The sequence below is a fragment of the Barbus barbus genome (assembly GCF_936440315.1).
Source record: "Barbus barbus genome assembly, chromosome: 7".
NCBI lineage: Eukaryota > Metazoa > Chordata > Actinopteri > Cypriniformes > Cyprinidae > Barbus > Barbus barbus.
The window spans coordinates 27,691,653-27,980,010 of record NC_136735.1 but is presented as its reverse complement, the minus strand read 5'-3'; the positions used below and the strand labels follow the sequence as shown (position 1 = coordinate 27,980,010).

Below are 288,358 nucleotides of genomic sequence, written 5' to 3'. Positions count from 1 at the left end.
TACTAAATGGGCCCAGGAATACTTCCAAAAACCACTGTCAGTAAACACAATCTGCCGTGCAATCTACAGATGCCAACTAAAGCTCTATCAAGCAAAAAGGAAGCCATATCTGAACATGGTCCAGAAGCACCATCAAGGGTTATTTAAAATGGACTGTTTGAAAGTGGAAAAGTGTTCTATCCGACGAGTCCAAATTTGACATTCTTGTTGGAAATCACATACGCCGTGTCCTCCGGGCTAAAGAGGAGGGAGACCTTCCAGCATTCAGTTTAAGTGCATACGGTATGGGCAGCTTGCATGTCATAGGCACTATGCATACTGAAAGGTATATAAAGGTTTTAGACCGACATATGCTCCCCTCCAGATGACGTCTATTTCAGGGAAGGCCTTGTGTATTTCAGCAGGACAATGTAAAAGCACATACTGCAGCTGTTACAACAGCATGGCTTTGTAGTAGAAGAGTCTGGGTGCTGAATTGGCCTGCCTGCAGTCCAGATCTTTCACCTATAGAGAACATTTGGTGCATCATTAAATTAAAAATACGTCAAAAACATCCACGAACTCTTCAGCAGCTGGAAACCTATATCAGGCAAGAATGGGACCAAATTCCAGCACCGAAACTTGATAAAGTCATAACCTCGATGCCCAGATGTCTTCAAACTGTTTTGAAAAGAAGAGGAGATGCTACACCATGGTAAACATGCCCCCGTCCCAACTATTTTGAGACCTGTAGCAGGCATCCAATTTGTGCAAAAAATTGTAAAATTTCTCAGTTTAAACATTTGTTATGTTAGATATGTTCTATTGTGAATAAAATATTGGCTTATGTGATTTGAAATTCTTTTAGTTTTCATTTTATTCAAATTTAAAAATCGTCCCAACATTTCTGGAATTCGGATTGTAATCTTTCTTACTTTGTGGGGTCAGTTATGCAATTTCTAAATGATTACAGATTACAGAATAATTATAATTATTGGTAGTAATAGTAGTAAAGAATTAACTGAACTTCAAGTGATTTTTTATATTTTATGAATTTTGATAAATTATGATTACTGTATGAAAATGTTTGTTCATCACTTGTTTCCAACTGTGAACACTAAGCAAACCAGTAGCAGTCTCTCCCACTTTTGCAATTTCAATCCTCCTTCATGCTTTAATCCTTTAAAATGACTGTAGGTAATACTCGGGGTGTGGGTGGGTGGGTGTGTGTCTGATTTATCCCACAGTACCTATGAGAGAGTCTTGCTGTGTTCTGAACCCTGAGTTATACCCCATTGTGTCAGTGTGTCACATTTAGCAAGATGGACGACCACAACACCGTATTCATTCCCTCTCTATACATCCATCATCCCTTCTCTCTCCCGAGACCGACAGAAAGAAAAAGATATCCTTCTCTGCATTGTTTTTTGCTCTTTCCTTCAGGAAATAAAAAGAAAGAACTTTCTCTGATTTTACAACCTCAAGCAAGAGCTCCTCATCTAACTGAACAAGTCAAGACTCGACTCAGCTGGAATCCTTTGAAAATAAGACTCAGAACTCAGAAATAAGGAACTCACGTGAACAATGGGGTGCAAATTCCGTGATACTGACATTTTTGAATATCTGAGTGTATCACTACTGTGCAGATTCCAGCTCAGCTGGGTCATTCCTGTTTATCTTTTGTGCTTTCGGAAGTAGGCATACCAGAATTTCAGAAATATGCTTGTCAACACTTGTCTTGTCAACCATTATGTATGTAGTTATACCTAATTTTTTTTTCTTTTTTTAACCAAACCGATTTAGAATACAGATGTTTGTATTAGATTAGAAATGCCACATGATTACTAAAAAATTAACAGGAATGAAGACAAATGGGGGGGGGGGATTGTTCTTCTTTAATTTTTTAAATTTTTTTCATAATCATGCATAATATGATTTAAGTCTTTAATTGTGAGTGTAATATTTTATCTAATAGGACATATATCATGGAGACATGAAACAGTCATATGCTGCTTTCAAATTTAGGCTGTGTAGCAGCAGTCATATGTTTTTAACAGTATTATTTCTAATAAGAGTCAAAGGAACAATTTGAGACCCATTACAGATGGAATCTCACACATTAATTATCACATTTGCAGGTGTGACAGAAATATTTGTCAGAAGGAGGTGTCCTTCATTTTAAAATCATTTTAATTGCTTAAGACGTTATTTACTTGTCTCTTTCATCTTATTTCTCTCTGTCACTCTTTCTGAATATTTTTTTTCTTGCTAATGTATCTTGTGTATAAAATAATAGTTATAATAGTGTAATAGTTTTCCTCAAGTTTCTCTTTACTAAAAGTGATAATGGTATTTTTTTTTCTTTTATTTGGGCAATTTATATATTTATTAAGCAACTACAGTATGAGTGACAGGAAATAATTGAGGGGAAATGTTACTTCACTAAAGTAAATAGAACAGCTTTTTTTCCTTTTTTTTTTTTTTTTTTGTTGGTGTATGAATGTCACATTAAAGCAGAAAAATCTAGTTATAAAAGGTAAGTTGGACAACTTATTGTAAAAATGTCTAAAATATCAAACACAGCACATAATTTGACAAGCTGTGGTTAGTAAAATGACAGGACTCTGCTGTGAATTATATCCACTGTCAAACTTTTTGTTATATAGACAAAGTACTCAACTAGTGAGAATGTGATTTTCTCTAAGGCAGTTAAATTTCTAAAATTGCTCAGTCAGTAATTGCTCATTGTCCTTCGGCAGTGTAGAATTATGCTTCACTTGCAAGTTGCTTTTATTGTTTTTTCCAGATATTTTCAATTGTATTGTCACAAAAAGTCACAAACAAATAAATATGTCTGATGATTTTTAGTACAACACGGGATTGAATTTTTCACTGGAGTATTATGGAGCGATATCTTGGCAAGAAGTTTAAAGTTGCATTAATGCATTAATGATTCACTTCACAAGACATTAATTGGACTGGAGTCATGTGGATTGCTTGTGAATTATTGTGATGTTTTTATCAGCAGTTTGGACTCTTATTCTGGTGGCACCCATTCACAGCAGAGAATTCATTTGTGATCCATTTTCTCCAAATCTGTTTTGATGAAGAAACAAACTCATCGACATCTTGGATGGTCTGGGGGTGAATACATTTTCTACAAATTTTCATTTTTTTTGGCTATACTATTACTTTAATTAAACAGAAAAGTGGCATACTTGAAAAAGTAACTTTTTGAATTTTAAATTTCAAAAGTAACATGAATTTAGAAAAAAAACATGCTGATCGGAATGCTTCACCAGTGTTTCCAGAACACATGCAATGACTTTGCCACGACTCCAACCATTTTAATAAAGTTTAGCTGCAATATCACTGGAAGTAAACAATTAATGAATGTGATTGAGTGCACACTTATCTTTCTTTCTTCTGATTTGTCATGTTTTTTCTCTCTCTCTCTTTCGAGAAAAAAACTTCAGCTTGTTTTCGCTACATTGAATGTATTTGATCAGCAGAAGCTACTTGTGCACTAACGCTAACATCAACATCAGCACTCAACACACAAACACACTCAGTCGGTGTGGCAGCGGTGAACAGGTTTGAGATGTGAGTGGGAGTGTGTTTATGCTCTCTCTCACCCAGCTGCCTGTTAATCTCTGATGCAGGAATTTAATGCAGTGAAGTTAACTTTGTGTATGTGTAAGCGAGAAAGAAAACGAGAGAGTGGGTGACAGATAAACACATTCAAACTTTCCAGAAACTGTATATTGGTGAGAAGTATTTCGTTAAAACTTTCTACAAGAGATATTAAGCTTGTTTCTCGCTACTCACCTTCCTCAAACTGTCAGCAAGTAGTCTGTCCTGAAAGAAGGGTTAGAGATGCTCAAAGAAGAACGTGGAAAACTGTACACTGTCGGAAGGATTAAACAGCTTGAGCCCTAAACCAACAACGTTCTGTCAGAAAACTGTGAAATATAGAATACAGAAACTGATTAATGTTTAAATGTTTGTTATAAGCTGTCAGCAAGTTACAGTAAATGCTTACCAATGTCATTTGTTTGATCTAAAATAAATTGATAGAATTTATTGTATAATATTGTAAATATTACAGCGATCTATACTTGTTAATGAAAGTTTAAGTAATACCCTCTCATTCGCACTGCTGACCCTTGATCAGGCCTAACTCAGGCTTATGCTTAAATCAGGATACTCGCTGAGCCATGACTCAGATCACAAAACTAATTCTGGACATGTCAGGACACTCATGACTTATGGATCTGAGATAAGGTTGTCTACTGTAGATCTATAATTATGTCCTAGCTGAACAATGATTAAAACATGCAAGAGACTTGATTTCTGATGCAGCAAGTACCCAGGGAACATCAACAGGGAAATCTAATCTGTGTTCTCTCCCTGAGTTTCGTTCTTTAGAGAAAATACCAATAAAAAATGCAAGGAGCGGTGGCAATCTGTGTGAAACGGCAGAAAGACTTTCCTAATCTGCCCTATTGCACTCATATACGACTAGCATTGGAAAGTGCGATTCATTGTACTGAATAAGTGCATTCAGATATTTCATGAAATTTGTAAATTAAAAAACTCCCACAAGTCCCTGCATAGCATTCTAGCATTCTTCTTCAGCTCTGTCTTTTTGATTGACAAGCCCATGTGACATCTTTGGAATCACATGTGTGTCCTATTTGCTTTAAAATTCTCTTAAAATGTCTGGATTTGCTATTTTGCACTGGGATATGCCTTTGCATTCTCAATGCACTTTTGACTTCACAAAGGGTTTTTTCCAAGCATTAGGAATGTTAGGCATTTGAATCTAATTTAAAGTTAGCTAACTGATTAGGGGCTTGGAAAATTAATGTGACAGGTGGCAAAAGTCTTCCAAGACCCTGTACCTAGTCTCGGGAGTTGTCAGGATATGATTTTTTAGACAGTAATTGCCAACTCATCCACATTTGTTCCAAAATTGAGAAGTGAGCGTGAGTTATAACCCCTGTTAAAAATTCAGACGATCCACTCATCCACAGCGCCTGACTGCTCAAATGATAAAACACACATTTAAAAACTGTTTGGATTATGATTTGAATCCTTATGAACATTTCATGCCTCATTTAACGTGAAGAATTTGCACAGTTTTGGACACCAAAAAATATCTGAATGTCATTGCATTAGATACAAAATACATAAAATATTATTATTATTATTTGGCTACATAATTTAGTCAGATTTATCACCTACAATATATATTTTTGACTTTCAATATATATGTGTGTGTATACACACACATACATATGTACATACTGTATTTTTTTTTTAACAGTACCGAAATTTAAACAATATATCGGGCTGAAACATGGCTTGACATTTTGTTATAATACAAATTACATTCACATTGAAAAATTCATAACAAAGGTGCTCCAAATGCAATCTGGGATGGTAATTCTCTTCATCATGATATTCTAAGTGAGATCTGGTCACATTTTTTCCTTCTTTATCTCTGATGTTAAAATGAGGGCAAAAACAGATTAAAACATGTAAGGAATGTAGGTATTTGCTGTGCTCACAAAGTTCAAAACCTATTTACAGAATATGGAAATAAACAACAGTACATATTTAGCACTGCGATTAGTGACTATATAAACATACTCTTCCAAAATGTACGTTTAGAAGCCCATTTATACATTATGTGAAGCAGATATCTCAGCCTTCCTCTAAGATGCTCAAAACCCTGCCGGATTAGCGTCTTTTTCAAGCTGCAGCTGACTCATACACTTTAAATTATGAGTGCTACAGAAAGATCTACATACCGAGAGCCGCTTGCAAATCACACAGCTGAGAAGCAACTGACAAACATGAGCTCCCAGCTTTCCACTTGGAGGGTTTAGCTTTTACTTTTGATAAGTTGGAGTGTATTTGTCCGGAAGACATCTCTTCACATTCACTGATTCCACTCTGGGGGATCAGTAGCTCTGGCACATCTGATGAAAGCAGCATCAATTCAAAAAGCATTATTTCTTCAAATTAAGTTCTGCAGCATAAAAATGGAATGAATTAAATCAATATCAGTTTATTTCCTTCTGATCCGAAACCTGCTGCTATATAGTATAAAAGGATTGGTTTGAAATGATGGTTTTGAGAAGCAAGCTAAAATGTTCTGTAAAAGCTCTTTGATTTGGTTATGCCACATTCGCTTTTTTGTGAAGTGGATCGCTTCGTAAGATCATGCCATGGCGAAAATCATCTCCGCACCAAAAATGAAGCTCATCACTTCGGAGCTCATCACATTTGCAGTGGCCTTGATATTCTCACTCATTCTGCTTCATCTCTCTCTCTCTCGGCCCAACATATTGTCTCCTTTCTGACCTCAGCAGGAGATCAAAAGGATGATGATGATGATCATAATGGCATCATTAATGCCTTATGCTCCCTTCAACGGCCAATGTTCTGCCCCAAAATCTGATAAAAATTCACCCCACTGAGTGTCAAACACCTTTTGTATGGGATATTTCACAACGGAAGAGGATAACAAAACCATAACCTTTAAGAGCCCCACAGAGCCTATTTGGATGATAGATCAGAGTTATTATTATAGTCTGGAGACGATGATAACCTGGAAACTATCCCTGGAGGGGCAATAAACAAACCGTGTTGATAGTCATGTCTGATAGCTGCTGTTTTGAACCCAGTTCCCTTCCAGGAACTCGAGCTGTGTCGAAAACGCTAGGGAAACATCACCAGCATGACCGCGCTCTGAATCACGTGTGTAATCTGTCCAATGCATGGGCAAGACGTCATAGGCGGGTGACGTCACCGACCGGGAAGCTATAAAAGTACGTGCGGTGGAACCGGCGTCAGCTTTTTGACATTCAGCAACCGCCACTCTGTGTGTGTGTGTCTGTCATTTCATGTTGTGAGTCTTATTTAGTGTTGTCTGTCCCTACACAAGCACACTATAAGCTCCAAGATGTCTAAAAGTTCTCATAAAACAAAGCACTTGGGCGACAGGAGATCACAATACAGGTTGTGTGTTCCCCCTTGCAAATGCTACATCACTGCGGGGGATACTCACAGTCTATGTGTGGTCTGCCTGGGAGCGAGTCACGCAGAGTTGGCACTCGGGGGATCTCTGGGATCGGAAGCCCACTCCACGGTTTCTTCCCTCCGGGGAGGCGGCTCGACGCTTCTCCTATCTTCCTCCGAGGAGGTTGATGTGGAGAGCATCGATAAGGAGTCGCACCCTCAGTCGCCCCAATATGAGGAGCTCGTGGTGGTGGTTACTCGCGCTGTGGCCAAATTAAACATCAGCTGGCCCGCCGAGAAACAGGCTGAACCGCAGAAGAGTAAACTAGATGAGAGATTTCTGCGTACTAATCCACGTCGGAGCCTGCCGTTTTTTCCCAATCTCCACACCGAGGTGTCGAGATCGTGGGCGAAACCATTCTCGGCCCGCCTCTTCATCCCCGCTTCTGATAACTACGGCAACGTGGCGGGGTTGAATGAGCGCGGTTACAGAGCGATGCCCCGGGTGGAACAAACGCTTGCGAGCTATCTGTCACCCGGCGCAGCGTCGTCTCTGAAGGCTCCGACCTTGTCCACTAAGCCAATGCACACAACATCAGCGCTGGTGGGTAAGGGGTATGCGGCTGCAGATCAGGCTGGTGCGTGTCTGCACACCATGGCGGTGTTACAGGCGTACCAAGCAGACCTGCTTGAAGAGCTGGATGAGGGGGAGGAGCTCAAGTCGGATGACATCGCTGAGCGCCGTAGAACCGATGATTTGTCTCTCCGCGCCACCAAAGAGATTGCCCGTGCCATCGGCAGGTCTATGGCAGCACTGGTGGCTGTGGAGAGATACTTGTGGTTGACCCTGTACGATATGAAGGAGAAAGATGGGGTCTTCCTCATGGACGCCCCGCTTGCGCCTTCTGGTCTGTTTGGTGACGCCGTCAATTCCATCGTAAGCAGGTACCAGGAGACCCGTAAACAAGTGGTGGCATTCCAGCGGTTCCTCCCTCGCCAACCTCTAGCTCAGGGGGCTGCTGGGCGGGAGCAGCTCTCGCCGCATACCAGCTCCTCGTATAGAGAGACACAAAAGCAGAGCATTGCTACTCGCGCCCTTCGCCTTGCTCTCTCACCCCGCACTTTCACGAAGTGTGTGGATGCTGCTCTGGCTCCCCTGTGACTCCAGGGCATCCGCATACTCAACTACATCGACGATTGGTTGATCTTAGCTCAATCAGAGCAACTGGTGATTCGACATCGAGATGTCGTTCTCGCGCACATGAAAGTGCTGGAGTTGAGACTGAACGCCAAGAAAAGTGTGCTTTCTCCAGTACAGAGAACTACTTATCTAGGTGTGGTGTGGGATTCGACCACAATGCAAGCACGCATGTCCCCTTCTCGGATCGAGTCGATCCTCACGTCAGTCAAGATAGTGAGAGAAGGCCAGTCACTCACTGTCAAGCAGTTTCAAAAACTGCTGGGTCTGATGGCTGTTGCGTCCAATGTGATACCTATTGGCCTGCTATACATGAGACCCCTACAGTGGCGGCTCAGAAGCAAGGGGCCCCCCCCGAGTGGAAACCCACTTCGCATGAGCAATTTCACGCGGTGATACCTACGTGCCTTAGACATGTGGAGACGACCTTAGTTCTTGTCTAAGGGCCCGGTGCTGGGAGCTACTTGTCGCTGCGTAACGCTAGCGACGGACGCATCCCTCACAGGTTGGGGAGCGGTCATGGATGGCCACCCTGCCTGCGGTCTGTGGAGTGGTCGCCATCTCACATGGCACATCAACTGCCTGGAGATTCTGGCCGTGTTTCGAGCACTCAAACACTTTCTCCCAGACCTGAGAGATCGCCATGTGTTGGTGCGCACCCACAACACAGCGGTGGTCTCTTACATCAACCACCAGGGAGGTCTGCGTTCGCACCCCTTGTACAAGCTGGCGCACTAGATCCTTGTGTGGTCCCAGGAGAGACTTCGCTCACTGAGAGCTGTCCACATTCCTGGGAATCTCAATATGGGAGCAGAAATCCTGTCGAGACAGGGGCCGAGGCCCGGGTAATGGATGCTTCACCCCGAGGTGGTGAAGCAGATATGGAGAGTATTTGGCCAGGCTTAGGTGGACCTCTTTGCGACTCAGGAGACATCGCAATGTCCTCTCTGGTTCTCTCTAGCTCCTCCAGCTCCACTGGGACTGGATGCTATGGTACAGACCTGGCCGAGGCTTCGTCTGTACGCCTTTCCCTCGATCACTCCCAGGAGTTCTGGTGAGAGTGCGCCGGGACGGGGTCCGTCTCCTACTAGTAGCCCCATTCTGGCCGGGCCGAGTATGGTTCTCGGACCTGATTTCTCTCCTCGACGGCGCTCCATGGGAGATTCCTGTCAGGAGAGATCTCCTCTCACAGGCAAGGGGCACTTAATTTCTAGTAATTATCGTCAATTTGATTTCACAGATACTATTTAAACTAAACTAAACTAGACAATGACATCTCTGAATTCAATAATGAAATGCCTTTATCTGAAAATTGAGTGTTTAATCTTATTATTATACATTACTGACACTCTATACTCCAATTTGAAACTGTTAAGTGCTTTGACACAATCTGTATTTTTAAAAGCACTATATAAATAAAGGTGACTTGACTTGACTTGACTATCGTCCACCCTCGCCCGGAGCTGTGGAAGCTGTGGGTGTAGCCTCTGAGGGGGCACAGCTCATAGCTTCTGGTCTCTCAACCGAGGATGTTGAGACTATCCTCCAATCCAGAGCTCCCTCAACGAGAAAACTAAAGTGGAAACTCTTCACTTCATGGTGCGGAGACCGCCAGATTGACCCAGTTAACTGCCCGATTGGTACAGTGCTGGAGTTCTTGCAGGCCCGTCTCTCCACGGGGTTAACCCAGTCCACCCTGAAGGTTCACGTGGTGGCTTATCGTCCTCTCGGCGAGCCGTCGAGGAGGGATATTAGATCTGAGAACCATATTCTGGTCGGCCAACAGGCGCTATCAGTAAGAGGTGAGACCCCTGTTGACAGACCTTGGCCAGGACTCCTGGGAGCAGAGCGATCGGGGGAAATGTGTGAAGACCCCATCTGGGCCACATATGGGCCATAGCGTCCAGACCCAGGGGAGCTGGAGGAGTCAGAGAGAAGTAGAGGGGACATTGTGCTGTCTCCTGTGAAGCAAAGAGCTCCACCTCTGCTTCGTAAAATCTCTCCCAGATTTGACTGACTACTTCGGGGTGGAGTTTCCATTCCCCATGTGTCACAGCTTGTCTAGCCAGCAAGTCTGCTCCCTCATTCATATGCCCGGGGATGTAAATCGCCCTGAGGGACAGGAACTTGTCCTGTGCCCAAAGAAGAACCTGCTGCGCTAGCCTGTTCAGGCGGTGCGAACGCAGTCCGCCCTGGTGATTTATGTAAGAGACTACCGCTGTGTTGTCCACCCGCACTAGGACATGGTAGCCTTTCAACTGCTGGAGGAAGTATTTCAGGGCCCGAAATAGGGCCATCATTTCGAAGCAATTGATATGCCATTCGAGAAGATGGCCTCTCCAGATCCCTTGGGCTGGACGGCCATCCAAGACCACACCCCAGCCCGTGAGGGAAGCGTCTGTCGTTAGCATCTTGCGACGACAACACGGACCTAGAGTGGGACCCAAAGTCAGAAACCGGGGTCTGAACCACATAGAAAGGGTACGAAGACCCTGGCGCGTAACCCTTATTTGCCTCTGGGGATTGGCCCTTGGATGAAATCCCCTGGCTCTGAGCCACAAGTGAAATGATCTCATGTGCAGGAGGCCCAAGGGTATCACCGTGGATGCAGCTGCCATGAGACCTAGAACCCTCTGAAGGTAATGAACAGTAATTCTCTGGTCTAACTTGATGTTCTTTAGGGTGTTTAGAATGGATTTGACGCGTGCAGGAGACAGCTGTGCCTGCATCGTGATTGAATCCCATACATCCCCCAAATACGTTGTCCTCTGAGCAGGAGAGAGAATGCTTTTCTTGGCGTTGAGTCTCAACCCCAGAGTTTCGAGATGAGCTAGGACGACATCTCAATGTCGAAGCGCAAGCTCTTGTGACTGTGCCAGAATCAGCCAGTCGTCTATGTAATTTAAAATGCGGATGCCCTGGAGTCGCAGAGGAGCCAGTGCTGCATCCATGCATTTCGTGTACGTGCGTGACAAAGCTAGGCCAAATGGAAGAACCCGATACTGGTAAGCTTCGCCCCCGAAAGTGAACCTCAGGAACTTCCTGTGTTGTGGCAATATTTCTATGTGAAAATATGCGTCCTTGAGATCGATTGTCACGAACCAATCCCCCGATTGGAGCTGAGACACAATCAACTTGATTGTCAACATTTTGAACTTGTAACTTCTGAGGTAGCGGTTCAACCCGCAAAGATTTAAAATTGGACGCAACCCCCCCATCTTTCATGGGAACCAGAAAATACCGGCTGTAATAGCCTGACTCTCTGTCTGGCAGGGGAACATGTTCTATGGCCCCTTTGTCCAGCAGAGCTTGCAATTCCTGTGTCAACAAATACACTCATTCCGGTTTCACGGAAGTGGAGACCACACCGTTGAAACGCAGAGGCCGATATGCAAACTGAATCCTGTAGCCTTTCTCTACAGTCCTTTCTAACCACTGAGAGATATTTGGCAGTAGCTTCCACGCTGCCAGCTTCTCTGAAAGGGGCACTAGTTTTGACATTTCACTTTGACGAGGGGATGTTAGATGTGCAGTGTCCTGAAATGTGGCAGGAAGCAACTGAACACGTAACATTTCGCTGGAGACCACTGCTCCGTGAAACACCAGTGGCGACGGAGATTGAACAACGGCCTCCTGAGGGTGCCAGGAAGGATTCTTCATTCTCTGTTGGAACTTTTCGCGCCCCTCCCTCCCAAGCCTCAGGACTTTTTCTTGGAGAAGGTGATGCTCCTCAGGTCCGGTCTCTCTGAGGCAGACTGTGAAGCGAGGTGAGCCGCACCCCAGGGAAGAAACCTCATAAACGTTTTGCCTCCCAGAACCTAGTGGCGATGGTGTTAACGGCGTCGCCAAATAGGCCGGAAGGCGAAATGGGGGCATCAAGGAGGAAAGCGCTGTCTTTGTCCCTGATGCCCGTGAGGTTGAGCCACAGATCTCTCTCAGTTTTTTTTTCTTCTATCTACTCGCTTCCTGCTTTATTTTTTTCTTTTTCACTTTAAGCGTGCTTACACACACACACACAATGCGGTCCTTGAAGACAAAATACCTGAGGATGTTTCTGCGTCACATCTATTTATAACCTCCAGGTGTTCGTAATCGAGTGATGTCACCTAACCGAGGTTATATAAGCCAAAGTTTGGCGTGTTTGACACACGTGCTTCAACAATCGGTCGAACAAAGTATGTTCCCAATAGCGCTTTAAGCGCAGCATCGAGAGTAGCTTTTGATAAGGGAACCATGGTTACTTTCGGAACCTGAGACGTTTTGTGGCTTCTTGTGAAATGACAGATGTTATGTCAGGATGGAAGATGCTGGTCCAAGGTCAGGTAAAACAAGAGGGTGTTACCGGTATTTTCAGATGCCAAAAATTCACTTCATTAAGGGAAGACAACTATCTGAACTCATCTTGCCCAGTTAAATCTATTTTTTAATTGCAATGTGGAGCAGACATTAGAGAAATCATAATTGTAGCCTCAGGCATTCAGAACGTGATTTCTGTGTACACTTCATCAATGCACACTGGGTCTCAAAGCTGTTTTTAGATCTTGCAGAGAGCAGTGAACGTCTGAAATAATCAAAATACAGCACACATGAAGAAAAACACATCAGCCGACATATTGTAAATTATTAATCATTTGGATGTAACAAAAAACAAAATTAAAGATGCACTCATTTTTTTCCTCACTAAAAAGAGCAAAAACAGTATGTTTTAAATTTAAAATGAGATAAAACACCAGTAAGAGGGGTTGGAGTGGGTTGCCCCTGATGTGCACCACCCACCATATCATCAAATCACATTACCAGCTGACAGTCATGTCCTATAATTTGACCAAGGAATTATTACTACAAATAATAATAATAATAATATGATTTTTCAGTTCTTGTAGTGCTATATAAAGTAAATAAACAAAACAAAAAAGTCTTGGTGTGAAGGAAAACAAATTAAGTAAAAGCTTAGCGAGTGCAGCAATAAACATACAACAACTAAAGCACTATACAAACTACATATTACTCTTAAACAGGCAAATGAGTGTAAAATTATTATTTCATGTCACTTTTATATAATCTGGATTATACATCTCCAAATTAATTTTTGATAAATTTGATATTAACACCTTTGCCAGAATATTAATTCCTGTAAGATTTTTGTGTTACATAGATAATTGTGTGTTGTGTTTTGCAAAAAGTGTTTTACTAAATTGTCAAAGGCCGAAGAACTGGTTTTGCAGATTAGGTGTGTGGTTCTGGTGTTTGAGTGTCAGGCTTCAGAAATTGTGTGACAAGTAAAGATTTTGAGTGTAAGCAGTTGGAAAAAAAACAAAACAAAAAAAATACTTTAAGGTATAAAAAGCCAAAATCAATATCTCTGGAGAGGGGGGGGGGGGGGGGTTGTTTGTTTTGTTTTTGTTTTTTGTTTTGTTTTTTATATGCAAAAAACGCTGTTTGTATTACATGTCTAAGTGCCCAAAACTGAAGCATTGAAATTTCTTTATTTTTACAATGCATTGCTGGACTTCTCATCTTCAACCTTCAACTCTTCTGCTTGAGATCCACTGTCCTGCAGAGTTTAGGACCAAATTGTCTATTTTAGAAGTTAAACATCAAACTAGATACTCAAAAAAACTAATGAATGCAAATACAAATTAGCACATTAACTTTGGTAGTCCTAACATACTAAAACAAAACTGAAACAAACATAACTAAAGGAAAACTAAACTGAATTGAAAATAAAAGTTTGAAGTTTTATAATAGATCATGTAGCCATCTAAAACTAAAAATAATCTGTGACCTTTTATTTAAATTTTTTGAGTCATGAAAATATATTTCAGTTAAGTTGTAGTTTTTCATTTTAATTTCAGTTAACTAAATTATTTCAATTAATTAATGCAAAATTAGTTTGTTTAATTTAGTTTGTTTAGTGCAGTTTTAGTTTGTTCAAACAACTCCCCATTTGTTGAGCTAGAAAAGGATATATTGGAATACTCAAAAAATATTTTGAATAAAGCATTTAATTTCAGCCTGTTCCTCACACAAAATGACTCCAGAAGACTTATAATGCAGTGTTGTTTGGACCACTTTAATTGCACTTCCACTGTGCTTTTGTGTCCTTTTTGAAATTTAAAAGCTCTGGTCCTCATTCAATGTAATTTCATGGAAAAGTTTGACTGGTACATTATTCCAAATAAAAGGAACACAAAGATGGCGCCGCTGTGTTCGGACGCCGTCCAGGTCGCTCCGCTCAGATTGTGCTTTAATTTACTTTTTTACTTACTTTTACTTTCTCTTTTACTCATTTCACGTCGGCACTGATCACCTATAACAAAGAAACACTTTTGGACATTGGAAACCGCTACACTAACCTGTTCCAGGACACTTTATCCACGAATCCATCGTGGCCTCTGGAGATTCTTCGGAACGCGGAGATAAACAATAACCCACCGAGGCGACGGATCAAGAAACACCGCGGGAAACGCGCTGGGATTCGAGACAGACTCAGGAAAAGGGCTCACATTCCTCCTCTTCCAAGCATTCTGCTCGCAAATGTCCAATCCTTGGAGAATAAGATGGACGATCTTAGAGCCAGGATTAGTTTCCAATGGGACATTAGGGACTGTAATATCCTTTGTTTGTCGGAAACATGGCTTTCGTCCTCGGTCCCGGACACTGCTGTTATACCAAGTGATAACTTCTCTGTTTTTCGGATTGACAGAACAGCAGAGGCCGGTAAATCCAGGGGTGGAGGAGTGTGTTTCATGATTAACAAGAAATGGTGTGATCCCAGAAATATCTCCATTCTGTCACGTTCCTGCTCGCCTCATCTGGAACATCTTTCCATTACTTGCCACCCATTTTATCTGCCCTGGGAGTTTTCATTGATCATTGTTACTGCTGTGTACATTCCACCACAGGCAGACACCGGCTTGGCTTTGTCTAAGCTCCACGATGTGCTCAGAGGCTACATTAACAAACATCCTGACCCTGTGTTTATCATCACGGGAGACTTCAACAAAGCTAGCCTCAGGCAGGTCATGCTGAACTATCATCAACATGTATCCTGTCCAACTAGAGGACCAAATACACCGGATCATTGCTACACTCAGTTTAAAAATGCCTACAAAACCCGCTCACTACCGGCTTTTGGCAAATCGGACCATACCGCCATTTTCCTCACACCAGAATATAAACAAAGGCTCGTTCAGGATCCCCTGGTGCAGAGAGTAGTGACGCGCTGGTCCTCCCACTCAGATGCTATGTTGCAGGCGGCTCTTGATGACGTCGACTGGGACATGTTCCGGGCGAGTTCATCTGATGTCAGCGAGTTCACGGATGTAGCATTAAGCTTTGTAAACATGCTTACCGAGCAAGCTACAGAAACAATAACTATAAGGACATTCTCCAATCAGAAACCGTGGGTGGACAGAACTATCCGTGCTGCGGTTAACACACGGGAATATGAGCGAGTACAAAGCATCGTGCTATGCTCTCCGACGCGCAGTAAGAGCCGCCAAACTCAGGTACAGAGAGAAAATTGAGTCTCATTTTCAGCTCAATGACTCTCGACGGATGTAGCAGGGACTGAGGACCAACTGTGCCTTTGGAAACAAATCCTCCGCAGAGGTGAGAGCAGATCCGTTGATGGCCGACGAGTTAAACATCTTCTACGGCCACTTCGATTGCAACGGCGGCGGCGCAACTCTGCCGACCAGCGCGTCAGGAAGCAGCAGGCAGAACAGCGATGATCCTGTAATCACCGTGTCAGAGGATGAGGTTCGGAGGGCGCTAAAGAAAGTAAACATCAGGAAAGCAGCCGGACCTGATGGGATAACCAGCCGTGTTCTGAGGTCCTGCGCTGATCAGCTCGCTGGTTTGTTCACTTCTATCTTTAATGAGTCTCTTGCTACCTCCGTGGTTCCCACCTCATTCAAAAAATCTGTCATTATCCCTGTGCCAAAGAACAATAAACCCTCTTGCCTGAATGACTATCGCCCAGTTGCCCTCACATCAATAGTCATGAAGGTTTTTGAGAGACTTATAAAGAGCCACATTTGCTCCTCCATACCTGACACTCAGGGACCATAGAAAGTGTATTGACTCAGTGGATCTCAGTGTGGTATGGAAACAGCTCCAATCAGGACTGCAAAGCACTACAGAGAGTTGTGCGCTTAGCTGAGCGCATCTCAGGGTCTGCTCTCCCCTCTCTGCAGGACATCTACCTCAAACACAGTAAAAATAGAGCTATCAAAATCATCAAGGACTCTAATCACCCTGGTAACCGTCTATTCACTTTGCTTCCATCTGGTAAGCGCTTCCGTAGCCTGATGGCAAAAACTGAGAGGCTTAGGAGGATCTTCTTCCCCCAGGCCATCAGGCTCCTAAACTCTAACTCTGTGTCATAACATCACTTGACTCCATGTAAATATCACCATATCAATAAGTTATTCATAATTTTTTCTACCTCATATTGCTGCTATTTAAATACCCTGTACAACTTTTTTGCACATTCTTTTGCACATTCTTTTGCACATTCCTCTTATATTACTATTTAAGTCAACAACATACTGACCTGCACATTTATATTTATATTTATATTTTTTATCTTTTATTTTATTTTATTCTTTTATTTTTTCTACTTTTCTTTTTCTTAATATTTGTATACTATATAATTGCGCTGTCCTTGGAGCGGACTTACATTTCACTGCTGGTTATACTCTGTATAATTGTGTATGTCACAAATAAAAATCTTGAATCTTGAATCTTGAAGTCATACAAGCTGAGTAAATGATGATGGAATTTTCATATTTGGGTCAACTGTTCCTTTAATACACACACACACACGCCTGACTAAATGCCTACAGTTCTTGACGAAACAATGATGGCTGGAGAATCCTTCAGGAAGCATGTCTCAAGACATCTAAACAGTCCAGAACTAATAGCATGCTGTCTTATCAGCTGTGAATATTCTCTATAACTCTGACAATCTATCAAGCTAGCAAGTTTTAAAGCCTTTTTCACATCCTCAAGTGAGTGGCTATCTTTTACAAAGCCACCTGCTGTGAGAAGTTCTCTCATACAGGTAATTAACTCTCTGAGGGGGGAAAAAGGTGAAGGGAGTACTGGATACGATTCCCTCCAGCTCCACTCATGTCCTGAAATATAACAACGGCTCAAAGTGAGTACGAAGGCTACAGTCTCTTATCTCCACAGGTATGTTCTTCAAAACAGCACACAGACCGTCATTATTAGCTAAGGGGCCGTCTTCATCATCCAGTGATGAGTTTCAATGAGAGACGACACTGCTGGAAATTTATAGTACAGGCCAATGGTGAAAGGTAATGTGAAAGGACAGATAAAATGAGTGAGAGAGGGGGATGGAGCGATGGATGATGGGCTAGCTAGGACAAAAGAGACAAATGGGAATCTGTGAGGCTGGCAATAAATCAACATGCACCTAAATCACAAATAAATCAGAAAAGTAAATGCAACACAGCCCAGTGGTTTCGTTCCTACAGCTGGAGTGTGGTCGAACACACGGCAGGGGAAAGATCTTCCTATTTCAGACACTCTCAGGAATCTCATGAATAAACGGCTGGCTATTAAACCATTTAAATATGCTGCTTTGCATGCATACATTCTAATCATTACTATGCAAATGAGGCAGATGAGTGTGAATGGCAAATAGCATGAATGACGAAAAGAATAAGGGCTGGAAGAGAAAACACAACACAGTAGAGGGGAAAATATCTTGTCCGCTCTGTATAGAATGAACATTCCCTTTCCCTTCCCAGCTATCTGATCTCTTTATATGCTCAGTCAGGCCTCAAGGAAACAGTGTCATTGTATCAGGAAACTGAATTTAATTTAAACTCTATGGAGGGGGCTGATAAGAACGTGATGTGTCACCGTGATTACACTTCCCCTTATCTATATTTGCCAACAGACTTATTTAGTGTCGGGAATAAGCGGCACCTCATAGACACCTAATGTCCCGAAGTAGACACGGACACAACTGTATTTCCCTCCGTTTACGGCGGCGGGCGCGGGAGCTGAATTTTAAATGCCGTAAGATGGATGTCCTGTTATAGCAGGATTAGACTGCACACTCCTTGTTTTATTGCAGCCTCTTCTTTTGTAATATCCATGTAATGGCTTTTTCAAACTGCAGGGCCCCGATTTCAGCCATCGCTATTTTCTCATCTCGATTTGGTTCAGCTCCTACAGCTCAGCTCCTTCTTTCCATTCAATTCCATCCAATCTCAGCGTAATAAAATTCCTGCGTGGTGCCAGTGAGACTTTAGGCACAGACAATGTTGTTTATTTTCTGTGTTCACTTAAGATGTAAAACATACACATAGCCTTCTTACAGGATATTAAACACTGAGAAGATACTCACAGAATTTAATGCAATTGTTTTTTAATGCATGATTTCAGAGCATTATGGGGTCTATTTTCACAGAGATGCATATGAAGCAAAATGGAAAACGACACAATGACATCTATCTATCTATCTATCTATCTATCTATCTATCTATCTATCTATCTATCTATCTATCTATCTATCTATCTATCTATCTATCTATCTATCTATCTATCTATCTATCTGTCTGTCTGTCTGTCTGTCTGTCTGTTTCTATCCTTTCAATCTTTAAGATTTTATGACTACTTCAAACTTACAGGCTAGACATCTACTTTGCAACAGACGTACATATGGTTTTGGCATTAAAAGAACATTTGAGGCAAAAAAATAAAATAATATCATAATTTGCTCACTCTAAACTCATTTCAAACCCATAGTGCTGTTATTTTTTTAATTGGAGTGGCAAAAGTTATTTTGAAGAATCTCTATGCAGCTTCTTTCCATAGAATGGCAGTCCTTTGTGAACATGTCTGTTAAGTTTCAAAAAGGCAGTATAAAAGTAGCCCTTATAATTTTAGCATTAAGTATTCTGAAGTCATATGACAGCTTTGTATGATGAATCTAAGTTGGTCGTCAATCAAACCTGAAGCAATATGTCTAACGGCACCATATCTCATTTTTAGATTGTCTGATCCACAGAAAGCTATTATATGACTTCAGAGGACACTGAAAATATAGAAACCAATTTATATGAACTATTTATTATGAATTATTCCTTTAGTGTTGATAGTATAGCCCATATAATTTGGTCCTGGAAAATTTGGATGATAACAGTCTGAGCTAGTAATAAAAAAAATAAAATAAAAAAATTGCAGAGTTTGGTGTCTTTGGTGTCAAATTTAAGCACAGTTAAGCAATGGACCTCAATTTAATCTCATTTCTGTCAAGGAGAAACAATTGATATTTTAAATAGATATAACTTGTGATTGTTCTCGAGTGTGTGTGTGTGTGTGTGTGCATGTTTATGTGGTTTATGAGGACACAAATTTGTATAATGACATGGGTATGACAGAGGTATTACAATATGAAGGTGGTTTATGAGGACACTGCCTATGTCCCTGTAATTCAAAAGGCTTAAAACACATGCTAAATGGTGTTTTTTTGAAAATCTAAAAATGCACAAAGTCTCCTGTGAGGGCTAAGTTTAGGTGTAGGGTTGGTGTAGGGCAATAGCACACACAATTTGTTCAGTATAAAACCATTACGCCTATGGAGAGTCCCCATAAACCACAAAAACCAACATGAGTGTGAGTGTGTGTGTGTGTGTGTGTGTGTGTGTACCTACTTAACCATATTTTGGGGACAAATTTGTATCCAAAAGTGAGGTAAACCTGACAAAATCTCCAAAAAACTCACTTTGGGGACGTCCTCATTTGTAAAACGGGTTTAAAAACAAACTAAAAGTTTTTTTTGAAATTGTAAAAATGCAGAAAGTCTCTTGTGAGGGCTAAGTTTAGGTGTAGGGCAATAACACATACAGTTTGTACAGTATAAAAACCATTACGCCTATGGGATGTCCCCATTTAGATAGCTAAGTAAACATGTGTTTGTTTGTGTGTGTGTGTGAAGGAGAATAAATGATGGAGGTGATATTATATGTTCTGCCACTCTGTGTAAGGAGCTTAGAGCCTTTACCGGCTGAGATTTTTTTCAATTTCGAGAGCTTACTGACCCAATGAGGTCACAGCAATGACATGACTCGGCTTGTGACACATTAAACGTTGTCTTTCTTACCCACTGACGATAGCTTTAACAAAATCCCTTCCATTTTATTGGTAATAACTCACAGTCCATTGTAGTTTAAAGGGATAACTCACCTAAAAATGATACTACGAAAAGTATTTGGACACTTTTAGTACAAAAAAATCAACCCAAATTCACCTGCAAAAATATGGTGCTGTAACTTTTCTCAGAACTTAGACTCTTAAAACTTATAGCCTACTCTTTAAATTAGATTTAACTCAGTGATATCAAGGTAATTTTCCTTGGTTGGAAGTCAGTTTCCCTAAAGTTCACACAAGTGTAGCCAAATAATTACTCGTGTAGTTCATTATGTTAACAATAAACATGTTTGACAGCCAGAAAGTCTACAAAACTTTTGGGGACAGATTTACTAACAGCTTGTGCACAAACTGTCTTTTGGCATTATAATAGCACTGTCAGGATTTACTAAAGATGCGCAGTGAATAACTACTGCTGTAATTAAAAGGAGTGGATACAGTTATTTTTGTTTTTGTGTCTGACTTTAGTCAATCAACACGTTGATTCAATATGTATTTGTAGGAGTTTCCCATTAGATGCAAAATTAATGGAAGGAGAGTATTAAAATGAATCACGCAACGCAATTTACTAATGTTTGCGCTCGTTAAACTACTGGTGCTTACACCATTTAACGCACAAAAAAAGCATGTCTTAAACTTTGTCCAAAGTAAGTGTCATAAGTAGATCACCCACACTGCACCTGATTTGAGCCGCACTTGGTATTCAGCTTTTTTTTTTTGCCGTAAACTGTAAATTTGTAAATTCAATGAGTCTAGCTTCCGGTCTCACCCACATCCAAATATTTTTAGCTGTACAAAACAGCTTTTTTTGCTGCTTGATATTGGAAATTTGTGTGTCTTATATTATTTTAATGTAGTATCTTAATTATGATCACACTGGTTTGTAGTGCAAACAGTTTTACCGTTTACTGCACATTGTTATTCTCCTCGTTATTTACCTATAGCGACTAATGAACCGGAAGTCTCACCCATAGACTTACTTCCGCGCTGAAGATATTGCGCTGGTCAATATGTAAATGAGATGTTGCATCTGTGTTCTTTAATTTGTGCATTGTCAAATCACCTGCAGACATTTCCACACCCATCGGCACTGTTTTGGAATTGCGCTCTCGCGCTAATTTGCCTGGTAAATCTGGCCCTTGGTTTTTTTTTTATTTTTAACAATATATCTACAGTTTCATATTTTGAAACTTAAGCTCAGACCTTCTGCGAAACTTATACTTGGTGCTTGGCGGTAGGGTGATACACATTTGTAGCATACAAAAAATATATATACATTTGGAGCATAAAAATGAGAGAGACAGAATTTTTAAGTGTCCCTTACAGTACTGTGGAGCAAAACAAACTTCAGTGCTTATTCCAGCATTCACAATATTCCACAGACTGATCTCTGGTCTCAGATAAAATCTATCCCGTCTCCAGTCACACAACATCGGCTTCAGATCTCAGAGGTAACACAACGTGAATCACACAAACCCCATGTGTAGACTGTTCTGTAGATTCACACAGCTGTTGTGTACATCAGCCGAGCTTTACCCACACACCTGCAAACATCCCAGAGATGAAAGGAGGGAAGGAAGCGGCCTGACAAAAGTGAGAAAGAGAAAGGATAAATGAAAGCTGCTACGCTTTAAACCTGAGCAAAGCTACTAAAAATGATTTGGTGGTTTAAAAAAAAGCCTAGTTGCCCATGTTAGATAAATACAGCATATTCCATGGGTGGCCTTCAGATAACTGGGACTCTTTCATGTGTGTTTACAGTAGATGTTACAAATTTAACCCTGCTAAACAGACAGCTTTATGAGAAGGTACTCAAAGTGAGTGCTAAGGTCACTCGGGACATCAAAGCACAAAAAAGTCATTTATTGAAGTCTCCTGTGGGTTAGAATAAATAAAAGAGCATTGTGGCGTCAAAGAATAACTAACTTTGATGACGCAATGCTGCATAGACTGTTGGGTAGTAGTCTGCGGTCCAGCTTGCATCAGATGAGCGGCTTCACAAAATGGCCATAAAAGGGGCATCTATCTGAAATCTCAAATGCTGCAATGTCTGATTTATTAGAGTAAATCATTTGTCCCAGTCCTTTCTCTATGTAGCATTACGATGTCTGATTCATTTTAGTCAATTGGTTTCATTTAGGAATAATTGTCAATTTTTAAGGTTTTTTTTTAATCTCTTAAATTCACCAAGGTTGCAACGTTTGTGAAATATCATTGCAATATAAAATATAAAATGTAATTTATTCCTGTGATGGCAAAGCTGAATTTTCAGTAGCATTACTTCAGTCTATCCAGTGTCATATGATCCTTCAAAAATCATTCTAATATGCTCATTATTTGCTCAGTTATTAGGGGCCAAGCACCAAAGGAGCTTGGGCACCTATTGTATCAGTTATTGTTGTTGTTGTTCTTCTTCTTCCGTTCTTGAGTGCATGACAGCCCATAGAACCGCTTGCAGGAAAGTTATGAAATTTGGCACAAAGATAGAGGACAGTCAAAATATTAACCATAGCTAATTTGGGGTCCCTATCTCAAACTCTCTAGCATAACCAATAGGCCAAATATGCACCCATATTTCTGAACTGTAAGGGCTAGAAGAAATTGTTTTCCCTCTGACTCCTTGGCTCATGCATGCCAAAATTGTAATTTCTACAGGTCAACATCGTAATTTTGAATCTTCCAAAAAAATCTACTTTTTCGATCTTATCCTAGATAGTTTGTCTAATTTTCATCAAAATTGGCTCAGATCATCTTCAGAGAATTTTGGCAAAATGTTATCAGAAGCTTTTTGATATACCAAACTCTTTTTGTAAAGCGTGTTAACGAGTCTGACAAAGTTTGTCAAAAATGAACATGTGTCTCTGCAACGGTTTAGTGGATTCTGACTAAACTTGGTATGTGTTATAAAATGCATGACCTGAGGGCACCTGAGTAGTTTCATCACATCACCACTTTACTGGTCAAAGGATATTAAAAGTAAAATTTCTGATCAATTCTGATCAGTTTTGGCAAAAATCATAAGATTGGTCTTGCTAGATTTGGAACAGCAGGCCCAATAGAACGAAGCTTAATTTTCCTATGTCTGCCTTTTTGGGCATCAGTCATTTTGAGTTTTGTAGTAAAGTGCTGTTTCAACAAATTTCTTTAACAGGGGTTCCAACCAGGTATTCAGGGTTACTTATTTACAGACAGGTGTGTTGAAGCAGGAAGGTAGCTCTCCAGGAGCAGGGTTAGAGAACCTTAATCTATACTGAGTGATTAAAGACAGATTATATGGATATGAACCATCTAAACTGCTTTCAGTGTAAAAAAAAAACAAAAAACAAACAAACAATATATTATGTTTCATACTATTGTTTGTCAATCCATATTCTATAAAGCAAACATACTCAAAAAGCTGCTAATACTGTCCTATATTTTGCCATATTACCAATATTAAAACAAGAAATTATATTCTATTCTCTGTAGTACCATTTGTAGTTTATAAAGCAAATACAGTGAATCAAAAATATAGTGTATTCATTAATCATTACAAACTCATCACTAGCATCTGAAACATGAAGGGAATTATACAGCGGCAGAGAGAAATAGTAGCTGCATTGCATTTGACCGAGACATTTTAATAGGCATGTGGGCTAGTAAGTAAATTATACAAGTGGATTTTGCACATCATCAGTGTTCAACAAATCTCCAAAATTTAATTCAGTTCATATTCTCACTGAAGCATGTATTTATTTCATGCCTACTGGCTGTGTTGTTTCCTGTGCTGTATATGATTTGTGTAACAGCTGAAATGTGATCAGAAGAGCTCTCAGAAAGCCCTTCATAATAAGAGGTGTCCCGGGCTGTTCCTTGCCAGAGTGAAAAATAATCTCCGGCCCTCTTCACACACAACGTCCCCAGAACAATCCACACTCCTGGGTATTAATCAGCTGCTCCTCTCCTAGCCAGAGCACAATCTCAGATACATCCACCATCCACTCATCATAATGAAAAGAATGGAAAAAATGAAAGAAGGAATAAATAGAAAGAGGACAGTCAATTCAAAACTCTGTGTGGTCTCTCACTCAAAATCTAATATACTGTAGTCTTGCAGAGTTATACATGAATGAATAATAGAACTGAAGATGATAGATAGATAGATAGATAGATAGATAGATAGATAGATAGATAGATAGATAGATAGATAGATAGATGATAGATAGATAGATAGATAGATAGATAGATAGATAGATAGATAGATAGATAGATAGATAGATAGATAGATAGATAGATAGAACATTATTGATAGAATGCTGTCGATCTATAAATGTGTCTTTTAAAAATATCTAATTTGGTCAAACATTTTAAATAAGCAAGAGTTTGATAACTGATCTCTGTATTAATTTCCTCTATGTTTGAGTAATAGACCATATGACATTTTAATGTCTTAATGAAGTCTCGTACATGAATCACCACCATTACAGGCTGCCCTTCCTTGACTAATATAGGTCACTAATTAAATTTTATCCCTTTTGTTCAGAGCAAATGAAAATGCTCTTTTAATGGAGCCCATTATTTTACTACAAGATATGCTGATATGCATGACCATATCACATTTTTTTCAACCTTTGTTTCATTTGAAAATGGATTCAGATGATGATGGATTTGATTGTACGTTAAAGGGCAGCTCTTTAGTAAGAAGAGCCCAGAGACAATGAGAAGTGCATTTAAGTAATAATCTAGACATTATACTATTCATAAGGGATTTGACAGCCATTCGGAATGACATCATGCCACTATGTTACCCACAGTTCCTTATGTTATGATGGTACAGAGTACAATATAGAGCTATTAAAAATGATGGAGCAATGTGTCTGTCTGCATTAGGGCTAGGTTCATGTGAGACTCATTGTTGAGTTCATGTGACATTGCCTTATTTGCAAGAAAAAGCTATGCAATTTAAAGACAATTTGCATTTATAACTTTAAATGAAGACAGGACAGCAAACAAATATAGTTATCTGAAAAATAAAAAAAAAATCTATTTGGCTTGGTGGAATGGATTTGAACTTTGCAAATGCTTGCTTAGAGGCAATATACATTCTCACTGCCAGATGTGCAGCATGTTTATTAGCTACCTCAGATAAAAGATATACAATTATAATTAGAGTTATAATGTTAATTAGAGAAATGTGAGTCATATTCTTTCCTCAACATGTTATTCTGAATCTCTCTCTCTCTTTCTTACCCTTCAGTATAATGTCTTGGTGTTCCACACACATGCGTTTGGCACACACTCATTTTCTGTCTGTATGTTATCTCTTAATTGCTTTTACTTTCTCACAGTGTGTGTGTGTGTGTGTGTGTATACACTCACACACTCTTGGAAATATTTGCCTTCTTCATGTCAGGATGGATGCTATTCACCCCGTGTGTCTACATCCACCACCCGTTTCTGTCTTCTAAATGTATTATCAACTTTAATTATTCCTCCTGATTTTTCTACCTCAACTATGGCATATATTTGACTTATGAAATCCATTACAGGAAAGTACTATTGCATTTTAACTAAGATGAATGAGCAGAAAATAGAACATAGATGGTTTAATTAATTTAAGTAATTTAGTATTGTCAGGAATTTTTTTACTTTCATTTTTTCATATTAAGTTGATTGGAAGTTTTCAACCGTATGTGGAAGCTCAAAACTGTCAGGCTATGGAACTTTTAAGTACTGATTAGCTATTGTTATTAAGAAACCATTTTATGTTTTCTGAAATGAATGAATGAGGTAGTTATATATTTATTAAAGTTGTCTGCCTTGATAGACAACCACATACCAAGTGACCAAGGGCCACATCTGAAAGGGGCCCTCATCTCATTGTGCTTTGTGCACTTGCCCGTTTTAAGGGACAGAGGAATTTCTGCTGTATGGTTATAAATTTGCACATTTCACTAAGAGTTCTCGAGGTCACTCTGCTCCATTTGATGTGGGTCAGGAACTGATGAAGTTCTTGCATGAGAATCATTCTGATTATTGTGACACCGCCATTGAGATTTGCGGAGGTTCAAACGTTTGCATGAGAGTAGGAAGGCGGGCATGAGGAAGGGTAAAAAGAGAAGCCAGAGCTTTGGGCCCTCTATATCACACACCAGTCAAACTCTTATCATCCTCGCCGCCTTTGATGTGCGTGTGTGTGTGTGTTTGTGTGAAGGTCATCTTTGAAAGCTTGCCAGGTACTTCACAACAGTTTAACCCAAGGTTCACCAGCACACCAGCTTCCACCTACCTGAAGCAAAGACCTGAAAAAGCCCATCAGAGAGGAGCAAAAAATAAGTCTTCGTCTATTTTGATTCATGCTTAAAGTTTCTGACTAATTTGACCCTCCAAGTCTTCCTGGATTGTGCGCCATTCAGAACTCAGAATGAATTCCAATTCAATTCCTGAGCTTGAAGTAAAAATGAATTAAGATTAAGATACATATATATATATATATATATATATATATATATATATATATATATTGGATTGGATTGGATTCAATTTATTGTCATTGCACATGTAGGTACAAGGCAACGAAATGCAATAAAGAAGAAGAAATACAGCATAACATGAGGAAAGAGAGGAGAAAAAAAAATTGTCCTCACACTACGCTCCTGAACGAGAGTGCAGTGTGAGAACAGACAAAAACCTCAGCATAGAGCACAGTCAACAAAGGAACATAACTTGCATAGTAATCCTAGTTCAGACGAAACAGCCATCCGGCCAGCAGCCATTACAGCGCAAACACACAGACCCGTTATCAACTGACAGGATGAAGCGACGAAGGCGTGGGATGGGGGTAGGGAGGTGTATGAGTGTGTGTATGTGTAAGTTCGTGTGAGTTCGTATGCCTTGAAATCCGTTTCGCCAGCACTCCAAACCAGTCGACTCAGTTCGCAGGTTGTGATGCGACATAGCAATTGCCATGGAAACGACCTTGGACAGAGCACAAGCGCCCGACAATAACAAGGTGTTTGATGGGGGGAGGGAAGAAAGAGCGTCTCCCTGCAGTATTCACAGGAGAGTTGATACCAGAGCGGCCTTGCCAAGCCGTTCTGTTGTGGGAAGCCGGAAAGAGATAAGATTGTTTTGTCTTTGGGCGAACAGCTGTCTTCCAGTTTCACAGCTATTCTCATTGTCCATTCTGATCTCCTTGTCCATCAATTTTCCTTTCCAAAGCCGAGAGCTTAGCCGTGATCGAATCCATATTGCGGTTAATCGTCTCTTTTTCAGAGGCGACCGCTCTGCCTACAGCCTCAATCATGACGGGCAGCCTTGAGAGGTTTTGGATAGCCAGTCCCGTCTCCTTAATTTTCCGATAGTTTAGGGCAACGCCTAATCCAAATAGCAGAAACCCAGTTATCATGGTTCCGAATAAGAAGATGTCTTCAATGTCCTCCACGGAGAGAGCCGCCAGACACACGACCCGCCATCTCTCCCATGCGTCCATCGTGTAGCCAGCAGCAAACGTCCCAGCGGGACATTCCGGTTCTCCAGATCCCGCTTTCCTAGTCGAGAAGATGGTGTCAATTGCGTTAAGAGACCAGTTGATCAGATCCATAATTTCGGTTTTGTAAATAGTGCAGCGAGAGTCTCTTAAGAAGGACAGGACAATACTAGAGAGCAAGCAGGGAAGTTCAGGATAGGGAGGGAGGGAAGAAAAATGCGACCGCCTTCGAACAGAGCCAAACGAGAAAAATATATATATATATTGTGACGAGTCGGCTGCCTCCCCCCTTATTATCATCACCACCCCGTCCCGTATTCGCCGCCCTTCACCGGGCTCCCGATGGGAGTGGGTGTGTGGGAGAGGAGGGGCGCTGAAACAGCCAGGGCTGGCGACGTTAAACAGCGCTGTTTAAATGCTGAGCGCGCCTCTCCTCGAGAGACCGGTCTCTTCCCCATACATGCACACTGGTGTCCTCGTGGGTCCAGGAGGGGAGCGTCAAGAATGGATCGAGTTCCGCACCCACGAGACGGCTGACGGGCCAGGATGCCGGGCCGTACTATCCCTATCCCCCCGGAAGCGCCACGGGCCAAAGAAGGATGAAGCCGCTAGAAGAAGCCGCCGCCCATCGTGCCCCGGTCCCGAGAGGGGAGCGCGTGCGGCCGCCGGACTCCGCCCCTTACCTGGACCCTTCCTTCCAGAGCACTGCCCTCCTTCACAAACCCCACAGCACGACGAGGACACCAGACCCCCTTGTTTATTTGTGGACACTCTTACCCCCTTTGGACACTTTTATTTTATTATTTTGTTTAATAAAAGCCTCTCCGAGGCCTGACGCCACACCCACTGTGTCTGTCGTTTGCTCCTCCCGCCAACTATATATATATATATATATATATGAGGAGTTCAGATGCAAAAGCCTCTAAGTACGTCTGACGCTTTTCTTTAAAATTAGCATTTCTTTCTGGCTACTATGTATAGGTTTCTATGTAAGTACTGGTACTTCTGAATGGGTCGAGGCTGGGATTTAGCGCATATATACACATATATATATATATATATATACACACACACACACACATATACACACACACACACACATATATATATATATATATATATATATTGTAGCATTTTGCTACTAATGAAGCAGGCATTCTCAGTCTTTAACTTTGTTAACGAACTAAAAAAAAGAGGTTACTGTTTTGGCTGTAACCCATGCCATACACAACAGAAAAAACACAGGAACAGTAAAGTATGCTCTCTCACATAAAATCACATTTTTTTAGATACATTAAAATGGAAAACAGTAATTTTAAATTGTAATAATATTCCAACAGTCTGTTAATGAAACAGCACTTAGACCGGAAATTATATACTGCAGTATACTTTATACAAAAGTTAGCTATGTAATCAATATGTTAAATATATTCATTGCTGTTTTCACTGTAAGTGAAATAATCTTACCAACCCATAACTTATATATTGAGTGAATTTTGCCCAGTCCTTCAATCTTCTCCTTTTCTTTGCTTTTTATACACACAAGATCAGTGTGTGTGTGTGTGTGTGTGTGTACTGGTATTCGCTATATTATGTGGACCAAATGTCCCCTCAAGTAGTAATACTAGTAAATTGTGACCATGTGGGGACATTTTGTAGGTCCCCATGGCGAGACAAACTTATAAATCATACAGAATGAAATGTATTGAAAATCTAAACTGCATAAAGTTTCCTGTGAGGTGTGAGTTTAGGGTAGGGTTAGGGTAAGGGGATAGAAAATACAGTTTGTATGGTAGAAAAACCATTACACACCTATGGAATATCTCCACAAAAATGGAAACCAGTACGTCTCTCTCTAACGTTTTGTTTAGGCAAAGACTTCTTGCAGTGACTTCTTCTTGAAGTGCAGTCTTCCCTACAGTGACCACTATGGCCACTCAGAGATGCACTCTTCCTCCCTATTGGCAGCAGACTGTACCACAACTGGATAGATCTGTCTATTTATATGGCACCACAACTCCTTACCCCAGCTTTAGCGGACCGCCCAAATACAATTAGGTTCTTTCCTATTTGGCAAAACTAAATTTTACATTCTGCTGCGCCAGATTCTGTGCTAATTCTAATAAAAGCACTAGTGTGTTTAATGGAACGCAGACTAAATTCAATCAGAGTGTATGTTGGCAGACTAGAACCCTACAGCTGGAGCTTTGCTTCTGGTAACCTTTTTTGTGCAGCTTCTTTTAACCAAAAACTGTGTTAAGCAACCAATTCTGTTTGAGGAGGAAGCTAATTTCTACCTAATGTTCTGCCAGATTTATAATATATTAAGGGTATTTACTGTATTACAGCATTCATGGTTTATCTTATTGAAATCTTAATGCATTCAGTGTGCATTTAAACTTATTCATCAACCATAAAAGAAAACAAGAATAAAAAAAAAGCAAGGTCACTCAGGGTAAATCACATACATTTTTCAAAAGGTGCCATTATTGAAGGAAGCAGTGCCAAAGAAAACTTGAAAAGGAAATCATGTCCCTTTTGTTCCTCCAGAACAAAACTTTCAAGACAAAAGCCATTTAGATGATGCATTACATCTCAACCAAGAGGCGTGATAATGAAAAGAGATAATATTATATCAGACACATCAGACAGTAAATTGGCCCTTCTACATAGAGCACATTGCTCATTAACTCTCTATAGTTCTTAATTTGAAACCTGATATAACTCTTTCCATTTATTATTCACTCTTTATCTCATCTCTCATCACTGCATACTCAAATGTTGCAACTTATATCTGCAATGCAATACTCTTCGTTAATGAAACAGCTCTTAGACCAGAAATGATATACTGCAGTATACTTTATACCAAAGCTCCTTCTAAAACATTTAGCTATGTAATAGCATAAAGACCTCACAGTTTCAAAGCGAATAAATATGCATATTCTCATTGATAAGATAACATTGTGCTGCATGATCTCAGTTGATTCTTTATCAGTTCTGTTCATGGACAACAAAAGCAGCAGTGTGTTTACCTGGTTTCCCAGGCTGTTGTAAAATGTTGCATTTCTTCTTCTGTCATTTAAAAGGGCAGAACAAACCCAGTGGTGCCGCTTGGGAACATACTCAAGAAGAGAGGAAATGAATAGTTATTGGTTTGTGACTAGATTAGCACTGTTTATGAATGTAATAATTTCATTTACTTTTATACGGCATGTCTTATCGCATAAACATTTGTTTCCTAAAGTGTCATTCTATCACATGACAATGGTCAAATGTAGTATTTACAATTAGCTTGCTGACCACTGGTCCTTTAATAGTGATTCTAAACCAATTGTACTCTTACAAAATGTCAGATTTTGCATTTTGTTTATGGATAAAGATTTGGTGTACTTATCCTAGCTGAGGTTCTGATCGTTGGTATGGTGTAGACCATTTGAAATAAATAGAGTTAATTAAAAATCAACTCTATTTTTACTCAGAAGTGAACATCAAATCCATCATACTTAACTTTCAGTGTTCACAATACAGATTTGTGTATATTTAGGACTACATTGCAAAAGGATTGCTGTAAATTGTTGTAAAAATTGCTGTAAAGATTACTGTATTTTCAATTACAGTATTATTACTGTGTTTTCATTTACAGTATTATTACTGTATTTTCATTTACAGTATTATTACCGTATTTTCATTTACAGTATCAGTGCTGTAGTGATCATTTTCATGTAGTTTAAACATTTTTTACCTGTAAAAAAACAACCAAATTGTGGTACAGCACTGTAATCCATGATTTTTACCACCCCAACCCCATAAAAATCACAATAACTCATGAGCATTAGTTCTGATAATATTATTTTTAATTGTTGAACATTTTCTTTTTAAAAGTACAAATTACAAGTCTTGATCTCTAGGATGAACTAGCTGAAAAAAGGGCATCACCACAATCCTCTGGGCATCCTCTGGGCACATAGTATCATGGCAAAACATACACATACTGAAAAGCAAAAACAAGTACACAACAGTTAGATTTTTTATGTTTTTAAAGAATTCTCTTCTGTTCACCGAGCCCACATTCATTTGATCCAAAATACAGCAAAAGCAGTAATACTGTGTATTATTTTTACTATTTAAAATAACAGCTTTCTATTTGAATATATTTTAAAATGTTATTTAATTCTGTGATCAAAACTAAATTTTCAGCATCATTACTCCAGTCTTCAGTGTCACATGGTCCTTCAGAAATCATTCTATTGGTGCTTTTCCACTGCTTGGTACTACTCGACTCGACACGGTTCAGAACGGCACGACATGGCTCAGTTCGGCATAACATTCCGACATAGATGACGCATTCACGCCACACTTTCCCATGTATCCGCTCATGTCTGTCGCACAGACCTCTGCATTTGTGTAAACATAACTGTTTTTTTTTTTTTGTTTGTTCGTTTTTTCAACTGTTCACATTTACTTAAGAAAAAACGTCTCGGTTACGTATGTAACCCCGGTTCCCTGAAGGGAACGAGACGCTGCGTCGAAGCGCTAGGGGAACGCCCACAGCGTGACCGCGCTCTGAACCAGAGTGTAACGTGTCCAATGGAAGGGCGAGACGTCATAGGTGGGTGACGTCACTGACCGGAAAGCATATAAGCACGTGCGGTGGAGCCGGCGTTTGCTTCCAGGAATGAAGCAACCGCCCGCAGGGATACAGGAAGTATGGCTTCGAGACGCAGCGTCTCGTTCCCTTCAGGGAACCGGGGTTACATACGTAACCGAGACGTTCCCTTCCAGGAACTCGAGCTGCGTCGAAGCGCTAGGGGAACGAGATGCCCACGCCTCCAGACTTCCAAAATACCTGCCCTGTGTGTATCACTGGGAGCACAGCGAGGGCGAGAAAGAAGAGCCGGGAGTGGCCGTAAGATCAAGGTGATAGAACCGAACAAAGGTGAGGGGCGTGGACCAACCCGCAGCTTTGCAGATATCCTGCATAGAAACCCCTGCCAGAAAGGCCTTGGAGGCCGCCATACTCCTAGTTGAATGGGCCTTAAGCCCCAGAGGCGAAGGGATGCCTGAAGATTCATAGGCCAAGGAAATAGTATCCACAATCCACCTGCTAAGGGTCTGCCTAGAAGCAGGCCGACCCCGCTTAGGAGGACCGAAGCAAACTAGCAATTGGTCCATCCTTCTCCACAGGGCAGCTCTGTGGACGTATGCGTCCAGTGCTCACACTGGACACACACAGTTATGCTTTCGCTGGTCAGGCTCCCGAAAGGGAGGAGGACTGAGGGCCTGCAGCACGACAGGCCGTGGTATAGAAGAGGGGATCTAGGAAATAACCCGCTCGAGGGTAGAAAAACGCTTTGGCCAGACCAGGGGCAAAGACGAGATAAGAAGGGGCCATGAAGGGCCTACAAATCCCCACTCTCTTAAGAGACCACAGCCAGGTCCCCGTAGGGACACGTCGTACAGGAGGCCTCAGCCTCAGCGCACCGTGGAGGAAACATGTAACCAGGGGGTGTCGACCCACTGTAAGGCCACCGAGAAGGGCATGGTAGGCCGATAAAGCCGCCACGTAACCTTCAGGGTGGAGTGAGTTACCCCTGCGGAGAAACAGGCCTGCGGGACCTGCAGCACTGTACCAAACGGGCAGTTAACTGGGTCAAGGTGGCGGTCTCCGCACCAAGAAGTGAAATATTTTCACTTCAGGGCATAGTTTCCTCGTAGAGGGAGCTCTGGATTGGAAGATGGTCTCAACAACCTCGGTTGAGAGACCGGAAGCTATGAGCTGCGCCCCCTCAGAGGCCAGAACTTCCACACGTAATGCGCGCGTCACCTCGGCAACGTGCGCTGCAACAGCGAGCACTCACTCAGAGGGGGAAGAACCGCACACGCGGGCTTCCACGAGCGAGAGCGCTAGATCTGGGGAATGCAGGAGGAGATAGGGCGAACCCGTCTCCAACCTGTTCACCAGATCCCTGTTGCCATCCAGAACTCCCGGGAGCAGAGCAATCGGGGAAAAAACCGTACAGACGAAGCCTCGGCCAGGTCTGTACCAAGCGTCCAGTCCAAAGGAGCTGGAGGAACTAGAGGGGCATAGCGCTGACTCTCGAGTCGCACAGCCAAAAACCTCCATATCTGCTTCACCACCTCGGGGTGAAGCATCCATTCCCCGGGCCTCGGCCCCTGCCTCGACAGGATGTCTGCTCCCACATTGAGATACCCAGGGATATCGATGGCTCTGAGCGAGCGAAGTTTGCCCTGGGACCACACAAGGATCTGGTGCGCCAGCTTGTACAAGGGGCGCGAACGCAGACCTCCCTGGTGGTTGATGTAAGAGACCACCGCTGTGCTGTCGGTGCGCACCAACACATGGTGATCTCTTAGGTCCAGGAGAAAGTGCTTGAGTGCACGAAACACGGCCAACATTTCCAAACAATTGATATGCCACGTTAGATGGCGACCGCTCCACAGACCGCGGGCAGGGTGGCCACTCATGACCGCTCCCCAACCGGTGAGGGATGCGTCCGTCGCTAGCATTACGCGGCGACAAGAGGCTCCAAGCACCGGGCCCTGAGACAAGAACCAAGCTTGGATCCACATGTCTACGGCACGTAGGCATCGCCGCGTGACCTTGATCATGCGAAGCGGGTTTCCCCTCGGGGAGAACCCCTTGGTCTTGAGCCACCACTGTAGGGGTCTCATGTACAGGAGGCCAAAAGTAATCACGTTGGACGCAGCTGCCATGAGCCCCAGCAGTTTCTGAAACTGCCTGACAGTGAGTGACTGGCCCTCTTTCACTCTCTTGACTGAGGTGAGAATCGACTCGCTCCGAGCGGGAGACATACGTGCCTGCATCGTGGTCGAATCCCACACCACGCCTAGATAAGTGGTTCTCTATACTGGAGAAATCACACTTTCTTGGCGTTCAGTCTCAACCCCTTCATGTGCGCGAGAACGACATCTCGATGCCGAGTCGCCACCTGCTCTGATCGAGCTAGAATCAACCAATCGTTGATGTAAAAATGCGGGGTACGAGTGCAGGGCCAACGGGAAGAACCCGAGATCGGTAAGCTTTGCCCCTAAAAGCAAACCTGAGGGACTTCCCGTGAGAGGGAAGGATGGAGACGTGAAATATGCGTCCTTAGATCCATCGTGACAAACCAGTCCTCGGACTTGGTCTGAGACACGGCTGATGAGTGTAAGCACCCTGAACTTCAGTCACCTGACTGAGCGGTTCAACTGACGCAGATCTACCATCCTTCCTTGGAACAATGAAGTACCGGCTGTAGAACCCGGACTCTCTTCCGTGAGGAGGGACCACCTCGATGGCCTCCTTCCCCAAGAGAGTGTCTACTTCCTGTTCCATGATCAGAGCCTGCTGGGGGCCCACGCACGTGGGAATCACCCCGTTGAAAGGCGGTGGCGGAGCGCCAAACTGAATACAAAAGGCCTTTCTCTACAGTACGCAGGACCCATTGAGATCCATTTGGCAGTAGTTTCCACGCTGCCTAAATGGTCTACTAAGGGAACCAGTCTCTCAAGACTGGCCTCTGATGTACCCAGAGCTGCTGGCACGGTGCCCTGAAGCGGAGGACCGGCAGGAGACGGCCGAACCAGGAGCTCTAGGGACCCCCGCAGGGGTGGCGAGCTTCTCAGCTCCGCTACACTTCGGGGCGGAAGAAACTGAGAACACCGCTCGCTGGAGCCAGCTGCGCCCTGGAACTCTGGCAGGGTTGGCAGACTGTTCTCCCGAGGGCGCTGGGGGAGACGGACACCCGATCTACCCCAGAGGGGTCTGCCCTCGTAAGTCCTGGGCACAGCACCAGGACTGCCTCAGCCTCAGCCTCCTAATGAACGACGGTCCTCAGACCCGCGTCATTCCTAGGAAGACCAAGCTGAAGAACCAGACCCTGCAAGGCAGGACCCAAAGAGACACATCGGCAGTAGTTCCCACGCTGCCCGATGGTCTCCTAAGGGAACCAGTCTCTCGAGACTGGCCTCTGGCGTGCCTAGAGCTGCTGGCTCGGTGCCCTGAAGCGGAGGACCGGCAGGAGACGGCCGAACCAGAAGCCCTAGAGACCCCCGCAGGGGTGGCGAGCTTCTCAGCTCCGCTACACTTCGGGGCGGAAGAAACTGAGAACATCGCTCGCTGGAGCCAGCTGCGCCCTGGAACTCTGGCAGGGTTGGCAGACTGATCTCTCACGCCCATAGGCTTCTTGGCCGAGAACCCCCTTAGACTTAAGAACGGTCCGCAGATCCGGCTTAGCCTTAGAGGTCCCCGACCCAGAGCGTTAGCCGCCACGGCCCCACCTCGGTGGGGTGCGAGTAGCCACGCTCTGTTTTGCACCTCTCTAAAGAGGGGCTGGCACGCGGCGAGGGCTGCTCCCGCCCAGCAGCCCCCTGAGCTAGAGACAGGTGAGGGAGAAACCGCTGAAACGCCGCCGCTTGTCTACGAGCCTCCTGGTACCGGTTGACGACATAATTGACGGCGTCGCCGAACAGGCCAGAAGGCGCAAGCGGGGCGTCCATGAGGAAAACCCTATCTTCTCCTTCATGTCAGATAGGGTCGACCACAGACAGCGTTTCTAGGGAGCTCAGAGATCAACTTATATTTCAATCAAGTTGAGCCCCAATCCCTCATCCAGCTCTCTAAGCAGGTACGTCAGCTTGGTGCGCCTGCAACACTCTCTTTCTTTCTTTTTTTCGGTGTGCAGACACGCACCAGCCTGACCTGCAGCCGCGAGCCTTCAGAGACAACGCCACGCAAGTGGACAGATAGCTCGCGAGCGTCTGTTCCACCCGGGGCATCGCTCTGATATGAATGAGAATATGTAACGCACGCGTCGCCTCGGCAACGCGCGCTGCGATCCCCGCACTCACACTCGCCGCCGTGCCTCAGCAGCGGCGGGAATGCGATATGTACAGTGGAGAGAAACACAATCAGCCCCCTTTCTCCTTTTTTTGAGCTGACTGCGCGCCGTTCTCATTCATAATATGCTTGTGCAAACACTGTTTCATTGACGCGTCCACCTCCTCGGAGGAAGACAGGTCTAGGAGGAAGAAGACACGGGCTCGCCCGTCTTCATTCAAGGCTAGTGAAACTCACTCCTCTCTTTTTCTTTTTCAAAGAGAGCCTTCAGAGAGCAGGCGTAAGAAATGTGCGCGCTCTGCTCTCAAGCAGACCACACACAGACTGCGTGTATCCCAAGCAGTGATATAATGTGTGCAGGGAGGAACACACAGCCCGAATGCGATCTGCTATCGCCCCAGTGCTTGCACATATTGCTGGAGCCTATTCAAGTGATTGTGCAGGACAAACAACACTAAATAAGACTCACAACATGCAAAGACAGTACACACAGACAGAGAAGCGGTTGCTGAATGACAAAAAGCAAACGCCGGCTCCACCGCACGTGCTTATATGCTTTCCGGTCAGTGACGTCACCCGCCTATGACGTCTCGCCCTTCCATTGGACACGTTACACTCTGGTTCAGAGCGCGGTCACGCTGTGGGCGTTCCCCTAGCGCTTCGACGCAGCTCGAGTTCCTGGAAGGGAACCTGGATATTCGCCAGGGTGGCCATTTTTTGCGTAATTTTGTTTGTATTTGGCCACTTAAGTTCAACAACAAACTACGTAAAATAACTCAATATGACACTCGCTAGGCGGCTTTGGATGTGACTGTGAGCGCTCAGCCTTGAAACAGCCTCTGGAGAGCACGAGCACCTATTGGCTTAAAAAGACGTGCAAATTATAAATTTTTGTAACGATGCAACAATGACCAAATTAAGCAAGTGACAATTTTGTCAACTTTCCCGAAATCCGAGCGAAGGTCTTGGATCGGTGTGCAGCAGCTCATTGCAGAAGAGATGCGCTGATGTGAAGCCGGCAAGCCGCTTTGAGAGAGTGAAAGAAAGGAGAATCACTAGCTGAATCACTCACGCTGTTTTCAAATGACTGATTTAATCTGCTAGTTTGTGTGGATTGATTTACTCATATAACCTACTTGCTATCTTGAATAAATGTTTGCAGGAATTTCCCTCATTATAAACTTGAAAGCTGCAGGGATGAGTAAAACTATGTAATATACACACAATCCCCCACGAAATTCTGGACATGATTAATTATAACTCTATTACAGAGATGAAATAAAAATGAAATAAAATGTCATTATTTTTTTCCCCCAGGCCTGGAAATTTGCTGTTTTCAAAATGTAATAAAAGCAACTGATGCAGTCTGTTAATCACTTAAGCTGGCCCACCAGTGTGATCGGCTGAATGCTCCATTACCTCTCCCTCCTCTAATCACATGCCGGATCCATCACCCCGCTTTGTTCCGGGACCTCGAAATTTTCAAATTAAGCACTGGTTTGTAGTCGTCTATTACGATGTCTCTGGGACAAAAGCAGCTGCATGAATGCAAAAGTTTGAAACAAAATTGAAACCATCAACAAAAAGACTGACCGTATATACCCCTCCATGTTTACAAATACAAGCGCAGCCATTGGAGGTTAATGATGTCACGTAATTTACCAGTATTTTGGAATGGATGTGTGAATGGTGCTTTTCCGGAAAAATTATGGAATGTCGTTGCCTGTGTGAAAAGCGCGTTTTTTAATTTACCGGTAAAGTCGTTCCGGTAATTTTACAGCAATTTACTGGTATTGCTGTGTGAAAGGGGCTAATGAGATGATCGTCTGTACTTCCTCAACAGACATTTTTTGGTTGTTTAAAAAAGGTGCGCTCATTCAAAACAATTGCGCTCGATCCTTCGCTGGCTGTGCCGATTTCTAGCTGGAATGTCTCGTGCCAAGTTCAATGACGCAGGCAGTGATGATTTTCTCCGGCCAATCAGTGATCAGCAGAGTTTACACATCATGGTTTGATAACGGTACGGCTCGCTTGGAACCTCAGCCAAGGTGGTACTAAAAAAAGTACCAGGTACCAGGTACTGTTCCCAATGGAAAACCCCCAAATGTGAGCTGTACTGAACCGTACCGTGCCGTACCATGCAGTGGAAAAGTGCCATAATATGCTAATAAACATTTATTATTATTATTATTATTATCATCATCATAAATATTTAAAACAGTTGAGTACATTTTTTCAGGATTGTACACTATAACAAGATAAAGACACTTATAATGTTACAAAAGATTTATCTTTCAGATAAATGCTGTTCTTCTGAATTTTCTTTTCATGTTTTCAACATAAAAATAGTAATAATTATTTTTATTAGCAGCAAATCATAATATTAGAATGATTTCTAAAGGATCAGGTCACACTGAAGACTGGAGTAATTTAAAAATTCAGCTTTGATGACAGGAATAAATTACTTTTAAAATATATTCGAATAGAAAACATTTATTTTAAAATAGTAAAAATATTTCAAAATTTTACTGTTTTTGCTGTACTTTGTATCAAATAAATGCAGGCTTGGTGAGCAGAAGAGATTATTAAAAATCCTACTGTTAAAAAACTTTTGACTGGTAGTGTTAATAAAATAAAATATAACAGTAAAAATAAGTTTGTGTTGTTGTGTTAAATTTCAGTAATTTTGACAGTAAAAGTTCACAAACTCTCAGATGAGAAACAGCAGGATGAGATTCAGGCAGATCTTTTTTCTTTGCACCCTCTTTCCAAAATTCCAGCTGATCTGTAGTCTCAGCCTCTGACGCCACGCCCACGGAACGTTGGCTAAATGTCTGATGCATATGGCACACTTTTCTGGAAACACTTCAGGAATGTCGAAGTCGTCATCTGACTGGTTGAATTAAACCGGATTTCCGAGAGACGCAAGTGTCACGTTTATGTTCGGTCCGCCGGGAAACAAAGATGCAGTGGCGCCAAACCCCCTCACAAAAGAAGAAAGCCGTCGTGTTTACAAATGTGACGACGAATGCTTATCAGAGTCAACTAAATGCTGGATTTTCAAAAGTATGTGAAATTTTTAAAGTTCGCAGCATTGAATCTTTAAAATACATCCGAGAGTTTCACACACCGGTCTGTTGTTGTGGCGACATTTCCACGCCCTGAAATGTGACGTTAAACGAAACGAACTATGATTGGTTGTTTGGGCCTTGGCCAATGAACACGGCCATCTATTACAAACCTTCAGCCGTCAGTCTGAAGGTCTGGCTACTTGAGACTAGCTGATCTGTGACTTTCGGTGCATTTGGTGCCACAAAGATTGGCTGTCTGAATGAACCTGCAAGCACAAGAAAAAAATAACCAGTATTTTTCAAAGCAGTGTTTACAAAATTTGTTTTAAATATAAACACAAAAAAATTGAACACAAACATATGTAATGATAGAAGAAAAAATATAGAATGATACTTTTAAACATTAGACTAAAACCAGTACCAATAGGTGGCAGCAAGCCACTGTCTTAATGACTGAGCCATCGAGTCATTTATTCAATCAATTCGTTAAAAACTGCTGATTCATTCAGGAACGAAGAAACTGTTTCTATGAATGGATCAGTGAATCACTGATTCAAGGCATTCAAAAAAGGTAAATTATTTTAGTATTGAAACACTGTTGTGTGCAGAGATGCACAACATGGCTTTGTTTAGAACGCGTCTCAGAGCGCTGACTGTTTCTATAGCAACCAGCACTTCTTACCAGCTGCAGTGACATGCTGACTTTCCCGATTAGCGATTGGCTCTTTCATTCAGAAGGCGGAGCTTCCTGCATTTGAGCGGCCATATTAAGTGTTGCCTTATTCCCCATTCAAAACTATACGAGTGACATGTCTTGGGTATTCTATAGTCTTTGGTAAAGTCTGCCACAGACCATGCTAAATGCTAACCAATCTGTTGAAATATAATAGTCATTCTAAATGTGTGTGTCCTAGAAAATCTGTGCTTATAATACCATAATTAAAAATCTATATTTGTTGCTATATAGTAATAGTAGTCTAGTTTTATCACATGGGGATATCGGTATTATGAATTTATAGGCTACAGTAAGTTAAAGATACCTGAAGCAGCTGCATTTTGCTGTTTATGTGCTGGTTTAATAGAAATCATTTTAATGCGCATGAAAACTCAATCTTGATGCGTACAAGACATGGTAATAAAAACATTCGGGGCTTCAGCCCCCTTAGCCCACCCCTAGCGCCACCCCTGTTTGATTCCCAGGGAATTAATAACTTAATAAAATGTGTAGGGGAGCGTAGGGCACAAACTAACACGGGGTTGTAACACACATGGTTTAAATATTTCCACACATGCTAGCATAACCAAATTTACAGTATTTACTAGCTGCCAAATCAATGAGCCGATATTCTTTTTTTTTTTTTTTTTTTTTCCGGCCTGTCAGTAACACAGATAACACATGACAGTACGTATGTGTAGCTATGCTATCATCATTCACAGCCTTTTTTTTTTTTTTATTTTTTTTTTTTATATATTTATTTATTTTTTTTATTTTTTTAATTAATTAATTAATTAAATTTTATATACCCTTTTATTTAACCATACTATGACCGACAAGACCAGGGGACAGAGAAAACAAGAGAGAGAAAGAAAAAAATAAAATAATAATAATAATAATAATAAAAAAATAATAATAATAATATTATAATGATAATAATAAAAATAATAATAATAAAAAAAAAAAAGGAATTAGAAAAAAAAAAAAAAAAAAAAAAATTGTGGATAAAGTCAACAGAGAAGGGGGAGAGAGAGAGAAAAAAAAAGAGAATGGGGGATAGAGAGAGAGAGGAAAAAAAAAAAAAGACAATTTGCTTCGATACCTGCTGACAAAAAGAGAAAACAACAGAAGACACAACAGAAGACACAACATCAGAGAAACTGCAGCAACAACCAACATCTGTATGAATCACAATAAATTCTAAATGTTAAATGTTATTGAGCAACACGCATAACTAATATTACAAAATAAGTTTTGAAGCAACAGCAGATCAGAACAATGTGTGTCTGTGAGCACCCGTTTTTACACCAATGTGAATGCTTGAGTGTACACCTGTGTGTGTGAGCGCGCTTGTGTTCATAAGGTTCCTCCATGTAAATGTTTAATAGTGTGTGTGTGGGGACAATAGCCCCATCCCGCAAGGCATGAAGCAGGCATGGAAGAGACCCAGGCCCCAAACATCCGGAGGCCCCCCAGGGCACGGGACCCCCAGGGGAACCACCGCAGGGACAACTGCGGCCCCCACCCAGAAAAGGGCAGAGGAGAGCCCGAAGGTGGGACATCCGACAGCCACAGTATAGACACCCCAGGGTGCCGTGGCGGCAAGCCCGCAGGCTCCGCCGGCAGCCGACCACACCAGGGCAGACCGAGCCCTGGGCCCGGAGATCCAAGGGCCCCCCAACCGGGGCCCAGCAAGGCCAGTAGGGCCAGGCCCCGCCAAGCGACCGCCGAGAGTGGGCCAGCGCTCACCCGAGCATCCTGCCCCGGCGCGAGAAACCACCAACGCACCGGCGGCATCCTCCACCGGCAGGGCATGGTGGTGGGGTGGGGGTCGACTGAGATGATGAGTGAGGTGGAGTCTAAGGCCCGACCTGACACATAGACGTAGACGAACAAGCACACATATACACAAGCATACGTTCCCACCCTCATGCACGCAACGAATATTCTCACCCTCGCCCCACATGTAGACACACAAAAATGGACATGGTACCCACACTCACACTCCCTATATGCACTCTATACTCCTAGATCCAGGCACCATCACCCCCAGAGGGGTAATCAGCGCCCGATCCCGGAGCTGAACCCCCTTCGCTCTGGCGTGGGGACAGGAAGACCACCCCGGTCCCCGCAGCAGCAGAGAAGACCACCAGCCCAGACCCCGACCGGGCGGCCAGCTCATCCTCACAGCCCCCGGCCCCGGACAGAGAACAGAGAACAGGGGTGTGAGATAAAAGAAAAAAAAAAAAAAAAAAAGACCCCATGCTTCACCTCACCCGCTCAAATGTAGTGTTGGTGTGTGTTGTTCTAAGGTGCTCTGCCATATATTAGATCCGATAACATTTTAAGCTGTCCTATGGTTATGTTACAACCTGTTGTTGCGACGTAAATCACAGGAAAAGACTCCAATACTCCTCCAATGCAGACGACATGACCACAAGACGACAAACTTGAAAATATAATACAAAAGATGTACTTTACAGTGGTAGTTCTTAACTCAGTTTTCCTCAGTATTTCATGTTAGCTCACGGTTTTATTTTACGTCTCTCACTGAATAGGGACCGTCTCTAAAGTTACATACAACAGTGGTACACACGTTTCTAACTTAACTAGCATTTGAAGAGCATTACACTTGCGATAAAGAGGCAGTGTACAAAATATATTATGCTTCTCTGTGATTGTTAACTTCAGCTAACTGACATTATTAACTTACCAGTTGATGTTATCATCAATGGCATTCACAAGAAGAGGCTCGCTCCAAAATTCACCTCCAACGTTGCAGACGAAATCTAGACTAGAAACTTGAAAAGAACAAACAAAAGAAGTACTTGAAAATACTATTTAAAATCTCCACTGAAACAGTGGTGTTGCCTACGCACTTTACCTCAGTAACATTATTTCAGGTTGTTCATTGTTAAAGTTAAGTAAGGTCTTGCCAGATTAACTAACTTTCATTAAAGGGCAGCAGAACCTACAAACGTGTTTCTCGGTTTAACTAAGATTTATTTTGACTAATATTTGACTAATATTTTCCCGACTTGAAAAAGGACACAATGAATAATGTTAGTTTGCTGTTAACAAATTAAAACATCTTAAAATATCTGTTTTGCATAAAACAGAAATAATATACTAACCTTTTTGTAATATACTAATATACTAACCAGTTAACAGTGCGACGTTTCTCTTTTGACATTTTACCGCTGCTTCCACAAGACAGTAAATAAAAGAAATCTCCCTTGCCATTGGTCAGTTTTTCCCGGGCAAGTTCACTACTGTAAATTTACAGTAGTTTACTGTAAAATAAATATCTTTTCCCACAATCATTTGCAGTTTACAGTAAAATACTGTATATACATTTTACAGTATCTTGCTGTACATATTACAGTAAAATACTGTTCAAATTACAAAAATCGGTTACAGTGTATAGATTGTTCTGATATAGAAAATACAACTACATTGAACTACCAGGCCCTGTCAAATTAAATTGCTCATTCTTTGGATAGATGGTCAGATTTGCCAATCTTATTAATTGGTTGAATTAATAATTTAAAAGATAAATAGAGTATATTACCCAGATTACCTATTCCAAAATATCCCTCTGTGCCCCCTTACTTCATTCTTCACCAGCTTGTTGGGAATGTTTATTCAGTTTATTTGGAATAATAAACACCCAAGAGTGAAGATATATTTGCTATACTTACCATATGATAGCAGAAGACTGAAACTCTCAAATATTCAATGATTTTATTGGACATCCCATTTAAGGTAGATAATATTTCATTTTCCAATTTCTCCTCTTAAATGGCTAAATAGAAAACTGATTTCCGAAATCAAAAATTAGTTTTAATTTAAATCCTTACTCAACCAATATAAAAGCATGAAAAACCATCTAAATTTAGCCCAATATGGGGGAATGAAAATTGCATGCCTGGTCAAAGGGATTCAGGCTTTCAACTGTGAAATTTTCAAGACCTGCAGAAAGAATGTGTTTTAATGTCATTTGTTGACATTTCTGAGAAGTCCAATTTCAAAATTCATAATACATATGTGCAACTTATGAACTTTATACTAAAAGCACCCCACAGAAACAGTTTTAAAATACCAATTACCATTGGAAAACCACAAACTTGGCAATCCTCAATAAAAACATTTTAGTTGCTTTATTAAACTTATACATAGTAGAATAATTCATAGATTAAAATGCTCAACTTGTAACGGTTTGTGGTTGTAGGGAAAAGGCGCACGACGAAAGGTGAAAACAAATGAGGACTCTTTAAATCAAAATAGCTTCAACGCACAAACACTTAGTTAACTTAAGATCAGACAAACACAAAGGCAGAACTGAGGACTTATAAAGGGTCTGGAACAAATGAGAAAACAAGATAATTGAATCAAACACAGGTGATGCATATAGCTAATTAACAGAACTAGGTCAGAAACTAAAACAGGAAGAACCAAATAAGGACAAAAAGGAAACTAAACAAACAGTTCTGTTACAGATATCGCCCCCCTCCCGGAAGGTGCGTCCCGCACCGTAACAGTAACATCGGGGAGGGGGGGCGGGCGTCCTGGAGGCTGGAGCAGGACCAGGATAGGACAGGGAAGCCTCCAGGACGGATCAGGAGCCTTGGGAGATCATGTCAGGACTGGAGATTCGGGAGGCCATGGCGGATCTGGAGACTCGGGAATCCATGGTGGATCCGGAGCCTTAGGAGGCCATGGCAGGACTGGAGATTCGGGAGACCATGGCGGATCTGGAGACTCGGGAGTCCATGGCGGATCAGGGGCCTTGGAAGGCCATGATGGATCTGGGTCTTTGGACGACCATGGCGGATCAGGGTCCTCGGGCGACCATGGCGGATCTGGGTCCTCGGGCGGCCTTGGCGGATCGGGGTCCTCGGGCGGCCATGGCGGGTCGGGGTCCTCGGGAGACCATGGCGGATCGGGGTCCTCAGGCGGCCTTGGCGGATCGGGGTCCTCGGGAGGCCATGATGGATCTGGGTCCTTTGTGGCCTTGGCCTTTGGCCTGGCCACACAAACTGCAGCTATATGGCCCCCCCCCAAAATTTCTTTGGGAAAGTTCCCCTCTGGGGCCCACATTGGAGGAGCGGGTTCTTGGGGGATCTCTGGAGGAGCGGGCGCTTGGGGGCGCTCTGGAGGCGCGGGCACTTGGGGGCGCTCTGGAGGCGCGGGCACTTGGGGGCGCTCTGGAGGCGCGGGCACTTGGGGGCGCTCTGGAGGCGCGGGCACTTGGGGGCGCTCTGGAGGCGCGGGCACTTGGGGGCGCTCTGGAGGCGCGGAGCTGGACGGAACCAGCGGAGACGAAGGAGAGCTGGACGGGACCAGCGTAGATGCAGGAGGGCGCTCTTGCGGCACAGACACTTGAGGGCGCACGGAAGGCGCGGGCCTGGACGGGACCAGCGGGAACTCAGGTGGGCTGGACGGGACCAGCGGGAACTCAGGTGGGCTGGGCGGGACCAGCGGGAACTCAGGTGGGCTGGGCGGGACCAGCGGGAACTCAGGTGGGCTGGGCGGGACCAGCGGGAACTCAGGTGGGCTGGGCGGGACCATCATCGCCGTGAACGGCGTAACGTTCATCGCCTGTTGCGGCGGTATCCTCCTCGCCGCCGGCGGAACATTCATCGCCGTGGGTAGGGCTCCGACTCGGGGTCGGAGGCTCTCCAGACACCAGATGATGGCTTCTCTCCAATCGTCTGGGATCTCTCGCTGTTGGTGGTAAGTGAGCCGGAGCAGCATCTTGAGGGTTCCTCCTTCAAGAGAGCTGGCGAGGGCGAGAGGCGCAAAAGCCAACACAAAACTTGCTGGATCCCGGTTGGCGTAAGCCAAATCAAAAAACTGCGCGAGCTCGCCCATCTTCCGTTTAGAGGTCTGATCTTCTGTAACGGTTTGTGGTTGTAGGGAAAAGGCGCACGACGAAAGGTGAAAACAAATGAGGACTCTTTAATCAAAATAGCTTCAACGCACATAAACACTTAGTTAATTTAAGATCAGACAAACACAAAGGCAGAACTGAGGACTTATAAAGGGGCTGGAACAAACGAGAAAACAAGATAATTGAATCAAACACAGGTGATGCATATAACTAATTAACAGAACTAGGTCAGAAACTAAAACAGGAAGAACCAAATAAGGACAAAAAGGAAACTAAACAAACAGTTCTGTTACACAACAATAAATATCATTGAAAGATATTATAATTTTCAATTCATTGTAGTAAAAATTAAAAAATCCTAAAATTGTGACACACAATTAGCCATCAATTAGCCACTTTAACCTAAATTTTTATTAGACATTTTAAAATGATGAAAAGTAGACATTTAAGTAATGTTTACTGCTAGAAAATTACAATTAAACAACCAAGTTTTTAAACTGTCATGTTTCAAATTTTGATAACAGGGTAGCAAACATGTCAAACTTCAGATAAAATATTTAGTTTGAACTCTTGAAGCTGATGATCAGAATTTTCTGAAGATTAAGCACCTGTTAATGCATTTCTTCCAAAAGAAGAAGAAAACATAATTTCAAAACAGTTTCAGGCCCTATTTTGCTCATGGAAAGTGTCAGTGTTCTGTGTGCGCAGGACGCTAAATTTTGAGTATTTTATGTACAAAGTTTGTAATTGTACTACATATTTGTGATGAAAACACATTTTGTAGTAAAGTTATAGTCGGCTGTTATTAATCATAAACACTGTATTTTATGCTAATAAGATTTTTATGCATCCAGATGGCCTCAAATATATTACAATAACATCTTCCTCAAAACAGTACACTCATAAAAGTAGATAATAGAGAAGCCCTCTGTTATGAAATTAATCATTATTGCGCATTACACTCTGAGCCTAATCAACTGATTCAAAATAAACAGGGGTTTCTGGAATTTAATCTCCAGAGCTCTCTAGGCAAGTGCTTCCCGCCTCCTTCATTTGACTTTACAATGGTGCTCTCTCCTAGGCCTGTAAAATAACATGAATATCTTTCCTTTCACCTCATCTCTCTTTTTTCTCTCTTGAGGCCTGACTAAGAAGGAAGTTTATAGGCTGTATGTTGAATAAGAATTGATTTTTTTGGAGCATAGGTTGATGTACATGAGCTGGTTTTATTATAGTTTGAACGTTGTTACAGCAGAGCTCCATTTAAATACTGTAAAAATATTAGAACTGAACAAAAAGTAATTTCTCAAAATAAAATACTGTATTAAGAATTTTACTGTGAAATCATTGGAGACTCATGCTACATTATAATAGCATTATTTAAAATAATAAGAATAATAGATCATAATCATTATCATGGTAACCATATGACTTGACAGCTGTGGACAGCGCGGATGGAGACTGCTTGTATTTACACTACTGAAAGTGTATGCTGGTGGTCCACTCAGCGGACATGTTCCATACATGCACAGTAGATCAGCCTAAACAGTAAACAAACATGTAAACAGTAAACAAACAATTGCCCAGAGTTATTGCACATCTGGCTGTCTTTATATTGTTTTATCGACGGATTGTAGAGGTTTGGGTAGCGGCGGACTTCTTCATACAGCCTACACACACGCAGTTGGTGCTTGTCCATAATTGTCTGCGCGGTCACAAAAAAATGGGAGGCACGCAGATGTCCCCACAGACCCTCCCCGTACACCCTCCGATGACGATTTTTACCTCATGGGGACCCTCATGCATGTGGAAAGTATAATACAGGTATAATGGCCTCCATGTCCATATCTAAGTAAACAGAAAACTCAGGAATCACTTCTAGGATCGCACCAGGGCAGACAGGAAATTCTGAGATGACCTTCTTGGTCGTATATGGCCAAACAAGAAGTTCAGGGACAATTCTGGAGTGGACTCTTGGCAGAACTCTGGAGCGGACTTTTGGGCTGGGAGTGAAATTTGGAACAAACTCACAGGTGGGAATGGACTCTTGAACAAATTCCGTGGTTACAGCAAGCTCCAGTACAGACTCAGAGGTTGGAGTAGACTCGTTACTAAACTCTAGGGCTGGAGTGAACTCAGGACTGAACTCTGGGCCTGGACTGAACTGGGACTGGGCTCAGGGGCTGGAGCCGATACTGGACTGGGTTTAGGGGCTGGAGCAGACAATGGGCTGTGGTCAGGGAACAGAGCTATAGAGAACCCTCTTTTCTTCCTCACCCTCTTGTTTTAGGCTGAAGTTAGATGGATCGCTGAGGTTTTAGCAAACCTTGGACAGGGCTGACGTTCTGGATTGGGCTCTGGAGTGGGTTCTAGACATGAGGATCTGAGGGTTCTGTCCTGACGGACATAAAAGGTGGATCCACTGCTTTTGACATTAGCCTAGCACTGTTGGATGCATTCTTCCCCTCCCGAAGAAAGGCTGGGGATGTTGCGTTCCTGAACTGAGGAATGTTAGGATACTCAGGAGTGTCTGCCTCTGGGAGGGTGGCAATGATGGTTCGGAGAAACTAGCAGTTCTTTGACTAGAACGGACTCGATGGTGGAGACAAGTGAACTTGTGATGGTTTCTCTGTAGTCTTGGGATGATGAAAAAGATGGTCCAACAGTATATGTGCTACCACACTGCCACAGAACAAGGTCCAAGTGTTCAAGTGTCTCACATTCATCTATCCCTGACAACAGTTGGCTGACATCGTCATCTAATCCATCTTTAAAGCAGCGGATAAGGATACGATCATCCTACGTCATTAGATGATGGTAATCCAGGATGCATTACTCTAGCTTCCTTCCATCTTGAAATACAGTATTGTGCAAACTGAGTCCATCTGTTGATTTGCTCTGGTCTTCTGTTATAAAATCAGATGGAGATCAGCACACAGGTAATGAGAAACAGCACAGGTTTATTCAGCAGATGCAGGAGAATAACAGGGAAGCACGAGCCCGGTCTCATGAAAATGTGTATAAATAGTATGGAAAAAAACAGTTGATACACAAAAATGGACTTCGGTGTTCAGATGATAGGCATGCGTTTGGCATGCATATAATACGCAGTTTTCACGTGCATACGATACAAAAATGTTTGGCGTGCATATGATACACAGTTTTCGCGTACATACAGTATGATACGCATCTACCCCACAACCCTAATCCTACCAATCGCGTAGTATATATATGCGCCAAAGTCCAATTTTGCATATCTATACCACAAGTTTTTGTTTTTATTTGGCATACTATTTATAAAAACTTTCATAAGCTCGGGTTGGAAGCACACAGGTGAGTAATTAAAGTAGTAAATATATCCTGGTAAACTTAACTCAATAGTAGGTGAGTTTTTTTGCAGGTGAACAGGAAGGGACTGAAGACAGACAACGAGTAGGCAGATGGATGCAATGTAAGTATTGACAGTAGGTGAGTCAGCTAAGAAATTCCAAGGGAACAACAAGACCACAGCATTAAGAGATGGAAGGTGACCAGCTTAAATAGCGATCTTGATGAGATGGTACAATCCATGGCAGGTGTGGTGATGGCTAACAGGTGCTGGAGGAGGGATGCTGGGAAATGTAGTTCTGAGGTGACAGGCCTGGTGACTGGGGATTGTGACATGAACCTTATTTACTTTTAATTATTTTACAATACTGAATTTGCTTTTATAAATATATATATATATATATATACATACATATATATATATATATATATATATATATATATATATATATATTGCATTTTCATACTTATAGCTGAAAGATTTAAAGCCAAAAGTTGTATTACTTTTATTTCACATTTTTGATCATTGTGAAATGCCTTCTTAAATATATAAATATTAAATATTATCTCATATAATCGTTTATATTTGGGGTGACAAATCCATCATTAAGGCTTTTTCAAAATTGTGGATAGAGGACTTGTATTTTAGCCGAAAACAAAAGAAATAAAAAAATGACGGATTAATGATGGATTTTTTTTTTATTACAAATATGCACCTTGGTGAGTTACGTACATTACTTGTGGGTTATCGTGATGTTTTATCAGCTGTTTGAACTCTCATTCTGATGGAAGCCATTCATTGCAGAGGATCCATTAGTGAGCAAGTGATGTAAAATTTCCTCAAATCTGTTCTGATGAAAAATAAATTCATCCATATCTTGAATGGCCTCAGGGTGATTACATTTTCACCATTTCTTAACTATTCCTTTAAACAAAAGTCACACAGAACAAATCACACAATTGTGTGACAAATCACAAAAGTCACACAATCAACAAATTTTTGATTAAAGAAAGCCATGCCAACACTATTATTGCTATTTGCATCACACTACTACAGGTAATTTGCAAATACATTACTGTAATTCAAATACAGATAATCATTGACCCCACACTGATTTCCTGACCTTGTACACTGTGAGGTTACAGTCATTTAATCAGGTAAAAATCACCATAAATGTTGAAAATCTTCCTACCCAATATTCAGATTAGAGTTAAAGTTATTCAAATACATTTATTTTCTTTAAAAACAAGTTCTGCAATGTTTTTATCCCCAATAATATTTGGTTAGACAATAAACTTTAGAAATTAATGTCAAAGTACACGAACCAGGCAGTAGCCAGGAAATCACAGTTTTACAGTGAAATGATGCAACGTATGGTAAAGACAAGATAATTTATACTTGTACACAGATTTATCTTTTATTTCCACACATGCACATGCACACACACATGCAAAACTGCCAGGGAAATGTTTAATAGAATAATAAAATTCAAATCACTGACACAAAACACCTTTCTTTGCATAGTCTTTCCATGGTCTTAAAGAAACACATACACACACCAAATGAAGATTGCTCTGCTGCACAAAATAGTACGGATATTAAAGATAAAAAGACTGTGGAATGTCTATGGGTTTAGTGAAGCATATGGTTTATGGAAAGAATCTGTTTTAAAGGAAAGTGTGCTGGGAAAAGATAAAGCTTTGCACAATGATTTGTAGTTTTCAGATTTTCTGGCCTCTAAAGGTTTTCGGAAACCGTAGATGGATATTTTGTTCTACTGTATTCCATTCGGCTGGGGTAGAATCTATTTTGCTTCAATCCACTGTCGGAGATAAAGCCGTACCGTCTGAGACATTTTGAAGGGTTTTTAATCTGTCAGAGCATGTTCTCTCTTCAGCTTGTCGAATTATTCAGGTACAAAAATAACAGCTTCAAAATGCATGCATGAAAACAGCACTTTAAGATTAAAGCATATCTTTCCTCCATGCAAAACAAGGTGATAGATGTGTCATGTTTTGACACTAAAGATATAAATGGGCAGTTATAGAAAATGATATTTAATAAGAGCTCTCTTATTGCCTGCCCCTTACTAAAACTTGTTGTCAGGCAATTCCAGTCCACTGAGAGGTCTTTCATGTCATTTGTTTGATGTAATGTTTAGCATGGTGAAAGGCATGTTAATGTGACAGCTGTGTGTGAGAGAGAGACAGCACAAGAGAGAAAAGCCTCATTAGAGCTGTCCACAGCCGTTTGAAGGGGATGGAATGAGATTCATACAGAAGGACAGAGGTAAGAGAAATTTCTATTTTTTTTTCTAATCCTCAAGTAGCAGAGGTGGCCTTTAAGCTGTTACTCACAGGGGGAAAAAATACCCTTCACACTGCAGAACATCACAGAAAGATGCTCACCTCCTCTTCTGTCAGATACATTCACAGTCTCACACACTGCACGTCTGGTTTACTCATTATGAACCTGCTTGCTGGGTGGCTGGATAATTACTGTGAAAATATAAAAGTGACGTGTGCATTTTTTTTCAGTGTAGAGACGGTGAGCCTGTTTTAGCTAGTCGAGTTTTCATATGCTATGTGGCATCTAGGGGCTGGTAAGATGCTCACCAAGTCTATTTCATGGTGCAAAATATTAGCACAATTTAATATCTTTACAATTTAAAATAACGTTTTTTTTATTTTAAAATATCAATTTATCGCTGTTTGGCCATCATTCATTTTCATGTATTAAATGTATTAATTGTATACACACACATGCATACACACACATTTTCATATATCTTAAGATTTCAAATTTAGACTTGAGTAAAGTGATAGAAATCTTTTGAAATAATACACAATAATACCATAATGTCAAATAAAAAGAGAATGGAATACGTGTGACACTATTGTAACTCATCTCATTGATTAAGTACAACAAAACAAACTAATTAATCAATATTCTGTTGTTTGTGCTTACATTTTCTAAGCTGTCAATACATTAATAATGTAAGTTGCTTTTCTCTTTGCAAACATTTAAAAAGCCTGTACTAGAACGACACTTTATTTGCACATACCTACTATTACTAATGAGATTGCATTGAATCATATAAGAAGCAGAATATCACAGAGTGGGCTTTTTCTTACTTAAATTGTTAAGCAAATACCCAGAACACCCTAGCAACTGCATTGCAACACACCAAAAACCAATCAGAGCACATCTGTGCTGCAATGCAAGTACAAACAATGGCAATGGATTTTACATAAGCAAACACTACTCACGTTTTTACTTTTTTTTTAACATGTGATTCAACAAAATATATGTGTATGATGTAAGAAATCATATACTGTAGAGCTCATTAAGCAGTATAACAGTATAGGGAGAGAATGGGTCTCATGTCTTTCTTGTGACAGACTGCGGCTGGAGGAGGAATGAAATGAAGGAGAGATGAAACACCACAAGCAGCAGATAAATTGATAAATGGAAAAATGAACTCTAAATGATGTGTGGGGGAGTGACTAGATGTTGATAGATGGATTGATTGAGAGAGTGACTGATGGATGCACCGATTGGTGGCAAGTGTTGAAGGCGGGTTGTGCATCACACTGGAGCACTTAGCAGTGTCATATTTCAGATTTATATTGGCAGAGATGAATTTGCTGTTCTTTGAGATGAACACAACTGATGTAGGATATTTTATTGATCTCTAACAGTGTCCAAATGTGTCATTTCTAGTAGTAAAAATGTTTAGAAATCAGGATAAAGCATTGCATTGATGTAGAATAGATACAAACAACTGTTCAAAAGGGTCAGTCAGAATATTTTTTTTTACTTTTAATCAGCAAGAATGCATAAAACTGAAAATCGACAGTAAATTTTAAATTGTTACGAAAATATTTTCAGCTGTGACAATAATAAGTAATCTAACCTGAGCACCAAATCAGAATATTAGATGATTTCTAAATGATCATGTACAATTACATTTTTAAATAGAACATTTAAAAAATAGAACATTTAAATCGCTATTTTAAATTGTAATGACATTTCACAATATTAATGTTTTTACTGTATATTTGATCAAATAAATTCAGAAAACATTTTTTTAATTACCCATGCTATACTTTTTAAACTGTTGCATCTTTATATAATAACTTTACAAATGTATAGATTTTATTTTACCCTTGTCAAACTGAAATATGAAAATCCATCATAAAATGTTTAAAACTGTTATAATAAAAATAGTGAAATGATACATTAAAATATTTATTGTGTGAAATTATTAAGGTAAATGAAAAATGTATAAAAATAAATTCCTAGTTAGCATTTCTATTCCACATAATTCTCAACAAAAATTCTAATGATGCTAAAAAGACAACATTTAATTGTGCACATTTAGAATCTAATTTTAGAAAGAAAATTAGCCGAAGGAAAACAAAGGAGTCAGCCATTAACTTAAGAAAAATGTTCAAAATTAGTTTCCGCCTCCAACAATTCCATCACAGAACACTATAAAACAAAATGGCATTGGAAAAAACACTGTGATGGGAATTTTCATGACTTTCAGTAAAAAACAAACAAGAATGAATCAAGAATGAATCAATGAATACAGAGAAGAAGAAAAATAACTAAATGTGTGGAAAGTGTTTTAGGAGAGCTTATTTTCTAAAACTCCATACAGTCAAAATTGCCACACCATAGTTGCACAGTGTGTTCACTAAAGGCTTTTAGTAACAGCATCTTGAGTAATATGTCTAAAAGAGAGAGAGAGTAAGTGTATGAGTGTGTATGAGAGAGAGTGTGTATGAGTGGGGGTGGTGATGGCGCAGTGGATAAGACACGTGCCTTTGGTGTGAGAGACCCGGGTTCGAATCCACTGTGAGACACCAATGTGTCCCTGAGCAAGACACTTAACCCCCTAGTTGCTCCAGAGGCATGCGACCTCTGACATGTATAGCAATTGTAAGTTGCTTTGGATAAAAGCGTCAGCTAAATGAATAAATGTAAATGTAATAGTCAAAGAAAACGAAACAGAGATCAAAACGGAGCAGTCACAAGCGTGCTGTTTTTAGTTGAAGTTCTAGGTATGTGATTCAGTCTTGCACAGTATTAATCCTGGCATTGTTATACGAGTTTGTGTGTGTCTTCATAGGTCTGTTGAGGCTGAAAGGCTCTGCGATTGCTTTGGGGGATTATAACAGGCTTTATCAGCAGGATAAAGAGTTCAAAAGAGCAGTCTGCCCTTAGTGCTGCTTGCTCTAATCTCTTATGCATATCAGCTACAGCATTAACACAACTCCTCAGCATTCTAATAGCATCTTTGAATAAGACAGTGATCCACTCTGTTCCATAATGGTTCAATATTTCACAACAGATGACCAGGCAGGAGATTGTGATGCATCCAAGACTGTAAAATGCCTTGTGGCATTTAAATAAGACAGGCAGCTCTGAAATTAGTAATCACCCTGCATTGAACTAATAGGCTTCTCAGGATTGTTCGTGATAAAAAGAGCGAAATAAGGGAGAAGTCTTAGTTTTTTTTATTTGCCCTGGAACTAAATCACCATTCAATAGAAAATTTAGATTATAGTTATTTGATTCATAACTAAAGTATGGTAGCCTACTATTTCTCTTTATGGCTACAATGAATGCTCCATTGTCCGGTTTAAAGAATAGCGGAAACATTGAATGGCCCAGTCAATGCTGCTTTGAGCTCTGTGAATCTCTAAGCAGCTGGGACTCTATGAGCGGCCAGTGGTCATACCGGCCAGTGGTCATACCTGCATTAAGACCAATTCCCATCCAATCAGCTGCTTATTCAGCTGGACTCACTCACTCCATGCTCTATTATCTCAGTTAAAGATGGATTTCTTCCCTGCTAACCCTGAAAGAACAAAAAATGACTTTAAATTGCTTTAAAATTACAGTTCTATGGAGTTCTGCAAAAAATTGGACCCAAGCATTTGCTGTTCGAACTGACATAATTCTACGAGTTAAAGAAGAAAACATCTTATAGTTACAATGAAAGGAAGTAGCGTTAGATCTTTTCTTCCATGATGTGATATACATTCAAGTGAAAAAGAGTGAAATGACCAGATAAGTCCAGCATGTTGCGTCACTGGATGATTGAGTTCTGAGACATTTTGATAAAAAAATACAAGGTTAAAAACAATAGAAAGACATGCATGGACGAATCATTCAAAATAAGACTGATAACATGCGTTTAGAAAATAGATAGGGTGGAATTTAATTGCATGCCAACTTAAAGTAACATAAAGCTTCCTCAATGCCTTATGCAGATTTGCATGGAATATGGACTTCTCGACTTGACTATAGGATTTTTTGGAGATTAAATGAGTTCTTTGTGGAGGTGAAAAGTGAGAAGTTTTAGTTGCCCTAAAAGGGTTTTTAATAAGGAACATTGTGCATTGGAGCCAAGTAGTGGATTTCTTATGGATTTCTGAACAGGACTGACAAATCTTAAAGATTGTCTGCAAGCTGTAGATACTGTAGGTAATATAATATCACTGTAATCCTAAACATAAATGGAACAGACCAACAGTGAGTTGAAATGTATTACCTAAAGTGAGCATTTTATAGTTAACTGAACCAAAATATCTTTAAACATATGTGTATGTGATCTGATCATCTAGCATCTGAAAGTTTAGGATTAATGCCAACACGTTTTATTGGAACATATAAAATCTGAATGCAATTATGAGACGTGTGCTATAATGAGTGTTTAAAAATAAAATATACATATATAGGTTGCAGTGTCAGGGTTGAACTCTTGGGTTGAAAATATTCAGTGGCAGCAAATCATTCCATTAACATAACAGTGGCATTGAGCTACAGTAAGTCAAACATATACACTGCCACAATAAACTGTTCTTATATCAGCTGTCAGTCAAGCACGGCACATCTACTCATTGCCAACACAAGACAAGCCAAAGGAAATGTTATTATAACTATTGGCTAAAAGTGTACTTCACCTTCCAGTCTTCTTTCACACGTATGTGTTAACTGTTTACACAGCTGAAATGCCAGCAACAGTTTGTGTAAATGCACTTGGGGTAAAAAGTAATTTCCTTCATACACATTATTTTACACATGCTGTTACAAATATGAGGTCTTGTTTTATGAATACAGCATAACTTTTTGCTGTTTTCCCATAAAGAAGAGAAGTAATGTATGGGGTTTGTTGTAACATGACCATATGACTAAATTCCTGTTTTAAAAATGTTATCAAACAAAAAAAAAATCCTGGACGAAAAGCCATTTATTGCCTTAAAAATATTTTATCTTCAGTGTGAAATTTATTTTTACTGTGGTTAAATGAACTTGGCACATCTTGACGCATTTTCCCCTTCTAAACATTGTGTTTATATAGCAACGAGTAAATAAATACAGTTTTGTCATACCAGTGTGGGTGGAAATCGTATGAGCGCTGTCTTTATTTGTGCTCCACTCGCCCCTATATTTATTTGGGAATTTAAATATAGACAAAATATACAAAAATTAGCATTACATCTGTTGCATTACAACTCTTACATGTGAGTACATGTGATTGACTACCACAAATACCATTTTAATGAAGACTTTCTAGTTGTCAGATGTTAGTGGAGCATGTAAATGGTTAATGTGTAGAACTACACCTGTGGTTACTCGTTTAGGACACCTGTGTGAACTTGAAATGAACTGACTACATAGAATACATACATCATGCGTATGGTACAATGTGAGCTAACGTGAGCACCGGTGCCGCCTCATGAAAACAAAAAAATACATGCATAACACCCTGAGTCTCAAGTACAGCAGTAGAACAAATCAGTCATGCTGGCATGCAGAATAAGGAGCTGTCTGTGAAACGTTGAGATTTTATAAGGAGGAAGAAGTCTTACTTGTAACTCAAATAGGAATGAAAATGACAGATCCCAGAGACTGTCTGGCCTTTCTAACAAAACATGCAATGAGACAAGAAGGGGAATTGTCTGAAAAGTGACCAAGAGACCAGCTTTAACACAAATAGAGTTTGAGCTATTTGGCGCAAATTGCAGAAACAGTCTAGACATCAACAATCTTTATAACACTTCACAGATTTGCCTCTGGGAAAGTGGCTAGGAAAAAAACGCCAGCATTGAGTCACACTGGGCTTTGCTGGAAGCCATGTGACCAAGCTAAAAACCTTTGGATGAAAAGATTGTGTTCTAAAGAGACAGAAGTTAAGGTCTTTGGCCCGAAAGCAAAGCACTATGTTTGGCGCAAGCCAAATACAGCCCAACACCCAGGTAACACCATCTCTTCTATCAAGCGCGGTGAATGGCAGCATTGTGTCCGGGCATTTCTTTTCAGCAAGAGGAAATGGAAAGCTTCTTGGCATGGACAGAGAGCCTTATACAAATAAAGACTTGAAGAGAGCATGTTTCAATCAGTCAGAAATCTGCATGCTGGATAAACATTTATTGTCAATAGATCATTGAAAGAGACGTTATATTTGCAAAATATAAAGGAAAATATAAAATACAAAATATAACTAAAACTTGGTATTATCATCAAAACTTTTTAACAGTAGTGTATATTGTTATAAAAGATTTCTATTTTGAATAAACGCTGTTAACTTTTTATTCATCAAGGACTTGAGTAATGGCTGATGAACATTCAACTTTGCCATCACAGAATTAAATTAGATTTGAAATTAAATATAGTTGTTATATAGTTATTTTAAACTCTAATAATATTTCACAATATTGCTGTTTTTACTATATTTTCTTCAAATACATGCAGTCTCGATGTGCGTAAGAGCTTTCTTTAAAAAAAATAAATACATGGAATGGTTGTGCATATGTACCTTTTAATATGTTTGTTTTTAATGCAAAATGCATTTGAGTCTATTTATACCAAAGATTATGATACTAAGAAGCACTGATTTTCAGAGTATGAAAACACTTTACCCACATACACACATACATCATTGTTTAGTAAGAAATGGTCATTGTTCTGCTACAGATACATGGCTTTGTCACCTAAATGGAGCTTTTCTTTTGGAGCTCTAAAGGGACTGACAGGATAATTGTTTTACAAAACAGCTTAAATACCAGATGATCGAATGGTCTTATGCTGGCAGTCTAGAGAACATGATCACAGCTCTGGTGAAGAGCTGGCAGAAGGCCTTTGGCCTCTGTAAAGCTCCACTATATTTACCAGAATTTTCAAATCATAACATGACTGTACCAAACTTTTATTTGAGTCTGACAGTAATTATATAATAGCAATAATTTTAATTATGAGCATGTCAGTGCTGACAAGTATTTGGCGGCATAATAGCTTTGCTCATCAAATGCTGCTATGAGAATTTTGTTTCCTTATGGAAAGGCTAAACCATAATATTTCAATCCTAATACACTTGTGTTCAAGCCACCTATAAGGACCACTTTCATGCTCATGAGAGATAAAATCATCCTATATTTTATAGCGGTGGTCCCTTAGTTCATTGTTTTATTAGAAAGATATTTGCTTAATGTAATTAGTTAACCTACACCTTTAGTTCAAACCATCTGTTTGTTGATAGGGCTGACAGAAATTGGTACTTTTAAATGATGTAACCTAATATTAAAAAGGACTTACAGAAAGTGAGTGTACAGAAACTAGCTTCATTACCCAGTGTTATTCACCATTGTCACATATAAATAGAACTAATCAGGTTTTAACTGCCTTAAAGATGCTTATTTAATGTCTCTAGTAATTCTGTGACTGATGCATCGTTAGATCAGGCAGCAACTTTTTCATTAGTGGGTGATTAATTTAAAGGACACATGCTGGAGCTTGCTATTAGAGACAATTAGAATAGGCTATAGAGTTGTATCATTACAGACTATTCATCAGCGGGAAGAGGAAACACAACTGTGCTCTTGCAGTGCCTTTGTTGAACAATTTACTAGTGATCTTTTTTTTTCACCAAAAAAGAAAATACAATTTCTTTAACAATTATTTATTTGATCCAATTATTTAACAATCAACACTCAAAAACTGCACATAAGGCATAAGTTTTAAGTTATGATGATATAATTGTTATTACTCCAATTTGTTGAAATATGTTTTCATGACAAATGTATTCAAACGTACATTAAATAAAGAACACAACAGGTTAAGTAAAATATAATAAACATAATATATTTCATATGTTAATATAGAAAAACTATGGACACTAAATGGCTGAATTTGTGCAATCTGTCAATTGTGATGGAATTCTAAAGTCCAATACTTTTTCTGAAATTAGTTTTTTTGTTGTTGTTGTTGTTGTTTTAAGCTCAATTTGAATAAAATGCTAATGTAAAAAAGGTTATTTTTCAGGATGCTATCACAAACCAGATGTGTTACAGATAATTTGTTTGTTTGTGAACTGCAATTTCATCTATTCAGTACACACACTTGTGTCAGTTCATTTCAATGTTTCTTTACAGTAGCTAAGTGAGAATAAACAGACATGCCCTAGTCTTGTTTGTTCATCATCACAAATGACATATCAGTGCTGTAGAGTCCAAACGAGGTCAGTGAACTAAAGCCCAGTGACCCCACCAGCACATACTGTGAACCACAACAGGCTGCTGAGAGGAAGTGAATGCAAATTGTTTTCCAAACATTGTCCAGTATTTCAAATTTACTAAAAGATTAGTTGATGGAATCCTTTAGGAATCTTTCTGTGGAATCAGAACCAGAATGATTACATTCTGATTCCCATTGTTATGGACAGAGTCCTTACTGAGGGTCTGGCACCCAAATTAAGGCTTAAACACCCCCCAAAGAGTTAAAACAAAAGATTTTTTTTAAATTTACATATAAAAAGTTTAAACATTCTAACAGTGTTTTCAGTAACCAGAAAAGTTAAAAAGTGTGGGCTAACACATAATCCATGAATTTGGAAACAGGGACCATGTTGTAGAAAAACAAAAACTGACCCAAATGTATTCAAGGGTCTCTTTATGAACTCTTGACCTTCTCATGCCTGTGTTCTGTTTGTCGTCCTGTGGTCAGCTGTGTGAGAGTAAGGTCAGTCCAGTGGTCACTGACTGTTTGTACTAGGGCAGGAAGTGAGGTCAAATTACCCCTGTTCGCATCAACTCCATATGTCAATGTATGCTAAAGCGTTAAAGCTTGGTGTGCAGAGCTACAGAGAATATTTTGTAGCTGAATTGCATTATTGGCTGAAATATGCGTTCAGGTTTTGAGTACAAACACTGATTAATTCTCACATTGTATGTCTTTTCATTGCTTAAAGATATTTCCTGTGCATTTATTAAATGCTGCATGTCCATATCTAAAAACAACACATTACAAAAACCTGATAATGTGCAACTTGGAGCAGACATCCCCCCCAGCTCCCCATCAGAGGTAAATTTAAGAAACTGCTGCAACACTTGAATTACAGCTTTATAGCTTATGGTCATGTTATTGTATAATTGTAAAAATAAATAAATAAATATATATATATAGTGTCCAAAACAGTTTGTTTGTTTGTTTTTCATTTTAAATACCACATACATATTTAAAAACATATTTGAAGATGATTAGAGCTAAAAATATACATATGATGCAAAATGAAGTAATGGAAATAATATGTGTGTATGTATATATAAATATATGTTGATTCAATTCAACAGCATTGGCCTGTTATCTTAGCAACACTGACTAACACTCTGTTATTGGATACTTAGCCCAACCTTCCTCGTCTACATGTTTGCAGTAAAGAAACCTTCTCCCTCTTTTCTGTTCTGCAGCTCAACCTCTGTATTAGTAACACAAAGGTTCTGTGTAATAAACATACAGCCCACAAAGACAATAGTGCAATTTATTTTTCAGTCCACTGCCATGTTTTCCATGTTTATCTTATCAGCCAAGGGAGGATTTGTGAGCACTCAGGTAGGTTGTAGCTATGTGTGATGAGGAGGAGTCTCTATTCCCTGGGCATTTGATGTTGAATTGTCTTCGCCCAGCATGCAGTGCCAAAGTCAATCGCTTAATCTCTTGGCAACACCACCCCCTACCTACTGACTGACCCCCTACCTTTCTTCTCCTTGGGGCACTGGCTGATGTCCTCCTGACCCAGCACTCAGTACAATGATTAGCCAATCAGAGATCAGATGACTGACCATTAGTATACTGTGCTCCTAAACCTGGAATTCAAGATATACACATGAGCCTACATATTCCACAAACTCACACACACAGAGAGAGAGAGAGAGAGAGAGAGAGAGAGAGAGAGAGCATTCATATTAGTGCTGTTTTAAAGGACATTTTAAAATGGGCAAGAACATCTTGTTCTTTCTTTAAATTTGGAATATCATTTCCAATTTGCCGAGAGATTAGCTTTTGGGTGATATTTTTGCGAAGATTTTAAAATAGAAATAGCACTTTTTTTCAAGTTGTAACCTAATTCATTGTACCTCCACCCCTGTTTAATATAAAAAATACTCATAAATGATAACTGCTAAACAAATGCGGTCAAATTGTGTGTAATCAGTTATACCTAACTTCAGCTGTTGCTTTAAACAAACATTTGTAACCATAGTAACGCAGCAGAATAGTTTGTGATGTTTCAGTGATGTTCACTCTGCAGAGCCATGAAGTCTTTTATTCAGGGGTTTGACACATCCATGAGGTCCTGTTCTCCTCTCCTGTCCTCATTCCCTGTCCTCTACTAACCTGTGTCAGCCAGCGTTATCATCCTACTCAATGGCTCTACTAAAAGTTCAGCCAAAAATAGAATTCATAATTTACTCACTCATGTCGTTTCACACTGTGACTTACTTTCTTCCGTGAAAAAAAGAAGATATTTAGCAAAATGTCAGAGCTGCTCTATTGCATATGTTGAATTTGAATGATATATATACAGTGTTGGGGAGAAACTAGTTATGTAATGGAATACTCTCTCTACACGCATGACTGCGTGTCCTCTCACAGCTCCACATCTATCATCAAATTCGCTGATGATACTGTGGTTCTGGGCCTCATCTCCAACAATGATGAGACCGCATACTTAGATGAGGTAGAGAAACTCACATCATGGTGCCAGGACAACTGTCTCTCTCTGAATGTGAGAAAAACCAAAGAGCTGATCATGGACTTTAGGAAGCGACAGCAGCGGCCCTACACTCCTCTTATGATCAGTGGGACCCCTGTGGAGAGGGTGAGTAGCTTCAAGTACCTCGGTGTAAACATCTCTGAGAACCTGACGTGGACTACACACATTCAAACACAGGTTAAGAAAGCCAGGCAAAGACTGTACCATCTGCGACAGCTGAGGAAATTCAGGGTCTCACCAGCAATCCTGAAAACTTTCTATTCAGGGACCATAGAAAGTGTATTGACTCAGTGCATCTCAGTGTGGTATGGAAACAGCTCCAATCAGGACTGCAAAGCACTACAGAGAGTTGTGCGCTTAGCTGAGCGCATCTCAGGGTCTGCTCTCCCCTCTCTGCAGGACATCTACCTCAAACGCTGCAAAAATAGAGCTGTCAAAATCATCAAGGACTCTAATCACCCTGGTAACCGTCTATTCACTTTGCTTCCATCTGGTAAGCGCTTCCGTAGCCTGATGGCAAAAACTGAGAGACTTAGGAGGAGCTTCTTCCCCCAGGCCATCAGGCTCCTTAACTCTAACTCTGTGTCATAACATCACATGACTCCATGTAAATATCACTATATCAATAAGTTATTCATAATTTTTTCTACCTCGTATTGCTGCTATTTAAATACCCTGTACAACTTTTTTGCACATTCTTTTGCACATTCCTCTTATATTACTATTTAAGTCAACAACATACTGACCTGCACATTTATATTTATATCTTTATCTTTTATTTTATTTTATTCTTTTAATTTTTTTTCTACTTTCCTTTTCTTAATATTTATGTACATTCAGTGTTTTGTATTCTATATAATTGCACTGTCCTTGGAGCGGACCTGACTCACTGCTGGTTATACTCTGTATAATTGTGTATGTGACAAATAAAAATCTTGAATCTTGAAAATGTTAAGGCCACTCAATATAAAGAGGGACTGAAAACCCTCTAAATTGTAAACCATGGTATTGTTTTAATGTATTTGTTCATAATACAAATGAAAAAAGAGCTAGACAAGAGGAGCATTTAACCAATCATTTTGCTAGATAAGACCCTTCTTCCTCGGCTGGGATTGTTTAGAGTCCTTTGAAGCTGAATTTAAACAGCATTTTCGAAGTTCAAACTCAGGGGCACCATAGAAGTCTATTTTATGGAGAGAAATTCTGAAATGTTTTCCTCGAAAAAACATAATTTCTTTTGACTGAAGAAAGAAAGACATGAATATCTTGGATGACAAGGGGGTGAGTAAGATCTGTAAATCTTTGTTCCAGAAGTGAACTACTGCTTTAAGATGAATTGGAGCCCATCAGAGTGGAGTGTCATCTACTTACTGTCACATATTCTCTATTTTGTTATACTATTAAGTTCTTGTTTTTATTTTACAGTTACCTGTGTACTTTTGTAGTCCTTTGTTAATTTATTATTTATTGCTTTACCATATCACAGTGTTGGCAACTCTTACAGATTTTCATTGCTGAGTCCTCATAGAAGTCTTATTTTATATGTTTGGTTAAATATAAGCTTTGTGCAACACTTCTTTACATTATGCAAACTTGACATGTATTAACAGTGTTTTTTTATTTTTTTATTTTTTTGCAATGTATTTTTCTCTAATTGTGATCACAGGTGAAAACTGCATCAGAGGGGGAGGACTTTTCTGCTCTCTCATATACTGCAGGAACAACTTTGCAAGCATATGCAAAAGATCTCCAGAAATTTGTTGACTCCTGCCCACAGCTGAAAGGAAAAATTGCCAATATGCCTATTAAACACACAGAGTTGCACAAAGAGGGTAGTCTCGGTCTCTCTCTTCGAGTCTCGGGCCGGCAGGGATTGTAGGTGGGGGGAGTGAATGTACAGTGCTCTCTCCACCCTCAATACCACGACTGGGGTGCCCTTGAGCATGGCACCGAACCCCCAACTGCTCCCCGGGCGCTGCAGCATAAATGGCTGCCCACTGCTCCGGGTGTGTGTTCACGGTGTGTGTGTGTTCACTGCTGTGTGTGTGCACGTTGGATGGGTTAAATGCAGAGCACGAATTCCGAGTATGGGTCACCATACTTGGCAGTATGTCACTTCACTTCACTTAAAAATAAATGTAGAACATGAATTTGTGTGTGTGTGTGTGTGTGTGTGTGTGTGTGTGTGTGTGTGTGTGTGTGTGTGTGTGTGTGTGTTTTACAGTTCTTTGTATTTTGTATAAGTGGTTGCAAATTATTTTTTTTCTGCATTCTGTTCTTGGAAAAGATCGGTTAAAATTTTTAAATAATAAAAATATTTCTTTGTTACAGCCCACAGATGTTACACTTACACAGTAACTACACGTAACAAGGTTGTATGTTTGTACAGTAGTTAAGAAAAAGGTTGTAGTACATTTTATTCTACTTGTCTCTACCAACATACGGAAGCCCAAAGTGCATCAACAGCACTACGGCTATCAAAAAACATCCATTATACAGTAATTATACGTGTTGTGTATTATGCTGTTATTTATCCTGGGAGGAGCTGGAAACAGGTCATCTACTTTTCCACTGTATTGCACCTCGACAGTTCAATGCTGGTGACCTGACTCGCTGCTGAGAAGCAATACTCTTTCATCAGGTAAATTTTCATATGGAATTTCTAAACAAAATCATATCAGAAGCTCATCACATAATTACCCCATACTTTCAGCTGAGTTGTTCAGTAATCTCCATGACCCCACATAAATAATACTAGTAAATAATATAGCTTATATTCTTTAGTAAACTGTGGTAAAATTTATAAAGACTATGGTGGTTTTTAATTTCACTATAATTACTCAATTATACTATAGTATACTACAGTTTACTATTTGTATTAATGTCATGTAAGATATGTTGTAATAATACAATAAGTAGGCTGCCCTGTACATAGTGTAAACATATGTTGCATCATATATTGCTGCCTAACAGTAAGATATAAATACCACATAATCCTAGAATAGTTACACCTTGTTTATGAAATACCAACAGTGTAAATACTGTAATTGTCCAAGTCATTACACCCGTATTCCCCAATTGTTTCCTTTTACCTACATGTAATGAAAAAAATATTCAAAAATCATAATTATTCCAAACTTTTGACTGGTAGTATGTATATGTATATAAATGGCTTATTTGGAAATGGAATGGAAATTTCAGGGATATGATGGAGAGGAAGAAAAGCAGTGAATAATGGCCTACTATTTGATTTTCAGTAACACCACTGATTTTGTATGAATAAGAACAGCTCCGATAAAGAAAAATCACATGTTTGGAGCAAAGTGAATGAGACTAAATGATGATAGTTTTATATATATATATATATATATATATATATAATGTGTGATCTTAGTTACTGTATGCTTGTTCCAAATGTCTGCCCATTATATACATCCTATTTATGTAAATCATTGAAAAATGACTTAATATGGGTCTGTATGGATTAAAGGGTTCTTTATTGGTAAATTGTCACTCCATTTTCTTTAAGTATCATTTAGTCGTCAGAGAAGTGGTGGATTGTGAGTTTGATTGAACACTAAACTGATGGTTTTTTAAAGCTGGGAGCAGGACTGTTCCTCAGAGAACAGCTATGGGATTACTGCCCTGCAGCTGTGGGACTATCAAATCACACACACACACACACACTGAATTTATGACAGTTACTTCTGACCTCTGCGCTGTCTTCCCTCAGCCTGAGGTGGCGGAAGTGCCATGCTTATTTACCCTGTGACAGATCACTCATGCTCATTGATGATGCATCGTGTGTGTGTGTGTGTGTGTGTGTGTGTGTGTGTGTGTGTGTTTCTGTATGTGCACCAGGAGACTTTAAAGGAAGAGCGAGAGGAAGGCCAACTGGGTGGTCTACCACATCAATCTGACAACAGTTCATTTTAACCTCTTCTACATTCAAACACAGACTAACAAATGAAGACCATGACAGTCACATCTCTCTTTCTTTCTCTCTGTCCTCTCAATGTGATCAAACGGTTTGGTGTCTCTTGACTTCCCATGCTGATTCAGTCGCGTAGAGGACAAAGTGACTCAGACTCTAGAATACAAAATCTTTACAGAGGAGGAAGGTCGGGTCAAGTGCGGATTATTGACACTTATTTCCTTGGACTGAGAGAGCGCAGAAGGACTGAGAGTACTCAATGTGTATTTGGAAATAATATGAATTGCTAATGATTCAGTGAAACAACATAAGCTAAGGAGATGATTCCATTCCAACTTCCATGTGATCAGCTACACCCATTACTAACAGGTACATCAAATCAAGCATAAAGCCATTCAGTCTCTTTAGGAAAACATTTCCACTAGAATGGGGTGTGCTGAAGAGCTCAGTGATTTTCAGTGAGCCATTGTCAAAATGATTTACTGAGTCTGGGGTGGAAGAACTGCCTGATCTCATTGGTATTCATATGTTATATGTTTCTCTATATTATGCTTACCCGTATATGCTTCTCTATAGGCTGAAATGTACAATATATAATATAGACATATTAACAGCATCTAAAACATAAAATCATTTAAATATGCACAGCTTTATAAACCGAAAAAATCTTTATGAAACCTTTTACGCTATAAATTGCCTATATTTTAAAAATATAATCCATTTTATTATAATATAGATGTTTTTGAGTGGCGAAAATCACCTCTACCCTGAACCTGTCACGGTGCACACAGCAAGGATGAACGAGGAACACGAGATGAGGCGTAAACTCAAAATAACAGTCTAATCAAATCCAAACAAGGCAGGGCAAGGCAAGGCACGGCTGACACCGTCAGGAACACCGGGGAGTAACGAGTAGGCCAGACCACACGAAACTGAACAGGCAAGAAATTAAATACACAGGCTAATTACACAAACACAGCTGGACAAGAATTAACTAATAATCACACTAAACAAGGACAGGAAACAAACCAAATATGGACACAAGAGGCGGGAACACTTGACACACACTACAGAGGACTGACATAACTACCCCCTCCCAGAAGGCGCGTCCCGCGCCGTAACAGTTCCACCGGGGAGGGGGGGTGGATACTCTGGAGGCCCCTCAGGACAGACATGGACAGGATCACAGGACGGGGACCTCCAAAGCGGAACAGACAGAACGGAGGCCAGAGCGGAGCTGGGAGCTCTGGAGGCCATGGCGGAGCTGGCAGCTCTGGAGGCCATGGCGGTGCAGGGAGCTCAGGAGACAATGGCAGATGGTCCTTCGTGGCCATGGCCTCGGTCCCCTCGGCCCAGCCACTCCAGCCAGAACCATTCTACCCCCCAAAAAAGGCTAAACAAACAAAAGGCTAGACAAACAGGACAAGACAGGACAGTACAGCCCTCCGGGGATAGACAAAAAGGAACAGGACTGGACAGGACAGCCCACAGGAACAGGAAGCCCTCCTGGGCTGTTCTCGGAAGCTGAGGCTTCTTCTGGGCATGACAAGGAGTCAGGGGCCCTCACAGGGTCCCTCAGCAACCGTCTCCACTTCCGCAACTTCGCCCCCAATGAGTCTCCGTGGACAAGACAAGACTTGACATGACAAGGTGATTTAAAATGTTCCTGTGGGCACAACAGTACTTAAAAATGGCCCTCCTGGCCGTGACATGTGGACTGGATCCACGGGAGCAAGAGGCGGGAACACATGACACACACGACAGAGGTCTGACCGAACCAAACCACTTCTTATCAATATAAAAAACATAATTGGCAGACAAATGCATACACTGTAAAAAGTGATAAGTTGACTTAACTTAAAAAAATTGACCTTACCTTAACTTATTTTTTTTAATTATTATTTACTTGATAATTTTAAGGCAACAGGTTTCCTACATTTTAAGTTAAGTCAACTTATCACTTTTTACAGTGATGAGGAAACCCATTGCCTTAAACTTAAGTTAATAATATATTTTATAAAATACGTTAAGTGAATTGTCAAGTTCACTTAACTTATATTTTTTAATTATTATTTACTTAAAGGGGTGGTTTACTGCCTTTTTTCTTTGCTTGATTGTGTTTATGGGGTGCAATATAACATGTCTTCGTGTTTCGTTTGTTAAAAAAACGCCCTATTTTTCATAAATTTCGATACGCTGTTACTTGAAAATGCTACTGCTGTTTGTTAGGTTTTGAGATACGGTTTTCTCCTGATTAAACATTTAATATAACTGAATACATAACTGAGTAATTACATGAAAAATTACGTCATAAAGTATACATGGAAAATACATTTACAAAATTAGTACATAATTACAAAAAATGTTTGTACGCGTTTGTCATAGACACATGAAATAGCATAACTAACTGGCTACTAAAGCCAGCGTTGACATTTGTTTACGTCCTTGATGAAACTAAAACATTACGTCTGAAATTATACATGCAAATACATTTAAAATGATTAAATCTTACTTACAGGTCGTGGCCCAACTGCTGCCTCTGGTTTTAAAGTTGGAACTGCTCCATGTTTTAGTAATAGTTTCTGGTTGAATCCGGCATTGAACTCGTGTAGATTCTGGAAGCTGTCTTCCGTAAAATGTGCAGCACAGAAAGCTAAGTTACGATTGTAATTGTCAGGAACATAATCAAACATAAATTTGAACCATTGTTGACGAACTACAGCGTCCGTAGGAAGCCCGAACACAGAAGACCTGACAGCTGGTGAAAATAACACACTTTCGACGTCATGGCTACAGCTCTCCACTATAACTCTTCCTCTTCGACAAAGCCGCAGAACATGGCCTTGCCCCCTTTTTTGCATGTTCCGGAGGGAGGGTTGATGTAAATTTATGGGTTTGTTACGTATAAAACCCGGGAAGTATCTCGTTGTAGTCCCATTTGAGTCGTTTTTGTAGGCATTAAACTTCCTGATTTTTAAAATACGTAAGATATCTCTGCTTACGTTGAACTTTCAGCGCAGCAACTTTGCAGATACTGTTCATGCACCAACAGCAACATTACACACTATTTAAAATGAAAAAAGTGAAATCGCAATCAACCACCCCTTTAAAAAAAATTTAAGGCAACGGGTTTCCTCAATTTTTTTAAGTTAAGTCAACTTATCACTTTTTACAGTGATAGTCACAATGGTTTTACAATATTTATGACTCCATGTTTACAAGTTCTTTACAATTCAGCTTCCCCATGCAGTGTTTCAATATATTATATTCCATTTAATTCAAATATCACAGAACAGTGGTCTGAATCTTGTTAACATAATTTGAAAATATTAAGACCTTTAATTAGTTCATTAAAAGATTTAAATTAATTGTCATGGCATTAATACAATCTGATTTGCCCTTTCTTATCAACATTTTGGTTTAATAAAACAAGGGAGGCAAATGCCAGATCAAACTAAATTGTCATGTGAGGCTTAGGTGCATTGCCCCCAGACCCTCCTGGTGTGTAAATAGTTGTTGAATTACTGTATGAAACAAAATGAACTGAAATGATAAGAGTTAAATAATAATCCCCTGTTCCCCATGTCAAACCTGGACAAGTAATTAGCCATGGGGTCCCTTCCAGGTGTTTATAATGAGGTTTTTAAATGTGTTTTTCTAATTTCTAATATGCTGATTTGATGCATAAGAAACATTTCTTATTATGATCACAGTTGAAAACTACTTGTTTATTGAATTGCCATATAAAAGCATTATCAAGTGCTGTTCTATTGAATATCTACACGGCTGGGCTTACCTGTGGTACAGTGGCACCCTATTTTTGTAATACTGCTGAATTACCCCAACCATTGATCAGTAATCTGTAAATAAATAAATAAATTCTGAAATAAAAAAAAAAAAACGTTAAACCTGCCATGCAGAGAGGATGAAATCAGACATCAGAATTATACTGCGATTTCTCAATTATTGTTCTATACCAGGCAAAGTCAGTGCATACATCTCTCTGACAGTATAATTGTTTGAAGGTGCTAGCAGCCAATTTCAATTGAGTACAAACAAGAGTAATCTCTGGAAATGGACTGAGGAGAAAAGACCAGATCTGAGGAGGCGGCAGTTTTAATTTCAGATTGTTATCAGTTCTGTTGGAACGGGATCATAATAGCCTGCTTTCTCTCTCACACAGAAGACAAAGTGGCCTGAACATTTAAGGGAAGTAATCTAGATTGACCTTGCCCTGTAAATGGATGACCGGCAAAGGCAGCAAATTAAGGTGTTTGTAGACGATGGGTCTGGAATGACTGGTCCATTTACTATAGCATCACAAAGCTCCATATGTACGTTTGATTTATTTGCTTTTTCGTTTGTCTTCATGAGGTCAGTGGCAATTATTGAAGACAAGATAACAGTAATCTTAATCATTTCCTGCCCCCAATATTCTGTACACACTGAATGTCAATGATAGAATAGTCTGATCCTCAGACGGCACATACCATCACAATCCAGTCAATGGTGATGAATACTACACACAAAACCGGAATTAATTTTCATGATCTGGCAACCTGTAATCTGATTGGCGCTGGCACTGGTCTATTTTATATGCCACTAAATGGCACTAATAATTTATACGTTATTGCTGCAAGCAGTACATACTTATAATATACAGTCTATCCACTGTGTAGTCAAGAATCCTTTTCTAAATCTTACATTGTGGCATGGCATCCTGGGAAAAAGGCTCTTTACCGAATACTGATCTCAGACACACACCAGCAGTCAGAGTGACACGCACAAGGAAAAGAGGAGAGCAGCTAGTCCACTGACCTGCAGACTGGGGTCATGGAATCCTATTACTATCACACAGAGCTAAAGTGAGTATCAGAGCAATGCTGCAGTGGAGGCACATCATGCCAGTCAAAGTATTGTCGCCTACACAGAGCAAAAGGGGTATGTTTGGTATTTAACTGCTCTTTTTAATAGAATAGTTCAGCTGAAAATGGAAATTCTTTTACTCACGGTCATGTCGTTCCAAACCCAGATGACTTCATTTCTTCTGTGGAACACAAAAGGAGCTGTTCTGAAGAAAGTTAATTATTTGCTCTTTTGTATGTAATGAATGCATTTAGTCACCAGGACCGGTCAAAAAAAAATAATAATGGACACTGTAATAATTGTCTCTACAGCTGGTGTGCTACTAAGCCTTCTGAAGCAAAATATGTGAGGCAAAAACTGAAAAAAAAAAGTTCACGTAATCTCATTTACGCATTTGTGCATATTCAAACGTGGTCCACTAAAACACGTCAAGTCTTAATTACACCATACTGGAGGCTGATCATACATGCGGCAACTTTCTGAGCAATGTTGCCGGAAAACTTTAGTTAATGTGACCACCACCAGGTGAGGCAAAGGGCCCACGGCCAATCTAAAGCATCCAGGTAGAAATCTGTTATTCACTCTCAGTGGGAAAGTGCCCAAGCAACACTGTAAAAAAAAAAAAAAAAAAAAAGAAAATTTTCCTGGCAAAATTGCTCAAGAAAGTGCCCCTTGTATCATCAGCCTTAATATGTGCATGCTCAAATGAAAATGGAGAAAGACAAATGAAACACTAACAAATAAGTACTAAACGTATTATATGACTTTTTTTGTTTAGTTTTTTTGTGACATGTACCATGAAGTGAAGTGAAGTGACATACTGCCAAGTATGGTGACCCATACTCGGAATTCGTGCTCTGCATTTAACCCATCCAACGTGCACACACACAGCAGTGAACACACACACACACACACCGTGAACACACACCCGGAGCAGTGGGCAGCCATTTATGCTGCGGCGCCCAGGGAGCAGTTGGGGGTTCGGTGCCTTGCTCAAGGGCACCTCAGTCGTGGTATTGAGGGTGGAGAGAGCGCTGGACATTCACTCCCCCCACCTACAATCCCTGCCGGCCCGAGACTCGAACTCGCAACCTTTGGATTACAAGTCCGACTCTCTAACCATTAGGCCACGACTTCCCCCATGGTACTACCCCTGGTATTCTTTGAAATACCAATAGAATATAAGTTAAAAACCTATTTTTATGATCTATGTATCACACTGTTAGCATAGCAATATGCTAACAGAAAACTTAATTATCAATGGAAAGTCATAGATTTCATGTGCTTCACAAAACACTCAGGAAAAAAAAGGAAAAAACGTCTTAGGTTACTTGTGTAACCCTAGTTCCTCGAGGGAACGAGACGCTGCGTCGACGACGCTTTGGGGAACGCCAATAGCGTAACCGGCTCTGAATACCAATCAAATCTGTCCAGAATGGGAAAAGGACGTCACGGGCGAGGTGACGTAATGACCAGCTGGCATAAAAGCACGTGCGGGGAAACCGGCATCAGCTTCTAGAATGAAGCAAGCGCTGGCAGGGATGCCGGAAGTGTGGGTCCGTGACGCAGCGTCTCGTTCCCTCGAGGAACTAGGGTTACACAAGTAACCTAAGACGTTCCTCTTCAGGAACTCGAGCTGCGTCGACGACGCTTTGGGGAACGAGATACCAACGGCTCCAGACTTCCGCACCCCTGCCCTGTGTGTCCAAAGGCGCACAGCTAGGGCAAGAGAACGGAAGAACCTGGAGTGGCTCGCATGTCCAGGCCATAGAACCTGACGAAGGTCAGAGGCGTGGACCAACCCGCAGCGTTGCAGATGTCCTGGATAGGGACACCTGCGAGAATGGCCTTGGAGGCCGCCACACTCCTAGTGGAATGAGCCCTGACTCCCATCGGCGAGGGGAGGTCAGAGGACTCATAAGCCATGTGAATGGCATCCACAATCCACCGACTGAGGGTCTGCTTGGAAGCAGGCAGACCCCTCTTAGGAGGACCGTAGCACACTAGCAACTGGTCCGTCCTTCTCCACATGGCAGCTCTGTGGACGTACGCGTCCAGTGCTCGCACTGGACACATACGGTTTAGCTTCAGCTGGTCAGGCTCCCGAAAGGGAGGAGGACTAAGGGCCTGCAGTACGACAGGCTGTGGTGTGATAGAAGGAACCTTGGGGACATACCCTGCCCGAGGGTATAGAAAAACTTTGGCCATGCCAGGCGCAAAGTCCAAATGGGTAGGGGCCACTGAAAGGGCCTGCAGGTCCCCCACTCTCTTGAGAGATGCCATCGCCAGAAGAAACACGGTCTTCAGAGAGAGATGGCGATCTGAAATCTCCTCGATAGGCTCGAAGGGAGGCCTACAGAGAGCGTTCAGTACCACAGCCAAGTCCCAAGGTGGGACCCGGGACCGTACCGGAGGCCTTAGCCTTAGTGCACCACGGAGGAAACGTGTAACTAGGGGCTGTGCGCCCACTGTCGATCCACCCAGAGGGGTGTGGTAAGCAGAAATTGCCGCCACATAGACCTTCAAGGTGGAGTGGGCTAACCCTGCGGAGAGTCGAGCCTGCAGGAACTCCAGCACTGTACCTACTGGGCAGTTAACTGGGTCGAGCTGGCGATCTCCGCACCATGAAGTGAAGAGTCTCCACTTCAGGGCGTACAGTCTCCTCGTAGAAGGAGCTCTGGACTGGAGGATGGTCTCAACCACCTCGGTTGAGAGACCGGAAGCTATCAGCTGTGCCCCCTCAGGGGCCACACCCACAGCTTCCACAACTCCGGGCAAGGGTGTACAAGGGTGCCTCCTGCCTGTGAGAGGAGATCCCTCCTGACTGGAATCTCCCAAGGGGAGCCGTCGAGGAGGAAAATCAGGTCCGAGAACCATACTCGGCCCGGCCAGAACGGGGCTACCAATAGCAGCCGGTGTCCGTCCCGGCGCACTCTCTCCAGAACTCCGGGGAGCAGAGCGATCGGGGGAAAGGCGTAGAGACGCAGCCTCGGCCACTTCTGTACCATGGCATCCAGCCCCAGGGGAGCTGGACGATGTAGAGAGTACCAGAGGGGACATTGCGCTGTCTCCTGAGTAGCGAAGAGGTCCACCTGAGCCTGGCCAAATACTCTCCAGATCTGCTCCACCACCTCGGTGTGAAGCATCCATTCCCCGGATAACAGCCCCTGCCTCGACAGGGTGTCTGCTCCCACATTGAGATGCCCAGGGATGTAAACAGCTCTCAATGAGAGGAGTTTGTCCTGGGCCCACACAAGGATCTGGTGTGCCAACCTGTAGAGGGGGCGCGACCGCAGACCTCCTTGGTGGTTGATGTAGGAGACCACTGATGTGTTGTCGGTGCGAACTAACACATGGTGACCTCTCAGGTCTAGGAGAAAGTGTTTCAAAGCCTGAAACACGGCCAACATCTCGAGCCTGTTGATGTGCCAGGCGAGATGACGACCTCTCCACCGACCGTGGGCAGGGTGGCCACTCATGACCGCTCCCCAACCGGTGAGGGATGCGTCCGTCGCTAGCGTTACGCGGCGACAAGGAGCTCCCAACTCCAGGCCCTGGGACAAGAACCAAGGTTGTCTCCACATGTCCAAGGCACGTAGGCATCGCCGCGTGACCTTGATCATGCGAAGCGGGTTTCCCCTCGGGGAGAACCCCTTGGTCTTGAGCCACCACTGTAGGGGTCTCATGTACAGCAGGCCAATAGGTAAAACGTTGGACGCCGCCGCCATCAGACCCAGCAGTCTCTGAAACTGCTTTACAGTGAGTGACTGGCCTTCTCTCACTCTCTCGACTTCTGTGAGGATCGACTCGATCCGAGCAGGGGACATACGTGCCTGCATCGTGGTCGAATCCCACACCACCCCCAGATAAGTGGTTCTCTGTACTGGAGAAAGAACACTTTTCTTGGCGTTTAGTCTTAACCCCAACACTTTCATGTGGGCGAGAACAGCACCTCGATGCTGAACCGCCCTCCGTTCTGACCGAGCGAGAATCAACCAATCGTCGATGTAATTGAGTATGCGGATGCCCCGCAGTCTCAACGGAGCTAACGCGGCGTCCACACACTTCGTGAAAGTGCGGGGTGAGAGTGCTAGGCCGAAAGGAAGTACCCGATACTGGTAAGCTTCGCCCCCGAAAGCAAACCTCAGGAACCTCCTGTGAGAGGGAAGAATGGAGACGTGGAAGTATGCGTCCTTCAGATCGATCGCGACGAACCAGTCCTCGGACTTGATTTGAGACGCGACCTGCCTGAGCGTGAGCATCTTGAACTTCAGTCTGCTGACTGAGCGGTTCAGGTGCCTCAGATCTAAAATGGGACGCAACCCTCCATCCTTCTTTGGAACTATGAAGTACCGGCTGTAGAACCCCGACTCTCTCTCGAGAGGAGGAACCACCTCGATGGCCTCCTTTCTTAAGAGAGTATGTACCTCGTGTTCCATTACCAGAGCCTGCTCGGGGCCCACTGACGTGGAAATCACCCCGTGAAATTGAGGCGGACGAGAACCAAACTGGATTCTGTAGCCTCTTTCTACAGTGCGCAGGACCCATCGAGACACATTTGGCAGAAGTTTCCACGCTGCGAAATAGTCTACTAAGGGAACCAGTCTCTCGAGACTGGCCTCTGGTGTAATCAGAGCGGCTAGTTCGGTGCCCTGAAGCGGCGGGCCGGCAGGGAACAACCGAACTAGCGGCTCCAGAGACCCCCAAAGGGGTGGCGAGCACCTCAGCTCCGCTACGGTCCCGGGCGGAAGAAACTGAGACACGCGCTCGCTGGAGACCGCTGTGCCCTGAAGCACCGTAGGTGGCAGGGTTGGCAGAACGATCTCCTGAGGGCGCTGGAGGGCGGCGATCGCTGTGTATTGCAGCGACCGTCGCTCTACCCCAGCGGGGGCTACCCTCATAGGCCCTGGTACACCACCATCAGGGCCTCTTGGCCGAAGACCTCCTCGCCTGAAGCATGGTCCTCAGATCCTGCTTAGGCTGAGAGGTCCCCGGCCGCGCACCCCTCTTTCTACCCCGCTTATGAGGAGGCGCACGGGTGGCCACGCTCTCCTTCTGCGCCTCCCTATGTGAGGAGCCAGCACGCAGTAGGGGCTGCTCTCGCCCAGCAGCCCCGAGAACTGGAGCGCGGCGAGGGAGAAACCGCTGGAACGCCGCCGCTTGCCTCCTGGCCTCCTGGTGTCTGCCGACAACTGAGTCAACAGCATCACCAAACAGGCCAGCAGGCGACAGCGGGGCGTCCAAGAGGAAGACCCTGTCACGAGCTTTAATGTCGGACAGGGTCAACCACAAGTGCCTCTCCGCCGCCACCAGGGCTGCCATAGACCGCCCAATGGCACGGGCGGTCTCCTTGGTGGCGCGGAGAGACAAATCAGCGGTTCTGCGGAGTTCGCGAACGTCCTCCGCAGAAATTCCCTCGCCCTCGTCCAGATCTTTGAGCAGGTCCGCCTGGTATGCCTGCAACACCGCCATGGTGTGCAGGCATGAACCAGCCAGACCCGCTGCCGCGTACCCCTTGCCCACCAGCGCCGATGTTGTACGCAGCGGCTTGGTGGGCAAGGTCGGAGCCTTCAGGGACGATGCCGCGTCAGGAGACAGATAGCTTGCAAGCGTCTGTTCCACACGCGGCATGGCCCCATAGCCATGCTCCCTCGCCCCCATCACACTGCCGCAATAACCAGGTGAGGGGGCGAAGAGGCGGGCTGAGAAGGGTTTTCCCCACGACCTCGACACCTCGGTGTGGAGGTCGGGAAAAAACGGCAGGCTCCGGTGTGGAGGTGAGGTCTGGAGCCGCAGGAAGCGTTCCTCTAGTTTGCCTCTCTGCGGTTCAACCGAGCGCTCGGCTGGCCAGTCAATACTGAGCTTGGCTACAGCACGAGTGATCACCTCCACAAGCTCCTCATACTGGGGTGAGAGAGGTGGTGCGACACGTTCGGCGCCTCCCATGTCAACCTCCTCAGAGGAAGACAAGAGAAGCGCCGCGGCCGCTGCCCGAGGGGAAGAAACCGCCAGGCGTGCTTCCGGACTCGGGGAGCGGTCGCGGGATCCGGCAGGTGAGGACGGAGAAAGAGACTCGCTCGTCTCCGATCCCTCCGCCAGATCCCGTTGCGAACCCCACGAACGCCGCCTACGCTCCGCCTCAGCGGAAGCGGGGCCAGCGCCGCGGGGAGCGCTAATGAAAGACCCTTCCCCGGAGAAAAGGGCCTTTCGGGAGCGAAGCACACGCAGAGGAAAACCCTCGCAGTGCGGACAGTCAGCCCCCTCGAGGGCTGCCTCCGCATGCCTCGCTCCCAAGCAAAGCACACACAGGCTGTGTGTGTCCTCCGCACACAAATAGCGTTTGCACGGAGGAACACACAGCCTGTATTGCGCCTCACTCTCTCCAAACTTGGTTTTACAACCACGTTTAGACATCATTCACAGACAGACAACGGTAAATATGACTCACAAGACACAGAGCGCTTCGCTGAATGAAAAAAAGCTGATGCCGGTTTCCCCGCACGTGCTTTTATGCCAGCTGGTCATTACGTCACCTCGCCCGTGACGTCCTTTTCCCATTCTGGACAGATTTGATTGGTATTCAGAGCCGGTTACGCTATTGGCGTTCCCCAAAGCGTCGTCGACGCAGCTCGAGTTCCTGAAGAGGAACTGTCACTGAGGCAATACCCTTTCAAAAGGTACACATTTGTTTGCTTTGTTTATCCATAAAGGATGCATATAAATACCTTAATAAAGGTGCATATTACCACCTAAAGGGAATATATTTGTACCTTAAAGGTACCGCCCCAGTGACAGATTTCATAATTTTTTTTCTGAAAATGAAGATTTGTTTTTGTTTGTTTGTTTTTGTGTGTGTGTGTGTGTGCGTGCGTGCATGCGTGTGTATGTGGAATGGCTTCACATCCACAGTGTTCCAAATCAAACGAAGTTTCATCTCCGTAAAATGTTGCCTTAGAAGACACCTGCTATAGGCAGCTTACTGAGTTTTGGAACAGAGCCCATAACCTGCTTCCTGTCAACTGACACTTTCTCTGAGGAGTGACAGTTCTGATGATTTCTGAGTCAGAATCTACATGTTTTGTTGCGGCGCACCTCCAGAAAACAGTAACATCAGCAGAGATTCTGCTGAGACACAGTGACTTTCTCCTCTGCTTCTCCTGGGATATTTACAACTGCACTGTCATTTACTACTTTCTCCCTCAGTCTTTCTCAGAAACTCCTGTAAATAAATACACTGTTCGCTGCCGCTTTGGTCTGGGTTTTATGTCCCTCTGTTGACATTTCCTTTCTTTTAGGAAGCACTCAAAGTTACACCTGAGAGAAGAGCACAGGCAGTAGATTCATCGCTGTTATCTGCTGCTGCCTGGAAGAGAAAAACAAAGAGACATTTTGTCAAAAGGAACAAAAAAGACTGCATACATGTCTGCTTATGTCTGTGTGTGTGTCTCACAGCATCTTAATGTGTACAGCATGCAGGCCTAAGAAAGGATTTACTCTCAAAACACAGTGATGCAAATATTATGCAAAGTTGGCAGATATGAAAGTAAAAGAACTGCAGTTGCTAAACTGTGTCGCGACAGTAAGGACTGCCCGATGGCCCCGGGTCAGCATGAAAGACGCTCGGGGCAGTTGATGGAAGTGTCACTTGGGCCATTGTTTCATCGTCACTATAGTTTAACATTTGAATATGTTTTTAATTATTGCCAATTTAAACACGATTGGTACTTCAGTACTCACACACTGTCTGATAGACGGTCGCCATATACTCACATCAAAATGCTTTTTCATTCTTTGTTTAGGGATAAAAAGGTATTTGAAATGTCTAAGCAGCAATATTCTGTTACCGAACATCCCAACACCACCCATGCAGTTGAGAGCGGCATTTAGATGAATATGTAAATATGTGCTCCACGCTTTTCTCTCAATAACAAAATGAACACACAACTAAATATCCAGTGGTGATATAAGTCTTAGCATAATGCTACAAGACATTCTCATACACCAGCTGTGAGTAGATAACAGCCTGGAAAGAGAAGACTGAAAACGGCTTAGATGTCATAAGAAATTTTACACATTCAAGCATATAATGCATCCAAAATCACTGATTTGATCACTCATATAATATGTAGTGAATATAAAATATAAAAAAATAATGTGAAGTTGGGAAAATGAGTGTATTTGGACACTTCTACAGGCACTTGTGTCACATCATATAATGTGCTAAGCCAGATACAAAGCCTTTCCAAACCTTTCTAGTTTGATTACAAAAGGTTTAAAGCCTCTCTCTTGCACTTTCCCACACATCTGTGCCATTTAAAGTGATAAATGCTTTCATCACTTTCATCTCTCCATCTCCTCAATGGCTGTTGCTGTTTTCCTGCTCTGTTTTGGACACATTCTCAGTAAAACCAGAGCTGGGAGGAATTTTGCTTTGTAGAGACATGTTTGAACTCATGCCTGTCCTCTACAGGTCTTTGAATTCATGAGAGCAAGGGACTTTGAACTTCTGTTGGTTTAACACAGCAGAGGCAAAGCAGGCTTAGGACATTTTAGCTCTGGCATTAGAATGATGCATACAAACAGATCTTTATGAATATCTTCTTCTTCTTTTTTTTATCTGCTACATACTCCACAACCTAGCACTAAGAACCAGCCTGCAAGTTTGGGAACTGCACCATGCAAATTTGGTTTAACACATTTTGTGGGCTCGTTTCTATTACTGGGCACAAAAGCTAATGCTGTGGGAGAGTGCAAATAAATGGCACTGTATTCTGAGTGAATGCTCCTCTTAAAGACGCAGTCACATTTACAGTTGTGCAACAAAATTTTCCAGGGACATCCAGTTATTTCAGTAGGAATCTATAATCAGAAATTTTGTGCAAGGGCAAAAAAGTCCTTGCAGATTTTGCTCACATTTAAGTTGGTCACGCGAATTCACTGCACTGACCGAGAGAAAGCTGCTTGGTTTGAAAGTGACTTCTGTGCTAAATTTGCTTAATACATTGCTACATTGTGGACCTGTTCTTGCTTGCAAAACTTTGCTGACATTTCACAAATATAATTGCCATATCGCAAAAAAAAACCCCACCATATTAGACTGATTTCTTAAGGATTATGTGAAAATTAAAACAAGAGTAATGGCTGCTGAAAAATAATCACAGGCATGAACTACATTTCAGAATAAATATTAAAATAGTTATTTTAATCTGTAATAATATTCCATAATGTTTATAACTGCATTAGTGATCAAATAAAGCATAAGAGACTTCCATCATATCACATGGTTAAAACATCTTACTGACCCCAAACTTTTGAATGGTACTGTAATTAATATACAGTGATTATTTTCAAGATAATATTTTTTATAAAATTATCTTACACTGCCATTTGTTTAATTTAACATAATATTGGTTTTATGTAATATATCTAAAACCTAAAACCACTTTCCATCAGTGCATAATGTATTATTTCTCACTGTGCGGCATAGCTGTGCATGAAGATACCACACTGCAAAATGACAGTTGTATTGATTCACATTTTTAATATCGATGAGTCCTTTTGAACCTGTCCATTTGTGACTTGTGTGGTCTGCATGACCTTTTACAACGTGCAAGTGATGGTCCATCATAAAGCAGACAGAGGTTTGTTATGTTGTTGTGATGGAGCGATATTGATTGAGCTCATTTGACAAGGGCACAGCACCGGGAGACTGGAAACCTTATAAAACCACTGAAGAGGATAGGTAGGATATTTTAATTTCACTCAATCCCTCTTTTGCTTTCTCCCCACTCACTCGTTCTCAATCACTCTTTTCTTATAGGTACCTTGCTATCCTTGTGTCTCGGACACAGCTCAGTGTCAGAAATAACAGACCTCCTAACGCTCTTTGTGTGTTTGTCCTTTATTCAAGCAAATAGCTTTTCTGTTCGGCTGTCAGTCAAACTGCCATGAAGATCCTGGGAGGACACACCATTTAAGTGTATCAAATCAGAGACAGGTATAGAAATACAGAGTGAAAGAGAGAGTCCTGGTTAGACGGTTTTTCTTGTTTGCAGTCCTAAAGATTGCAATATACTTCTGAAATTGGAAATAAGTTGGAAACTAACACTGTCTCTAAAATATAAAATGAGCATAGCCTACATTTGCTGTCTTAGTTGACAGGTATTTACTCATTTAGCGCAGAAAATACACTTTGAAATATGACTGTATTTAGGTTGAAGAACAAAACGTGAAAGTGTCTTTAAGTAATGTTAACCACAGACCTCCAGAGGGAGAACATGGTAAATTACTCTTCAAGGTTGGCCTACAAATTGACATTATAATTAAACAGCTCTTTTTCACCAGAGGTAGAAAAATACCTTATTACTGAAATAACACACTGGCTGGTAAAGAGGCATGATTAATATTTTCTTTTCTAAAAAAAAAAAAAAAATTTGAAACTTAAAAACATTTATTATTCTTAATGATTAATCACAAACATTAAATGAACAACCCCTAAAATATAAATCCTAGGCATTTTTAACATGTTTATTTATTTATTTATTTGAGAAAAAATTAATGCACAAACTAGTAGGGGGAAAAAACTGTGTAGCGAATTTTGGAGTATAGTAAGTTTGACCTTTTATCCTTTCACGTGTTTTAATTCACTGAAAGACACACAGACAGCATTCACCTCATTCACAGTTGTTCAAATAAAAAGGATAAAGTATAAAACTAAATAACAAAAACAAATCTGAAATGTATCACAACTTGTATCATTTTATGCAAGTTTATTAAAAAACACTTTTTTGCAAGTTTGTTAAACCAATGATTAACCTTAATGTGATGCATATTATGTCGGTTATAATGTCAGCCATAAATGAAGCGAATAAGAAGGTAAGATTTCTGTAAAAATACTAAAAGTGTTTATACACAATAACCAGGTTTATATACTTATAAATCCAATAAATCCAATTTGTTTGAGTTTATCTTACACATAACTAGATAAATATTGCTTGCTTCACTGCTAGCCATATTTTTTTACCATGTTCATACTTTTTAACTTAATAATAGTGTTGTCAAATGATTAATCTCGATTAATCGCTTCCAAAATAAAAGTTTTTGTTTAGATAACATGTGTGTGTACTGTGTATATTTATTATGTATATATAAATACACACAAATACAGCATTTATTTTGAAAATATTTACCAAAAAATATTTTGGATGCAATTAATCACAATTAATCATTTGACAGCACTACAAATGTACAATTGTTTTTTTTTTTTTTCGAGAAATAGATTCATGATGATTCTAAACAATTTTAAATAAATTCATTTTGAAAATGTATTTATGAAAATAAAATTAAAAAAAGATGCAACTCGTTGATAATAAAGTGCATGATTTTTTTTTTTGTTGAGATTTTACTTTATAATTTATGCATGACTAACAAATATGCATCACATTAGATTAATTACTTTATGTTACACTTTTTAATTCAAATGGAAATTGCAATTCAAATACATAAATTCCAAATTTAAGCCAAAAAATAAATGTTTTTTGGATGCATATGTAGCGGTGGAAAGCAACGTATGGATCTAAAACTGATCAAAATCTGCATATTAAAGAACAAACGTTTTATGAAAGAAAAGATTATGCCAGATCTAATGCTGAGCATACGGTCTTTTGATGAGCCGTATAACTGACTGGCTCTTAATTGGCTCAGTGCTCTGACATACTAATGGCTGCACATTCACGCTGATCTTCGCTGCTCTCTGAATCGTCCGCAGCAGGAATACTCGAATTACACTGCTCCAGGGCACTTTTAGAAAACGCAGGGTGACCAGAAGCTAGTGAATGAAATGACCTGGTCATTCTGCTAATGATTTTGATTTGTCTTTAAAATGTGCAGTGACCAAACTATGTCTTACAACAGCCACATGCTGGTCCATTTTTTAAAAGACCCTTTTTATTGTCCAGTGAAACAAATGCAGTCTTGAAATTCGTATGTTGCCTTTTCAACTATCACACCTATGCATACAGCACCAGTGTGATATAATGGCGCAGAGTAAATGTCGCTAGTGTGACGTTTGCTTGCAAGAGTGTGTTGGTGTGTGTATGTATCAGAAGGATAGGAGCTGTTCAGAGATGAAGGATTTGAGCCCCAGTGGACGCTTCTAGAATAGCTGAGAAGCATTTTGTCTAACTAGATAAAGACTTTGGTCTCTTAAGTGTCCCTGCGTTTTTGCCCCTGAAGGTTAGCAAAAGATTTCTGAGAGGAAGAGCAACAGGGAGAGACTGAAGAGAGGCTGAAGAAAGGGGTCGAAAGAGAGACACATTAGGAAAATTTTACAGGCGACTCTTGGTTACAGGGGAGTAAAAGTGGTGGACACAGTGGATTGTTTTTATTCTGTCACAACAATACAACTAGTTGAGAGGAATGTAAATGAGAGTAGTGTCAATGTGCATATTCTTCAGAATGTTAACAGGAACTTCAATGTCAAACACTTAAAAGTCTCTTCTAGGTCCTCCAGAGGGAAGTTGAGTCATCCTTTTTCTTTCTTTTGATCTGTATGATCTCACATACATTAGCTGAATAACTAACATGATTTTATGCTTTATGATTTTGCCTACCTGAAACAGTATTATTTCTTTTTGCTGTAGTTTTATTATTATTTTGGCTTGTACTAGTGGCAAAAATGTGTTCAGTTGTAAACTCTCTAATGCCATATTTCCATAAGATGTTTCAATTTAAAATGTGTGCAAAGCAAAACATTACATTTTATATTAATTTAGTTTTAACTGATACAATACAATTAAAAGGATTGGTCACATAAACATGAGAACTGTCATTGTTGAAGTGAAATCAGACATTGCAGTTTTCTCAATATATTTTGTTTCAAAGTAGCTTCACAGAAAAATTACCCTTTTAATACTCAGGAATCAAGCTTAATTACTTAATTTTATATTTGTTCTATCGCTAGTAATTTATTTCTTCCTTATTTTATTTAAGAATACATTCTATTAATTTACTTTGTTGATTTTTATTTATTTAAGACTGTGTTCAATATTATAAATACAATTGTATACAATTATTTTATATATCACAGCAAAAAAACAACATTAGTTTATTCTGTGGTATATAGAATGATTGTATTTGGGTAGGAAATGGTGCACAAGCAACAGGGATGATTGCAAGCTTGAGAATACTGTCAAGCAAAGCTGATTCAAACACTTGGAAGAGCTTCACAAGGAGTGGACTGAAGCTGGAGTCAGTGCATCAAGAGTCACCACGCTCAGACGTCTTCAGGAAAAGGGCTACCAAGCCACTTCTGAAGCAGAAACAATGTCAGAAGCGTCTTACCTGGGCTGTGGAGAAAAAAAACTGGACTGTTGCTCAGTGGTCCAAAGTCCTCTTTTCAGATGAAAGTAAAGTTTGCATTTCATGTGGAAATCAAGGTCTGGAGTCTGGAGGAAGAGTGGAGAGCCACAGAATCCATGTTGCTTGATGTCCAGTGTGAAGTTTCTACAGTCAGTGATGATTTGGGCTGCCAGGTCATCTGCTGGTGTTGGTCCACTGTGTTTTCTGAAGTCCACAGTCAACGCAGCCATCTACCAGGAAATTTTAGAGCACTTCATACTACCTTCTGCGGACAAGCTTTATAGAGATGCTGATTTCATTTTCCAGCAGGACTTGGCACCTGCCCACACTGCCAAAGGTACCAAAAGCTGGTTCAATGACCATGGTGTTACTGTGCTTGATTGGCCAGCAAACTCGCCTGACCTGAACCCCATAGAGAATCTATGGGGTATTGTCAAGAGGAAGATGAGAGACACCAGACCCAACAATGCAGATGACCTGAAGGCTGCTATCAAAGCAACCTGGGCTTCCATTACACCTGAGCAGTGCCACAGGCTGATTGCCTCCATGCCATGCCGAATTGAGGCAGTAATTAAAGCAAAAGGAGGCCCAACCAAGCATTGAGTGCATAGAAATGAACAAGCCTGACATTTCTGTTTAAAATATCCTTTTTTATTGATCTTATGCAATATTCTAATTTTCTGAGACACTGAATTTTGTGTTTTCGTTATGTGTAAGGCATAATCATCAAAATTTCAAGAAATAAAGGCTTGAAATATTTCACTCTATGTGTAATGAATCTATATAATATATGGGTTTCATTTTCTGAAATGAGTGACAAAAAATATTGACCTTTTTCACGATATTCAAATTTTTTTTAGATGTACCAGTATATGCTCATATATTCTTGTATTGATACGATACACCTCTACTGTGAATGCATACAGTGACAAGGGGCCATTAATCTCCAATACAAAAATAGATCAATCAAAAAATAAATAAGTTTTCATAAAAATAATCCATTCGACTTGTGTGCTATATTCCATTACTTCAAGAGGCATATAGCAGTTTTGTGGCTTTCACACTTAAGCATATTCAGACCTGCTGCTTCAAGACATGTTGCACCAGGTTTTACACCAGTGATGTCAGATGCCATTGAATGTCGGAAGTGTCCTGGCTGATCTTGATGTGCCAGGTTTGAATGCACTCAAGTGTGAATGGGATTTGAGAGCTTCTGGGCCTATTTACAGCAAAATAATGAAATATTAACACACAAAGCTATCGTATGACTTTGGCAGAACTGGAATTTAGCATGCTCCATGCTTTTTGAAGCATAAAAAGCCACTGGTCACCACCTGCTTTTGAGAGAGTAAATAGCAGAGGCATAAGGGTATGGCATGTACTATTTCCATGGGATGCAAATATCTGAAATGTAGCAACTACCAGTTCTTTAAACATGTCTTAGCAAAACTCCATTTGCAGGGAGAATGACACAGAGTTGTTCTACAGAGATCTGGATAAGATATCGTCGAGCCCTCATTACCATGAATTGGATTGAAAAGTTTCAGACTGTATTTTAAGTTTTATCTAAATTAGCATGAAGAGAATAGCACAGCTTCAACTGAGGGTAGATGTGCTCAGTCTATCTCTGGAGAATGGAGATTATTTCAGTCAAAAGGCGGTATCTCTGCTCAGAGTTGGAGGATTAGAAACATGTAACCCCAGGGCATTCTGTAAACCTGATAAATCTCATAGAATATATGATCTTCTTACACAGGCCAAAAGTGCACACATGTGAGTATTTGTGCGCGTGTGCTTTTTTACTTTTTGAAGTGGTCACAAAATGTTTGATCAAACAAACTTAATATATATATATATATATATGTATGTGTGTGTGTGTGTGTGTGTGTGTGTGCGTGTGCATGTGCGTGTGCGTGTGTGTGTGTGCGTGTGCATGTGCGTGTGTGTGCGTGTGTGTGCGTGTGTGCGTGTGCGTGTGTGTGGACAAAATTAGGAGATTTTTAATTAGTGCTGTCAAACGATTAATCGCATCCAAAATAAAAGTTTGTTTATATAATATATGTGTGTGTATTGTGTATATTTACATTTATTCGACGCTTTTATCCAAAGCAACTTACAATTGCTATATATGTCAGAGGTCGCACGCCTCTGGAGCAACTAGGGGTTAAGTGTCTTGCTCAGGGACACATTGGTGTCTCACAGTGGATTCAAACCCGGGTCTCTCACACCAAAGGCATGTGTCTTATCCACTGCGCCATCACCACCCCATATATATATATTTATTATGTATATATAAATACATAATCATACAGTATATATTTTGAAAATATTTACATGTATATATTTATATGTGTATAATTTATATTATGTATAAATATGTTTAATATACAAATATAACATTTGTCTTAAATATATACATGCATGTTTGTGTAGTTATACATACATAGTAAATATACACAGCACACACACATTAATAAAACCATAGAGGTTTCTGTCCCTCCACTGTGCAGTGCAAAGATACATTGCACATTCAGGGTTAAAAATCTATTTTTTTCTTTTTTTTTTTTTAGTTGAGACACCTTAAATAAAGACTCAATGCGTTGATGGATTTCCCTCAAATCTAATCATAGCTGAAAAGTTTAAAGTTAATTTGATTCTGTATAAAGGTCTAGCAGATGTGATATGTTTTTATAAGGCTAATGGCATTTATATTAGACCTGCAACGATTAATTGCGATTAATCTTATCCAAAATAAAAGTTTTTGTCTACATAATATATGCATGTGTACTGTGTAAATTTATTATGCATCTATAAAGACACACACATACAGTATATATTTAGAAAATATTTACTTGTATATAATTATATTCATATAATTTATCTTATATAAACCCTGATTTAAAATACAAACATAACCTATTTTTGTTACAGATCGGTCAGTCTCTCACTCCCAATCACTGTGCACACCCTCACCTGTTCCCTGATTGAGCACCTTCATCAAGATTACTACTTAAGCACACACCTCACTGCTTTCCAGTTCTGGTCTCGTTCATTTTATGTAGACTTTCAATGCTATCACAGCAATTTACCTGCAGCTTATTTCCAATGTGTACTTGCCTCCAATGTGTACTTGCCTCCTGTGTCCTCCCCAGCGTATTGTCTCCTGTGCTCCTACGTCTGTTTCCTTAAGCGATTCCAAGTCAGAATCTCCCGGATTCATCTGTGAGGTGTGCCTCCACCATCCATCCACGAGTTCCAGTCAAGGCAAAATATATTCACATTACCAACTCTTCTCTCCATTGATTTGCTTATTAAACTTGATACTTACCATCTCCAGTCTCCATATACTCTGTTGTTCAATATAGTAATATATTATAGTTTATTTTGGATGTGATTAATCACAATTAATTGTTGTCCAGCACTAATTTAAATATGTGACTTAAAATGTTTGTGCTGACTTTCTCTGAAAAGTGGTTGGGGCAACTTTCAGAGTTCAAAGTAATACCACGTTTCTATTTTATAGAAGTAACCTTGGCTCAAATTTACTGCAATGACCCTGAGACCTTGAAAACACCTTGAATGATTCCCATGTGTTTGTAGGCCATACATGTGGTCTTTGTACAATAATGCTTTGGTGAAACTCAACTCAGATGTGTATGCACAAAAATCCAGAGAGGTCACAGGGACCATAAGATCAATCATGAGTTCAATCCCACAAAATCTTAGACTGGGTATGTTTGCCTCTGATGCTGATCCATTTCCTGTTCGCTATAAAAGCTTTGAGCTCTTTCCATGGGAGGGACACGTATTGGCTGTTTGAGAATGCTTTAGAGAAAACAACCGCTACACACTTAAGGATAATTAAGAGCGTAACTTCAGAGTGACAGACAGCGATGGTTTACAAAGAATCTTCACATGGTTTTAATGTGTGTGTGTGTGTGTGCGGAAAACGTATGCCTCAAGTATATGTCAGTACTAATCCAAGCATGCAAATCCATGTAGGAAATGCTTATTTTGTATGTAATCCAACACTATTTTCATGAGATTATGACTGAGGGGCAATGCGGCTGGTGGGGAATAGAGAAAATAAGGACTAAAACCAGCATGACAAGGAAAGCCTTTCAAAATAAGACTCTGACTCAGACACCCTTCAGAGAACTTATCCTGTAAATGTGCAGTTCAGATGCACACACACACACCTTTAAAATGTATTTAAAATTGTAGAGGATTTAGTGCAGGGAACCACAGTGGGTGATTGACGATACATGCAAAATTAAAGGCTTCATAATTTTTTTTTTTTTTTTTTTTAAATGACATGAGGGTAAGTAAATGTTCACAGAATTTTACATTTTTGGTTCATTTTTACTTTTGTACATTTAACATTATTTTACTGTTAAATTATATAAAACGTCCAGTTACATTCATACAGTTTTTTTACCATATCTAGTGAGGCAAGTTGCTGTAAACCAACTAAAGGGATAGTTCTCCCAAAAATGTACATTTCATCATTTACCCTGAAGTTGTTCTAAACCTGTATGAGTTTCTTTTTTTCTGTTGAACACAAAAGATGATTTGAAGAACGCTGGTAATCCAGCAGTTGACGGTAGCCACTGACTTCCATATAGTATTTTTTTTCCATACTATGGAAGTCAATGGCTGCCATCAACTGTTTAGTTACACACATTCTTTAAAATATGTATTTTTTGTGTTCAGCAGAGGAAAGAAATTCATACAGTTCTGAAACAACATGAGGGTGAGTAAATGATGACCGTTTTCATTTTTGGGTGAAAGATTTGGGTAGTTTTTACTGTAGCATTCTTAAGGTGATGATACACGGGGCAACTTTTTGAGCAATGGTGCAATGTTGCTGTCAACCGGCAACCAGGTGAGACACAGGGCCCATGACCGATCTAAAGTATCCAGATAGAAAATTTGTTACCCATTCTCAATAGGGAAGTTCCCAAGCAACATTGCTCAAAAAGTTGCCCCGTGTACCATCAGCCTTACAGTCTTGTACCATTAAACTTGCACTTACAGTTTGCACAGTTCTTTTCTTTTAAACCGACCATGTACATTTTCTCTGACTATTTTCCTCCTGTGGTGTAATATTATGTTTCACTTTTCATCAGAAATGCTTTCATGCTTAAATAAATAATTGTACAGTGACAAGTTGATGTTACATTAAGTGAAATTCAACTCATAGCTGTTTAGTTTGCACCCAACTGACATTGATTTTTAAAAAACAAACCAGCCTATTCAGATCATAGTTATTGTTTCTGTCATAAACAACAAGACATAAATCACAATGTCTCTGAGACTTTCAACCAGGAAAACATGTCATTTTTGAATATGACATAATTACCATTATAATTACAGTGTGTCAGCGGTGGAAAAAGACTTGAAGTGCGGTGAAAATCACTGAGATTTTATGATAAATAAAAAGTCTGCACTCTCATGTTAAAGGATTGATAAAGTTGATGTTACAAGGTATTACATCAGTTTCGGCCAGGGCGTTCACTCACAAGATCTCTTAAATCAAACAACAGAGATTAGTGTAATCTTAGACTCCTTTGTCTGTTTTATACCTCCTAAAACGATCCTTGTTTCTTAATGCCATACCTTGATAATCTGACCTAGATAGACTGAATGTTGTCTGCTAGTGCTCAATTAGATGTTCAGCCCTCATAACATGAGCATGACAGCGCATTCTGTGTTGTCTTTGAGGTTGTATCCATGTGTAATTCTCTCTGCAACATTTTGTATATTTTGACATTGTCTCACTTTTCTTGCAGTACGTCCTAAAAGCCTCTCGCACCATTACCCCCTCTCCGCCGACAGGGTGCTGATGCTCTCAAACCAGGAACTTCACACCATGAGTGGCCTGAGGAATGGGATAATGTCCTCGCCAAGTAAATTTTTCAGAACAACAGGAGCTCAAAACAAAGCTCTCTTCGGTTATAATACTAAAATGTCTACACTGCAGGTGCCTGATGTGGCACATTCAGTCATGATACAAAGCCATTTCAGACACTTTACTTCCCCTCTCTGTCTTAGAAAAGTTTACAAATGTTTATTAATATATTTCACTTAAGTCTATTGATTTTCTTATTCAACTTGCTCTTCTAAACCAATATTACTACTAATGGAGTAATGTGACATAGTAGTGAGCAACATTTTTGAGTGAAAGGATAATGCAAAATGTGAATCAATTGGATTGTGATGCACTCTATACCAGAATATAGGCAGACTATATGTGAAATTACAGAAACAATGCGTGAATACAAAGATTGCCGAACTATAGCTCTGTAGGCAGTCCAATGTAAGACGATAGTATTTCTACCACTGCCAAAACTAGCACTAGCTAAATAAATGCTTATAATACTGAGTGAGAAAGAGCTCCCTATTTCTGTAAAATAAATGAATACAAACAAATAAAACATGTTTCAAATCTCTTAAATGTGCCATGCTCAGTAGGATGGCAAAGCAGCAAATAAAACGAAGTGCACTAGAGATCATTCATGTTAATTTTCAAGGGTGAATAGATATCAAGTATGGGGTGTGGTACTGGTAAGTGGCAATTATGTTAAGACTTTTAGCTTGAAGGATTTATAGAGATAATCTAAAGTTCTCTAGAGAAGTGAAACAGAGATGCTGTGACTGTCATGTTCATCATAAAATGGCCCATTCTCTAAATATGGTAAGACTGTTGAAGCCTCTTATTTCCTTTTTAAAATGTTTACCGGGAAAAAAAGATTGTTTGTTGACATATGGCATTACATTAAGTCACTTTTCATAAAAATATCTGACAGCATATATGATGTACTTCATACACAATGTATGAAGCCGGCAGTCATTTTTATCTAAGTGACTTTCATATCACATGAACACTTGAGAAGTGTAACTGTGTTCACTTGTATTTTAACTTCAATTAGAGATTTGTTTTGTTTGTTTTTTTATAAATCATTTAGATTTCATTTAGTGATCAAATATTGCTGTAATCACATTGGCTACAACTCTGTGGAATGAAGACACTGGCATGAAGAAAGTGGTAGAAAATCTGTGTCATGAAGTGAAGTGACATTCAGCCAAGTATGGTGACCCATACTCGGAATTCGTGCTCTGCATTTAACCCATCCAACGTGCACACACACAGCAGTGAACACACACACACCGTGAACACACACCCGGAGCAGTGGGCAGCCATTTTATGCTGCAGCACCCGGGGAGCAGTTGGGGGTTCGGTGCCTTGCTCAAGGGCACCTCAGTCGTGGTATTGAGGGTGGAGAGAGCGCTGGACATTCACTCCCCCCACCTACAATTCCTGCCGGCCGGAGACTCGAACCCGCAACCTTCGGATTACAAGTCCGACTCTCTAACCATTAGGCCACGACTTCCCCAAAGTCATGGCCTACTCAATATCTTTAAAGGGATAGTCCAACCAAAACTGAAAATTCTGTCATTATTTACTCATTATCATGTCGTTACAAACCCTGCAGCATTTCTATCCTTTAATCACTACTGAAGCACAGGCTCCCTATCAAAAAAGTGTCAACATAATTTAATCTTTTATACTTCCCATATTTTGAAAGTCGGTTGGCTCAAAACCCAGCATTATTGCTGAAATATTTTCAAGGAAAATGGTTCTCATGTTGTTATATAGTAATCTCTGTTGACATACAATGATTTATCAGGCACAGTGATTTTTTTTTTTTACTGGGGCAATAAAAAAGGTCTAACCTTTGTTCAAACCTATGACTGACTTACTTCTGCACATCAGTATATATATATATATATATGTGTATATTGAAGAGTGTTGGTAACCAACATATCCGTTTCTATTGGCTTCCCTTTTAAAGATTAAGATGATATATATATGATATATATATGAACGTTAGTAACAAAATTCCTTTGACTTTCATTGTATCTTCAGTCTTTAAAAGGGAAGCCAATAGAAACGGATATGTTGGTTACCAACACTCTTCAAAATATCTTCTTTTGTATTCAACTGAAGCCAAAGTACACATGATGATAATTATTTATTTGGATGGACTATCCCTTAGATCATTGCTGATGTTTAATTACTATTGATACTGCACTACCAATTAGCCTAAATCTGTCCCAAAAGCTGAATTTAAAAACCCACAGAAATCTAAAAACCCTTCATGACCACTATTCTGAGATGTCAAGGTAAAAAACAAAGTTACTCCCTGCCATTGCTGAGACTTCCAGTTGTGAAGCGTTTATTCCTACATACACTTGGATGCACCTCCTCCATGCCGGCTGTTCTCTCTTAAGGCTGGCACTCCACAAACTCCAGACCAGCAATGGAATGTCTCAGATCAAAAGCACCGGCCGGCTCCCTCACGTCACCTGACCGGAATCCAATGAAACCTTTATGGGAGGATCAGAGTGATGCAGTGTCTGCATGAGTGTGTAAGGAGGCACAAGGTTGGGGGTGACTGAACGGTTTTGCATCTTGATAAATGGTCAGGGGTGGACTGCGGGGCGCGCGCGCGCGCACACACACACACACACACACAATTAGGGACCTGATGCATCTCATTCACAGAGTCCCCGGGGCAAATGTTTTATGAGTCCAAACTTAATGAACATCAGGTGTTATTTAAGCAACATGCCACATTTCTGCTATAATAAAGCTTCAAACACAAAGGTCAATATACAAACTTTATACAATCAAGATGTTTCACATTCTCAGATTGGGCAAAGAATTGAACTATTAAACTGAATAAAAAGTCTATTTGAGGGGAGGATGCTCTACTTTATTGATCCTAATGTAATGGATCGCCACAGACATCTGAAGTCTAAACTTACAAAGTTCCATTACGATGATAATTCAATAAACAGCCTTCAATGTCCGCGCGAAACGTCAAAGCGTAAGGTAGAGGTAAGACCACCGACTCAAATGATCGACTCCCCCGGGAGAGCGGTGACGTCACAGCGGCGGAAAGCCAGCCAGGCATCCCGGAGGATCCGCGCGCCTCCTCCACTGCCTGAGCGCACGAGCTCTGAGTGAGTATTGTGGATAGTCTCTGCACGCGCGGCCGCGTGGAATCCTGTTCACGAGGATTTCGGATGTGTAAGGAAATGTAGGGGCTACTACACCACGAGCCGGATTATTGCGAGTTTTGACTGAATCTCCAAGCGAAGATATGCTCTCATACTCTTTTTGCCAACACATCCTGGAGATAATTTAGACGGAACTTTGGAGCGGCGGCTTTTGCCCGCTGAATCTGGTGAGCCTCTTTCACAATAGCTTTTCAACGAATGCAACTACTTTTAGTACAAAATACATTGCCGAAAAAAAGGCAAACAGCATTACTGCATCTACAACTGTTACTACAACCACTACTCCTGTACTTGTGCTACTTAACCAGCAATAATGATCATAATTATTATATTACGCATAATATTATATAGTCATACATTGGCAATGGGCACACGCAACTGAATGTAAGCATTATAAAGTGAGTTGCACAGATTGAGGTATAGAGCGCACAGCCTCGTGGATCGCTCTCGCTGTGGCACAGCAGTGAGACAGCGCCATCATTCGCGAGCAACAGAGTGCATGTGCCGTGCTTGGGGACACGCTTTAAAAAGGTTTTCCGTCTGGCGATACAACTTTCCCCGGTTTCCATGTGGTATGGGTCGTTGCTTTTAATTTTTGAATTTTTATTTATTACATAGATACACCTCAACATGTAAAGAATGTATGGAGTTGTCACGATTTCACTCCATTGCAGTACCAGCACAGAAAGTGATTCGATTCGCAACACAACTGCAAATATTAGCAATAAACAACTTCTTAATTAAGCAAATATTGCCTTACGTTCTGAAATAAATAATTAAATTGTAAGCCAATAACAGAATGACAAGAAGTAGCACACACAAAAGACAATAGAACTGGATTAAGTTCTTGCTTTTAGTTTTTATATCAATAGGCTTAATGATCGAGAAAATGATAATCATATGTTACTTTGATTCGAATTAGATAGGCGATTCATTATTATATAAATTATGCTGACATCTCTTTTCATGTTTGGTTTATACCGTCTGCAATTACACTGGATGTTCTAATCTATAAATGTGATATTTGACACATCACCTTATATATTCATGGACCTAAGACATAAACAGCTTTGTTAACATTAATAATGACCAAGTTAGCATTTGAATGAGTTGTGCGTGTGTAACTGTTCAGTTGAGAACGCTTTTCGCAAAGCACAGTCTCATATGAGTCAGAAAACGCAATAATGCTATAGAAAAAAACTGGCATGATGTATCTTTTGAATTTTTCTATGGACTTGGTACTGAAATACCGGTGTTACTTTGACATCCTTAGTGATGTAGGTACCTTGCGCGTAGGGCTTTTATCATGACGAGTATCTCAAATGCTGACAGTTATGGAGATAATTTCTCTGCTTTGCTCCAAAAACGCATGATTCATCATATTTCTTCATTAGAGACAGAGGTTTGGCACATACAATAAAACATCAAAGACTTCTCCAGTCCCACTGTGAGGGGAGAGCGACGGCCTTTTCATCTTCGTGCCAATAGGAAGTAGATCCGTGCGCTGGGTAAGGAGCGCGGAGAGATACTAAGAGCGCTTTGTGTGTGTGCGCGCTGATCGGATAGTTCAGTGAGCAGAGAGAGCGGCTGAGAGTGTCGGTACCATGCATAGATTCGGAACTTGTAAACTTCATGAAAAGCCACCAAACAAAGGACGTTAGTACTGAAATAGGTATGTACCATTTGGGAAGTCTTAAAATTGCGCTAGGGCTTATTGGACGTGTTCTAGTTTTGTGCTATTTTCAGAAATGCGTAAAAGTTTCAGTCAGCTCGCGGTGTAAAGTTGCCGTTGGGAGTCCTCCACTGCTCTCCGTGCATGGTGGAAATAGGGCAGCTTTGAAGTTGACCGTAGCTTGGCAAAGCTGTTGGAATACTCAATGTGTTCAGTTGCAGTTGAATTATTTAAGATAAGCAGTCCAGAGTGGTCAGCTTGTTTTCAAACAGGTACAGTTCCCATACATCTGGCCAGCGCATGAAGGCATCAGTGTGGCGACGTGAAATGAATAGGGACCGACGGACTGGGGGATGGGGATACACTTTAACAACGGAGCAGAAGCCCGTCTGTTGTTACTTTGGTATTTTGTTTCCATTCCATAGGCTAAATTTACATATTTTAGGAGAGTTAACACTGAGGTTCCTGTGAAGAAGAAAAAAATTATTTAGTATGTTGTTTAGTGTGCTAACAACAAAGAGGTTTTCTGGTTCTTGGTTTTCGCTGAGAAAGTTCAGTCATATGTATTTCATTTCTGAACTAAACGTAATTTTAACAACTGAGTCTTGCTGTTTTATACGCTGGAGGGCACGAATAGTCGCGAGGACGTTTGGAAATCTCGAGCACGCTCTCGCTGAGTGTGAAGTCCTCTGTTGTAAATTGCTTTGCACACAAAATCACGTACTAAATGCTAAATGTTGTATTAATGTTATGAATTTCTACATTATTTCTAGCCGTATATGTGCGTATTTTTAGCAAATGCGAATAGATGAAACGAACGCTGAAAGTTTCTAGAGATTTGTTTAACATGGTTAGCCAAGCAAATGGCACTTTCCTGATGTGCAGCATATCAGAAAAAAAGGCTAAACAATACTACGAATACTACGAACCACTGTAATAATGCATTTATTACCACTACATATGATTAAATAGGTAATACGCACTTCTTCTCAAAGTAGAGATGAAAAAGGAAAATCAAGTTTTGTGCTTGATCAGCTTTTCATATTCATTGATATAATTGATGTTTTCCTACTTATGAACATATTATTGCATACATCTCTCTGTACATATTTTCTTATTCTTAGCTGAAGAAGATGTATGGCAGGAGGCAGTGAGAATAATGTATAATTTATTCAAGAGGCAGTGGAATGTGACTATATATGTATACACAAATGGCACTTCCATCCTCACAGTGTTCACAACAATTAATCATTTGGCCTATCTGCTGTCATGGTGTCTATGGTGAAGTTGGAAATATAGACAAATAGTCAGCCGCTGTGTCTGGATGCTGATGCACTAATCATATTTGTTTTGAGTGATGATATGCCATAAACAGATATTTAAAAGTTGTCTGTCAGTTTCTTATCTGCCTCAACCCATGAATACTTTCTTAATGATAATTTAAGTAGTGTTAGATATTACGTTTTCAGATGAAAGACTCAAACCACGTAAATGTGTCCCAAACATACTAAATCTATTAAAAGTGGTGCTGCATTATCTTAACTTTTTCTCATTTTTTCTCTGCAGTTTCAGTGAGGAGTGCGCTGCAATCATGCAGAACCACGTGACTTCACTGCTGGTGGTTCTGCTGCTCCTGTGCAGCTGCACTGGGATCCAAAGCTTCGACACTGCATCCATCCCTCTGTTTACCCAGTCTGTTTACAATGCTACCATTTACGAGAACTCTGCTGCTAAGACCTATGTGGAAAGTCCTGTCAAAATGGGAATCTACATCACAGATCCTACCAGGGAAATACGGTACAAAATCGTGTCGGGAGACAATGAGAACCTCTTCAAAGCTGAGGATAATCAATTGGGAGACTTTAGTTTTTTGCGAATAAGGACCAAAGGAGGTAGCAGTTCCATTCTAAACCGGGAGGTTAGAGACCACTATATTCTCACAGTCAAAGCCATGGAAAAGAATTCAAATGCTGAGGCTCGAACACAAGTCAGGATTCAGGTACTGGACACAAATGATCTTCGGCCACTGTTCTCCCCAACCGCTTATAGCATATCTTTACCAGAAAACACAGCTATTCGCACAAGTGTAGCCAAGGTGATGGCGACGGATGCGGATATTGGTACGAACGGAGAGTACTACTACAGCTTCAGAGAATGGACGGATATGTTTTCGGTCCACCCCACAAGTGGTGTAGTTACGCTAACCGGAAAGCTGGACTACTCTGAGACAAAGCAGTATGAATTAGAGATTTTAGCAGTGGATCGAGGCATGAAACTGTACGGAAGCAGTGGATTTAGCAGCATGGCTAAGTTAACAGTGCGAGTGGAGCAGGCCAACGAGCATGCTCCGGTCATCACTGCTGTAACCCTAGCACCCTCAGACACTGACAAGGACCCTACTTATGCTGTTGTGACTGTCGAAGACGGTGACCAAGGTGCTAATGGTGAGATAGCATCTCTCAGTGTGGTTGCGGGCGACCCTCTTCAGCAGTTTAAAGCCATGCGCACAAGTCCAGGCAGTAAGGAATATAAAATCAAAGCAGTTAAGCAGGTCGACTGGGATAGTCAGCCTTTTGGATACAACCTAACACTGCAAGCCAAAGACAAAGGAAGTCCACCCCAGTTTTCATCCGCAAAGGTCATCCATGTCATGTCCCCCCACTTTAAAGTAGGGCCTCCTAAGTTCAGTCAAGCTACTTACAGAGTCAATGTGAGTGAATTTGCACCACTGAACACACCTGTTGTAATGGTAACAGCTGTACCAAAGTATCCTCAACTTAAGTATGCATTTAGACACAAATTGGATAAAAATCATTTTGCCATTAATGCAGATTCAGGCTTGATTACAACAACTGGGCCCCTTCATGCAGACTCCGTGAACAGATATGAATTAGAAGTTATGACCAGCGACAAAAAATCATCCGCAAAAATAATTATCAATGTGATCGACGTGAACAACAATGCCCCAGAATTCAAACAGACATTTTACAAAGCTAGCATTGATGAAAATATGCCCATAGGTACTAGTGTACTAACAGTGAAAGCCACTGATTTAGATAGTGGTGAAAATGGATATGTCACTTACAGCATTGCCAATGTGAATCCCCAGCCGTTTGTCATTGACTATTTCTCTGGTGTCATCAGTAGTTCAGAGATTCTGGATTATGAACTGATGCCAAGGATTTATAACTTGAAAGTGCGGGCGTCAGACTGGGGTTCCCCTTTTCGACGTGAGGTGGAAACTCAGGTTACAGTCACACTTAACAACTTGAATGACAACAAGCCACTTTTTGAGAATGTGGATTGTGACGTAACTGTGCCAAGAGACCATGGTGTTGGTGAGCAGATCACAACCGTGTCTGCTATCGATGCTGATGAGTTGCAGTTGGTGAGGTACAGAATAAAAGCTGGGAATGACTTGAATCTGTTTGAAATTAATCCAAACTCAGGCGTTCTGTCCTTAAAGCAGCTTTTGAGCGAGGCTGAGGCAGCAAAACTGTCCTATCACAGTTTGCAGATCATAGCCAGTGATGGAGAACACGAAACTCAGCCCATGTTTTTGAACATTACGGTCGTTACAGCACGTAAACCAGTCCAAGTGAAATGTGTTGATACTGGAGTTGCCAGCATGCTGGCAGAAAAGCTTTTGCAAGGAAGCAAGATCCACAGCCAAAATGAACCCGAAGAACACATCCAAGACTTTCACTCTGTGAACCGTTTTGCGCCCCAGTTTGCAGAAACTTTTCCCAGTGTGATTGAGGTCAAGGAAGACTTGCCTGTTGGGGCCAGGATTGTTCATCTTAGTGCCACGGATTCTGACAGCGGTTTTAATGGAAAACTGGTTTATGTTATCTCTGGGGGTGACGCTGAAAGTCGTTTCGTCATTGACATGGACAGCGGATGGCTCAAAGTGTATGCACCACTTGATAGAGAAACAACTGATCACTATACATTAAACATTACCGTGTATGACCTTGGAATACCCCAGAAGTCATCTTCACGTCTGCTGGATGTAAAGATCCTGGATGCTAATGACAACAGCCCACAATTTTTACAGGATGCATATTCAGTGGACATCAGCGAGAGCACTGCAGTGGGCACAGAGATCATTCAAGTTGAAGCAAAAGATAAAGATCTTGGTGATAATGGTGTGGTCAGATACTCCATATTGGCAGACACAGATCAATTTGATATTGATACGGAAACAGGGATCGTTACGGTGAAGAAGCCTCTAGACCGTGAAGTGCAACAAAGTTTTATTCTCAAGATAGCAGCTCGTGACCAGGCCGCTGGTGAACCTCAGCTTGTCTCAACTGTGTTGCTTAAAATCACACTGGAGGATGTAAATGACAACCCTCCGAAATTTATTCCTCCAAACTACCAGGTGAGAGTACGTGAGGATCTACCCATTGGTACTGTTATAATGTGGCTGGAAGCTCACGACCCAGATGTTGGGCCATCTAGCCAGGTACGATACAGCCTCGCTGACAACGGGGATGGGAAATTTGAAGTAGACAAATTGAGTGGCGCCGTACGAATCGTGCAGAATCTGGATTATGAGAAAAAGCAAGTGTACAGTCTCACAGCAAGGGCGAAGGACAAAGGGAAGCCGATATCTTTGTCCTCAAGTTGTCACATTGACGTGGAGGTTGTGGACGTGAACGAGAATCTGTACAGGCCATTGTTCCCATCATTTGTGGATAAGGGATTTATCAAAGAGGATGTTCCCATTGGAACATCAGTGATGAAAATCACAGCACAGGATGAGGATAAAGGAAGAGACGGAGAAATCCGTTACTCCATTCGGGATGGCTCGGGTCTGGGGATCTTTACTATCGATGAAGAAACTGGTAAGTTATCTTCCTTTCCCTTTTGTCCATTCATGACTGGGGCGGGGTAGCAGGGGATGTTTTGTCGGGTCATGAATTATTCAAGAAATAAATCTCCTATGCATAAAAGTGGCTGGTGATATGGACGGTGCAAATGTGAAAGGACTTGCTGTATTAGAGGTGATTTTTTTGGGGTGTACAGAAGGAGGGATTCATATTATTTTGTGTGGAATCAGTTGGACACTTGCGCAGGTCGGTGGTAGCAGTTGTATGTCTTTTGAGAGAGCTGATGAAGAGCATCCTGATTCTTTTCATTTTTGTGCCGGAGGAGAGAGAATTGATGGCAGGAACAGATGGAGCAGCTGTCTCTCGGACCTGCTGTAGACATTCCACACTAGTTGCCGTGGTATTAAGAGGATTGCCCTCCCCACCCCCTACTTCCATGCACACATATTTTTCTACTTGATTCTTTCTCTCTGTCTATTTTTCTTTTTTAAATAATCAAATCAAGCACCGGCTATTTCTCATTTATAGATTATTTTGTTATGTAGGCCATAGGGTACTTGACGTCAATGAATGTGAGCCAATGAGAGTTAGGGAATGGTGCTCTTTGAAGCAAACACATTTCAAAAGTCAACATCTGGCCCCATTATCTTTATACAAAGAATGTATTAATACCTCTCTCAGCTGCCCTGACCGCTCAAAGCACCTGTGCCAAAAGCTTAAAATAAGCAGTCTGGAATTCCAACAGTCTTTGACACCGTGCAACTCTTGGCCACCCAGTAAAAAATGAAGGCCTCATATACCCAAAGTGTTTTCTTGGATTAATGGGTTTTTGTGCTGAGCTAAACGAGTAATGTACAAACAACAAACCAGTGAAACATCATGCATAAAACGTTGTTTGCATGCATGCAATTAATGTCTTGGACTTCATGCATAACAAATCACCGGGTTAGTCAAGGTGGAAAGGTATTACTAGTTGTACTGTAATTCAAATCAAGGTAGCCAGGCATGTCTGCCTAAAAAAGTAAATTAGCAGTATCCCCTTTGAATCCCTTTTGGGAAATCTTGCTTTCTTGTGTGGTAAATTTAGCATGACAGGATGTGCTGGCATAGGGTTGTCCCCCAACAAGACCATCTGTTGGCCATTGTGCTTGCCCAGTCTTATGGAGATTGGGCTTTGCTGCAGTTCCAATGGATGGAAGCTTACTTTGGAGATTTGGGTGGAGAAAATAGTTCAATAGTCTCTTGGGTGGATCAGAAAGTTACAAACCTGCACGAGTTTGTCACCACCACAAATATAACTCTTCTAAACTTACAAAAACTTTGCAGGGCTCAACAATATGGATGATCAATATGGATGACGCGGGGGTCAGTGTAATAAAGTTTTGAGCCAGTTATCAGAACTGTCACTTTTACATTAAATTATATTGTAGGCTATATCATTATATCCTTTCCTTAATGCAGAATAATTTCCATATCAAAGTTTTAATCTAATAGTTACCGTAATGTTTTGTGGTTGTGAGCATTGTCAATTGAGAGTCCACTCAGCAGCACCACCCCTAACTAGAGATGCGGGCCACCAGGAGTATCTGACCTTCTCCCCTGCTCTCTGACCCCCAAATTGATCTATCTGCTCTGGCAGCAATGCCATTGTCTTTTTCGCAGTCCCATTGTTTAGGATCATAGCCAGTACTGGTAGTAAAGCAAATAAGCCTGAGGTAACAGCAGCTCTCTTGGGAATGGAAAGATTAGAAGAGGGATGGGTAGGAGGTGTTCAGGTTTGAGGTCACTACATGTGGGATGAATATCATGTTTCAAGCAAGGAATCAAGCTTTAAACCAAGGCTAGAGAATAGTAATAAAGAGCCATTTGTTGTTTTGCACTAAATGGGTATTTTGAGAACGTGGGGTCACCATTGCTGGAGGCTGTGGGTGTACCTTTAGTCATGTTTTATGAGAACGAACACCAAAAGAATGACTGAGACACATCTGGGCCATATTTGGTGCTTTGGACAATATATATAAGTGAGTTTCTGTTGTTTGCCCATTTTATTCTCTATTTCTGCAGACCCCACAGGGGGCAAGGAATGTGCAAATGAAATGTTTTCTGTTGTTCATTTCTACCCCCCCATTTTGTTCACCTCAGCCCTACATGTTTGACTCCAGTATTTTCGCCTTGTAGGAATGTGAGGATTCCGTCATTTATATCCCGTCTTCCCATAGATGTATTTTTATTTTCTGAGTGGAGCAAAAGCTTCCCTCAAAAACCTCAGTTCTGAGAAACAGTTTGAATTAAACTATTACTGACACAATGAAACTCGAATACGACCCGATTAGTGCTTTAAAATAGAATGGTTACTTGAGATTGTGTGTCCTTTTTGCTGTGATTTGGTCTGCTTTTCCATCCCAGCAGTGAATAGCAAAGCTAGAAATCGGTCTGTAGAACCTCCTGCAGTGTTTACATATGTGATTCTCACAAAAATGTCAAGAGCAGAGGGCTATAATAGGCTCTTGTGAGACCTTAGTGCTCAAGTCAGGGAAATTCTGCCATGTGTGTGTTTGTAAAGATGACACACACACACACACACAAGCACAGATGCACAAATCATAGAGGTATGCGCTAAATTGATTGATGTCACCAGAGCTGCGCAAAGAATCTTGTGCCTTTATTTAATAAACCTCCCATGGTAAAAGGGAACGAGTAAAAGTGGAGAGCAAAGTCACAGGTCAAGAATCTTAGGCTTTGATATTTATGAAATGAAATGCTAAAAAATAGATGGTTGCAGATGCTGAGCTTTCTCTAGGAACACTGAGTGACAGCCTCAAAGTCAGCACGAAGTCAACTATCATTAATGGTTAGATAAGCTTGAACATGTATCATATGTGTGTGTGTGTGTGTAGTGGTAGAGAGAATATCAGTGAGACCTGGTTAGTAGGCAATCTACCAAAACATTCTAGTAACCACCCACAACACCGTAAATATCTAGTTTTACCTTGAATTAAAAGTCCTGTTTTGCTATCTTTAATGGGATCAGTCAAAAACTTGAAAAAAAGCAGCTCATTAAAGGTGGTGCAAAGGAGCTCAAATTTTGAGCAGCTTTTAAATTCTGAGGCCAGTGACATTGCATGCTCAATTAGGTTTAACCTTTCATTTTAATCGTAACACCTCCTCCTACTAAAGCAAATTTTAAAGAAACACATCTACCAGGCAGTTTTCTCATTTGTGTTCTGAGAACAGTACATTTCTGCTTTATATTATTCATTTGCTCTGTAATGAAGTCAGCTCAGATTCTTTGCCCAGTTGACCATGCAAGATGTGATATAGCAATTTACACCTCTTGTGAAAGTTTGCAGGGGTCACCTACATTGAGGGTGCTTTCCCACTTGGTTCGATTGCCTGGTACGAACCCGAGTTCGTTAGCTCCCCCCTCCCCTTGCCCCGCTGGACTGCATTCATATTATTTTATTTGGGTCCGAACTGCGGTTCGTTGGCGTCATCAAGCCAGCACCTGTTTACCCCGTTGCTTAGTAACGACGGCGCGGGAGAAGGCGGCAAAATGCATAAGATTGCTCTCTGCGCTTTTATATATTTACGTTTTTGAACCGTTACTTTTGTTTACAAAGCTTCAGTACATAAACAACTTATGTCTGTCTTACAAAAGTACTGCTAATGCTCTAAAGAACGCTGAAAGCGAACAGAAATGAGACATACAGCTCTCTGCAGTCACACTCGTCAGGAAAGTGAGTGAAATGCTTTCCTGTGAAACGTAAACACACATTTTTTATCAAATAATACAGCATTAATTGCGGTTCACTTCCGTGATTTGGTACGATCGCGTTCACATCAGCAGCGAACCGTACCGGAGTTCATATGAACCGAACCCCAGACCACCCTTTTTAAGCGGACAGGTCGGAAGACAGCGTTCACATCATCCAAACGAACCGAACTCTGACGTCAATCGCACCCGGGTGCGCACCAATAGTGCTAGTGTGAAAGCGCCCTGAGATGCTGAGTAGCCACATTTTTCAGCTCATTAAATTTAAGAAAATTAATCTGTACTTGATAAACATATCAATATCACCCTCTGAGTACATTTAATTTCTTTCAGTGTTGTTATTTAATATACAAAATTATAAGCCAAATAACCATCAAATAATTGGATCCACTTTTTGTTAGTCACAGAGATCACAATTTCTCAACTATGTGAAAATTTGTTGTATTTAAAAAAAAAAAACATTCTGATGCCATGATCACTGACTAGTGTCCCAAATGACATACTCTACGCTTGAAGTGTACTTCCATTTGGAATTTTCATTGTAACCAGACAGCACACACTGTTTACACTATAAAATGGCATGGAATAGTACAAAAATTGGGATGTACCTACTCAGACATCGGGAGCCAGACACCATTAGGTCAGAGAGTGCCCCATAATGCTGAGCATGCAACCATGTCTAATCCCCCTGACTCGTTGCACAAAAATATCTGTTTGTGCATGAAGCAGCATAGACAGCCAGTGACTTTTTCCACTTGTTCCCCACGTGACTGATGATCAGAAAATGTAGTCTGACTTGTAATAAACAATACTTTTATAAGAAACAACATTCACAACTGCTAGTTAGATGTTTCAAAGATTGATTATTCACTAGGCAAAGCCAAAATCTTCAAACTCAGTCTTTAAATGCATTTTAATTTATGTTCTTGTTCTGTCGTTTTATTAACATAACTGTTAACATCTTTCACTCTTTTTAGTCCATATGTTCTTGCAAGTGTTTTTTGAATTCTCTTTGAAGACTCACAACTCCTCTATCTTTTTTAGCATGTTTCAAAATGCACTTTTGTAGTAGGCAGTGCAGCATTTTTGAAAACTCAGTCCACTTGATACTTGCTAATGCAAATGAAGCACTCTGTTCATTAACTATTCTTTTAGCAATTTTAGAGAAGAAATATTTGCAGAAATCACTTCGAAGAACTGGCTCATAAGTGTCATTAGGTCGGGAATCAGACTGCAGTGTTTGGGCCGTATGTTTTTGATTTCCCTGAAAAGAACCTGTAAGATTCATTGATTTTAGAATCTGACTACACTGCTCTGCCTGTTTTTAATTTCCCTAAAAAGAACTGGATCATAATTCATTGGTTTATGATTTGAACCTTACTGATCTTGTTGTATGCTTTGTAGATTCAGTAGTGGTTTTGTGGTTTCACTGAATAGTAATATAGGGCCCTATGATTTCCACGATGCGGAAAATACGGACGGAATCACGGAATCCAGTCATAGAAACGGAATTTACCATATAACACGGAATGTCACGGAATTTGCCAAATTTTGGATGGATACATCAAACGTAGGACGGAACACTTAAATCAAAACAATAAATCGATATGGACTAGTGTCTGTGAATATTAAGCCCCCAAAATAAATTAAAATATGAATTCTGCATGTTCTGCATGTCTCTGTGTGAATGAATGGCACAGATGCGTGTTTTTGTTTAACGCACACATACTGAAGCGCGCATGATACTCGTGGTGTTTCCAGCCTCTGCCGCCTATAAATATGAGTACACAAACACATAACCAAAATCTTTAGAACTATTCAGATAGTCACTTCATTTTACCATTTCTATCATGTCATATGTACAAACAGAAACCTATAGGTCTTTAAAGCAACTCATCAAAATAAAAGTTTGGTGACAGAAATAATACTGAATGCAATGGTAGCACTACTATTAATAATACAATTTTTATTAAAACATTATTTTTAAAGGAATATTTAAGAGACAAAATTATTTACTAAAATTTATTTAGCATAAAAATAAAACATATTTCACAGGGCCTTAAAAATAATTTTTTTGTTAAACTTAAATTTAATTTAATAAATTGCAGTTGTAAGTTTCACAATTTCAATTGATTAGACATGCTTTTAGATGAATAAAAGTTAATTTAACTATTAAAAAAATCTACATATCAAAAAATCTCCAAATCTCCATCAGTCTGAAAAAATAAAAATGGAAAAAAAAGAGTTTGGAAAAAATATATCATTTTTTTTAAAGAATTTTTGAAAAAACTTTTTTTGAAAATGGATTTCATAGGGCCCATACATTACATAAGTAATATAGAAAACACTATCAGAGTAGATTGGTTCTAGCATTTTCAAAACTAATTTCCAACCTATATTAAAAACGCTTTCCTTCTTGATTAGAAGGTATTGACTGTTGTTCCTTCAAATAGTGGAACAGCATTTTTTGAAGAAATTAATTAGTTTGGTGTACAAAGCACTAGTATGAGAGTGTTTGGCTACCTCTGGGTTGGCCCTGGCAGGGATAAGGGGAAGGGGGTCATCTGAATAAAAGGGGTCAGGAGTGATGATTCTATTGCCATATCTGGCTCATTTCGCTCTGGCTTTCTCTTAAGCTCTAATGCATTCCTGCCAAGTGTCAAAATATTGAGCCTATTTTGTGATTATTCTCTTCTGTTACCCATCTCGCCATCTCATCACCTTTTTCCATCTCTCTGGAGTGTGACTACTACTTTTCCACTTTTTTTGAGAGGGTATATGACTGGCTGACTCCGTGTAGTCTCTGCTTGAGCCGTGTTGCTGGGGCAACTGAAGTCTGGAATACTGGATCAGGAGTTGATTGTAGGGTGCTAAATGAAAAGCACACTCTCCCTCGTTAAAGTCAACTGCTGTCTCCAACTATCAGGTCCCATTTTTGGGAACTCGTGCTGATGTTAACTCTTGTTATTTTAATGTTCCCTAAATAAAAGCCAGTTGAGCGAAAGAAGACTGGCCATGCCAGAAACAAACCAGAACCGTAGTGTTTTTGGTCTTAGACGTGTGCGCTACAGGATTGATGGTTTGACGTTAAGCCCAGTATTTCATACTCAAATTCCATATGCCACGGTCCAGCTCTCAGCCATGCCAATTCCCATTACGGTGGGCGATGTTGCAACATTGCAACTGTTCCCCTGTGATGTCACAGATTTTTTAACAAGAATCGAAGGCGAGTGACAGCAGATGTAAACACAGCGCCAGTGGAAGCAGAGTGCGAAACCAGAGACGCTAACCACTGACGCGAGACAAACTGTATGATGCATCTGCTCCCAAACTGTATCTGACTATGCGTCAAAGTTAACTGACATTTTAGCATTGCGCATCCTGGGACTATGAATGTCACACCCACGGCTTTTCCACTCAGAGGTTAGAAATGAGAAATGAAGATGGATGCTTTTTATTTCACTGTTGGGCTTCTGAGCTTGACGGATAATCACAACAGCTTGCCACAAAGGCACAACAAATCATTGCATCATGGGGCGTTCAGCGAAACTGTAGTGTTTTTCACTATAAACTTGCACCTGTTTTTGAAAACTGCTAACAGCATATACCTCCATATAGACAAATTGTGTGCAGAAGATTCATGGCAGTTGTTTCGTTTTGAGTTCATATCCCGACCGCTAGATATCAGTCTTCATCTCTGAACTTAAACAGTGACAGGAAATACTAGCATCAGGGCACTCTACTAATGTTAGCATTAATATAGTTCGCTGCCAGTAATGGAGGATGAACGAATTATTCCAGCTCTCGTTTCGATGTACAAAGCTGAAGTGTGGCGCCATTAAGGCTTTTGTGGTAATGTCCGCCCCGGGACCGTGTCCCGTGCTGAAGAGCCTTTGCGCAGGGTGCGGCGGGCAGTAGAGTCGCCACGCAGCTGCAGCTTTCTCTCGTAATTCGGGGGCGTTTTGCACAGTTGGGGCAGTGCTCGCGTCTCGGCGATTCCACACGGAACATAAATACAAACTGAAAAGCCTGTGAAATCCAAGTTGAAAGGTTCTGAGAATGTTTAACATCTGTATTTATTTGATTGTTTTACAATTGTTTTCTTTTCTTTTCTTTCTCTACAAGCACTTTATTTTTCATTGATATTAAGCAGATGTAATTTTTTGTTCAGATCAAATGTTATGACATTGTATGTCACAATTATAAACTTAAACTGTTAACCTTTAAAGTAGAGTCTATAAATATATATTTTTCTTTTTATAAAATACATTTTATACATACATTTAACTAAAGAATCATGCAAGCACTTGAATATTTCCCGCTTTACTCGTACTGCACAAAAAGTGGTTCAATAATGTTGAATGTTATAGGGACTGATTATTGCAAACACAGATCCCAGTGTGTTCTGGTTAAACTATTTTTATTTATTTATTTTTTGCTAAGGTTTGCATATGGTGGTGTGTTCTTAATGACAGCTTACCTAAAAAATGTATATCCTACTCCTAAAATAAGAAATATCCCAATATATCGCCTTGCTTACAGTATCGCAATGTATCGCAATATATCGTATCACAACCCCTGTATCGTGATACGTATCGTATCGCCAGATTTTTGCCAATACACAGCCCTAATGGTTAGTGAGTGCTGTGTTCCCAAATGCATGTTATAAACAACCCAAACTCAGAGCACATGCATGAAGAGTTTGTTTGGAGCAGCATTTAATCCAAACCAAGTTGGTCTGAGACACTGAAAACAGAATCATGTTCTGTTAATATGCAAAAGAACAGTGCCACACTTTGCTCTGAAATGCTCTGCTCATACGTTTATTTATTTAAACTAGTCTTTGTAATTTGATAATAGGGCCATATTGTGATTTCGGCTTTACTTTAGATGTTTTTTTTCATGCAGCCCCCATTATGGTGGTGTTAAACTTTAAAAATAGCAGTTAAAAACAGCAATAAGGATAATGTATATTGGCACTTTTCTTTGCTGCACTCTGGCTTGCCTAGCTTTAATGCTTTGCACATTTTCAGGTTTGTGGTCATAAGACTGTTCATGTAAACTCCTTCAGAAACAACAAAGTAGGAACATACGCCTTCATTTAGACTGGTTCATTTGTTATGAACGGTGTAATGTAAACCGATATCACAGTGTCTATCTGTGTTTGTTTTGGAATGTCGGTTGCACAGTTTTGCCCCTAGATAACGGTTAGGTATAAATTCGCGTTTGTAATGATATGTAAAGGTGTAATTAGGGGCCTAGTTAAGAGTCAAACATCTGGGGTTTGAACCAAATGACTTTTCTATTCCCTGTGTTTTACTGCCTCACCAGACTCCTCCCTGCAATATTTTAAACGCCTTTGATCCTCGCCACACAGAAACACTCCAAGGAGCACATGTTTATAAATAGAAAAGTGAGAGGAAAAAAGAAGTGAGGCTTTCAAAATGTCAAGGCAGCACCCCGTATGAAACATACTCTCACTTCATAGTCTTATCAGCCTTCCCAAAAGAGGAGAGAAATGCTCTCCGGCATGAACTGGGACGCTAATGCGGCAGCCTGGTGATAATGCTAGTGCCGACTATGTCACTGGGCAGCTATTTCATGCTTTGAAAAAATGTTGTTATAATGGAGGACAGACGCTCGTTATCAGGAAGGGCTCAGAGATTGGAGTCAATTCATGGGGGAAAGAGCACTCTTAAAGTACAAACATGATATTTAAACAAACAGGCCGTGCTCACTGCCAGGCCTCTGCAAAAACACAAGGTCTTCTGGACAATGGGATCTGTCTGGGCAAGTGTCAAAAGAAGCTCTCAGCTGGAATTAATGGGCTAAAGCAGGCAGGAAAAAACTCCCCTGGTTTCTTTGACAAATTTCCTCTTCTCTTTCATGCTCCTTTTTTGTGAACCTGCTTAGGTTTTTTTCTCAGGATTGCAGTATATAGGTTTATATCTTAACTGGTTTGTTTTGCAAATGCAGCGATTTCCGATCGCTCTCTGCTTTTAAGATGATAAGATTAGTGTGATATGTAGAGCGAGACAGTGAGCTATATTAAGTCGGTCAAATCGTTGTGTTCTTCCTAAGTATGATTTTTCCCTCCAGCCAGATGTTACAGGCTGTTTTTCAGTGCTAGTCAGATTGGAAGTTGCTTTGTTAGCCTGGACGATATACTGAAGACGCAATGATGCGTAAGACGGAAATAGAGGGTTGACTCAAGAGGCTCCACAAGCCCGTAATCACTTGTCCAGGATGCCCTGCAGATAAGATGGCTTTTGTGTGCCACAGTGTTTGTTAAAGTCATCAAGCACTCGTTCTTTAATTGCTTCCTCAATCCGCTATTAGAGGCCGATAACCTTGGCAGTGGCAGTCCCTTTTTTTCTAAACTAGATTTGTGTTGGTTTCCAAGAGAATTTTAATCTAGAATGAATCTTTTCCCACACTTGCATTTATTGCTTTTTCAAAGTTATAACGCTCATACAGTACTCTGAATATTTAGGGCTCAACATTAAGGATGGCCTGCTGGACTACATGCATTGTAAAATTAAATATTTAGTTTTATTCGTGGTTTCAAATTCTACTCATCCACTAAAGCCATTAATGTGAAAAAAGTGTATTTGATGATTTATAATAAATCACATGTGAATTTGAAAAAAAGGGGAAAATATCAGAAAAACAATGAAAGTCAATATAAAAATATACATCTGGATTATTTAAAAACAATATTTATAATAGTTGTACGTATAAATCTTGATTATTTTTTATTTGTGTGTTAGAGCAAAGATAACTGTAAATTCTACTTGTCCACTACAGTCATCTAGGTAAAAGCAAAAGTATATTTGTTTATTAAAAAGTATTTACAGTATTGGCAGGATAGTTAGAAATCTAAAATAGTGGCCCAAATCCTTCTGTTGAGGCCAGATATTATTCATGGTTTTATGAAGTAATAATTGAGTTAATTTATAGTACAAGTATTCTTTAAGGCTTGTATACCATCTGCATACCTAAAGTGAATGTAAAGTGGGGTAGAGCCCTATTAAAGCCCCTGAAAAAAGTCTGGGAACCGAGAGCATGATATGATTGAAGTTAGGAAAGGAGGGGTGAGGTGGGGTGATGGGAGCTTAGCTGAGGTTCCCCTCATAATACTCTTGGTTCTGACAATGGAATCTCAACTATTTCTCTGGAGTCTCGGGAAAGAAAAAATCGAGAAAAGAGTGAAGTGGGAGGTAGAGAGAAAAATCGCTGAGAAAGTTTATATAAGCATGTGAGCAGGAGGCCTAAGAAGGCAGAGGAATGCAGGAGCCCAGCAAACAGAATTAACCAAGCCAGTTCAAAGAGAAACGGACCACTTTTTAAAGTGCAGACCAAGGGAATAAACATCCTAAGCTGCCCTAACTTATTCCTCTGCTTCCACCACCTCCACTACATATGTGAAGCAGTGTAGAGTCACTCACTGAAGGTCAGATAATTGCTCAGAGTTAGTCAGGCTTTGCTTTGATGATATTCACAGTAGTTCTGAGAACGTCAACTGTGCTTACAGGAGATGCGGTCTTGTGGCTTATTACGCATCCGCATCCAAAAAAACCAAAAAAAAAATAAAGATGATATTGACAGATTTTTTTTTTTGAAGGCAACTTGTCTGAAAATGAGTACTAGGGATAAACAGGGTTTTACATATCATAATCCTCTATTTGACAAACATGGTAATCTTTTTCTGGCTTCTAATTTGGTGCAATTGCCAGCTTTTCATTCACATACAATTTGTAATTTCTCGAACTGAAACTGTGCCATGTGTTTGTATGTGTGTATAAAGAAAAAAGTGTTATTTCTCATCTCAAATTAAATGAATACTTCTATTTAGCAGGGATGCATGAAATTGAACGAAAGTCAAGACATTTTGATGTCATTTTAAATAAATGCTGTTCTTTTGAACTTTCTATTCCTCAAAATATTTCATTTTAAAACAATATAGGCTACAATTTTTTACAATATTGCTGTTTTTAATCAAATAAATGCAGATTTGGTGAGCATATCATCTTTCAAAAACAACAAAATATCTTACAGACCTCAAACTTTTGAATTGTATTGTTTTTTATTGCATTAGTAAAAAAAAAAATCACATTATAAATATTTTGATTATTGTAGTGTAGCAATTTAGGTAATAATTTATAAGCATTTCTAATAATTTATACTTTTTATGACAGATGTTCATATTTTTGAGATTTCAAGTGACAATGAACTGAAAATGACCAAAGCTGGATTCGGTTGTATGACCGTCAGCTCACAGCATGTCGGTGAACTCATACTACCCAGTAAGCCATGTGTCCAACCAGACCCTTCTCTCTGACTAGAGGTCGACCGATATGAGTTTTTCTCTGGCCGATGTCGATGCCGATATTTAGCAATCAGGGCAGCCGATGGCCGATATATGATGCCGATTTTTTGGGCCGATATGTTTGGCTTATTTTCTTTCTTTTTTTTTCCCCTTCATCTCAGGGATGTTCATTTTTTTTCAGTAATTTATCAAAATATTTAAAAAGGTTTGCTGCATGGTTAAAATATGCTGTGCATACAAAAAATTGTGTTGTTTAGAGAGAGAGAGAGAGAGAGAGAGAGAGAGAGAGAGAAAGTCACGTATAAGTCGCATTTTATTATTTCATTCAGAAATAGGCCTTATGCCGACGTGAAATGTTTACAAACATTATAATAAACACTGTAAACATAGCTAGGCTATTTTAGTTCCCCTCACTCCACAACACATGCTTTCAATTAACAGTAGGCTATTTAGAAGAGAACAATAATTAAAAATATAAGAAGCTAGCTATAAACGACAAGCCAAAACAAATTAATTTAGGCTAAAACGAAACTGAAACCAACGTTAGGTCTCTCATTCGGCACAAAATCAAATGTTTCCGTATTCGCGATGTATTTGAATGTCAAAATATTATTTATTATGTACAGGTGCATCTCAATAAATTAGAAAGTGGTGAAAAAGTTCATTTTTTTAGAGAATCTATGGGGTATTGTCAAGAGGAATATGAGAGACACCAGACCCAACAATGCAGATGACCTGAAGGGTGCTATCAAAGCAACCTGGGCTTCCATTACACCTGATCGCCTCCATGCCACGCCGAATTGAGGCAGTAATTAAAGCAAGTGCCCCTACCAAGTATTGAGTGCATATACAGTAAATGAACATACTTTCCAGAAGGCCAACAATTCACTAAAAATGTTTTTTTTATTGGTCTTATGAAGTATTCTAATTTGTTGAGATAGTGAATTGTTGGGTTTTTGTTAAATGTGAGCCTAAATCATCAAAATTAAAAGAACCAAAGTCTTAAACTACTTTAGTCTGTGTGCATTGAATTTATTTAATACACAAGTTTCACAATTTGAGTTGAATTACTGAAATAAATGAACTTTTCCACGACAGTCTAATTTATTGAGATGCACCTGTACTTCACAGAATTACTGAATTTCACAGGAAAGATTTGTTTATTTTTTATAAATAAAGAACTGTATTTCTTTAGTCAATTATTAAAGTTTCACATGTTACACGGGCTGGTTTATTCATTTTTAAGTATTTTGGGGATTTTAAGAACAAGTGGAAAATGTGCTGAATGTTTCATTTCATCCAAGTGAAATTAACAAGCAGTTAGACTTAATCTACATTCGTTTTAAACACGGAGCCAGAGCGGAGCGAGTATGAGAAGCATTCAGAGACACGGGCTGTGTGTGCGGTCTTCTGAATTAGCGAAAATGCAGTGTATATATATATATATGTTTTCTTTAGTTTTAATTTGCCTAACTTTCGATCTGACCCTTTTTAAATGGTGGGTGGTTACGCAGTTGGCTAGAGCAGTGCTGATCGGGGAGAAGGTGCGCTCACACTGTTGGTTAGTAAGACTGTCACTCAAGGCTGGCAGTCATGCATATGCTCTGGATCAGAGTAATATCGCGTCCACATCGCAGGCTTTGCGATTAGCAAATCGCAATGTCTCAAATCATGATTGCGATTTGATTTCGATTAATCGTACAGCTCTATCAGGTAGTTCTCTCTTCAAGAAGTTAGCAGGCAGAGGGGGACATCACAGGGTTATACGTTGTGCCAGTGGAATGGCAATCTGCTTACAGCGCGAGGCAGCATCATGTGTTGCTTGCAGACTCGCCTGTATATTAATTGGCATAATTTGCAGCACAATCGGCCGATGCCGATTAATAAAAAAGTGCCAAAAATCGGCCGATCAATCGGCTGGCCGATCAATCGGTCGACCTCTATCTCTGACCCTCATTTTGGGAAAGTTGAGAAACATTAGAAGAGGGAAGGCTGCATGGAGGCTGTGCTATTCCCCAATGCACTTAACATTCCCATGATCATGGCCCTTGATACTCTCAACCAGGACCAAACTTTAACATGTCAAGTCAAGATCAGAAACCCTTCATGCTTGTTAACTCAGTGTGGAGATGGTGTAGTCATGGCCGTCTCATGATCTAATCAGTCACTGGGGATGTTGAACCAGTCTGAGAAGGAAATTAGCTTCCTTTCTGTCTCTCTTTGCACACACAAATATGCACACACACCTATGTGCAAGGCCAGCCATGTTGAGTCAGTGCGAGCGGTTCTCATTGTTCATTGAGGCACTCAGGTTGCTGTGAAATGTCTCGCTTCAGGGTTAAGAAATGAACAGACAAAGCAGCCAGAAAGAAAGACCTACTGTATTTCTGTCATCATATTCTATAGCTTCAGGGCAGGGTTCACAACTTCCTCAACCACAGTCGATTAAAAGGTGTGGCAGAGTGAATCATCACATTTATTGATCGTACGGATTGTGTTTGAATACGCCAAGACGTTTGTGCGGAATTTACAAATTCCAAGTCTTGTTTGAACTAAACCGGGCTACATCTATTGCTAGTTTGTACATAAAGGATTCAGCTTTGGGGAAATATTTTGGTAGATATAAACTATAAACTATAAAAATGTTGCACTGAAAATTGTACAAGCAATTAAGCTTGAGCTTTAATGCTGAAGAATGCCTGAAGCTTCTTTTTTACAGCAATAGCTTCATCTTAGTCAGGATTGGTTAGTATTGTAAAAGACTACTGCAGAATACTGAGCGGAGCAGCACACCGCACCCTATATTTTCGGCCATTGTTCTCTTTCAGCCAAATGCCATTTTCGGCTTATATTGTTCAGCAGTTCGAATTTAAATGCATCCCTACTATAAATATGAAGTGAATTTTAGCTTAGTGTGGTCTTTCAGCATCAGGCTTTAGTGGGAGTGGGAGTGGGAGTGGGAGTGTGCTTGTGCATTGGTGAAGTCATCATCCTGTTGACTGCTTTTTCAGCAGCGGCCTTTTGAGCTTGAAGGAGCAGCTTTCTTTTGTGTGTATCCCCCGGTCATCCAAATGAGCACTCAGGCATGGACAGTCGTTTGGCAGAGACAAAGCTCATTTTCTGTCTCACCCTTTCTCTCTGCTACCACCTCTTTCTCGTCCACATGTATCATTAAGCTCCTCTGACTCCATTTGACACATTCTCATACCCTGCTAGCCTCTCACAGACACACACACACACACACTTGTTTGTCTTTGTTATTCGTCCTTCTCAGCCAAATATCTACAAATGAAAGATATTTAGAAATGTATTTTATATAAATGTCTAACATTTAAAGTCTTGCACAAATTTCTCAACACACCCTCAGATTACACTTAAACCTTTACACGTGCTAAACGAATCCTTTACAAAGTTCAGTTTAACAACCTTAAAGATGATTTATGACGTTGCTAAGGCAAGAATTGCAATTACTATTGCTGGTACTTGTGGCAAGGGATTTGAACAAATCCTTGCCCTAAGAATTAAAATTATATATGTAACTCATCCCACGTTATTTGTGCTACAACACGAACCATACCTCAAATCAAGTGACTTTTGAGAATGATATTATCTTTATAAGTGAAAACCTTTATGACATGGTAAACATTAGAATCAGATTATTATCGTTTCTTATTATTTTCGTTTAAAAAGAGTTGAGCTGCTAAATATTGTTGTGGAAACTCATTTTCTTGATTCTGAATAGAAAGTTCAAAAGAACAGCATTTATTTTAAATCTAAATCTTTTGTAAAATTATACATGTTTTTACTGTCACTTTTGAATACATTTAATGTGTCCTTGCTGAATAAAAGTATTAATTTCTTGAAAAAAAATCTCACTGACTCCAAACTCTTTTGAAAATGTAAATATCTAGTTTAAAAACCAATAAAGTCTTGCTTTTTCCATTTGCCTAATTTCTTATGCATGTTCATTCTTTAAGAATTAACTGTGCAGAGCTTTTACAACGTTGAGTCTATAACAGTGCTGATCTATTGGCCATGGGCAAGATGAAGTGAGCTATCCGTTTCCTTTCTCTTGCCTCCTATATTAGAGCCTTAAGCTATCCAGCTAAAGTCAGGTGTTACGGATCAATGATGAATAAAAAAATAAGGCCAAGAAGGTCAAATAAAACAGCCCAAGCCTGTGAAAAGCAGTATTTTCTTGTCTGTTTTAAAGGAGTAAGTCTCTTCTTTCTCACGTAACACTCTAGGCTCCATCTAGTCCTGTGAGTCTGCTAAACCCCAGCAGAGCAAGTTAAGAAGACCAATTGCCAGAACTGGCACTATACACTGTGCAAAATAGATTGTTCTGGAACAAATTGGATAACGTTACCGCTTCCTTGTTTCTTATGTCCTTGTGCAACATACTTGTACTTTGCAACCAAATGAATGAATGCTGAGTCGGCTTAAATGAAGTTGGAGTGAATGAGCGTATTCTTGAATGTTTGCAACCTGAATAAACACCGGATCTTAAGATTTCTTAACCAGCTAGGTATAATCTCAAAGTTCAAGGGCTCAAGTTTAATCGGATGGAGTTTTCAACGACAGGAGCCTCCCTGTTCTAACAGGAGTAAACTTTGGCCAGGGAGTGTCTATCTAGCTCTCTTTCTTCATTCACACACCCCACCTGCCTGCCCTCTGTAACGATGAGATCACTCGCCTACTGATAACATTACAGGTCTTTTCAGGCAAGCCAAATCTTTATTGCACTTAACCAAGCCTACGCTTTATTCAGTATGATACAATAAAATATAAGTAAGATACAATAAAATCTAATGAATCATTCTGCAGCATAAATTATGCCACACCTTCAGTGCATGGCCTTGATAAACGTAGAGATCACAGTCCAAGTGCTTCTTTTGCTTTTTTACTCTCTCACCATCATATGTGATGGATTCAAGTGCTCTTTGTTTGCAGACCTGCTGTTTGCTGACTGAAGGCCTCCACCTCTTCTTCCTCCCCCATCTCATTCCTTTATGGCAGTGAAACAGAGAGTTTTGCCCGACTGAATAGGCAGACTGTTGACACAGCTGACAGCAATGCAGCACACATGTGAAACGTCTCTAATGTTTTATGATTGCTAGGTAGAGCGCTGAACAGGTGACTCTGGCTTTAAGCAAGCAAGTTTAATAAAGGCATTCTACACTTAGAGGACCAATAAGACAATCTATAGGAGGTATTAGGTTCCCACTTAAATCTATCAAAGCCACTTATCTGCTTCTAAGGCTGCCATTATCATAGGCAAAGCATGATGGGTATAGGATGTTGCGGCTGGGAAATGTAGAAATGCTATTTAAAGGTCTACTTTAGGTTTTACACCCAGAAAAAGAAACATAAGTGGTTTGCATTCATTTGTGATGAAAACTTGTCAAATGCCAATTTATTTTGTTGTGTGAAAACGTTTGTGTGATGTTGCATCCTGCGAATGACTAGGAGTGCCACTAAAAATGTATACAGATTAATCAGTTTTAAACTTGACAAACAAGTAGACACATTTAAAACTTCATGTATTTCATGTTTAAAACATTTTAATGTAACAATCACTTTTAATAGTTGACAAATAACCTTTTGAAACGGTTTATTTAATTTGAAATCCATTTAAAGTTGTTAAATGTAACAACAAAATACATGAATAATTACTACAATATTAGGCTGCTTTTATATAAAAGGTAACACTTTATTTTAAGGTGTCATTGTTACAATTTAATTATACATTTAAGTACTGACTGAGTAGTATTATTTAAGTACATGTACTCAGTAGTATATGGTGGGGTTAGGACAAGGGTTTGGCTTAGGGTTACTTGCATGTAATTATGCATATTTTATTATTATTATAATAGTACATGTAACGTGTAGCAAGGACACCTTAAAATAAAGTGTTACCAAATAAAATAATAATAATAAAAACATTGCTTTATTTTAGGTTACACTTTATTTTGTTGTCCTTGTTACAGTGTAATTATACATTTAAGTATTGAGTAATATGAATGTTCTTGTGCACTGTTTATTGCTATTTCTATAGTAAGTGCATGTAACGTGTAACAAGGACACTGTAAAATAAAGTGTTACCTTATTTTATTTAAGTAAATACACAACTGATGATTAGTTTCCTCATTTTACTTTTAAATGGCTCTCCTAGACATACATAGCATACATAGGTGTAACTTTAAAGAAAAAAGTTGATTTGTCATAAAGATGACCCTAAAATTTCTTCATGTTCTCCTCAGGTGTGATCCGGACACAGGAACTGCTGGACCATGAGACCGTACCTCACTACTGGCTGACGGTCTATGCTACTGATCGTGGTGTGGTCCCGCTGTCTTCCTTCGTCGAGGTGTACATAGAAGTCCGGGATGTCAACGATAATGCCCCACAGACCTCCGAACCTGTCTATTATCCGTCCGTCATGGAGAACTCAGCCAAAGATGTCTCCATCATACAGATTGAGGCGTTTGACCCAGACACCAAGTCTAGCGAAAAGCTGTCCTATAAGATCACTAGCGGGAACCCCCAGGGTTTCTTCAGCATCAACCCTAAGACTGGTAAGTGTTTCTTTGTTTTCATCTTACAGTCCTTCTAGCAGTCGATTTGAAGATGCAGAGGTTGACAGGAATAAACTGAGAGTTTGAAGCAACCAAATATATCAAATGTAGGTTCAACTGGACATAAGGAAGACTTATTGACATATAAATAATTACTATTTTAAAAGATTCAACAAAAGTTGTACAGCACTGATAAATTAATTGTATACCACAATACATTTTGCATTAATTCTGGAAAATCAGCAGTGAACAGTAGTGCATATGGTAACTAACAGCAATTCTGTTAATTATTTGTTCAGCTGACACACAACTCAGTGAGTCATTTTCTAGTCAGGCATTGTTTGCATAGCATATTCTGTTTCGAAAGGGCCTTTTTCATGTCACATTGACCTGTATCAGTACAGTGAAAATGGTCCATCAGAGAAGACAACCATCTGCAGGATGCATACAAACAGTTAGACATAGGTTAGCTATGTCCTAATGTCCTTCTGAGATTCTTTGAGTGCCATCAGTCACAAACCTCAGTTTTTTTATGTAAATCTACTGAAGCATAAGGCTCAGTGAGTAAGTGAACGAAGGCACATTCAGCTGCTCTCAGATCTACTCCGTGTTCTTGTTTTCTCAACTTGTCTCTCTCTCTGTCGCTTTCCTCTCTTTCTCACTCTCTTCATGGATCACTGTGTACGCATATGGGGTTTGCTAAATGGACTCACACTGAATATTTTATACAGCTATGGTTCCCCCTCCTCGTCCTCTTCTCCCCCATAGAGTAGAACAAGATTTCGCAGGCATACCGAGGAGAATAGGCATAAAAAGGTGCAAACAGCAGATCCAGAGGCCCTGCAGCTGTAGAAAACCTTGAAATGATTCACACTTCAAGTTCAGGACTTTTCAGAAACATGTTTGGTCAGATTACCTAGCGCCTGCAATATCTTCGCCATTGTTGTCTGAACATGTTTTAGTGCAAAGAACAAATAACTTTTAAAGCTTAACTACAGTTCTATTGCTCCCGCAATGTTTTAGATAAAAAGATATAAACGAGCCAATCATTAAGACACACTACCATTCAAACAGTTGTGGACAGTCAACTGCATTTGACCAAAATAAAAACAGTAATATTGTAAAATATTATTACAATCAAATCAAAAATTTCAATTATTATTATTATTTCTCTATTATTACAATCAAATCAAACATTTTAAATGTCTTTACTGACATTTTAATCAGCGTGATGCATCAATGCTGAATAAAGAAAAAAAAACGTTGAATTGTAGTGTACAGTAAGAGTATTGAGCTACGTAAAGAATTTCATGATAATTATGAAAAATTTTCGAATTTTGGCAAATCTGAGCAAAATTTTGGAATCACTTCTGAAACTCCTGTGTGTGATATTTTTAGATCTTCTTCTTACGAAAAACATTTGTTCTACATTCAGTCTCATTACTGCCTAGGAGGAACATTTAAAGGTGCCATAGAATGCATTGATACAGTATTTTAAATTGTTCTCTGATATCTACACAGAAGGTATGTGGCTTAGGTAAGGGCAAAAAATCTCCAGAAACGATTTTACATGTCCATTTACAACCCTAGGATTTCTCCCTAGAATGAAACGGTCTGTTATTGGCTTATTTGGCAGGGTCATGAATAATAATGAGCTCTGCTCTGATTGGCTGTTTCACAGTGCTGCTCAATGTTGAGCTCTGCTCTGATTGGCTGCTTCACAGTACGGCTCATCAGCAAGAAGGAAGCACAGGGAGGAAAATATATATTTAAATACTTTCTCTCGCAGTTATATCGTCGGGTAATTATACTGTATATAAAACGCGGGCATCAGGGAGCCGTATGCGAGGCATTGAAACTGCTTTTGAACGATCCATCGATCGCGTTATAGTTTCACTTTCGATCACACAAACTATGTTTACATTATGGAGCAACAGTACTTACCACACATTTCACAAGATCAGATGCTTGTCAGTGGTGCTCAGGATCTGTAAGTCATTCGCCATCATCCTCATCTCTCCTTACTGAGAGTGAAATCTTATGTACTGTAACAGGCTACCGCTAGCAAGGAGCTAACCATGTCCCTTTAGTGGCTCGCGTTATTTGCTTTCTGTGCCTTTCTGAATACAGACACCAACCCATCCCTGCACTTCACACCCCCTGCACGGCCTGGAACATAACATTTATTTTGTTATTTTCGCTGTTGTCCGCGCTTGTTTATTTACAATACCTGCAGAGCTTCTGATGGTTCGGCCGGCTTAGAACAAGGGCGGGTTTATGCAAATGTTGGGGGCGTAGTGATCCCGACTGTTGCGTCACAGTCGGTGTTATGTTCTGATTCGCCTGTTTTTCAGTGGTCTTTTTTAATCACGAGATTTACATATGAAGGAGAAAACTATGGTGTTTGAGGCTCACTGTATGTCATTTCCATGTACAGAACTGTTATTATTTAAATATGCCAGGGTAAAGACAGTTTTTCATTCTATGGCACCTTTAAGATTTTAAAGAGATTTAATTTGTAATTTTTCTGTCCTATGGGTACACTTCTCTGAAATCCACAAGCTTTATGTGGATGAAGTAAGTATGTGCAACAAAAAAAGCACACTGAAACATTGTTCAAATTTGTGAACCTGAAAGCAATCAGTCTGAGAAACTGGCCCTGAAGTTATATTTGAATTGAAGGTTTTGGCCAGTCTGTGAAAGTTGGTGGCCAGCCTCTCTCACAGTGTTTTACTGACTTGTGTGGTCTTTTTTCCCCATGCAGTTACATATACAAATGTGACGGTTATTTTTGCTAGCAGTGGCCAATGAGAGTTTTCAGACCAAATAAGGGTTTGTCCTCCAGCAGACTGTTCTCTCAGTAACAGTTCCACACTTGGATTCGCTCCAGGGAAAGAAAGAATGAAAGAAAGGAAAGGGAGGCAGTCTAACCTTTTAGTAGAATATTAACCATTCCAGTAGTGGCGGATATGTGTGGGTTATTAAATGGCCTGTTTGTGTGTGTTACCAACAGTAAGATATATGACTCTATTTAAGAAAAAAGTGCTTTTGCAACACTTTTAGTTTTAAGTCCGGAAGTCCATTTGTAGTGATTAACAGAGATGGTTTAGAGAAGTTCCTGAAATATTTTGTCATATCATATCAAGTGCATATCAGATCTCCAGAGGAACAGCTCTACAAAGCACAACTGATCTTGTACAACCATATCGGTATGTAATGCAGACGGTACATCTTTTCTCAAAAGCACAGGGTGCTCACCCACCCAAACACTTACAGACTTAGACATAATATAATATAACTGGGAGTAATCAGGGATGGGTCCGTCTCTTCCTAGATAACATACAGCTGCACAGCGTGCACATGTCTGGAAATGAGTACAGGTCATTGGAGGAGGTCTTTTCTGTATAGATGTTCCATTTATTTAAGCAGTTTCTAAAAATAAATTAAAAAGACAGTGGATTTTCCATGTTAATCAGAGTTTTTGTCCTAACTAGGCACGACAACGACACGTGAAATTTCTCATTTAGAAACGGTTTCTATGTCTGCAACGTCGTGGCTGGAACAACAACAACATACAAACTATATGACTGTAGATAATCTCAGGTGATTATGTGCTTTATTCAAAGTTAAACGTGTCTAATATGAGTTTAAATATTAGTTTGCGTGACCTTATAGCCATAATGAAAGCAACAACGGACAGTTTACCTCATATCTTGAAAATAAATTAAAGATGAATTAAAGAGGTACGTTAAAACTGTAAACTCACTGCGAACCAACCATTCCATGACAAAAGATGGTATCAGTCACTCAGTATGCACATTTAATGATGTTAAAAGGGTTTCATATTTATGAATTAGATTATAAACGTATCCATCTTGTTGCGAGAGCAGTGCACTTTCAGAGAGAGCCCGCTCACACACGCTTCTGATTGGCTGTGATGTTTGATTGATTCTGTCGTGTCGTGTTTGTTATGGACACCCAAATTCCTTGCCACTGGAATCTTGTCGCATCCGTGTAGTTAGGACATGGTGTTCGAATTTTTGAAATTAGAAATGTTGCCTTTGGAACTAATTGAAAAAAAAAAAAAAAGATTAATACAAAAGCTAAATAAATGTGTAAAACTAAAAATAAAAGCTCATTTAAAATAAACTCTTTAATAGTATTGAAATACTAAAATAGCACTGTCTCAAGGTTGATTGGTTTGGCTGCTTGAATTTCCTTTAGCGCAGATTTGCACAGGCTTATCATGGGTGATGAATGAACAAGATGATGCTCTTCCTGTATTACTAAGCATTTCACAATAACCAGGAGTATAATCCATTTAATCATGATGACTCGCACTACTGTTTGAGTTTTGAGCCCGTAGGGAAAATGAACGATTTCACTTATTAACTGAAATGAAAATGAGGGGAAAAACACTAAACAGCCTCAGAATGAAAATGAATTGTTTCAGTCACTATCTGTTTAGAAATAAATGAAACATTTAAGTGACTGCCTCTAATGAAAGTTTGGGTTAGGTTTCAGTGACTGCCTCAAAAAAGATGGGAGATAAACCTACACTAGACTCTGAGACGTGTCACTGAGAATTCTCTAAAGCAGGGCTCCAGTAAGATATCCGTACTAAATCTCTATACACGAGTACCAACAGCCATGTTGTGTGTACTTGTGTGAAAGAGAAAGAGTGTGCAGACAGTGACAATATTGCAGGCAGGCTATGTTACTACAATAGTCATTTCAACAATTCATAACTTCTTTGCAATACTTAGAAGCGCTTGCTTCTAAGCAATCAAGCAATTAACTCATAACCTTTATCACAGGTTGCAATAACACCACCTGCGTTGTTTATATTTGAACAAGGTTTCCATGAACGCTTCGTTGAATCTGGAGTTGAATTGTTATCACCGCTGACCTCTATTATTAGTTTTTAATTTTTTGCCCAAACCGTCACGCCTGACGACAAAGCAGTTAAATATACAGCAGGCCAAACCTCAGTAATTACATGCTCGGGAACAGCAGAGCCCTGTGCTGGCGCGTCTACAAAGCTGCCCAGCAAAACATAGGACCTGTGGGAAGAAGCAGAATAAACTTGTTTGTTGGTTCGCTGGTAGATCGGCGAAGAGCACATCTGCAGCCTTGGAGATTGATTGTTTATTTGTCAGCTGACATTTTTGTCTGCTTGGTCACAAAAGCACCTTGGATGATATTGATTGGTTGGTTTAGTTGTTTGTGCGTGTGAGAACTAAGGGCTTTGAGATTTTATTTTATTTTTTTTTGCAAATCTATCTATCTATCTATCTATCTATCTATCTATCTATCTATCTATCTATCTATCTATCTATCTATCTATCTATCTATCTATCTATCTATCTATCTATCTATCTATCTATCTATCTATCTATCTATCCAGCTACACACACACATTTGTTTCTGTGAATTGTGGGGACTTTCCATATACTTTTGTTTTACTTTTATACTGACCAAACATTATTTTTTATCCCCTAACCCTAAACCTACCTCTTACCGAAAACCTGTTTGCATTGTTACACTTTCAGATAAACATAATTTAATATTTTTAATCATTGCTTCCCTCGTGGGGACTGCAGGCCGGTACCTACAATGTCAATAATTTCAGGTTTTACTATTCTTGTGGGGACATTTGGTCCCCACAATGTAGCAGAAACAAGGACACACACACACACACACACAGAAAAGACAGTCAGGCAACAAAGAATATGCAGAATACAGATGCCGTAAAACTCCAGCTTATAATATCTGAAGACTGAAATTTTCTCTGACACCTGTGCGCCACAGCCACCCTCTACAAAACGCACTAGAATTTTCCAGGGAAGATACCTGGCAGAGAAACAAGGATCCCTGTTCAATTGGTGTTTTGTCCTAGAGCTGCATTCAGAGGCATTGTGAGCGCAGATTTGTTCAGCGAGTGTAGCTGAGGATAATGACACGCACTGCAGGTGAACGGATTGTTCCCATCTTTGAGTCAGGTCATGCAAAAGAGTCTGAGTCTGGTTAAGCTGCTCTTACTGACCTCAGTCCCTTCTGCACAGGTCAGTTAAAGTGATAAAGTGAGTGTGTCGGTGTGAGCTTGCATAAATGTGGTGTGTATGTACATACACGTGTGTGTTCCTGCATAAGCGTTCATGCATTAGCTTACATAGTCCCTTTGCCCCACCATTCTTTCACACCATCATTTTCTCACTTTCTCTGTATCTTTAAGGTCTTTCCCAGAGGCCTTTGTTTCGTATGAGGTGTGTGGGTGGTTCGCTAGTCTCACCGTCTTTTCCTTTGCCCTCGTGAAATGCTTTCTCTCAATGACTGCACTACACTTTTTTACTCAAGCGTATGTGTAAGAGAGATCCTTTTCTTGCTCTACCTGTCGGTGAAGAGAAATTAACCTATCTGCCTGAAAGCTGCTTTCAGCCTGGTTTTTGAAAGCAACCCGCTGAGTTGGACTTCGAATGATGTGATAAAGGAAAAGGTTTTATGTGAGCCGGTGTATTTGCACAAGTGAACGTGACTACTCATTTCTCAGAGTAGAAGCGCATGTGTGGAGAGACAGGGATCAAATATCAGTGTATGCTTCATGACGAGCATTTTCAGCTTAAAGGGATAGTTCACCCAAAAATAAAAAAATCTGTCATCATTTACTTAACCTCATGCTATTTCAAACCGGTGTGACTTTTTCTTTTGTGAAACATAAAATGTAGTTTGAGAAATATCTCCATGTTTTTATCACTACAATGGAAGTCGGTGGGCTCCAATGTTGTTTGGTTTCTAACATTCTGTGTTCTGCAGAAGAAATGTATTCAGTCATGGATGTTTGAATGACACAAGGGTGAGTGAATGATGATAGAATTTAAATTTTTATCAGATCTATGACTTTAAGTCTCATACATGAAAAAGTCAAAAGGCGAATATGACAAAAATTTGCCACATGGCATATCATATGCTGCTCTTCTGTAGAAATGTGTTTATTATATAAAAATGTCTTGCATTTTACCAAGCATATGTTTCAGTTACTTAAGTAACAACCAAGTTTAGTCAGGTAGTCAGGCTTTTTCTTGAGAATTTTTGTCTTTTATTATTTGCAATTCAGAAATTGAGAAGTTCAATGTTAAATTTAGATTTTTTTATATAATTTTATATAATTTAGTCATTTTAGTCTTTAAATTTTAATTTTAAAATGTAATTTTAGTCAGTGAAACATTTTAGTGATATGCAATATGTAAATTTTTCTCTTTTTCTCAGTATGTTAAAATTGTTTAACAGCATAATGCTTTTTTTTGTCTGGCTCACATTCACTATCGTGGACAAAACCTTTTTTGACAAACATTTTTGTCAGTAATTTTGTTGACTAGATTAAAACTGAGATTCATAACTCCATTTAACTTTACGAAAACCAGTTTTTACTTATATTCATCGTATAGTCAGTGTTGTTATCGTTAACTAAATCTATTAAAATCATTTTTAGTAATGTGAAATGAACCTGAAATAAAATATAAATAATAAATGGAAAAACCTTAAAAACCTAAATGAAATGTTAAAAATAAGTTCAAGTTCTAAAATTGCTAAAAGTAAAATGAAAATGAAGTAAAGCTGTATATAAATATTTTAATACACATAACAAAAATTAAAACATTAACATTTTTAACTGAAAAATATGAAAATAAAAGCAAATATAAAATATACCACATGCACTATAATAGTACAATAATACTAAAATAACACTGCACATGTGGAGTGTTCATTTTGGTACATGGGCATGCTGGTTGTGTGAGTATGGGAAAAAAATTATTTAGCTGGAAGGCAAAAGCAGAAAGAATTGTGCTCAGTACAATGCAGACAGCTCTTGTTCTGCTGTACAAACCACACACACACACATACACACACACACACACATTTCTGGAAATCTCAGATCTCTGGTGTAATACCTGATATCTGCATTAGCTCCCTCTTTGTCCTCTTACCAGAGTAGTTTTAGCTCGCTGTACTGACAATATCAAGAGCACTGGCTGCTGGGATAGAAATCAGCTCAGGTAATTAGAAGTCTACGAGCCACCTCTGTGCCTTTGAGCTCTGCTCTGCTTGTTTAATTGGAGTGAAAGGAGGATATAGCTGCAATGATTCACAAGGCCTGCTTCCCTCTCCTTTATCCTCCTTTCCACCTTCCTATCAACGTTCTGCATGGCACTGTTTCTTTAAGAGGAGAAAAAAAGAGGAAAAAATGTGGGTTGTTATACAACAATGCCATGCGCTCTTTTCAAAGGGTTCAACCCAAAGTAGGGAAAGCTTGAAAAGAAATGAATACTGTCCAACGACTTCCTGTCGTTTCCTGTCTTTTAGGCTCCCACAGTTGGCACGAGGTACAAAAGGTTATTAAGGATGGAAAACTAAAGCGAAGTGCAGGGGAAAAAAAACACACACACACAAATCACTCCCCCTCCCTCTCACTCATTCCTGTGGATAAAGTTGCAGGGTTTTAGAGGCTTGTGAAGCATATCCACCGGCACACCTGTCCTGCTTGTTTACTGCTAACCTACGGATTTCACACACCAGAAATTTCCCTGATATTCAACCCAACCAAGCAAGCACTAGTCCGTGAAAGCATTTGACCTCTGACAGAATCTTTGCATATGTTACATGGACAAATAATAAACAATGTGATTTGCCATTGTAAAAGAAGCTTGTGAATATTAGTATACATTTTTCCCCTCAATGCTAGGGTAATCTTTTCTATTCCAGTTTAATATGCAATTATAAGTAAGCCATTTAAAGGCTGACTTCCTCTATGGCTGTTTGATTGAATGACCCGACATGTCAACTTCTGATTGGACCAATGGCATGTTTGAGGTTGAACTAACTGTCAGAACAGGGAAATATAAGCCAACCCTGAAGTTAGCATCACCCTTCTTCCCTTGACAAAAAGCCAGTAAGATTTTCCCATTGACTTTTGGATTACTGAAGAAAAAAAGCTTTGTAATTTTGATTCCTAAACATTTTGTTAATCAAGATTATCTTCATAAATGAACACACATTTTATAGATTTTGAAACCCAAATATAATCAGAAGTAGTGAAAAGCTGATGCTAGGCTATAAACTCCAAAACGGTCACATGACTTCCAACAACTCTTTCAGGTTTTAAAATCTACAAGTTTTATAGGTGAAGTTTAAACAGCTAGCAAGTGTACGAGTATAAATGCAATGACACTGTAAAAACAGGCAAATACTAGTGAGTAGATTAGTTTTCCTGTTTGGCGTGATAACATTTAATGTCCCTTTTAACCTTTTTAGTCCCATTTAGCCACTTATTAATCACAGCCTTTTTCAAGACATGTTAAAGCTAAAAAAAATTAAAAAACACGAGTGGGATATTGTTGATGTATTTTATGTCATAAAAGGAAGTGTGATAATATCTTGAGCTTGAACAAAAACACTTCATCCTTAAAGGACAGGACAGATACATTTTGTGGCAGTGTGCCATACCTTGTGATGCAGAAAAAAAAAGCAATGCTGCGGTCTTAATGCCAACATGACCTTGTGCGCATATGTTCACACGGAGGTGGGAATGCAGTGATTTAGTGTTGTAAATCCAGATCGTCCCCATGCATGAGTGAGCCTTGAGCTCTGGAATACTCAAATCAAAAAGAATGTTTTGAAAGAGATATTATCTGCCAGGGATTTGTCTCTTTATTCTTGCTCTCTCTCTCTCTCTCTCTCGCTCTCTCTCTTCATGACCCACACACTAAATGGAGTTACACCGAATAGAACGGAGGTCTGAAAGCTCAGTGTTAGTAATCTCAGTCACTCTCAGATAGGAATTTCCTGCCATCAGCTGCCCCATTTCCAGGGGCCTTTGGTTGCTAAATGTGGAGACTGATCTGAAGCCACTCGACAAGACTGATGGGATTTATTCAGATGATGTCTGCTTTATCCGCCAATGAGTTTGAGAGGTCCTAGTTTGAGAAATGCCTGGAAACGTCATCATTTAATTGACTCTACATTTACAGAACACATACTGTACACTCACAAAGACACTTTGACTATTTTGTTTTTTATTAAAATGTTTAATTTCTATTTATTTTATTTAGCTTTACTTAGCATGACATGACAATAATAATCTTCATATTGGCCAGAATTTTAAAACCGGTGCATCCCTAGTTACCGCTGTTGCTTGTGTCATCTCCATTTGTGAACTCTGATTAAAAATTAATTACTTTAGGTCAGTTTTTAGCTAAAAAACACTATCAGTGTAAAGGCCTTTTACACGCCATTTATACACTATTTAATGTGAATTAAATAGAATTAAGTTGTGGAATCTTTCAGTATTTGCATGTTTTTGATTTATCTGAGCACATATTTGTGTGTGTGAGTGTGGCAGAGTGTCTCTTTGATAGGCTCTATTGAGTGTTTTGCAGGAGGTTAATGGTGTAAGGCTAATGTGAGGCTCTTTCTGAGAGACACAAACCCAGCAAAGACTTCTTTCTCAACCTCAAGTGTTGCCCTTCTCTCTCTGTCACTCCGCTCTGAAATGGCTGCCATTCACAAACACAGTATGAGTTAGAATCAGGAGGAGGGTTAGGGTGCATTTGGGAACGCTGCCCAGGTCTGCCCACTTTAGTGCATGTCTTTGTGTGTGCTCTCATTTATCTATGTAGCTGTGGCGTAGACTGTTTTGTGCTTGTTAGTGGGCCTTGAGAGTGTTTTGTATGTACTTTCATCTGTGCTTAAGAGAGGTGCATATGCATATTTTTCTGTAAGTGTGTGCGCTTTAACATGTGTGCGAGACCCTTAATGAGGAATGTGGCGTCTCGGTCTCAAATATGAGGTGTTGCATTCCTGCCTGCTAAACGATACCTCTTCTAAAGTCCATCAATGGCCTTCCGCCTAAGCGAGGGAGAGTTCAAGAGAGCCAGAAAGAGAAAATAGCGCTTCTTTTTTCTCCCAAGCAAAAGTGTTTTAGAGGAAAGGGCAGAGTGTCATTTACACTTGGATGCTCTTTTTTTTTGCTGGTTTCTTTCTGATTTTATCCTTCTTTTTTTCTCCAGAGGCAGTGTGGCGGCGCTATCATTATATGCAAGATTTCACTATGTGTTTACTGTAGGAGTTCAGTGGTTAGCAGAGGCGATTTTAGCCAAGGGTCACGCGCTTGTGCTCAGCGAGACATGCTCAAGCTCTAAGTACCTCAGACTACACAGACAGATCAAATAATGAAATCTTTGGGCGAAATTCACTTGCTTTCTCAGAAACAATGAGGGTAAACATCATCTGACGGCTAATGAAATGAGATTCCTGCAAACAGGACACGATTCATCCCAGTCCCCACTTGGCTTCTTAATTAGCGTTCCTGGGTCGACTAACTTTATCTGGAAAAGCTATGTTGGCTGACAAAACTATACCATACACTTAAAAATAAAGGTGCCATAGAAGAACCATTTTTAGTTCCACAAAGAATCATTCAGTCAAAGGTTCTTTGAAGAACCATCTCTTTCTTACCTTTTTATAATCTGAAGAACCTTCTTTCGCCACAAAAAAACCTTTTCTGAAACAGAAAGTTTCTTCAGATGTTAAAGGGTCTTTATGGAACCATTTAGACAAAAAATGTTCTTCTATGGCATCATGTAGCACCTTTATTTTTAAGAGTTTACACTATTAAAAATAAAGGTTCTTTATTGGCATAGATGGTTCCATGAAGAACCTTCAACATCCATGGGACCTTTCTATTGCACAAAAATGTTCTTAGATTATAAAAATGTTCTTGACACCAAGAAAAAAAATGGTACTTTTAAGATATGTTCACAGAATGGTTCCAAAATGGTTCTTCTATGCCATGGCATCACTATGAAACCACCTTTTTGGAACCTTTTTTTTAAGAGTGTTAACCAGTCTAAACCAGTATGAAAAAAAAACATGATTTTGGTTATTCTTTCTTTCGTTCCTTGGTTTGATTATTCTGTTTCTTTTTTAGTTTGTTCATTTCTTTTTCTTTCTTTCTTTCTTTCTTTCTTTCTTTCTTTCTTTCTTTCTTTCTTTCTTTCTTTCTTTCTTTCTTTCTTTCTTCACATTTGCTCTTGCATCTCCCAGCTTCAACGTCCTTGTTTTTCTTTTTCCAAAAATGGCTGAACTGTAATTTTCTTTGGCCATGCTTAGCCCACAATGCAGTAGACCACTGTTTTTTTGGCCGGGGAAGAAATGGATTGTGGGTACGAACACTGGCGTCTTTTTAGCAGCATGTTCTTAAGGTCCGTCCAGCAGCCGTACACCTCAGCATTACACACATATACTTGTGTGTAATGATATCTAGGGGAAGGGGGTTCATTTTAGCTGAGAGATATGTTTTAGCTCAGTATACATCTAGTGTATGCAATATATATTCATGAAATTATATTCAGTTGAGGAAAAAGTAAGAGTCATATCTGCGTATTCTGAACACCAAAACATCTGGGAGACACTTAAAAGCTGTCTAACTTTGATTAATTCAGAAGGTCAGCTAAATATTATTACTTTTTAGCCTAATAGGGGAAAAAAGTTCCTGTTAATTCCTATAAAACATATCCCTATTTAAATATCCCTATTTAATGTCCTTTTCCATTCCCGTCAAGTTCTTGGTCTATAAATGTAGCTTTGCCTTTAATATAACGTTTTAAAGTGCAGAGATTTTGATGACTTCCTGCATTCAGAGTTTATTTTCATTCCCATGTATGACTGCAAAGTAAAAGAGAGAGAGAGAGAGAGAGAGATGGTTTGCAGCCTAGCACAGTTTTGACCAGGAGCGGGAGGCGTGTTGCGGCTGGGCTATTTCTGCTGCCTGCATGTGCGCCATTGATGGCTTCTGGTTTCGGAAATCCTTTTTCTGCACTAATCAGACGCGGTGCGGTCGGCAGGCGTCTCTCGTGTGGCTGAGGCTGGCAACGTCTGACGCGTTCTCTGCCCCATCTAATGTACAATTATACTGACGGAGAAACACAAGTCTGCTTATTATCTGCAATCGAGACGCTCTTTACAGAAACGTGTGCTCATTTGCATTGTTGTTCGATCTCTGTCTGCCTGTTTATACTTTCTTCACTGGGTTCGGCACTTGAATTCACTTCCAATTGAATTTCCGTTGTGCACAGATCTTATTTTCTTGTCAAGTAAAGCCCTTGAGAGAAATTTTCTAAAACCCACAGAATAACCCACACCTAATAACATTTTCACATATGGAGTAAATGCAGTGATGCATTGACATTTCACTCATCATTTTTGTATTTGGTTGAAGACAGTTTGTGAGGTTTGTGTTGTCTGTTTTCAGGCAGTGTGAGTATATGTTTAAAGTGTGGTTGTTTGTTCAGCTTTAAAACAGTCCTGACACAAGCACAACGCCCTTTCTGCAGTTCTTTGCAGCTGAATCTGTGGTATTTAACATTTGCATATGTGTGTGTGTGTGTGCGTATTTACTTCAAAATATTGCACCCAGAAGTTAAATAAATCTGAAGTTAAATAAATCTGACAAAACCCTTTTTAAAAATGCCTGGGTATATTCTAAAATATTGTTAAGATGTTACATAATGTGGTTATTAATTGTGTTCATATGTTTGCAGGTCTGGTTACCACCACGTCTCGGAAGCTGGACAGAGAACAACAGGATGAACATATTCTGGAGGTAAAAACATTCAGATACATCCACTGACCACAACACTCCTTAGAGCAGACAATCCTAGAAACTCATATTTAGAGAAGTCCTAAATAGTCACATTTTCGTCTGTTTCTTTTTTTTCTTAAAGTTAAGCTATATGTACAGCTTCTGTGGTACTTTTCTGATATTACCACCAAACAAAAGAGAGAGAGAGAGAGAGCAAGGAAAAAAAATACTATATAAAATGATATTTTTAAACCTAAAAATAAAGAAATATGTACCATTTAAAAGTTTGGGTTCAGGAAGTTTTTTTTTTTTTAAAGTAGCCTCATACACAACCAAGACTGCATTCATTTGTTCAAAAATACAGTTAAAACAGTAATATTGTTAAGTAGCATTGCAATTTAAAACAACTGTTTTCTGTGTAATCTGTTTTTAATGTAATTTAAAGCAATGTCACGTTTCTAAATATGCTGATTTGGTGCTCAGGAAACATTTCTCAATATTATCAATGTTGAAAACAGTTGTGCTGCTTAATATATTTGTGGAAACTGTGATATATTTTTTCAGGAATCTTTGATGAATAGAAGGTTCAAAAGAACAACATTGAAATATGTATATTTTTTTCCGTCACTTTTATTCTGTTTAATGCATCCTTGCTGAATTAAAGTATTATTTATTTAAAAATTCTTACTGACCCCAAACTTTTGAACTGTAGTGCATATTAAAATATAATGTCATTTGAATCTCTTTTGTATTTTCTGGTTGAACTTTAAGCTAGAGAGAATTCCTTGGGAGAAAAGGAAACAAATCCTAACAAAAAAGAGAAAAACAGATGAGTTAAAAAAAACTTTTAGCCTTGAATGTTTAGACCCAAGGCACAAGCCACCAAACTAAACTGCGCACGTGAGTGGACTGCATTCTTCCCCCTCCATTTCTTCCAAAGTGCTTCTGAGGGGATTTAGATATCCGGTGTGTGTGGAGGGTAGGTGTGTGTGTATATGCATGTGGGGGTTTGCCTTTGTTCTCTCTCAGTGTACCGTCTCAGGATTAGGCAGGCCAGAACAGGAAGCGTCACCCTGTCCAGCTAAAGTTTATACTTGTGGATTTTAATTGAGCTGCAAGCCTCTATCACCTTCTCTCTCTCCTTCTCTTTCTCAATAACTCTTTACCACCCGCTCCCTTCCTTCGCCAAGATCCCAACCGCAGTTTGATACTTCAAGTTGTGCACAGATTGATGCTCTTTTAATTATTGTTATAGATTCAAATTCAGTTCAAACCCTGTGGCATCTCATTTAATTTGGCAAATTTGCACCAGCCCTTACCAGTTCTTTTATGCCCATTTCTGTGACTATTATTGTATTGTAAATGACAGGAGGGATGCGGACAGGAAATAAAACCAGGGAGGATGGTACAGCCTGCAGCATACGCTTATCCAGTGTCTGTCCTCCCTTCTTCTCTCCATGCCTCAGTGATGTGAGGAGTTCCTCTTGACTTCAAAGCGAGGCCTGCTGACCGATAGACAGTAGGCTTGTAGTTAGCTAATGCCAACAATTCAGCTAAATATTAGTAGTGGCAAGATCCCCTCAAGGTTAAATCTGTTCCTCTGGTTTTTAATTAACTAAGCTTTTTTTTTTTAACTGTTGAGATTGGAGTTTGGTGGTGCGTGTAGTTTCATTCGACTTGGATGCCATATATTAGCTGTCTTGAGCATAAGGAGCTATAAGGAATGCTTTTCACCTGACAAGCGAAACTGCATAAATTGGTAGCCAGCCCTTATTGTCTCCATGGGTTTATGCACCTTGTTTTTAACACAAGAAGCCTTGCATACTGTAACCTGAATTCGCTTGAAATTGTCATTCATTTCTATAGGTAAATTACTAAAAAGTTGACAGTACTGTAAACTCTAAAACTATTTGTGCAACAAACCAGTGTGTCCATGAAAATATGATAGCACTTTCTATAGCATAAGTGAATGACACTGAAAGACTTGCTCAAGTTAAAAATGACCATGTCTGCTCTTGCGTAAACATTAAGAAAGATAGGCTTAGTTACCAGGCTTAGTTACACTGACTCATTCAAGGTTCTTTATTATTTCATTACAGCGGCCCTAAATTTATCCTTGCATCACTGCTGCTAAAATAATATGAAAATAAATTTTAAAACTCAGCAGACTGACTAGTTGCTCCGATATCTAGTCCATGAAAACATACATTTCTCACAACCTGTTTGAAGCAACTGTCTTCTTTGTTTAAACACCTTCTGGGACTGTTATGATCTCATGCTTAATTTGATTACCGCGCCGCTTTAGACCGGCTGAGGGAAAGACTAATAAACAAATGACCATCAGTCCAGTCACTGTTCACACGCATTCTTCTGGATCTTGTTTCTCCTTGTTTTTTTCCCGCACGGCTCCGGTGGCCCACTGTAGTTGTCATGACAACCCTGGCAATTTGCGTTTTTGGCCGGTTTTTAGTCAGGGGTCCAGCAACAGGAAGTTCTTTATTGACATCTTCCCTCCAGGGGTCTTGTCTCACCCAGCCTCCCGCCCAGGAGTCTGGCTGTCTCTCTCCCAGGGGCAGTACAATCCTGCTGGGCACAGCACTGCAGGAGACGGGGGAATGAGCTGGTGCTCGGGGGCTCGCTGAGGTTAGTTGGGGGCAGCACATGCTTGGGGGGAGGGAGAGGCAGTTATACGGGGCCAGGGTGAAGGCATTTGAGTGTGTGTGTGTGTGTGTGTGTGTGTGAGAGAGAGAGATATATGGGAGAGCACACTGCAAACTTTCACACACACTTCAGAGCTGGGAAGGAAGGTGCAAGGTGCAAATGCTCATAGAGGGGGAAGGGAGGGAAATTCGAGAAAATAAAGAACAGAGAGAGAGAGAGAGTTACTCTGGAACATGTTGAGGCATGCACAGCACGTCAGAGAGACTGCCCTGTTGCTCTTTGAACTTATAAAACCAAACAGGAAAATATGCCCACGATTCACTTAAGTTGATTTGCAAAGAAATGACATTTATTTCTGAGAATGCACACTGAGAGTCTGAAGATGTATTTGCCTGTTTTCCAGGCATGTGAAATGTGTTACGGCTTTGGCTGCACCAAAAGCTCAAAACACATTTCTAATGTTTAAGATGCTTGTACCTATTAGTGGTTATTTATTCCACTGACAGTTTTGAATCTCACCTAAAAGATTAGTTTAGATTTGGTCTCTGATTCATTTACAGTACAATCTCTTTTTGCAGATTACATTGTTACAGTAGAGACAGACAGTTTTTTAGTATGTGTGTTATGAGTGAGTCATTGAATCATTCAACCAACACATTTTGTTTTTCGTAACTCTGAACAACAAACTACACATCCTCTTCTGTTTGTTCAGTCGGTCAGCAGAACCTCTTTCACAAACATGGTTGGTTTGGTTACCAAGTTCATTCAGCTTTTATTTTTAATGAATGACATGGTTAGACATTCAGAGTTTACAGTATGAGTCAGTTCAGAGAAATCAAAGAGAATTGTTCACCAAATTTTTTTTTTCAAAAGCACAAATCTATTCATAAATTAAACACCCCTATTGCTCATACTGGCAGGATTTGTAACCTGTCCTGCTACGAATGTGATTGGTAGCTCAAACAGTAGTGCATGAAGCTAGCAACACTAAAGCCATGGGTTCGCTTCCCACAGAATACATGAGGAAATTTTGTAAGCTACTTTGCATAAAGCCAAATGCATAAATGTAATGTAAGACTACAAATCTTGCTTTTTGTTGAGGAGAGATGTGCTGTAAGCAGTCAAGCTTGATTTTCCCCCCTTGGACAATTTGACTCAGGCAATCACCACAGAAAAGGTAGAAATCTAGTTATATAATTGATGTTCAAAGCAGACATGGTATTTTTATTGAACTGGAAATTTAATTTCAACTGTCTGAATTCTTTCCAGTTGTTAGAAGAGGTTTTAAAAAAAGCAGTGCATTGCAGGCATACAAACACAAGCTCGACTCAGGAGAGTGGACTGTTGGAGCTGACCGAGTCCCTTGTCCTCCTGTTCAATTAAATCTGTTTGGCCGGCAGTTGCATGGCACTGGACAGCTTTGAAAACAAATACACATTATAGGTCTACTTGCTGTTCACACCAAACGCTGGACTGCTTTTACAGAGTGTTGAACAGATGCTTTTAAATGTCTGTGCTGGCCTGTTTTTTTTTTATCTGCTTCTGCCATAGACTGCAGTAGTTTTGTATTTTGCATTCAAAGCTACACAAGTCTGCTGAGTTCATTAGCAGGAAATAGTGTGTTTGTCTGCATCTCTGTGTGTTTGCATTCATCAGCTTATGCACCAGCGTACCATTAAGCCGCCTCAAACGGGCATTTTCCGAGATTAACTGAAGATATCCAGAGGAAATTAATGAGCTGGTTAACGGATACCAGCTGAGATTGGACACGGTGTTCTGAGCATGAGTATATGCTCAACAAACCACCAGCGTCTGCTTAATGCTGCTGTCTCTGCTCGTTTGGAACAGCTCTTGTACATATTACTATTCATATTGTTGACAAAAGTGCTTTGCTGTTAAAACTGGTGTGCATTTTTGTGAACTTTTGATCTGTTCATTTTTGGCTCTACAGTGTTCTTACAACACAAGTGAACTGAACTGATCTACTGTCTTTTTGAATAATGTGTGAAGTAATAATTCCTAGGTCTTCAAACAACACAGTCAGATTAGACGATTGGACTAGCTTTGAGAAAAATCTAAATCACGTATATTTTGAGGCTATGTAACCTGTCTGGCTGTCGCATTCATGATGATATTTTTCATCAGGTGTCATAAAAGAGAAATTATCTAGGAAAAATGTCATTCCGCAATCATACAGAAAAATGCATAACAGTCTGTTCTCATCCCCGGAAACCCTTCCCGCCTTCCCGCACGTCTCTGAAAAGACTGCTTGACAGCTAAGTGCACGGGGAATTACTTCAATTTTGTCAGCCAATTGACTTAGATAGGAACACTTGCCCCCGTGTTCTGAACAGGAGATTTTTCTTTATCTCTGAACGGCGATTGATTGAAGCTCTCGCTATAATGAAGGTTTTCAATCACTTGTGTCAGATATTCTTGAGTGTGTTCTATTATTGTCCCGTGCACCTCTCTTAGTACCGCTCTTTTTGTCACTCTAATTGAAAATGTTCATTATGACATTGGCTCTCTTGGGTTTTGGGGTTATTCGACATGAAAGGAAAGAAGAAAACTAGAACTGAGTGAATGAATCTTTCCGCCCCCTCGATTACAGGCTTTTCTATCAGCCCCCTGAAGCTTTCTACCCAAACAAATCGAACTTTTAAGAAGGGATGTGCAAAAGTACATATTTTCAAAACCAGCTAGTCTGTGCGCTGTCTGAACAACTAGGCAACTAATTGGTCTGAAGAATACGCTCTATAATCTGTCTATCTGTCTGTCTATTCATCTATCCATCCATTGTTTGGTGTAGGATGTACTTTGTCATTGTTTATGACAGTTTCTGAGCGAAATTTGTTTCAAAGAAAAACGTTGAAATCATATTTAGTTCTAAAATATACTCCAATATTCTTTTATTTACAAATTTGGAAAATCTTTCAAATAATTTGCATCCTATATGCTTATGTTATAGATCACAGTATCTGATCAAGGCATTCCTGTGAAGTCCACTACCGTCCGTGTCATCGTCAAAGTCCTGGATGAGAATGACAACAAACCACAGTTTATGGAGAAAGTCTACAAAATCAAACTCCCCGAGCGTGAAAAGCCAGAGAAAGAGCGTGCTCTCAGGAGAGATCCCGTGTATCGTGTTATCGCTTCAGATCGAGATGAAGGGCCAAACGCTGAGATTTCCTACAGCATCGAGGACGGAGACGAACAGGGAAAGTTTTTCATTGAGCCCAAAACTGGCATGGTTTCCTTTAAGAAGTTTTCTTCTGCTGGAGATTATGATATCTTAACGGTAAGGACATTCACATTTCTATAGCACATATTCTGTCATTTTATATTTGCACTTTTTGAAAGATTAGACATGTGCAAATAGCAAGATATGAAAAACTGGATCCTTTTTATTGCTAATGTATTTGCTTACTAGCTTAAGTTACAGCGTTTGAGGAGGCCGTTATTATGACTTGGAATGTAGAAACCTGAGCTCTCAGATTTGACACACACTACATTTTTCCTGAATGTTCCTTTGATGGAAGTTCTACGAGTGTAAAGTGAACTTCCTGCCTGCCCATGTGGCCGGTGACATTTTTTTGCCAGACCTCCCATTGTTTCATTACCTAACATCTGTCGCTTTCCAAAGTCACAGTGACAGGTGTTCTGGTAGCATTCTGTATTTCCCACATTAGTAGTATCTCTGCCTGATTGGGCTTGAAGTGTGTCTTTTTGGTATCGCTAACAGACTTGCTCAAATGATTATTTTCCCCAAACATATGAATTCCAAAGCCGTACTGTAATTTAAATTGCAGTTGTATTATTTGATTTTACATATTTTTTTTAACATTTATCCACCAGATTAAAGCAGTGGATAATGGTCGACCCCAGAAATCATCCACCTGCCGTCTACACATCGAATGGATCCCCAAGCCGGAGCCGAGCGAAGTCCCTCTGGCATTTGACGAGCCATTTTACTCATTTTCTGTCATGGAAAGTGACCCTGTGGCACACATGGTCGGGGTCATCACTATGGAATCTGTGGAAACACCAATCTGGTTTGAAATAACAGGTACGGTGGAAGTAGATTTTGAAAGTTTGTTTTGTGTTGGTTTGGCCTTTACATGCCAAAGCTTGGATTCTAATAAGTGTCTTTGTCAGTTAAAATATTTGTAACAAACTAAGATGATGAAATCTTTTAATGAGTGTCTTTGGAGGAAGTTTCTTTGCATGAAATAACCTCTATCTTTGTGTTTGTCTTCTCAATAGAACTGTCATAATATGACTTAATAGTTTGCATCCTCTTCCTGTTCCTTTATCTTTTAACCAGACTTTCACTGACAACTTTTACTTTCTCTCTCTTTTCTGCTTCTTAATTTTGGAATGGTTTGGTTTCCTCTGCTTCTCTCCTCCTGCTTTCCTCCTCTTGTTTGTCTCCTTGCTCCTCTTCTTGGCTTTGGAAGAGGACATGGCGGCTAAAGAGCTGTTTTACATCGTTCAGATGGCTTGCGACCTGAACTGCACTGCAGAAGGTATCTGCCGCAGATCTCCTAATTCTACTGTGTGTGGCCATTATGAGATCTGTCATATGCTTTTGTACTCATGCTGTTGTGACTGTTTCACATTGGTTGCACCAGGTCCCAAGTGTTGATTCTCTTTCAAATGCTTGGAAATACATAAAGAGTAGCTTGTTTTCTTTGCCAACCTATGCACTTAGTGTTGTTCACTTTGAAGGTCCAGTGCTCTCATTTTCTTTAATGTAAGATGTTTTTATTATTGTTATATTTGTGTTTGGTCGTATAATGAGAAAAAAATAGTGCTGGTGGTTCAGTTGCTGCTGGCAAGATCAAAAAATGAAAGATGACTTATACATTTGTATATTACGAATTAATGATAGCAAATGCACAAAAAATTGCAGAACTCAAATAAACAGTGTTTTTTATAGAAAATATAGAAAACATTAATTGGCAATACTGTTGGTGCTTTTAATGCCATGCGGTTACTCTAATCTCAAAATTCCAAATAAATATTTTAAAATGCTGGTTAAGTCTGTATAGGTCAAAGATGCTACATATTTATTTGCATATATTACTATATTTAATCTATTACTTTATTCCAGCTTTTACATACAATATCTTGAGCACACCTCTTTTATTAGGTGTGCTTTTTTCATTTCTGTATTGAAATGTATTTTTATGTATTTTTGGGGACATAACTATTAGTTGTCTTGATATAAAGAACTTAAAGAAAGCTTCACTGTATGAGTCTTAATGTAAAGAAAAAAAATGTATGTTGCAATGAAACCTTCAGTAGTCTGGCATAGTCTTTAATTATTATTTCTTAAAATATATTTAACAAATCTGCTCCACTACCTTTTAATATTGTCAAATAATTGTGCAAAACAAGTTAAAATTATGTCAGTGATTTAGTCATTATTTCAATATTTTTCTTAATTTTTTTATTGTGGACCCTATATTATCTTGTGGGTTTTCACACACTTAGGCAGCAATAGTGTATGTATGTCAGAATGTATGTCAGTCAGCCATTATTGAGGCACACACAAAAAGTGTGAAACAGTTGCTGCGAAACCACAAACGTGACACTCTGACTTTTGCCACCTGTGCCATTCTCTTTCTCTCTCTCCTGTCTTCGACTGCCTTGAACTGCCTTTCAAATTGTGATGATGGCCGTCTAATTTCCTGTCCATTTTGGCTGTGGTGAAAACCTCCTCTCAACAGGTGGTAATTCTGACAGTCGATTTGAGGTGGGGAAGGCGAGTGGGACGGTGATTGTGGCCCAAGCACTGGATGCAGACCAGAAATCCCATTACAATCTGACGGTGGACGCAACAGATGGCACCAGATCTGTCAGCACGCAGGTAATTGAATTGCTAATGAAGTGTTTATGGAAGCAGAGCATTGTGTGTTCACCATAGAGGCCTGGGCTTCTTTTTTGAGATCACTATTGAGGGGCAAAAAATGTCTCAGATTTTTTTGTACATGTATATGTCGCTGATGGCAAGGAAGGAAAAGCAACCCAAGCATTTCCAACTTTCCAAATTGAGTTCCCTTCTTTGGCTGCACTGGCACTGTAGGTCCCAAAGGTCTTTCCTGAATAAGCTTCAGGTTTAAAAAAGGAGCACAAGATCTTGCTATTAATTCGGGTGTACATTGCCCTCCAAAAGTTTGGAAACACCCCTGGCAAAGTGTGGTTTTGGACGATATCAGCATAAATCCTTATAATTTTTGTACATTAATACATTAAAGTAACTTGACATTATCATTGAAGACCAGCAATAAAACATAATAATGGCAACACATACATGTCAAAGTCAGACAGACCCCCTTGCCAGCTGTGATGCCTGGTTACTGGTTTAAACTTGGCCCAGGTTTTTCAAAGATTTTTGAGTCAGCACACCTTAATAGCTTCAACAATTGATTGCCAATTCAAAGTCAATGTTTGAATAAACTGACAGCTCGGATGCCCAGATTATGCAGAGCTTTAATAGCTGCTAATGGTGGATATTTTGATGAATCGAAAATTTAAGTTTTTTTCTATGTATAAACTGTTTATGTAATAAAATATGTTTTCGTAGTTTGTGTTGTCCCTTATCAGTGCATTTTAACTTATCAAATTAAAAAGGATTCATGCCAATGTTGTCCAAAACCCCACTTTTCTAGGGCGTTTCCAAAGTTTTGGAGGGCAGTGTAGATGAGTCAAGCAAAAGTCATTAATCTGAATACATGTTTTGCAATGATTTTTTGGGGTATATTTGTATATACGTTGTGTACAAGTTCCGTGTGTGCCAGGTTATAAGCTGTTCTAGGAAAAAGCATGCTTTAGGCAATTTTTCTGGTTAAACTCAGGTTAGCTATTGTAGACATTTTTTGATGTCTGAAGTTTCCCAAATGCTCTTCAAATACCTCACGTCACAACATGCTGGCAGACATTCCTTGGCCTGTCGGACGGAGAGTTTTTGGCCAGGGTTCCTGGAATCTTCCATTGTCTCATTCCTGGAGCGTGCGAGGAGGATGAAGCCGGCTCCGTGCATTTTCATTTCGCTTTCTCTGACAGTCTGACTGTCTTTCTTTAATTCAGTTATTTGTTTATCCCATGAGAACATTAACCACACCTTTCAATAATGTGCATTATGAAGTTGATTCTGCAAGGTTTTTCAGACTTACTGTCAGTTTATTTCGAACTTTGCATTTGCTTTACTCAGCATATGGCATATATATATGTGTGTGGCATGGCCAATGGCACAGCATATGGCATGGCCAATATGTGTGTGTGTGTATTAGGGCTGTCAGTCATTTAAAATTTGTTATCTAATTAATTACATGATGTGTTGATTAATTAATCTAATTAATCGCAAAATAAATTTGACTGTGAAAATACCCACAAAAGATTATTTAAAGCTGTTTAAATGAGCTTAAATGAGAAAATATCAAGTAGCTAGACATTACAAATTGTAACTTTAGAAATAAATATTTGATTTGATTCAACATAAACATCAACATAAACAATGGCCTATCATAAACTGTGGAACATAAATGGGCCTTTGAATCATTGGTTCACATGATTCGTTCAAAACACTGATTTTACTAAACACTAAACACCGCTGTGTTGCTCGGAGACGTGCAATTGACAATTCTGCCATATGTTCTCTGCAAAATTAAGCAAAAACACATAATAGTCACGGATCTGCCGGTTCTGCTCACTCACCAATCACAGCGCACACCCTCACCAGAATACTAATTGAACGCACCAGCACATCAGTCAGACCTCATCACCACCGCTACAAATACACACACCTCACAGCACTCAGTGTCCAGTCTCGTTTGATGAACTGGCCCCAGAGGGGAACTTCTCCAAAAACTTTTTTGGGGGGGCTATATTCCCCTGGTCTGGATAACCATAGTGGCCGTGGGGAAGGTTCCGCGATCGAGGTCCAAAAAAATTGTCCCGCCAGGACTCCCCGAGTCACCACGCCAACCAGGGCTCCCTGAGCCCCCAGACTCACCATGGCCGTCCAAGCTCCCTGATCCGCCATGGCCTCCCGAGTCTCCAGTTCCGCCATGGCCACCCGAGTCTCCTGCCCTGGAGGCTTCCCCAGTGTCCCTGCCCTGCACCAGCCTCGAGGGCGCCCTCCCCCCCCCCCCCCCCCCTCCCCATTGTTACTATTACGCACCTTCCAGAAGGGGGAGGTAATGTTACGGATCTGCCGGTCCTGCTCACTCACCAATCACAGTGCACACCCTCACCAGAATACTAATTGAACGCACCTGCACATCATTCAGACCTCATGATCACCGCTACAAATACACACACCACACAGCACTCAGTGTCCGTTCTCGTTTGCACGATAAGTGGACTCTCTATGCTTACCAGCTACTTACCTGTTTGAAGATTACTTACCTCTTGTCTCCTCGTCTGTGCTCGATCCTCCGTTCCTCGTCAGCGATCTCCAGCCTGCTTCACACAAAATCCGTCAAGAGTGAGCATCCCAGTTAATAAACTCATTCTGTTTACATCTGATGCTTTGTGTGAGTCTGCTTCCCTAACAATAATATTGTGTTTAAAATATAACACAATATCAACTTCTTATTTACTAAACTGTTGTATAAAATCACATTTAAACTGGTGGTATTCAGGACAAAATTAGCACTCGTGTGATATTGCTCTCCCTGCTTGTGTGATATTGCTTACCGTATGATGTAAATATGAGACAAAAACTCATACAGGGACTTTTTTTTGCACCAATATTTAGAATTTTATGGCATAACTGCATTCATGGAGTTGTTGCCCTACATCATATTTGTCAACAGTCAACTATATAAAATGTAAGATGATGTACAAGTCTGGGGCGGGGCCAGTGCGTTAACTGCGTAAAAATATTTGAATCACATTATTTTACTAATTAAGTAAACGCGTTAAACTGACAGCCATATATATATATATATATATATATATTCTTCTTTAAACTAGAAGATTAAGCAGGTAGATTTATAGTGGTCTATGGGTAGATTTATAGTGGTATAAGTGTGAAACACATTGCCCCTGGTCATCTCTACATAATTTATATCATCTCCAAACAGGCTGCGCTGTTTATGTGCTGATTTCCTGTTGGATCGTGAATAAATCTTTGCATATGGTCCTAAAGAGGTCACTGAAGAACGGGGCTCTCTGGTTAAGGGCCGTGTTTGTGCCCTCACTCTCTCGAACAGAGCCTGCATTGTGACCGCCTCCCCAACCCCCCTCTTAGGATATGTTTAGGCAACTCTGTCGGAACTCTCTTGTGATCAAGCAGACCACTGTGGCCAATGATACCACCGCATACATACATTCCTGCACGCAAAATTAACCGCCACAAATATCCTGAACCGAAGCCCCCACCATCCAACTCTCCCTCCCTCTTATTGATGAAATTTCCAAACACAAAGACAGTGACATGATACTGTGAGTCTTTGGGCTGCAGCTCTTAAAAGCGTCTCTCGATCAGCCCTGCTTAGCTAAAGCCATTGTTGGGCCCTAAAACCTTTCAAGTCGAATCAGTTACAGTTGTCACATTCACAGGGCACAGAGTGCAGATTTCAGTGCCCTGCATCTGGCTTTGGCTGGACCTGCTTGTGCACACATTTTTGTGGGTTGTGACTCTTTTGTGTTGGGTTTATCATGTTGATGTGGTTATAATCATTACAGCTTGAGGTTCAGTTGAATTTGTTGATCTATGAAGATTGAGGCTTTGATGAAGAACATTAAACTGGCTCTAGATCAGTGATCCAGATCAGTCAGCTGATCTACTCTTAGTCTCCTGCAACAAAAACTGATATAAAGTCCTTTTGTAAGTATGAAAATCAACAACAGATAAACTTTTGAGTGAATCTCAAAACAAATATGGTTCTTATTTCACTCCATAATCAAAGGGAAAAACATAATTTATATTTTGCATAAAAAAGAAGAAAATGTGGTCACACACTTTAGTTTGGGGACCAGTTCTCACTATTAACTAACTACTAACTACACTTTTGCCTTAATAAACTCCAAATTTGCTGCTTATTAATAGTTATTAAATTTAGGTATGGGGTAGGATCATGCAGAATAAGGCATTAATGTGTGCTTCACAAGTACTAAAAACAGCCAATATGCTAATAATTTACATGCTTAATAAGCAACTAATTAATAAAGAGAATTGGTCCTTAAAATGACTGAAAATTTATTCATTTGACTTTTCATTACTATAATGTCTGTGTTTTTTAATCTTAATAATATCGTTCATAATATATGAGAGAGATTTTTTGCATGACACAGATTCTTTGACACAAGAGTAAAGAGAAGTTTCATTAAAATGTGTGAAAATCATATTCTTTTTGCTAAATATTAAATAGAATTATAATTATAATATATATATATTAAACTTCAGAATCTATAGCTTGTTTTAACATTTTCCAGGTGTCTCAGTATTGGTCTAACTGTACTAGACTAGGAAAGACAGTTTGTTTTTCCTTTGCAGGCGTCCTCGGTACATTAGACCACCCTGACAGGAGTTTTCAGTCTGTTGGCTAATTAGTAATGACAAAAGTCAGTTTATACTCAACACTTTCAAATACCTCTGTAAACGCTCAGGCAGGTGTTAGAAAGAAAACGAGGCCAAACGAACAAATCAGGCAAATATTTGCCCTTTAAAACATTAAAGAGACGATATTAAACACACCTGCGGGCTTTCATCTCGCCTTACAACGCAAGAGAAATATGGATGGGTGATATAACCCATTTGAAACTTGTTTCATCTTTGATTTCTTCATTGACCAACTAATGAGTTTGGAACCTTGTTGTATTTGGATGCAGCTGTTCCAAAACAAGTGCTTCTCATAGCCAAAGTCAATTTCAGCATGTGATCCAGCGAGTATATCTGCAACAGTATCATGTGCCAGTTGTGTTTGAAAGAAAACACAGTCTTAAACAGATTACAGTTGACAAGGAGGGGCTTTTATTTATTTGTTTGAATTTGTTACTCTTGCAACCCGACTAACACACATTTTTAATCACAAATCTGTATTCAGGCTCTGCTTTTGCCTTTGTATGTCTAGTGACCCTCTCCTGAAGCGATTAGCTCTCTACTCCTCGTGGAGCCGCATATCTTTGTTTAAATCAAAGTCATGTGTATTCCACATGGGCTTGTCAGACCTTCTCCATGCTCTATTTTCATTGTTTTTGCCATTTATCTCCACACTTTTTATCTCTCTTTCACCCCAATCTTAACAAAAGCACCACATTTCAGACAGGCAATGAGGGATTATGATTATTTTGGAAGGGAAGAAAAGAATGCAGAGGGGGAGGAAAATGTATGCTGGGTGTAATCCTATTTTAGGCCTTCTGAGAGAATGTGTGGCAACTCTATGTGTTTGCGACTGTGGCAAAGTCATTTTCCCTAAGACATGTCACATACAAAGAAATATGGGGATCTGGGTGAACAGTGCCCATTTCTGCCTGTGATTTCTTACTCTTGTTTTGAGGCAGCGCTCTTGAGAACAATATCCATCATTGGGTTTTTCCTTAGACGAAAATTACTGGATAACTCAAGGCTCTACTTACATTTGTTAGTGAAAATTGTTGTGCGAATGTGAACTTTTTTTTGTTGTAAAATTGTAAATGTTTTTACTGGGACTTTTGGTCAATTTAATGCGTCCTTACTGAACAAAAGTATCAGTTTTGCAGAAAAAAATTACTGACACCAACCTTTCAGAACAATAACTGTGCACACCACAAATACCTATGTCCCTGGCACAATAAAGATGTTAAATCCATAGCATGCATGTAATTGCATGAGAGAGTTTTCAAGGTATGTGCAGGCTTTTGATTGAGTAACACCCTGCTTGAGACAAACAAGGTATTGAGGCGGCCACAAGGGTCAAGCATTAGAAATCAGCTGAGCAAATTGGATTACAGCTGCAAAGCGAAACAACTTTCAAAAAGCCTAAAATGTGACCAATTTTAAAATGCAATTTAGTCTGAAGTCTAAATTTACATCTCTTTCTAAAAGTAACACTGGTATGTTCCATGTTGCTGTTGTTGTTGCCAATATATATATATATATATATATATATATATATATATATATATATATATGAAGAGTATATATATATATATATATATATATATATATATATATTATTGTATCTGAGATGTTTTAACCCAGTCTATCGGATGTCCATGTGTGGGAGGTAATGCGTTTGCATGCACATTGTAAGTGGTAGGAGTTTATAACAGGAATTTCTCTTCAATAGTAGGCTGCTAGCTTCTGGAATAGCCCCCCTCAGGGATCATCTGATGTATGTGTGTATATATATATATATATATATATTGTGGCGGGAGGAGCAAACGACAGACACAGTGGGTGTGGCGTCAAGCCTCGGAGAGGTTTTTATTAAACAATAAAAAGGGAAAATAAAGTGTCCAAGGGGAAAAGTGTCCAAATAAACAGGGAACCTGGTGTCCTCGCTGTGCCGCGGGGCTAGTGAAGGAGGGTAGTGTTCGTCAGGGAAGGGTCCAGGGAAGGGGCGGAGTCCGGTGGCCGCACGCACTCCCCTCTCGGGACCGGGAGCGAGTGGCGGCGGCGTCTCTTGCGCAGCTCCTTCCATCTCCTATGGTCCCGGCGCTTCTGGGGGACTCGACGGCCCGGCATCCTGGCCCGTCAGCCGCCTAACGGGTGCGGCAGTCCTCCTCGACGCACCCTTCCTGGACCCACGAGGACACCAGCGTGCATGCACGGGGAAGAGACCGGTCTCCCGAGGAGAGGCGCACTCGGCGTTTAAACAGCGGCGGTGATGAGGCTCTATTCACGTCAGGTGCGCCTCATCACACGCCGCCAGCCCTGCGTGTTCAGCGCCCCTCCTCTCTCACACACCCACTCCCGTCGGGAGCCTGGTGAAGGGCGGCGAATACGGGACGGGGTGGTGATGATGGACAGGGGGGAGGCAGCCGACTCGTCACAATATATATATATATATATATATATATATATATATATATATATATATATATATCACTTTCACACATACAGAGCTCATTTTCATATAGTGTTACAGTCCTTTCTGCTTTTCTCACTCTCTTGCTCTTACTTCTTGTGCCTCACTTCTGTTCCTCATCTTTCTCCTTTTCTGTCTTTCACACACGCATCCTTCTTCATCTGTCATTCACACTCTCTGATCTTTTCCTTTAATCACTCCCTCACTCACCACTTCCTCTAGAATCCGTCCATCTGTCCTTCTTTCTCTGTGTGTGTTAGACATTAGTGGAGCTCCTTTGAGTTTTCTTTTCCGCCATACATTTACATTACAGTCATGAAGCCTGTCGTGCTGATTCTAAAGCATCATTGAAACCAAGGAGGATATAAATAGATACAAGCTACTAGCTTCATCTATTTACACCGGTGCTTTCAGTTGACTGTCTGTGCTGGCATGATTTACAAAAAAAAGCGAGGCTGCCAGGGCCAGGCGGCACGTCGCCAGGGTAAGGTGTGAGAAAGAAGGCAAGAGAAGAGAGAAAAAAAAGGCAAAGATTTCTCTTCCCCGACCTTTGGCATTCGATAAAACCAAACATGTTCTTCAGGGACAGGGGACGTGCTGATGCTGTCAGGACAAGTGTGAGTGTTGCTCACACTCACACACCCACATGGGCTAATCTTGAGCTGAGAGCAAGTGTCAGCTAACAGCTAAGATTTTTTTTTTTCAAATTTTATTTTTGGCTGTATTTGTCTAACATGGTTGAGAAATATATGTTCCAAAGAGAAATAAGGATTTGACAGCAATTATGTTTTGTGAAGTATTCAAAACTATTACTAATATTTTTAAGACATCAAAGATATATTGTTTTATTCTAAATTATATTTTTTATATTTAAGTTTGGGGTCGGTAAGATTTTTTTTTTTTTTAAGACTTTCATTCCACAAGGATGCATTACATTGATCAAAAGTGACAGTCAAGGATTTTACAGTTTAAAAACTCTATTTCAAAAAACTCTTTTCAACTGTGATGTTAATAAGAAATGTTTCATCACCATCAAATTATCAAATTAGAATGATTTCTGAAGAATCGTGTGACACTGAAAATTCAGCTTGTCATCATAGAAATAAATTGCCTTTTAAAAACATTAAAACACTTACACGCTGTGTATTTCTCAGAGTGATTTAGAAGCTTTTCCTCAGCTTGTTTAGAAGACCTGCTTCTTCTGTAATTGAGCCCTCAGAAATGTATTGAACTATATTATCAATTAGGATTATGTGCACATCTATAATATATTGATAAGGTTCTAATGTATTAATATTTATTGACATATGACTGTAGCACAGTCACTCATCCCAAGTTTAGGGTATATGAGAATCTCAGATGTTTGTGAATATGATGCAAATACGATGCAAATAATGCATAAGGCTAGCATCAGGCTTTCTAGATGGTGCACTTTTTTATGGTTGCTGCTATGTAATTCATTCATTCATTATAACTCTGTGATATACCAGAACTGTCCAACATATTCCAACTTTCACTCCTGACCAGTCACTTGAAAACATATGAGACTAGTGGGACACATATGTGGCCAATCCATTTGTGAGGATTCTGGTTTGAATCAGTGGATCCACGGAGTAAAACAGCGCCCCCTGATGGCTGGCATGCATGTCTAACTTTAACGATCCAATGCATTTCACCTTCTTTGTTCTCATCCTGGCTTTATAAAAGCGTGTCTGATTGTATGAAGACAGATTATTTAAGCACACACTCATTTTACACATCAATTCTAACTGCTTTGGTGTGGAGTGTGGAGCTTCCTGTCCACTCACTAATCCTCACCCAGAATGCAAATAAATGGATGGATGAAAAAATAAAAGATTATAAATGAGTGAACACAGTTTATGTGTTTTTTTGTTTGTTTGTTTTTGTCTCAGAATGACAGCTCATAAATGATATTACTGCATTATCCTATGTACAAGAAGTGTGTATTGAGAATTGCTAAAAAGTCAAAACACTCATAACCCACACGGAAATAACCTATATAAACATATATGTTTTAATATAGGTTTTGATATATGTTTTTAATATATGTGACATATATAAAATTGGCCGTTTTCCTATAATATATGTACATATATGTACATATATGCACATATATGTACACATATATGCGTACATATATGTACACATATACGTGCATACATGTACCTATATAGGTACATATATGCATGTATATATATGTGTGCATATATGCACCTATATGTTTACCTATATATTAGTAAAATTATTAAAATCCATAGCTGCTAGACAACATAAATAAAAGCCCAAAATGTCGAAATTTACATTTACATGTACATATAGGGCTTATATGTGGATATAAAGAAGCAATACAGGAGCCCTATATGGCCTTTATATGCACCTCAATTTTGCCTATATGTGGCATATATATGCATATATGCAGCATATATGTTATCATATATGTGCATATATACTGCATATAGGTTTCATATATGCGCATATATCCTCATATAGGTTCTTTCCATGTGGGTATGCAGCGGAATAACCTTGGCATTTCACTCACTGTAGGACTTTAAACTGTTAATGAAACACATCCTTGTACATTCACGATACAATAATTTGTAACCAAAGAAAATGTCAACATGCAGTGTTATCAGAAGCAGCCACAACTCATTTGAATTCATGCTGGGTTTTTAACATTCATTGCTGAATGTAAGTCATAAGTAACCAGGCATTTAAATTATTACAGGTTTGATCTGGTTAATATCAAAGCAGCTGTGATAAGAGTTCTAAACCCCTGAGGTCTAAGATGGCAAACATAAGTTCAGTGTCATGATGTGCTATTTTTTTTAAATTAACTAGTCTATGTATAGTCTGAACAACTAGTAGTTGACTAATATGTGTTAAAGAAGTGTTTAATATATGAATCATGTGAACTTAACATTGATCAGACAGCGCAGCATTACATTTAATGTGACCTGCAGATTATACAAAACCTTGCTCACAGCAGGTTATTTGAAGTCTAGTAGTAATTGTATAGAAAGGTTGAAAGCAATTCATTCGTTACAAAAGCGGTGCTTTGATGACTAGTGGTGGAGCTGTAAAGAGAATGACACACAGCTTACCTGTGAGGATTTACCTGAGCTGACAGACACAGAGATGTGAGGTTTTGTCTTTTAATTCATCCTTTTGAAATAATTTGCAGTAACGCATAACAAAATATAGATAAACTCACTAGTCAACCTCATTAATCACTGTATGGTTGTTAAACTGGCCTGTCCTTACTGACCTACTGATCTCTCTCTCTCTCTCTCTCTCTCTCTCTCTCTCTCTATTTTGTAAATTAACAGATATGTTCCAGAGTTTTGCCAATGAATCTTTTAAGAGCATTGATACATTTAGGACACATTTATTCTCTTGCTCGGTTTCTTTTAGCCTACTTATAGTGATCTCTGTTATCATTACAGAATACCAATCATGTTATCATAGTAATACACTTCAAAAACTTCAAATGAAGCGTGCTTGCTGTTATTATTCATTAAAAGTAACTGTCCCACTGTAACTAGATCATCAAACAAGGCCTTACAGTTTCTAAATGATTTACTTATTGTTTGTTTTTTCAGGTTCTTATTAAAGTGATCGACACCAACAATCATCGCCCTCAGTTCTCTAAGTCTAAGTATGAAGTGAATGTCCCTGAAGATACCCCACCTGACACAGAGGTGTTACGGATTACGGCTACAGACCAGGATGAGAAGAACAAGCTAACCTACACCCTCCTCAGTAGCACTGACCCATTCAGTCTACGAAAGTTCAGACTAGATCCTGGAACCGGGGTGTTGTACACTGCAGAGAGACTAGACCATGAAACCATGCACCAACATACACTAACTGTCATGGTAAGATCATGTGGTCTGCTACATGCTTTACAGCATCATCTGTCCAATTGATTTTTCTGTCTGATTTAGAAATGTTAGCCAGTCAGCCATCTTTCACCATAACTATCCTGGCAGTTTGTTTTCTCTTTAATTCAATCGACACATTGGTGAATCTCCTGAATGTAAAGTGTTTTATGTGTTTCACATAAGCTTGTTACTAAAGTGTTGAAATTACTGGAGAATTGCTTTATATACCCCTTCCTCTGCCCTCCACATTGCAGGTACGAGATCAGGACATTCCTGTGAAGCGGAACCTGGTGCGTGTCATTGTAAATGTGCAGGACACCAATGACAATGCACCTTGGTTCTCTGGTTCACCGTATGTGGGCCGTGTATTTGAGTCTGCTGCGATTGGCTCTGCAGTGCTTCAGGTCTCTGCTCTTGACAAAGACAAAGGGCAGAATGCTGAGATCATCTATAGCATTGAGTCAGGTAATCCATCTGATTGATTGCTTTTGACTTTTATCCAATTTGTCCAGGAAACTACACATTGTATACATATGATTTGTGAAATGTCTGAACATGCGAAAGCCAATAGTAATTAGAAACACACAAAGCTTAAGCCTATCCTGTCTTCTTTGTTTTAACATGGGATATTGCTAAGAGATCCACAGGAGTGGCCAGTGCTGGTCACTTAGAGTTAAAAACGTGGGAGATGTTGAATGTGGCAGCCAAGGGTCCTGCAGTCTACCAAACTGTGAGAGTTTTGAAAGCAGAGCATAGCCCAGATATGACGCCAAATGGCCTTTTGAGAATGCACATATTTGAAATGTCTGAGATTACAGAAGCTAATTGAAATGTACTGTTGAAATGTACTGTGTATGTGTGTGTGTGTGTGTGTATGAGACAGCAAACATTGTTCAGGGCACATACTGAATGACTGACGCTCAGGCAGCTGATTAGTCTAAGACAATATAGATGCTTACTTTCTTTGACAAACTCAAATATTAATTATAGATAAATCGAAACAAACTAAATGTTTGTAATTTTTACTTTAAATAAATGCATCCATGTTTTTTTTATTAAATTTATTCTTTAATGCAGTTTGACACAAAATGTTTTAATTAACGAGTTCTGAAAATTAAAATCTAAACCTTTTAGCAAGTGTTTGATGCATCTTTGTCATATTCCTTCCTAGGAAACGTGGCAAATTCATTTGCTATTGATCCTATCCTGGGCACCATCGCTGTGGCGAAGGAGCTGGACCGTAGCAACAAGAACCGATTTGAGCTAACCGTGAAAGCCTCTGACAAAGGCACATCACCACTTAGTGCTACTGCTGCTGTTGACATAACTGTCACTATTTCTGACAATGCCATCCCTAAATTTGAAGAGAAGGAGTTTTCTGCTGAAGTCAGTGAAACCGCTGTACCTGGAGCCTTTGTGAGTCTAGTTACTGCCAACAGCCAATCATCAGTGTTCTATCAGATCAAAGATGGAAATGTGAATGGAGCATTTGATATTAACCCCAACTCTGGAGTGGTTGTGACCCATTCAGTTTTGGATTACGAGATTATTCCATCATACAAACTAACCATTCAGGGAACCAACATGGCCGGTCTGGCTAGTAACACTACTCTGCTGATTCACTTGAAGGATGAGAATGATAATGCACCTATATTTATTCAAGATGAGTTCACTGGAATGGTCAGCGAGTCTTCTCCAGTGAACAGTGTAGTCCTCACCAAAGACAACACACCACTTGTCATCCGTGCTTTAGACACTGACCATGATGCTAACTCTAGACTGGTCTATCAGATTGTTGAGCCATTTGCCCATAATTACTTTGCCATCGACTCTAGTACTGGTGCAATCCGAACCATCAGCGAATTGGATTACGAGCAAAGATCTGTGTTTTCCTTTTCTGTACAAGTCCACGACATGGGAATCCCCCGTCATTTTGCAGAGAAGGCTGCTAACGTGACTATTGAGATCCTGGACGTCAATGACTGCCCGCCTCAGTTCAACCAAGATCTATATGAAACCACAGTCTTAGTGCCAACTTACAAAGGAGTGGAAGTGATCACAATCAATGCCACAGATGCAGACTCAGGTCCAAATTCAAGGCTCTTTTACTCTATTGTTGAAGGCAATATTGGAGAGAAGTTTAAAATGGACCCAGTCACAGGGGTTATCACTATTCAAAATGTCACTCAGCTTAGAAGCAGGTATGAGCTCAGAGTAAGGGTGTCTGATGGCAGGTTTTCTAAAACAGCTTTGGTAAAAATAAATGTCAGAGAGAATAAGGAGAGCACTCTGAGGTTCACCCAAGAATCATACAAGGCCTCTGTACCAGAAAATTTCTTAGAGAAGAAGACTTTAGCTGTAATAGTTGCAGTGGGAAACCAAGTAAATGAACCTTTGTTTTATACCATTTTGAACCCTGATAAGAGATTCACAATAAGCCGTACATCAGGAGTACTCTCTTCTACAGGCATACCCTTTGATCGAGAAGAGCAAGGCATATTTGATATTGTGGTGGAGGTGACCAGAGAAGACAAGTCATCAGACATAGCCCACGTCCTTGTCACTGTGGTTATCGAGGATGTCAATGACAACCCACCTATGTTTGTCAATTTACCCTATCAGGCACTGGTGCAGGTTGACACAGAAGTGGGTCACATCATCACAAAAGTGACTGCGGTTGATGCAGATGTTGACAGAAATGCTGAGATCAACTTCCATCTTCAGGAGCTAAATGAGTTTGTTTATATCAGCATGGATGGTGAAATCTCATTAACAAAGAAACTTGAGAAAGACTCCCTTAACACTGAATTTGTAATCACCGTTGTAGCCAGAGATGGAGGTGAACCCGCACTTTCCTCATCTGTTGAAGTGCCAATAATGGTTGTAAACAAAGCAATGCCTGTGTTTGAGAAAGCCTTCTATAGTCTGGAGATCCCAGAGAACATACCGTTACTAACACCTATTGTACACATCCAGGCTAATGACTCCGAAGGCCCTAGAATAGTGTACACAATCACAGAAGGGGATCCTCTTAATCAGTTCTCCATCAACTTCAATACTGGCGTCATTCAGGTTGTAAAGCCTTTGGATTTCGAGAGCCACCCAGCCTATAAACTCAGCGTAAGGGCCACCGACTCGCTAACTGGTGCCAAAGCTGAAGTCTTTGTTGACGTAATCTTGGAAGATGTTAATGACAACACTCCTCTGTTCCATTCCAAACTGTACAATGCAAGTCTTTCAGAAGCATCAGTGATCGGGACTTCCGTATTGCAAGTCTCAGCTACTGATGCTGATACTGGTAACAACCAAGTGCTCTTTTATCAGATCGTTGAAGATAAAGATAAGAGCTCTGATTACTTTAGCATTGATCGTGACACAGGCACAATTTGGACAACTCAGATGCTTGACCATGAAGAAAAACCCTCACATAAGCTGATAATTAGAGCAGTTGATGGTGGAGTACCTGCCCTTTCCAGTGAGGTCATTGTGTTAATTGATGTAACAGACCTTAACGACAACACTCCAGTGTTCTCACAGAATGACTATGAAGCTACGGTCAGTGAACTGGCACCTCGTGGCCACTTTGTCACCCAGGTTCAGGCTTCCGATGCTGACAACTCAGATAGTGGTAAACTTGAATTCTCAATAATATCTGGAAATGACAGGCAAAACTTTGCAATGGATCCAAACACTGGGGCTATAGTCATATCAAACCACCGGAAACCCCATATGGAGTCCCTCTACAACATCAATGTATCTGTATCAGATGGTGTATTCAGAAGTTCAGCTATTGTGAAGGTCAATGTTATTAGTGCTAACTTCCACAATCCTACATTCAACCAGGTGGATTATGTGGTTGAGCTTCTTGAGAACTCACCAGTTGGAACATTGGTAGCTGAGGCTCAAGCAACGGATGAGGACTCTGGTACATATGGAAGACTCACTTATCATATAGTCAATGACATTGCAAAAGACAAGTTCTCAATCTCTGAAAATGGAGAGATCTACACTTTGGAGAGTCTTGACCGAGAGAATGCACTGGAAAAAGTAATTCCGATTTCTTTGATTGCTAAAGATGGTGGTGGCAAAGTTGGCTTCTGCACTGTAAATGTGATCTTAACCGATATCAATGATAATGCCCCACAGTTCAGAGCTGCTGATTACAGAGTTAATGTTGCTTCTGACATGCCAAGAGGAACAACCATACTTAAGATTGCAGCGTCCGACATGGATGAAGGTAGTAATGCAGACATCACCTATTCTATTGAAGGAGACGCAGACAATGTTGAGGAGAATTTCGAAATCTACCAGTTTAGTGGTGTCATTGTAACAAAGGAAAGCCTCATTGGATTGGAGAACCAGCTCTACACGTTTCTTGTACGAGCAAAAGATGGCGGAAATCCTGCCAAGTCCTCTGTCGTTCCCGTTTATGTCAGGATTCTTGCTCCCGAGGTCCCGGTGCCAAAGTTCATAGAATCCCACTACAGGTTTGCCATAGATGAAGATCTTCCTCTTGGTTCAGAAATAGATGTCATTCAGGCCGAAAGTGATCAGCCAGTCTTTTACAGTTTGGTGAAAGGGAATACTCCTGAGAGCAACCAAGATGAGGTATTTGTGGTTGACCCCAGCTCAGGATCTTTGAAGCTGGAGAAGAAGCTTGACCACGAGAGCACCAAATGGTATCAGCTAACCCTACAAGCACAAAGCGAATATGATGGTAACAAAGTTGTCTCCGCTGTGGACATCAGTATCCAGGTCAAGGATGTCAATGATAATCAACCGCTCTTTGAGTCAAACCCTTATGAAGCTTTCATTGTGGAGAATCTCCCAGGTGGCACCTCTGTTATACAGGTAAAGGCCACAGACTTTGACTCAGGCACTAATGGCCATGTGGTTTACAATCTCGATTCCAACCAAGAGACAAGGGACATTGCAGAATTGTTTGCCATCAACAGTGAAACTGGATGGATTACCACATTAAAGGAACTTGACCGTGAGAAGAAAAACAAGTACATTGTTTCAGTCTTAGCCACTGACCGCGGAGACAGAGTCCAGCTGATGGCCAGTACCAAGGTGGATGTCACAGTGGTAGATGTGAATGACAACCCACCAAGGTTCACAGCAGAGATCTATAAGGGCACAGTAAGCGAAGATGACCCACCTAGTGGAGTCATTGCCATTCTTAGCACTACAGACCTGGACACAGAGGAAAGTAACAAGCAAATCAACTACTTTATCACAGGTAGGTCTTATGTTGATTTTGTACTTCTAATTTAAATTTAGCAGTTGCATACCAACATTTTCATTTCAGTTGTGTTTGATGGAGTAATTTATAGTACCAGCAATTAATAATCTTTGGGAAACCACTTACAGCTAAAGCAAAATATCCTATGATGTGCTATAAAATTGTCATGAGATTATAGATATGGATAATTTTCCCAATGACACTTTTGAAACAAAGCAAGAATGTTTCAGCCCTGGTGATAATTAATTAACGCGAACATCGATGCCAAGCGTGAGATGAGATGAGCACTTTCTGGCAGAGAACGGTCTCATTACATCCACTTGTCTTCGCCTAATCGTAGAGTGATGACAGATATTGGCATAACAAGTCACACTGCCACTTATTTACATAGATGCTTTGTGTTAATATTGTGAAGTCCAAGCAAACAAGAAGTGAAGCTTCATGAATGCTGTGGACACATTGCACAGATATCTCACAGTAACTTGTGAAATAAAAGCAGTTATAAATTGAGCCATTGCTGTAGCTACTGCACTTACAACAGCAAACCACACAAATAAATAGTCATTTTATCTGCCATTCACATTCATTAGTTTGACTGACATTTCTCATGTGTGCTCTCTGAAGGTGGAGACACCTTAGGGCAGTTTGGCATTGAGCATACTCAAGGCGAGTGGAAGGTCTCGGTGCGGAAGCCTCTCGACAGGGAGGAGAAGGACAATTACTTGCTGAACATTACGGCCACTGACGGGACCTTCACAGCCAAGGCTGTGGTTGAAGTCAAGGTCTTGGATGCCAATGACAACAGCCCAATTTGTGAGAAGGTATGAATGTTAGTTTTGTGTGTATGTGTGTGTGGGAAGTGCATTGCAGCAAAATGTCATGTAGTCTGATTCTGTCAGTTAAGGGGAGGGCGCAGCCTACCCGCTGTGCATGCTAAATGGGACGAGACTTAGAGAGAAAGAGAGAATGTCAGGAGGGATTTGAAAAGGTCCTTATATGAAATGCCGCATTTAAGAAACAAAGAGAGTGATTTTGCACTGTGAGAGGGTTTTGTGAGGGCTAATGTGCTTCTTTTATGTATTGTGTTCCTTTTTGAAAAATGTTAATTTAATAGAACTCCTGCCGTGAAAACCTTTTAGCACTCTTTTTAATTTGAAGAAACTCTTTCTCTTTACTTTCATTTCTCTCTTCTTTTTGGCACTTTCATCCCATTTGTGAAGTCACTTCTGCTTTTCACATGCCTCCCTTTCTGTTCTTTGCAGTCATTCTATATGGAAAGTGTCCCAGAGGATTCCCCAGCCGGTAGGCTTATCCTGCAAGTCTCTGCCACAGATGCTGACATCCGTTCCAATGCACAGATCTCCTACGAGCTGCTTGGGGCCGGATCAGAGCACTTTAGCATCGACTCTGAGACAGGTACACATTAGCATTTAGTATTTGTATAGCTATATATTTAGTATTAGTATATAGAATATTATACATATACACTAGTGCTGTCAAACGATTAATCACATCCAAAATAAAAGTTTTTATTTATATAATATATGTGTGTGTACTGTACTGTGTACATTTATTATTACACACATAGAATATATATTTCAAAAATATTTACATGTATGTATTTATATTCATATAATTTATATTATATATACATTTATTTAAAATATAAATATAATTTATTTTTCTTAAATATTTACATGCATGTGTGTGCATTTATATATATACATACTAAATATACACAGTACACACACATATATATTGTGTAAACAAAAACTTTTATTTTGGATGCGATTAATCGTTTGACAGCGCTAATGTACACACACACACACACACACACAAATGTTGAACAGTTTGCAGTCAGTAAGATTTATTTTATGTTGTTCAGCACGAAAGCATTAAATTGATCAAAAGTGAAAGTAACAACATGCATAATTTGCTTTCTATTTCAAATAAATCCTGTTCTTTTGAATTTTATATTCATTAAAAAATCCTGAAAGAAAATGTATCACTGTTTCCACAAAATATTAATAGTGTCTACACTGATAATAAGACATTTTTCTCAGTATTAGCTACTGAAAAATTCAGCTTTGCCATTATATTTAAATTAAAATTGAAAATCGTTATTTTAATGTTTAAAATATGGCGCTTTATTTACATTAATATTACTGTTTTTCTAATTTTTTTTTTTATTAAATAAATGCAACCTTGATGATCATTCTTTCTAAAACATAAAAATTCTTACAGAGCCCAACATTCTGAACAGTCTAAGACCATTGTCTCAACAGCCATACAGATATATGCTTCATACACACAGAACATTTTCAACATCATTTACTTTAGCCTGCAGTCAAACACACATGCCATTTAAAACCATAATGATTTCTAATTTAATTACTTGTACAATTCCTGGGAAGGGTATACATCCTTGGGCCTTTATTACTGTTTTACAGTGAATACCGTGGAATTCTGTTCCCAGTATTGTTCTTCTCTTCTTTTTTTTTATTCACACAAACATATTAACATTAAATATTTTAACAAAGCATTTCAAGTGTTGCCCCACTTCAGCTATTAACTCTTTACTTTTTTTTTGTATAACGCTTTTTACGATACAAATCGTTGCAAAGCAGCTCTACAGGAATTTAAGTTTCCACAATATATTTATATATTGCAGAACCTTAATATATTTAACTTATGGCAAAATTTGGTAATTCTGTATGTTGTCTGAGCATTGGCATCCTCTGAGGGGTTAACTGAAATCAGCTGTCTCTCAACTGTGTGAATTAAACAGTTCCAGGCAGAAAGAGCAGAAATCAACAGTGGGTTTGTGACAGCGTCAGACTGCTACAACACAAAAGCTATTGTAAAGGCGCTACTCACTGGCTCTTTGATAACACCAAGTGTGAAGGCAGGGAATGCTGGCTCGCAAACTGAAGGAGTGCTACTGTTCTTCTGTGTGGGTTTAGTGTGCACAGAGAATTTCTTTGCTTCACTTTTTTTCCCCTTTGTTCCATCGTGGAAAAGAAGAGTAGCATTATTGCAAGTTAGCAATGCCAAGTGTGCTCTCGTGCGAGCCAACCAGACACCTGAAAGCTGGCAGCTGCTTTTCCGAGAGTGACTTTCCCTTTGCTTCTTTTCTCAGCTCACTCTCTCCGAGCAGCCCACATGCCGACTGCACTTTATTCTCCCTTGCTATTTCTCTCATTTCTCACCATCCCTCTCCTCTTTAATCTTTTCTATTTCTTAAACCCGCTCAGCGCAAGGATGGTTTTAGCTTCCCTCGAGGGGGAACTTTTGGACACCCTGCATTCATTCCTCCTTGAGATGTGCTCCAGCTAAAAGGTCGACACCAAACAGCTGGCACACAAAAGGGCCGTTTTAAATCAGTGAATGAAACCAATGAAACGTAGCTTACGCTTGCTGAAATTATTAGGTCAGATCATTTCTTCATAAAAGAGACGACTGTCTCCTTCTCTCACTGCTTTTCTTTTTTTTTTTTGGGGGGGGGTTAGAGTGTCCTCTTGACTTGACTTGACAGATGAGATAGTTTAAAGTGGAATTGGATTGTGTCTTGTTCATTAGTGCAGTGCCAGCTGATGTTTAAAGTGATTGATGGGGAATGAATTTTGGGGTTTTTAGAATGCGACAACTATAATAAATATACATAAAGAAGCTTTGCAGATATGAAGAATGAGAGAGCAATGAACTGTTTGTGTGTGCGGAAGCAGCATCAGGAATCCTTCAAACTATAGTTTACATAAATTCACAGAAATTGCAAATGAATTAATGGGTTAGTTCACCCAAAAATGAAAAATCTGCCAATTTTTCCAAGCCAGTTTTTACAGATATTTCTAATGGAACCTGAGAGACTTCTGTCCCTCTATTTAAAGTCCATGCAACCAAAACTTAACTAAAAGGATTTTAGTTAAATGAAAACACTGATCGATGCACATACATAGTTCACATTAAATATGGTAAATCCTAAATAAAATCTGAAATCTCTTGGGTTTCATTAAAAATATCTTAATTTGCATTTCAAAGATGAACGAAAGTCTTATGGGTTTTGAACAACACTGTTTGATGAAAATGGTTGCAAAGACCCAAAAAAGTTTTTTGATGGTGACATTGTGTTGTGTGACCAAAAGTTTAAAAGATTTTACCTTTAAATGCAAAACACTCTGACACAGTTAGGACCAATTTTATACCAGTGGCATTACATAATGAGTAGGCCAACTCAGCACGACACCGTGGTCGCAGCTGGTTAGAACAGAAACTCATTATTTACATGGAATATCTGTTATCTCTAGTGACATTCTTGTTAGGACACAGTGTAAAGTGTGTTTTTGTTTTATCAGGGGAATTAAAAACACTGCTCCCTCTGGACCGTGAAGAAGAGGAAACGCACAAGATGAAGGTGCGTGCTCTGGATGGAGGTGGACGCTTTTGTGAAGCAGAAGTTGAAATCACAGTCGAAGATGTCAATGACAACGCTCCACAGTTCACCGCTGACCCCTACACCTTCACTGTGTTCGAAAACACAGAGATAAACACACCTGTGGCTCGCCTGTATGCCTCAGACCTGGACACAGGTAAGATCTTCAATATCCAGATCAATGATATATTTATTTTAAAATATATCAAAATAGAAATTGTGTTTGTATATAAGTGTGTTTCCCTAAATATTCTCCAATTTTACAATAGTATGGCCTGTCAATGTTCATCTGTTGTGTTAGTGCTTTCCACTCTGATTTTCATTTGCATGGATTCCTCTCTTATCTTCCTTTGTTCTGTACTCCATATCCTCAAACAGATACATTTTGTGCTCTGTGTGCATTCCTATTTCACTTAAGTCTAGCCAAAACACAACCAATCTCTTATTCTTACCTCACACAACCTTAAGATCACTGGCTACGTTTTTAAAGCCCCTAAAGTAGTAAAATACTAATTAAACTCTATTGACTGCTCATATGATGTGCACTTACAGTGGAGGTCTATGGGACTAGCCTACAACTAGCTAGCTGCATCATAGACTTGAAATGATCATAAGAAGGTGTTTGTCAAGTGATCAATAGACTTGCATGCATACTGAACTGTCATAAAGCCGCTGTATTGCAGTAATTTGGTCTGACTGAAACTTTGTCGAACACAAGAGATTGTGTTAACTGGCTATAATGAGAGAATGTGTCTTGATAGATAGGATTGTACTAGCAAGCCACAAATGAGGCTTACTCAAAAATGCATTAGAGGGATTAGTGTACTCTATCTTCGTCTTGTTTGTTTGTGTATGTGCTTTCCCCAATATAATAAGTGGCATTCACTCACACTTAATATGCAACTCAGGACCAGAGGTTTTACAACTGAATCTTTTGTAGGATGAATTTATAAGTCATTATAGTAAAGCAAATGAGACAAAGACACAGAAACACTATAGGTTCTTGCAAATGATTATAACTGCTGGAGGCTTTGCCAGCTTCTTAATCTGCAAAATGTATTGATTTGTTGGCATCTTTATGAATTGGTTGTCCTTTCTTTGTAAGAAATATGACAACAGCAGGTCAAAATTCAGAGTTTCAGTTGTGCGTTAAATGAAGGAATAATGGACAAACATTACTGATAGAACCAGTGTCACACTATATTTGTTTGGGGTTAAATATCAATATTAATCTCATTGTGCTTTGTGTGTGTGTTTAGGTTCTAACGCAGAGGTCCTGTATTCACTGCTGGACTCTGCTGATGGTGTGTTCTCCATCAATGAGGAGACAGGTGTCCTGCATCTGGATCGTCCTCTGGACCGTGAGCTTCAGTCGCTCTACACCCTTCGTGCTCGTGTCACCGACCGTGGGAGCCCGCGTCGTCTCTCCTCCCTCACCACTGTCAGTGTTTCCATCTTGGACATCAACGACAACCCTCCAGTGTTTGAGCGGCGCGAGTACACTGCCACCATCGCAGAAGACATTCCAGTGGGCACCCAGGTGTTGCGGGTGCACGCAGCCAGCCGAGACACAGAAGCAGGCGCTGAGATTACATACTCCATTATCAACGGAAACGAGAGAGGAGCGTTCCGTGTCGACCCCCATACAGGTAAACACAGCAGCTTTGATGAACCTGTTGAGATCTCTGCAGCACTGCTTCTCAGTTAAATTTTGAGTCAACTTTAAAGTTCTTATGCATACATATATGGCACTTTATGGCCTGGCTCCAGATTATTTGTCTCATTTTATAACAATGTATACCCCAAACAATAATCTTCACTCTTCTCAGCATGTTCTTTTGGTTGTCCATCAAACACGTTTTCACCTTCCATAGGTGATAGGGCTATTTCTACATATGCACCTAAGATGTGGAACCTACTTTTAGATGAAATTGTGAAGCACAGTCACTTGGAATTTTTTAATTCTATATGAATTTTTTTTTTTAAATACTGAATATTTGTCAGCGCCAACAGTGCGTTGACATACAGCACTGTTGCGCTATGGGCGTCCCGAGTTTGAATCCTGACTTAAGGACACAAAGTTCACAAAGTTTCTTCTTCTACCACTTTCCTTATCGTCCTTATTTCAGTTGTTTTCTATTACATATTAGAAACAGTTTTTGTTTGTTGGTTGTTGTTTTTTCATTCATTTTATTCATTTAGTTATTTATTCATTTACTTGTTTATTTGGTCATTTTATTCATTCTTTACTTGAATAATTTACTTAATTATATGGAAAATAAATCCTTTATTATTTAGATATTTTCATGTACCTTGACTTCTCATTGTCCTTTTCTTCCCAGGCGGTGTCTTCGTGATTGAGACTTTGGACTACGAAACGGCACATGAGTTTTATCTAACAGTGGAGGCTACAGATGGAGGAACGCCACCGCTCAGCGACATGTCCACAGTGAACATTAACCTGACTGATGTAAACGACAACAGCCCCATCTTCAACCAAGATATTTACTCTGCTGTGATCAGCGAAGACGCAGAACTGGGAAAGACCGTGATCACTGTGAGTCATCCGGCTTCTCTTTCTGAAGCACTTCTGATTTTACTGTGCCCTGCTCAGGTCTCTGTGTTACATCATCTCCTAAAATCAACACAGAGCAAAGAACACGCACACTAAACAAACACAGCCCAATGTCAAAGTAAAGCTCGGCGACCCACACCAATCTTTAATCTGCCGTCTTCTATCTCGCTCTCACTCTGGTCATTTATTAGAGATGTTCATGCCTTATCATGCTGAATATAAATTGTCAGTGCGAAAGTGAGGCTTTGACGCCCAGCTCTGTTTCACTTGCATGCCTTCTGATTTCCCTTGAGAGTCTCAGCCAATAGTTACTGACTCATGAGGCAAGAAGGGCGAAAGGCATACCTGAGTCCGTGGTAATGTTTATCTTAAGCAGGTGTGTGTTTCTCTGTGTGTGAAGGTCATGGCTGATGATGCAGATGGTCCATCCAGTAATCAGGTGCGCTTCTCCATCATTGATGGCAATCAAGGCAGTCCTTTCACCATCGACCCCATCAGAGGAGAGGTCAAGGTTTCCCGCCAGCTCGACAGAGAGAAGGTACAGAACACTCAGGTGTCTCAGTAGCAGGTACATTGGCAGTCTGTTCCTGAAACCTAATGATGACATTTTGTTTTGTTTATTTTTTAGACTTCAGGTTACACTCTGACTGTGTTGGCCTCTGACAATGGAAGCCCGGCTCGTTCCAGCAGCACTACAGTCAACATAGATGTCTCAGACATAAACGATAACCCACCTCTCTTCTCTCAGGCAAACTACAGCATCATTATACAGGTCTGATTCCTATTCGATACAGTGATTTTTACTGTCAATAATCTCTCTCCAATGCCTGCTTGTTAAATGCATTTCGAATACTGTACCCATTTGCCTTTTGAAACATTGCTCTAAGGAAAAATAATTATTAGTCACCAGATATGTCTGCTCTTGCTGGCTCATATTAAATATAATCATAGCTTCTCAATGTGAGCTGTAAAAATTGTTACATACCAAATTTTCCTTAAGAGGTTTAAAAAAGTGTGAATGTTGTAGGTCTAAATTATGAAACCTTTAACACGTTCTACATATGTTGTATAGGAAAACCAGCCAGTCGGTACCAGTGTTCTCCAGCTGACCGTGTCTGACCGTGATGCTTCCCACAATGGACCTCCTTTCATATTTTCTATCATCAGTGGGAACGAGGGCGATGCCTTCCAAATCACTTCTCAGGGCGTGCTGGTCTCTGCGACGACTCTGAGCCGCCAGACCCAAGAGTTCTACCTCCTGCAGGCCCAGGTGAGACCTCAATCTCTCCCTCTGATTCTCCAACTCTCACTGAAGCTGTAGGGGTCTTGTTCAGTTTTCACTGGAGGTCTGAATGGATAGATGAATAGTAGAGCTGAGGTGAAGCAGTGCTTGTTCAGTACTCCCCACACAGGCCAGGCATGGTCAGTGGAGTATGATGAGGGAGCAGCCATGAAAACCTGAGCAGAGGAGAGGACCTGTAAAGAAAATCATTACAGCTGTCTTATTCCCAGTCTCCTCTTCTTTTAGGTGTTCTGTTTCCTTTGTTCAGAAGGAGGTCATTCTATGCAATGGGCCACTTTTCAATTTTGACAGGAAATTTAAATTAGTTAAAGATCTTAAGCAAAAGATGTCTTTAAGTCTTAATAAATGGCATTGTGCCATCTCATCACTTAAATTAAATTAATATATGCTGCTTCTTGGGTTAACCGTACCGACATGTGTATGTATAAAAATCAGAATCTAACTTTTTAAGACTTTTTCAAAGGACAGATGCTGTTATGTATATTTTTGATTTTTGAAACATTTATTATGGTAACAGCGTTGATGTACTACATAAGACACAACCTCTAGTCTTTGAATTAATGCATTGTCAACAAATTTATATGTATACATTGTTTTTTCTTTTTACTTTTTCATTGTTTTATTAGGGCTACAAATTGCACCCGTTTTGTAAAATTGTGAAATTAATAAGGATTGTGAAATGTGAGGCAAAGATATAGGTACAAGAGGACAGAACAGAAATAAATAACATGAGCCAGGCTCAAACTTGTGCAGCTGTCCATTGTTTCAAGAGTAAATCCAGGCTCGAGTGCTCCCTCTACTGACTGTGACTGCGCATTTTGCATGTAGAGGCTGATAATAAGTTCCAAAATCGTTCTGCCCTTAATACTCAATTACACTTCAAACAGCTGACTTGATATTTTGGCACCATATGTTAGAAGACTAATAATCAATTGTTTTAGTTAACAACATTTATGATGCTTGCTGTTCTGTGCTGTAAAGTGAAATATATCATAGGAGGTATGAAAACAATTAACTGTTTTGAAATTAGACTCCTTTATGAGTTCTTACTTATGTAAATACTTACTAGTGCATGCTAAAGCAAACATCATTATTATATCGCTGTTACATTTAAAATTAGTGTAAGTGATTTGACACCCAAATATTAAACCTTGACACCCAAGTTTGCAACTAATGATTTCTAATGGTTGCAATTCTGAATCCTAAATCTCTTGGTTCTTTTGCCCTAGGTAACAGACAGCGGTCGGCCACCATTGGTCTCCACAGCATTTGTGAGTGTACGTTTGATCGAGGAGAGCATCTACCCTCCTGTCATTCTTCCCCTGGACATCTTTATCACCACAGCAACAGATGAATATTCAGGTGGGGTCCTGGGTAAAATCCACGCCACCGATCAGGATGTTTACGACACTCTAAACTACAGCCTTGCACCCGATAGTTCCTCCACCTCTGAAAACACTGGCCTCTTCTCTGTCTCTCCTGCTGATGGGAAACTTGTAGCCCGTGGGAATCTAGATGCTGGTCAATACGTCCTTAACATTACAGTAACAGATGGTCGTTTTACTGCAGCTGCCCGAGTCAATATTCACGTTCGGCAGGCAACAGCACAAGCGCTCGATAACTCCATCGCTGTGCGATTCTCTGCAATAGCACCGGAGGAGTTTATTGGAGATTATTGGCGTAACTTTTTGCGGGCATTACGGAACATCGCCGGTGTCAGACGCGGAGATGTGCAGTTAGTCAGCTTGCAACCAGCTGCTGATGCCTCTGGTGACCTGGAAGTACTTTTAGCTCTAGAAAGGTCAGGAAGTCCATTCCAGCCCCAGGAGGTTGTGTACAGGAAGCTGAATGCCTCAGTTGGGGTAATCGAAGAGATGACTGGAGTCCGTATTGTACGAGTTATGAAGAAACTTTGTGCTGGTTTGGACTGTCCTCTTAGTTACTGCCAAGAAACTGTTTCCTTGGAGACGGGAGCAGTGTCGGCCTACAGCACGGCTAGGATTAGTTTTGTTACGCCACGTCACATGCGTACTTCCAAATGTCTCTGTGAAGGTAACACGAATATACAGACACCAAATATTTCAAAGATGTATTTCACTTCCAGTCTAGAGTGATGATGAACATTTTATGTGTGATAGGTGCTGAGTGTCCTGTCCTGAGCAAACTCTGTGAAGGAAGCCCCTGTCCTGACGGCATGGAGTGTGTAGAAGACCCCACGCACACCAAATTCAAATGCATCTGTCCTGAGGGAAAACAGGAAGAGTGCTCAGGTATGAACACACATATTAGTGCAACTCACACTAAAGCACCATATTAAGGTCCCATTCTTTTATTAGTGCTACTTGCTTAAAGTATCCGTATTGCTTGAGTTAAACTTGCCCTGCTGTTTTTATAGTACAAAATAATAGATGTATATTAAATAAAGGGACCAAGCCTTGCATGGAGATAAGTGGGTTTTTTTTTCTTTTGTATAATTTATATACTTTTAAAGTGTTAACTGTTTAAATTGAACTTATGATATCATTGCATACTGAATTCTGATTGGTTTGTGTTTTTTACAGCATTGCAAGCACTAATGTTTTGTTCATGAAATGGACGTTAGTTTTGCTGGATTAGAAATGTAGTGTTGGTGTGGGCATTATGATAATATCACTTATAATTTGTTTTGGTTTGCTCTGTGTTTTAGAGCGTCAGTCATTAACATTCAGCGGAAATGGATATGCACGATACAGGCTGATGGAGAACGAGAATAAGGAAGAAATGAAGCTGTCCCTCAGAATCAGAACATTCTCCACCCACGCTACTGTAATGTACGCCAAAGGCACAGACTACAGCATACTGGAGGTGAGTGTGTACTCTTAACCACCTCAATCCTTCCAAAAAAAGAAGAGAAAACAGAATGAGAGTTATTCTGGAGCTGGGAGAAGAGAGGGGAGCTCTTTCTCATGCATTCCACTTTGGTGAGGGAAAACCACACAGCTGACAGAAAGAGCAAAGGAGTCTGGGTCTGAAATGCAAGCAGTGTCATCTCCCTGCTCTTACATTATAATAATCTGTTTCTGCTTATCCCTGAAGCATCATTCCTCAATTCATCTGTTTAATCAATCTGCTATTGCCAGAATACTTTAATATCACAGCTGAAGTACTTCACAGAGTCATCTTTTTGGCTGTTTAAAAATAACTTAAAACTGCCTACTTAGACATTAATTTTTATAGGCACACATTTTTGGCCGTCATAAGCTTGTTTTCTGTCCAAAAATGGTGCTGACACTGAATATGCCTGTGATGCCCAAAATGTGCAAATAATAGCATGCCCAAAAACATTGCATGTGTTCACCTTGGTTGTCTATTTAGGTGACTTAATAGGTTTGGAGAGACTATATATTTATGCATACAACATACCACTTAATGGACAGGTTTGTGTGAGCTGATATTTTATTTTGCTTCAATATATTTATAAATATAAATATAAAATATTCTGAGAATTATTTATCAGTTCATTTGTAATAAATGTAATAATACTGTATAAATTATCATTTAAAATATTTTGTCTGTCAATTGGCTAAATGTGTATTTGAGATACTAAATATTTGAATTGACCCCACGTTTGCCATTTTTTATATAGGGGCAGCGTGAAAGACAAAACTATCTGTGTGTGTTTCAGATTGTGAACGGCCATCTGCAGTACAAGTTTGACTGCGGCAGTGGGCCTGGTGTGGTGTCCGTGCACAGTACCCAGGTCAGTGACGGACAGTGGCACACTGTCTCTCTTGAGGTAGATGGCAACTACGCTAGACTGGTTCTAGATCAGGTCCACGCCGCATCTGGCAAAGCTCCAGGAACTCTCCGCACCCTCAACCTGGACACCAGCATGTACTTCGGGGGTCATGCACGGCCAACATCTGGCTCAGGAAGACTTGTGGTAAATGGGCTGCGGGGTTGTTTCGAGGGGATCGTGTTTAATGGGAGGGAGCTGCCGTTATCTCAGGTTCGGGGAGTTCACTCAGTCCTGGAGGAGCTGTTCGAAGCGGCTCCCGGATGCAGCTTGGCTCCTCCACTCCAGGGCTGCTCCAGTAACCCCTGTACCAATGGAGGCACATGTTCATCACTGCCTAACGGAGGTATGTGTGGCCATTATTGGTTTGTTTTTGATTGGAGTCATTATAGTTCAGTCAGATATAGGATTATTATGCTGTGTTCTTTTGTGTGTTGTAGGGTATTTCTGTAAGTGCACCGCTGCATTCATGGGCACTCACTGTGAAGTCACTATCAGCCCCTGTGCCTCTAATCCCTGCCTCTATGGAGGCACATGTATCCCACGAGGAGGAGATTTCTACTGCCAGTGCAGAGGACAATACTCAGGCCAACGGTGAGCACACATGCACTTGTGACCACAGAAATTATTCTGAAACTGAGCAATACGTTCATTGTACTTGCAATCAAATGATGTGAAGTCTCGGTCGTTTTTAGCATATGTAGGTGCAAATTCATTGCATTATCTATAGACATGCTTCAAGTTTGACCAGAAATCTTTTCTGATTTTAAAAAAGGTTTTCAGGTACTTTGAACATTAATATTTCATCTTATTTGACAACTTGAACATGATCATTCTGTTCATTCTGAACATGTGCTATCTTTGTTTAAAAAATAACAACTTTGATAGTTTGTGCAATGACAATCATACATTTTTAAGAGTGGCTTAAGTGCCCAGGTATTTTTGGGACAACTGTACACTGTCTGAATACAGAAATATTCAATAATCTCCATTATATGACAGTTATAAATGTCTACTTTTCATTTTAAATTTTAAATCTCTGATTTGTTCCTAATACTTTTAATTAAAATTAAAATGTGTCCTCATAGCAGTCTTTGACCTCACAGCATTACATCCTCTTTGTCTAATTATTTTTAAAGTTTGATATTTCATTAAATTAGTTCTTTTTCCATTTTAATGATATTATGTATACTCCATGTGTAGGCAAATAAAAGTAAGCTCTGTCAATATTTTCATAAATTAAACTTCATTAATATGTACGGTGTGACTCAAACTAAAGAAAAATACTTCAGAAATCCATGAGGCATTCTCAGTAATTCCTGTTAAATTGGAAATTTAATCAGAAGCTTTGGGAGGTGATGTGATTGATAATCAGATTTAATTCAGTAAGACAGAATCAATTTACTCTTTGAGAAATTTCTAATGCAATTAAAAACTATCCAAACACAGTTCTTCCTATTTAAAGTTTATCTAAAGTTGTGCATGTGTGAAGTTTCTGAATGACATTTTGGCTCTTTGTAATTTTCTACCAGGTGTCAGCTGGGTCCATACTGCACAGACAACCCGTGTAAGAACAGCGGCAAGTGCATTGATAGCCTGGATGGTCCTGTGTGTGAGTGTGAGCTGGGTTTCCAAGGAGACAGGTACATCTTTTAATCTAATGAACCTGTGAGACTTGATTGAATAAGTAAAAAATATATTAAATGGGTATAATGAAAAGCTTCTTTATGAGATGCTACTTCTCTTGAGATGATACACAGGTGAGACTTTTTAAATGAAAGAAATGAATACTTTCTATTCAGCAAGGATGCATTAAATTGATTAAGTGACAGATTTCCATTTTAAGTAAATGCTGTTCTATTGAACTTTCTATTCATTGAAGAATCCTGAAAAAAAGTATCATGGTTTCCACAAAACAATCTTATTAGTATTAGCATATTAGAGTGATTTGCCAACTTTCATGGGATAATGGCTGCTAAAAATTCAGCTTTGGCATTACAGGCATAAATTACATTTTAAAATATATTCAAATACAAAACAGTTATTTAAAATGTTATAATACTTCATAATATTCCCATTTTTACTGTATTTTTGATCAAATAAAGCCTTGGCAAGCATTAGAGACGTCTTTCAGAAACATTACATGATTCTTATTTCAAACTTTTGAAAGTGTAGACTGAATATGCAGGTGTGTATTTACAGTACATGCATGTATGTATGTTTAGGTGCCTCAGTGATGTAGATGAGTGTCTAAATAACCCTTGTGGAAATGGTGGTCACTGCCAGAACACATACGGCTCCTTCAACTGTAACTGCACTGCGGGCTACAGTGGGCGGCATTGTGAACTCCGTTCCGAAATCCGCAACGAATTTGTCTCCAACTCTTGGAACATCGGCCTGGAAGAAGTTATCGGAATCGTCGTCTTCGTTGCCAGCATCTTCCTTCTCGTCCTACTCTTCGTCGTGGTTCGCAAGCGCATTTGTCGGCGCTCAAAGTCCAAATCTGACGATGACGACAAGCTTGGCGTAGGCACTGGAGCCTCGCATGCCTTCCTCCATCGGCCGTACTTTGACTGCAAACTCAACAAGAACATCTACTCTGACATCCCGCCGCAGGTCCCTGTACGGCCCATCTCCTACACTCCCAGCATTCCAAGCGACTCCCGCAACAATCTGGACCGCAACTCGTTTGAGGGCTCAGCCATACCGGAGCACCCAGAATTCAGCACATTCAACCCTGATTCAGTGCACGGGCACAGGAAGACAGTGGCTGTCTGTAGTGTAGCACCTAACCTGCCTCCTCCCCCACCCTCCAACTCCGTGTCTGACAGTGACTCCATACAGAAGCCCAGCTGGGATTACGAATACGATGGTATGTACAGAAACCCTGCTGGAATCCAAATGTCATGCTTGTGACTTGTAAGACAATCTATTTAATGGGCTCCAAAAGTGAGTGAAAGTTTGTGTGACTGTTTCCTTCTCCTCACAGCTAAAGTAGTGGACTTAGATCCGTGTCTAAGTAAGAAACCAGTAGAGGACAGTGCCTGTCATCCTTACAACACCAGAGGTAGCATGTCTGAGGTCCACTCTCTCAGCTCCTTCCAGTCCGAGTCATGTGACGACAATGGTATGTATGGAACAGAATGTATTCAATTTTACTCATCTTATAGATGACTGATAGATCATAACCAGCCAGTTAAACTGCAGAATATAAGTGAAATACTTCTGTGACGTGTTCTTTTTTTCAGATATCGGAATGAATTAATTCAAGTTTATTTCAAGTTATTTATACTGTATGTTTCTCTGTAAACAAGATGAAAAAATATAGTGAATGAAAATGATATAATGAAAAAGAATACTGCTTCTTTAGCAGACAAAAAAGGCTATGTTTGGAATGGAAACACCTAGGGCCAGTTTTACTAAACAGCGCAAATTAAAGCATTCGCAAATAAAGAATAAAGAAATAAAGAAGCCATAGTACTTGAAAAGTACCAGAGGCCAACAAATGCTAGAAGTTGCAAGAAGTTTTGATAGACCTGGTATTGCGTGACTCCTTAAGGGTTCCAAGTCATCTTTTATTTCCTGAAGCAAATTAAAAATGGCTTGGCAAACGATATTTTCGTGTTCTTCTTGCATTCCAAATAAATTACGTGTGGGAAAAAATCCTATCCCTTCTACCACGCACTCTCTCATCTCTGCTGTGCCTCCTCCTAGCAACAAATTGCAGCCATTTTAAGCGCAAAATAGTTTAAGACATGCTTTTTGGGGCGTTAAATAATGGCGCAAATACCAGTAATTTGACGAGCGCAAACATTAGTAAAACACGTTGCATGATTAATTTTAATACTCTCCTCTCATAAATTTTGCATCTGAAAGGGAAACTCCTACAAATGCATATTCAATAAGGTCAGGATCAAAAATAACTGTGTCTATGTCTTTTCAGCGCTAATTCTTCACTGTGCGTCTTTAGTAAAACCTGACAGTACTATTTTAACGCCAAAAGACGGTTGGCCCCTAGTGTACTTTATACTGATACATACAGTATACAACAAATGCTGTGTATTAATCTAAACAAAAATTGTGTGCAGAAATATAAAAAAAACATTACATTAGCCGCACCTGCAAACTCTTTTAATTGAAAAAGATATTTATTTTTATTTAATATAACTATATACAATAGTTGACTGAAATGTGAAGCTTACCATTTTATGAAAATGTTTGTTTTTGTCAAAACCTTATTCTTACAAGGATAGTTGTCTTTTTCCACCAGTCCTGTGCCGCAAACTATGACATAGCTTACTCAAGCTTGATTGATGTTTAGTTATCATCTCATAAATAAACCCGTATCTGGTATTATTTCTGTTCATTCAACATTCTACATACTACTGCGCAGTACATACATAGTGTAGAAACTTCACTAGTATTCTATTCCAAACATAATCTAAATCTCTTGCATGCTCTTTTAGTTGACAGACCCCTATACTTTGGAAAATCTGCTAACCCTGTCTGTCTTTATTTTACTGGTGTAACCGAGTGTAAAGGGTGATATGTTTTTGGGTCATGTGTTATGTCGTTTCTCTCTCTTTTCCTTATCGCTGCACTGGGGCTTCAGCTCCCATTTGGATCAAATCTCACCACAGACACCGAGCAAGGTTTTAAATAGAGGCCTGCTCGTAAGTGAACACTCGCCCACGGTGGAAGGAAGCGATCACTAAAGGCCCTGCGAAATTCTCAATGCATAAAAAGAAGAAAGCTTGTCTTCCCTCTAAGCCCCCTCGTCGTTTTCTTTTGCCATTGCCGAGAGCAACTTTTCATAAGTTTTTCATCATATCAAGGCAACATCTGAGAATGACCTATATAGTATCTTTATTAGTTCTCTGTGTGAAATTCATATTTTGGATCTTCTCTCTTCTTTTTTTCCCCTTCCTTTCTTTGTGTCTGTTAATGAAGCCAGTGGATGGTTGAAGACATCAGCTCCGAGTGTAAAAGCAGGGTATGAAAAGTACACATGATGGGTCTCCAGCACACACAACACAACGTTTCTGTTGAACCGGATTACTGTGTCTGAAGGCCTTTTCACATGACTTATGACAGAACAAACCGTCAAGCTATAGCATATCCATGCACTATTAACTCGTAACAGTACTTCAAGTACAAGTTTCAGCTTTTTATTGGCTGATCAAAGCAGCAAATGATATCTGTGTTGAGAAATGTATTAAAACTAGGGATGGGTCAGGATGCCAGAATGTTTTATTTTAGTATTATTTATATTTATATTATTTATTAATATTTTGAATTAGCTTTGTTTTTCATTTTCATTTAATGTTAGTTTATCTTTTAGTAATTTGATATGCTTTTGTCATATTTAATCTACATATTCCTATTTGGCATTATTTCACTTCAGTTTTAGTTCTTATTTCAGTAGGTTTTTGATTTAAAAATATTTTTATTTCAGTTCAGCTTATTGTTTAATTACAAAAAAACTATTTATAGTTTTAGTTAGTAGCACTGCAGGATGGTTATCTAGCAAGTTTGTATAACCTATTGGAGCATCACCAATATAACCATTAAAAAAGACAATAACTTCATCTCATAAAATTCATCTCAAATTCTGTCGTTGCGCTCCAATCAATGAATGTATGAGCACCGCTGAACAATCATGTCTGAACCTGCTAGATGATTTGACCGGACTTGAGTCACGTGAAAGGGACTGCAGTCATCTAACCATTGACTCTTGACCCTCATTTGACCTTTTCAACCCCTGAACTTGACCTAACAACTCCCCCACTGAGTCTTTGATAAACACTAATGCATTATATTGAATGGATTATTCATATTTCCTTATGGCCATGTACCCGTATATTCCTCTAAAACGTAAACCCTGCTTCTTTCATTTTTCTCCTTCTGCTGGTTTTGGTTTGGGGCCAGAGAGTGTCTTTGTTCTCTTTTATCTTTGAGAATTTTCCTGATCCTTCCTTTCATCACTCTGTTAATGTGTGTAATCATGAACACAACATCAGCCGTCCCTCCCACTGTCCTTCACCAGAGCTCAACCCAGATGTGTGCCTTACCGACACAACCGAATCCCTCTGCCATTAACCCATCCCTTAGATCACACCCTCGGCAGAAGCCAAAATCCCATAAATCCAGTTAGTATCTGTTGTTCTGACAGTGTCAGTCAATCAGTTCAAATCCATCAGTTTTGTCAGATGTCAGAATGCAATGTCTCATCGTGAGAAATGTTTTCGTTTCTGTTTCCTCTCTCTCTTGCAATCTTGACTTCCAGTGTTTCTTTCCTGTCATGTTTACTGCTGAAAAATTAATGTTAGATTTCTTTCTTATCTGCCCTTTTTACAAGCCTCCCTAGTGACAGTAATCCACCTTGTCAGCTCTGTTGTTGACTCGGTGGAGAAAGAAGGTAGTATTTTGCTGCTTCAATGCTGATTATCTATGTCCTTAGTGTTTGTTGGGTGATTATTAGGTCTCCAAAATGCCATTTTCTTCACCTAAATGACATCTACAAAGACAAAGAAATTAAAAATAACTAATCACATCTTTAAAATATTCGATCAAAGGCCTCATTATCCAATCGGGTGCCTCATTTGATTTCAGTGGCACATGATTGTTCAGCTATAATTTGAGGTGGAAAATTGCAATCTTACCAAGACTGATTTCACCTTCCCACCATGTTTCTGTGCAAGCAAATGGCATGAAGATCGTCTCATACCTTCATGGTTCCTACATTTGTATCCACCTTGTCGTGCACTCTTTTTTTCCACAGTGTTTTTTCGATCTCATTGTATTTGACATTTTCTCTTCCTGTCTTTTCTCTGCAATTCTGTTTGCCTTTTATCTAAAGAGTCTTTGTCGGCTCATGAACACAAGAACCCAAGAGGTGATTTATTTTTTATTTTGTACAATTTGCCTGAAGCCTTTCGATTCGATTTTTTTGGTTTATTTTGGCTTGGTTACGCCCTTCATTATAAAAAAAAAACTCTGCATGTCCACAAAAACTGTGACAAAAATAGTGTCAAATTAACTCTCCTTTTCAAATCAGCTTACTTTTGGTATTTAGAAATGAAAGGGGTTTGTGCAATTTTTGTCACAGCTTCGTATCATAAAAAAGTGTTTGTGTGTGCGCTCATGTGTGAGTGTTTACAGTCTAACTTGGTGTCGTCTCCCAAAAATTGTCTCCATAATAACCAGAAAACACTCCCTAATAATATAATGTGGACAAATGGATCTTTAAAAAATATTGACTAACTGTCATATTGTCAAGGTTGTTTTGTAAATCCACAAACAATAGACATATTCAGAGTTAAATGTACATGTGTGGTGCATATATTTGTATGCACTCCAGTAATATTTGTGCTGTGCTAAATGATCTGCACTGTGTGATACTGACGTTGCATGCTGTTGGTTTTAATTGACTTGGCTGGTATTAACTGAGTGGTTTGAAGTCAATTCAACTTCTATTCACAGAATAAATTGCAATTATTACTGTTTAATATAGAAACAAGTGCATATTATTCTAAATTAAAACATCTTTATGGTTTAACTTAACATGGCAGAAGTGTTAAAAGAAAGGATTGATGGCTAGCATCGTTTTACTTTGATATGAATTAAAATAGGTTATGAATGCCATTTTCAAATCTAAAATTGACCTCTCTGAAGTTGAATTGACCCCAGCCTTTTTTTCAGTGTGTAAACTAATCTAATCATAATATTTTTTTTTTTCGTATTGTGGCACTATGATATTTATTATTATTTTTTGTCTGACAGGCTATCATTGGGACACATCTGACTGGATGCCGAGCGTTCAACTTCCTGGAATCCAGGAGTTTCCTCAGTATGAGGTAGTGCAGGCCCCACCCACCCTTTACAGTGACCCCGCCCTGCTGGACACGGACTACTATCCCGGCGGATACGACATCGAAAGCGACTTCCCTCCCCCACCCGACGACTTTCCTTCCCACGATGACTTGCCCCCTCCTCCGCCCGTTCCGGAGTACGGAGAGCGTTACGACACATTGCAGCCCCCCACGCGAGCGTTAAACAGCGCCCCCTCTAGTCCCGGAGGCTCCGGAGTACGCCATCGCCCGCCCTTACCCCAACTCTACAGCCTCACCCAATTCCTTCCCCACCACCATTACTCATCAGACCCTGAACCCCAGACCAACCCCACCAGCACCATCACGTCATCCTCCACCGGAGGATACCGGCGCGGAGGATTCCCGCTGGGCTACGGCTGTGACTTCGATCCCCCTGCTGCCGATAACATGTCGCTGTCGCTGTACACGTCCACGGCGTCCTGCTCTGACATGTCTGCCTGCTGCGAGGAGTCAGAAGTGATGATGAGCGATTACGAGAGCGGTGGAGAGGAGGAGGGAGCGCAGTTTCAGAGGCTCGTCATACCGCTGCTGGACTCTCAACATCAGCAGCATACTGAAGTCTGACACTGGATCCAGAATATCAAAAGTGCCTAAATGAAACCCTGCTACAGGAGACTTGACTGTGTGTTCAAACCATAACCACACCACATACACGGTACACAAACGTAGTCTTACACTTAACGTAAATGCCAAACATCCAAACGCACATGTTGTATACATCTGTATCTCACTCGAGAGAGAGGTTTTGAAAAGACTTGCTTAAACATGAGTTCTCTTCGCTAGCTCTTGTGGGCTGTTATTAATATTCTTATTATTTAACAGTATTGGGGAGAACATTAGACTTGGCTGTGCCATTAAATAATACGTTGATCATCATGCACAAGATCATGCTGAGATGTACAATTTAAACAGAAAATATAACTGATATATTGTCATGGATATTGGGAGAAAAGCATCATTTCAAGCATCGAGGTGATATCTGTATTAGATATAACCATGCAAACTGATTTTTTTTTTATATACAAATCCTCATTCATTTGTAATGTAAATTTTAATGTACAGTTTTGATTTCAAGGTTTTACTAGGTTTTTGTAGATATGTTTTGCTTTTTTTCCAAAAAAGAAAGACAGGAAAAAGTAGTGTACCAACTCAAATGATGTGTCATTATCAGCCTTACTGTATGTTCATTCACAAGCAACGAAAAAAGCAAAAAAGAATCTTAAAAAAACAATAATAATAATAAAAAAATGTCAAGGTTGTGAATGTGTGATCGTCACAACACGTTCATTTCTGAAAGGACATCTGCATATTCTTGTGATGTGTTGTGTTTTCTCTTTTTAATTTGTTGTTTGTAAATTGTGACTTTGGAACATCTTTATTTTTTGACCATTAAAATGGGACCCAATATATTTATAGTGCGAGATTATTCACAGACATGTGACTTTTTCAGGGTCTGCGTGTATGTGAGCAATGCTATGGTCTTGTTTTATGATTTTTATTAAATACTGCCACTAGCTTAACTGCTTTAATACTGGCAATAAATTATTCTCTAAAATGGGTGTTTGTCTTGCATGCATTTATTTTCTTTTTATACTTGAAGTAGTTCACATTTTTAAAGGGAGATCATGTGTTGATCTGTGATTAGAGCATGCGGTGTTGATAGCAATTTAGATGCATTATTCTTGTCAGCAACTGTGACAGCAACAAGAAGGGAAACAAACATCTTTAGGGATCCTAAGTTAAGGTTTATTTTCTATGGATTTTAACAGCTCCGTTATGGCATGAAAGTAATTAAATAATAGCTGTTTAATGTTTTTGAAAGACATTTCTTATGCTCACCAAGGCTGCATTTATTTGAACAAAATACTTTAAAAACATTTATAATCTTACAAATGATTTCCATTTCAAATGCATGCTTGTCTTTCCATAAAACAGAAAAATGTTAAACAGCAAAAACGTTTTCCAACTTTTATAATAAAAATAACCATTATTTAGAATGATTTCTAACAAACCACACAAAACCAGAGCAGAACCCTTACAACACCAAACAACACACAGTGCTTCAATAGTAGTGTGTTTTTCCTAAATTATTCAATGACTGTTCATAAAGTCACTTGCTTCCTTCCTAAATAAATGCTTGTTTAACGAATTGGTAGAGCGATTAAAATGACAGAATAACAAAAAAAAAAAAAAAGAAAATCCTGAAAAATGCATTTCAAAAACATTATAAATTGATTTGCATTTTAATGAGTCAAATAAGTATTTGACCCCTTTGCAAAACATGACTTTGTACTTGGTGGCAAAACCCTTGTTAGCAATCACAGAGGTCAGATGTTTCTTGTAGTTGGCCACCAGGTTTGCACACATCTCAGGAGGGATTTTGTCCTCTTTGCAGATCCTCTCCAAGTCATTAAGGTTTCGAGGCTGACGTTTGTCAACTCGAACCTTCAGCTCCCTCCACAGATTTTCTATGGGATTAAGGGTCTGGAGACTGGCTAGACCACTCCAAGACCTTAATGTGCTTCTTCTTGAGCCACTCCTTTATTGCCTTGGCCGTGCGTTTTGGGTTATTGTCATGCAGGAATACTCATCCACGACCCATTTTCAATGCCCTGGCCCTTACTGTACATGGCCCCGTCCATCGTCCCTTGCAGTGCAGTTGTCCTGTCCCCTTAGCAGAAAAATACCCCCAAAGCATAATGTTTCCACTTCCATGTTTGACGGTGGGGATGGTGTTCTTGGGGTCATAGGCAGCATAGGCTCCTCTAAACCTGGTGAGTTGAGGCAGATGGGCCTGTACATGTCCTTCCTTGAGCAGGGGGACCTTGCAGGCGCTGCAGACATTTCAGTCCTTCACGGCGTAGTGTGTTACCAACTGTTTTCTTGGTGACTATAGCCCCAGCTGCCTTGAGATCATTGACAAGATCCTCCCGTGTAGTTCTGGGTTGATTCCTCACCGTTCTCATGATAATTGAAACTCCACGAGGTGAGATCTTGCATGGAGCCCCAGTCTGAGGGAGATTGACAGTTATTTTGTGTTTCTTCCATTTGAGAATAATCGCACCAACTGTTTTCACCTCCTCACCAAGCTGCTTGGCGATGGTCTTGTTGCCCATTCCAGCCTTATGTAGGTCTACAATCTTATCCCTGACATCCTTGGACAGCTCTTTGGTCTTGGCCATGGTGGAGAGTTTGGAATCTGATTGACTGATTGCTTCTGTGGACAGGTGTCTTTTATACAGGTAACAAACTGAGATTAGGAGACTCCTAATCTCAGTTTATTTCCTGAATAAAAGACACCTGGGAGCCAGAAATCTTGCTGACCGATAGGGGATCAAACACTTATTTGACTCATTAAAATGCAAATCAATTTCTAACTTTTTTAAATAAGTTTTTCTGGATTTTTTTGTTGATGTTGTTATTCTGTCTCTCACTGTTCAAATAAACCTAGCATTAAAATGATAGACTGATCATTTCTTTGTCAGTGGGCAAACGTACAAAATCAGCAGGGGATCAAATAATTTTTTCCCCACTGTACAATATATACAAAATTAACACAATTTTTGTATTTGTGTGTACTTTTTAAATTAACAAACAGCTCCTTATAAAATAATCCAATTCTGATTTCCCAAAAAAACTAATTTACCAAAAGCAAAATGCCTAAATATTAGCAAGAGAATCCGATCATCCATTGCATGCAATCTAAAGAGATATTCACAGAGATAATGGGACAGTTAATAATTGTTAATTATTAATAAATGTTCATAGTTGTAAAGCCATATACTAGGCTACATTAAAGAATATAGATCCTATTATTACAACTTATGTTACAACAGAGTTCTTGTCAGCTTCTACACTTTGACCCCATAAATAAATAATAAACGAATGAATGAATGAATGAATGAATGAATGAATGAATGAATGAATGAATGAATGAATGAATGAATGAATGAATGACCACAGAGCAAAGCTGGTGAATAATACCTGATCTGAGGATTGCATGCAAATTCTCATTTACTGATTTCATTATAATGCTTTTTATTATAGAATTAAAAGTCTGAAATGTGCATTGTTTTGGGGGGGCCATTCTGACAGCCTGGTCTTCCTGTATTTTTATTTTTTCTTGTGTACATGAAATCTATCAATACTGCTTGCTCTGTTATACACTTTTGCCTGTTTGAAATAATCTCAGGGACCAAAACTAGTGAATTATAACCTATATATCAAAAATGTGTTTTATTGCTCTATCATTTGACAGACTCGTTGAGTTTGTTGTGCTTAATAATAAGTAGGCTAGTAGCCTATAACACTATGATCCTTCAGTAATTTTGGGGGGATTGTGGCAGCTTTACTTGCTCCTGCTTGCACGTTAATTGGTTAAACAAGTTCGAAAGGGGGAAATGTCTATTTTTCTATATTTCTACAGTTTTAATAGAATAAAACAGGCCAAGACATCCATTCCATGGCCATATGTCGTCGTGGTACAAGTTTTAAAAGATGCAATTCTAAGCCATTATGTCGCAATGAATTTAGAACGTTCGGTGAGTATTCATTTGAGTGCACGCGAGACTGGAGTTTGTTGGGAGTCGGCAAGTGATTGTGAGTATGCTCTTCGTTAGGGTTTGGGAATGTTTATTTTATTCAATATATTTTTTATTTTTTATGTATTTAGACAAATTTGTGGCTGTGTGAGGAATTTTCAGGAAAGCTGATACATAAATCAGTAATTAATTATTATGATTTTTATAATGCTCACGCATTATAAAATGATATTCTTCGATATATTAAAATACTTTTGATCATTATTAACGCGTAAATACGTAAATTCGACAAGGCCGTATCCTTTAACTGTTTAGCTGTGCTCTAGTCTTACTTTAGTATTTTTGCAAATAAATGTACCCTATAATAATTCCAATAATAAACTAAATAGACTAGACTTGACAATCGTTATATGAACAAGTATAACGTTTTTTTTTTTTTTATAGCTATTTTCACATTAGCCTATAACCTCTAGGCATTGGCGTTATGCACATTATATTTGTATTTTATAGTTATGCATTTGTCAGACAATATTTTTGTCCAAAGTGACATCGAATTCAAGGTAGGCTATACATTTTATTAGTTCGTGCATTCCCTGGGAATAAAATCCACGAAATTGGCATTGTTAGCGCCATGTAACTGTTTTAGCCTACTGTTTTAGCCTACTGTTTGAGCTACAAGAATGCATTTATGATTTAATATGTAAATTGATTACAATTTATCAACTTAATATGAACTGAATATGAATTTTGTATAATGTGAATAATATTAATTTTAAAACACTAAAGCAACCACAGCTTCTGGGCTTACACAGCTCTTCTCTTTCTTCCAGTGTTTCACAAACAGTTCATTGTTGCACACAAGCAGCCTTTCATAGTTTTTTTCTGGATAACCTGTCTTACCAACACCAAAGACACTTATCCACCACAGTGAGCATGTCAGCCATGCACTACAGTCCCATTAATGAGCATGATGAGCTCATCATGGCCCTCCTCGCAGGGCGGTGGTGGGCAGTAATGGAAGTGGAAGATCTTTTGTCCTCATCATCTAAGAAGAAAGAGTGTGGGGACCTCACTTCAGCCCAGTGGTGGGGAATAGTGGAGGCCCCGCAAGGAGCACCTGTTACTCCTCAGTACCAACAGGGAGAGCTTGTGCCTTCCATGTCCCCTGAGGAAGACCAAGAGGAAGTGCCTATGCCAGGCTCATTCCCTGAAGCGGCACTAGTGCCCACCTTGGGCCAAGAGGAAGCACCAGTGCGTATCTTGTCCCCTGAGGAAGCACTGGTGGCAGATGGGTTCCTGCAGGGAGCACCTGTGCCTGCCAGGCACCAACTGAGGGGAAAACTGAAAATTCCCCAAAACATGAGACTTTATCTAACAAGGGATTCCATCTTGACACCCTTGCCACTAAGGCCCCCAAAGGGACCACCACCAAGGCCTGCCATTACTAAAGGAGCACCAGTCCCTGCCTCATCCCCTGGAGAAGCACCTGTTCCCACCAGGTCCCCAGAGGAAGCCCCAGTGCCCGTCTCAGCCCAATTGGAAGCGCCAGTGTCTAAAGAAACACCAGTGGCCTCCTCACCTCAAGAGGAAGAATCTGTTTCCACCTCGTCCCTTGAGGAAGCACTCATGGCAGATGGGTCCCCACAGGGAGAGACTGTGCCTGCCGGACACCAACTTAGGGGACAAGTGAAAGTCTCTGAAAATATAAGACTTTTTCTAAAAAGGGATGTCATCTTGACACCCTTGCCCCTAAGGCCCCCAAAGGGACCACCACCAAGGCCTGCTAAGACTCCAAAAGGAGCAGCAGTGCCTGCCTCATCTTCTGGGGAAGTACCTGTGCTCTCCTTGTCCCCAAAGAAAGGGCCTGTGCCCACCTCATCTCAAACAAAACCACCAGTGCCTGCCTCATCCCAAGAGGAAGCATCAGTGTCCACTGCAACTGCTGAGGAAGTACTTGTCCCTGCCAGGACCCCAGAGAAAGCACTGGTGCCTGCCACGTCCCAAGAGGGAGCACCTGTGACCACTGCATCATCAAAGGATGCACCTATGCCTGCCATGTACCTCAAGAGATCACCAGGACTCTCTGTGTCTCTACAGGGAGCAACCAAGTCCACTCTGAAGAGACCGTGCCCATGGAGCTCTGGAGATTTGGTAAGTTCCTCCTGTCTTTCATTTTTACTTTTCAGATATGTTAAATAAATAAATAACATTCAAATCCTTTGTATTATTTTTCATTAGAAGTGATGTTTAGATTTTGTCTCTCATTACAGCGGCCCAATTACATGATGATGTCTGTTCTTTCAACAGGAAAATGCAGATGCGGTTCAGCCACCTCTGCACAAAAAGTGTGTGAGAACAGACCCCAGAGCCTCTCCAAGTTTCCAGCACACCCTGAAGAGGCCATGCTCATGGAGAACTGAATCATCTGTAGGTCACTTCTATCTCTTATTTCTACTTTTCAGATTTATTAAAAAATAATATCTTTATTTAAAATCCTTTAATGATATAAAGTGATCTTTAGATCTTGTCTGAGGATCTCTTATTAAACCTGCCTGTGCATGACATTATGATGTCTGTTCCTTTAACAGGACAGTGAAGATGTGATCCAGCTGCCTCTGCAAAAGAAGCAACGTGTGGGAAAAGGACCTAAAGATACTATAAAATGAACGAGGGAACAACACTTGTATATATGAACAAATAAAATGTAAAGCAATACAACAGTACACATGAATGAACTGTGGTGTTATATAAATATTTTATGTCAAAATAGTAAACTTAAACATAACTGATCTTATGTTGAAGCTAAACCACATTTTAATATTTGTAATATTTCTAAAATGAAAACAGAGAGGCAAGGCGTCATCGGAATATGCATGTGTTTCCAGAGCCACATTTTTTTTTGTTTGTTCATGTAAAATGGTTGTATAGCACATGAACAGAGCAGGTTCTTACCTCAAAGGCTCCTGTTCATGTGTAAGAAGCCATCTCTCCAGCAGAGGGCGATATTGTAGCACTATAGACAAGGGCAAAGGCTTCGAAGTACTGTAGCTGCAACAATCTCATAGCAACTACACCCATAACCTGAGCACACTTCCTGGATGCTGAGTAACCGCTTTGTCGTCGGAATCCTGTACATTACAAGCTTCCAATAACAGGGTATTTTCACGTATTTGGTAAGCATCGACTTTGTTGTTTTCAAACATTTAGGTTTTAAGTGTGTTTTGTCAGTCCTCACTTGTTGTCCGTTTGAACATTCGTAAGCAGACAAAGAAACGCCATGCATACGGATGCATAGCTTTAATATTTAACGTTATACAGATATTAAATATACACGCTGCATTGCAATAAACACGTTGATTCGCTTGTGCACTAGAGTAATTGATTTTATAGACATTCAGCGTTCTCAAATGTGTTATTATGTTCATGCTGCATTAGAAGGGCACGTTGAACTTGACCTTCCTTACAATGGCTGTGTCTTAAAACCTCTAGAGTAGAGCGCGTTGTGAACTTGTTTGGAACACACTATCTAGAAAGACAGCTCACGAGGTTTTGGCACACAGCCATTATGTGAATAATTTACAGCTGGAAGAGGTCTTGCTTTTGATATATTGCAGACGCTGCATTTATAAAGTAGGCCTACACTATCCTCAAGTCTTTTTTTGTTTTTGCACAGCTGTTAAAGGGTGGTTGTGTGTTTTTCTCCTCCCGTGCAGCTTCTCATTGGCTGGTCGAGCGAGTCGTCGACAACAACGATAAAATCATCCATCCAGCGTGCGGGCGCGGTTATCATTCTGTCGAGAGCCCGTTATAACGCGCTACCAGTTACACTCCAACAGAGACGATTGTATTATCTTAAAAGAAGTCATCGTTAAACGTTTGGAGATGAACGGAGATTGCGTGGACGCGCGGCGCCTGGACACAACAGAGTAAGATGATCTTGACGACTGTTGCTATGCAGCTTTCAGAAGTGATTGACAGTTCAAAACAAAAACAGTATTGAATTCACTAACACTTGCTTTTCTTTTTGTTACCATGTTGTTTATATTATATAAACTGACTTGTTCCTGCTTGTTTATAGCATTTAGGCCTAATAACGTGAATTTAACGTTTATTGTGTATATTAACATATGTGACCCTGGACCACAAAAGCAGTCATAAGTGTCAATTTTAATTATACATCACCTGAAAGCTGAATAAATACGCTTTCAATTGATGAATGGCTTGTTATGATCGGACAATATTTGGCCAAGATACAACTATTTGAAAATCTGTAAGGGTGCAAAAAAATCCAAATATTGAGAAAAACGCCTTTAAAGCTGTCCAAATTAAGTCCTTACTTATGTTTTTATATATTTATTGTATATTTATATTTAAGAAATGTACTAAATATCTTCATAGAACGTGATCTTTACTTAACATCCTAATGATTTTTGGCATAAAATAAAAATCGATAATTTTGACCAATACAATGTATTGTTGGCTATTTCTACAAATATATTTGTGCATTTGTGTGGTCCATGGTAACACATTATATTTAGTCCATAAACATTACAGTCCAAAATGAATAAAATACAAATTAAAGGAACAAACAGGCCTCTTGTATTAATCTCTCATATTAAATAGTTTAATATTCCTGCATGCAATCTGTTTGTCCAGTGCTGGTAAGGATGGGGCATCAGGAGCGCAGCCCACGCAGGTTGATGCTAAGGCTCAGTCACATTCCTTCAGATACAGTCTGAACTACCCCAGCATTGGCCACTGCATCATCATCAATAACAAGAACTTTGATCGCAGGACAGGTAACACTTGTTTTGTGCTGTTGAAGGTGTTGTTTTTGTGAATGCACATCAAACTCAGATGATTGTTTAGATGCTTTTACCTTTTGAACCGAATGGTGAACAGAATAGACTCTAGGCAGGGATGTACCAATATCGAAATTCTTGCTGAGACAGATGAGGGTGATTGTTATTTTTATCATGGCCTATAATTATTAAATGGCCAGTATTAAATATTGACGATTAAATCCAATATTTGTTAATAGTAGCCTATAGCATGAGAAATCCATTAGCAATTATTTGTAGGATAGCCATTTTTGACTGGGAGCACCACAAGTGTAACAAGGATGGTAAAGAAGTACAAAAATTATCAAAAAATTTTTGTATTTACATCCCGTGTGAGCAAAGTAAGTATTAGACAATGCAGTAACATTATCTAGCATTTGTGGGAAAATTCAGTCTGGGCTAAAAATGACCAGAACACAACATGAGGGTTAAACAAATAAAATAAATATTAATAAATGCTACAGGTGAAGTTAAGTAACATAACATTATAATTGAAAGTATGAAAGACAGATATTAATTTTGGGTTCTGCTATATCTATCTATCTATTTCACTATAATCAATATGTTCTGAAAATATTATGCAGTATTGTGCATATTTACCATGTAAACCTTTTTATGTGCTTTTTTTGTCGTAGTCATGTAATATAGTAACCTGTTCTTCACTTCTTTCAGGCATGAACCAACGGAACGGTACTGATGTAGATGCAGGAAATGTAATGAATGTGTTTCGGAAGCTAGGATACACTGTGAAAGTCTACAATGATCAGACAGTTGCACAGATTATGCAGGTTTTAACAGCAGGTATGGTGCTTTTCAAATTCCCTCGATATCAGTAGATGAATCTTAAAATCCAAAGAATGCTTGTTGTTGAGATCAGGCCTTACGTAAGGGATAAAGCACGGCTAGCTGTGCATTAAACAATTTTTAATGCACGGCATGGAGGCCAAGATCCTCCCGATGTGAGGCCCATTAAAATCATTTCATGCACAGCTAGCCATGCATTATCCCGCTAATACCATGGTCGTTATCCAGCATTGACAACTTAAAGCTGTTAATGATATTTTTAGCGCAATATTTGACCGGAAGGGTAAAAATGACAGTTATTTCATCAACTACAGCTCATTCGCTATAGCATTCTGCCCGCTTCAATTCAGACACAGAGATGAAATAATGCAGTAAGATCACATTTATTTGAATGAATTATAGCATTTATTTGAATGAATTATCGATTGAGAGAGAGACGACAGTTGTGTGTGCGCTACCTGCGTCTGCGGTTCTCTACAAACAATGAAGCTGTGTTTAGTTACTTCAATGTTTAATGTAGCGATCTAGTATTTAGGCCATTGGTCTCAAACTCAATTCCTGGAGGGCCATAGCTCTGCGGAGTTTTGCTGCAACCCTAATCAAACATACCTGATCCAGCTAATCAAGGTCTTCGGGATCACTGGAAACTTCCAAGCAGCTGTGATTTGGAGCTGGTTGAAGCTAAATTCTGCAGTGCTGTGGCCCTCCAGAAATTGAATTTGAGACTACTGATTTAGATGATTTAATTAAGCCGCGAGGCAGTGTTGACAACAAGTTTCTGCGTGTGCCACACAATCTGCGATCTCAAACCTCTCTCTCTCTCTCTGTGTGAGTGATGTGTGGATCAGTTAAAGCAGCGCATTAATATGGAGCGGTGATTAAACTGACTTGGACCTGTGCATTAAGCGGTTTTAATGCACACCTGCCAGCCAATCAGAATCAAGTATTCAGACAGACTATGGTATAAGTAATTATTAAAATAGGCCTGTTGGTGTTATAACTGAAATATTACCAAATTACACTGAATCAGTTGGCTGTAACCAGGTGTTATGGTAATTGATAATTATACTCTGTTTTTTGAACAATTGTAAGTATACATGGCTGTCTGTTGTTCTATCACAGTGGCCCGTGACGACCACAGCCGCTGTGCTTCATTAGTGTGTGTAATGCTCAGTCATGGAGATGAGGGAGTGTTTTTCGGCACTGATACTTCTGTGGAGCTCAAGTCCTTAACTAGCCTTTTCAGAGGAGACCGCTGCCCATCACTAGCAGGAAAGCCTAAACTTTTCTTCATACAGGTACGTCCAGAATTTCTGCTGTGCTCTTATGTGTGTGCATTAATATGAGTGTGTTTTTTTTCTGGGTTGATGTTTATAAATAGCTGGCTTGGAGTGCTTGTTTCCGCTCTTGAGATTTACTCTGGCTGTGTTTAATTAGGCTTGTAGAGGTACAGAACTGGATCCTGGTGTGGAGGCTGACAGCTCAGATAGTTCTATGAGGATTCCTGTGGAGGCAGACTTCCTCTATGGATACTCTACTGCACCAGGTACAGACACACACAAAACACACAAACGCTTCCTGTGAGTATCTGATAAAATATTCACAAAAAGTTTGGAGTCGGCAAAGCAGTTAATACCTTTATTCAGCAAGGACACATTAAATTCATCAAAAGCAATTGTTAGAAAACTTTTATTTTTCAAATAAAAGCTGTTCTGTTGAACTTTTGTATTAATCAAAGGATCTGGAAAAAATTTATCAGTTTCCACTAGGGGTGTGCGATATATATTGTCTGCGATAATATCATAATTGTTGTTTTAACGATGTGCAATTTGACATTGAGTATTTTGCAGAAACCATTCAAACACCCCTACAAAGCGCACACATGCATTACGTGAAGTCTAGTGCGCATATATTAGAGTGCATTCTTTCACTGCATGATTCAGTCTAATAAAATGCATTTAGAATGATCACAAATTCAAGAAATGGGGGCAGAAAATGTATATTTTTATACTATTTCATATAGTTAATCAATTTCACACAAAAAGTGCAGTTTTTCCTCCAAAAATTACCATGATTACAAATGTATTGATTTTTTTACAACAGTTCAATAAACAAGTTAATTAAGAGACTTGCGTTTTAGACACCATATTTCCTGTTTTTTTTTTTGACAACAAAAATAATTCCAAACACAGAGGTTGTTTTGTGTCTCTGAGCAACATGACAGTTTCCTTCCTGATCGAATCAACCATTTTAATGATTCGGTTCAATCGAAATCACTCACTTATTAAAAGTCACTTGCTGCCACCTACTGGTGGTTTTAATTTCACATTTAAGGTATCTTTTATTATTTAAATAATTTCAAAAATCCGTATTCGACGTTTTATGTTTAATATCAAAACATTTTTATGCATTTGTAACTGCAGGTTAAAAGCATTCATGTCCTGCATTAAACAGTGAGTAAATGCCACTTCAGACGCAGCTTCTGTATTTCCCCTGCATTGCAAAGATTCATTTTGTTGATACTGATTTCATTTGCTTGGTAACAGCCCAAATGTCTTATTATTCTAATTCACTGATTAAATGTAAGAATTTGACTCAAAAGATAATGGACACTTTTAGAAAAAATGGCTTTATAATGGTAAATGTGCCTGTAAAATGCTTCTTGGACCAAATCAGCATATTAGAATGATTTCCAAAGGATCATATGACACTGAAAACCGGAGTAATGACTGGACTAAATTCAGCTTTGCCATCACAGAAATAAATTGGATTTTAAAATATTTGTTGACATAGAAAACAGTCATTTAAAATTGTAATAATAGTTCACAATATTATTGTTTTCACTGTATTCTTGTGTATAATTGTGGTTACTGATAGTATTTATTTTTTTATTTTTTTTGGGCTGTCGATTAATTTTTAATTTTTATAAAATGAATTGCATGATGTGCTGTTTAATTAATCAACTAAGTAGTCATATATCAGTATTTACAGAGAAAATCCTAATGAAGATCATTTTAATACATGCCAAGTCTTTTTCCTAATGGGGTTTGTTTCGTCTGTCAGGTTACTACTCCTGGAGAAACACCATGACCGGCTCTTGGTTCATTCAGTCCCTTTGTGAAATGATGGCAAAGTATGGCAAAGAGCTAGAGCTCATGCAGATCATGACCAGGGTCAACCATAAAGTGGCACTCGACTTTGAGTCAACCTCCAACCAGCCTGGCTTTGACGCCAAGAAACAAATCCCCTGCATTGTCTCGATGCTCACCAAAGAGATGTACTTCACTGCTTGAAGGGACAAGGGAACTATTAGAGCTTCTTCAGCTTTTCTGTAAACACCACAGGTATAGCATGTAGATTTAGGGTTGAGTTTAAGACCCTTTTTTCACAGAAGCATTAGCTGGGCATGCTCAGTTTGGGATTTCTCTGTCTCAGGACTGGTGTTGTGAAACTACTGTATGTGAAAGCAGATGCTCAGGTTTTTGTTTACCGGGGGACTATATACCATTTTTTTCTCTGGTTTTCTAATTAAAATCTAATAATGAACAATCACCAGTGGCAATCACAGGTTGGGATTTTTTTTAAATTACAGTAATCAGGGACTTTAATAGGCTATTGCACTTGTTTGACTGTTGAAATGGAAATCGTAGTTGGGCATTTAATGGGTGAGATCATCTTTATTGAAGCAAAGAACAACAATCAGTACTATTCCCAAGTGCCTGTCTCTGAACAATGTAAACAGATATTGGTGCAACTTCTGAAATTTCATGTACAGGTTTCCATTAGGACACAATAAAGCATTTTTTTTTTTTTTACTGTATCTGTAACATCTAGTCCATTCCTACAGAAAAAGAAAAAAAAAAACACGCATTGACGGCTATAGATTTACATTGAAGTCTAGGGGGTAAACAACCAAACAGACACCAATACTACCATAATAGTAAATTTATATTTAATCTGGACTGCTCTTTAATTAGTCTCTTCAAGATATTTATGAATAATATGTGGCATTAGTCACCTGAGAAAAATCACTTTGAATTCTTTCAGTTGAGATCATGCATGCATTGTGTGTGTGAGATGTTCCTTATGTATACGTAAAAAAAATACTGTTCATGTTTCCTATACATATATGCTTTTTTGTGTATAAACTAGTACTTTTGTATGTATTTAAACAGCTCTTTAGTGTGCTGGATGATAATACATATTTCACTAGGATTCTGAGAGTAGTTGTTTCATTAGGACTGAGTATTGAGCATGTATTTAAAGACATTTTAAAATATGCTTTATCAAATGATGATTGGAGACTATAAATGTATTTCCAGCGGTCTGTTGCATCTATAATGGGTGTTTGTTGGTTCGTATTACCATCTTTTAATATTTAGGCAGGTTGGGAGGATTGTTATTCTGCTCCCTGTCTATAAAGTGTGTAGGACACTGACAGCCAGTAAGACTAGTTTCTTGAATTTCAAGATAGGTGTTTGTATGTAGAAAGTTTGTTCAGGCGTATCAATATAGGCGTAGGCACAGGTGACAACAGAAGCCAGATGGAGTTTCTCAGCCATTTATACAACCATATGCCTCATTGACTTTTGAGTTTCATCCTTTCATATGTAAGAAAATCATTTTTGTGCTCTTCAGGTCCTAGAGTAGTTCTTTATGGTAAACATTATATTGTAATGATGGAATCTTATATATAATGGCACCACTAAATAAAAATATTGAGCAACAAAGTTGCTTTTTTTATACAGCAACTTTGTGCCACAAGTCACATTTCTTTTGAATTGTAGAGTATTAATGTCTTTTGTGGTTTCATTTTATGGTTTATGGTTGTTTTTTGGGGATTTTATGTGGTTTGATTTTATTAATATCGCCATTCTCGCTCAATCTAATATCAGTCCCACTGTCTGGCCTTTCTGTGAAATATAAACCATAAATACTGCAATTCCATTATGTAATGCTCTTTTTTTAACACAGACACTAGAATAATTATCAAAGTTAATGAACAGGAACCCAAACACTAAAGGACAATGCCATTAGTTTATTTCTCTCTTCAACAGCCGCATGCTACAAATAACTGTTTGCACAATTTACATGAACCAGAATACAATAAAGATGTACAATCATAAATAGATAACTTATATACAAGCTTTAATCTCCATGAGAGAGGCACATTTGAGATGTACTGAGATTGCAAAGTGCTGTGAATCTGGAATTTGTGTGACCCAATGTCATTCCACTGTCAGTTTCAGTGGAAATCATTTATTCAGATATGGAAAAGACCTCAAATATTTTAAACGCATGGTTTACCATAACAAAAGCATTGTGACTTACAATCAAGACCATAAATTGAAATAATAAAGTGATAAATATCCATTTACAAGAGTTTAATGGAAATCACTATATTTTAAATAAGTTTTGATGAAATTATCTGCAGATGGTTTACAAATCAGAAACCCGTCAGCACTTTGTGGCATTTGAATATCAGCTGTCTCAGTCCGTTGTTCTGTTTTATATGATCTTGCAGGTGTGCGCTTGGTTATTAGACTCAAGGCATTCACTGGCCTAAGGCATTGGAGTGGTTCACTTCCAGTTTTCTTGAATTGTCATCACAGATGAATAGCAGGGCTCATGAAATGCTTGGTATGTATTTTGCTGGCAGGACTGTACGTCACCTCTTTTGAGATGACTGGCACCTCCAAGTGGTAGAAATAACAAAACAACCAGCCACAGTGGTCCTTCTCTCCCCCCGTGAGTTATACAACAACATGACAGAACTGGAGCACCTCCTTCATTATCATCACCACATTGCAAGTATGTTCCAGTTCAGTCACTCTCAGTGTAGACGGGGTCGCTCTCTCTCGCTCTTTCTATTTGTTCACATTTTGATTTTAGCATAGAGCTGGTCAATCTGCTGTCTGAAGTGGTTTCTCAGCTCGGTTCTCTTTGCTTTCAGTGTTGGTGTGAGAAGTCCATTCTGAACAGAGAACATTTCCATGTGCAGGGCAATGTCTCTCACCTACACACACACACAAAAATAGATTAGATCAAATCAATCATTAATAATATGTAAATAATATATAACATAGCTTGAATATTTTAATAATAAGACTAATAATAGGATATTGTTCTAAAATAGTTGTAATATTATTATTATTAGTAGTAGTAGTAGTAATGATTTTAAAATATAATTATAGTATTTACAAACTTTATTACATTATTCTAAACTAGTGTCGACCTAATTTCATTTTATCGTACAACAGAGAGAATATGCACAATTAAAATTATGTAAATCTTTCTGTTGGGCAATACAATTTAGTTAATATAGAAATTGGGTCAACAATAAAAACATTATATTATGCCAAACTAATGTTATTAATTAAATATTATTGCCATTACATTGGAAGCAACAAAACTACATTTTTTTACATAATTATTATTTTAAAAGGTTATTAGACAAATCAACCATATTTAGAAAAAATATATAATCAACATTCAATGTGTTATTTATGAGTTAACGCCCCCCTCCCAGGGGTCCACAGACCCTAGTTGAAAACCCTTGCTCTAGTACTTCTCTTTTTTGACATGTGACTCGCAACAAATTAAACAAAATAACAAGAAATGATCAGATAAATAACCTGTTCAAAGGACTTCAGTCCAGCTTCTTTCCCTAGCCGAATTATATCATCTAGGATGACATTTTTCAGTTCCTGGTTAAAACAATATCAGAGGTCAGGGATGGTACAAGTCCTCATATTTCAACAAAATAAAAATGTAAACATCGTCATCAAATATGAATCCAAAGCCTTTAAATCCAAAGTGTTTTACCTTGTTTTTGCACATTTCAGTATAGGAGCCCTCAATGCCTCTTTTCTTTGCCCATCCAGGCAGAAAATCTGGATCAGGAACCACAATACCCACTAAACAAGCCTACAAAGAGACACAGGACGGGTTTACTCCACTGATCTATAATAGTATAATACCCACACATATAATGTACCAAAGCACATCCACACTCTGATTCACTGCTATGTGGAAGCCACAGTTGTTCCGTCCCATCTCTCACCTGTAGACTGTCTCCATGTACAAAGACCTGAGCCACAGGATCACTGCGGAGGTAGATGTTCTCAATCTTCTCTGGAGCGATGTATTCACCCTGGGCCAGCTTAAAGATGTTCTTCTTCCTGTCTGTAATCTTCAGAGTCCCATTCTAAAGCAATAAATACTCAACTTTACAAACAACTTTTTTTTTTTTTCTGGGTTCTGTTCTCTTAAAATGCAAGAATTGCTTTGAAAATAAATGTGCAATAATTTGGAAAGATTGTGCAGAGTTTATATGCTTCACTTATCTACAAGCATAAGAGAGCATAAGAGACTTGTCAAAGAAATAGAATTGTAAAGGGTAAAATGAATACTAAATATTGTTAGTGGGTCAGTTAATTTTAAAATTAATCTGATTCACTGAATCAAGTACAATATTTACAAAAATAAGAACACTGATTGAATTAGTACTAAACTGGGAGACTAAAAAAAAGTTACAAATGAGAATAAATAAAGAGCAGAAGTGCTAAGAGAAGATGTGAAATTTACCGGAAGCCACTTGCCAACATCCCCAGTGCGCAGCCAGCCATCTTTATCTATGGCTTCTGAGGTTCGCTCTGGGTCCTTCAGGTAACCTTGAAACACATTTGGTCCTTTCACACACACCTGTGGAAAACACACACACACACACCAGTTAATTGAGAGGGATCTCATATTGCCACAAATGCTGTCAATAGAGCTTAACTTATATTGAACCCAGACCATTCCTTTAAAATTCAATATTTTAACTATTGACACCTCTCCTTCTCCATTTGCTGCAAAATAATTCATCTCGGCCACATCCACAAGCTTGACGAAGTTACAGGGCAGTGGTGTTCCAACATGACCTGAGAACAGAGACCAGGAGAGTGTTACTGCACAGGCTGTTTATATTGTACATCATCCAAGGTGTGTCTGTTTGTTTTTATGTGTTAATACGTGTACAGTACATTGACATTGTTTTACCTGCTGTCCAATCTCCAGGAAGTGACATAGTGCAGCCTGCGGTACACTCTGTCTGCCCATAACCCTCATAAAACTAAAAAATAATAATCACAAAAACGAAAAAAAAAAAAAAAACAGTAACCTTAAAACCCAGTTGTGGGCATACTGAGAAGAGATTAGCAGGAGAACAGAGGTGCGTGTGTACCTGGCAGCCCAGCGCTGCTCGCAGGAAGGTGAGGACGGTGGGAGAGACCGGAGCTGCTCCTGTGATCATAAGCCTCACGCGTCCACCCAGACTGGCCTGTAGGGTCACAGGAGTCAGATTGGTTATGTATATATAGTAGCAGAAAATACTTTTCACAGTTCAGTTTGGAGTGTTATGTTAATGCACAGTTAAGTTACAAAAAGCTCTATAAGCTTCAGTTCATACATTTATTTAGTCTATTTATAGCATGCCTCAATATTGTGGTATTGTGGTAAAATAATAGTAATAAAAAAAAATTCAAATAAATGCTGTTCTTTTGAAGAATCCTGAAGAACAATGTATCACTTTCCACAACAATAATACACAATAGTACAATGGTTTTAATGAGAAAAATGTTTCTTGAGCAGCAAATCAGCATGTTAGCATGATTTCTGAAGGACTGTGTGAGACTGGGGTAATGATGCTGAAAATTCAGCTCTGCCACCACAGGAATAAATTACATTTTAAAACATATTCAAATAGTTATTTTCAGTTGTATTAATATTTCATAATAAACCTTTATTTTTTATTAAATAAATGCAGACTTGGTGAGCATGGGAAACTTGACCAAACACCAAGAATGCTAACTGATAACGATAAATGTAACTATAGACAATATAATTTCCATTCACACCAACAGACAACATTCTGTTTAGTTTAAGCACACTCTGCAGTTATGTCATCTGCCACTTTAAATGCTTGGGTGAATTCTGATTGGCTATCAATTTTTTTTTTTTTATCATTCACCAGCTAAAAAGCTCATTCTGAAAATGATTCCAACAATATTGTTCCTTTGCATCCGTATTGTTATAGTTGTGGTTTGGACTTCCATATTCTCATAGAAGTAGAATGATCTTTAAACTTTACATTTATAGTTATCGTCCTTAGTGTGAACGAGCTCTTAGATGAGACGTGATTTTTCTTGATTTGTTTAGTTTTTTTCTTTGCTTTATAAATGTCAGACAGCTGGGTGCTGAGTATTTGGAATTTGTGTGTTACTAGGCAACAGTCTTTATAGGTGCTCTATGGTTTCATCTGATTGTCCTGTCCTTGGGCTCTACACAGTTTCATCTGGTTACCTGCACTTTGCTGAAGATCAGTTTATCCCACATGCTATCCTTCCTCACAACTCCACTTTTCAGCTCTGCCTCTTTCCTGCTGGTGGCAAAATCCAGAAGCCATCTTTTGAGAGGAGTGTTTGCCTGTCCAAAGATCTTAATGCAAACACATGAATGTTTAATGAGCAAAGATCACCAAGTATATTTAAGCACAGACTTAAATGCAAACAGTTTATGTGTGTATAACTTAACAGAAGTACCTTATCAAACATGCGGTTGAGTAGTCTGGGCACTACAGGGAATATAGTGGGCTTAAGAGTCTTCAAATCATCCATCAACAGACGGATATCACCCTGAAAATATCCAATCCTGGCACCGTGGACCATAAGCACACCCTACATACACAAAAATCAATTATGCAACAAGAATATAATGACAGTTAATTTCTATATAGGCACAAATACAGTCAAGCAAATATAATATCATATATTTAAAGTAATAGTTCACCCAAAAATGAATGTTTGCTGAAAATGTACTCATCCTCAGACCATCCAAGATGTAGATGAGTTTCTTTCTTCATTGGAACAGATTTAGTTAAATTTAGCATTAAATATATTGCTCCCGCATGGATCCTCTGGGTGTCATCAGAATGAGAGTTCAAACAGCTGATGAAAAGTGTAGCCCATCAATTAACATGTTATGAAGTGAAAAGGTGCCTGTTTGTAAGAAACAAATCCATCATTAAGGCATTTTAACTTTAAACAAAATCTACTGGCCAAAACACCAGTACTCAAAACCGCTTTTCACTTTACAGGACATTAATTAATGGATTGGAGTCATGTGGATTACTTTTGGATTATTATGATGTTTTTATCAGCTGTTAGGACTCCCATTCTGACGGCACCCATTTACTGCAGAGGATCCGCTTGTGAGTAAGTGATGCAATGCTAAAATTCTCCAAATTTGTTCTAAAGAAGAAACAAATTCATCTGCATCTCAGATGGCCTAAGAGTGAGTACATTTTCAGGAAATTTTTATTTTTGGGTGAACTGAACCTTTAACCAAAGCATCCCTCAAAATTGTATATTTTTTTGCCAAATCGTACACATTTTACGAGTTGCACAATTCGTACGAATGACCTACAGCTAACTCCGCCCCTAAACCTACCCATCACTGGGATTTAGACAAATCATACGAGTACGAATTCATACAAATTAGCCACTTCGTAAAATACGAACGAATTGGTCGTGAGATAGTGTTGGGCACTCTCATGAACACGCGTAAAAGACTGACACGGAAGAGAAGAAATTGTTGAATTAAAGGTGAGTATGTAAGATTGACAGCTAGCGGTTGTAATGGGTACTGGAAAAACAAAGACATTCCGCCCTGGAACGCACATTTCAGAGTAGAATTAATGGCTATAGCAGTATTTTTCAGAGAAACAGCTATGGAAGCATTACGATTCCTTGACAGCAATACGCTGTTTTCTCTGACAACTGGAAGTGGGCAAGATCATACAGATTAAAGGTGCAGTATGCAATATTGCCAGCTAGCAGTTGAAATGGGTACTGCAATTACGGCCCAGAATCTGCCTGAAATGCACATTTCAGAGTAGAATTACTGGCTATAGCATTATTTTACAGATAAACAGCTAAGTAAACATAACATGTTTCCTTAAATATCTACAAACATATGTTATTTTTGGCATTAGAAGAGTAGCACCTTTAAGTTGATATTTTTGTTTTCTTTGCGCACAAAAAGTATTCTTGTAGCTTCATAAAATTAAGGTTGAACCACTGATGTCACATGGACTATGTTAATGATGTCCTTACTACCTTTCAGGACCTTGAACGTGGTAGTTCCGTTGCGGTCTATGCAGGGTCAGAAAGCTCTCAGATTTCATCAAAAATTTCTTAATTTGTGTTCCGAAGATGAATGAATGTCTTACAGGTTTGGAACAACATGAGGGCGAGTAATTAATGACAGAATTTGCATTTTTGGGTGAACTATCCCTTTAAGTGCACCACAAACTAACTTTGTTGCAAACTGTTTAGAAAATAGATTAAACAATTGTTTAATGACGGTGTGCATGCATAATACATACCTCGACCACTCTCTCAAACATGTGTGCTAGTGGTAGGTAAGAAATGTGAATGTCTGTCTGGTTGAGCATGCAGTGAACCTGTAAAACACACACACACACACACACATGTGCAGTGTGAAATACAGCATACCTCTACTACTCTTTCAAACATATGGGCTAGTGGTAAGAAGGAGATGAGAACATCTTGAGGACTAGGTTTCAGCAACCCCTAACCACACAGGCATACACAATATACAAACACATCAACACAGGACAGGAAACAGATAATTAAATGAGGAAATGAGGCATAAGAAGAAGTGAACATAACAGAAAGAAAGAACTTGATATGATGAAAACATTTACTAACATGCAGTAACTGACAAACAAAACGTCATTTAAATCTCACTGGTTGTTAATTTTGCTCGCTTTCCAATAAATACTTCACTACAATTTACTTTTTACATTTAACACATGCTTTAAAAAATCTCTTGGCTTACCTCTGTAACTTTAATAAAAGCAGAACAATTGGAAACAACGTTTCCATGTGTGAGCATTGCTCCCTTTGGACTTCCTGTTGGGGGGAAAAAAACATTAATTTTATTTTAAGTTAGAGCACTAAAATGCCAAAATATGACAGGATATGATGAGGCAACATCTGAAAGAGACATGAAATGTGCTCTATGTGTATTGTTTGTAAAACAAAATAAGGAAAGATATTTGACAGATAAAATTAACATACATTATAAATTGTAATTACATAAAAGCATGATTTTATTTATTTCAGTTCATAAAACCAGTCTGAATGATTTGTTCATGAATCAGACTGGTCCATTTCTCAAGTACAAATCAAATACTCAGTTATTATGGCAGCCACATTTGCATATATTTTGTTCTCTTTCATTAAAAAGAATAATAATGCATTAAAGTGTTAACTGCAAAATACTTCTCAGATTAATCAATTAAATAGTTAAATACATATATAAACACTTTAACCTGTAGTTCCACTTGTGAAGCAAATCAGCGCCAGGTCCTCTGGTTTAGGTGGCTAGAAATAAAATCAAAACTAAGATTCATTAAATTACCATGAAGCAAAAAAAAAAATAATAAAACAATCAAATAATCATTTCATTATTCACATAAATCAAATACAGCGCTCAGTTTTACTCACAATGGGTGTCTTGTAGTTCGCTTTACCAATAGCCTGCCAAAAGAAAGACTTCATTTAGTGAAGCAAAAATGCAAGATTAATGGGATCACTGCTTATCCAGGGTGTCTGTCTGTGTGTGTGTGTGTGTGTGTGAGAGATCAAACCTCCAGCTCCTTGAGGCTCAGGATCTCAATGCCTTTCTGTTGTGCTTGTGCAGTCAGTTCACTGTCAAAGTTCTCCATGATCACTATGGTTGTGATGCTGTGTTTCTGGTCAGACACACAGTCCAGGATCAGACGAGCCTTATCCACGATGTCACAGATCACAGTGGAGATGGTGGCTACAACAAAGGCTCTGTTACAAATTTCTCACAATTACAACGTCAACACAATTTCCATCTTCTTTAAAATCTTCAAATTAAATTAACAACAGATCTGGTAATTAATTAAATACTTAAAGGTGGGGTATGTAACAAAACATAATCTGTAAGCAAAAACTGAATCGGGGGAGGGGGGGGGGAGAAGTATCAAAACAAACTTGAAGCCAATTAGCAGTAAGGGGCGTGTCTACTCTATGTGGAGGAGAGAGCATTCAGTGAACAGCCGAGCCGGTTAAAATAATTTGAAATTTGTGTCAGCACGTCATAAATAGAACGCAGCAGCAGTTTACTGTTGGGGATTTGTTGTGTTGAACCGCACAGCATCCAGTGTAGACAGCATCACTGATTATAATGACTTATAATGAACAGTATTTTTTTCGCAATGCTCACGTCCGGTGTAGACACAGTGTAACACTGGTTTTGCTTTGTTTCACAGAACTAATAGTTGCCTGGGTTGCGTAGGCTACGTATGTGTGGGGCGAAGCTATCAAAGTAGGGGCGAGACTCTTTTTTTGGGGTAGGGGCGTGTTTGTTTTGGTGTTTTCAAATATCAACATTGGCTTCCAGAAATCGCTTACCCCACCTTTAAATATTATTAAATATGTAAATTTATGTAATATCAAGTTTAGTCTGAATGGCGCAAGCTGATATATTCTTTAGATGCAAAAGGCTAAAAATCATGATTGTACATGTTTGTATGTTGACCGGCCTCTGCTGATTCAATCAGATTCAATCAGCCAATCAGATTGCTTGCTGAACTTTTAAATAGCCTGGTTCAGTGTTCGCTGTAAGCTGGCCCTGCAGCGTTCCTATTAGAGTTCCTCTAAAACCCTCCACCTCCCCCAGCTCCACCTGTCTAGATCTGCTATGGGATGTATGCTCTGCAGTAGCAGCGTGCATAGTCGATCTAGCCATCCGAGACCTATTTATACCGTCATATCCATTATCATTTTAAAACTATTCCAAGAGCTGATTGAGATAGGATTACTAATGCTCTAATTAATAGGATTTTCTATGACAGTGAACAAAACACTTTTCTAGAATAGGACACAAAATTGGTGCTACATACTATTTTGAAAGTCCTGACTAAAAATATTAAATTTTTTTCTAGCATTTATTTGCAGAATTAAAAAATGAATATAAAAAGGAAATAAAAAACTATTGCACAGAACTGGGAAAAATGCTGTGTGCTTGCTCACCTTTGTCAATGATATAGCTGATGGCCTCTGTACCAAGTGTATCATACAGTGGCACTGCCACCAGTGAATATGTGTAACATGCCAGCTCTGAAATCGTCCACTGCAGAAATATGAACAAAACTGAATCAGTTGTGGAATGTACATACTTGGTTATCTTATATAGAATTAATATAAAATGAACAAAACAGAATTACAAAGTGTTGCCACACATCTTGTATAATAAGCAAAAGCAATCAATGTAGCAATCAAGCCTGTCAATTAATGTGTAATTGAAGTAATTACATGATATCAAAGCCATCGTGTTTGAGGTAGACAGCTTCAGAAACCTGTGTCTGTGTGCATGTGATTACCTCTGGCCTGTTCTGTGCAAATATGCCAATGTATTTGTCTCCTGTTTGACTGTGACCTCTGTGGAGTAATGCTGAACCTGCAAACTCTGCCCTGTCTGCTACCTACACACATCATACAAAAATACATAACTTACTCAACAGCCATATCTGATCAAATACAAATAATACAGGGTTCAATAAACATAAAGAGAAAAAGACTAAACTAATTGTGGAATAAGGTTTCCAATCAGTTTTGCTCTATAGCAATCTTACCTCTTTATATGAAAGCCATTTATATGGCTTCCCTGGTTTACGTGATCCCAAACAAGGACCATTGTCTAAAAAAAATAAAAGACAAAAACAAAGATCTCAAACATGATGACAAAACTTTAAAATAACAAGGGCTTTGTTTTTAGGTGAACTACTGGTGATTTTAATAGCTCAACGACTTGAGGCAAACAACTAGTTGACTTACTTGACACTCGTAGTCCTCGTAAGAAAAACTCATACATTGTCTGAGCATCTTTGTAGTAGTATGTCATGTATGTGTCGCTGTCCTGTAGAATAGACCGACGAGCATATCCATTACCCTGAAAAACAAAACAAAAAATCTATGGTATTATGCACCAAACAATCAAATAATAACTCCTTACTCCGGGCAAAACCACCCCTGCTCGCTTCACACCAGACAGCTAATCTGGAAAAGCGTGAACAGAAACAGTGCCGCAAACAGTGTACATCATCCGTGCTCTTAAACTGTACATTAGAAATCTTATAACGCCATAACACCAATGAAATTTGAGGACCAGAACTAAACAGGAATATAATTTATGCATAAACAATGCTTACAGTGGCATTAGGTTTAGGTTTTGGTAAAAAAATAAAAGACTAGGCCATTAACAGCAGAGGGAAGGAAGACTTCATGCTAAAGGAATTTACAGATGGTCGCTGCATAGTGGATCTGACTGACTTTATAGCTGTTGCCAACCTGCTTCAGTGTGTTACCATAGCAAACATACAAGAAATGGTGAGAATGCACAAACTCTTTCAGGCAAAGACAGAGACAGAGATCAAGGACATGCATGTACAATTATACTTGTCTGGGTGAAAGAGGCTGTAATTACTTAAATACAAAGCAAAGTTACAGTCTGTGCACTTGTGTACATACACATATACACACAAAACTGCTATACACATAAAGAAGTGTGTGATGACAGAACAAGACACAGAGGAATGTGATGAATAGACCACTCTAAAAATAACTGTACCTGGCTGTTCCAGTGTTTTCAACACACATACACCACCATTCAACTGTTTTTTGGCAAGTTAGTTTTTATGTTTTTTTTTTTTAAAGGAGTTAATTAAAATGCTAAATACAGATTGAATGCAATGTCGCCAAAAGCATAAATGTAAATGTAGTTTTAAATATTTCAATCTTCAGTGACATGATCCTTCAGAAATTATTCTAATGCTGATTTAGTTGTTAAAAAACACTTTTTATTATTATCATCAGTGTTAAAAATGTAAATAAAATAAATAAATGCTGCTATATATATATATATATATATATATATATATATATATATATATATATATGTATACATATATATATATATACACATATATACACTAATTATTATTATTATTATTATTTAATTATGGATTTTAGATTTATCAACAGAAAGCTCAAAAGGACAGCATTTACAGAAATCTTTTTTACCATAAATGTGTCCTTGCTGTATAAAAGTATTATTTTCAAATGGTAGTGTATGCACTTAAAAGTTTTTTATTTTACTGGCAGGAAGTAGACATAATCATAAAAGAAAAAAAACCTTGCTATGTGTACTGTGCTAGACTGAGATTTGTCACTGCACTTGTATACTGTTGCTGTCTTGTTGGTTTGATTGCTTCTATTGTTCTCATCATTTGTAAGTCACTTTGGATAAAGGTGTCTGCTAAATGATTAAATGTAATTGTAAATTATAAAAAAACACACAATTCACTGTCCCAGAGGTAAACCCAGAGGAAGTCACAGTCTGCACTGCTGAACTACTTCTTACAGGAAGTTTGAAAATAATCACTGGCGCATCAGATGCCTCTGAAATGCATTCAAAAGGTCTTTGACTGAAACATGTTTAATAAATTTGAATGTCTTTAACAAAGTTTTGCGAGCTATGATGGTGTGCAGCTGTGCACGACTTCTTATGATCTGGTGGATTTGCAAGCCATGGCTGCCAAGCAACTGTTGGAAACCAGAATGCACTTATCTTTTCATCAATCTTCTGGGAATCTTTTCTTTTTTTTTTTTTTTTTTACCAAGTGGCCACAGTGAGCATTTCCAATGAAAAAATAGTCGTTTGATTTCCCAAAGTTTAAATTTATGCATCAAAAAACATTAAATAGCTTTGTTTGAGGAGGTTAGTAACATTGAAACAAGATATCATCAAGTGCAACTGTGTATTTTGCTTTCTTTGCCAAATGATGGCATAATTAATGGTCAGTAATCTCAAAAAAAACCGTGACCACTTTGTTGCATGTCAGAGTATTAATGTTATCATCTAAATGGTGGTTGTTTGTTTTGCATGTAGATCATATGGGTCCTTCCTATTTATGTGGCTTGGGGAAAAAAAACATTCAAATGTAGACCAGACGTTTTATACACAGCCTGATTCTGAGAGACTATTCTTACCCTGGACCATTTCACCTCACCACTGATTTTCAAATTGGTTTTGCAGTGTAAAACCTTTGAGGAAGCATTTTGACCCTTACCTGTACCTCCACGGACTGCATGGCGAGGTCACAGGGTGGTTTAAGTGCTTTGGGACGAGTGGCCAGCCAGTATGTGGTGATGGCAGCGAATGCGCCCATGCCCATGAGGGTGTTGGTGGGTAAACTGCGTACATACTGCCTCAAGTCATCCAGCTCAGGTATCCCCAGGTGCCGGATCAGATCCTGGGCCTGCATGGCTCTGCCAATTCAGTTTGCTCAAGTCTGAAAGAAGAAAACACAGAAGGAAGAATTTAGTGGGACAAAAAGCCTGATCGTAAGCTGAAAATCAGTTTGAAATTCATCCATTGAAGTGAATGCTACATTTGTATATTTATATAAATATTTGGCATTATTTCTGTGTTAACACATACTGCCTGACTGACAAAGAAAAACACATTTTGTACAAAAATGAATAAAGCAGAAGATTGTGGTTGAAGAATAATTTAAAATGTATTTCTTGATACAGTAGACTTCAAATGCACAATATTCCTGCAACATTTATCATTAGAAAATATTCTAATTTGTTTATAGTTATTATAAAAATGTTTTTTTTTTATCAGTATATTTTTATACATTTATCTTCTATTTTGTAAATTATAATGCTGTGATGTTTTTTTTTCTTTTTTAAGAAACTAGATGTACAATTTATAATATGTATAATAGATTTATTATAAACACACATATAGGATATATAATAAATCCACATGTATCCACACACACACACAGGTCCAATGCCTTTATGTTTGCAAGCACAACATGCTCCTGAACACTAGTTGTTTCTCTTACTTTCATTCTTCCCCATTCACTTTCAATGGCCGGCCATTTTTGACAAGTGTGACTTTGTGCAATTTTGTACAAAATAAAAGCCTTTCAATACAAACTTCCTGACAAAACATTAAAGCACACTAGTGTGATAAACAGTGCAAATTTACATACTTTTTTCATCTCATATTGTGAAAATTATTCATAAAAAATTTCACTCAAAAAATTAGGTGCCTACTTTCAGATAAATGAGACCTATGATTAATCAGATGCAAATAGAAACACAAAACCAGTCCTAAATGAAAGAAAACAAGTTGACAAAAAGATTGAATCCAATATTTGGAGATAATATAGCATTATGAGAGATTTATAAGCAATTTTTGAGGCCGGGTCATTTTTGACCCGGAACACCACAAGTGTGACTTTTTGCAATTTTGTACAGAATAAAAGCATTTAAAAGCAAACTTCCCGATTAAACAATAAAGCACACTAGTGTGATAAACAGTGCAATTTGTTTTATAATTTTTTGTTTAATATTGTGAAAATTATTCATAAAAAAAAAATTTTCACTCAAAAACTGAGGTACCTACTCTCAGATAAATGAGGCCTACGATTAATCAGATGCACATAGAAACACAAAACCAGTCCTAAACGAAAGAAAACAAGTTGACAGAAAGACTGAATCCAATCTTTGGTGATAATATAGCATTATGAGAGATTTATAAGCAATTTTTTGAGGCCGGGTCATTTTTGACCCGGAACACCACAAGTATAACAAGGTGAAAAATCTCCCCCAAAAAGTATGAAAACTATTTTTAAAAAATAAATTGAGAAGTAGTTATACCCTTTGTGAACAAAGTCACAAAATTTCAATCCAATTCGATAACATTAATTATTATTTTCGTGAAAAAGAAAATCTTCTCCGGACAAAAATGACCCGAACACCACATGAGGGATATTATATATATATATATATTATACACACACACACACAAATGTTCATCTTTCATTTCATCCCTGTATTTCTCTCCCTTGTTTGTGACAGCTCTATATGAGCAGAAAAATGGGGCTATAATAAATATTTCAGCTGCATCAGCTTCACTGCTCTAGCAACAAAGTTGAAAATCTCCTCTTCTTTGTATCAGTGAGGTGTTTGCTGATAATATCTCTGAAACCACTTGGTCTTCACACTGAGGGTGAAAATGATTGCTAAATCCTGTGAGGAGCACTGTTAATGTGTTGTAGATAATGCAGTGGGGCCTTCACCTCAGAGGTCTGTGCGACACTGATTCGCTGTTTCATACGCAGACTTCTCACATTTACACTATTTGTCAAAAGTTTATAATATAAAAAGACAAACATCTCTTATGAAGACACCAAGGCTACATTTATCTGACTAAAAATATAGTAAAACAGTAATATTGTGAAATATTACAATTTGTTTAACTCCAGTCTTTTTGAAAGGTAGTAGGCCTATATAAGCACAAATTAGGCATATTAATATGATTTCTGAAGGATCATATGACACTGAAGACTTGTGTAGTGGCAGCTTTACCGTCACAGGAATAAATGACATACTTTGCAGAAAATATTTAATTTAAATTGTAATTATGTTTCACAATATTGCTGTTTTTACTTGAGCCTTGGTGAGCATACCAATACTAAAAATTAAACATTAACAACAAATTATTACAAACTTGTGTAGTGTATTTGCACAAATTCAAAAATATTGTTCCATTTGGCATCACATAATGGTAAGAAACAGAAACTTCACAAAGATATAAAAATCATGTAAGTTCAGAATAATTATTTTTATTATAATCTTATGATAAACCACATTTTGTATTATTTCTACATCTTAAACCAGTTGTAATAAATCCATGAAATCAATAAATGGAAGCAAATGCTTTTTGTTTTTTAGTATTTACAATGTACTGTAAAACACAATTTTTTTTTTAAGTTGTAAATAAAACATTACTAGAGTACATTTGACAAGAAAATACAATTTCAGCTTTTCTACTCCAAAACTTCGTTTTAATTTAATAAATTACTTTTCTTTGTAATTGTTTGTCAAATTTACCAACAATTTCTGAGTAAAAATTGTTTCTACGCTAAATTTATTTCAGTGCAGGCCTTCCATAACAGTAACATACAGAACAATTTCACTTTTAAGTTTCTGTTTTATTCACTCTTTATAGCATAGGCTACCAACAACTGAATTAATTTCACAAAACATAAATAAACCAGTAAAATAAAAATGTCAATATCAGTTGAAGGCAGATCACCAATTTCAGTATTTCTCAAGGTGAACACGTTCTCTAGCTTCCATTCTACTAAAGTCCCAACGCCTGACCTTGAAATAATCTAGAGTCTAAAGATCACACACATTTACATAGCTATCGAAATGAGAACATTCCATAAAGATTATTTGCTTTATTTATTCATTGATTTTCCAATTAAGGACACCAGATTTCACCCTGATTTACCTCTCTTTTGGGGGCAATATTACACCTATAAGTATCACAGGTGAAAAAACACACCAGCTTGGCATAACAAAACTTTTATGATGGAATCAAAGCAACGACGGAAAAAAATATATACTCACCCTGCAGCTCTATTTGTTGGGATTCTTCTGTGTGTGTTGGCCTGAATAATAGCTCATATCGTAATATTATGTTTTTAAGGGACGCTTTCAGCGCATGTCTGTTGTAGTAGTTAAACTGATCTGAAAGAAACTACTGGCTATGAATAGGAGAATGACCCTCACAGACAGCAATACCACCACGTGGGTCTCTCTCGTTTTCTCTCACTCTAAACTGTCACTGAATTTTCCATCTCAGTGACACAGTAGCGCAGCACAGTAGCTGATAGTCGTGCAGCAGATCTGCTCTGTAATATGAGAATAAGAGATGTGTGGCAGCTCAAACACTCTGCTACTCAAACACAATACTGTAATTCACAAACATAAAAGAGAAAAAAAGGAAGACATTCCACAAGTGCCAGAAAGTAAGCTCCCTCACACCTCTCACTGAATTTGTCAAGAACATGTGCAGGTTACATTTGACACTAAAAATCAAAAGAAGTTAAAATTATATTTGCCTGGCCTAATTGGTATTAAAATATTTTCATTAACTGAAATGAAGCTAAAATAAAATATAAATATTAGATGAAACTAAGTTGAAGTTACTAAAATGCAAATAAAAATAAATTAAATAAAACAAAAATCAGAATATTAATAAATACTAGCTATAACAGCATATGAATAATACTTAAATGACACTGGTCATCATAAATTCTCCCAAATTCTCATTAGCATGAAACATTTTCACTCATGTTTGTGATGTAGAAAATAATAATAATAATCTTATTTAATTTCCAAAGGACCAGATACACAGTATATCAGCATCATATTGGTTATCGGTTGATATTAGTGACTTTTTCTTTAATTTATTTGGTAATTTATTGGTGAGGATTGAACGGTTTCTATAAGATATTAAACACTGCATGCATGCATGAATTCACTTTTAAAAGCATTTTTCAATGTCATTGAAGGTTTAAACATCTGTGTGTGGCTGCGCATTGTTAGTATAAACATGAATTGACTTATTCCTGAAAGATGTACTGTATGCTTATGTCCACATGAGACTGTTTCTAAGAGGGTTAAATTGACTGTGCATGTGTGTGTGTGTGTGTGTAAATGTTAGTGCCAGCAGCTGTGTGTATCTGGCTCACAGATGGGAAATGTCATGCTGATCACATGGCAGGTCTGGCAGTGCTTGTCCTTGAAGTGAAAACTAACCTCTCTCCATACTTGGGCAGCAGACAGTATAAACCAATGACAGAGCTACACTCACAATCAGCCCACTGAGAGAAAGACAGTGAGAGTGAGACACCCAGTCCCACGCCAGAAGCCATAGGAACTTTTTGTAACTCACACAACTTAATGAGGATTCATTTAAGCATCAAATTGACATCAGACGTTTCACCTACACATTTTTAGAATAATTAGAATTAGATACAAATCAAGAAACCAATTTTCAAAAACATCTGAGTAACAGGAGATTCTACCAAAGGGTTCTGCATTTACTCGTAATGTTGAATGAGAGAAACAACTGAGATATTAAAAAGATATTTCAGGCTGAGAAAGCTCTGTAAAGCATTATGTCACATAAATGGAACCCAATGGAAAAAGAGAGAGAGAAAGAACAAACAGCTGTTCTGACTAATGGCACACAGGAGATCAAACTCACACACACACAAAAACAGGAAAGCAATGTCAAAAAGGAGGTTTGTGGCTTTAGTCCATGTTGTCTTTGAGGTCATTTATATGTTCTATATAAGGACTATACATTACCTTATATAGAATATATATGTTTGTTTTGGCTATTGGGGAAGTTTTTTTTGTGGGGAAGTCGTGGCCTAATGGTTAGAGAGTCGGACTTGTAATCGAAAGGTTGCGGGTTCGAGCCCCCGGCCGGCAGGAATTGTAGGTGGGGGGAGGGAATGTCCAGCGCTCTCTCCACCCTCAATACCACGACTGAGGTGCCCTTGAGCAAGGCACCATTGCTCCCCGGGCGCCGCAGCATGGCTGCCCACTGCTCCGGGTGTGTGTTCACGGTGTGTGTGTGTGTGTGCATTTGTTCACTACTCACTGCTGTGTGTGTGTGCACTTGGATGGGTTAAACGCAGAGCACCAATTTCGAGTATGGGTCACCATACTTGACAATACGTCACGACTTTACTTTACTATTGCTAGTCATTCTAGAGAGAGAGAAAAATAATATATATATATATATATATATATATACACACAGTGCCCTCCATAAGTATTGGAACAGTAAAGACAAAATTCCTCTGTTTGCTGTGGAGTCGAGATATTTACAAATATGATTAAAAGATGAATATGAGACAAAACTACAGAATGTCACATTTTATTATTGGGTGATTCAACAAATACATGTTTTACCAGCTAAGAGGTTCAGCACTTTTAGAGTTTGATCCCTCTATCTGACGTGAGCATAAGTATTGGAACAGTTGCCTCACAGGTCTTTCTAAGTGATCAGCTTTGTCCTGTTGCATTAATTCTTCAAATATTAAAAGCAGGGAATGTGTCGTATCAGTTATATCCATTACTTCTGTATTCTGAATCTTGCATTTGATGATGACACACACAAACCAGGATGAAGATGAGAGAGCTGACTTTGAGAGAAAAGCAAGCAATTTGGATGCTAAAAGAAAAGAGGAAGTCAATTAGAGCTATAGCAAAAACAAAGCTGTGAAAATTAACCATAAAATTCCCAAAAAATGTACTGTCCTCAGGAGACTTTGACACAGAATTACAGATGTAAAAAAATAGAAAGGCAAGATTAGAGTTTGCAAAAAAGCACAAAGGTGAGCCAGAAGAGTTTTGGAACTGTGTTTATGGACCGATGTGACAAAGATGAACCTTTATCTAAGTGATGGGAAAGCAAAAATGTGGAGAAAAAAGGAACTGCAATGATCCCAGGCATACAGCCTCATCTGTAAAGCATGGTGGAGGTGGTGTCATGGCATGGGCATGCATGGCTGTCTCTGGAACAGGCCCTCTCAACTTTACTGATGACTTAATGTATGATGACAGTAGCAGAATGAATTTGGAGGGGTACAAAACCATCCTGCCTAACAATATTTAAGAAAATGTCACCAGATTAATTGGGGGGTGCTTCATATTGCATCAGGACAATGACCCAAAACACCCTGCCAGTTCAGTCAAGGAACTTATAAGGGCAAAGAAACCAGAGGCTTAGATTGTCTAAATCAATCTCCAGATTTTAATCCGATTGAACATGAATTTCACCAGCTGAAGATGAGAGTAAAGGTAGAAACTCCCCAAAACAAGCAACAATTGGAATTGGCTGCATTAAAGGCTGGGAAAAGCATTTCAAAGGATGAGACCAAGAGTCTGGTGATGTCTATGGGTCACAGACTCACTGCTGTGATTGTGTGCAAGGGATCTGCAACTAAATAATAGCTTTTAATCTTTTATATCTGCCTTATGTTCAACTGTCCCAATACTTATGCTCACATCAATGAGTGGGATGAACTCTAAAAGTGCTATTCTTTTTATTTGGTAAAACATGTATGTGTTGAAACAGCTAATAATAAAATGTGAAATTCTGTAGTTTTGTCTCATATTCATCTTTTGATCATATTTGCAAATGTCTTGACTCCACAGCCAACAGAGCAATTTTATCTTTACTGTTCCAATACTTATGGAGGGCACTGTATATATATGCGGTTTTATAAAAAAAGTTCATCCCATTCCAACTTTTTAATTGGAAACTTTTTTTTGGACAATAGATTGTGGTAAAAAAAAATCTTGTCAAATAAATTCCCTGTTCTCTAGTCTGTTAGGGCATCATAGCAGCTGTTGGGCTCCCTGAAGGAAAGAGAGCTAAAGCACACTGGTCTAGATAGATGGTTTTGTCAGTCTATGTATTGATAATCAGAGAAAAGCAATGCAATCCAAGGGACTTGATTGTATGAGAGACCTGCAGTTACATGGCTTTAATAATCATAGCACTGATCATCTAAAAAACAGCCAAAATGTAATTCAAGAGCACTATCATTTTATTTGTCCATTAGTTTTTTAAAATATGTATACAATATATTAATAGTTTTTATGGCTAAATTAAACAATAAATATATGACAATGTCTGAGCCATTGACCCAATTCAGTCGAGAACAGAGACTGATTTGTTTGGGTGTTATAGAAAGAAGCTATTAAAGAGAGACAAAGGCAACTGACTGACAAAGACCTAGCCGCAAGATCATCAACACGTACATTAATAGACAAGAAGCACAAGGACAAGGAGAAGAACAATGTCACATTATGCAAGAGAGAAAATTACCACATTAATGAACTAGTACTGTTACTCTTTAAAGGAATAATTCACAAAAAATGAAATTTTGATGGAAATTTATCCACCCTCAGGTCATCCAAGATGTAGATGAGTTTGTTTCTTCATCAGGACAGATTTGAAGAAATTTAGCAGTGCATCACTTGCTCACAAATGGATCCTCTGCAGTGAATGGGTGCACATTCCCTTCTGGCAGAGCATAAGTCCATAATTCATAATTCTACTTCCTTCTGTGAAAAAGTCAGTCCTTTGTTGTCCTCTCATATACATGACATAATTGTTCAGAACGGTTTTGGACTGTAAATGGTGCTTGAGCTATAAATATTTCTCTCTTGATTCAGATGAGACAACATTTCAACTAGAAAAAGTAATAGTATGGGTATAGGAATGGTATGAAGAAGTTAAAAATGTCTTAATGATGGATTTTGTTCCAAACATGCAGCTTTTTGCAGCTTTAAATGGTGGACTGGAGTTTTTTGGATAACTTGTGGATTATAGCAGCTGTTTGGACTTTCATTCTGATGGCACCCTTAAAGTTGCTATGCATTCAACGACATTTACAAGTCATTTACTTCCAACTTACATTATTTCACCAATCATCAAACAGTCTTAATGACAGACACAGAGTGAGTGTGTTCACAACTATACATATGTGTTTTTCTACCATCTCATTCTGCGTGTTTTCAGATTTTTCATATGAATCTCATTATTACAAAGGCTTTTATCTGTTAACCTGTTAAATATATTAAATAACAGATGAGAACACATTTTGATTGGTAACCACAGCAGCATGTGTTTTTCTGGAATGGGGAACTATCCTCTTTTACTTTAAGGCTGATGATACACGGGGTGACTTTTTGAGAAATTTTGCTGGGCAACTTTTTTTGAGCAATGTTGCCTAGGCACTTTCCCATCGAGAATGGGTAAAAAAAAAAATCTATCTGAATAATTTAGATCAACCGTGGGCTCTGTGTGTCACCTGGTTGCCCACTGAAGGCAACATAACCCAAAGTTGCCCCGTGTACCATCAGCCCAATACTAGTGGAAAAAATTATAACAGATTCTGGCAAAATGGTTTATGCAAACTATCAATACAAAGGACAAGAAGTAAAAGTTTCTATGCAACTTTAACTTTGAGAGAAGGTTAACGACGTGACCACAAAACCCGAAGATGCAGAACAAGCTGTCTACATGAATATGAGAAAAACAGAAGGAAATGAAAACAGCACAACCTCAGACTGCTAGACCGCCAAAATTCCAAACATTCCTGAGTCTGCTGCTCAGATACCACAACTCTACAGTTTAAAATCTCAACCACAACATATTCACACACTATCACTTTCTGTTTCACACACATAAATCCTGCATTTAACTGATTTGATGAGAAGAATGATAGTCATCTCATTTAAAAAAAAACATGAGCAGAAACATTTCTTAGCCTACCACAATATTGAAAAAAAAAAATAATAATCTCTAGTGTTTCATGCAAGACTTGGCCTATTTGACACTAATTCTTACATTATCTCATATGCTTTTTAAAATATATTAAAAGTATTAATTGTTTTTAAGTACATTTTAATAAATTACATAAATATATTTCCCCTGATGTGATTATGATCCAAAAATAAGTCCATCTTTCAGCCACTGCATCAACGAAATGAGGCCAAATTAACTGTGTTAAGAGGTTTTCATGCCTGCAAACCTGTTGCATAACCATGTTCTATGTGAACCTTTAATAGGCCAAGTTTATTTATTTTTATTTTTGCATCAAATAAATTGCATGTCAGGCATTGCAGGTTAAATGGTTAGTTCAGAAAGCCACCTATAATTTGTGATGGCCAGTGATATGTGATATGGAAAAGCAAATGGGAGGTTACGACAAGAAGTGATGCCACAACATGCCGTGGACACGAGCTGCATTGTTTCCATGTCTGATTCCATTCTGTATTCGCTAATTAACTAACAATAGAGCACCGACAAGAGTCTCCAAGCACGCTCCATCTCCGCCCCTCTCTTTGTCTTCACACGATCCTCCGCTGAACTTCAGCCATCTCTGACTCGGATAGAGGAGTGCCAAGGAAATGCACGTTGGGTTAACACATATACTGTGGGGAAATGTTTTAACATCCTCTATTTTTCTGCAAAATACACCAGATGTGGAAGCGCTCTCTCCTGCGCTCACTCGTGCTTTGCGATGTTCAGTTCGTGATTGATTTGTTCTATTGAGTCGGATCTTTTCAACCAGTTTACAAAATCAACCTGCGCGATTCGATCACGATTTGGACGGAATTGGTCCGAATCGGTTCGTAAGCTAACAAATCAATTAATTTCCTACATAAAAAACTGAAGTCAACAGTTACTGAACCGATATGATCGATCGATTCGACCTATGACTGAGCTGATGGTATAATCATTTGGAGTGAACCGAGGATTTTGACTGATGGGGAAGTTACTTTTAATAGCTTTAATATTAGAAATTACACAGATAAAGCGCACTGGAACTGTATGAGACATACATGACAGAGCAGGATTTAATATAGTGCATATTATTTACAGTAGGCGAAGTATTTATTATGCAACAAATGGATGTCAGAAGCCACGTGAGGACGTATTTACGCATTGAACCCGGTTGAAACCATTACAGTCGAACTGTTCAAAAGAACCGACTGAACCAAATGAACTTAATTCTTCCCACCACTACACTACTCTGCTTCAAAAAGAACTCGCTGCATAAAAACATCCCCAAACATGGCATCATCGCAGCATGTATGTGTTAAACTGAGCATGCATATGAGGCGGAGCAGATTTGCATTAGAACGCTTTTCCCCGTGATATATTTATTAATGTGCACGGTTTGGATGTTTTCAAGCCTTATTCATTTCAATCTATTGAAATAATGATATCAGTCCAGCCAAGATTAAGGTAGAATTGCACAAACCTGAGTGGTGTTACTGTAGCGTCCACGGCGCTGTTATTTGAAGGCGTGTATGTGGCTCTCCGCTCTGTCTTCAGAAGGCGCACCGGGCGCTCGACCAATCAGAACACTCGTTTCATATTTTACGCGTCCGAAGTGAAAGAATGAGTTTAATTGGCTCACTAATAAAGCAGGATGAAGCTTCAGTTTTTTTTTCTGTACACCATGAGGTGAAGTATTAGTATGAGTTATAAAAATATGAGACAAGTTTATCTAAGTATCAGCTATTAGTCTAGCTACATGATCAGCCTACGCCTTCTCTGTTGACCAGAATATAACCTTTTTGTGTTTTAATAAACTTTAATCCTAGTAATTAGCCTACAATTTATGTATTTTATTTAGCATTTTTCACGGTTAAACTATCTGGATGCTGGTCCGATATGAACTGAGATCTGAGAAGTGTAGGCTATCAAAAAGTGCTAATTCTTTCTTTCAACAAGAGTTTAGTTTACTTCTTCATGACAATAGCTATGTCTCCCTCTAGTGAGCAAGACGGCGCCATGACTAGCGTTCGTGTTTAGGATACATTTATGCAAAACGAGACATAAGGAAAGCTATTGATTCGCCCTTTTAAATTTATTCAGTGAGCAATAGATTTATATTTGATTTCGGGCTATTTTTCTGAATATTAAGGATGCTCTATTGTGATGCACGAACAATGCTGAATGTCTCGTGTGAAGTGATGCAGAGGAGACTCACGGTGGCGCGCGAAGCTAAAGGATTGTGTGTGTGCCTGGCCTGGGGCCAGCACGGGTCACCGCCTCTCGCATGACAACACTTCGTATGGAGGATCAACATTTTTTCCCATCAACGTAGGAATTTCAAATCTAACAAATGTGCGCAACATACGAAATGACAAAAGTTTATAGTATGCGTATTATGGGATACTTGCAGATGCATTTTTAGATGCAATTTAGTTGATAACTAAAACAAAGAGCTAATAAAACGAATGAACTAATAATGTTGAAACTATTGTCTGACCCAAACAATCATACTAATAAAAAGTCATAAATGAATACACATTTTTAATATACTCAATTCAAAATTCAAATTATTTTTAAGACAATGGCTTCAAAGAAGACATGTAAGTTCAAATCTTGACACTATGTTGCTTTGGATTTAGTTGTAATTAACCTATACATCTAAGTCAGGCAAAAGGCATCTTCAAACATCTGCTTTAACTATAAGTCTTCTAATCAAGTTCTGAGAAGGTCATGATTATTACAGGCAAACAATATAATATAAATGATCAATATTGATTTAGGCTATTTATTTTGAATCCCCAAGTAATTATTACACTTGAAAAGGTGAAGTTTTATCTATCAGGGGAAAAAAAGACAGAAAAAAATGTAAAGTGTAAAGGCAGTAGCACAGGGCAATGAGCATGACTTTTTAAACCACTCTTTAAAAGATTTGCCGTAGCAACCCTTCACACAAGCGAAAGCATCCCCTCCTGTCCGAGAAACCCCAGACTGGTTAGTGTGTCTGTGAAAAAGACTTAGGTTCAAGTTCAGGTTTATTTGTATAGCGCATTTTACGATACAAATTGTTGCAAAGCAGCTCTACAGGAAATTAAGTTTCCACAATATATTTATATATTGCAGAACCTTAATATATTTAACTTATGTCAAAATTTGGTAATTCTGTATGTTGTCTGGGTGTTGGCATCCTCTGAGGTCCTCTGAGGGGTTGGCGTGATCTTTTCTCAGGTGTTCGGTCATCTCAGATCATTTAAGGGTTGGATCCAGACTGAAGCTTCTGTAATTCCTAGTTACCACAGGATGTTAATCCCATGACAGAAACAGAGAAACAAATAGAGACATAACTAGCGTAGCTGCTGTTCCATCTAAGCAAAAATGATTTGTTCAACCCAAGCTAAAGAATAATAATAAATGTACATTTGATCAGATATAACTGCAGTACAAGATTATAAGATGCATTATGTGTATGCTTGGCTAAAGAGATGTGTCTTTAATCTAGATTTAAACAGATAAAGTGTGTCTGAACCCCGAACGTTATCAGGAAGGCTATTCCAGAGTTTGGGAGCCAAATGTGAAAAAGCTCTACCTCCTTTAGTGGACTTTGCCATCCTAGGTACTACCAAAAGTCCAGAGTTTTGCGACCTTAGGGAGCGGGTTGGATTGTAGCGTGGTAGAAGACGAGTTAGGTACGCAGGAGCTAAACCATTTAGGGCCTTATAGACAAGTAATAATATTTTGTAAATGATGTGGAACTTAAAAGGTAGCCAGTGCAGAGACTGTAAAATTGGGGTAATATGATCATATTTTCTTGACCTGGTAAGAACTCTAGCCGCTGCATTTTGGACTATCTGTAGCTTGTTTATTGAAGATGCAGGACAACCACCTTGCAGTGCATTACAATAGTCCAGTCTAGAGGTCATGAATGCATGAACTAGCTTTTCTGCATCAGAAACAGGTAGCATGTTTCGAAGCTTGGCAATGTTTCTAAGATGGAAGAATGCTGTTTTTGTAACATAGAAATATGATTTTCAAAGGACAAGTTGCTGTCTAATATAACACCCATATTTTTGACTTTAGAGGAGGTAACCGTACATCCGTCTAGTTGCAAATTGTAATCCAAGAGATTCTGTGTACTGTTTTTTTGGTCCAATAAGTAATATCTCTGTCTTATCTGAATTTAATAGGAGGAAATTATTGGTCATCCAATCTTTTACATTTTTTACACAATCTATTAGCTTAGATAGTTTAGAAGTTTCATCTGGTCTTGTTGAGATATATAATTGAGTATCATCAGCATAACAATGAAAACTAATCCCGTATTTTCTAATAATATTACCAAGGGGCAACATGTATATTGAAAATAGCAGAGGACCTAGGACAGATCCTTGTGGTACTCCATACTTTACTGGTGATAATTGAGATGGCTCCCCATTTAAATGAACAAAGTGGTAGTGATCGGACAGGTAGGATGTAAACCATCTTAAAGCCTGCCCTTGAATACCAGTATAGTTTTGTAATAGATCTATGAGTGTGTCATGGTCTATAGTGTTGAACGCAGCACTAAGATCAAGTAATACTAGCAATGAGATGCAGCCTTGGTCTGAAGCAAGAAGTAAGTCATTTGTAATTTTAACAAGTGCAGTTTCTGTGCTATGGTAAGGCCTGGAACCTGACTGAAATTCTTCATAGAGATCATTTTTTTGCAAGTAGGAACACAATTGAGCAGATACAACTTTTTCAAACATTTTAGACATAAACGGAAGATTTGAAATGGGTCTGTAATTTGCCAGTTCATTAGAATCTAGTTCTGGTTTCTTAATAAGAGGCTTAATAACCGCCAGCTTGAATGGTTTTGGGACGTAACCTAAAGATAACGATGAGTTAATAATATTGAAAAGCGGTTCTTCTGCTACAGGTAACAACTCTTTCAGTAGTATAGTGGGTACAGGATCTAATAAACATGTTGTTGGTTTAGATGCACTGATAAGTTTATTTAACTCTTCCTGTCCTATAGTTGTAAAGCACTGCAGTTTTTCTTTGGGTGCGATGAATGAAGCTGAAATACTAGATGCAGTAGAATCTACATTTGATATTGTATTTCTGATGTTATCTATTTTATCAGTAAAGAAATTCATAAAGTCATTACTATTAAATTGTGAGGGAATATTTAGATCGGGCGGTGTCTGTTTATTTGTTAGTCTAGCCACTGTGCTAAATAAAACCCTTGGATTGTTTTGGTTATTATCTATGAGTTTGCGGATATGCTCTGCCCTGGCAGCTTTTAGAGCCTGTCTATAGCTGGACATACTGTTTTTCCAAGCAAATCTAAAAACTTCTAAGTTAGTTTTTCTCCATTTGCACTCAAGATTATGAGTTTCTTTCTTGAGAGAATGGGTATAACTGTTGTACCATGGCGCAGTACGTTTTTCTCTAACCTTTTTCAATTTGAGGGGGGCAACAGCAACTAATGTATTAGAGAAGGTAGTGCCCATGTTGCTAGTCATTTCGTCTAGTTCATGTGTATTTATGGGTACACAGAGCAGTTGAGATAAATCAGGCAGGTTATTTGTGAATCTGTCTTTGGTGGCTGGAACAATAGTTCTGCCTGGACGATAACGCAGAGCCATATAATTAATATCAGTAATACGCAGCATGCACGATACAAGGAAATGATCAGTAACATCATCACTTTGAGGTACAATATCTATATCGGTAAGATCAATTCCATGCCATATAATTAAATCTAGCGTATGATTAAAACGATGAGTGGGCCCGGTGACGTTTTGCTTGACTCCAAAAGAGTTTATTAGGTCAGTAAACGCAAGGCCTAATGCATCATTTGTATTATCAACGTGAATGTTAAAATCTCCGACAATTAGCACTTTATCAACATTAACCAATAGATCTGAGAGGAAATCTGCAAACTCTTTTAGGAAATCTGTATATGGCCCTGGCGGTATATACACAGTAGCCAGAGCAAGAGATAGGAGAGATTTATTTTGCATATCTAACAGTGTAACATTAAGCAGAAGTATTTCGAATGAGTTAAACCTCCTGTATCCTGTTTTCTGAGTAACATTGAGAATATCACTATATATTGTTGCCACACCGCCACCACGACCAGTCTGACGGGGCTCATGTTTATAACAGTAGCTTGGTGGAGTAGACTCATTTAGACCAAAATATTCATTTGGTTTAAGCCAGGTTTCAGTCAGGCAGAGTACATCAAAATTATTATCTGTGATCATTTCATTCACAATAACTGCTTTGGGTGCGAGTGATCTAATATTTAGGAGCCCTAAAAAAACTTTTTTGTTCATTTATTTTGCGTTTTTCTGGTTTAATCATGATCAGATTTTTTCTAGATCCTGCATTAAATTTATATTTTGACCTCGCTATTCGGGGAACAGACACAGTCTGTATAGATTGGACAACGCAAGTACTTCTATCTTATAAGTGGGTAGAACAAAAGTCATCATAGCAGTTATTTGAGAATTGGCTTACTAGTCAGATGGAGCGTAGCGTCCTGGAGGTGTTGTCCGACAGGAGGTCCGCTCCGACTCTGCTGGGGTGCAGGCCATCAGCACGGAAAAGCCTAGGACGCTCCCAGAAAAGATTCCAATTATTAACAAAGAGCAGTTTCTGTTCTTTACACCATGACGATAACCATTCATTTAAAGCAAAAAAACCTTTTAAACCTTTCGTGTCCTTGTCGATACGTGGGAAGCGGTCCTGACACAATGATCGTCGTCGCGGGCGATGTGGTGCGTACCGTCTCGATCAGGCTCCTGAAGTCCCTCTTCAGTGTCTCCGTCTGCCGCAGTTTGGTGTCGTTAGCCCCCGCGTGCAGTACGACAGCACCGATGCTCTCGTCGCCCTTCAGGATCGCGGGTATCTGCGCAGAAACATCGAGAACACGAGCACCGGGGAAACAGTGAGTGTGCACTTTACCTTCAGCTAACGTAGCACGGACGTGCCGAATTATGGAGTCTCCGACGATCACAGCGTCGCGTTCCGTCTCGCGGAGGGGAGCGAAGCAGTTCCGGGTGGAGATCTCGAAGACCGGAGGCAGCAGAGGGGGAGAGGTCGTCGCCCGGGGTCTGGCTCACGTCTTCCGCTGCTGGTGCACCCAGGGTCCGTGGCGTCCCTGCGCCGGAGTGAAGGACATCTGGGAAGATCGCGTCCTAGGTGCACAGGGCCTGTGTAGAGAAACACACGGAGTAGAGGTGGTGGGAGTGTTAGCAGCGTGCTGTATACTTCCCCCGGACTTGTGAGCGTCAGCCCGGGATGTTTCCAGCACTGTTTTATTGTAAGACATGGACTTCAGTTAAAAATGTGGAACTCTTAACAGCCTGCAAGTACAAAATCAGGGAGAGAGAGATAGTTTGCTCGTCGTGCGGGGCCCACAATGTACTGAGTACCTTCTCTACAGATTGTTCTTAAAGGCCACAGAGCATTGAAAGAAAGGAAGGAAGGGTCATTCACTGCCTTTAACAGACATTACCTGCTTCCAAACTACTTCCTTCCACATTTTTACATTTAAAAAAAAAATCCAAGTTTGGCTTATGTGAAATTACAATGGGATATTTTTTCAATGCAAGCCCAGAAATGTGAGTGTCACTTGTTTTCCTATCGTCTCCTATTTAGATCAGATCCAGCACTGTTATATTCACCAACTGCAGCAATATTTCTAATCCAGTGAACCAAAACATCCAGCAGAAAGCCTCGTCTAGCTCAAACAGGCAAGTTCTTAAGGGTCAAGGTATTCGATAGCACCAATAACAACTCTGATTGCCGGTTTTGCATGTGCTATTGATGTAAAATGTAACATAGAGAACTACACACAGAAAAACTGCTATTGATTGAGAATGACCGGTACACAAGAAAACAGTGAAGCTACACGTCGGTGAAAGTCAGAGTTGGCACAGTGATCTAAAGTCAGAATCATGTTGACTCTCCAAAAAATGACAAATGAAGTGAGTGAGCATTGCCTGGAAAGATCAAATTCATAAAATGAGCGAGAAGTAAAGCTTTCATCTACAAAGCTCATTTAGTCGATATTAGGTTGGTTGGGAAATAAGGCGAACTGTACTGCTGTAATCAGGGTAACATGCATGCTCCTCTAATTCTCTTTCACATGGATAGATCCTTACAGACAGTTCAGCTTTCAGGTAGCCCCTCTTTAAGACTGTGATCCCCATACAGAAGCGTGTTTAGACAGCTTTAAACAGCTATATGGCACAGCAATGAAACATTGATATGACATTTAGTAGATTTTATGACTTTTATCGGATACAAACACCTTTACCCAGATTCTTACTTTTTTATATATTATACTAATATTTTTGTCCATTCACTATTCCATTTATTAGTATTATAATTCCAAATGTTTTATAGGCCTTATATTAATTACCTGTGTATGGAAATTAAATAAAATAAATCTTGTAATTCAGAAAAAAAATATCTTGTCATTCAGAGGGCTTTTAAATTGTTTTATTTTGCAGCCTAACATGACAGTCATAAATATCATTATTTTAAAAAATGTTTAAAAGGTAGGCTAACGTACGCACTTGACAATAACACAAACCAAGAAAATATAATAGTTTGGTTATTTCGTAGTTTTTACTCTTTATAGTGTAATTTTAAAGTACAAAAAATAAATTTTACATGTTATAATATATTTTATAATATCGATAATTATCTACACAACGATAAAAAGTGTGCATGTAAATATATTTTACGCAGTGTAATATTTGTTTGAAAATATATCAGGAATGTGTAAAAACATTTAACCCTTTAACTGTCATCCCCATTTTTGAAAATTCACGAAAAAGTGCACTATGCACACTTAAATTATTATAATTCATGAACGCTTTTGAATACAGACCTAAGGTTGGTCTCTTTTTAAAATAGAAAATTAGCAGATTATTACAGAGGTGAAAAGTTATAGAAGTTTATATTTACTGTAAAACAAATGTATTATATTATTTTTATTGTATTTTATATAAAATAAATATTTTTTTTAAATAGTTAAAAATCTAAAAATTGCTATAAAATTAAAGCCATATGTGCACATAAGTTGTGTTCCAAATTTGAAGTTGATATAAAAAAAATTGAGGTTCATATGCAATTTTGTTTAGGCGTTATACCAAAAAGAGCCACCGGGTGCCATTCAAACACCATTGAATTTTTTGTTGATTCATTTCTGTCACAAATCTATAAATGTATCTCTCAATATTACATCTATAACAACGTTTATCATTATTAGCATTAAATATGAGATGAACTTGTTGCGTACAATGATGCTTTGGTGCAGCTTTGTGCATTATTTTTGATCTTTTAAATGTTACTTCCAAAGAAACATGAATGTGGAATATCAGCTCATTCTTAAGATGTTAAAATACAGTAATCTTTTTTGTATTGGTTTGTTTGGTGTAATGTTGGATAATTACATTACATTGTGATAGGAGAAAATTCAGTTGACGTATTGCTCTTCTTCGATGCACAACACACGTTTACAAAAAAAAAAAAAGATCATAAATAGTCACAATACAGAACTTAAGTATCCGAAAGCAAGTTAAAAAGGTTTGTTGTGTCTGCTCCAAAGAGCGTTTTCATAAATCTTGTGGTAAATTCAACAACAAAAGTAATGGGATTTTATGCTTTAGTCTGTTTCACTGGTGCTTTTCTTTTGCGCGTTGTATAAAAAGTCTCAGTTGCTTTGGATATCCAAAGGGCTTGAATTCTTTAAAAGAAAAAAAAAAAGAAAAAATCCTCACATCTTTGATTTTTCCCTCCACGATGCAACACGATCTCGCACTTTAAAGCATAGCCAACCTTCAGGATTAAAACGTTCCCAGTGAGAAAAAAGCAGAAGGTCCAGGCGTTTTGGCGCATGAAGTCCGAGCCTGGGAGAACACAATAAATATGTTGTTAACCTTGCTGTGAAAATATGTTTGATGAAAACAGCCAATTGTTGTATGAAATGTATTCAAGAATAAAATAATGCCCTTTGTTGGGCACAAACTTGAGCAATGTGGGGGTACAAAAGTCCCCTGTGGCATGAATTGCGCTTTGGCGTCGCCACTTGGCGCGTTACCCAGACCCCTCTATACGCGATTGTTTCTTTCTTTCTAATGACATTTACCGGATCAAAACATGCTGTTAATTCGATCAGAAAGCTTCACCCTTCACAACAATACCAGAATAATTTCTCCCAAAGTTTGTTAAGTTGACCGAAATTAGGCAAATGAATAGAGGTCTCCAGGCGCAGGTGACGGAGAATAATGCGCGTCAGGACCAGCTGCATTCTTCTTTATTTCTCCTTTTCTTTTCTTTCACTGCATTATTAAAATTTAGGCCAATGAAACTATTCATTCCACTCAATAGACATTTTCTTATAGGATAATAGGATACAAATTGAGCCCCTCTGAAGGGAATCCAGCGGTGGGTAACTCTCGTGTGCCAAAGACGGCTGGAGTCTGTAACATGGTCGGAGGGGCCGCTCGTGTGCCAGGCCGGGTCCCCACACCTGCCGAGGCCCCTAACAAATCTAGAGAATGTAAACAAAAACCCGGCCGTAGCCCATGAAAGATGGACGTGTCACCAAGTCGTGTGAGAAACGCCGCGAACAAACGGGGGGACTCCGTCTCCAAAAGGTCTCCCCTGAACTCGGCGGAACAGCCTATTATGTGCTTACTTAATTACTATAATAACAGTAGACAGGCTTTAAACCTGAGACGGGCTTTGGATGGAAGTTAAGATGGCTTGCTGGGACCCATAAACAGGCGATCGTGTGAGAAACGCGACGTGGAACAGAAAGAGACGCCTTTCTCCGGGGCCTTTGTTTTCATTGCGCGCGCTGCGCTGCGCTCGCGAGCTAGTCATCTCCAGCAAGGCCTGTTACTATGCAAATAATATTCTACAACCCATCACGTTTCTTAAAATAGGCCACGTGGATTAACAAAGTAGGTCTGCCCCCCGCTAGCCCATAGCTTCAGGTTTTGCTATTTCTTTAACTGATCGTAAGTGCACACATTAACCAAAAGCTCGCCTTTAATCCCATGGAATAATTTAGGGCCATGAATGCGCCAGCGCTTTATAAGCGGCTGCCTCCAGTCAGCACATCTCAGTCCGAAGCGTCTGGAATCAGGAGAACCTATAGTCTAGCTACAATAGTTTCGCAATTCTATCATTTGTTTCAAGTTTTTTACCAAATGATGGCGTCTAAGATGAAGGATCGCAAGGTATGTGGATACTTTAGTGGCGCACACATGATGCCAGTAACTGCATGCAGTCTAAATACTCCTTGAATGTTTCTTATAGATTTTTCTACCGCTATTATGACTAATTAACATGTTTCGCGTGATGTCAGCTTTTTCGAGAATTCCACAATATTGATATTTTCTACCGAAACAAGCATTACAAGCATTGCTCGCGCGCATTTTCAGAAGACTGCATAAGGCTATAGACCTGTAGATATTGCTTGATTTCCCTGGTCTTTCATTTAATGCAAGCCAGTGTGTTATGCTAATTCAATGAATTATATGTATTCAGTTTATTGCGAAGTAAAAGCGCTTTCCGTCATATATGTATGTTTTGCGCGCGGGGAAACAGAGCGCAGCGCGGCTCTCCATATGACTCATAACTTATGTATATGACAAATGTAATTTACTGTAGTGGCATTTTATCGAACCAATAGATTAACTTAACTAGTTACATTATAATTTCATATTCGTTGATTGCTTTTTACATTTAGTAAAACCTATCCAGCACACAATGCAACTTTGCAACTAATGGCACTTTTCTTCCTTTAACTTACTATTATTATGTTCTCTTCCCACAGAAAACTCCTGTTTCTCACAAGGTCATTGAGAAAAGAAGAAGAGACCGAATCAACAGATGTCTAAACGAGCTGGGAAAGACAGTTCCTATGGCACTGGCTAAACAGGTGCGCAGCTGAAACATTCAACGCGTTTAAGCGCTCCAAGTGTCCATGTCTGCATTAATTGTTAGTGTATATATGATGACTGACAGACTTTGTGTATTAAAATAGAATTCTGGGAAACTCGAGAAAGCAGAAATCCTGGAAATGACTGTGCAGTATCTGCGCGCGCTCCACTCCGCAGACTTCCCGCGCGGGAGAGAAAAGGGTGCGTAAGAAATACCGAGAAACCACTTAACATACATTAAAATGAACAGATTTAAATGCATCTTTTAACGCATTTAAATACGATCCCTCGCTCACATCGTGAAAGTAAAATGATTGAGTTTTTAAAACTTCAAATCCAGTCCTTTCTTCCCTGTTGATTTCTAACAACGTTCTTTGTTTTCGCAGGAGAGCTGCTGACAGAGTTTGCCAATTACTTTCACTACGGCTATCACGAGTGCATGAAGAACCTCGTTCACTATCTGACCACCGTGGAGCGAATGGAGACCAAAGACACCAAGTACGCACGGATCCTCGCCTTCCTGCAGTCCAAAGTCGTTACCGAGCCCGTGTTTGGCTCGTTAGGTACCATCTCTCCAGACCCTGCGGACCTTCTATGCCAGCTGGAGTACAAGAGTCCAAGTCCAACCGAGTCAGTGTTTCAGCAGAGCCCTCCCGGACACTTTCCCTGGCACAGCTCGGCGCGGAGCCCCACGCTCGCGTACCCAGCGATGTCTCAGCACAGCGGATACTTGTCACCGGTTCAAGGACTCGATCACCATTACATGAACTTCATTGGGCACTCACACCCACACAATGCCTTCAGCTTACACAATGCACAACACGCTGCTCTGTAAATACGTCTGCAGATGTCCTTAATTTATATACGTGTCCATGTTTTATTTTAATAAGTAGATATATCATGAAATAAATGATGTTTGAATAAGATTCTGTGTTTGGCATGATGTTGGAAGTTCTTTCTCATAGAGTTGATGTAGTGTGTTCTCTTTGGGATCAAATTCTCAGTTATTGTTTTTAAAAATCAGCTCCTGAATCCTAATATTTAGATAACAAAAACAGTACTGTAAACCTATGGGCTCTTTTTAAATATACTATATAATTTGAGCAAAACAATAATGGGCATGAACAAGAAAGTAGACACTATGATGGTTTTTATGAATCAAGTTCTCTAAATAGGCCAAATTGTATTATGTATTTAAAATATGTCCAGCTCTTTTCAAATATTGCAACATGGTATTGTAAGAAAACAAGCTAATTTTTATTTATTCTGGTATTTTTAACTGAGCATAGGATAGCAAAAGGTTTAGGGAATATTTATGGCTCCACATATGGTTCTGAAGTAGCTTTGTGTTATTATAAGTTTATTATAAAAGGAAAATTGTAGGCAATTTTTTTTATTCAATACTATTTTAAAATAATAATTAAATTAAAAATAAATATATCTTTTTATGGGAATGTAACCTTATATAATGCATAAATATGTATTCATTCATCATTCAAATCTCATTCATATATTGCACAACAATATTGCAAGAAAATCAAATTCTTAATTTCAGTTGTGACATGCACAAATTCTTATGACGATACCATGGCTAAATGTGTCTTTCTAGACTGTATTGTCTCTAGACTGTAGTGTCTCTTAAGATTAACCCTTGGCGTAATGGTCTGCTGGCCTGAGACCCCTTGATTGACAATAAGCCTCTTTTTAGGGGAATCCATTTGGACACAAATCCAGCCCCCCATCCTATCCCAGTGTCTCTTCCACCTATATTTAAATAGGATGCAAATAAATCAAACCGCTAAATACTAAGTATTCTAGGGAGGGAGTCTGATGGATGTAAGATGTTTTAACAAAGGCAATTTTAACAGAGGCAGTGTTCATAGGCTACAGTCGCAGTAATGAGTTTGTGAACAGTTTAAAAATATCTGCATTTCTACATTGCTTACTCATAAAATGAGTCTTTTCTTAATCCAAGTCAACATTATATAGTCACATACAAACTGACTAAACTAATAACACACAAACAAGCACTAAATCATGATGCCTCTTCTATATTTTTCTCTCTGAACAAAGCAGTTTTTGGCCCAAAATATTTTCCCCAGCTTTGTAGGATGCCCGCTGTTAGGGAGAGTAGCAATAATTTGTAGACAGAGTATCCTACCGTGGATTCGTGAACACCCAGGTCTTTAGCCATGCTTTCTTAGCCTTTCCCAGCGTTGTGCATCTCTGTAATGCTTTTTTAAGGTCTTATGCAAGCTTTTGATATTAAGGCATAGTTCACACTAACCCATCTTTCTCGTGATTTTTTTTTTTGTGTGCTTATCACATCTCCTTGATTGACTGTTGAAACAGAGCTTCGGTTACATTCCATGCCTATACTCAATGTCTTCAGCAAAACTGAGAAACTTAAAGAATGAAAAGTAAATCTGCTTGAGCTATTAGTTAAGTCGGGGGGGGAGAGTCTAGGGGGAAGTCGTGGCCTAATGGTTAGAGAGCTGGACTTGTAATCCAAAGGTTGCGGGTTCGAGTCTCCGGCCGGCAGGAATTGTAGGTGGGGGGAGTGAATGTCCAGCGCTCTCTCCACCCTCAATACCACGACTGAGGTGCCCTTGAGCAAGGCACCGAACCCCCAACTGCTCCCCAGGTGCTGCAGCATAAAATGGCTGCCCACTGCTCCGGGTGTATGTTCACGGTGTGTGTGTGTGTGTTCACTGCTGTGTGTGTGCACGTTGGATGGGTTAAATGCAGAGCACGAATTCCGAGTATGGGTCACCATACTTGGCTGAATGTCACTTCACTTCACTTCACTTCTATAATTGTGAGCTAGATTAATTTCATGAATAAGCAGAAACCCATAAGGGTTCACAAACTTATTCTTGTGATGTCATTCATTCCCTTTACAAATTTTCACAATATTCTACTTCAATTAAAACAAAAACAAAATTTCCCAATCCTTAATATTTCACTACTAATAAAAGAAACATTATTTAATTTCTTTAAAAACTGTTGACATATAAAGCTGTTAGTAATTCAAAAGAACTTTTTTTGACCATTTTAAATTACCCTATTCATTACCATTACATTTTAATGCGTTATATAAACCACAACAGTAATTAACTTTTACAGTGTGTGTGTTTAATTTAATTCAATATTATTTTATAATTTAAAATAATTGTATTATGTATTCTAAGATGTTATTCAAGTCTGTAATGGCAAAGCTGAATTACTATCAATGTTGAAAACATTATGAATTTCCCCAAACGTATATTAGATTTGGTTCGATTTTGAATGGTGACGTAGTATTTTTTTCTAAAATCCTTGGCATTTTCTGAGACAATATTTGTCACTGCGTGTTCACCGACATTTTCCTTTTTTTACTATTTTTTTGTTTGTTTGTTTGTTTTTTTCTGACATCATATTCAAGGGAGTGACATCATCTAGCTCAGTATAGTTCAGCTTTGTTACAAGATCATAGTGAAGCATTGTAAGAGCACAAGAATATTGACTGTAAATAATGCACAGCGATATATGCTAAAGCCGTATTACGCAGTGCCGTTATATATGTGATATGTGAATCAGTCTGGACAATATGTGCCATTTCTACACTTGACTTGGCAAATCAGACAGACAGTTGTTCACTGTGGCCAGGATTAGTTTAGGGGAAAGACGGCCACCATAGTGGAAAATAAAAGAACTCTACCCACATTGCATATAATTTTACCAGGCTCCAGTCAGCCATGACGCTGATTGTTTCTGAGATGTTGGCACTTGTGTCCCTCCCTCTTTAACTGTAGAGGGTTTACTCTCTTTGGCCTCTACAATGGCATAGAAGAAGTGAGCCGCTCCCCTCTCCACCCCCGTCCCACACACTTTTGATATCCCAAATACTACCAGAAACCAATGTCACTCAGACCTCCTCAAATAGGACACCTGAGAGAGAAATAAAGATAAAGAGCTAAAGGGATATACTGTCCTAGAATATCACGATGGGTACAAAACAGGTGTGATTCTGTCCTGACAGGTGACTTATGCAGGGGACCCCACCTTCTCAAAGCCTGAATTCATCCCATCGCCGTTAAGTCCTTCTTTAAGTAAGTTGTATGGCACCAGCTTCCAAAAAAGCACCAAGGAAAGAGAAAGGGAGCGAGAGGGAGAGGGATTCTGGAGAAGGAGGGAGAGGTTGTGGTACTTTGGCGGGGGTTGCTCCATTGTGATGGAGCTGAAAGGAAGACAATCTTGGGTTCCTTGGGCTTCATCCTTGAGTGGACCTGAAGAAAAATAATCAGCCCCATGAAATCAAAGCTCCTAACAGAGGGCCAGAATTCAGGCATGAGACTGGAATTCAGGAAACAACCACGCACTCAGATGCATTATTATATTGATTATATTATATTTAATAATATATATATTTTTAATATATTATCTTAAAATATTAGTTATTATTTATTTATTTTTGAAATACGTCTCTAATGCTCACCAAGGCTGGATTTAATAAATCCCAAAATAATGCTAAAAACAGTAATATTGTAAAATATTATCATTTCGAATCTGTGCTTCCTACAGTATGTTAATATATTTTAAAATGAAATGTATTCCTTTGATAGCAAAGCCAAATTTTCAGCTGCCATTACTCTAGGCTTCAGTGTCACATGATCCTTCTGAGATCACTATTCTGATTCGGTGCTCATGAAACATTTCTTGCTGAAAAAACTTGTGGTGTCTAATATTTTTGTGGAAACTGTACATTTTATGATTTTTTGAACAGAATTTACTTTAAATAAATATTTGTATCAATATAAATGTCTTTACTGTCACTTTTGGTCAATTTAATGCATCCTTGCTGAATTAAAGAATTAATAAAAAAAATCAGTTTTGATGATAGTGGATGCATCAAAACTCACCAAGACCCTCCCATGTCCCATGTTGGTGCATGTACAACACAAATACCTACATTAGCACTTTTGGGAAGAAAAACGCAGGTGCCTGTCATCCAACTGTCAGAGCAAGTAATTGATGGATGAACAGACAGATACATGGATGGATGAACGGATGATTGGGTGGATAACACAAGCTGTTTGCCAAACTGTGTTCAAAACGTTGGTGCGGAAAAGAGGAGCGAAGAGGAACAGAAGACAAAGAGGGCATGCAGATGGGAAAAACGATAATGCCATGAAAGACGAAAGCGATGAAAGAGCACTGAGTGACCAACAAGCCAATATTAGTTTAAATCCACAGAGCGAACACTGTGTTAAGCGGAGGGAGAAAAGCTGGTAAAATTAGAGTTCTTTAGCTTCATCACACAGTATGAATCAAAACAAATGAAGCAGAGCTAAAATGGCTTAGGGTTTTATTCTATTGTCATGTAAAATATCTTAAAATGCCAAAGAAAGCAGCCAAGAAAGTTTCTTATCTGAAGGTTTTATTAATACACAAGCGATTTTGTTGAGAAAACTGCGGGTCTTTTCTAAACTAAACACATCTTACACTGTGGGGTGGCGCATAAAACACCAGCGTGGTGTTCACTCAGTATGATTGACACCTTTACAAATGACATAGGCAGAGGACATCAGCCTGAGAGCCTTCTCAGACCTATATCTCAGTCCAGATTTTACTTGACAAGATTTTAAAATGAAACTGTGCATCTTAAAAATCTCCTTCAATAATATGAAATATTGTATTGTGGTGATCTATCACTGTTTATTTAGAAACAAGGACATTTTTTGTATTCATATTCAAAAAAACAACAACAACAACAAAAAATCTTGCTTTCATCAAATTTTTGCAAATAATACAAAATCAGCACCAGACAAACAGTTTTAGCAAAACTGGGGAAAAATACTTTCGAATTTGTTCATTTTCTTTTATCCGTTTTTGGATTTACTAGTTCATTTTAGTCCTGCATTGTGAAAAAAATAATTAATATAGTACAAATAATATGCAAAATGTTGTTCAAAGTTTAAAAATATGTTTTAGAAGTAGTATAGCATGTCACAAAAGTATTTCATATCTAAGAGATTGAAAGCAAATTCAGTTTAGTGTAATTACAATGTAAATCAATTTGCAATAAAATCAGTTGACAAACTTTTTATTTGACTCAATTTTATTACGCACTGCTTTGAAAACATGAACACACTACACTGTAAAGCAATGAAATATTTCATTGACTCTAACCAAATCTAATATAAATCAACACGATAATAATGCCATGATAATAACTTGAATATTGATTGTGCGTCTTTTTTATGGATGAAGCCAGTAGGGTTAATATGTTTAGTTGAAATATTATCTTGCATCTCTCTTGGCAACAGCTTCAACTAACATGACAATATAGCCATCATTTGTTTTAAACCTCTGACCTATTGACTCCTGTGGCTGAGCTGGTGCTTGGTCTGCAGGTTGTGACTGGATGCCCTGTGTTTGTCTATTAGGAGCGGGCGGTAGTCCAGGAGTCCAGACGGGTGTGTGTGAAGGGTAGAGAACACACTCCTCAGCTCTTCCTGGCTCTGACACACTCCGAACAGCAGCAGCACAGCACCCAGCTCAGCTGCAGACAGAAGCTCAGAGCTGGAGCCATCCAGCCGGGCACAGGCCTTGCTAAGAGCCCTGGCCTTACGCTGGAGCTACAACACCAAAACACAAGAGCACAATGTAAACATTTTCACATTCATTCACACATATTATCACCTATAAACAATGCATAACCTTTTTCCTGATCTTGTGACTTAATGTTTCAGGAGTGGGAACTTCTTTAGTTTCTCTGGGAGTCTGCAGAGCAGCTGCCATATTGGATCCATGCTTCCATATTTGACTCTGGGACAGAAAAGGCTTGAGGAATTCTGTGTAGGATACGCTGATATGACAAGAAAAAAGGACATGAAATGCTCAATTTGGTCTGTTCTTAGAATTCTCTATAATATGTATTCCAGTATTTAAGTTTGATAGGCTTGATCCAAATTCAAAAGAAGTCATTCATCACAAACACAACTTGATACTTGTGTTTCCAGTGCTTCAAGACATTAATAAGACATTAATAACTATCAATATTACTAATAATAATATGGTCACACTTTATTTTAAGGTCCAATTCTCGCTATTAACAAACCATGGATTTTGCCTCATTAACTTCTAATTTGCTGCTTATTAATATTTAGTAAGGTAGTTGTTAAGTTTATGTATTGAGTATGATTAGGAATGTAGAATATTGTCATGCACAATATGTGCTTTATAAGCACAAATAAACAACCAATATGTTAATAATAGGCATGCTAATAAGCAACTAGTTAATAGTGAGATATGGTCCCTTTACTAATTTTTTACAAATATAATTTTCTTTCACAATTGTTCATGCCAGTTTACTTGCAATGGATAAAACTGTTGGTTTTAGACCTGGTCACAAATGATCAGTTTATTCACTTTATTTATTTGTTTAATGAAGCATCAAATTAGTTTATTTGGTAACACTTGAATTTTTGTATAGTACATTTTAAAGCTATTCATAATGTACATCGTAATGCATTCTATCTTTTCATAAATAACTGTAACCAAAGTTAAAATGCATTTGAATATTTGCAGATTCCTTGTTACATCTGAAATGAATTGCTTGTCATGTGTTTTAATGCATTATACTTTCTAAAGGGGTAATAATTATTATAAATGCATTATAATGTATAATATGGTTGCAATTTTAATTATATCAAAATGCACTATGAGGTGCATTTCAAGACATAATGCATTAAAATACTTTAATATTGCTTCAAGTACAGTGTTAGATAATCATATAACCTATCCTTTTACACCCATTTGTATATTTATTTATGCATGAATATCTTAATTTATTTATTTATCTGTTTTGGTCCTCCATAATGTAAGTGTATCTACCTGCCATCGTGGTTGATGTCAAACTTCTTAGCCAACAGATCACACTCATACTGGCTGAGATGAACACAGAGACTCATGAGAATCTCTTTAAATTCATCCCTGCTAACAAAACCTGTCCCAGAAAAATCCATTTCAGAGAACTCAGTCCAGAGCTCAGAAACAGACAACTTCACCTGTTTGTGAGAGAGAAACAGGTTCATATAATTGTCTAAATAATCATATCTCAGCTCAAAGAACTTTACACCATCCCGAGGTATTTCCACACCCCCACCTTGGCGCGTAGAGCATCCACAAGTATATCTGAGACGCAGTTGAGTGTTTTGGAGAGGCGCATGAAGTCATTGTCTCCACGTTTGGGGGGATTGTGCTTGGCATTGGGGTAACAGCAGGATTTGGGAGACGGGCCAAAATGACGTATAAACTGTTGAAAGTCCACAGATCCATCCTGCTGAGTGAACAAAGAGGACCACAACCTCCGGACCTCTCCACGAGTTACCTCAGGATGGAGCTCTAACCTGAGCAGTGCGAGAGGAAGAATGAAAAACAAGAACAGAGGGATAAATGATAGGAAGAGGGAAAGGGAGAGAAAAGTGGGACTCATGAATGTAAAGAATACACCTCGAATTCTTAGAAGAATGCAAACACTGTACCCTTTAAAGCCCTCCACACCCCACAGACCCCCCACCTTATTTATTCAAACTGCATTTAAGCTAAAACTTGGCAACCAACAGCACAGAAGCAACAGTTTCTCTTACACAAATTCACAAACACAGTGTCACGCCTAAAGAAAGGACAGTACTGTGAGAAAACACACTATAAGCAAACAAACACCAGCTGTATCATACAACCCTGATTTTGTTTTGTTAAACATGGATATTTAAATAAAAAGGTTATATAAATTTAGATTTTAGGTACATAATTATATTTACAATAAAGCTGTGCTGTGTTAAAATGTTATATTTATTAGGTTGTGTTATGTTTTAATTATAGTTCTATATATACTAACTACACTATATAATTTGGGGTCACTCAGATATTTTTGATAGAAGTTTGAAAGAAGGTCTCTTATGATTAACAAGACTGCATTTATTTGATAGAAAATACAGAAATTATTTTAGAATTATTTTATATAAAAAGAAAATTGTGAAATTTTACTATTTTAAATAACGTTTCTATTTTAATATATTTTAAAATGTAATTTATTCCTGGCAAAATGACAAAGCTCTCTTTGGGGCTTAAAGTTGATTCAAATATGTATATGTCATTTTGTTTGACAGGTGTTGTTATTAAAAGCCTGCCCTTCATAATCTGAAGATGTGTCTTATGTTTAAGGATGTTTGATGTATTGATTAATATTAGTATATATTTAATATAATATTACGTTTTTCAGTCATTTTTGTAGTTGTACTTAATAAATTATGTTATATTTAATTGTTTTAGGCTTGTCAGAGTAAAGCTGTGGTCACAATTACCATTGTTTGGTAAATATTTGGTTTGGTCATTTCTACAGGAATCCATGCAATCTGAAATTGTGTGCTTATTTCGCAATTGGTTCAAGTTAGTCACGCAAATTCTCTCCATTGACCAACAAAAAGCTGCTTGGTTTGTAATTGACTTCTGTGTGAGCTGTGCTTCATGCATCTCTATGCTACTGACAATAGACAATGGACCTTTTTTTTTGTAATGTGAAATTTAGCTAATCTGACTGCACCTTAATGAGCAAAAAACAGAAAAGACCCAATTAACCTTGCTCTCCCAAACAGTTTGCATTATTCAAGTCTGACTTACAGGTGGTAGATCTTTATATTTGGTAGAAATTTTTAAACCACTTTTGAAACAAAATCGTAATTCTTAAGTTATTGCTAAACATTGAATCTAGAAGACTAAATTTCTCTGGTGCTTCAGTAGGTTTCTTCAGTTCAGTTTGGACCTTGTTGTATATGTGTGCGCTGATACAGTGCGTGTGAACATACACATATGTGTTTGTCTCTGCCTTAAGAATCGATCAAAGAAGCAACAGTTTTTCACCAGACACACACGCACACATACACAGTGTTCACTGTGGGAGCCAGAGAAGTTGGCACTGATATGTCAGCCAAACCCTCTGTGAACTCGGCTGCTGTAAAGCCTGTTAGTGTCACTAATCTCTGAGCTGGGAGGAGAGTTCAGTTCACCTTGGACTGGTTGGCACCGTCTCTCTCTGTGTCTGTGCACCAGTGCCATGCCACAGATTATGCAAATCCACTCGCGATGCCCCCTATTCAGACCACGACTCCTTTTAGGCCTGCCGCCATATTTCAGCCAAAAAATGAATAGAGAGATAAAAGAGGGTGATGTAGAAAAAGAATGAAAAACGGGTGGGAGAGAAATCCCAAAAGGGTCAAAGGAAGAGCTGCAAAAACAACACAGGGAGGTGAAGGACGAGAGTAAATAAATAGATAAATAATTTATAAAAATGGAGGAGTTTCTCACATGGGGTGAACAGTTCAGGACTCTTAACTCAGGTGTTTCTCTTAACTCTAACACAACAACGTGTTTAGTTCACAGACAAGAAAGACAAAAAAATTATTTGTTAAAGGAAAGAGTCAATGGTTGAAGGTTGATATAAAAATAGAAGACAGGTAGAAGAGCCTAAGAAACTGAATCACTTAAAGATGCAAAATGCACTTAATACAGACAATGGTAAGAATAAATTTATTCCACAATAAACATCATGCAATTTCATGCAATTTATTTCATATCAATTCATTTTGATATTTTTTGGTGGGGCATAAGCTGAGAAATCCAAACATCTATGGAGTAGTTTGGTATACTCTTTTATTATTAACCAATAACATTTTGTTTAAAAATGCATTGAACTTTAAAATCAGAGTTGGTGTGATATGACCAATAAGCACCAAGTCATTTACTTGTCATGCCAAAAAAAAAAAAAAAAAGAAGAAAAGAAATAAACGAAAAAAGGTATCCCCTGAAGATTTTTTAGTTCATGTGCAAAGAACAACACATTTATTAAAAATACCAGGAATATTTAATATGAATATTGAAAAAAATCATTAGTAAATAAATAAATAAGTCACATTTACTTTTTAATTGATCATTTATGAATTTATTTATTAATTTTTAATAATTTAAAAAAATCTAATGTTATAATGCATAACGGCTTCAAAATTCATGATTCAAACATTCATGATATTGGGAAAAATTATTTTATCTTAAATAATATTTGAAAATTATAATTAACCTACATGTAAAAAAAATAAAAAATAACTAAATAATAAAATAAATATATAGATTTTATATTTTCTGATGAAAATATGTCTTCTGGCCATGTAAAATATAGGGTATTTTGGGTGGTTGCCAGGGCTATGTGTTGCTCTATGGTTGCTAGGATTTTCTGGGTTGTTGCAAAGTGGTTTTTGGGGTGTTATTCACTGGCCCTCTAAAGAGTCTATGGAATCTAAAAAAGCCATACCACTATGGAATTCTGATCTCTAGATATGACTGGGGTCCCTCCTTCAATACAAGTCTCTGGAATTTTGTTATTTTGTAGTCACAAGTATAATAATTAGGGCAATAATAAAAGTAATGGTACCAAGCACCACTAACTGAGCAACAGATATACATAGGATAGTACAGCAGCGTATCTAAAAGTGAAGCAGGCATGGGAACATCTAAACAAGCATGCAGTAGACCATAGAAAACCAACAGCTTCAGATCTTCACCGTGCCAACAGCTCTCTCAGGCTCCGTACCCCAAACACATTGTTATTCATAAAAAATAAAATAAAATAAAAAAGAGTAGGTTGTTAACTTGCACAATTAAGGCATCATTTGTCAAGAGAAAAGGCCTGCTTTCCGTTGCCATTGTCTTAGGAGACAAAAGAGTGCACGATCTCTGTAAGACCCAGGGTTGGGAGACTCGGGTGGACCGCATTGGTCTTGTGAGACACACAAGGGATGCTTGTGTCACGACCACTGAGTCTGGGAGACACCCAGGACTGAATACCACGGAGAAAGACTCAGTGATTTGGCATGGTGTTAAAGACATGCTAAATGCATTCCTGTCAACGCATTCCACATTCCAGCATATTCTTCAATAGTGTCTGTGAGACAACTATATAAATATCCTGCAGATAATCTTCTGAAGCACTGACTATAAACTGAAGTAATAATAGGACTAATTATTATTATTAACATTATGCCTGAAAACAAATCAATTGTTCATTTGGTATTCACGCATCACGTAGGCTGTTAGTATTACTATTATGCTCTACAGGTTTGTAATGTGACCAGATAATTAAATTTTTGGCATATGAAAGAAAACCAATGTAAAAGATTTTGTGTGTGTGTGTGTGTAAGTGGCACATCACCTTTTAAGTAACTGGTACATGTTCTCCTGAGTGAGACGTCTGGTGTTTTTCTCATCCAGTTCTTCAAACTCTCTTAGCACATCTCTGTAACGCTTTGCCACCAAATTCTTCACCTGACTAAACAGCTGAAACACAATAAATGTTCTTTATTGGCACTGATCTAGGCTGCGTTTCCCAAAAGCATCGTAAAGCAAAAGTGGATCGTAGCTCCAGTGGTGACAATGGTTCTACGATCAACTTAGGCTTTTTTTCTTTTTTGATGCTTTTGGGAACACAGCCCTGGAAGAGGATTTTGTTTGAAATGTACTGTAGAGTGCAATGTAATTTATGTAGTGTACTCTTAAACAACATAAGACAGAAATGTTCACGAAAATTTAATCATTATAATTGTTATTATTATTATTTGCCATCATGCGAATAAATTGCATTGTGAAATATACTAAAATAGAAAATGTGTTATTCTACATTGCAATAATATTTCACAATATTACTGTTATAATAAAATTGCATTTTAATCAAATAAATGCAGCCTTAGTGAGCATAATGGACTTCTTTGAAAAACAATAAGAAATTTTACCAATTCCAAACTTTTTAATGGTTTAGGTTGAAATCAGCATTGCTGACATCTGAATTTACAATTGTTATGAAGTAATACCTCATGGTCACTCCGATCCTCCTCTGAGCCCTTCTCCTCGCCTGAATCACGGTTCAAGGCAGGCTGGGCAGCTGCCTGGAAGAGACTGGGAACTCCTTTCCTGAGGGAGCAAGAAGCAGCAAAAAGAAAAAATCTTTGAGGTCAAAACTTTGGTTTTTAGATATTTTATTATTACCTCATATTATACAAGAGAAGCCCTGAAAAACCCTAAGAACAAGCGATCCGCTTTGTGCCGTTCTCGCTTGAGTGGCGAACAAGGAGGGCTACAAGACCTGACATCGAAACGGCTTTGCTGCGCAGACCGCTTTGAGAGCAACTGGAGTGGTCAAACCAGGCAGACACCTGATGGTCTTGAAGTGTTAGCCAAACTATGAAGAAGCACATGAGAAAAGCCGGACGCACAAAGCCCAGCCTAGGCTAATGTGTTCCCTGTGCACTTGGATGGGTTGATGGGGGCTGGACTCAGCTGAGCGGATAGCTGTGTCTCTTTTGTACTCAAGAGAGGACAACCACTCCCTAGGCTTTAGGGCAGCGGTCTGGGCCATCTTAGGGCAACAGTCCGAACGAGGTAGGCGGACTACTGGCTTGAGAGGTCACGGGCTAGAGCAGAGTTAGTCGCACTGTGTAAAGGAAGAAATATAAAGGAGGGACAGAGAAAGATGGTGAGATTTAAAAGACACAGATTCTTCAAATAATGTTGATAGCAGTTCAAAGAGACAAACAGCAGTGACACTGACTGCAAGAGGCATTGTGTTTGTGTTTGTGCATTGTGAAGATGACAACGTGAACGTGCCTTCAGGATTTTCTCAAGACTGACTGCTCTTTTCAACAGTTAAGCTGACCTGAATGAGCCAGGAATAGCAATAGGCCATGACTGTATGGTAAAATAAGTGTTTACTAAAAGCTCTGTGAGAAAAGCTCCTGAAAAAATGCTACAAAACAAAGAGCGAGTCTCCATTTGCCAAACTGCTCGTCACAGCAGAACAAATATAGAGCTACATACTGAGAATTCATCATATTCAGCGGTGGAGTCTATTAGTGGACCTCTTGGATGCCAAGGGAAGAGACCTTGTGACCCAGCCACAGACATCTCAGCAGGACTCCCATGTCCGACAGCTCGGCCACAAAACTAACACAGCAGGACGTGACATCGGCGTAAAGCCAAATAAAAACACTATCGTTTCACAGACACTCTAAAAAATGGAATGAGTTAAATATTCACAGAGTATGGTCACAAGGTCTCAAAGAAATTTGAACTCTAAAATCAAAAGTGGTTCCTTTGCTAAAATTTGTATTTATTTATTTATTTTTTCTGATTCTATGTTAGCTACCCCTATAAGTGAGATGAACACTTGGACATGATGTTCCATTTGAACTGAAGAACTATATAAATAATAATAATAATAAAATAAACTAGTAGTAAATAGTCATAATGTAAAATAAAATAGCAATAAATAGTAAAATAATAAAATAAAAAATATACTAGAAGCTGACAAAAGCTAGCTACTTTTTATATCTATTATACCTTTCTAAACTGTACAAAAATTAGCAGCTTTTGCATTTGTTCTCAAAATAAGCCCTTCAAGGTAATTCACATGTGTGTCTCTTTTATGCCCATTAGGGGGCACACGGCTCTTACGTTGACTTGCTAGTAAAGCTGAAAAAAGAAATTCAAAACCTTTAAGTAAATTGATCCATATTAGATGTAGGATCAGACTGAAAAAATGGCTAATGTTTTAGAATATGATCTGCTTAAAATGAAGTTTAAAAAATCTGATATCACAAGACTTCAAAAAACTTTACTTTGCCTTAGGAAGAATATCACTTAGTGCAGTATGCTAAATTTTATATAGACATTGAAGAAAAATTCTTAGAGAGCAGCAACAAATTCAGTTTAACCTGATTTAATGCTCTAATATTTAAAATAATGTTTTCTCAATATTGTTAATCATGTACAATCCTCCAATTACTCTTTGATTAAAAGTTTTCTACAAAAATAAATAAACAGACAAATAAATAAATAAATTTTTGGTAACATTTTAGAATAGGGAACACACATTCACTTTTATTGAGTTTTCCTTCAATAAACATCTAATTTGCGGCTTATTAATAGTTACCAAGGTAGTTGTTAAGTTTATGCTGCTTGTTAATCTTAGTAAGATAGTTGTTAAGTTTAGGTATTGGGTCGGGTTAAGGGATCTAGATAGAACATGGTCATACAGAATAAGTAATAATAATATGTGTTTTATAAGCACTAATAAACAGCCAATATGCATGCTAGTAATATGCATGCTAATAAGCAACTAGTGAGAATTGGACCTTAAAATAAAGTGTTACCTAACATTTTTAATAAAGGTATAATTTGACTTTAAAATTGCCCTGCCCCACATCTGCTTAGCTCTGCGAGTCCAAACTGTGTGATGGCTCTTAAACTTAGACTTTTTTACATGCTAGATATTACTTAGATTGATATACATGTATTTCAGATTGCCACCCAAGTTCAGATCTAATTCAGAGTCATTGGCAGACCCCCTCTCTGCCTAAGACGACTGATCTTCAGAGAGGAGAGACAGCATGTTGTTTTAACAGGCGAGGGGTCGGTTGTACTCCTTGCTGACCCACTGTTCTCCACAAGCGGAGATGGAGGGATTTGAAATTAAAAGAAGAGGGAACTTGAGGGAGGAAGGAGTCCCATCACTTGCAGAGACGAGACGCCCACAGAGATAACTGCTGAATGAATGGGCTGCTTATTTTGCTTTCATTTCATCTCGTCTGAGGATGGATGGACTGAGTGAGGGAGTGAAAGAGAGGAATAAGTAGATGCACATTTATCACGTTTGGACTGTATTGTTCTGTTTAATCTGGGCCACCATCTGAGAGCAGGAGACGTGTGTGTGGAGAGAGGAATGTGTGAAAGAGACTACAAGAGCCACATGAGTGAGCTGCAGGGGCTCAGACTGAGAATGGCTGTGTTTGTGAGATCCGCTTTAAAAACATAAATTTACCCCAAAATTAAAATTGTCATCATTTACTCACTCTGAAGTCGTTCCAAACCCGTTTGCAGTTTTGGACCCCACTAACTTTCACTGTATGGACAAAAACGGCTGGACTGTTCTTCAAAATATCTTCTTTTGAGTCCCACTAAATAAATATTACAGCTTTGATGTATGATATGAATGATACATCAAATCAGGTGGCTTGTAAAGAAGTGTGCTATTAGTTTCCCAAGCAATCAGTCCTTAGATTTGACTTAAACAAACATTCTAGAAACCATCCACAGCAACAACCAAAATATAAATATAATCCAATAAATACACAACTGTTCAAAAGTTTGGGCTTGGTTAGATTTGTAAATATTTTTGAAAAGATTCTCCTTAATGATTACCAATGCTGCATTTATTTCCTACGTAATATTGTTTAAAAGAACATCATTTATTTGAAATAAAAATGTTTTTTTTTAACATTATAACCATTATATTTAATCACTGCACACTTGCTGAATAAAATTATACAATTCTTATATATATATGACCACTGACCGCTACTGTCTCTTACTGCTCATACTTTTGATTAATGCAATTTTGATATTAAACTTGCTTTTTAGGTTGTTTTTGGTTGATGGTCAGTTTGTCTGTCGATATTGACGTCGATAATTTTATGTATGTTTTCAATGCCTCTTTCATAAAAGGAGTCACATTGTATAGTCCCAATGTGTGTGTGAGTTTGTGTGTGTGTCCAGTTTCCCCTACAGCTGCAGCTTCAGCGGATTACCCATCATCCACACGGCAACATTACACAAGTCGTTCTTTGAACAAAAGTCATGGCTGCTATTAATGAGATGGTAATCCTGGGCACCGCTACCTCCCAGATCTGCTTCCACTGACAGGGGAAGAATGTCCAAACGGCCTGCGCACAACACTGAGGCCATTGTCAGCAACGCTGGTCTGAGCCCTGGACCCAGCTCAAGGAGTTATCCCCTTCCATCCCGATCCTGTCCCCACACCCCCTTCTCAACCCCTTCACACCCCATGAATACAAATTAAAGCCCTAAATGGGTGGAGGGAGGAAAGGAAAGAGAGAGAGGGACCGAAGAGAGAGAAAGAGGAAAAACAAAATGTTTTGCTGGAGATTAGGGTGGGATATCTGTGATTTTGACGTCTGAGGTTCCCACACGAAGATCTGACATCTACCCATCCTATGACTGCTTGGTTTCTCGGTCTCACCATAGGGACCACACAAACTGTAAGGGCCCCAACAACCCTTTAAAACCATAGAGAGAGGCACACAAATCAAACTAAATCGAGACTGATGAATCTACGAGTCTTCTAATTACCAGATGTTTACAGAAGAAAAACACTAATATCGTTAAATCTTTCATGCTGGAGGTCATCAAAAAGTAAATAACTGATGATATATTCATCAGATCTTTATGCTTTTTGAGCAGTAAATGTGCAGGAGGAATACAGTAATGTGTGAAATTCATCTTCATGGATATCTTCATACTATACCTCAAGACAATTACTAGCTCCTCAAAATGTTTTCTAAAAGTATGGATTTCCAGATCTTTCCAGAGTTTCGTTAAGTAACCTGAAAGGTATATTACATTACATTACATTATATTATACTCAAAAGTTTGGGATGAGTAAGATTTTGTAAATATTGTTTTAAAAAGATATTAGTAAGATTTAAAAACGGTTTTCTATTTGAATACATTATAAAATGCAATTTATTCCTGTAATGGCAAAGCTGAATTTAGTGTCAAAGTCTTTAGTGTTACATGATGCTTCATAAATCATTCTAATATGCTGATTTCTTTGAGGTATACACAGTTCAGAAGAATAGCATTTATTTTAAATATAAATTGACTGTAACATTATAAATGTCTTTACTGTCACTTTTTTTTATCAATAAAAAAAGACTTACACCAAACCTTTGAACAATGTAATATAGTTAAATCTTTCATGCTAGAGGTCATCAAAAAGTAAATAACTGATGATATATCAATCAGATCTTTATACAGTTGAAGTCAAAAGTTTACATACACCTTGCAGAATCTGCAAAATGTTAATTATTTTACCAAAAAGGGATCATACGAAATGCGTGTTATAGTTTATTTTGTCCTGAATAAGATATTTCACATAAAAGATGTTTACATATAGTCCACAAGAGAAAATAGTTCAATTTATAAAAATGACCCTGTTCAAAAGTTTCTTAATACTGTGTTGTTACCTGAATGATCCACAGCTGTGTTGTTGTTGTTGTTGTTTAGTGATAGTTGTTTAGGAGTTTGAACCCTCAGTTGACCTAGGTGTGAAAAGATGGATCTCAAAATTATTGTTGGAAAGGGTTCAAATACACAAAAATCCTTTAAAACCAAAGAATCTGTGGGACCTGAAGGATTTTTTTGAAGAACAGCAGGCAGTTTTTTGAACAACAGGGGCAGTCAGGGCAGTCTTGGCCTAATGGACAGGGAGTCGGACTTGTAACCCGAAGGTCGCGGGTTTGAGTCTCAGGTCTGGCAGGGATTGTAGGTGGGGGGAGTGAATGTCCAGCGCTCTCTCCACCTTCAAAACCAAGACTGAGGTGTGACCCTTGAGCAAGGCACTGAACCCCCAACTGCTCCCTGGGCGCCGCAGCATTGACTGCCCACTGCTCTGGGTGTGTGTTCACCGTGTGTGTATGTGTGTTCACTACTGTGTGTGTGCACTTGGATGGGTTAAATTCAGAGCACAAATTCAGAGTATATGTCACCATACTTGGCCACACGTCACTTCAGCATCATCAGTTTAACTGTTCAAGACAAACAAGGGGCTCATAAACAACTATCCCTAAACACACAAAAAAAAAAAATCAGCTGTGGATCATTCAGGTAACAACACAGTTTTAAGAATCAAGTGTATGTAAACTTTTGAACAGGGTAATTTTTCTTGTGGACTATGTGTAAACATCTTTTATGTGAAATATCGTATTCATCTGAGTAGTAATTAAACAATAACATGCATTTTGTATGATCCCTCTTATTCTTAAAATAATTAACATTTTGCAGATTCTGCAAGGTATAACTTTTGACTTTAACTGTACTTTTTGAGCAGTACAAAGACACTATTAAAATTTGATAAATACTGCTTATTTTAAAATCATTTCATCATCTGGCTCCTATTCTTCCTAACATCTGCCTGATAAAAACTTCAACCTGAGACGGGTGACTTTGAATAGCAAAATCTGATATTTCAGAGATCTAGTAACAAATAAACTATATCTATGTATAAAAAAACATTATTTCAATCAACAAGCATGAACACAAATGTATTTATTTTGTATTGATGCTATTAAATGTCCAATATAAGGTACAATAATGTGATTAAACTCAGAAGAAAGCTGGAGCGGGATGTGAGCGATGGTAATCTGGTGAGGCCTGAATGTTGACAGCTAAAGCTCTGTTTGACTAACATGTCAAAGTTTCACCCAAACAGAGGAAATGCCACACAGGAACTAGTGACACTGGGATCAGGCCGCTTTAGCATGAATGATTTAGCATTTCTCATGGGAGAAAGAGGGAGAGAGCGAGAGTTTGTAGCTGTCATTGGCGGGGCATGGTCTGCCTTTCTCACTGTTCTCCGCAAGTATAGAAGTTCTAAAGTTTTCTTTCTCTCTATTCAGGAGGTCCCTTGGTGCATGGGCTTTTTCCCCACTGTTAGTATTACAAAATCCCCATTCAGTATAACCCTTGTCACCTGTCAACTAAGCCAGGCTGGTTTTATAGGTCTTTATCCCCTACACACACTGAGAGAGAAAATAAAATGAGCAGCTAAGCTAATACCCTACCCCCATTTGATGCATGCACACACCCTAGAAACATACACACACACACTAAAACTGCATGTCTCAGAGCTGCTACTCTAGCAGATTAAAATTCATTACCCTGTTCTATTTAAGAAACGTTTACATTGCGTTGGTTATTGTTAGTCATTCATTAGGTGGTTAGGGGAGTTCACATGGGTCCCCCAGGGTGGTCAGAACCTAATCCTCATATCCAGCCATTTTTAAGCATCTTCACACAAACACATAAAGCGATAAGCTCATTGCAACAAATACATATCATATTTGGTTATTCTCTTATTTCTCTATTTACTTGTTCCTTGTTCCACATGCTGCATTTACTTCACCAGTTCACCTTTTCAGCAGCATCAATTTGAGTTCAAAACATTGTGTTTAAATATAAGTTTAGATATTAGGCTACAATATCTTACAAGTTCTGTCGATTTGGTAACTGAAAATTCTTTATTCCAGGGTAACTGCCAAGAAAATACTTAAGTTAAAAAATGAACTGAAATGTAAATCTGACTGACTTACAAACTTGCAAGCTTGTTAAATTCTAGGATAAGTGTTCTTGCAATCAGCTTCAATCATATCAGATTATATATTATATTATAATTATATACAGTGTCAATTATTTTTCAAAATCTCTGAAACAGATTACAAGACCCTATAAAAATGTGAAGAGGACTCTTTTTAGCTTGAACGTTAATAACAATGGAGGCTGTTAGTCAAATCCTTCTTAGTCAATTGCATTTGTAATATTTATGTGGTACTACTTCTATACTAATTCATTGTTGCAGTATGAAATAACATTCAATAAATCCAAAGCTAGCGTGCAGTGAACAGTGTTCTAACAAATGCTGACCTGACCGGTCAAAAGGGTTTGTACCTGGTGTCAAAGGCTGCCATGAAGATCGGGTACTGCACATTTCCGTGGCGGTCAAGAGGGAGCCCGTCCAACAGCTGCTCAAACTGAGTGTCGGATATCTCTAGGCCAAACCTGTGGAGAAGGTCAGGGGAAGGTCAGCACGAGATCACTGATGTCACCACAGCCGAGAGTCCACTCATCAGGGCCGGCCAGTCCCGCAGGCCTTAAGCATACGCCACTCATTGACCCTCTCGCACACTGCGGAGTCAAGAGGTCATAAGGTCAACTGCCCTCTTCACCCGGCCATCGCACAGAGCTGGACACACAGTGGCCAGTCAATCAAGGGATTAGACTTTACATACACGTATACACACCCTCAAATATTCACTCACACAACCTACAACCATCACTCGCTCCAGAAAACACAGATAAAGACAAATGAACTTATCAAAGATTATGAATAAAAATGTGAGATTGTCCTTCAGATCTGACAGACACGGTCCACACTGACTACAATACTTCATACTCAAATAAAGAGGATTATGGTGAGGTAAATGTGTTTTAAAGGACAGAGAGAAAAGACAGGGAGTTTAAAACTTACATAATATGACTAAATTAGATTATCACTCCATTTAGACTCAGATAAGGCAGGGTCTTTCTTGAGGCGGCACCAGTCACAGTCCTGGTTTACTTAGTGCAGTAGGCAAGATAAGACGTGACCAAAGAAAAATACTTAGTATTTCATCACAGACAGATGTCAGTCTAGTACAGTCAGTGCTTCTCAAACAGGGGCCCAGAGCCCAAAAGGGGGGGCTTTTCAAACTTTCAAGGGGGCTGCAAAATGGCTTAAAATTATGTAAAATAAATAAAGATAAGTTAAAAAAAACTCAAATTTAAAAGGTAAGCTGCCATTGTATTTCTTAATTTAATTGGATACCTCAACAACAAATCCTTTTATGGACCAGGATTCTCACAGTCTTGAAAACCTGGATATGAGGGATTTGTAAAAGTGTCATTTTTATGAAGTAAAAAAATATCATGGAAATTTTTATAATGAAAATTATGCTTTTCAAATTATGTCAAACTCTAAAATATTTTATCGGTTAAACATAGCTATTTATGAACAAATGTAACCGCAAACAACTAGAAAAGTCATTTAAATTAATTTGTAATAAAAAAGCATGAATGCTGAAGAACACTGTTCTAAAACGAAAAATGGAATTTTATTATTTGTAATATCTAGTTGCTGTAAATAAAAATGTTTATAAATGAGCAGCTTTGCTGTTAAAACAGAAGTAACAGAAATATTTTGGGGGTGAGCTTCAAACATTGTGGTGGGAATTAGAGTCAACAAGGTTGAGATCCACTGGTCTTGTGGTATAGTTTTACCAAGCAATCCTAATTTAACAGTCTGCCTTTTGAAAGTAAGACTCGATTATACCATGTGAATGTGTAATATCTGTCACAACAATTGAGAAAAACAACTTCTGCATGTCTACAATAATCATGTAGCTTAATTAGAGATAAAAAATAGTGTACCTGCTCTCCATAGCAGCTCGGAATTCTTCTTTACTAATGGTCCCTTTATTAAGCTTGTCAATGTTCCTATACAAATACATACATGCAGAGAAAAACACAAATATATTTGTAAATGAAATTACATTCAGTTTTCAAATAGTATTAAAGCATTTTCTAAACACATAAGCTGTAGGTAAGATAATATGCTTTTCAAACTCAAGAGAGATGGGTTCAAAAGGAAACTCATTTGAGCAGAAGGGTTTCTGCGATGAAGTTCTTAGTAACAATGCAAAGTTTTAATTAAATAGACCAAAAAAGTGCCAACCTTCGACCCAAAATTTAGTGAAACATCTTGTGTGTTAAAAGAGAGAGAAAGAATACCTGTTCTCAATTTAGAGAGTGTTAAAGGGGTCTTTTCACAAGGAGAAAAGAGGAGAAAGAGATGGAGAGAGAATGGGATTGTACTCACTGAAAGGTCTGGAGGAGTGAGAGGTACTCTGACTGAAACAGGCGAGTTAATTTGCCCTCTATGGCACTTAGAGACGAAACACAACTGATGTTCTCATGAGAATGAAACCTGCTGAAAGTGAAAAGTTTTTTAAAACACTTTTTTCCTGAAGAATATAAAAACGATTCTAAGGGTTCAAACATGCACTACGAACAACTCTGAGTCAGAGTTGATTAAGAAAATACTTGTTTACAAATTTCATTTGATCTAATATTTTTGTCACTTTCTGCAATAAAATTCATAGATTTGTTAAGAGTGGCTTTAGTATCCTAATACTTTTTGGGGCCACTGTATTTTGTCACCATGGTGAAAGGTTCTATACATTGCAACTGTTTGCCTGCCCCATTTTATTCATCCGCCAATCCTTTAAGCTGTGGACCACCCCAATCAAACCAAACACAGTCAGTCTAGGCCTAGTGTTCAGAAGCTGTTTACTGATGCCTGTGTGCTGGGTGACCCAGGGCAGATAAGAACTATGGGCCGTAAGCTTGTTAGAAATGGAAAGAGTTTGACTACAAGGCTTTAAGATCACTTTCTCTAGATGCTTCTGTGTAATTTGGGCTCTGTGCAAGCACAGAAAACACTCATTTCTGTTTCCACACTGCACTGTTACTGATTCTGACAGAACAGAATTATCTACACTCGTCAGAATCAATTTTGTATGTGGTAATGTTCTGTTTCTCAATCTAGAATAAATCCCACAATAAACACTGAATTCTATTAAAGATATTTGATAAAAAAAATACAATAAAAACAGTAATGTTGTGAAATATTTTTACAATTTAAAATAACTGTTTTCTATTTTAATATATTTAAAAAATTACATTTATTCCTGCGATGGCAAAGCTGAATTTTCAGCAATATTACTCCAGACTTCAGTGTCACACAAGCATTTAAAAACTGTTCTAATATGCTGATTTGGTGATCAAGTAACATTTCTTGTTATTATCAATGTTGAAACATTTGTACTGTTTAATGTTTTGTGGAAAATTTGATTGATTGATTGATTGATTGATTGATTGATTGATTGATTTATTGATTGATTGATTGATTTATTTATTTATTTATTTATTTATTGATTGATTGATTGATTGATTTTCAGGACACTTTGATGAATAAAAAGTTCAAAATAAAATAGAAAAAATATAAATGAAATAGATTGAAATAGAAATTGTTTGTAGCATTGTAAATTTGATTTATTTAATGAATCTTTGATGAATATAACTATTCATTTCTTTAAAAAATAAATACATTTTACTTACCCCAAACATTTAAATAGTAGTGTACAAAGGTGAAGCATTCTCTTTTCTGAATTGTTTGTTTGTTGACCTTGTTTACATGCAAAATTCTGACAAATATTCTGATATTAAATTTAGATTACAACTGAATTATGTATGTGTCGTGTAAATTCAGCAAAGTGATTGTCATATTCAAATTAATTCAAAATTCTTGGTTCTAGAAATCCAAATAAGACAACTGGCATATGCCTGCATTAATCCACTTGAATATGGATTGTTAGTTTATAGCTATGCCCCTATGGAAATATTAGAAACGTCATCTCTTGCCACTGATTAAGCATATTTTTGCAGGTGTTTGGAACCTGGAGGGATCGAAGCTCCATATGAATATATATATATTATTAGGATATTGCTATGATGTAAATCTGACCTGTGTTTTGGGTTGGAAATGATCTTGTGAGTGATGCCATCTGAACTTCTGTCCTGGAAGGTGCGCAGAAAGTTCAAGTACTGTACACAACCCTTTTTTATCTTCAGCCCACACCGAGATAAAAACAGACCCAGGTGCTCTCTCTTTAGATGCAGGTCAAACTTCTTCAACACCTGCAGAAAGTCTGCACCCCTCACCTACAAACAGAAAGCAGAATATTTACATGAATCAATATGACTAACATTTTTGTACCAGTCTGTTTGTGAAGACTGATGCCGTTTGCTACCTTTCCACTGTTCTCAGGATCCAGTTTATCAAACTCAGTTTTCATCCTCTGAGCTCCTTCCCTGAATCTGTCCTTCAACCATGCCTCTATGGCTATTGATGTGTGACGCTCCTCTTCCGCCTTAGAGAGTGTCCTACCAGGAGCTGTGCGAAAGAGGAAGATGTGACAGGAAGTTATGTATTACATGACCATTCAAACTTTCTAATGACAGGTCTCTGATTAATCTAATCGTCTGATGAGCTCATATAAAATCAGGCAAAGTCTAAATCCCTGAAGAAGATCCCTCCCTGTCGATACAGTACCACAGCACCCTCTATAGGCAAACTGTTGCTCAACTACACCTCAGTATAAAGCAAACTAAAGCTGCTAGTTTCTCCGAAGCCACTGCAAAGCTTGTCCCTCTATTTCTGAGACTATTTATCTATACATATTTCAATTAATAATTTTAGTACAATAACAATTTAACTTCTGGTTTCTTTTAATTATGAAAGTGATCGGACACAAACAGTTCAGAGTTTGTTTTGTTAATTGACTACTGTTGATAAATTAGATTATTGTATTATTTTGTAAACTGACAGCTGAGGATACATTATAAATAAATAAAAAAATAATAATTATCTAGCTCATAAAACAGTACTAAGTACTCTACAAATTCTATTATCATTAGCTAATAACTTTACCTTTGGTATCCTCAGCTTTAGCAGTAATAGAAGTGTTTCTCTCATTGTTTGGTTCAGTCCTTCTGCTCAATCTCAATTTCTTTAGAAAAATTGTCTGTTTAACTGCTCCAAGTCCATCCACATCTAACCTGTTTAAAAGAGATGGTGAATGTTTTAATATAGCTTTTTTTATTCTAAAATCTATAAAGAAATTTGATGGCAGAATTAATACATGAATACATAAATGAATGAACAAATTAATCAATTCAAACCTTTTCCATAATTTTTCAACATCAGGATCTTGCAGGTGAAGCTTGAGTTTGTTGAGAACCTTTCGGAACTCTGGAGCAGAAATCCAGCTTTCAGTAAGATTTTCTGACTTGCACAAAACATCTACACTCTCCAGAAACCTATGAGAAATGATTTCACAATCATTGCAAACAGCTACTCGGGAGCTCTTTTTTCATATTTAAAAAATACATTCTTTGATGAACAGAAAATTCAAAAGAACATATTTGAAATATAAATAGATACAAATGCCTTTACTGTCTTCTCATCAATTTAGTGTGTCCTTGCTGAATACTTTTTTTTTTCCCAAAAATTAATTAATTAATTAATTAATAATAACCATCATCATCATCTTACTTGAGCCCAAATTTTAGAAAGGTAGTGTATGCTGGGACAGTGTGACATATTTTAAACATTCAAAATACTAACTGAAAATCAGTTTCATTTATTTAATATGGCTTACTTAAAGATATTAAACATTTACATATATTTTGATAGTAGCACATAGTTTATTATACTTTTCTTATTTGGTTTATTTTTCTACACATTTGTTACCTATATATATATATATATATATATATTTTTTTTTATCTGGGTGTGTGGGGGTGTGAGAGAGACCCTCTAGGAGCACTGAAGAAATTGTTTAAAAGTCTTGTTTTTGTTTCTCCTCTCTTTGTCTCTCTCTCTCACACACACATACACATACTGTCAATCATACATGATTGTCCTTATTATGTCCCTTTGTGTCTTTCACTTATCCTTTCTTTCTACTTTCAACCCTTTTGGACTCATAAATCTGCCTTTTGCACATTTTTATGTGTGCCACATTTCTCTTCTTTCCTGTTGCTCTTTAATCTTTATCCCTCTCTTGCTGTCTTTTTTCTTTCCCTCATCCTATCTTTCCCATCTCTCACTTGGACACTCGTATATTTTTTTTATTTTTTTTGATCACGGCTGGAGTGTGTCTTGGTCTGACCAGGTCTTACGCAATCAGTATGACACACACACCAACTTTCACACTCTCGCACACTCCCTCTACAACCTCATTGTATTACACTGAAGCTTTAAACAGTTAAGTACAATAGTTGCAGTAGTACAGAGAGGGAGAAATGGAGGGGGCGCCAGAACGGATCATCCTTTTGCTTTATGTCCACCCTGGGCACAAGACGCACAAGCTGCTGTCTCACTCCCTGCTGGTGAACTTTGAGTGTGAGCAGTTCACAGTCTCAGTTTCTGAACCGTTATCTCTTTATAGAGCACGGTTTGTGTGATCATTCTTTTTTCCAATAATCTTCATTAAGTGTACATTAAGTCTACAAAATCACTTAATTCCTTAATGTTGCATTAGATAACAAAATATCAAACAAGTTGGCATCTATAAATGATGCTAAATCAGTGGTTCTCAATGAGAGCGCCGGAACCTCTGCAAACTTTATGTGGGCCCCCAATGAGTCTTAAAATTATTTAAATCTGGTCATAGTAACATAAACTTATTAGAATGCTAAAAACAGACGTAAAAACACTGATCCAAATCTATTCTAAGAATACTTCGCTATACAAGCTATATGTCGCAATCCTTCTGTTGTTCTGAATACTGGCAGCCTTGTGCAAAAGTAAACACAATAGTACAAAAGAGAAACCTTGTGAAACTTTAACTGCTAAATAAATAAGATAACTTACACTGAACACCGAGTATTTTAAACCTTTTCTTGCCTATTTTTGTTCTGCTAACAAAAATAGTTCCAATTAAAGCGAAAGTCGAATTGCACGTTCAAGAGTAGTGCATTTCCTGAATGTATATTTTGAATAAATCAGTGTTTTTGAACGAATTGGTTGAGTGAATGATTCCAAGAGTCACTCAAATACTGCTACCTGCTGGCATGATGATGTAATTTGCCGAAAAAGCTATTAAAGGGGTCATGATACAAGAAATTGCCTTGATCTTTTGGCATATACCAGATCTTTGTACCATTAAAACATGCTGCAAGTTTCATAGCTATAATATAGCAAGTTTCATAGCCATAGCTATTCAAAACCATAGCATACTATTTTTAATTATTTTTTGTTAATTAGATTATTTGAAATAATTGTTTATGACGTAGCTTTTGATATTTGAATAATAAAATATTTTGATATTTTAATTTCCACTTTCCCTCAAATGACAACAAATGATATCATATTCAGTATGATATTCCTCTTAAGTTAACTGGACTATTAATTTCAGCAAAATTATAGTAGTGTGTCAGGACTGCAGAGATCTCACCTGCTGCGTGCAGGTCCTCTCAGCAGGGCCATTGTCTGAGGAATTGTAAGAAGACCTGCGGGGTTACTTTTATTGGAGTCTGGGTCTTTCAGGGCACCATAAAACTCCTCAAAAGTGATAAGCACTCGGTCAGAGAGGCGCAGACTGCACAGAGAGAGCAAAACATTAGATCTTCAAATCAGATGGATCTTGAAACAACAATAATCAGACAATCCTTTAAGTATAACAGCATAATTTTTATTTTAAGAATTGTTACAGCATTGTCATTACTCACCGAAATAGAAGGTTTTTCAGCTGTTTAGCTGTGACAGGCCTCTTTAGGAAATTTGTAAGGATCTTAAGTAAAGCAGGTCTAGGAAAAAAACAAACCATCAGACAATGGAGAAAAAAAATCTGATATTTACATCTGTGTGTGTTTCTGTTTTCACCTGTTGACCAGAGGTTTGCCATCAGGGTGGTTATTCTTGAACAGGATTTTTAGCATCAGAGCTCCTTTATTTTGAATGCGCTCTTTTAGCTCAACTTCCTGCTTTAAAAGAAAGAGTGAAATTTGTATATTGGTTTAGTGTTATTTCTGTTTTTTTTCTTTCTTTTTTTTAAAAATAATGCATTTTACAAAAACACAAAATGGTCAAAACTCAATATTCTATATTATTATTTACATTATTGTAAATGAAAGAACTGAGTTTGATTGATTTTTTTTTTTTAGTGAATCAAAAACACAGCATGACCAGGATTGAAAGATTCTTCAATGAAAGAATATTATTAACCAGATCAACTCCTGAATGAATGATTCTAATTGGCCAGTGCTTTTAAAAATTGAGTAAGGTCATTGTTTTCATTGTTTGCTCGAATGACTTTAATGAGCTGGTTGTTTTAGTAAATCAGAATCATATGACAAATGTTGTCCAGTTCCCGAACGATTGACCCTTATTAGTTGACCAAAAAATATAAGTATTTTTTTAGATATATTTGTGACCCTGTAACACAAAACCAGTCTTAAGTCGCTGGGGTATATTTATAGCAATAGCCAAAAATACATTGCATGGGTCAGAATTAGTGATTTTGTTTATGCCAAAAATCATTATGGCATTAAGTAAAGATCATGTCCCATGAAGATATTGAGTAAATTTCCTACTGTAAATAAATCAAAACTTAATTTTTGATTAGTAATATGCATTGCTAAGAACTTCATTTGGAAACTTTAAAAGGCGATTTTCTCAGTATTTAGATTTTTTTTTGCACCCTCAGATTCCAGATTTTCAAATAGTTGTATCTCGGCCAAATATTGTCCTATCATAATCAAACCATATATCAATGAAAAGCTTATTCAGCTCTCAGGTGATGCATAAATCTCAATTAAAAAAAAATGGACCCTTATGACTGTTTTGTGATCCAGGGTCACATTTAGTTACTCCTATGTTGCAGACTAGTTTTTGATTTTCCTTTCTGGAGATCATTCACATGTATACAGATATAATTTGACTAAGATAAATGAGCTGAAAAATCATAAACTGATCACAGATGATTTGTTCTAAACTAAACTGTGTAATAAACACAGAGATCATCTCCACCCTATGGGCAGCATGCAGATTAATTTAAACTGCTGTTACTGAAAGATTTGAAAGTACTGAATGTATTAAATATTATGAGTGACAGCAGTTAGAGCTTCTTTTGTGAGCAGGATAGGATGAAGGGGTTGTGTGTTTATCCATACACCCACTCTGACTCTTGTGACGGGTGTGTGTGTGTGCGTGTGTGTTTGTACCCCCACTGTGTGACTAAGGCAGCTCTCGTGACCAGGCGGAGTCGAGGGGGCCTGTGTGCTGGGTTCAGTCGGTCAGACAGACAGGACCCGAGGGATAAGACTGGCAGGGTTAATCACACACAACACCCCCTCTAGAAGACACCTGCAGATTTGCAGGACTTTCTCTCTCGCAGACCCATTTGCACATGTACTCCCTCCTTCTCTATCTCTTTATCTCTCTTTGCTAATATCTCTCCTGGGTAAACTTGGTGTTAACCACTGAGCTGCAGCTGAGATTTTATCAGTTCTTCTGTTTTATTCTACATGAGCAGTGGCTTTCTTTCTCAATGGGATAAGGCCAGGCTTTGATGTCAAAAGGAGGAACACAGGACAGCAACTTTGTCACTAAGAGGAAAGAAAGGCACTTGGGGATACTTGAAAATATGCCTGTATTAATGCACTGCATCCAGAATTATACCCAATGAAATCACATTGTGAATGGAAAGCTATGAAAAACTGTACACAGTGCTCCAAAACATATGTGAATTTTATTTTTTTTAGGTTTTTGAAAGAAGTCTCTTACACTTACCAATGCTGCATTTATTTGATCAAATATATAATAAAAACAGCAATATTGTTAAATATTATTACAATTAAAAAAATATATTTTCGGTGCTAATATTTTCAGTATTCTTTGATGAACAAAAATTGAAATAGAAATCTTTTCTAACATTATAAATGTCTTTAAATGCGTTTCACTTGTAATCAATTTAATGCATACTTCCTGAAAACATGTATAATGATAACAATAATAATAATTCACAGTTTCTGCAAAATAATTAACTGTTTTCAACACTGATAATAATAAGAAATGACTGGATTAATGGCTGCTAAAAAAAATCTGATTTACCATCACAGGAATAAATTACATTTTAAAATATATTAAAATAGAAAATATTTCAATTGCAATAATATTTCACAATATTACTGCACAGTACAGCATTTTGAACAAATAAATGCTGTCTAAATTATTATAATTATTCATAAATAATCTATTTTATTTTTTATAGCATAAAACCTAAGTATTTAATGCAAATTATACTTCATCAGATATTTTATTATTAAAATGAATGATATTTATGTTTTAAGTGGTAAAAAATATTTTTGGGGGCTACTGTATGTAATAGTAAGTTGCAATGTGTTTTAGTGCAATTCCTGATTTAAATTTGTGTACCTGATCTGTTTGATCGGTCATCCATGGCCCAGTGCTGGAATAAGTTGTATGAGAGACTCTGCTTATGCTGCGATTTTCTGATGCTGCCCTATGACCTATATCAAGCACAAAAACCAGACAAATTACAGCATTAAATACACTCATTGGGAATGGCTGACCAAGCTAAATAGCAACATTTTTCCAAACCTGGTCATTTTCATGAAAATATTACAATGCAAATATTATGTCAATTAAAAATATGTTTCGTTTTCTGGTACTATATATGTTGCTATACTGGATACTGCTCCTTTAAATGCATTATAAGTATTTATGCAATAAGTAACTGAGACTGAGCCAGAAAAGATCTTTAAGTTTCACTGACCACCAGACAATTCATTCCCCTGATGAGACAGCGCCCTCGTGTGGACTAAAGGGTGGAAACGTGAGCATTTAGCAATTATGGTTAAGTAGCAAGAACCAGCAAACCTTAAAAACATGCCAAAAATCAAATGAGTTTCATGAATTTTGGTTCCGTAGTCTCTTGAACGCTGAAAAAAAAGTAGCATATAGAAGCAATTTTGATCCAGGAATCGGCAAGTCTACTAGCCTATACACTGAAAATGTTGACTGAAATAGTATTTTCTTATAAAACGTACTACAATAATCTTAGTTTTATTCATCTGCGTATATTTTTAATATTTGCCATTTTTTAAAACGGTGAACGAATTCATAAAATTATTTTCCCGTCATGTCTGGCTGACTTTTTTCAATGAACATCATTAAAATAATTTAAAGACTGAACGTATTTTTGTCAATTGATTTATGTTGTTTCGAATTCTGAAATAATCTCATAATTTGCCAACAATCTTCCGAGGGCTGCAAATTATTTAGGGGAACTTTCTCTCTTTTTTCCCCACGTATTTTCCCCTTCAAATTAGCTAAAAGAATCGCTTACGGATCTTATTTCTAACTGCGTAAAATGTAATGTAAAAAGCAGCAGTGACCTACGGGGACACATCTAAACCAAACCTGATAGATGCTTAACAATCAGCAGTTTATCAGTCCTCTAGCGCTGTTTCTAGTGCTGAAATGTTGATTTACAGTCAGACCTCCATAAATTCACAAAGCATGACCATTACATTAGCTCTAGGTGTTGAAGCGCCTTCGTAGGCTACTATTATAACGAGCTCCATAAACATCAGGCTAGGGACTCACGGAAAGCAGGTAATCTGGCTTTATCCTGGTCTTGGATGATCTCATCTGCCTCAGGGATTTGCTCTGGAATATCTAATCCTCCTCTTTTTCCTTTTTCCATCAGAGAACTGATATCACTTCTGCTGCTCTCACTGCGAAAAGCAGAGTCCAGGCTTTCCATCCCTGGAGACTGAGGTCTGGTTCCTCTCTGAGGCATCCAGCATCTCTGATCTCTGCCGCCGTCTGTGGAATAACCCCGCAGAGAGATGCGCTCTGGATCTCCAAGTCTCGATGAAGGGTGCTGGATGGACGGGAGCCGCACAGAAGCCACCGTGGACATCCTGACTGAAGGGTTTTAAGTTTGAACACAACTCTCCTGAGAAGCCCTTTTCCAAAGTGCGTTATGCGCTTAGAAAGATATGATAAATTATGCATCGAGCTCAGGCGCTTTATAATGGCTAAAATGTCAAAAGTGTTAAATAATTTTAAGAGACACTGTCTGCTTACTGTTTTACAGAAGACTAGCCAAGTTGCCCTTAGCAACAGCAAGCGCTCGCGCCTAGGGTTGCAGATTGCACGAGCAAATCTAAATGCGCGTGATGTTCGTACACGAGACCAAGAGTATGCGTTAGCTTTTTTTTTTTTTTTTTTTTTTGGTGTGTGTGTGTTTAGGTATAATTAATCCTAACCCAATCCGTAAAAGAAAACGTCAGCACTTTTACATAATGAGCAGATTTATTTTAATTATTATTACATAAATAAACAATTTCCAAGTAAGTTTTGGAATCCGTTTTTTTTTCATGCATATTGATTTCTTAGCATAATATTCCAGCTTCAAGGGAGAGAGAAAGAGAATTTTGAAATTTGAGCTGATGTGTTATTACAGCCTGACACCCAATCAAACTTCCATTGTGTTGTAAAGAAGCGTCTCCTGCTTTGTTTTTAGTAACATTCAAAACACCTCAAAGAGAATACGGCTGAACTGCAGCCAGGCAACAGACTTAACTAGACCGAGGGGGAGAAAAGATGGGCTAGTGGATTCAAATATCTAAAACTCCAGTTTGTGCAGAATTAAACACTACATTTCAATGCCCATGTTACACATAAATATAATTATTGAAATAGCAATATTACTCACAAACTATATTAAAGTTGCCACAAATCAGTCCATATTATTCAAAACGAATATATAATTCAACTGTAAGTGTGACCACACAGAATTACCATTCAAAATTTGATGTTATATAGGCCTATTTAGGTGGCCCACCAGTCAGTCATTTTAAAACGTTAATAAACAGACATCTAAGCATTACTACATAATAAACTAAGATTGTTTGTCACTATAAATAAGTGTCTTTAAAAATAGCTGACAAAAAAGTTCCTTGCGTCTTACGGACAATCTGTCACGTGACACACGTGGGAGTGGAGGTCGCTTGACCTCAAAGTGAAACTTATGGTAGAATATTATAGGGTGAGTTTAGAAAAAGTGAATAGGCCTAACAGTTCTCAAAGTAGTTTCTTGATCAGTTTTTCATGCAAACTTCAGGAACCAATCAAATGCAGTAACTAATGATTGTCAGTAAGTTTGAATGAAATGCAATGCCTGTGTTCATTAGAATCAGCACACTTAAGTTATATTACAGGGTTTGTGGCATCACCCAAAAAAACAAAAAATAAAAAAAACATTGAACTGTATTTATATTGGCCTATAGCTAATGAGACACGAGTGTTGGTCAGTATTATCCAGGAAGTATGTATGGATCTAAAATGCATGATTTAGTAAGCAAAATAGTTGTTGCTTAACTTTCCTGTAAACATTTACTGCAATGTTGACGAGGTTCTGTGGTAAAACTACTACTGCTTACAAATGCAGCCTATTATAATTTTATTATATATAAAACGTTTTCCAAGCGGTTACGAATCGAATAGTTTTATGGTGATACATTTTTGAGCTATGTGAGAAATAAAATTTGTCCTTTAAACGTCCCCAGTTCCATGACCCTGGACATTAATGAACTTCCGTAAGACTTGTAGCCTGTGACCCAGGATATTTATTCAGCTTCGAGTTTCTGTTCGGTCTCTCGTGGATCAATCATCTGCTCCTCTCGCGATAATGAGTTCGGATATATTAGGAACAAACACGAGCACTCGTCCATTTGAAGGGGCGTCGCTGGGGTTCTTAAAGGGTCCTTTGGTTGTGAGATTGTCATTCAGAAGATAGGACATCATGTCTGACGCGGTGATCAGCTTCTTGAAGGATTTCTTGGCCGGTGGTGTGGCCGCTGCCATCTCCAAGACAGCTGTGGCCCCCATTGAAAGAGTCAAACTATTATTGCAGGTAGGTTTTAAAAGCAGGATAAAAGTATGAATAATTACTCAGAGTTATATCAAATAACCTCGTATATAGCTGGAAAAAATTGCATGTGAGTCACAGCTGCATAGCTTAAAAAGAGGCTGCCATGAACATGTTCAACAAGTTCTTAGTAAATTAATAATTAAACATAATAGAGTAACCAAAAGAAAGGTTTTTTAATGATAATGCATATACAATTTATGGCGCTGTCCATGGTGCTACTTTATAAAGCGTTTCTAAGAACTGTGAAGAAAGTGTCATTTCAGCACACAGTAAGTTTAATTAATGTTAAATTAATGTTATTTGTCATTTAAGTATTGCATTTCCCAAAACAATTGTAATTATATTTATAATACATTTAAATATTTGACCTTGACTACTTCGTCACTCTTTCCATCAGTGCCAGAGTTCATAAAGGCCAATCACGTGTGTTAAGATCGTGACTGTGAAGAGCAGCGATATTTGGTGTAAGTTTAAAGTTAAAAATAGTCTGGAGGCTGCAACCCAATACTCAAACCCCGCGCACAAGTGGGGTGTGACGCCAAGTGCAGCTCGCGCACGTGGTCAGGCTGATCCCTGAGTGTAAAGAATTAAACTCTGAACTCTTCAATTTTATTCCAAATCAGAGACAACTTTTGGGGTTTGCCATGCAAGATGATCCTGCAGCACTGACATATAACCATAAATGAAATCTCGATAATCCACAACATATTCCAAAAATCCTATCTGATGTGATCACAATGATATAAAGTGGGCCATCTTCCATTTACCAATCCATACTGCTACTTCACAGGTCCAGCATGCCAGCAAACAGATCACAGTTGACATGCAGTACAAAGGCATCATCGACTGCGTAGTGAGAATTCCCAAAGAGCAGGGATTTGTGTCCTTCTGGAGAGGCAACCTCGCCAATGTCATCAGATACTTCCCCACACAAGCCCTCAACTTCGCCTTCAAGGACAAGTACAAGAAGATCTTCCTTGGAGGAGTGGACCAGAAGACCCAGTTCTGGCGTTACTTTGCCGGCAACTTAGCCTCTGGTGGTGCTGCCGGCGCCACCTCTCTGTGCTTCGTCTACCCTCTCGACTTCGCCAGAACAAGACTTGCAGCTGATATTGGCAAAGGCACAGCGGATAGAGAGTTCTCTGGTCTTGGGAACTGCATTTCCAAGATCTTCAAGTCTGATGGTTTAAGGGGTCTCTACCTTGGCTTCAACGTGTCTGTCCAGGGCATTATTATCTACAGAGCTGCTTACTTCGGTGTCTATGATACAGCTAAAGGTAAGCAACTGATGGGAAACATCTGACGTGGATAAAATAAACTGCTTGTCAATTACACCTCAATTACATTGCCTAACTCTGTCACTCAGGTATGCTCCCAGACCCCAAGAACACGCATATTGTCATCAGCTGGATGATTGCCCAGACTGTCACAGCTGCTGCCGGTATCCTTTCATATCCCTTTGACACCGTCAGACGTCGTATGATGATGCAGTCCGGACGCAAAGGAGGTAGGCCAAAGGATCAGGCAGTTTGGCACAAAATTTTTATGTATAAAAATAAAAGTTGCTTGATGATCAGTCTAACACATCCCTTTTCTTTCCCAAAAGCTGACATTATGTACAAGGGCACAATCGACTGTTGGAAAAAGATCACCAAGGATGAGGGATCCAAAGCTTTCTTCAAGGGTGCCTGGTCCAACGTGCTCAGAGGCATGGGTGGTGCTTTTGTGCTGGTCCTGTACGACGAGATCAAGAAGTACACATAAACATTCTCCATCCATCACGTACATCTCACTAAAAGAAACCCCTAAGTGCTGTGTATGTCTTAAGTGTACTTCGCCAAGCTGGCCCAGGGGTGGACTGAGATCATGAGCTCTCCACCCCAACACTTGTAAATATATTTAAATCTACCTACTGCCCCTCAGTTTTAGATGACTTTCAGTCTGGTCAGGTTGAAAGCGATTTGTTTCTCATTTATTTATTTAAATCAATCCATAATGTTCTACAGTGGCTCCTCTCTTCTGTAGCTAGCTGAACACATTTATTCCCGGCCTGAAGCAAGTGGCTGTACACTGGAAAGCTGACTGTTCTTGTGGTGTATTCTACCTTATGTGTTCTTTTAATAAGAATAAAGGTGAAAATACAACTTCTTCTTGGTGCTTGTGGTTTCTTTCTGTGACATAATACTTCTCGCTCTCAGGTTTTACAAATTTAGTATAACAAAGTCAAAAGTTTTGTGTCAGCTCTGTAATGGTAATGAACTCATATTAGTTCAAATTCATTCACAAACATTTACATGAATAAAGTTTATGAATACCTGTTGAAATTTTATCAGTCTCATGACACAATATACAGTACATACACTTCCGTTCAAAGTTTGGGGTCAGTAAGATTTTTTCAAAGAAATCAATACTTCTGTTCATCAAGGATGCATTAAATTAGTCAAAAATTCAAATAAATGCTGTTCTTTTGAATTTTCTATTAATCAAAGAATCCAAAAAATATTAAGAACAATGTTTTTAACACGGACAATAATAAAAACAATTGTTACTTGAAAACCAAGTCAACATATTAGATAGATTTCTGAAGAATCACATGGCACTGAAGACTAATGGCTACTAAAAATTCAGCTTTGCCATCATTACATAATTTACTTTTAAAATATATTCAAATAGAAAATAGTTCTCTCAAATTGTAATAATATTTCATAATATTTTTGTTTTTACTGTATTTTTGATCAAATAAATGCAGCCTTGGTGAGCCTAAGAAACGTATTTTATATTAGAAACATTCAAATATCTTACCAACCTCAAACAGCAGTGTATAACTATCACAATATCATAATATAATATTGTAATACAACAGAGCATAAAATTACATTTTATATTATAACATTAATATAAGATTGCAAATTCCTTAAAAAAGTAAATAAATCATCATTTAATGTTAAATGTGCATTAAATAATGTTCCGCAAAGAAATCTAACGTAATGTTTTTTAACTGCATTAAAGTGCCATAATACTATCGTAATAGCCAAGTAAAAGCTAGTAACAGTAACAAGTTACAGTAATGTGAGTAAAACAACATAACAGAGTCTTAGCTTGTTAGTCTGCCATGTGTCAGCAAGTGTCAGTCAGCCTTTTCAAAAGCACTTTAGGAGTGACAGGTGAATAACTAGCATTGTTACATTCATTGTAACAGACGGGACACTGTCTGAGCATGTGTGTCACTTTATATCAGCATGCCAAGTATTCAAGTGTCATACGGCTGGGTCAATAAACAAATCACTTTTACTTTCCGAAAAATGTATCAACACTGACATTTACCACGACTAATAAAGCTTTATTTCACATGAGATTTAGTTTCTGACAGATGTGTCACGTAATTAATTATTCTGATAACTGCAGCAATGGCTTTAGAATACACCGCTTAAACATACATACAGTCTTTTTGCTGTCTGTCACATATAGGCACTAGTTTAATTTTGAATGTCTCAGAAAATGGATTGTCACACTTTATGGTCCCGAGCAGTGTTGATTGAATTCATTTAATCTCCAACCATATCTAAAAATTCGATATATAAAAAAAACCTGCACACCGTCAAATAATTTGGCAGATTGTTGAGCTGTGTAGATTTTCTGACAAGTATTTTAATTTATATCACTCCACATCTGGACAAATTACCATGAGCTCAAGTCGTTTTGGAACATTCATCTAGAATGTTTTGTGTTGTGATCTGCATTCATATTTTCTACTTACAGTCAGAGCAGAACATGTAAGTGAAAGTGTTGGGGGTAGAAAAAAAATAAGGAAAATAAATATGAGGATCAGGACCATGCAGGCCGTGGTGTTGTTCTGCTGAGTTTAGCGGTTTCCGGTCTAGATTTGTGAGGACTACTGCCAGGTCTTGAAGTCCTTCCTGTGTTAAATGGAAAGACAAGAGTTGTGTTACTGGTACTGTTAATTTGAGGTTTAACAATATTAAATATGTTTAACAGAATGAAATGCATGAAATGCAATTAAAAGCATTTAGCGATTACAAAAGTAGTTTGAGTTCAATACACAAATTTCACTAGCTAGACTCTTGTTTATCAGTAAATAACAGACAAAGGCCTACCTAGCAAACATATGTTATATAAAAGAAAGGATCCAGAAGCACAAAACATTACATTCAGGCAAAGCACATAACGAATGGCAGTAGAGTACATGACTCAGGGAAAAAAGAGCTTTAGAGAAAGAGCTTAATATTTCTTCTCAGAGGAGAAAAATTAATGCAAACAGAATGCACTATATGATATATTTTAAACACTACAGAATGCAGTATATTTATACATTATATAAGAGATACATTTTAATCGTCATTAGCCCAAGTAATTAGTTTATTATTTTTGGTATCTGCAACATGCAGCTGAATTTGGAAAAATGTAATAGAAATGATATGCAGATAACTGAACATACTCTCATTATTTAAAGTGCGTCATACAAACTGTGGCTTAAATTTGTATGCTGTGTGTAAGAAAGTACCAGATGTTTTGCTGGACTTGAGCTTGACTGGTGGGATAGCTGTATTGTATGTTCCCAGGTATCTGCACTGCTGCTGGTAATCAGCTAGCTGTTCATCTCGGGTCATGCCAGGAGTGGGTTTCACAGATTCTAGACGCTTCAGAAATGCCTGAAACCACACATATTTACATATACAATAACAAACATGCCCAAAAGCATAACCCTTTTGAAGTAGTAAATAATTTGCTGGTAAAAAAATCAATTGATTCATTAAAATTAATGATTGAGGATACGTTGTATTAAACCCTGTGTCATGCAGTAAATCACAGCCAGGTCAGAAATTGAATTCACTTTCTGAACTGAATTCACCATATGAGCATGCTGAATTACAACATAAATTAATTATTATTATAACCATGCTGGCCAAATTGGCTTTATTTAGCTTGGCAGAAAAAAAAAGACAAATTAAGAACATTATGTTAATGAGAATGTGTAATAATTAAAATTAAAATTACAAATTTACCTAAAATTAAAAATTACAATAAAATTCATATCTATTTCAATTAATTGTTTGATTAATACTAATGAATAATTTTATACTGTATACTTTTTTCCATTTAAAATTAATAATAATAACAATAATTTTCTTTGCATTACAGTAATGAGAATTTGAAAGCAATTTGTGCTTAATTGTCACAAAAATACCCTTAAAGTTCCTTAAATAGACTTTATTTTAGCAAAACATTTGACCTTTTTCTTTTATTTAGGGTTGAAATATGACAATTAAAATGTTCTTGACATATTTTGAGATTTATCCTAAATGCTAAAATGTTTTGGACATCCATGAACTCATTAAATATCCTCAAACAAGATAACCAAGAGAGTAGTGTGCCTACAACTATGCACTCTGAAAAGCCACAGTGAGCCATTGAGAATAAAAATAACCAGTGCACAAGGATCAGAATGTCACAGGCTGTCATGCCTCCGTACGTCGGTACAAACAGCCCTTTGGAAACCTCTCTGTAAGCAAAACCCATGAAAAGAGCTGGGACTGGAAATAGAGTAAAGGTGAAGTTAGAGGACAGCTCGCTCACTGCTCTTAAAGAAAGAGAGTGGCTGTCTTGTACTCGTCCTTGTGTTCCAGCAGTAGTTGCTAGGCAGTAAAACGCTAACAAGACAGAGCAACATGCAGTCTGAGTCCCAGCTCTTAGTCCCTGCTTCTACTGATTTAGGGGTATTTTATTTCTGTTGTATTCAATAAAAACTGACAGAGAGGAGGGTCTGATTCTCTAAGGATCTGTGAAGAGAATATGCATGTGAGGTTCAGAAAGAAATACAGTATCCCTTTAAATCATACTGCAAGGGGGAAAAAAAGAAAAGAGTTTGCGTAATATGTTCTCGATGACTGAAGCTAGTATAATGTCAAGTCCAGCATGTGTGCAGAACTGATTCCACCTGTCTCTTCTCGTCTCAGTCAGGTGGTAACTGTCTTTCTGCTTTTACTGGCTGTGGCTGACAGTGCCCCTACCCCATGCACACACACTTTCACAGAATACTAAAATAAACACTCTCACAGAACACAATTACATCATTGGATATTATCACAGAAGAACAAGGGAAAAATTCTGAGTAGAACAGTATCCAAACAAACACTACCATTCAAAAGTCTGGGGGTGGTAATTAAAAAAAAAAATGTTTTTAAAGTCTCTTATGCACACCAATGCTGCATTTATTTGATCAAGAATACAATAAAACATTAATATTCTGAAATTTTTACATTTGAAATAACTGTTTTCTACTTTAATATATTTTTTATATAAAATGTATTCCTGTGATGGCAAAGTTGAATTTTTTTTAGCGATCTTCAGTGTCACATGATCATTCAAAAATCATTTTAATATGCTGATTTTGTGGTGAAGAAACATTTCTTATTATTAAAGTTAAAAACAGTTGTGCTGCTTAATATTTTTGTGGAAATGTGATACATTTTATCAGCATTTTTTTGATGAATAGAAAGCATTTTTGTTTTATTTTCAAAGCATGTTTTGATCAACTGAATACATCCTTGCTAAACAATAATAATAAAAAAAAACTCCAAACCTTTGAATGGTGGTGTACATACATATGCTGAAAAAGAGCAAACTCAAACACACAATCTCTTGCTTGACTGAGGCCGAAGAATAATTAAAGTCCCTCTCTTATAATAGGAGCTGCTCTCAGCTTGATTCAAATCTAATCTAATGTTAGAGAAGACTTTCCTGCGTCACTAAAACATAGGGAACAGCTCCCTCTAGTAGAGAAAGAGAGAATTTTCTTGTTACATTAAATCAGGGGTGTCAAACTCAGTTCCTGGAGGGCCGCAGCCCTGTGGAGTTTAGTTCCATCCCTGCCCCAACACACATACCATGTAGTTTCCAAATAAGCCTAAATGACTTGATTAGCTGGATCAGGTGTGTTTAATTAGGGTTGAATCTAAACTGTGCAGGGCTGTGGCCCTCCAGGAACTGAGTTTGACACCCCTGCATTAAATAAAAGACTGACACTGACCAGGTTTTCCTTTTGAATTCGCTCTTGCTCTCGTTGTCTGTTGAGGGTGCTGTGGTAAAGGCGTATGGGTGGTGCACTACTCCTGCGACTGCTGCTTTTGGAGCAGGCAGAGCTGCCACTACGTGAATGTGCTGATGACCGGGACAGTTCACGTAATAGCCGCTGGTTCTCCCGGTCGATCTCCCGTACTTCTTTATTTGTGAAGGAGTAGTTCTTACGGCTGCTGCTAACACTTCCAGAGCTGGAGACCATAAGTACTCGGTTTAATTCTTTCTCTACTTTTAAAAACGCTGCAAGGGGGAGAAAGAGACTCGTAAGAAACAGCCACAACAAAAACAAAAACATCTCAATTCATGGCACATACCTGGTCCATCTTCTCCTTCGGAACTTATACTGTCCTGACCATCCGAAACATCATTCGCAACCATCTTCTCAGTAACACTGGGCTGCTGTTGCTGTTGAACATCCGCTACCACAGGTTCAGAGGGCAGAGCCACATCAATGGACTGGGAAGGACTAACATTTGGTGTCGAGAGAGGGGTAACATCAGTAACTGTGTCTTCAGATTCTGCCGTTTCTTTTGGTCGTTCTTTCTGGTAAGCTGAACCGTCCCACTGATGTTTTACAGGTGATTTCAGAGATTGAAAAGAGCTTCTCTCTTCACTACTGTGGGAGGACTCAGGGTCAGATGATGATGAATGGCTACGGCTCAGCTTGTGGAATTTTCCAGCAGATTTTTTAGGTGTTCTGTGGGACAATGCCTTATATTTTGTTGATCGCGTGACTGGCGATCTCACATCCTCCTCACTTTCATCGTCACTACGATGGTATCCATCATCATCATCGTCGCTGTTAACATTAACATTGGTTTTCCTGAGTTTTAAATCATCATCCAGCTCTCTTTCCTCATCAGATGAGTGTGAATGCACACTAGACCCTTCATCTGATTGGTTGTTGTTCACAGTCTCTGAGCTTTTGGCACTTGCAAGTGATGAAGAGCCTTTTAAAAATCCATCACTACTTTGTCGCTCTTTTTCATATTCCGTCTCTTCACTTTGCCCCTTGCTGCCCTGGTTTGAATCCTCATCCTCCAATCTGGCTTCATCTTTACTGTTCCTTACACTTTGAGCTTCATTTCCTGTCTGATCCATTGAAACATGGGCTTCTTTTCCTGTTTTGTCATCTTGTCTTTCCATGGCCTTCTGTTTATTGAGCCGCCCATCCTCAGAACCAAGTCCACTAGCTTCACAGTCACTGTCAAAGAACGAGTGGTCAACTTCTCCCTCTAGCTCTTTGGGGCTGTACATTTCTGAAGCGTGTATTCCAAATATGCCCTCATTCAGTGGAACCTGAATGGAAAAAATAAATAAAATTACTACCAACAACTCTAATAATGCTCTATGCAAGTGGAGAAATTAACTGTCTGAACAACGTCTAGTCTATATTTTCTTGAGCAGTGGTTCTTAACCAGGGGCCAACAATGGGCTCTCACCAAACGAACAAGGACCCTTCAAGATAACTTTAAAATAATTACAAAAAAAAAAAAAAATCACAATATTTATTATTTTAATTCACCTCCCCAACAACAGTTCCTATATTTTATATATATATATTTAAAATAATTATTTCATAATTTTTTTTCAAGCTACGCTTTTTTTTTTTTTTTTTTATTCTAAATCTTAATCCTTGTCCAGTAAATCAAAAACAACAGGAAAATTCATGGGGCCTTTAAATAATGTTTTAGACAACATGAAGTCAAAAAGGTCAAAAACCAGTGTTCTAGAGATTAATCATTTTTTGACCACTAAAATAACGATTAATGCAATTTTGACTGTTTTAACTATTGTTTTATTTTTGATTTCTTTATTGTTGTCAAATCATTTAAGTGAATCATTGGACAACAATTAACACATTATTAACTAATTTATTAGTAGTTAACAACAATTAACATACTTCTTATAATCATTATGAACAATAAAGACAAATGTAATTGTAGGAAATTAATTTTTAGATGATTTTACCATTTATCAGTACACCTGATAGTTTTATTTATTTTTATTTAAGCATTAACTGAATACAGAACACCGATTACAGACCACAAAAAAAAAAAAAATGCCAAGGGGGAAATCCAAGGGTTCACACATTGCCAGTTATAACACAATCCCATCAACAAACAAATAAATAAAAGTACTCTTAATATTTAGGGTCTGATAGTCGATTGAGTAGAAATATGACAATATTTAAACCGATTATCAGTGTCTCTCTATTGTTTCTTTTCATTAATAAAAACATCAATACACTGGAGAATCTTTCAAAGCTGTTCAGCTAAGGGAAAAAGCTGAACACTTACAAAGCAGAGGTGAGAGCAGTGTATCTGAACATGCTCATAACACACACACACACACACACACACACACAGGGGACATGTTTCTATGACAAAAGCTTTAACAAGCTTTTTTAGCAATGCTGCCACAGCAATTCACGTTTATCAGACTGGCAAGCTCTGCTACGTGTAATGTACATGTTTTGTTTAATTACAAATTAGACCATAAACTTGTGTACAAATGCAAAACTCACGCACGCCAACGCGATGTCATACAGCTAGTTAGCAATGCCTACCTTTTTACATTCACGTCAAAACATGCGCGACCGCGACACTGTCAGGTTAAATCTCCAAAACACAAAGCTGACGTACTTCATTTTATTTCGCTGTGTATCTCCAAATGCTGTTCAGAAAGACAAGAGTTTGAAGATAAGAGCTAAAACGGGCTGTTTCTCGCTGCACAGAAGAGTGTGGGGGTTCGTTAGCTACTGTAACTAGGTGACGTCATTTCCTCAAATAGTTTCGCGCCGCAATGAGAGGGCAGTATTTTCACTTCAGTTCTTATAACGCATGGCCGCTTAGAACTTCCGTACTTCTCTGCCTAATACTGGCCTGATATATTGTAATGCGAGCGATTTTTTAAATTATTTTATTTAAGGTTTTATTTTTTTTGCACTGCTATTTTGTTACAACTAAGTTGATTTGCCACGAGTAAAATGCATCCACTCCCATATAATGTTGAAAACAGTTGTGTTGATTCATTTTATGATTATTATTTATTTATTTTTGGAAATAAAGGCCTTTTTCACGATTCTTTAATTAATAGAAAGTTCAAAAGAACAGCATTTACTGTAAAAATATACTGTTCAGACGTTTGGGTTCTGTAATTAATACTTTGTTCAGCAAGGATGTGTTAAATTGATAAAAAATGATAGTGAAGAATTATGTTGTTGGAAAATATTTATTTTGAATAAATACTGTTCTATTTAACCTTTTATTCAAATAATCCTGAAAAAAAGAATAATAGGTTCCAATATATATATATGTGTGTGTGTGTGTGTGTGTGTGTGTGTGTGTGTGTGTATAATTAAGAGGCACAACTGTTTCCAACATTGATGTGACACTGGAGTAATGGCTGATTATGAAAACCCACTCCACTTTGAAAACCCTTGCATAGATGAATGAATGAAGGAGTAACAAATGCCTTAACAACATTATTACATTATTATCAATACATTAAAAAGAAGAGAACATTAAGAATATTTAAATGCTATTTAATGCAAGTCAATTTAAATCTTTAATGTCTAATTTTAGTGTCTAAATATTGTTTTGGACTAAATTGCATGTGATGCATTTATGTATTTGTTCACATCAGTGACAAATCAACCATCTCTAACCAGCTGAGATGCATTTTTGTAATCTTCTTTGTAATATCACTCAAGCTGTTAAACAAGCATTAACTGTGCCTGTTATATTATAGCCTATTGCAGTACGTGACAACTGTATGTTTACTGATGCTGCTGCTGCCAACTCATTCTTAAAGGCTGGCATTCTGCTAGATTGTGGGTGTGCAGCACATAACATTCCCTCAAAGCCTCTTTCATGTTTGCTTGGCACAAGTGGCATGGCAGATCCATCATCCTCACACCATGCAAAGCCAGACTTGCAATCCACCATCCCTATTTATATGCCACCCTCTGCTACTAAAATAAATGTATAGGCTAATAGGATATTTGCACTTGTACAACGCAGAGTAAATTTGCCACAGTGCAACAGCCACTTCTATTTATTTTCATAAATATAAACAACAACAATCCAACAAAACCATTAATGTTAGTGTAATTTGTCTTTGACCAACCCATTTCAACTTCAAATTACCAGTTCGACTTTTTTTTTTTTTTTCTCAAACAAGACAAGTGCAATTTTCGGATGACCATAATGTAAACTGGTTATTTTTGTATTAAATCTACTTATTAAAGCAGAGTATCTCAGAGTGAGTGTGAATTGATGAACAAAGTGCGTACGTGTGGAACTGCACAGCTTGTTCGCAAGAGTCACGTGATAATAACCGCCCATTCTTGATCCTGATTGGTCGGTATTAAAGAACCACGTGGGCTGAACAGCATTTGTAGCCTACTTCTGCTTTTTCATTGTAGGTCTGTTTGGTTGTTTGATTGCAGAATACTTCTGATCAGCTTCTGAGTGACTGTGTCAAGCCCAGTTAAACTTTTATACGGCATTATTCTTTGGGAAATTATCCAGACATCATCATGTTTTTGCTTGAGACAGAGTCGGTGAGACAATTTAATTAATTGATACTATTATGGGCATGAAAAGAAAGCATCAAGTTTAACTAAGTAGCAGAAACAAATAAATAAATACGAAAGTCAATCAATTTGTCAATTTTTAAAACGATTTGAAAACTCAGAACGGTCTTTAAAACTTTTAGACAACAGTAAGTCTTAAGGTTCAAGTGTTGTTTCTGTTTAATTGCATATCCATTCAGCTGGACTGCATGAGTAATCTTTTTGAAAGCGGGTTTGCGGTGAATGGAGGTTTGGATGCTTCCGGACAATCTCCTGCTCATCTCGCGGCATGCGGAGGGCAGGGTTTCTGCTTGCTTTGGCTGCTGCAAACCGGTGCTGATGCAAACCAGCAGGTACTACATCTTTAAAACCTTCCTCTCTTTCAGTCAGAAGTAGTTACTTAGGTTTGTGTTGTTTGTAAGTTAATCACTATGTCCAGCCTTTTCGCATTTTATGTTTCAACTTATGTGTTTTTCTTAAGGACTCGAGTGGAGAGACACCCATGCATAAAGCAGCCAGAGCAGGCAGTGTGGAGTGCATCAGTGTGCTGATGGCAAGTGATGCACATTTCGAGTAAGTGTATAGTTTAGGATAGTTCCTGTTTCAAGCATTTGTTTGACAGAGAAACTGCAACACATTCACACAATTTGCATGTTTTATAACTAAAATTATAGTGACATTCTTGTTATGCAATGCATTTATTGTCCCAGCCATGTTAAAATCATATATTGTTTGCAAGTCATATTTATTTCCTTTTATTAAAGTATCACAATTATATGAACAGGGATTTACTTTAGGTTTATCTTCACTCTTCTTGAGAATATTGTTTTCATTGGTTACCGTTTTATAGACTTTTCATAGGTTCTCAATATCACATTTTGGTTTTCTGACAGAATTTATTATTATTGTTGTTGTCTTTGTTTTCGCTTCAACAGTGAATTCAGTAATGTATGGTATAAGTTGGTTAAAACATTCATACAAAATTATAATAATAATATTAAATAGTGTTTTATATATAAAGTTAAAATTTTAAAAGCTATGAAAATGTGCCAAATCAAAAGACATTAAAAATGTTTTTAATGTTTATATATAAAATATTATTTTTTATATACATTACACAAGTTTTGGGGTTAAGATTTTTCTAATGTTTTCGAAAGTAGTCTTTTATGCTTACCAAGGCTGCATATATTTGACCTAAAATACAGTAAAACAGTAATATTGTGAAATATGATTACAATCAGTGTTTAAAACAGTTGTGCTGCTTAATATTTTTGTAGAAACTGATTTATGATTAAACAGCATTTAATTTTTTGTAAGTGTAAAAGTCTTTACTGTCACTTTTGAACAAAGTGTCCTTGCTGAAAAAAAAAAAAAATACCTTCAAAAGAAAACTCTTACAGACCCCAAACTTTTGATATCTAAATTAACTTGAAAACATGTAATCCAATTCTAATTTCTTTACTGAAATATGCCTTTGTCTTTAGCTATGTTAATCACCATCGTTTAAATAATCAGTTAAAGTTCTTGAGATTAGATATACACAGGCACATTCATTTTCAGAATTTCAAAAGAGCTCAAACATAACAGGAATACCCCTTTGTTTACCTGTTAAGGCAAACATCATCCTCAACAACTATAACCATCTTATGAATATAACACTTCTCTAACTATTCCACTTTCCACTCAGCATTTGCAGCAACAGTGGACAGACAGCTGAAGATATTGCATGGTCTTGTGGGTTTGAGGAGTGCGGGAGGATTTTGAACATGCATCGCAGAACACGAGACTTAAAGAACGCTTCTTTATCATCCCTCTCTGCACGGCACGTACTGAGCAGCACTCTCGCAGGACAGAAGCGAGGCCGCACAAGCTCCAGTGCTCAAGACGGAAAGAAAGCACAGGACTGGTGTTGAATGTTCTCATAAAGAGAGAGAATTTTAAGTAACATATAGGCTGTTTAACCATTACTGGTAAGGATGGTAAACCGAAGTATCAGTATGTCATCAAGAGTCTGAATTACTGGTGGACATTTGGTATTGAGCCTATACTGTAGCCTAAGCAGTCAAGATAAATTGACACTGTTCTGGGCTCAGTGATTTGGAGTCTTAAGTACAAGAGAAATGAACTGAAAGCAGAGCTGTGCTCCATACATATGAATTATACACGGAGCAGACAGGAATCAGGGAAAAGCAGATATTTTTTTTAAAAGGGGGAGACTTCTGGGTTTCTCACTGGAAAAAGTGCAACATTTAACTTGGATCACGTGTGTTGTGTACCAATCATATAAAAACCCCAAAGGCACTGAAATGCTTTCAAAGTTTTATAACTGTGTAGAAATATGTGGATGCATTGTGGAAAACAGCAGACAAATGACTTGCTGCCAAGCTTGGCTAATTCTTAATAAGGCAAGATTAGCTAAGCCAAGGTTTAAATCTCCCCATGTGGAACGATCACTGAGAGAAGTCAGAGACTTTGCAGTAAGCAATAAATAAGGAAACATTTGCTGTTTAAGGAAGCTATTTTAGCTGCTGTTTCTTTTTATTGATTTGCAGGAAGTCTTATCTTGTGTAGATGGTTCAAATATATGTGAATTTGATGTATGATGAACTGGAAAAAAGTCTGGAGGATACGATGTCATTAATATCATTCATTTGCAGCCTGTCTGAAAATCAAGTGAGACGTTGCTGAAATGAATGTAACCTTTAGCGTGACTGAAAACGATGTTGAAATAGGCATGGACATTTAAAACGCTGTAAGGACAATGAGAAATAAATCACTTTTCTGCTATATGTCGATTTGCACTTCTTGAAACCATGAGACTTCTTGTGTGTCCATGAACTTAAGAGTATGAATAAAAGTGGGTAAGTGTCATGCACGTGTCTCAGATGGTCTTGGGTCTCTGGGGAAGGCAGAGGTTGTAATAAGCATTTTGATCCCAGAACTCTGGCCCCTTCCATCCACACCAGCCCTGAAAAATATACAAACACATCATTAACAAATGAGTTGCTAATTCTGAAGTAAGTGATATTTCAAACCATATGTTTCACTTGAAATAACTCATAAAGGATTATTGTTGTTGTTATTATTAAAGTAGCTTGTTATCATTAAGACAGAATAGAATCATTTTATATTTATTTTTTTAATTAAAATGAAAAAGGTTTGACTAGAGCAGTGTTGTCGAATGTACTTTGTCAGTGATGGTCTGCAGGTCCTCTCCACCAGTATAGTGAGGGTCCAAGATAAGAAAGCGTATTTGTCCAGTGTTCTCACTCCATGCTACACCTAAAATAGTGTGTGCAAGTACTCCACCACCTGGTGAGAAAAATATTGGCTTTATTTTTCAATTTCCATTTCCATCTAAAAATAGAAAAAAAACAAGTTACCTATACCACAAAAGTATGAGGTTGTTTTTGAAAGAAGTCTTTCATGCTTAACAAGGCTGCATTTACTTGCTCCAAAATACAATAAAAACAGAAATACTGTGATTTTTTTTCCCTTAATATATTAATAGATTTTTCTGCAGTCATTAATCCCATCTTCAGTGTCACATGATCATTCTAATATGCTGAATTTGGTGCTCAACAACCACTGCTTATTACCAATGTTGAAAACATTTTTTTCAGTATTTCTTGAGAAAAGAATAGTAAAGTTAGAAAAGAACAGCAAATGTCAAAGTTTTGAATAGCAGTGTATAAGATACAAGTATGCTAGATCAGTGGTTTTCAACTCCAGTCCTCGCTAGAGGTCTGCAAGCCCGTCAGGGCCTGAAACGCGGAGTCCATTCGGGCCGGGCTCGGGCCATTTGTTTGTTTTTTTTTACAGATCGGGCTCGGGCTCATTTAGCTTCTCTCCTTTAATTGTGCCCATACTACGCACAGAGCACACATGGCGACTGTATGAAATACTGATTATATTATAAATATTACACATCGCCTACGCAATACGCAACACATATTCGCACGCATTAGCATGGGTGACAGTTGTCCATGCAGAGCATCAGGGAGAATTTGGAGCGTGGTTACTAATAAAAGTTCCCAATGCTTTGGGAAAAGCTGCATTTTGGATCATCCATGCATTTGATGACGATCCTGACTCGCCGTCTCCTCATGGATGCGCCTTTAGAGTTTTTCAGAAGCGCTCCTGCTCAAAACCGAAACTGCTTTTACCCCCTTTATTTAATGTCTTTATTGTATGCTTTGTTGATATCCCGAGGACTGGAGTTGAAAACCGCTGTGCTAGATCAGATGTTGATTATGATATTTTTTTGGGAAGGTGGGGTGGAACCTTGCTCCTATCCAATCACAAGATGAAAGAAGGCGCAAAACAATGTCAACGCACCAATCATGACAGGAGTTCCTTCAGTCTGAAAGTGGTTGGCCAGCTCTCTGCCCTTGGTTGCCAGCTCTGATCCCTGACTTTAACAGGAAGACAATCATTTTCATAATTGAAGTCTGGTACTGTGTGATCCTTAATAGTTTAGTGTATGATACCCAGTGTTGTAATAATTTACGAAGACGGCAAGTGAATGATGCCTAGTGTTTTAAAATTCGTTATAATAAAATAAAATAAAAAAGTGCATTCCAGCCTTTAACCAAAATTCATAGCCTTTTGTGTGCAGTGGTATATGGAAGAATTTTTACTGCTCCAATATGATCTGTTGTGGCCATTAAAGAGGAAAAACGTATTACCACCCTAACAATAAATATAATAAACACATTAAACACTTTGTATACCTGACAAACATGATCTTTGAGGTGACCCCCAGCAGCTGGTTAAGGACAACCTGAACTTCGATGGAGCCGATCCACTGCCGTGAACCCACAAATCGTGCCTCTTTATCCCCAACATCTACAAGAGCCTGAAAAAGCAACAAATGTTCCTCTTACATATAATAAGAAAGCACATCTTTAACACAATCCCACTAAGTGACAATTTTGTTTACCTGCTGGATCTGCGTGTGTGTGGGCACAGCCGTCTCCACATATCCTTGCTGCTGAAACCAGGAGCAGATAGTCTGAAGGGAACGATAGGCACATCCCCAGCCATCGTCATCCACACGATCCTGCATGTAGTGATGATAACTGTACACACCCTGCACCAGATACAGCTACAGAGAGAAATACAAGACAAGGACAAGAGTGTTAATGGTTAAACTTTAGTTTTTGCATCAAGAGATTTTGCCTTATAAAAAGTGCTCATGAACACATTAAACCACCTTTAAAATAGGTAGTTCACCAATAAATGAAAACGCATTTATTATTAAAAAAAAAAAAGCAGTAACAATAAGATAACAGGTTTGGAACAAATGAATTTCATTTGTGGGTGAACTATTCCATTAAAGCACAGTCTCACCTTAGCATCCTCAATATTGGGTGGGTTCAGGTGTATGTGGGGATTGCGGAGGTAACCGTCTTTATAGGCAGCATCAGGGAAATGAAAGGCATTGGCACGTCTCAGGTATGGTCTGTCACTTGGCAACTTAAACCTCCTGTGCAGATCCTACACACAAAGGTTTAGAGAGCTTGGTTTAGAGAGCACTCTTGTGAGTAAATAGGTCAGCAAGTTTATTTTTTTGAATAGGCACGTCCAGGCCTCTTATGCTCACCAAAGCTGCAATTATTTGAACAAAAATACAGTTAAAAACAGTAATAATGTGAAAATTTATTTTTTAGGAAAGTTTTGAATGTTATTTATTCCTGTGATTTTTTTTCAGCAGCCATGACTTCAGTCTTCAATGTCACAAGATCCTTCAGAAATCATACTAATATTGTGATTTGGTGCTCAAGAAACATATTATTATTATTATTAATGCTAAAAACAGTTGTACGGTTTAATATTTTGGTGAAATCTGTATTACATTTTTTTTCAGGGTTCTTTGATGAACAGAAAGTACAAAACAATTATTACTTTAATTTATTATTCTTAAAATATATATATATATATATATTTTTCAATTTAATGCATACTTGCTAAATATAAACAATAAATATATATATATATATTTTTTATTATTTTGTTTTTATTCTTACTGACGCTAAACCTTTGAACAGTAGTACATGTGCTCATGTCTTGCCTCTCTGGCAGCCTGTAGCTGGCTGTCTGGCACTCCTGCAGGGTAGATTACAGTAGTGAACCCAGCTGGTTCAGGCAGTTGAAAGTGAAATGGCTGTGGCACCAGGAAAGAGGAGCCCTTCCTGTATCGTAGCACCACCTCTTCCATGTCTGCTAACTGCTTATTTAATGCCTCCACCAGCTCTGTACACACACTGAACAATCACACAAACACATTAACAATGATTCTACTTAACTTCACAACTCTTGAAATTAGCATTAAAATCACTTCCTTACAAACCTTATGATTTTAAGAGAACCTGAGCCAATAAAATAAAAAATGCACTCACGTTGCCAGGCTCTCATCAGTGGTCACAAACAGAACACAGTCTAAAGGCAGTGGCATCTTCACACAATGCTGCTGTGTGCTCACTCGGATGAGACTAGGAGCTTCATTCCCAGCAGGTTCTGTGACCTCAAACAACAGCTTCATATTCACTCCAGTCTAGATAAAGACGGACAGCAGAGGGTTACTGTTAGAGTGACTGTTAACGGTTACAGCCTTTCAAATAATGTAGAGAAAGACTCTCACAGGTCCAGATTTTTTCTTATCTTTCTTTTTTGATGACTTCTTGCTCGCACTATCATCTGGCCTGTGAGCAGCAACAAGAAAGTATTATACTTTGTTAACCTCCTTACTGTGCATACTGCATAATACTCTACATTTACCACACACAAATAAGAATACATACTCTATATACTGCAGAATATCTCCACATGACGATGCTTCTGTCAAGCTTTCCACGTTTGACTGGAAACCAGTGTTAGGCCATATTAATATTGGACTATTACAGACAGTTAAAACAATATTTTTTGATGATACTTTGGATCGGAGACCCTGGAAGCTTTTTGATATTGTTCCTTGACTTTGTGCACCTGCAAAAAGAGAACACATACTCTTTTTTTCCCCTTTCATAACCAGCGTATATGTATATGCTTAAAAAAAAAAAAAAAAGTTTTACAAATCAAGCTTGTTTTTATATAATTTAAGTTTTACCATTTGGATTGTCAAGCTGGCAAGCAAACTCCAAGATTCCTTTCAGTCGAAATACAATGTCGCACTCTTCTGAATGAACCTGGGGAAATCAAAACACATCAACTACATAAGATATCAAACAATTGAGCTTATAGTTCTTGCTGTTCGTTACTGTAAGCACTTTTCTCTGAAGCATATGTTGACAAAATTCTAGTTCATACTATATTAAAATTGTATGCAACGTTGGTTTCACGAAAAAGGCGTTTAGTTTTCAACAACAGTTTGTTTGAAAATAGCTTATTACCATTTTAATTCCCTCGATTAATGATCAAATTCAGCTGCGGTCACCAGGAGGCTGACATATTTGATGACGTTTCATAACACGTCCGCATCTTCCTCGCGCAAGTTGATTTCGTGTCACAGGGAAAGTACAGTCTCTTACTGCCCCCTGCTGACCTGAATATGACTGCTTATTGTGTATGTCATCCAAATACAAGAGCATCACAAAAATATACTGTAGCCTACTGTACTACTTTAGCATTTTAGAAATTAATCGTAAGTAAAGAAAGTACAGAATTAATGTTTTTTTTTCAGAAGTAATTTTGCTTGAGAATGTTTTTTTTTTTTTGACTTCAACAGTAAAAAGAAACAATAGTTGTGTGTGTGAGAGAGAGAGGAAATGACAAAAACAGTTATAAAACCATGACAATAATTTTGAATATTTAATGACAGAATATTGTTAATTAACTTTTTATCAGATTATTTTTTTAGAAAGAATAATAATGATACAAAATAAAATAACAATTGAATACAATTTAAATAGAACAAAAAGCAGCCTCTTTACTCTTTTACTGGCTATTATTTCAAGTTAATATATGAATTCTAAGTTTCAATAACATTCACTGATATTTTTTCCAGGTCTTTGTATTTCCTCCTTCTTCATGGCTCTATGTCTTCAAACTGAACCTTTATCTGCTACGTTGTGTCTTCTCCTATCATTCAAAAATAAAGTCAGCTGGTAAGTAGTAAACAACGCAATCCAAATTTTCATCTGTTTTATTGTTTGTTTCAACTAGTCTTACCTGGATGCTGAACTGGTGGGCTTTACTGTGGTGGACTGTAAAGCACTGAGACCGGCAGATTTGTTGTTGTCTTTCAGCTGCATTGAGATGATGTTAGTAAGGCTGATATATTCCTTATGGAGCCTCTTTACTTCCTGCCGCAGCAGATTCCTCTCAGTCTGCACAGTGAGCAGACAGCACTCTAGTTCATCCAGCTCGTGCTGAACTCTCTCTGCTCTACTCTCAGCATCTTTTATTACCTGACCGCTGTGGTCGAGTCTCTCTCTCAGAGTCTGGTTTTCCTGCTGTAGCTGAGTTAGGATCTTCCTCTCTTCGGTTATTTCTGAATTCTGTTTCATTCCATGAGATTTCCTGACTGGTTCTGTTAAGTTATTTACCTTCTCTTGGAGCACAACGACTGTTTCTCTTAGTTGCTGCTTCTCCTGGTGTTCATGGCATGGGAGTCTCTCCACATCTTCAGACTGGGGTCTGTTCTGCTTTAAGACCTCTGCAATTCTTTGCCTCATTTGCTGGTTTTTAATGAGAAGTTGTTTGTTCTTCGTATCCAGGTCTTTGTTGATGTTTTTAAACTCTTTAAACCTCTTCACAAATCTCTGCAGCTCTGTTTTGCATTCTCTTGAATAGGTCTCCATCTTTTTAAGCTTCTTCTTAACTTCTTGGTTTTCCTTCTCTAATCGTGTGCACTTTTCTAAATAAGCTTCAAATGGACACTTACGGGTGGGTTTAGCACAGCCTGCTTCTTGTTCTTTCTTATTCAAGCTATCCTCCTTAAGATTCACAGTGTCTTTAAGGTTTGTGGTCGCTTGAGACTTGCTGTCCATAGCATGGTCTCCTCCAGCTCTTGTTTGCGTGGCAGGGTTAGAATTGAACCCACATGGTGAACTACCCTCTGAAAACCTGGACTTCTCCATTATATCCGTGGCTTTGAGAGTTCTCCTGTGTGTCCTTTATCAGGTCTATGTAGAGCTATTTGCTTTCTCCTTCACCCTGTTCACTGATACAAGAAACTTCTTTCCTTTTGAGTCTGATTCCTGAAAAGGATAACCTAGTTTACCTCAATTTAGAGTAGCAACCATTTGAACCGATTTTAATCACTAAACATGAAATATAACTTCAAAATCATTAACTGTGTAAACCAACCAACCAACAAACAACTTGATTCAACTGAGGTCCGTTCACACCAAAAGATAACCATAACGTTATTAGTGTATATCCAATGTTTTATTTAATATCTACATATATAAAAGGAATAATATTACCAGAGCAGGAGTAAATATACAATCAGATTCAAGCATTCAACGGCCCCGTAGTATAAACATTTATAACCTATTACCTATTATTTAGGCTAATTACTTAGCTAACATTGTGCAACATACCAGCTCACTTTATTAGGCTATACCATTTATCACTTAATAATTAGTAATATTCGCCTCATTAGGTTCTCCTGATTCTATTTGTGGGTGAAAAAATACATTACCGCGAAGTGGAAGACACTTTGATAATTCGCTTAAATTTTTCTTGCTTCAACTCACATTTCTATTCATGTCTGTGTATCTATGGTAACCTGGAAGTCTCCTCTCGTGCGGGTCGCGTCACTGCAGTAGCCTACGTCGCTTCGTTACCTTATTTATTTATTTATTTTTTTAATCAGTTGAAGATATGAGCCGCGTGTTAGTTCAATATTGTTTTATTTCCTGTATGACCAAATGGGAATATTGACGATCGATCGATTTGAGTATGTAAATTGTTAGGTTCAAAACATGATCCCTGTAACTTAGCTAGCTAAGCTATATAGATCCTGCACCTGCTGATCGATTAATCCGTTAATTAATCGATTAATTAATTAATTAATACAGCATGCAGTCTGTTGCAAATATTTTTATAACATTGAAATTTGCATCACTCCAGGTGGCAGTAAAAAAAAGTTTTTCTTTTTTACAAGTAATGACAGATGAAGTACAAAGAAGAAATTCAAAATTGAAATTAATAAATGCTTATTTGTAACTCTTGAGGTATGGCCTATTGAATCAGCAAATACTTCCTGTGACCTGCAGGCACAACAAACATGACGGCAGTGATGTAAAGACACAAAACCACTTGTTCTGAGTCTTATTGGACATTAGATTTCATGTGTCCGGAAAATGCTCCCCTTTTCTTGTCAAACACACCTGATAAGAGATATTATGATTGTCCAAAAACAAAACCTTTATTCATACAAACATATTTCAGTCAACACATCCTATTCCTATAAAGTAAGTGGAAAATACTACATCCCATCACACATGACACAACAATGCACTATTCATAAATGTGTCTCAGCATCTGGTTGACATGCTTGTGCATTAATTGTGGTAAAACTTTATGCCTGTGGTTAAAACAAGATGTTCATGCACTGAGTAGTTGACTTGTAGTTTGTGCCCTCATGTAATCAAAAGAACAACGAGAAGGTCAAAGGTCTGGACTCTCAGGAGGTTTTGCCCTGGCATGAGCGTGGGTTTCACAGTATAGCTCATCATCTATAAAGTAGTATCCTTTCTGCTTTAGGTTTTCTTCACATTCAGCGCACACAAAACAGTCCGGATGACGAAACTTATCCTGAACCTTCACAACCGTCCCACTGAGAAAACAGACAGACAGAAGCAATCAGAGATAGCCATAGCAATAAATTTAAATTTAAATATTAACTTCCAGTGGCCTGACTTACATTATGCCGTTACCACACTTATCACACATTGGTAGCTTGTGCAAGTTCCCCGCAGGAGCAGATGACTTGGTCATAGGAGCACGGACTTTCCTTGTCACAATTGGACGTGTACCTGCCAAACAAAAAGATCTGAATCCCAGTATCAGTCATATTTACATTATGTAAACCTGGATAAATCCAATCCAGTTGCAGATTTTGGAAGTACTGTTTAATGTAGGTACCCTAAGCATTGCAATTCTAATATTTGTTTACAGAATCTATTCAGTACAGAAACTGTCATTTTTCTCTTAATGACACCTAAAATAGGTCAGAAAATTGTTTTAGCAAATATTTCAATGTTCATTTAATGTATTATTTAACAATATTGAAAAATAATGCAATATTTTCATACCCTCACAGTCGATAAAGCTCTGTAATGCTTTAAAGGATCCCGACTGTCGCGGTTCATGGGGTTCATCCTCATCTTTATCTCTTTGCAGCATCCGATATACTTCGGACTCCTCTATATTGTCAAGTTTCCTGGGACTACACACATATAATTTCGATGTAGAATCAAACTAGATGCTATATTTCAATAATCAATGATAACCGAGCAGTGATTCCTGATCAGCTCAGGGCTACTGACAATACAAAAATACCCATGTTCTGATCATTAACTACAAGGATTTGCTAGATTGAGTTCCAGTTCAGGTTTGAAGTGTTGAACATTCACCTTTCTGGTTTGTTATGGATGAGGCCCTTGAGTTGCCCTTGTAAGGCGTCCTGAATATTGCCTGAAGAGTAAAGGCCAATAGGGGAGTTGTAGGTTGGGCTCACCACCTGATGTGTTTCATCGATGTTGGCTGCGGCCACAAAGGGTGAAGCCTTTCGATTATGGCCTGTTCCTATTGGTCTGTACTCCTGTCAGGCAAAATTATAAGCATTAGATCATATCAAACCACATGATACAGATGGACATCATACATAAAATATGAAGACACATACTTGTCTCTCTGCCTCTAGGTTAATTTTAAATGGATGGCTTTTGTTTTGTTCAGTGAGATTTGGTGACCACATCTTAGTCTCTGGTCTGCAAAACAATAATATGATCACATTTGTAATTATTTCTTGCTTTTCCAGACTTTTAGTCTGTTTATAATTATTCAAATACATTCAAAACCCCAAAACTTAAAAAAGCTAATGCACATCAACTACCACTTTATGTGGTGCAGTGTGCAAACTTATGTGCTGCTGTCCAGCAAGTTCTACTCAAGCACATTAATATGGACCTAAAGGTGACCTCTGACCTCTCTACGGTAAGTGTGAGCTGATAGGTGGCATCCTTGATTAGATTCTGAGCCTCAGAGTGCATCATGTTTTCTGCAGAAACTCCATCTATCGCTAAGATGATGTCTCCAGGAGAGAGGTTTGCTCTGGAAGCTTTACTTTCTGGTGATATCTGAAAACACAAAAAGGTAGACAACATAAGCAGGAGCCAGCTGAAAGTGTTAGCAAATGGCAAAGCTCCAATACCAGTTCTTATATGGTTAATATACAAAAAAATGTTTAAAAAAGTAAATTCTTCTTTATCATCTTCTTTTTCTTCTTCAGTTAACTCTAATTGATAGTTCTTTTTTAGCAAGCAAAAGGCTTTTTAGAATAGTAATATTTCAAGATGAACACTTACTGAAGCAGCTTAGGTTTACATCATCAAGTGATTATCATCAAGAGATTTAGATTTTTTGGTAAATCTCTCAATCATCATTTTATCGTCGCTTTGTATGTTTTGTTCCTCACAATAAAAACTACAGAGCCTTGATCATTAAACTAAGCATTTAAATGTAATTTTACTAAGACTTATTATTGGAAGATGTATAGTGACCACTGATATTTATATGCATTTTATCTAAGCCTTTTATACTGTTCTAAAGATCTCACTGATTTATATTAAAAGCTATCAGAATTTCATTTTCATTTTTGGCTATGTCAGCAGCTGCACCAAATAGCATATTTTTGCTAAGTTTAGATTGCTAGATTTTCTTTTCCTCTTTTCATTGACCCACACACACGGCTGGAACAACATAAAGGCAAATGCTAACAAAAATGTTTGGGTAAACTATTCCAATAATGTGTTTGTGTGTGTGTGTATCTGGTATCCCCTATGTTATGGGGACCAGAAGTCGCCACAAGGATAGTAATACAGTTTGACCTTATGGGGACATTTTAGCCCCTATGAGTAAAACAGCTTACAAATAATACAGAATTAAGGGTTCTGAAAAAGCTTTGTGTGAGGGGTAAGTTTAGGGGAAGGGTGAGGGTAAGGGGATAGAAAATGAAGAGTTCAGATGCAAAAGCCTATAATTACCCATCTTCTAAAATGATCATTTCATCTCAGGCTCAGTCAATCATCTCAGTGTTTTTATCAGGCTCCTATGTTTATGTTCATTTATTTCACTTTAATGGCAATGAAAAGAACCTATTCATTGCCATTAAAGTGAAACTACTGAACCTAGGAGCCTCATAAAAATACCCTACTAATTTTAATGGCACTTAGAGGATTTTGCATTTGAACTCTTCAAATGCAGTTTATACAGTAGAAAATCGATTACGTCCATATGTCCTCATTAAACATGGAAACCAGTATCTCTCTCTCTTTCTCTGTTTCTGTGTGTGTGCTTAAGTGTGTCTGAATGTGTATGTGCAACTCCTTGTCATTGGTATTTGCACCCATGTAAACTACTCTCTACAGTAAACATGCTGGGGAAAATAACAGTCTCCAGAGAAGCTCTGCAGTCCTGCTGTTATCAGCGCGAATCTCTGGAGAAGAATTATATGAAAACGCACATGCACTTCATTATTTGACTTGCATTACATGAGCAGAATGGCATGTATAATGCTATAAGAACCAAATGTAAAAGTGCATCCATCATATCGTTCATATATCATAAGGCATTCTGGGTGCAGTGGGGTTGAGGAACTGGTTTGGAAACAGATCAGATCCTGACTACTACAGTAAACAAGCTCTTAATCAGCAAGCAGAAAGAAGGATCAAGAACCTCAATATGTTTCTTATAATCTCTTATCCATTCATCCCAGATGTACTTTTAGTACCGTAGAGCGGCTTTCTTTTTAATTTGATTTTTAAAAGCATGAGTACTTTTATACTTTATATGCTCAGAACTCAAATATAGTCCACCAGAAAACATTCGCTCCACTAACAGAGCAGAACAGACACAATCAAGATGATTTTCGCAATGCAAAACAAAGATTTTTATTCAGCATTTGTGTCTCTTTTCTAGTTAAATATCTCAGCATCCTTAAAACAAGATCAATCTTGTTCAGAAGTACAACTGCATAAATATATCAAGCCAGTTTTACGCATAAATCAAATAACATTTTGTAATGCTTATGCAATTTTATGTCATCCAGTTCTGTAAAATAATAATAATAATAATAAAATGAAATGAAAATGAAAAATGACCTCAAGTTTTATTAAAACCAATTCTCCATCTCCTGAAGCAGTTCCACACTGTTTCTTGTAATTTCTGAAGCCTAAAAAATCCCATTCTTAAATTTTGAGTACAGTCCAACACTTTGATTAATAAAGTCCAGGTTACAGTCCTAGCTGTAAGTAAAAACAACTCCCAAGGCCCAGAGACAGAGGACAAGAGGGTGTTTGACCAAAAATGGCTGCGAGATGTTGAGATTAAGTAACAGTGTCATGCTGAACCGCAGAGTGAGCAGAGAATGTTCCAAGTGTGAAATCTCATTAAAGTAAAGTAGAAATCCAAAACTAGAGCTGCACAAAGAACAGAGGCATAAAAACCTCTGCGCAAACAGATCAGCATTGTGTATTTCAATACTGGACTTTTGATCATGTAATAGGTTGTAACCCTTTTAACACACTAAAAGTCATTTAAACAATTCTTTATTTCTTATTTTAATTTATTTTCTGTTTTGAATGCATCTAGATCATTGTGTCAAGATTCAGTTTTCATTACATCATGTGAATTTTAAGAAGCTTTTTTGAAAGGCTTATTCTATGAGTGTTTGGCAAAAGCCTCAGCCTCAGTTTGGATAAGAAAAAACTGGATATTCCTCCAAAAAACAACAACAACAACAGAGCTTTTTGAATCAGTCTGTGCTCTTATCTCTCTCTTTTGGACTCTCTCTGACATTTGTTTAGATGTAGAATACACAAATCCACTGCCACAACAGGTGCGAGGATCCAAATGTTAGTTCCAGTGTCAATGATTCATCAACAATTTTAGCTACACACATAAATAGAGCATGAGGATAGCCATTGTTATCCCCCATAAAACATTCTCTTTATAAGGAATCTGCATACTGCAATCCTCAATTCATGCCAGATTTTGTTTTGCTATCAAATTGTCTTGTTTCTTTTCTTTTACACACCCTGTTTGTGGTTTATGGATTTGATTAATTCTTTATCAGTATTATTTATTGTGAGGCACTGTAAAATATCCTTTATTTTTATATGTATATATATATATATATATATATATATATGTCCATATAATAATAATATAAATGATCATATTGTTTTCCTTTTCTAAATTAATTACATTTTACATTTATTTAACTTATCAACATAAATACACAATAAATGAGAAAAATTATTTATATAGGCCAACGCACTTCCTAAAACAGATCAGTGTCTGCTTGTCTGATTAAGTGTATTTTTTATATCTGTATTGGTGATATAAGACCCTATTTCTATAAATGAGTCAGATGCCCTTGAAAGTTCTTCACAACACACATCACACTTCTGCTTTTCAGTGAATTACAACTGAATTAAATCCTAAACTGGTAAATCTCCACACACACACACTCACTTTGGCGACGGTGAGGGGTTGGCTGAAGTCCCGTCCTCCAATAAGTCGAAAGCCCCATGGTGCGGGTCCATCCAGCACAACAGTGAACGCCATATCCACAGCAGGTGTGTGTGTGTGTGTGTGTGTGTCTCGAGTGAGATGGAGAATTCAGCTCAAAATCCTTTAGAGCAAAGGGAAGACCACTCCTCCAGAGTGAGGGCTATCTCTCTCTCTTTATATCTCTCTCTCTCTCTCACTCTTTTTCTTTTTCAGAATGCTCTTCCCTCTCTGTCTGTCTGTTCCTCTCATCTGCCTCTCCTCCGCTACTCTAAATTGTAATTTTACTCCCTATATTTCTGTGCCATTTTCTCTCCATTTACATCCTAATCTGTTTTATCACATCACCAATCTTAACCACCTGAATTGGATATCAGAATGATACATTAATGTCAGCATGCCAAGCCTTCTTTATACATTTTTTTCCTGTTTAAATGAAGAGATTGTACAAAGAAAATGTCCAGAATGTCAAAGTTTTTATTGTCTAAAAAGATCTA

General features: G+C 38.7%; 10 protein-coding genes across 16 annotated transcripts; 6 read left to right on the top strand and 4 right to left on the bottom strand.

The window, feature by feature from the left end:
• Positions 1-93,964: 93,964 nt before the first annotated feature.
• LOC306873023 (protocadherin Fat 1-like) lies at positions 93,965-179,227 on the top strand. 2 transcript variants are annotated; one of them, XM_079422014.1, is made up of 28 exons: positions 93,965-94,209; positions 97,281-100,564; positions 118,914-119,228; positions 132,824-132,885; positions 138,494-138,823; positions 139,381-139,591; positions 141,258-141,397; positions 152,168-152,443; positions 152,704-152,914; positions 153,621-157,691; positions 158,319-158,515; positions 158,957-159,110; positions 162,047-162,280; positions 163,383-163,772; positions 164,466-164,680; positions 165,099-165,236; positions 165,327-165,470; positions 165,771-165,968; positions 167,231-168,053; positions 168,140-168,271; positions 168,688-168,845; positions 169,666-170,122; positions 170,217-170,370; positions 171,309-171,419; positions 172,002-172,648; positions 172,766-172,903; positions 176,636-176,671; positions 177,559-179,221. In XM_079422014.1, exons 2-28 carry the CDS (start codon positions 97,306-97,308, stop codon positions 178,230-178,232), a joined length of 13,875 nt encoding a protein of 4,624 aa, XP_079278140.1. In that variant the 5' UTR covers positions 93,965-94,209; positions 97,281-97,305; the 3' UTR covers positions 178,233-179,221. The 2 variants fall into 2 exon arrangements, with proteins under 2 accessions (XP_079278140.1, XP_079278141.1); XM_079422015.1 differs by lacking the exons at positions 93,965-94,209; positions 176,636-176,671 and adding an exon at positions 95,602-95,714 and having other exon boundaries at positions 177,559-179,227.
• A 3,818-nt stretch (positions 179,228-183,045) lies between these two features.
• On the top strand, positions 183,046-184,933 carry LOC306872624 (uncharacterized protein). Its single transcript, XM_079421262.1, has 3 exons — positions 183,046-184,360; positions 184,517-184,636; positions 184,798-184,933. Exons 1-3 carry the CDS (start codon positions 183,143-183,145, stop codon positions 184,873-184,875), a joined length of 1,416 nt encoding a protein of 471 aa, XP_079277388.1. The 5' UTR covers positions 183,046-183,142; the 3' UTR covers positions 184,876-184,933.
• A 280-nt stretch (positions 184,934-185,213) lies between these two features.
• casp3a (caspase 3, apoptosis-related cysteine peptidase a) lies at positions 185,214-192,181 on the top strand. Its single transcript, XM_079420441.1, has 7 exons — positions 185,214-185,382; positions 185,923-186,135; positions 186,866-187,008; positions 187,723-187,851; positions 188,977-189,152; positions 189,292-189,400; positions 190,918-192,181. Exons 2-7 carry the CDS (start codon positions 186,092-186,094, stop codon positions 191,145-191,147), a joined length of 831 nt encoding a protein of 276 aa, XP_079276567.1. The 5' UTR covers positions 185,214-185,382; positions 185,923-186,091; the 3' UTR covers positions 191,148-192,181.
• Positions 192,182-192,873: 692 nt separating this feature from the next.
• Positions 192,874-215,818, bottom strand: acsl1a (acyl-CoA synthetase long chain family member 1a). Of its 5 annotated transcripts, none has more exons than XM_079420439.1 (21): positions 215,684-215,818; positions 205,085-205,306; positions 202,791-202,905; positions 202,589-202,653; positions 202,337-202,438; positions 201,987-202,086; positions 200,573-200,748; positions 200,430-200,462; positions 200,255-200,306; positions 199,759-199,832; positions 199,413-199,490; positions 197,439-197,573; positions 197,200-197,334; positions 196,082-196,177; positions 195,898-195,970; positions 195,691-195,779; positions 195,442-195,558; positions 194,918-195,061; positions 194,680-194,781; positions 194,490-194,561; positions 192,874-193,870 (listed from the first exon to the last, which is right to left on the bottom strand). In XM_079420439.1, exons 2-21 carry the CDS (start codon positions 205,277-205,279, stop codon positions 193,730-193,732), a joined length of 2,094 nt encoding a protein of 697 aa, XP_079276565.1. In that variant the 5' UTR covers positions 205,280-205,306; positions 215,684-215,818; the 3' UTR covers positions 192,874-193,729. The 5 variants fall into 5 exon arrangements, with proteins under 5 accessions (XP_079276565.1, XP_079276562.1, XP_079276564.1 ...); XM_079420436.1 differs by lacking the exon at positions 199,413-199,490 and adding an exon at positions 199,283-199,360 and having other exon boundaries at positions 195,655-195,779; positions 215,684-215,755; XM_079420438.1 differs by lacking the exon at positions 199,413-199,490 and adding an exon at positions 199,283-199,360 and having other exon boundaries at positions 215,684-215,755.
• A 9,463-nt stretch (positions 215,819-225,281) lies between these two features.
• Positions 225,282-226,986, top strand: LOC306873210 (hairy and enhancer of split-related protein helt-like; the record flags this gene model as incomplete). Its single annotated transcript, XM_079422322.1, has 4 exons — positions 225,282-225,446; positions 226,046-226,150; positions 226,256-226,352; positions 226,538-226,986. 4 exons carry the CDS (start codon positions 225,282-225,284, stop codon positions 226,984-226,986), a joined length of 816 nt encoding a protein of 271 aa, XP_079278448.1.
• A 33,210-nt stretch (positions 226,987-260,196) lies between these two features.
• On the top strand, positions 260,197-262,760 carry slc25a4 (solute carrier family 25 member 4). Its single transcript, XM_079421347.1, has 4 exons — positions 260,197-260,422; positions 261,231-261,717; positions 261,807-261,947; positions 262,047-262,760. The coding sequence occupies exons 1-4, from the start codon at positions 260,312-260,314 to the stop codon at positions 262,202-262,204; spliced, it is 897 nt and encodes a 298-aa protein (XP_079277473.1). The 5' UTR covers positions 260,197-260,311; the 3' UTR covers positions 262,205-262,760.
• On the bottom strand, positions 262,393-270,430 carry cfap97 (cilia and flagella associated protein 97). 2 transcript variants are annotated; one of them, XM_079421345.1, is made up of 5 exons: positions 270,108-270,430; positions 267,853-268,837; positions 267,489-267,778; positions 264,963-265,110; positions 262,393-264,357 (listed from the first exon to the last, which is right to left on the bottom strand). In XM_079421345.1, the coding sequence occupies exons 2-5, from the start codon at positions 268,793-268,795 to the stop codon at positions 264,266-264,268; spliced, it is 1,473 nt and encodes a 490-aa protein (XP_079277471.1). In that variant the 5' UTR covers positions 268,796-268,837; positions 270,108-270,430; the 3' UTR covers positions 262,393-264,265. The 2 variants fall into 2 exon arrangements, with proteins under 2 accessions (XP_079277471.1, XP_079277472.1); XM_079421346.1 differs by having other exon boundaries at positions 262,674-264,357; positions 270,184-270,345.
• A 1,530-nt stretch (positions 270,431-271,960) lies between these two features.
• On the top strand, positions 271,961-274,987 carry ankrd37 (ankyrin repeat domain 37). Its single transcript, XM_079421192.1, has 4 exons — positions 271,961-272,105; positions 272,318-272,470; positions 272,599-272,690; positions 273,805-274,987. The coding sequence occupies exons 1-4, from the start codon at positions 272,082-272,084 to the stop codon at positions 274,028-274,030; spliced, it is 495 nt and encodes a 164-aa protein (XP_079277318.1). The 5' UTR covers positions 271,961-272,081; the 3' UTR covers positions 274,031-274,987.
• Positions 274,426-281,844, bottom strand: ufsp2 (ufm1-specific peptidase 2). Its single transcript, XM_079421191.1, has 14 exons — positions 281,764-281,844; positions 280,287-281,317; positions 279,509-280,196; positions 279,226-279,304; positions 278,921-279,104; positions 278,761-278,821; positions 278,519-278,673; positions 278,191-278,383; positions 277,470-277,616; positions 277,060-277,224; positions 276,851-276,975; positions 276,456-276,532; positions 275,305-275,429; positions 274,426-275,085 (listed from the first exon to the last, which is right to left on the bottom strand). The coding sequence occupies exons 3-14, from the start codon at positions 279,509-279,511 to the stop codon at positions 274,999-275,001; spliced, it is 1,401 nt and encodes a 466-aa protein (XP_079277317.1). The 5' UTR covers positions 279,512-280,196; positions 280,287-281,317; positions 281,764-281,844; the 3' UTR covers positions 274,426-274,998.
• Positions 281,845-282,469: 625 nt separating this feature from the next.
• On the bottom strand, positions 282,470-287,959 carry LOC306872403 (PDZ and LIM domain protein 3-like). Its single transcript, XM_079420933.1, has 7 exons — positions 287,826-287,959; positions 284,277-284,428; positions 283,975-284,059; positions 283,703-283,890; positions 283,382-283,515; positions 282,991-283,102; positions 282,470-282,903 (listed from the first exon to the last, which is right to left on the bottom strand). Exons 1-7 carry the CDS (start codon positions 287,916-287,918, stop codon positions 282,735-282,737), a joined length of 933 nt encoding a protein of 310 aa, XP_079277059.1. The 5' UTR covers positions 287,919-287,959; the 3' UTR covers positions 282,470-282,734.
• Between the last annotated feature and the right edge of the window lie 399 nt (positions 287,960-288,358).

Coding starts and splice junctions, on each gene's coding strand:
- LOC306873023 (XM_079422014.1), top strand. CDS start 97,306: ATGCAGAACCACGTGACTTCACTGCTGGTGGTTCTGCTGCTCCTGTGC. Junction 168,054..168,139: donor TTCCAAATGTCTCTGTGAAG/GTAACACGAATA, acceptor TATGTGTGATAG/GTGCTGAGTGTCCTGTCCTG. Junction 168,846..169,665: donor CAGACTACAGCATACTGGAG/GTGAGTGTGTAC, acceptor TGTGTGTTTCAG/ATTGTGAACGGCCATCTGCA.
- LOC306872624 (XM_079421262.1), top strand. CDS start 183,143: ATGTCAGCCATGCACTACAGTCCCATTAATGAGCATGATGAGCTCATC. Junction 184,361..184,516: donor CATGGAGCTCTGGAGATTTG/GTAAGTTCCTCC, acceptor TTCTTTCAACAG/GAAAATGCAGATGCGGTTCA. Junction 184,637..184,797: donor CATGGAGAACTGAATCATCT/GTAGGTCACTTC, acceptor TTCCTTTAACAG/GACAGTGAAGATGTGATCCA.
- casp3a (XM_079420441.1), top strand. CDS start 186,092: ATGAACGGAGATTGCGTGGACGCGCGGCGCCTGGACACAACAGA. Junction 186,136..186,865: donor CGGCGCCTGGACACAACAGA/GTAAGATGATCT, acceptor CTGTTTGTCCAG/TGCTGGTAAGGATGGGGCAT. Junction 187,009..187,722: donor GAACTTTGATCGCAGGACAG/GTAACACTTGTT, acceptor CACTTCTTTCAG/GCATGAACCAACGGAACGGT.
- acsl1a (XM_079420436.1), bottom strand. CDS start 205,279: ATGCAGGCCCAGGATCTGATCCGGCACCTGGGGATACCTGAGCTGGAT. Junction 202,439..202,588: donor AATGGCTTTCATATAAAGAG/GTAAGATTGCTA, acceptor TGATGTGTGTAG/GTAGCAGACAGGGCAGAGTT. Junction 200,749..201,986: donor CAGCTATATCATTGACAAAG/GTGAGCAAGCAC, acceptor CCTTTGTTGTAG/CCACCATCTCCACTGTGATC.
- slc25a4 (XM_079421347.1), top strand. CDS start 260,312: ATGTCTGACGCGGTGATCAGCTTCTTGAAGGATTTCTTGGCCGGTGGT. Junction 260,423..261,230: donor GAGTCAAACTATTATTGCAG/GTAGGTTTTAAA, acceptor GCTACTTCACAG/GTCCAGCATGCCAGCAAACA. Junction 261,718..261,806: donor TGTCTATGATACAGCTAAAG/GTAAGCAACTGA, acceptor TCTGTCACTCAG/GTATGCTCCCAGACCCCAAG.
- cfap97 (XM_079421345.1), bottom strand. CDS start 268,795: ATGTACAGCCCCAAAGAGCTAGAGGGAGAAGTTGACCACTCGTTCTTT. Junction 267,779..267,852: donor CGAAGGAGAAGATGGACCAG/GTATGTGCCATG, acceptor TCCCCCTTGCAG/CGTTTTTAAAAGTAGAGAAA. Junction 265,111..267,488: donor GAATTCAAAAGGAAAACCTG/GTCAGTGTCAGT, acceptor GTGTGGTTTCAG/GCATTTCTGAAGCGTCTAGA.
- ankrd37 (XM_079421192.1), top strand. CDS start 272,082: ATGTTTTTGCTTGAGACAGAGTCG. Junction 272,106..272,317: donor TTTTGCTTGAGACAGAGTCG/GTGAGACAATTT, acceptor ATATCCATTCAG/CTGGACTGCATGAGTAATCT. Junction 272,691..273,804: donor GCAAGTGATGCACATTTCGA/GTAAGTGTATAG, acceptor CTTTCCACTCAG/CATTTGCAGCAACAGTGGAC.
- ufsp2 (XM_079421191.1), bottom strand. Junction 278,822..278,920: donor GATATTCTGCAGTATATAGA/GTATGTATTCTT, acceptor TGCTGCTCACAG/GCCAGATGATAGTGCGAGCA. Junction 278,384..278,518: donor ACTGATGAGAGCCTGGCAAC/GTGAGTGCATTT, acceptor GTGATTGTTCAG/TGTGTGTACAGAGCTGGTGG.
- LOC306872403 (XM_079420933.1), bottom strand. CDS start 287,918: ATGGCGTTCACTGTTGTGCTGGATGGACCCGCACCATGGGGCTTTCGA. Junction 284,429..287,825: donor AACCCCTCACCGTCGCCAAA/GTGAGTGTGTGT, acceptor TTGTGTTTTCAG/ATATCACCAGAAAGTAAAGC. Junction 283,103..283,381: donor GAGCTTTATCGACTGTGAGG/GTATGAAAATAT, acceptor TTTGTTTGGCAG/GTACACGTCCAATTGTGACA.